This window comes from Castor canadensis, chromosome 1 (assembly GCF_047511655.1).
Source record: "Castor canadensis chromosome 1, mCasCan1.hap1v2, whole genome shotgun sequence".
In the NCBI taxonomy this organism is placed as follows: domain Eukaryota; kingdom Metazoa; phylum Chordata; class Mammalia; order Rodentia; family Castoridae; genus Castor; species Castor canadensis.
Genome location: NC_133386.1, coordinates 51,232,950 through 51,521,307, shown reverse-complemented (window position 1 = coordinate 51,521,307; position 288,358 = coordinate 51,232,950). Strand labels below are relative to the sequence as shown.

At 37.4% G+C, this 288,358-nt stretch overlaps 4 protein-coding genes, 1 non-coding gene and 1 pseudogene across 22 annotated transcripts; 5 read left to right on the top strand and 1 right to left on the bottom strand.

The window, feature by feature from the left end:
- Positions 1 to 6,329: 6,329 nt before the first annotated feature.
- LOC109689727 (sodium-dependent glucose transporter 1-like) lies at positions 6,330 to 20,813 on the top strand. Its single transcript, XM_074076695.1, has 4 exons — positions 6,330 to 6,610; positions 15,383 to 15,551; positions 16,898 to 17,014; positions 18,322 to 20,813. The coding sequence occupies exons 1-4, from the start codon at positions 6,608 to 6,610 to the stop codon at positions 19,275 to 19,277; spliced, it is 1,245 nt and encodes a 414-aa protein (XP_073932796.1). The 5' UTR covers positions 6,330 to 6,607; the 3' UTR covers positions 19,278 to 20,813.
- A 17,998-nt stretch (positions 20,814 to 38,811) lies between these two features.
- LOC109689728 (sodium-dependent glucose transporter 1C-like) lies at positions 38,812 to 51,599 on the top strand. Its single transcript, XM_020168702.2, is given in 7 exon segments — positions 38,812 to 39,163; positions 47,154 to 47,322; positions 48,568 to 48,684; positions 50,041 to 51,025; positions 51,027 to 51,112; positions 51,115 to 51,230; positions 51,232 to 51,599. Coding segments are annotated over 6 exon segments (1,509 nt in total). The 5' UTR covers positions 38,812 to 39,163; positions 47,154 to 47,156; the 3' UTR covers positions 51,271 to 51,599.
- Positions 51,600 to 66,963: 15,364 nt separating this feature from the next.
- LOC109689729 (sodium-dependent glucose transporter 1C-like) lies at positions 66,964 to 76,589 on the top strand (annotated as a pseudogene).
- Positions 76,590 to 88,213: 11,624 nt separating this feature from the next.
- Positions 88,214 to 95,010, top strand: LOC109689726 (sodium-dependent glucose transporter 1). Of its 3 annotated transcripts, XM_074076668.1 has the most exons (5): positions 88,214 to 88,527; positions 88,996 to 89,056; positions 90,240 to 90,408; positions 91,069 to 91,185; positions 93,177 to 95,010. In XM_074076668.1, the coding sequence occupies exons 3-5, from the start codon at positions 90,243 to 90,245 to the stop codon at positions 94,310 to 94,312; spliced, it is 1,419 nt and encodes a 472-aa protein (XP_073932769.1). In that variant the 5' UTR covers positions 88,214 to 88,527; positions 88,996 to 89,056; positions 90,240 to 90,242; the 3' UTR covers positions 94,313 to 95,010. The 3 variants fall into 3 exon arrangements, with proteins under 3 accessions (XP_073932769.1, XP_020024289.1, XP_073932774.1); XM_020168700.2 differs by lacking the exon at positions 88,996 to 89,056; XM_074076673.1 differs by lacking the exons at positions 88,214 to 88,527; positions 88,996 to 89,056; positions 90,240 to 90,408 and adding an exon at positions 90,508 to 90,589.
- Positions 95,011 to 101,399: 6,389 nt separating this feature from the next.
- Positions 101,400 to 274,247, bottom strand: Rev3l (REV3 like, DNA directed polymerase zeta catalytic subunit). 16 transcript variants are annotated; one of them, XM_074076520.1, is made up of 35 exons: positions 263,165 to 263,289; positions 242,479 to 242,623; positions 223,140 to 223,251; positions 219,303 to 219,514; positions 215,593 to 215,782; positions 208,195 to 208,269; positions 203,273 to 203,433; positions 196,103 to 196,199; positions 194,316 to 194,410; positions 192,985 to 193,089; positions 191,836 to 191,920; positions 191,599 to 191,750; positions 186,063 to 186,182; positions 182,728 to 182,965; positions 180,113 to 180,255; positions 175,269 to 179,439; positions 169,866 to 170,776; positions 167,029 to 167,111; positions 165,681 to 165,806; positions 161,243 to 161,435; positions 159,579 to 159,690; positions 154,182 to 154,297; positions 151,722 to 151,840; positions 147,355 to 147,473; positions 140,056 to 140,197; positions 138,534 to 138,778; positions 137,377 to 137,485; positions 132,858 to 133,064; positions 128,730 to 128,839; positions 124,391 to 124,505; positions 120,808 to 120,945; positions 118,970 to 119,160; positions 117,294 to 117,540; positions 116,480 to 116,689; positions 101,400 to 102,526 (listed from the first exon to the last, which is right to left on the bottom strand). In XM_074076520.1, the coding sequence occupies exons 4-35, from the start codon at positions 219,322 to 219,324 to the stop codon at positions 102,386 to 102,388; spliced, it is 9,288 nt and encodes a 3,095-aa protein (XP_073932621.1). In that variant the 5' UTR covers positions 219,325 to 219,514; positions 223,140 to 223,251; positions 242,479 to 242,623; positions 263,165 to 263,289; the 3' UTR covers positions 101,400 to 102,385. The 16 variants fall into 16 exon arrangements, 15 of the variants coding, with proteins under 15 accessions (XP_073932621.1, XP_073932631.1, XP_073932658.1 ...); XM_074076530.1 differs by lacking the exon at positions 263,165 to 263,289 and adding an exon at positions 247,699 to 247,769; XM_074076557.1 differs by lacking the exon at positions 219,303 to 219,514.
- Positions 265,406 to 265,596, top strand: LOC141415783 (U2 spliceosomal RNA). The gene has a single exon (XR_012440735.1). It is a non-coding gene; the product is annotated as a U2 spliceosomal RNA (small nuclear RNA).
- Positions 274,248 to 288,358: the final 14,111 nt, after the last annotated feature.

Genomic DNA, 288,358 nt, shown 5'->3' with positions numbered 1-288,358 from the left:
TCATCTCAAAAAACTAAAACTCTGTACTACCTTCCCGTTTTATCCATCCACCAGCCTCTGGCAACCACAATTCTGCTTTTTCTGTCTGTGGTTTGATAACTCTAACCACCTCATGCGAGTGGAATCATCCAGAATTTGTCCTTTTGTTACTTGCTTCTTTGACCTAGAACAACGTCTTCAAGGTTCATCAATGCTGTAGCAGGCATCAGCATTTCTGTCTTTGCTCAGCCTGAATACTATTCTATTGTACGGATATTCCGTGTTCATCCATTCACTGGTGCTAGACACTTTGGTCACTTCTTCTTTTTGTTTGTTGTGAATAATGCTCTTCTAAACATGGATCCAGGCTGGCACAGTGGCTCAAGCTGTAAAGTGCCTGCCTAGGAAGCATGAGGCCCTGAGTTCAAACCTCAGGACCATCAAAATAAACAAACAAACAAATAAATAAATAAAATCAACAGGGATCCACAAATATCTCTTTGAGATCTTATTTTCAATTCTTTGGGGGTATATACCCATAAGTGCATCATATGTGTAATTCTATTTTTAATATTTGATATGTTTTTTACTATTTGGTGTAGAATTTATCCTAATCCATTATATCCAAGAGAGACTAGCTATAGGAAGAAGACAGAGAACACATACTCTTTACAGTACTGCTTTAAAGTTTAAACTCTAGGCAGTCTGTTTGACCATTATAATCATCTCAGTGTCATCTGTGTAGCGAGGGAACAAACTCGCTCTCCTTCCAATTTTTGTTTTGTAGTCAACCAATTGTTGGAGGTCTTACAATGCTCTAGGCACTTCCTCTCCTGATCTTGGAGAGTACCAAGCATCTTCATCATGTGTTTTGGGGACTGAGTCCCAATTTTCTGCTAAATGAATGGTCCTGTGCCTGTGTTCCCTTGTTTATTCACGGAGGTCTCTCTGACTTCCTTGGAGCATATGGTGTGTGGTGAGGGAAGTGTGGGCTGGCTGCTGTCTGCCTTTCACACAGAAGTTCAGAATGTCTGAAGAAAGCAGTTGTAAAAGACTGACGTCTAGGTCTGTCTGCCTGAATTCAAATTCTCATTCTACTACCTAATTTCCCTCAATCTCATTACTCAGTGCCTCTGTTCCTCAGTTGTCTTTCAGGGACTTGACTTGAGGTGTAAATGATACTATATATGAGAAGCACTTACCATTTTGCTTCATGTATATCGTTACAGGCTGGATTTTGCCCTATCTCCCCATATTCATATGCTGAAACCCTGACTCCTAGTACTACAGACTGTGAATGTACTGGGAGGTGAGATCTTAGAAGAGACAATGAAAATAAAATGAGGTCACTGGGGACTCTAATTCAAAAAGAGGAGATTTGAACACAGACAGGCACAGAGGGAAGACCATGCAAGAGAAGACCACGTGACACATGGATAAGGTAGGTCTTACAGTCCAAGGAGAGAGGCCTCAGGAGAAAGCAGTATGCATCTTGACCTTGGACTTTAGCCTTCAGCATTGTAAGATAATAGATTTTTGTCTTTTAAGCCACCCTATCTGTGGTACCTGTAAGAGCAGACCTGCCAAACATATAGATACAAACAATAGATACAAGGTGTTAATGCTATATATTGTTATTATTGTTATTGTTATTATAGCACCCAGCCAAAGAAAACCAGCCTAGAAAATAATTCTCACTCCCTTTAAGGGAGCCACATACACCATGTAAACGATTTATATAATTATTGACAATTATTGTGGCTGGGGAGGCCAGATGGGATGCTCCAAATATGCTAATGAGGTTATGGATCATAAAGACACTTACTTTCTCTGGCAAGTCAGTAGGAAGACACAAGTCTAAGAACTCATTCACTCGGCCTGCTGGGCTCTGTGCTCAGGCATTATGCAAAGGACAGACCTAATTAAGTAGCTATGGTAACTGGAGGCCATCATCAATGGAAAAGCAAGACTGCTGGTTTTAAGTGAGTCATATGTGCATGTAGAAATAAAAATCAAGCGGTACAAAGGTAAGTTAAAAAGTGAACCTAGGGCTCAGTGGTAGGGTACTTGCTTATCATGTACAAGGCACGGGGTTTGCATGCAGAACCACAAGAAAAAAAGAAAGAAAGAAATTTTACTCATCCTAGACCCTTGACCCCAACACCTATGAACTAAGGTAACAACTTTTACTTTTAATGAATCTTCCACATATCTGTACATAAATAAATGTTTGTATAAATATATTTTTTCTGTGCTTTATTTTAAAATTCCTTAATTTATTTTAATTGACAAATGTGACATATATATATATATAAATATAACATAGAACATATATATAACAGAATATATATATATAACTAGAACATGATATTTTGAAATTGTATACCTCGTGGAATGGCTAAGTTGAATTAATTGATATATGCACTACTTCAGCTTTATTTTTAAATGTAGATTAATGGCATCAATACAAATTAAAAAAAGAATTTTTTAAAAGTCTAAGCATTTGGGACTAGGGACATAGTTCAGTGGTAGAGTACTTGTTTTGCATATATAAGGTCCTGGGTTTGGTTCCTAGCACCATAAGTAAACAAAAAGTCTAAGCATTTATTTAGATGTAATCCCTAAGACATTATCTCTATGCTTCCCTTTTTTTTCCCTTTTAACCTGTAAAATGTGCCCAGATGTCCTATTACATATATCAAGTTCCAGTTACCATAAGGTCCTGTGATCCAGAACTGTGAAGTTTTGTGTAGGAGGAGGGAGCATAAAATATATATATGAATCAGCACTAGTTTAGTGGTATAGCAACTAATTTTTCAAACCCAACACCATTAGGTCTTTCATCATCTCCTTGAACCTTCAAGTACCAATGAGCAAATGGTATTAATCCTACTTTATAGAGGAAAAAAATAGGCATACAGGCTTTTCCTCTCACAGTCCTATAGCTAATAAGAGATGGAACTAGATTTGAAATTTAGATTTGTGTGACTCTATCCCAGGCTCTTTTCACTAAGCTATTCTTATGTCATTATTGACAGCTGCCCTATGTAGACTGACCTCTTGACTAGATGGCTAATTCTGTCCCCTTTATTGTCTGCTGGTCCACTGTAATGGGTCTTTAACCTTGACCAGTCCACAGAGGTGCTCTAGCTCATGTAAGAACTCTGGTTGCTAGACTTTGGGGACATTTTTAATGTTTTAATTCATGTAGTCACTTATGTATCAATAATTTGAGTGACCTCTATGTGCCAGGCATTAGACTTGTGCTGGGATATGTTGGTGAGCAAATCAGACATGATCTCTGACCTCATGACTTTAGAGTCTGATGCAATCACAACATAGCAGCCAATCAAAAATTGCCGGGTTTACCTGGGCAGGCATAGCAAGGAAGTCTCTCTTTTAACCCTCTCAGAGAAGGAACTTTTGAAGGACCATTCTGCTTTTCTTCCTGTTTCTGCTATTTTCATCCCTTTTCTGCATGCAAAGCCAACTGCTTCTGCTCAGCTCATCCAAACACTGATTCTGCCTTGCAGGATGAGGTGTTGTCCAATCCTGGGTCCTTTAATAAAAACTACATAGCTTTTAAATTCGTTGTAAGTTAGCATTTTGAAAGAAAGGAGAGAGGCCTGGTTTTAGAAGTATCTATAGAAATGCTGACAGATCTTGCTGATAAATTGAGGAGATGAAAAAAGGAAGCATCAGGGCAGGACCCCAGGTTCCTCACAGAGATGACCAGGGGGCTGGTGGCAGCCACTGGAATGACACAGAAGTGGGGATAGGTTTTTATCTTTTCAATGTGGACCTAACCTGCCTCTCCCACATCATCTTCTATTCTGTTTTATATGTCTTTTATTTCAACCACACCAGACTTTCTGAAAGACAGCTTCTTAAACACTCCAAACTAAACTAGGTTCTCTTAAATCATAGCTTCTAAAATTTCTTTCATATTATTAGCACAATTATTACATTGTATAACTTTGTGTAATACCATTCTCCTCTACTAAGTCTATAAACTTTATGAAGATAGAAACTGTCTCTCTCTCCCTCCCTCCCTTTCTCTCTTCCTCCTTTTCTCCCTCCCTTTCTCCCTCCCTCTCAGTCTCCTCCACCTCCTACACTAAGGTTCCCACACTACAAACTTTAGTTTCATTTCCTGTAATTTTTAAGATCCAATTATCTGTCATCACTTTGATATTCCAGAGGCTCCCTGAAAATTTCAAGGCACACATTCTAGACATCTTTTGCAATAGTCTAAGGAAGAAATGAGGAGGGCAAGAACTCAGGTAGTAGAAGGGAAAGTTGAAGCTGATTTAAGGAAGGGAAGGGGAGAGAGAAAAATATCTGAGAAGATATTTCAGATGGAGAAGAAGAAAAACATTTACAACACATTTTTGAGGATGTGGTCGGCTTGGGTAAGGAGCAAAGGGAAACAGCTGAAGTCAAAGATAAGCCTTTTTTCTGCTGGCATCACTTAGCAAACATGCAAATCCGTACAACACTGGAATTGGGATGTGGTAGAAACTGAAGGCTGGGACCCAGATTGATTGACTGATTGATTTAGCGGTGCTGAGAATGGAGCCCAGGCTCTTTGTGTAGGCTAGACAAGCGCTGTACCACTAAGCTACATCCCCAGCCCCGCCTTCCTTTCTTGTGCTGCCATCACACTATTCATGAAAGACCAGCGATGCGCTGAGTGACCCCGGACAGGGTGTGACTCGCTTTCTGTGCCTTCACCCTCCTCCCTGCAAATGGAGCTAAGGTGAATCAGCGCTGCTGTCCTGGGGGACAGTTGAGATGTCAGAGCTGGCATGAGTTTCAACACGTGTTTGTACAGTGAAAGATGAACAACAGACCTCGGACCTCCGCCAAGGAAAGCAACAAGGCAGGAATGTGGGGATGTTCCTGAGCACCAGGAAACCCTAGAGCAGCGAGGGTTTGCATCTTGCGAGTCTTGGCCTGCATTTCTTTTTCTTTTTCTTTCTTTCTTTCTTTATTATTCATATGTGCATACAATGCTTGGGTCATTTCTCCCCCCTGCCCCCACCCCCTCCCTTACCACTCCCTCGATACCCGCCTGCATTTCTTCATAACGGTTTCGTGGCACCTGAAGTTTGCAATTTCTTTATATTCCCAGCTGTTGAGACATTATTTTTGAGAGCTAGGTTACCTCTAGCAGTGAACCAGAGCCAGCAGTAAAAGTGCTGAGCAGTTGAACACAGGATCTTTTCTCTTCCGCCACATTCTTTGTTCCCCTTGTCTGGAATTGTTTTCTGTTAGTTTGATTAGCTGTTGACTTAACGGAGCTACATCTACAATTCCTAGGCTGTGTCTGTATCTGAAACCCTGCATTCGGTGTCATCGTGAGGATTAGAGGCCGCTCAGGTTTTTCACAACGCGTTTCATTTTATCTTCTCCCCGTGGATTTATTTCAGAGCAGCTGTCCATTTTGGTTAACAGTATTTTCACTCGCTTTTTGAAGACTGCCAACTGCAAGGACTGCTGCATTTTGAGTTCTTTCTAAATCCAGGAAATCCACCGGTCCTGGACTTGACCTAGATACACGAGGTGCTGTTTTACAACCAGCGGTTTAAAGGGCCTTAACTGAGTCAGGTCAAGATCTCCTGGTCTTGAAAGTGAATTAAAGAAAGAAAAAATGTTTTCATTATTTAAGACTTCAGCAGTCTCCTCTGGAACTTGCATTATCACACTAGCGTTTGGAACTCCTTGGAATCTGGGTCCGAATTCGGTGGTGCTACTTCTGTTTCCAGGACCCTCGTTCGCTTGTCCATTGGGTGGATTCCATCTTTGCGGGATCCTATTGATTTCCGCCATCTCAGCAGCAGTGGGAAGGACAATACTCACCAAATGCACAATAATCACTGCTTGCTACTCGGCAATGTTTTTATGCTGCATAATATTTCTTTTCATTTGCTTGAGATTGCACATGCTGATTAGAGTCATCTTGTCCCCTGGGCCCGCTGGAGAGCCCCTAGAGAGGGTCGCGGCTAGAAGGCTCAGGGGGAGGGTTGTTGAAGGGAGTCGGGTGTCCGTTGCAGGCAAAGCATCAGGGGGGACGCCAAGTTCGCGGGGACTCGCCCTTCACCTCCAATTCCGCAGGGCAGAGGCTGCACTTCCAGCGCGCTCCGCCAGGGGCGCTCGTCCGCGGGTCTCCGCGGGCTCCGCTGAGTGGGGATGCTAAAGACCGGAGCGACGTCCGGTCTCCCAGGCAACCACGCGTGCTTCCCATTGGCGGCGCGGGTTTCTGCCAAGTGACCTTCCGCAGGAGCTGTGCTAGTTGGGGCAGCAAGAGTCTGCAGCCCGCAACACGTGCGCAGCCCAAAGTCCACTTTCCCCAGGCCCTGACTCAGAATGGTCCTTGGGGGGAGGTGGCATTGCCTGGAGGGACAAGAACTCGGAGCGCCACAGTCTCTGCGGGCAGCACAGTCACTTCGCAGTCGCCAAGCTGGAGCTGCAAGCGGACGTCCGCGGGGCTGCGGCCCCGGCTGCTGGGCAGCGGCTCCTCCAGGCCGAGCCCGAGGCGGTGGCGGGGTCCCGGGGGCCGAGTGGCCGGGCGGAGAGCGCGCTGCGCTGGTTCACCACCGCCGTCCTGTATGCGGGCTTCCTGGGGATGGTGAGAGCCGGGGCGGCACAGGCAGAACCTGGCCTTCCAAGTTGAAACCCCTTCGCCACTTGCGTGCTAGGCGCTTTAGCTAATCTGCTGGGCCCCAGCTTTGTCATCTAATGCATGAGCACAATTCTAATCATGGAGGGTTGCTGTCAAGTGCGAAATTGATGGTCCTAATGTGTTTCTCAACTCCTCTGTTGGGTGGGCATCTTCAGCTACTGCCTGGCATCCCAAATTGTTACAAAGAAAAGTGCTTTCCTGGGTTTCCTCTTCCTGTTGGCTTGACCAAATTAAGCCAACCGCTTTACTTTGCAGGTAGGGTTGGACCCAAAAGGAGTGACTTCTCCAGCTCACACAGCTTTTTAAGTGGTAAAGCCGGGACATGTCTCTTACTTACCCTGCTCTAATCCTATTTAAATCAAACCTTCAGATCCTTAAGAAAAATTTTAAGCAAAGTTCAAGGCTCTAAAAGGATTTTGCCAATCCTTTGGCTACCTCTCAAATCAGTATTTGTGGGACTCTCCCCCTTATCACTTACTGTTGTGATCCTAGGAGGTTGAGAAATGAATCTCTGGAAGAAATCACTGCTAATCACTTAGCATCTCAGAGAGTTTCGGCCAAATTGTTTTAGATTACAGGGAGGGGGAACTCAGAAAAAATCATTTCAGATGCTTGGTGACCCTCACTGTGTACCAGGACTTGTAAGTCCTTAGAAGGCTTCAAGTAATTTGAGTAGAGCCAGTGCTCTGGCTTTTCTGCTTGTACTAGGTGCTTGCTGTACAACTGTGCTCAGTCTAGTCCTTAGGAGGTCTGTACTGCTCATGCTTGGGCAAGGGTCACACCTTGCCTTTGGAGCAGAGATGTGAGATTAGAACCAATTATTCCTGAAAGATAGAGAAACCATAAAAAGATTTTCTTAAAAGTTTCAAGGAATTTCTCCTAAAAGGCAATAGTAACCCTTAGTTTTTGTTAAAACCTATTGAAAAGAAAAAAATAGACAATTTTTTGTCTAAAATAAAATTAGACTTATTTTTGTCCATTTCTTTGCATAAAGAAACGATCCAGGAACTGGATAGCGCCAGAATGAGCAAGATTTCAGGCAATGTCTATAGAGAGAAGAGAGTGCTATACAGGTATAGCTTGACTGGTTACAGATTTGCCACCTTTGCACATTTCTGGGCAGTTTGAAGTCTGTGATGGACCAAACGCTTGAATGCTCAGCTATGTGTTCCAAGAATATTCTCTCAGGCTCCTGTTGTTGACATATTAAGGTGGCTACAGATTCCTGCATACACAGGCATTTTTAGGACAAATTTAATTTAACAGTTCTCCCTCTTTAGGTCAGCTCTCAATTTTGAGCACTGACAGTACTTTCTGTCACCATGGCCAGTTTGTTTTAATGATGAAACATAACTGTCTAATTATTTACAATGATAAAGTAGATGGATGGTTCCTTATGCTTTCTTCACATTTCTGTTGACCATTTGAAGTACAAAAGAGGGTTTCATAGGCAAATTCATGACTCTTGAGGAACTACAACACAGGAGTTTCTAGGAAGCAGAAACTAAATTACACTCTGGTGTCTCCATGAACCAAATGGATCAAAATCAAACAACCTGAAGTTCAACAATAAAGAGAGTGCAACAGTACTTGAGTGCAATTGGTCATCATCTTTGCTCAAGGTGTGATGGCAATTTAAGGCCCACAGTTAGCTATACTTAATTAAAAAAGGTATCTATTTTTGTAGTTAGTCTGATAACACAGGCATAGGAACCTGGAGACCCACTAAACATGAAGATTAGAAAACCTTGGAATAGCCAGGCTTGGGATCCACCACTCAGAAAGCCCACAAACCTGTGTTAGCTGCTCTCATGGATGCATCAAGTTTGCTTCATGTGTTCAATGGTAGAGTTGTGAGAAATAACAGAACCATAAGCCATCTTTTCCTTTTTTTAAAGTGTGTGTACTGGTGGTTGAACCCAAGGCCTAGTGCATGTTAAAAGCGCATGTTCTACCAACTGAACCTCAACCACCTGTTATATTACTCTTTGTGAAGTAATGCAAACAAGGGGAAAGTTAAGCAGAGCATTCAGTGGTTTTCAGCATCACACACAAACCCCCAACGGGGGCAAGGACAAGGGCAAAGCAACAAGGAGGCCTAAAGCTAAATTTTGCTCCATTAAAATCACTGGGGAACGTGAATGTTTTCACTTGGCTTTCAGATGGTGCTTCCACCCTCTGAATCCCTAGAACGTATGATTAGCTACAAGATTCAAAATTTCCCCCAACTTATAGGTTAGCTCCAAATTTCATACAAGTGGCACCCCACTACTGTCAAGAATGGATGACCAAGTATCCTGTTAGAAAGCTTCCTGGGTGGAAACTAACTTATCCACTTCAAGGAGGGTAATATTTTTTGATATTGACTGTTTTGAACTCTGATTATGGAAAGTATGAGAATTTTCAGGGCAACTATCCAGAAGGCAAGAGTGAGCCATCAAAGAGTAAGATTCAAACCCCCAGGAGGCAGAACCAGATGGACAAATTCTCCTCAGAGCCAATATCGGCCCTTGGCACTGAAAAAGAGCGCCACCTAGTGGTGATTAAGCAGAGGTTAATTAAATTTGTTCGCCCTTAAGTCTGTGTAGCTCCCAAACAAGATTCAGTGGGAAATTGACTTTTTAAATGATGCCTTTATAGCATGCTGTAACTTCATAACCTCATTTAGTGGTAAGAGACATTATTGTGTTTAATGTGTTATGATACAAGTTTTGTGTACCTACATAGGTAATCCCCGGGTATGCAATGCCTAGAAGCACAGTTCACCTTTTGCAAACATCACACATTAGGTGTTCTATATTTTGTCCTGATTAGATTATTAACTAGAAAGGCCAAGGCAGTTTTTACAGAAAGTTCAGGAAAGTAGGAGCAGTGATGTCTAGAACGTGAGAAGAGATTTCCCCTCTTCCTTCAGGGTTTCATGGGAACACGGAGCAACATCGGCAGTAGTGGAATTGTTTCCTAACTTTGGAGCATTTGCTCACAAGCCCAACAGTTGCTCTGTTTCTTTCTATAGCATTAGACTTTGCTAAAGCCATCCACACATTATGGTCTCATGTGTTTTCCTATAAGGAAAGGGAATATATCAAGACAACAAATAATGGGGGAGGAGGCTGGAAACAGGCTTTCGAGATACCAGAGATGTCTTGATCTGTAATCTTGGGAATATTGCCACATGTAAGATGTTGTCTGCTTCTGGGAAGAAGCAGATTTACCATAAGGTTCCCAACAGGTGTAGAGTTTCAGGAGTCTGGAGGGGACCCTTTCAGTAGAGAGGAGTAAGTGTAAGACTCAAAGACTGGAATTTTGCACATGCAATGCATGGCATGGTCCCTTCCAACAGAGTCAAGGGCAGTCATTTAGTTTTGTTGTTTCCAGAGGATCCACTGTTCAAGTTCTGAATCATGAAATTCCTGATTGTCATCAGTTGGTGGGTCACGAAGGGCTTCTCTCACCCAGTGAAACTGGGCTTTTCTATAATGCACTGGAGTCTAGCAGTATTGAGTTATGTCAGAGTTTATGACAGTGGGCGATATATGAGGCTCTTTTACAAGAGGTCAATCTCTGCTCTCCGGTGGGAATGGATCCAGTTGCCACCAACTGGTAATAGCTTTGACTAAGGCAATCCAGTCATCCTGGGATCTGTGCCTGATACCATTGTGTTTGTAATACTTATTTAACTGTTTCACAACTTGAGCAGTGAGATGAGTACCTCTTGCACTGGAGCTTTCACCTGGAATTTCCCATAAGGAAATACATGTTTCTACTAACTGTAGCTACTATTATAGAATCAGCCTTTCTGCATGGCGAAGCCTCTGTAGAACCAGAAGTTCTGCACAGAAGCTGGCAAATGATCAAAATTCATCTATAAGTGATCTAGCAGGTGTGGAGTATATTATTTGAAGTTTTTCTTGCCTTAACCAGAATTATATGTTTGACTAACCAAACATTGGTTATGTTACTGGAAAGTTTGCTGCTGGTGTATACCTCGATTCTTGTGTCCAGCAAGAGAAGATTTCAGGCAAGATGTGAAAATATATGGAAAATGATAGTAAAATATTTTAGGAAAAGAGTGTACTTTCAATAGCCTGAGGATAGTATCAGTATTTGGAGTTGGAATATTTATTGAGGAATTTTCAGCCCCAGGTCCATCTGATTCCTCAAATAGACTCCTAGGCCTGGGTCTTTATCTTATTAAATTATTTGTGTGAGATTCTCAGCCCTTGGTCTATCTGATGGCTAGGATGCAGCTGTTGGGTCATAGTTTTTATCTTAAATTAAGCTCCTAGCCCGAGATCTAGCTGATGTTTAGGGTGTGGCTTGCTCTCTCTTTCTCTCTCTCTCTCTCTCTCTCTCTCTCTCTCTCTCTATCTCTCTGTGTGTGTGTGTGTGTGTGTGTGTGTGTGTTACAAGGGTTTGAAGTCAGAGCCTTACTCTTGCTAGGCAGGAGCTCTACCACTTGAGCCATTCTGCCAAACCCTTATTCTTATTATTCTTATTATTCTTGAGCAAAGGATTAAGCTTTAGGTGAGTGACAGACTTCAAAGCATTCTCTGATAGCCCCTGGACTTGATGGCTACTTTGATCTTAACAGAGACTGGTCACCTGTGGAGTTGGGAAATGTAATTACAATGATTTTCTTCCTCTTGTGGTCACCACTTATGTCTATTTGTCACCTGTCAATTACAAGCCTTTTTTTGCAATTAAAAATAGTTATTCTATAGACATTTTATCACAAAAGATCATTTAATCTCCTACATAAGGAGTTTTTGAGTGCAGAGCTTTTAATAACAGAAGCTTTAAAGACTCAGCAAAGACCAGACAGCCATCCAAGCTCTCCCTGAGTCCATGCTTAGCAGTGGATTTACACGCACTTAAATACCAATTCTGATTCTTCGGTTGAGGTTCTTAGCACTGTTTATTAAATGGATTGTGATAGGTAATTAGATTTGGCTCAATCTTATGAATTCATTTAAGCTGCATTATCTAATTTCAGTACTAGCTGACTTAGCATGAAAATCTGCTAGGTCATTTCCTTAGTATTTAATTAATTCTTGCTTTGCTTGATGTTGGGTTAAACATAAGCCTGGTGTTTATGAGGCATTTAGTTTCTTCATTAGAGGCCTAAGAATTCTTTCCCAGTCCAGTGGAGCAATCTTAAAGTTACCAGGACCCTGTCTGTACATGTCAGTCCTTTCAATAAATGTCCTGAACACACATCTGAGAGTGGGTCAGGAGATTCCCAGATTGGCCAATAAACTCCATAAATGACAAGACTTAAAATGGCCACGGTTAAAGGTCTGATGAGAATTTATTACAATATTGATCCAATTGACTAGAAAATTTGGTTATTTCCGTCACATACATTTTTTTTAATGAGATGGCCCAAAGTCCTGGGTTCAAATGATCCTCCTTCTTCAGCCTCTTGATTAGCTGGGACTACAGCCAAGGGGTACTTACTGTGCCTGGCTCTTGTATATAACACAGAAAAATGCTAATTAGAATTGTGACTGATGATGTATAAAATTACGACTGTTAGATTTTATGAATTTCATACAATCTCTGAAACATAACAACATCAGTACAAATATAACTCAAAGATCTTAGCATTACTTGTTATTTTGCCATGAACTCCATGTGGTTTAATATATCAAATAGACTTGATTAGTTTAATACCATTTTTATAATGAGAGCTATCTTTCTGACACATGGTGAGGGGCAGAGAAAGGGGCATGATGTAAGAAGAGGCAAATTAAGCACTCAGCCATCTTCATCCTTCTTTGGGTACAAATGCAAGCTTTAACTAGACAAAGAATTAGGGCAGGGGCAAAGGTATGCATAGTTGAACAGTCCCAGTAACACGTGTGACCTGCTTGACCTTTATCTCAGTCTTTGTTCTGCAAGGGTTCCAGAGAAGTTGTTATCCCTGTAATCACCTGAGGGGAGCAATCTGGTTCCCAAGACATGATTACTCCTGCTCCAGGGTGCACCTCATCACTATAGGTAATTGTCCCATTTGGAGGGGTGGTCTGTCCTGCAAGCCTCTGCTTTTCCTTAGGGGTAGTTTCAGTCCCTTGACATAAAAGATGTTGTCATCATTCCCGTCCTTTCTTGATTCCAAGATAGCTGCAGGAGAGAATGGCTCCTGGCAAAGGTACAAAGTGGAGACAGAGATATGAAATCTTTCTCCGTTTTTAGTTAATTCATGGGCCAAGTAAGGAGTCAGTGCTTTTCAGGAAGAACAGTTTAAGCATTTCTTAGCATTGAGCAATATCACAAGCAACAAGAAAAACATCACACATAAATATCATACACACAGAGATACAGAAACAGATGTCACAGTTTTCAGGTAAAAATTTTGGCCATGCACCAGGTAAAATAATACAAAACCCATTAATTTATTAAAGAGTCTCTGGATTCAAATTATTTTTCTGGCCAATGGAACAAAATTTTTAGCCCAGAGGAGTAAAGTCTTTGACTCATATTTGTGAAAAGGAACATTTGAGAGCTGCTTTTGCTATCTGCAAGGAATCTGATCAAGAGGTGTCATTGATTCATTTTACTAAAGAAGAAAAAAAAATCATGGCCTTTTTTAGAGAAATAAGAAGCCACAATGATAACAGGCTCAGGACTTCGCAGGTCCTTCAAAGCCAAGCAGCTACACCTGAAAGCCAACCTGGCTGCCCCTGGGCGCTCTGGTTTCCTAGGGGCCACATTGGCCCAGCTGGCTGATACTAGGCGTCATGTCATTTGCATCTAACCAATGTGACAACCTCACAAGGGCAAGGGGGGCCTCTGGGACACTTCAGACCCTGTAGCTGCAATGGGTGTCTCACTCTCCAGCAATCCCTGGACTCCCCTATGCCCCAGGCAGCCAAAGAGTGGGGACCCCAAACTCTTCCCATCACCCTCGGGGGCTTCCAGGAGTGGGGACTCCGCTGCCTGGGAGCTGGGTCTTTTCCACACCTTTGTGTACCCATTAAAGAATGCATCCATTGATTTTGTGGTGTTCGGGTCCTTGCTTTTCTACTGCCCCTATGAAGTGAACAGTTTCATTTAGGGGAAATCGTCCCCACTCTGACCACTATAATATTCTATGGTGACCTTAGTAAGGTTAACCCATTTCAAAAGTACCTACTGTGACCTCTCACTGGATTCCATCCAGTTATTTATCAGACCCAATGTCATCCTAGACTTGGTCCAGTAGAAAAAAAAATGCTTAAAGAAAGGCAGAAAGTTCAAAATACACATTGTGGAGCTCAAACCAAACAGAACAGTCACACCTGACCCTGGTTTTCTGGAGACACCAAGGGGCACAACAGGCCTGGCTGGGACTTTCTGAATATTGGCTCACTTGGTGCTCCTGGCAGTTACTGAGAGCTATTTCATGTCCCATGTCTGAACAGAAAGACTTCAGACAAATTAAATTGAGCACAGTTTATGTGAGCAAAGATACAAAATATAAATGGGCAGTACGTGGAACCAATAATGGTGGAGGAAACTCCACCCAGCAATGTGGAAGGAAGAGAGCAAGTTACACACAGAAGAGGCATGATTAGTTTCAGCTGAGACTTTGCCTTATTTGGATGTACCTGAACATTGTGCAGCCTATGGCTGGTCATTGTTATAAGAATACACTCTCCTTAAATTACAGTTTCTTCACATATTAGTTACTGTTTGATACATAACGAGGCAGCTTTTGTCCAATTTTGTTTTTTTGTTGTTTTTGTTGTTGGTTTTTTGTTTGCTTGTTTTTTTGGTGGGACTGGGGTTTGAACTCAGGGCTTCCTACTTGCAAAGCAGGCACTCTACCACTTGAGCCACACCTCCAGTTTTAGGACAAATTCAATTCCTCTTACTGTATCACAATATATTGTATTTCAGTAAATTTTGTTCATTCTGCACAAGCGTATGTAAATTTTCTAAGGAAGTCTTACAAACTATACTCTGGGTAACTGGGATTGCTTTGAAGAAGTAAAAATGTCTAAAATTTGTATCTCTTGCATATTGTGTGTGTGGGAAGGATGCACCAGAAATGTTGCTATTGTAACCAAATAAAAAATAAGAACATTTGTTAATTAAAATTTTTAACATCTAAATTTTCCTTAATGCATGTGGTATATTTAAAATGTGAAAAACTACCTAAATGATAGATTTAATGTTGTATTATGTGTATTTAAATTTATTTATTTACTTATTTATTTTTGGTCATGCTGGAGATTGAACTCAGGAACTCATACAAGCTAGACAAGCACTTTATCAATGAGTTACATTCCAGTTTTAGCTTTTAATACAATCTTTTAAGTTATTATTCAAATAGGAAACAAAATACAGCAAAAAACCACAAGAATTAAAACATTTTTGAAAAATTAAGAGGTTTTTTTTTCTTTCTTTTTTCTTTTTGGAGACAGTGTCTTGCTATGTAGCTCAGGCAGGCTTTGAACTCATGATCCTCCTGCCTCCCAAGTGTTAAGATTACAGGTATGTACCACTGTGCCTGGCTAAATGAAATTTCTAACAGAAATGATGCTGGATCCTAAGGGTCTGTTAATACCAGAATTGTTGTTGTGTATTTTTTCCTTACTGTGGGCCTTAAGATAATTCTTTACATTACCATTTTTTACATTATAACCAACTCCCCACTTTTCTGTTGTGGGTACAGATAATACATATATTATTTTGTTCGTAAGTAAAAGCTTTTTGTCTTTTTAAATTCAGGGAATGGCTGCTGCCATACTGGGCCCCACGCTTCAAGATTTGGCAAGAAATGTGAACCGTAATATCAGCAGTCTTTCTGAAATATTCATTGGTCGTGCTGTGGGGTATTTGAGTGGCTCTGCAATTGGTGGAGTTCTTTTGGACTGCATGAATCATTCTCTACTTTTAGGTAAGTAAACAATGATTTTCACCTTTCATGACAGTCAATGAGTATCTTAATATGAAAACAGTAGCCTGCACAATGGTGGACAACTGAAATGGCAGTGTTTTGGTGTCCCCCACCAAGGCTGGGTTTGCCTGCTCTCAGCTTAGCAGCTATGGGGAGTCTGAGCTGGGCCATGTGGAAACTTGGTTACCCTCGGGGGCGTGTGTGTGTGTGTGTGTGTGTGTGTGTGTGTGTGTGTGTGTGAGCTGTCCTGAGCCTTCCCCACCTTCACTGTAACTTAGGTACCACCCTGTCCTAAGGGTCACTCACTGGTTGTCCAAAAAGCTCTGCTTTTCAGTGTATAGGGCAAGTCCTCTAGGGCCACCAGAGGTCAGAAGGGGCACCTGGACCCTGGCCAGGCTCGCTAGACTCTGGATTGAAAATGAAGGGGGCAGGGGATGGTGAGGAACTGATATAGGCTACATTTTTGTCCTTGCTGCCCCATGTCAGCGACAACCCCAGACTTCTCTAGCTAAGCCTGGAAATAGATGGCAAAACTCTTAACATGCTGTGTGTTGAATAAATTGACATACTTAAAGAAAAGTTAGATTAATGTGATAAAACTCCTATAGAAACAAGGAGGATAACTCATTGCTGATGAATAAGTACATAATCCTTATTTCCTAAGTGAGTTGCAAGAATATATATAATTCTTTATCTATATAATATATAGTACACACACACACACATATTATATAAAATAGACAGTAGTCTTGGGGATCAAACCCAAGGCCTTACAATGTTACCCAGATTCTCTAGCACTGAGCACATCTCCAGCCCAACAATACATTTCTTGAAATTTCTTCACTAGTTGCCAAACTAATTCATCTAAAGTTTTACTAAGAACTACTATCCTAATTAAATTTTTTGATGGTGGTACTGGGGTTTGAACTCAGGGCCTCACAGTTGGTAGGCAGGTGCTCTGCCACTTCACCACCCTTCCAGCCCAAATTGCATTTTTCTTTTTGCTTTTTTGTTGCCTCATATTTAAAAGTCTTTTAGTTCTTAAATATAAAACACTTAAGTAAATAACTTTTGGCAATCTATTTTGCTATAAAACTTGCTTAGTGGTATAATTTAGTTTGATTATAGAAATTCTAAAATCATATTCATGTCATAGTGTTTTATATTTTGTAATACATAAATGTTATAAAGAATATTACCACTTGTAGAAGATGAACTCTCATGTCAATATCATAGACTTTTAATTTGACCTATTTTGCATTTTTGGATGTTTTAATGATATTGATTGGAACCATGACCCTGCATGGACACTTTTTTATAGCCGACTTTCTAACTTTTCTTCTCAGGGGTGTCAATGCTGGTCCTCATAGCTGGTCTTTATCTTATTCCTCTCTGCAAGACCGCAGTGTTACTGGCTGTCATGATGTCTGTCATTGGTGTTTCATTTGGCATTCTGGACACAGGTTAGTGAATTCTTTGTGACATCTCTGGGAATAGGACATTCTGCTAGGAAAAGCAGAGTAGGGGAATGAAAGGTCCCTTGTGATGCTGTTGAAATGACACAAGATACTAAGTTGATCATGGGCATACAGTCAGAGTCACCCTCTGGCAGCTACTCTTCTTTCCAGTTAGGGAACTGAGTTTTGAGTATCTGACTGTGAAGTGAACTTTGAGATTTTTTTTTCTATAAAATATAATTGATTTACACTATCCTGAGTCCCTTTCTATGAGTAAGTGAGCAGGGTTTCATTTGAGGATAGAATTTTATCACTTAGTATAAGAGGATAAAATAAGTGTGGAAACAGTATTTGACTGTGAAAGCATAGAAACAAACAGCTGTTCAATCTTAAATGCACCCAGTTTTTTGAGCTTAGAGAGACCTTGCTGTGTGCTACTTTCCTTGTGATTATTTTCTGTTCTTTTCTCTCTCAAAAGTTCATCTTCTCCCAAGGTAGATATTCTCCATGTGTCACCACATCTTTGAAAACGTTCTGATTAACATATGATTATTGGTTTACTGCAAAATTCAGTTTCTATCCCGCCCTTCCAAGCTCTAATATTATCTGACAGATTCCTGAAATGTATATTTCTGGGTTAGTTGGTTGTACAGTCACAGAGTGGAATCATGTGCTTCTCTGAAATATCTGATTACAAAAGAGACAAAGACTTGATGCTCTGGCCTTTCATCTAATAGGTGCAGGTGGAAGTGCAGGTTCTGAAAGGCGTTCTTGTTTCCTGTAACAGGCACACCAGGAGCCCAGAGTGTTTGGGTCCTGAATGGGTGTTTTGGGTCTGTTTTGTACATAAGTAAATAAATAAATATTCTTCTACTGAAATTGACTACCAACTGCAAATACAGGACTCCTTGATCATTTAGCCACTGTGTGATGATGGAAATTTTGCCTAGTAAATATACTTAATGCTTATAAATAAATAGACATGTCCCTATTGCTCCCTGGTGTAGTGTTAGTGCTGTTTTATATTTAAAAAAAAGTCTTTAGTAGTGTGCCTGACTCTAGAAGGTAGCAGTTTTCCAGCTTGTAGAATTCCCTGTATGACCAGGACATATTATAACACATAATTCTCTGATGGTAGTGGGTTAAACTTCCTTAATAAAAGAATTGACTCAGTGCCAGTGTTTGATAACTTAGAACATCACAAAGCTACTGTCATGTAATGTTGATTCATCATCTTTCTGATAGTAATGAGGTGTTTTATTACAAAGTTATTGTGCATAACTTACACCATTTTCCATATCTTCCATTGGCAGGCGGGAATGTCCTCATCTTGGTGATCTGGGGAGATAAAGGAGCCCCATATATGCAGGCATTACACTTCAGTTTTGCCTTGGGTGCCTTTCTGGCTCCCCTTCTGGCTAAATTGGCCTTGGGTACAACCACCGTGTCTGCTGAGAACCACACAGAGATTGGCTTTCTCCCTTCAGCCCTGAACCGATCGTCTGAAGCTGACTCAGGCTCTCTATTTGGAGTACCTGATGACATGAATTTACTGTGGGCTTATGCTTCCGTTGGTGCTTACATTCTAGTAGTTTCTGTCTTTCTGTTTGCTCTGTTTTTTAAGAAAAGCTCAAGGCAGAAAAAATCAACAGCATCTGCTCAGGAATATCGAAGAGCTAAATACCACAAGGCCCTTCTCTGTCTCCTTTTCCTGTACTTTCTTTTTTATGTTGGAGGTGAGGTAACCTATGGCTCTTACATTTTCTCATTTGCAACCACTCATGTTGGCATGAATGAAAAGGAAGCAGCTGGCTTGAACTCCATCTTCTGGGGAACCTTTGCAGCCTGCAGGGGCCTGGCAATCTTCTTTGCTGCATGTTTGCAACCTGGAACCATGATTGTGGTGAGCAATGTTGGCAGTCTGACCTCATCTTTATTTCTGGTGCTGTTTGACAAGAGCCCACTTTGTCTCTGGATAGCATCTTCAGTGTATGGGGCCTCTTTGGCCACCATGTTTCCCAGCGGTATTTCTTGGATTGAACAGTACACAACCATAAATGGGAAATCTGCAGCATTTCTTATGATTGGTGCTGCTTTTGGAGTAATGGCTACTCCTGCAATAGCTGGAGTTCTTCAGGGACAATACCCAGATTTACCAGCAGTTCTGTACATCTGTTTGGGGTCAGTAGTACTCACTACTATTTTATTTCTTATGATGTATAAATTAGCCACCTTGCCTCTAGGTCGCCAGCAAAAAAGAAAACATTAAAAATAAGGGCCAGTAAGCTTGCCTCCTAATTTGAGTTATAAGAAAAAGAATGGAGGAGAGGATTCAGAAAAATAGAGTGAAATAGGACTCCTTCCTTCCTTCCTTCCTTCCTTCCTTCCTTCCTTCCTTCCTTCTTTTCTTCCTTCCTTTCTTCCTTCTAGTACTGAGAATTGAACCCAGGATACTTTACCACTTAAACTATGCCCCAGCCCTGAAATAGATTTTGTGGTGGTTGAAATGAATGATACCATGAGGCATTCTGTAATAGGGGCATCTAGAAATATTTTGATGGAACCTCACAGCTGATGTCTTCAATCAATTCCTCTGAAACATGTCTACGTTTGAGTCCTTTCCAATTAATGCTGGTGATTCTGCTGTGAAGTACCAGGACAAAAGGAACTAACACTTAGAGCAGATGGATTGCTTCCAACATTCTTGAACAATGTTCTCTGTCTGCTAAGGAAGCAGACAGAGAAGACCATTAGCAGGTTTTTCAGCATGCTTTGGGGATCAAAATTTTAAGGTCTATGTACAGCAATGTTAAAGTGTTTGAAGTGCTCTGTGATTCCCAGAGTCCTCTAGAAGCTATCAGTTTAGGTAAGAGGCTGATTAGGTAATATTTTATGGTCTCTTCCTTTCAAAGCATAGTAAGAAGGCATTGGGCTTTTGGGTTTTTTGTTTTGTCTTTGTTTTCTTTGTTTTGGTTTTTTGAGATACTGTGTTTTGTTATGAGCCCAGGTTGGTCTGAAAGTTACTATGTATTCTAGGCTGGCCTTAAATTTGCAACTCTGCCTTAGTCTCCTGTATGCTGAGGCATTTGCTTTTGAGGAATTGGGTATTGCCTAAATGAGAAAAATCACAGAGGTGTGGAATAGATTTACTGAACAAATCATCACACATTTAAACTGTGCCTGGGAAGGTGGGAAGAATATTTTCACAAAAGAGCATCCATGGAATGGACACGTGTTTTTATTAATTGCTTTACCTTTTCTGTAGGTTTCATCCAAGAATGCTTTTGTCTCATTTGATAAAGAGACCTGGCTTCAGGATGAGAGTCAGCCTTCTGGCTGTACATTGAGGCACTTAATAGAGGCCTGGTTTATGTCATCTCATGTGTGATTCTAGAAGTAAAAATGAGATGACTTCCAGCTTGAAAATCCTTAAGTTTTACAGTTCCTTGAAGCTGTCTCCTAGAAATTAATGTAATTGCCAACCCTTTCTTTATTTCAACTGAGAAGTGAACAAATAGCTTTAGGACGATGCTACTGATTATTAATATGTGCTAATTAATGTACTTAGTGTTTTATTTGTATTTTTCTGAATAATGCTTTTGTTAATGCTGTATTTCATCAGTTTGGCCACATTTTTAAACTACTTTGAAATCATGATATGTCTTATAATGAATGTGTGCATGTTGTATTGGTCTGGAGATGTAGCTCAGTGGGTTGTTTCCTTTTTTTTTTTTGCCACACTGTGACAAAATTGACAGTTTTTTTCCATATACATATATACAATAATGATGAATATATTGAATTTCACAATCAGTCCATTAGATTCGGCAAAACACCATAATGCATTGAATCAATTGTATGTACCTTTCTGTAGATACTTGATTCAAACTTATTTTTATATGCTGTTTTCTTTCTAGTATGTTCAGATGGGATTTGTTCAGATGGGATCTAGTATATACTGATTTTAGAAACTGTTAGAGTTGATTTATCAGTTGTAGCTCTTGACAGGTTTTTTGAGGCCCCTGGGCTACTTCAGAGATTTGGTCTGGGCTCTCCTGTTTCAATATCAGACCTTCACTGTTTTTCAAAAGTAATAACATCCTACAGACTGTAAAGTAAGTGATGAATATATTTGCAATCTTTTTCAGGGATTGGAATACCCCTGCAAGGGGTTCTCCTTGAGTTTGGAATGCTTGGGAAAACAAAGTAAAGATTAGAAAGTGCTTTGTTAGTGTAGAAGTCAGGGATGAGAAAGTGACTTCATATGATTAAGGCAAAAATGGTGTGGCCATCTTTTGATAAATGACTAGAATTGGTAAGTGATTTTGTTTACTTCTTCCCAAGTTTTATGCTGAATGACATGCAATTTCTACTTGGTTGCAATATGTTTGCTTTCTCCTATATAATTCCATAAAATTGCTTTTGAAAAAAAATGCTTTGGTTTGTCTTAAGTGAAACAGCACTTTTCTTGACTGCTCATTTGCCTTTTGTGCCCAGCACACATTGGTTCATGTGAAAAGCCTAATGACTTTGAGGAGAGCTGGTGGACAAACTGACATTAAAGCCTATTGCTCTCTTTATTCTGTGTTATTCCCTTAGTTAGAGATTAGAAACTAGCTCTGCTCTGTTTACTGCTTTCCCACAAGCTTTGAGCCCTAGGCAATAGAGGTGATTTGGCCACTGTGAAGTTGGTAAATGTGGATTCTATTTTCATCCACATTCATTCTACTTTTACAGGATAAAAGACAAAACTCAGGGAAAGAAGCATGGTAATAAGAACATGCTGTATGTTTAGAAATCCACACTGGAAGATTCTCTTGGACTCCACAAATCAAAATGTGAATGGCCATTGCGTTTGTCAGCTTTCCATTGCTATGACAAACACCTGGGCTCATCAACTTATAAAAGAAAAAAGGCTATTTTGGGTCATAGTTTTGGAGGTTCTAGTCCATGAATGCTTGGCTCCATTGAGTTGGGGCCTCTGGCAATGCAACACAACATGACATGAGCACACAATGCATTAAAACTGCTCACTTATATTCAGAAACAAAAGAGAAGGAGAAGAGAACCAGAATGCCCAATCACATTAAGGGCACACCATCGATGACCTGAAGTCACCCCCCCCCTGCCACTAGGCCTCACATATTAAAGCTCCAACCCCTCTAAAGGCTTTACTCTGAGAACCAAGATTTTAACTGCTGAGCCTTCAGAGACATTCAAGATCCAAAGTAGGTACTCTGCCCTTACAGTGAAAATGCATCCAGTCACACTCTAAGGATCACCAGCATCTTACATGTTTCGGTATTGCTCAAAAGTATTGGGAAGTATTGCTTCTTTTAGAGGTCTCTAAAAGACTCCACCACCTCTGGAACCAAACCTTTAACACATGGGCCTTTGAGGGACATTCAAGAGCTAAACTCCGAGATTCCCTCTAGCCCAGGAAGATTCACGTCCACTTCATTTTATTGAGCACTGCCTATTTACTCAAGATGCATTGAGTTTATCTTCAAGAGTTGTCAAAGTATTATTAAGTATTCCAATATTGTTCAAAATCTCCTGTGATACTCAAGGTGAACTCTTACCTGTAATCCTTTGTAAAAATAAAAAAGAGGGCTGGGGGTGTAGGTCAGTGGTAAAGCACTTGGCTAGCACACACAAGGCCCTGGGATTAATCCCCAGCCCCCCACCCCTGACAATATATAATGGTGGGACAATCGAAAGGTATTCTCATCCTAAAGGGAAGAATAGGGGAAACAAAGAATAGAATGAACCAAAGCAAAACCCAAACCCAAGAGGGCAAACATTGTATCTTATAGCACCCCATCCAGCCTATATGGTTCAATGTGGGCTGGAAATGGATTCTCATGACCTGGGCAGCCCCAAGTCTATGACCATGCTTGATGAAGCCCATATGGTCACTCTTTCAGTCTGGCTCTCTTCATTGACCTCAGTTTCCTTTAGCAGGTATTTCATGTTAGTGGTATCTCTACCTTTCTGTATTATCCATTGTAGCTTTGCCTTCACTCATACAGCTCCATGCATTGCCCTGTGAGGGGATGCTTACCGGGACTCCAATCCAGCTTTGTACTGTCAGGCCTCTCAAGCTTCCCTTTGAAACCTCATAACTCTCATTCTGCATGCCTGAAACACACACACACACACACACACACACACACACACACACACGCACACACACACGCACACATGCACACACACAGTATCATGTAGGTGATGCTGAAGTCTGTCACCAGCATGAACTATACCTGAGCTCACTTGGACCATGTCTACAGCAGCATCTGACTGTCTTGTTGGCTGAACATCAGGAGCCAATCCATAGGTACTCTGGAGGCACATGTGGTGCCCAGGGCTCTTAAAGGAAAGATTTTGAAACAAATTTGCATTTCTACACCTTTGTGCCTGTGTTGCTTGGGGTCACCTTGAAATTCCTGATAGGCCCTAAAGGCAACCTTCCTATTTTCTCCTGTGCAAAAATCTTGCCTTCTATTTACCAATGCTAATTCTGAATTCTTTCTGAAAGTTTATAAGTGTTCCTTATCTGGCCAAGCTACAAATTTAAAAATCCTTCTGCTCTCTTCTTTTCTGCCCCCGATTATCCCTAAATTTTGCTAAATGTAGCCAGTAATACTCATGCCACTGCCTAAAGACCTTACTAATTTGAAAACTCCTCCACCAAGCAGATTAGCCCATCATGTTTAAGCTCAACCTCCCACAAGGTCTCAGGACCTGGACAAAATGCTGCCAATTTATTTATTTATTTTTTTTTGCCACAGTGTATCCAGGATGGCCTCCAGCCTAATTCTCAACAGAATCCTCATTTCCATTCGAAATCTCACCAGCTTCACCTTTGCTATCAGTATTCTGGTCTGAGCCTTCCCCAGAATCACCCATTATGCTCTGCTTATAGTATTCTAGGCTTTTTCTTGTAAAAAATTCCAAAGACTCCTCCACATAATTATTTATATCATGAAGCAAAGACCCAACTTCTTGGTAGGAATTTTCTGTGTTAAAAGTGAAAACAGAGTTTAAGGTGAAAAAAAAAAGGCCTGACCCCAGGGGGTCCCAAATGGACTAAGTTCAGCCATCTGTCCCTATGAACATCCCTATGAATTAAAGAGATAAGCACTGGTAAATGGCAGAAATAGGAGATTTAATTGAATCAAATGAAGACATGTTGGTAAGACAAAAGGGGCTCAGTGACCCTAAGATTGTCTTCAGGGAGCTTACCGGAATTTTGAGATTTTATAGAAAAGAGAGTCAAAGGAAGGGATTGAAGTGGGTGTAGCTGACAGAGCATATAATCTTGGTCAGACCCATGGCTGCTCAATAGTAATCTCATTTCTGGTTCTAGATGAGTTATCACTGTCATCACCTAAGGGAAGTAATCTGGTTTCCATTGAGGTGATTATTCTGGCCCAGGATAATTGTCCTCACTGAGGGGATGGTCTCTCCTACAAGGCTCTGCTTCCCCTAGAAGGTAGTTTTAGTCCTTGTCATGAAGATGTTATCAGTCAGTCCTGTTTTTCCTGGAATGCAAAGTGACTGCAGAGGAGAGAGACTCAGAGGGAGGGAAAAAAAGGTTAGTGAAAAAAAGAAGGATAAAATGGAGTTAACTAGACCAGTGCCCAGTGTCCTCTTTCAAATCCTCACTGTGAAGTCCTCTTTCCATTTTTATGGTTTTAGGGGCCAGTGGTCATGTTTTCTTTACCAGCTAATTCCTACAGGCAGGGGGCGCCATAGGGATCATGGAATGAAAGACCTTCACAGGGTCAGAGAACTTTGTTTCCTGTGCATTTTCTGGAGAATGCAATAGAGGCATTTCCATGTTGGTGTGAATGGTGCTAGCCCCAGTTTTACAAATGCAGCAGGTTAAAAAGCATCCAAGAAGGAAGAGAGAAATGGAAAAAACAGCAGTAAACATTAAATACCTCCATTTAGAAGGAATTAACTCCAGCCAATTACTGAAAGGGTTTGTTACTAAGGCATCAATAGCAGCAATATGTTTGGCTAGGTCTTTCACTGCTTTATTCTTTGAGTAAGTGGGGATATAGATGCAACATTCTGTTTTAATGAGAGCACAAATCCCTCTTTGGGCAGCTGTCAAAATATCTAAGGCCACTTGATTTTGGAGGACGACCTTGTGAATTTGTGTGGTCTCATCACTTAGGAGGATGGTATCTGTCAGGATTTGTTACAAGTGACTGCTGTGGGTTTGACCAGCCAGGGCTTCTACCTGTAATTCTGTGTCAATGGAAGCAGCTTCCGGGGTGAGCATAGTCAGCTTGGTGGGTAGAACCACCAAGAAGCTCTGTTAATGAGGTGTCTGGCTTTTATGATATCCCAGTTATTTGGAACTGCTGGCAGGTAAGAGGTAATTCACCATGGAAGGTATGGGTGGCCCCAGGTTCAATGACCAATCCAATTATAGGGCAAATAAGGACACCCATGTCTTCTGAAAGTACATAGCCATCTTCATGGCATAGGGTATGCCACTGTCTTCTAAGAGTGATTTTGGGAGTGAAGCCTTATGAATTCAGTTAGAGTGACAGTCATATTACATATTTCTTGTGGGGTCCGATCCATTGTTCAGGGAGTTCCACAAAAATCATTTAGCTTTTCAATGCAGATGGGGGAAAATACATTCTCTCAGAATTCCAGACCATTTAGAGAAGTTTTGCCACATGGACAGATTGCCCGGTTAGGTTTCCCAAGGCAGTCAGTCCATTGGTAGCAGAAAAGGGGAACTCTCCACACACCCAATAGTTAGTCTGTTGGTGGACCTCAGAAACTGTAACAGTCCAATCTGCAAATAGGTTAGTTAGATTGGATGTGATTTGGAGTAAGGAAAAGGCATAGGAAGCAGAGAGTGACAGCAATAGAATACATTGTGTCTCACCTGGGACCTGCAAGAGTATTTGAGGTCCTCCAGGCGTGTCGTCATCCAGTGGGATGACTGTGGAGCCCATGGAAGGTCAGGAGGGTCATTTCCTGGTGATGCCCTCTTTCCTTGAGTGTGCTGGGTCCATGGCATAAGTTTTAAGGAAGTGTGGGGGGTTAAGAGCATGTCAGAGGGGTCTGTCCGTTTTTCTATTAGCTGGCCTTCTGGGCCTGGATTCCTCCATGTCCTTTACAGGACTTGATCTTCTGGTTGATAAGGATTCAGGGGGTCTTCGGGGTAGGATCTTTCTCTAGAGGAAGCAATCATGCACAGAGGTTAGAATTTGGCTAAGCTGTTGTACATAATACTTGATTTTATTTTCATATTCTAAGTGTGAGGAGAAAATCCCCTTTATGGAGGTCTAAGCAGGTCTCCCATATACAATTTCATAAGGGTTCAATTGCAGCCTGCTTCTAGGAAACACCCTAACACGGAAAAGGTAATAGGCAGTACCTTTTCCCATGTTAGATTTGTCTCTTGACATATTTTGACTAACGTCTTTTTTTAGAGTATGGTTCATTTTCTCAGTCTTACTTGTTGATTGAAGTTTCCAGTAGATTCCTCGGGTTTCACTCACCTGCTTCATTATTTCTGAGATGAAAGCAGGGCCATTGTCACTCTATATGGAATCAAGTGCACCAAATCTGGGAATGATGTCCTTTAGCAAAGCTCATGACACCTCTGAGGCTTTTTCTGTCCTAGTAGGTTATGTTTTGACCCAATTAGAAAAGGTATCAACAAAAACTAATAGATATTTGAAATTCCTGGCCACCTTAGGTGTCTGGGTGAAGTCTACTTGCCAGTCTTTAAAGGGATGTAGCCCATAATATTGGGTCCCCTGAGTTCTTGGCAGTCTTTCAGTTTCTGGGTTATTTTTTGGTGCAGAGTTGGCACCTCCCAGTCACCTCTAAGGTAAGGTCTGACAAATTCAGTTAATGCATTTTGCTTCTCAGGTAACAAGACAACTCCATGGGAGCCTACTTTCCAGTGAGAGAAAGGGTCCCAGTCTTTAAAGTCCCATTCTTGGGCTCTCCACTTATCTGCCTTGGAGTATGCAGGGGAGAAATCAAGTCAATGTCAATTACCAGAGGCCAGAAGCACAGTTCTGCACACTGCCAATTTGGCAGCTGCATCAACCAGGTGTCTACCTTAAGTTGTTACAGGGTTTCCCTTTTGATTTCCTGGGGAAATGCATGATAGTCACCTTTTATTGCCATGAGGACAGCCTCAGTGAGCTTGTATATCTCCTGAGGATGCTTTATGTCCTTATTTTCAGAGGCTAAAATCCCTCTTTCTTTCCATATAGCCCCATGGGCATGGATAATCAAGAAGACACACTTAAAGTCATATGTTAACTTTCTTCCCTTCTGAAAGCTTGAGGGCTCTAGTAAGGGCAATTAATTCAGCAGATGTACTTGCCATGAGGGGGTTTGATTCCATGACCTTCTGTAGAGTTACTACTACATACCCAGCATGGCGTTTTCCATGATCCATGAAGCTGCTTCCATCTGTGAAGAGTTTCCAAAATTATGTTGTCAAGTGGCTGGTCTGTCAGGTTCATTAGGCTGGAAACGTCAACATCAACAACTCCCACGTATTCATGGGGTGGAGTTAGAGGCTCAGGTCCTGTGGGGAGCAGAGTGGCTGGGTTGAAAGCAGATCTAGTGTCAGCTAATGAGATAGCCTGATATTTGCCTAACTGGCAGTTAGCCAATATCTGTCCTTCTGCTCCAGCAAGGTTAAGACATGATGTGGTACACACAGTCAAATGTTGTCCAAATGTGAAATTTCAGCTTCCTTGAACATGTCACAAGTGGCTGCTATGCCAGGAGCCAAGGGGGCCAACCCTTGGCCATGTGGTCTAATTGCTTTGAGAAATAGGCTACATCTTGGGAGACTTTACCAAGCAATTGAATAAGAACTCTCTGCCCAGTTTCTTGTTGCTCAAGCAGTGTAAGCTTGAGAGTTTTAAAAGCAGTTTCACACGCTAAGGGGAGAGCACATACAGGAGGAATGGGGATAGGTTGGAAACCCAAAACTTGAAAGTGTTTGATGTCCCCACTGCAGAGGAGCTAATACAGTAACCTTAAAATGACAGAGGTCAATATGGGAAGGTGACCGGACAGGGAAGTAGTGAAGAGGTCTGGTGGAGATGAATCAATTCGGGTTGTAACACACTTCTGCATGGAAGCAATGCTAGGAATCTCTCTGTATAGCTATCCTTATCTCAACTAGCAAAAACGCTTTGTCTTTCTTATTATTGCTCATGTCTACTCTTCAACAGAATTGGAGAAAAGTGCAGAACAGGTTCTGCATGGAAGTGAGAGGGTGAGAGGGAGAGGGAGGGGGCAGAGGGCAGGGGGGAGAAATCACCCAAACAATGTATGTACATATGAATATATGAATAAAGAGGAAAAAAAAGAAAAGCAGTTTCACATTCTGTTGATCAAATTAAAGGCTCAAGGTCTGTCCTGACTAAAGTATCCATATCCTGCAGTAGCCTGTCATCCCCAGGAACCCTCATAATAGTTTGCCGGTCCTGGGAACCTGAATGCAGGTGATAGTCTTTTTCCAGTCAGCCATCAGGCTCCATTGGCCTTACTGCAGTTGGAACCCTAGGCAAACAACTTGTTTTTTGCAAATTTGCACTTTAGAGGAAGACAACTGACACCTGCTTGAGCAAGACGCTTGAGAGTATGAACGGCCAGGCAAAGCTCATAAGATGCACTGGCAATGAACAGGTCATCTGCATATTGCAGCAGAGCCCCTAATTTAACTGCAACATTCCTAGATCTTTTCAGCCAGTGTCTCCCCAAGGACTGAAGGAGGGTTCTTAAATCTCTGATGGAGCACCGCCCAACAGTACTGAAGAGTAATTTTCAACTGAGGGTCTGACCATTCTGAGGTGAAAACTAATTATGACTCAGTGTTTCGCTTTCAAGCTTTCAAGAGAAAGCATCCTTGAGATGGAGGACAGTGCATCATTTACATTCTGCTAGTAAGGCATTCACAAGGGTGTAGGGATTAGGCACTGTCGGATGAATGTTCTTTACAATTTCATTAACAATCCTAAGGTCTTGAACAAAGTGATACTCCTCGTATCGTTTTTTTTTTAAACTGGCAGAATAGGAGTATTATAAGGTGACTGGCAAGGTTGGATCAAATTATACCTCAAAACTTTTCAGAGTATTGGTTGGATTCCTTCAAGTGTCTCCTGCCTCAAAGAGTATAGCTTTAAATGAGGAGTTGATGCTTCTTCTTTCAAAAGAACCTTAACAGGCGTGGTGTTTTAGGTCTTCCTGGAGTCCCATCAGCCCATACTTCTGGATTGACCATTTGGTGGATTTCGGGAAGCATTGACTCACCCTCTGATGAGCGTCTCTTGGGTTCACATCAGCTGGAAGACAGAGCGCCTATCCAGATGGCACTGTTACCTGCATTTGCTGATCCTCTGGGAAGAACTCAAAGCATTGAGTTTACAGAGAAAATCTCTCACTAGCAGGGGAATTGGACAGTCCAGTACATACAGAAAGCTACGAGTTAGGTGCAGGTCACCCAGGCTGCACTCTAGTGGCTGCAGGAGAACCTGCTCTTTGGACTTCACTGATAATCCTATGATAGGCACAGTACAATTAGTCCTTTTTGCTGAAGTGGCTGCCAAAACTGAATACATAGGCTCTGTATTGAGAAGAAAGCTTATTGGCTTGTTCTCCACTGTCTATTGTACCTAGAGCTACTGTAGGGAAATAATGATTGGAGCCAAGAGGGTCATGGGAGTTCCAGGGGCCTCCTCAGTCGTCCACAAAGTCACTATCAATTCCTGCCATCTGAAGCTTTGGCTCAAGTTGCTTCATTTCATTTAAGAGTTTGGGGAAATTTTCTTCCAATGTCCATCCTCATTACAGTATGCACATCAATTCTTCCCTAAGGACCTCTTCCCTTTTCGAGTAGGTTCCCCAGTTTGAGGTTTTCAACGCTGGGCATTTTGGAAGAAGATGGTGGCTTGTTGAACCTTTTTATTTTCTCAGTTATTGTAGGCTGTATTTTTGTGTTTTGCCTGAATTCTTCTCTTGCTGGTCACAAGAACCAAGGAGTGGACCAGCAGTAAACTTTCTGGTAACAGAATCATACAGTATTTGTTCTTTTGTTTCTAGCTTCTTTCATATAACATCTTCAAGTTTCATTAATGTAATAACAGGTGTCAACAATTCTGTTTAGCCTGAATAATATTCCATTGTATGTATATTCCGCATTGTGTTTTTTCATTCATCTTGGTGGACAGTTGATTGCTTCCACTTGGGCTATTGTGAATAATGTTAGTCATAAATAACAACATGGATAATACAGGTACACATACATCTCTTCAAAACATTGTTTTCAACTCTTTTGTGGCATACACTCATCAATGGATCATATGATAATTTCATTTTTAATCACTTGGTGCTTTATTTTTTGGCTTAGATTTTGTCCTAATCCTTTTTATCCAGGAAAGACCAGCTATATGAAGAGGATAAAGAAGCACAGACTTTTAAACTATTGCTTCAAACCATAGGCAGATTTTTCTGCACATTATAATTGCCTCAGTTTCACCCATATAATGAGGGAATGAACTAAAGGAAAGTTATGTCAGCCATCTACCTCACAGTTCTGTCATGGCTGCTTCTAATTTTTGTTCTGTGTTTGCGATCTTCCAATGAGCTAGCCATTGCAGGCTAAGTATTAATGAACTTTTTCTCTTGTCCTTAGAGTACCAGCTATTATCATCATATGTTTGGGGGCTTTGATCCTGATTTTCTGCTAAAAGAATTCCTTGTGTCTTCTCCTTTCCTTGTAAACACAGAGATCACTCCGGCTGCCTTAGAACAGAGGGCATGCAGTCAGGGAACCATGTGCTGGGCCACTCTGTTACCCCTCTCACGACAGCTTTGCCCCTCTGTGGAATTGCTTCCTTTTCTTCCTCACTTCTGGTCTAGAATCAAAAAGGAACCTGTGTAACTTGAGTAGATGCCATTTTCCTTATTGGACCTGGTCTAGGTGTTGCTGCTCAACCTCTCAATGGGTCTTGGGTGGATTCTCCTGCTCCCTTCTGGAGACTTGCCACCTCTACCCTCCTGTGTTCGGAGCCCTGGGCACAAGACATCTTATACTAAAAAGGAAGTTCCACTGTCTGCTCTCTACTGGGGTAGTGCTGGGCATTATGACTATGGCTAATGGTGCCTGGATGGTATTGGTAGGGAACTGAAAAACAAAATCCAAGCCAACTGCAGAATAAAGGAAGCATTTATACTTAAGTGAGCCATAAGCAGATTGCCATTTTCCAGGAAAGATAGCCCTGATCTCTGGAACCAGAAGATTTCCAATTTCATGCATTTCAGTCATTTAACAGATATTGACTGTCACTTACAATGTTCACGAATCAGCACCCAGGAAAGGACAAGATCGTGTTTTATTATTTCAAGGAAGATTTGCTAGACACTATGATATTAGCTGAGAAACATAAAGATTTTGTAATAGTTTTCATGCAATTCCAGAATAAGTACCTGAGTTCTTGGTCTCTTGGTGTGTGTTTGCATAGTTCCAGTATTTTTTATCAATGAGGTCACACTTGATGTGTAATTTGTAAAACTACACAGCACAGTGCAGGTGAGGCCACTACAGCTATAACCTGCTGAAGAAGGCCCCAGCAAAGGAGTCTGACAGCTGTACTGACAGCAAGGGGATACTTTATGGTTGGGCTAGGGCTTGAGTTACAGCTCTCAACACCTGGGGGTAATGGAGCAGGTTCTCAGCTCCCAACCCTTGCAGAAAACTCTACCCCTAGGCGGACGGTGTCCTGTTCTGAGTCCAAACACCCTTTAGGCCTTTACCTTGTGGAAGAATGACTCAGATAAGAAGCATTTCAGAAAAGAAAAGTTTACCTGTAAAGCAAGCAAGAGAAGGCCCTGCTTGCCGAGGAAAAATTTCAAGTAATTGAAGGAAAAAAATTTAAAACTGTCAAGGTTTCTGAGTTGGCATTATTACATTCATGGTGGGAAAATAGCAAGGGTGATTATAATGTTTACTAACAGTCCCAAAAAATCTTTAAATGTAGTACAGCAAAAATAAAGGGCATAATTGCTTTTTTAAGAGAGTTATGAAATGTTCAAGGTCTCATTTTTAGATCAGAATCAGTTAGCCACTACCATTTTAATTTTATCTACAAGTGCAAAGTGTTTAGCAATGCTGAACAAGGACAAAATGACATTTTGTTCCTGCACCCTCCAGATCCATAAGCTCGGGAAGAAGATGGACCCAAGGGAAAACATGATGGAGAATGCAATCTTGTCCCTGCATTAGTGATAAACCTGTGCTCCTGTGGATTTTAACCCTGGCTGCTGTTAGAATTGCCTGGCAGTGTTTCAACACTACCAATGCCCAACGCTTTTACTGAACACCAAGTTAATTGGCCTGCAGTGGAGCCTGAGTTCTGATATTTTTAAAGTTCCCCTGGTAAGAGTAATGCTTGGCCAAGGTTGGACCAGTGCCTTTGATAGGGCAGAAAACTGGAAACTCTGCTGAGCAGAGGGGTTTTTAGGATAACTGACAGCGTGGTTAAGTCACAGTACTTTGTAGGTGAATGACACTGTGCCCTTTCTCTGAAGTACATGCTCAGTGGGAGAGGTCTCCTGTTCTCTTTTACCTTCACTGCTGCTCAGTCAGGGAAAGGAAATTGTCAATTGTGTTGCTGGAAGTTCTGCCAAAACCAAAACCAGTGCTAGACTTTCTGCATATTGCCCTTCTCTGTAGATTTCATTTGATCAGTTTGACACTTTGGGCTCTGAAACATAGAAGTGATCTTGTTGATATATGGCATCTGAATTTAAGTCAATTCACTGTTTTTGTGGTTTGGTGCCATACAAAGACTCCTTTGAGTAAAACATTGGTAGAAATGAATGCTAATGGGCTGGGTGAGTGGCTCAAGTGGTATTGTGCCTGTCTAGCAAGTGTGAGGCCCTGAGTTCAAATTCCAGTACTAGCAAAAAATAAATACTGATGTTGGTTTAAGATAAGATTCATTGCTATTAGTTATTTATTTGATATTAAAAAGTAAGCATAGCATCTCTCCAGAAATCAGTCAAGAATATTTTCACATTTAAGTTTCTGTTTGTTTGTTTTGGGATTTTTTTTGGGGGGAGAGGAGACTGAGACAAGGCCTCACTGTGTAGTCAGGCTGGCCTCATCTCATGATCCTCCTGTGTCAGCCTCCCAAGTCACATTTAGATTTTGAGTGCCCCAAAATGTATGTGATGGCTTTCCTGGCTTTTAATTTTTTTATTATTTATTTATTTTTGCTCTAATGGGATTTAAACCCAGGGCCTTGCTTTAGTTATTTTTCAGGTGGGTCTTGTGTTTTTGCCACAGGCTGGCCTTGGACGGCAATTCTCCTACTTATACCTCCCAGTAGCTGGGACCATAGATGCATGCCATCACACCAGTCTTCTTTGGGCTTTGCTTGGGCTGGCTTACAACCACGATCCTGCTACTCTCTGTCTCCTGAGTAATGGGGATGATAGGAGTGAGTCACCATACTTTCTTCTTAAAATAGGAGCAGTAGTTTCATTTCACAGACATTTTGGAAATGACATGTAACAACGTTAACCCTTTAGCTTCTCTCCAGAAGTTCATGATAATTTCTAGACATACCAGTCATCAGTGAAGCTGCTGCTAGTCTGAGTATGTATGATAACTTCCTAGTGGAAATGATTCCAGATATGTGTCTGATTCAGCATGGAAAGGAGGCTTTCTAAATGGCTCGTCAGGCAGAAACTGGTACTCCCTTCTTCCTTCCCTTCTCTCAGGGCCCCGCAGCTGGAAGCCTGCTGTCAGCAACCAGGACTGTTTTTCATTCATTTAAAACAAGGACAGTGAGAGTCAGTGCTTCTGACTTGGAGTGTGATGCAGGTATACAACTTTCTCCCCACCCCTCTTCACATTTTAAGTCTTGTGAAAAGATTTTTTTTGAAGTGGCAAAGTTGAAGCTGAGGGAAACTAAAGGACCACACACTCCTTATCATATCTAAACAGTTGTAATAATGACACTTCACTGCTCCCCACTTTTCTTTGAGTGACTGAGTTTACAACTGTGCCCTCTGCTTAGGGCAGGGACCATCTTTCACCTTTGCCTCATACCAGGGACTCTGGGCAAAGCTTGACATTTTCTGCTTCTTCCTAGACAGTACTGGGCAGAGAGGAGAGGATCTCAAATTCCTAAGAATAACAGAATGTTAAAAACAGGGATCCCCAATATGTTCCATGAGGAAGTGGGGCTTGGTTTACCACTGTGCTTCTATGTCATCTTCATAGATTTGGTTGGATTTAGTGGCCAAGTGTTAATAGAAGATCCTTGGGGCCAGAAGTTTGGGACAGTATACTGAGGTTCACAAGGACACACTTGAAAACTGCCTGGGGCCTCTCCACTACCTCTCTCTAAAAGGATAATGGCTTGGGGATGGTGTGTTTCCATTGCTCACCACAGCAGCCATGTCAATATCTCTCCCTTTGGAAACTTTAATGAACCCAGTAGAATATATGAAGAAAGCTCCCATAGGAGGACATCTTGAGTTTGTCTGTCTAGATCCACATTCTCATTCTAACTCCAGGTTTTCACACAAACTCATTATTTAGTGTCTCTGTGACCCAATTGTCTTTCATGCATTTGAGTTTGTGATTTAAATGATATACTTGTAACGGACTTATCATTTTGCTTGTTATATGTTGAATTTTATCCTCCATCCCATAGTCATAATTTGAAACCCTACCCTTAGTAGCTCAGAATGTACCTATATTTGGAGATAGGGTTTTTAAAGAGAGTGTGGTTAAAATGATGTCATGGGAAGCTCTAAGCCCATAGGACTGGTGCACTGAGGAGGGAATTTGGACATAGGCATAGCAGGAAGACCATTTGAAAACACATAAATCAACCCCCAGTACTGCAAAACAAACAAACAAAACCTACCAACTGCAAGGACTGCTTCAAAAATTTTGAGTTCTTTCTAAATCCAGAAAAATCAAGTGGTCTTTGACTTGGCCTCAGTACGCAAGGTGCTTTTTTTACATCAGTGACTTGAAGGGCCTTAACTGAGTGAGGTAAAGATTTCCTGATCTTGAAAATGCAATGCCTTGGACTGGGCATGTAGCTCAGTGGTAGAGCATCTCAAAAAAAAAAAAAAAAAACAGAGAGAGAGAGAGTCTCTCAAGGAGCTCTGTTCCTACCAACCTAACTGGGGGTGACTGGACATGCAGAAAGGACAGACAAACATGCATAAAGTTGGGGTCAGGTGTGCTGGGTGCTCAGATGGAGATGCACAACAGCCTTGTTGCTTTTTTACTTCTCTTTTACTGCTTCTTTATTCTTTAAAACCTTACTTCTTCTCTATTCTTTAAAGTCTCTTTACTTAGATTCACACTGTCCCATGTTTTCCTTAATCTCTCTTAAAATCTTGGTCCTCAACTTGCACTGTCCCATGTTCTCTCTTAAAGTCTCAGTCCTCAGACTCACAGACACCACAGCAGCTGCATCTAAAGACTGCATTAGCATAACTCTTAAATTCTTGGTCCTTAGATTTGCACTGTCCCATGTCCTCTCTTAAAGTCTTGGTCCTCAGACTCACAGACACACAAACAGCCAGCAACAGCAGCAGCAGCAGAGTCATTCTCACAAGCAGCACACCTCACAAGCTGCCCTGGCAGTAACTTCCACCCCTCCTAAGCAGCCAACCAATCAATCAACAATCATCAACCAAAACTCCCATCCTCCTTCAGCGAGTCTTTTATATACAGTGGTAAACAAGGAAGTGGAGCAACAGTTCTCAGGGAAGGGCGTGATATTGTAAAGAGAGAAACCTGCTCTCTCTCTGAATGTAAACAATTTAGGAAAAGCAGCCATGCTGCATTTTGCCTTCACCCCCCTTCTGCAGCTGGGGCCATGCCAAACTCAGCCTGCTGATTTGACACAGCTGTGCTTATGTCAAATTCTCATAGGCTTCTAATAATCCACTCCCCACAAGAGAGAAAGAAAAAAAAAATACAGGTTTTCAACAATCTTCTCTGGAACTTTCATTATCACACTAGCATTTGGAACTCTTTGGAATCTGGGTCAGAATTCAGTGGTCTACTTCTAATGTTTCCAGGACCTTCGTTCACTTGTACGTTGGTGGATTCCATCTCATGCAGGATCCTACTGATTTCCACCATCTCAGCAGCAGTGGCAAGGAAATTCTGCTACACTCACCAAATGTGTACCCGGCACTATTGAAACTGAAGTTTTGGACTCTCAGCCCAAACTCCTGGGCTTCCACATGCCTGATCTGGCCTCTCACCCCAGTGCCAAATAAAGAGACAAGGTGAAGAGTGGAGAAAGATTTATTACACAGCTGGGACATGCTGTGGCAAGGGGCAGAGTAAGCACTCAGCCCATCTTCAGCCATCTTTGGGAACAGGCATGAGCTTTAGCTTTAAATAGACAAAGAATTAGGGGCAGGGAACAAAAGGTGTGCATGAACAGTGCCAGTCACATGTGTGGCCTGGTTGACCAGTATCTCAGTCTTTCTTCTTTGAGTGTTCCAGAGAAGTTCTTATCAGTTCTTTGAGGGATCCAGAGAAGTTGTTATCACTGTCATTACTTGAGGGGATCATTCTGGTTTCCACCAGATGATTGCTCTTGCTCCAGGGTGCAGCCTCATCATCATGATGAGTTAATTGTCCTCATTTGGAGAGGTGGTCTGTCCTGCTGTTTCAGTCCCTCCTCATGAAGATGTTACTGATCATTCTTATTCTTCCTCAATTCCAAGATGGCTATAGGAGAGAATGACTCAGAGCAAAGGGCAACAGATATAAAATGGATACAGAGATGTCATGCTTTTCTCCTGCTTTTAGTTAACTTGTGGGCCCTAGTGAGGAATTGGTGCTTTTCAGCAAAAGCAGTTTAAGGACCTCTTAAACTATTTGTTTCTTCATTGTGTATTAAATCCTTTAAATTGCTTCAGTGTGTCTATCCTGGATTTAGAGTAATTTTGTCCTTCTGGGCCACTGCAGAGTCCCCAAAGAAGGCAGGGGCTGACAGTGGAAATTCAATCCCCTAAACTAAATGTCAATTTACAAATAATGAGGGCAGGATTTCTGGACAAAAGTAAAGGTTTATTAATTTTACCAGACAAAATGAGGACTGTATGACCTGCTATCTCAAAAACAAAACAAAACTACAGTCCTAGTCCCAAGGTAGGTAGCTGAAAGCCAGCACAGCTATCTATCTTGGTCCTTGAATCCAGCGAGAGAATAATTCAGGGAAGACATGAAAATGTAGTGAAAGTAATAGTAAAATTTATTAGGAGAGGAATTTGGTACAACAGGATAAAAACAGGGAGAAACATTTCCTGCTCCCCACACAGTAAACGGGAGTAAAGACTCAAAGATGGTGGGTCCTATCTATAGTCTTCATACCTTCTGAGCTGAGGGAATACATGTGGTGTCATCTAACAAGCCCTAACCATTAGACTTAATCATTAGATCTGGGTGCGAAAATATGGAGATGTCATTTGGGCCTACCCCAAACAGGGGAACAAAGGTGAGTTTCAGGACTTCCCTTTGCCACATATGCCTTTTGTGCTTTCTGCCCCTCTACCCATTCAAGGAGCTTTGCAGCTTGTTGACATCTCAAAGAGGAAGGCAGGTGCAGATAGTCCTTTTCTGTTTTCCTGTTCTTGTAACTTAAAATCTGAAAGGAGGAGAGAGGGAAGCTAGCTGCTCTGGCTTTTCTGTTTTTACTTCCTTGCTTCCTCCTTCCAGTGTCTGAGTCTGGCTTTTTAAATATTTATTAAAATAATATAATTTCCCTGTCTCATGTAGCTATCCCGCCTCTAGCTTTTAAAGCACAGTCCTGAAGCATGGGTTTCAGGATGTATGTGCTTTGCATGGCTTTGGGCCTGATACTGGCCTTGGGTTTGCTTTAGTTCCAGATGTGCAGGCGTGAGGCTGCGCAGTTGCATACTTTGCTGTTGAGCCCATTCCTTCATTTGCTTATGTGCTGTGGGAAGCCTGGTAAGAAAAGGATCGTGATTGTTAGGGTGAACAGTAAGGGCAGCCTTCCCTGGCAGAGGGCTTGCTGGAAACTCCCCACCCAACCCCAAGGACTGACAAAGGGACAATTATTAAACCTTTATCTCCAGGTGGGCGCCAAGGACAGTTGAACAGATGAGTGACTTAACCACAACTTATCTTCCTTGGTTGCACAGCAACAGTATTCCTTAGTGACCTTCCTGGTACTTTTCCACTAGCCCCCCAAAAAAGCCTGTGCTGATGTTGAGCCGCCTCCCGTCTAGCCTGTCGTACCTCTCTTCAGTCTAACAGTGATGACCTTGACTAGAGCTATAAAGACATTCTTGAGTTCCCTTGCAAGGTGGAATGGGGGGGAGGGAAGATAGCACAAGGAGAAAGAAATAAAGAAATCTCTTTTTAAAACTTATATAACTGAAAGCAAGCAAGTCAGTAAAGTACGTTATTGAGCAAAAACTATATTTTTAAGCATATTTACATGTCTATTCCCGTTACAAGGCCAGAAGGTTCGGGGGTTTGCTGCATGCAAAGCACCAACGGGGATTCTAGAGCGGGACCGTGCTAACTCGCCATTCACCAGATTCCACATGGTGAGACTGCACTTCCAGGCGCTCTCCGCCAGGGCGCGCCCGTCCACGCGTCTCTGTTGGGACGGTGAAGGCGGGAGCGACGTCTGGTCTCCCAGGCAACCACGTTTGCTTCCGGTTGAAGAATGGAACGCGAGAGGCCTCACTTCCGCTACATGACTTGCGTGGGATTATGCAAGATGGAGATGGAGTGTTGGCTGGCTGTCATTTCGGCGCGTTCCAAAGGCCAACTTCCCGGAGCTGTGTCTCGGCACTGTCCCTGGGGGAAGGTGGCATCTGGAAGGACCTGCGGGCTGGAGAGAAGGGATCTCAGAGCGCCACGGTCTCTGCGGGCAGCAAGAGCACTTCGCAGCCGTCGAACTGGAGCTGGAAGTGGACGTCGGTGGGGCCCAGGCAGCGGCTGCTGGACAGCGGCTCCTTCAGGCCGAGGCGGTGGCGGGGTCCCGGGGGCCGAGTGGCCGGGCGGGGAGCGCGCTGCGCTGGTTCACCACCATCATCCTGTATGCGGCCTTCCTGGGGCTGGTGAGAGCTGGGGCCGCGTCCCTCCCGGGCCTTCCCGATGGACTTTTTCACCACCTGCACACTGCATGATCTTGGGCACTAATCTGGGCCTCGGCTTCTTCTAACTCATGGGTACAATCCTAATCATCGAGGGTTACTGTCAAGTGCCAAAGTGATTTTCCTCATGTTTGCAAACTGCAGCAAACCTTCGCATCTCTGTCTCCTCTGTGAGATGGAAAGACACAAGAGGGATTGCTTGTGTCATTACCCCTGCTCTCTGCATTCCGAATTGTTACACAGAAAGCCTACTTTTTCTAGGATTTTCTCTTAACTCGTGGCCTGACCAAATTCAGACGGTCAGTTAATTTCGCAGCTAAGAAATAGCACCCTGAGAGAAAAAACAACTTTTTCCAGGCCACACAGCTGGTTAAGTGGTACAGCCAAGAACTTCTGTTCCTGGAGTCCACAGTAATGTTTAAATTAACTCTTCCGATCCGTAAATCTTTTTCTTGGAGTTAAGTGCAAGGCTAGACACTTTTGCCACCTCCCTGGGGCACCCCTCAATTCATTATTTGTGGAAACCTCCCCCTTATGACTTGATCACTGTGATCCTGGGCAGTTGGGAGGGTGAGTCCTGTGAGGAGAGTCATTTCTGGTCACTCAGCATCTCAACTTGTGAGCCACAATTATGCCTTAGAATGTTTTGGTAGGGTAGGAGGGTGAGAAGGAAATCACTGAGATACCTAGTGGCCCCCACTATGTGCCAGACCTTGTAAATTCTTAGAAGGCTTCAAGAAATCTGAGTAGAACCAGTGCTTTGGCTTTTTTCCTGGTACTAGGTGCTTACTGCACACCTGTGCTCACCCTGGACGGTAGGAGTCCTGGCTCCTCCTGCTTGGGCAAGGGGCACACCCTGCCTTTGGAGCAGAGCAGTGCAATTAGAATCAGTTACTCTTGAAATGGACATGAACTAGAAACAGTTCTGGGTTTTTTTTAATGGTTAAGGAATTTTCTCTAAAAGTCAATTGCTACCTTTAGTTCTGACACCTATTAAAAAAGTTAGACAAGTTATTTTTATTGGTTTCTTTGCACAGAATGATTCAGGAATTTGGCAGGAACTTTGCCGTGCAGTGTCTATAGACAAAACAAGATAGTGACATACAGAGGGAGCTCGAGTTTGCCTTTGCATCTTCTGAGCAGCTTGTGGCCTGTGATGGGCTGAATGGCTCGGTTGCTCAGCTATACTTGTGTGAAGAATAAACAGATTGCAGTTTGTTGACATGTAAAAGCAATTTACTTTTCCCTACACAAGCAGCTTAGACCAAATCTAATTTAACAGTTCCCTCCATTTGGCCAGCTCTCAAATTTTCAGAGATTGACTGAAACACTGAATACTGATAGTACTTTCTGTTACCACCATAATTAACTGATTTGGTCTGAATATGATATCACAATTTGTGATGAATTACTTAGATGATTGTTTAATGTTTTTGTTGACTGAAGTAAAAAGGTTGCCTGTGTAGAAACATTTATGAATGTTCAATTTTGTTTTTTGGGACAAAGCCTTGCTATATAGTCCAGGCTACCTGGAATTCACTGTGTAGCCCAAGTTGCCCTTGAATTTGTGATTCTCTTTCCTCAGCCTCCTGAGTGCTGAGAATATAGGCATGTGCCATCACACCTGGCCCCTTGATACAACACATCAGGAAGACTATTATGATAGCTATCAGGAAGATGATACCAAGAAACAAAGTACAGCCCTTGATAGGTATCTCCATGAACCAAACAGATCAAAATCAAATAATCTGAAATTCACACAATAAAGAGTATTCAACTGGTCACACACAGTCTTTGTTCAGGAGGTAATGGTGATTAAAACTCATACTTGACTGTAAAATAGCCTGATTTAAAGAGGCATCTATTTTGTAGTTAATCTGGTAACACAAGTCATAGGAACCTAGAGACCCACCATTCAGGAAGCCTGCAAACAACTGTTAGCTGCTTCTATGAACACATAATTTTTTTTACTGTGTTTCCTTAAAGTATTGAGTAGAACTGTAGTGAAACAGCAGTATTATCAGCCTTTTTTTTTTTTTTTTTGAGACAGGCTGGCTACATAGGTAATCCCCAGATCTTGTGTATGCAATACCTGGAAGTATAATACATCGTTTGCAGACATCACACATTAGGTTTTCTGTATTTGATACTGATTAGATTGTTAAATGGAAAGGTGAAAGGGTCTGGGTAGTATTTGCAGCACGTGCAGGAAAGTAGGAGCAGTGATGTCTGGAATGTAAGATGAACTTCCTGTCTTCCTTTGGGGTTTCAAGGTGACTGATTGGGAACATGGAGCAGGATTGGCAATAGAGAAATTTTCTCCTAATTTTGGGGCATTTGCTCACAAGCCCAGCAGTTGCCCTGGTTTCTTTCTATAATATCAGCTTTTGCTAAAGCCATCCACAGATTATGGTCCCATGTGTTTTCCTATAAGGGATTAGGCCACCAGAATATTGGGGAAATGGAAAAGGATAAGGTTTCCATGAAGGTCTTGATCTGTGATTTTGGGACAGCTGTCCACATGTAGAATGTTATCTGTTTGTGGGGAGAAATCACCCTGGTCAGCTTTACCTTAAGGTCTAATACGGTTTCGGTAGTCTAGAGGAGACCCTGTGAGTTAAGAGAGACTGTAAGTTGATACAAGACTCAAGTCCCTTGAAATTTGCTGTAAAAAGAAATAACCTGGAAGGGTCCCTTCCAACAGAGTTAAGGACAGGCATGGTGTTTCCAAAAAGCCCTTGTCCATGTTCTAGATCATGAAAATTCTGGCTAGCATCAGTTTGTGGGTCTGGAAAGGCTTCTTTTGGCCAGTGAAAATACAGTGTGGGTGTAGTACATTAAAGCCTTACACTTAAACATTGGTTAGATGTTTTGTCATAATTTTGGTCATTTTACCCCTTCTATGATAGAACTTAGAGTGCAGAGATTTAACACTAAGCTTTAAAGACTCAGCAAGGACCAGGCAGCTATCCAAGCTCTCCGTAAGTCCATACTTAGGTACTTAGCAGTAGGTTTATATGCTTGCTTTTTTTTTTTTGCAGAACTGAGGTTTGAACTTAGGGCCTACACCTTGAACCACTCCACCTGTCCTCCCCCCTTTGTGCGATGGATTTTTTTTTCAAGATAGGGCCTCTTGAACTATTTGCCCAGGCTGGCCTTGAACCTCAATCCTCCTGATCTCTGCCTCCCAAGTAGCTAGGATTACAGCTGTGAGCTACTGGCGCCCCACTTAAATCCTCCTAAATACCAGTTTTGTTTCTCCATTTGAGGTGCTTGGCACTGTTTATTAAATAGACTATGGTAGGCGATTGAATGTGACTCAGCTTTACAGAGTTCATTCAAAGTGCAAGATCTTAACGCTTTCACTTTTGGCTGACTTAGCATGAAGCTCTGTCAGGCCACACCCTCAGTATTAATTCTTACTACATTTGACATTTGGTCAAACATTAGCTTGGTGTTTATGAGCCACTTAGTTTCTTCATTAGAATTCTGAAAATTCTTACCCAGCCCAATGGAAGGGCCTTAAAAGTTATCAGAACCCTGTACTTGACAGTCCTTTCCATGAAGACCCTTGAACACCAAATTGAGAGTGGCTCAGGGAACTGCAGATTGAACAATTAACTGTGTGAATGACAAGACTTAAAATGGCCATGGTTAAGGATCTGATGAGAGTTTGTTACAATAGTAATCCAATTGACCAGAAAATTTGGTTATTTCAGTTATGTACAACATTTTAAGATAATTACTAGAATTATTAATGATGTTATACTATTACTATTAGATTTCTATTATTTCATATCATTTCTGAAACGTATAATGACAATTTATAAATATAACGCAAAGAAATGTTAGCATTTCTTATTATTTGGCAGTGCTTCCTATTACATTTATAAAACAAACCCAATTAGTTTAATATCTCTTTTTATGAAGCGAGAAGTCCTTTTGAAATATTCCAAGGGCCCACCTGGAAAATTTCAAAATTAATTCAAGGTCAAGAAAAAGACAATTTTCATTTACCAAGTGTGGCAGCTAATGGCAGTAATCCTATCAGCTTGGGAAGTGGAGATGGGAGGGTTGCAGTTTGAAGCCAGCTCAGGCAAAAAGTTAGCAAGACCCTACTCAAAGAACAAGTCAGAGCCAAGCATTGGTGGCTCATGCCTATATTCCTAGCTACTCAGGAGGCAGAGATCAGAAGGGTCTTGATTCAAAGCCAGCTCCAGACAAATAATTCCAGAGACTCTATCTTTAAAAAAATAAAATAAAATTCACCCCAAAAACAGGCTGGTGGAGTAGCTCAAGCGGTGAGAGTGACTGCCTAGCAAGTATGAGGCCCTGAGTTCACACCTCTGCCACAAAAAAAACAAAACAACAACAAAAAAAAAACAGGTCAGGTGTAGTGGAAAAATCTATAAAATCTGTAATTCCAGCTGCACAGGAGGCTTGAGGTCTATGGCCATCCTGGGTGAAAAAAGGGCAAGACCTTGTGTGAAAAATAAGTAAAGCATAAAGGGCTGGAGGTGTGGTTTAGTGGTAGAACACTTGTCTAGCAAGTGTGGGGCCCTCACCTCAGTTCTGCCAAAAAAAAAAAAAAAAAAGGCAAATACAAAAATTACTTAACTGTTGAGTTGAGTAAACTTAACTATTTTAATAGAACTCAGTTACTCAGTTTCCTTAAGTGACCAATAACTTAGTTTAATGTGAAACATAGGAAATTATATTGATGAAACCTATAAGCTTTGTTTCCCAGGCCAAGTTCCTCAAATGTAAAGAAACAGACAGGACCAAATTCTAGTTTTGCAGCATACTTTAGAAATTAACAATTATTAGAAAAACTTCTAAATAATTCCCTTCTGATCTCAGCCAGCTTGGTCACACATAAAATTCCTTTCACAAAGTTCATCTTCCACAAACTCTCTACAGTGTTCTCATCCATCCAGTTTGGTCTTAGTCTTCTTTTCATTTCAGAACAAGTTCTAGTTTAGCACAAAAATTACTCATTTTCCCTTAAGAAAACAAAATATCTTCATACCTTCTCGCTTTTCCTTACCCAAAGTACATCTTATCTTCCTTGTATAGTTGCATGTAGGGGTTCCTCCTTCTTATTTCTACTAATTTTTAGTTTCATATATTAATTAGAATTTTTACCCTTTAGTGACCTTAATTTCTAGTGAACACTAGGAAACAGGCCTCTGTGAATGCCTTGCCAATGGTGTGTAGATTGGCATACCTCTGAATCATATCTTCTAGAAGCACGTGCACTCTCATTACTAGTCAATGTGGCACAGACATGTTTACTAATAGTTGTAGATATCATTAGTTTTTCTGTCATAAGAAACTGTAGAGGAGGCAACATTTATTGCTGTCCCTTTGAGTCTTGTTTTTGATAGCCATGAGGATCAAGTTATTGGTTGTATAGATTTCCCTCATCCCCAACTTTCAATACCATGAGAATAGTAAAACATTCTGATATAGGAAGAACATATTTTACATGAGAATTTTATCTTGTACCTATAAGTCACTTACTTTTTAACAATTATTCTTAGATTGCTTATATATGAGACATTAAGCATTACTCACGAAATTTATGCTTATTCCACAGACACCTTTAATTTACAACTACCCTAAGTAGGAAAAGTCATCCATATTTAATGCTGAAAACTCTGAAGCCATGCTTGTTTTAATTAAACCAATAATATTCTCAAGTTACATAAACCTGAAAAAATTTGGGTTAACTCTTTTTAGGGGGAGAGAGCTTCATTTATAAAGAATTGATTGTTCTTAAAGCAAGACCAATAAATAAATAGAAATCTTCTATAATTTAATATGGCAACATCATCAGAAAATATCATATATATATATATATATCACACATAGAGACATACATCAGCATATAAACAGAACCAGAAAACTCTGGATCTAGGGGTTGGGTGCATCTCAGTAGTAGAGTGCTGTGCAAGTTCCAGGGTTCAAGCCCCTGCACCACAAACAACAACAAAGAACCCAAACAAACATCTGGTCCAAATTCCTTTTCTGACCAATGGAACGAAATTTCCTGCATAGGTGGCTAAAGCCTTTGAATGACACTTATGAAAAAGACATTTAAGACTTTTTTTCTGTTGTCTCATCCAATGAATGTTAGAAAAAGGCAATCTTCACCATGTTAAGTAAAATAAGCCAGACACAGAAAGACAAACTTCACATATCTCTCATATGCAGACTATAGACTTTAAAAAAAGAAATGAAAGTAGAAGGGAGCGTGGAAAGGAGGGGATCAGCAGGAGCGGGGAGAGGATGAGAGGGTAATGGAGATGAATATAATGAAAGTACATTATATACATGTATGAAAATGGCATAATGAAACCCCTATTTTGTACAATTAATAAACGATAAAATTTTAAAAAGAAGTCATCTTTGATTCGTTTAATCTGTTAGATGCCTCTGTGTGCCAATTAAAGACTGCATCCCATTGATTTTGTGGTGTTTAGTTTGTTTTCTGCTGTCTCCCTCAGGCCAATAATTTTGTCTAGGCGAGAACTTCCCCACTCTGGTCACGATAATATTCTGTGGTGACCTTAGTAAGGCTAACCGATTTTTTCCAAAAATACATAGGTGCTGGGGTGAATAAAGTTAGTGGGTGTCCCAGAAAGTGGATTTTTTAGATTTGGAGGAACCCATCTTCAAAAGATACCGACCTGAGGCTTCTGACTGGATGCAATCCAGTTAATTTTCAGACCCAATTTGGTTCTGGACTCAATCCAAGAAAAAACATTCAAACACAGAGAGAATAATACACAACTTTGTGGACCTCAATTCTAAGAGATAACTTGCTCATGAGCCCAGTTACTGTGTGTGAGATCCACTGGCAAAGGTCATACATTAGTTTGACCACTTGGCCCTGCTGGGGTCACTGGAGATCTAGTTCAGACACACATCTAATGGCAGTGTGTTCCGTTTAGTAAGACTTTATTTGAGCAAAGATACAATTTGTGAATTTGGCAGCACCCAGAGCCTATAAAGATTGAGAGAACTCACCCAGCAATGGGGGAAGGGAATATTTATAGGCAGAAAAAGGAAGAGATATACAGAAGTAGCATAATTAGTTACAGACATATCTGAGCACTGTGCGGCTCTGATCCACCATATATTATACGAATAATGCTTTACAGTAGTTTGTTGATGTATTACGTTAGCTTACAGCTTGTTACATATGGAGGAACCTGTAGACCAATATATTGTCTTTTGGCAAATGTGTATGTAACATTTTGTAAGGAAGCCTGACATACTGTGCAGATGGTTGGAGATTTCTTTGAAGAAAAAAAAAATGTAGATTTAAAAATGTTTAAGTTATTTATCTCCTGCATATTGTATGCATCTAGAACCCTACATGCACCAGGAATATTGCTGCTTTAACAATATAAAAATGAGAACAATTTGATAATTTATATTATTGACATGTAAATTCTCATGTTAGTGCTTATAGAATATTTCAAAATAAAGAAAATATTCAAAAGTAGATTCAATGTTGTATCTTCTAGCCTTTATTATTATTAGTAGTAGAAGTAGCAGTAGTAGTATTTTGTGGTGCTTGGGATCAAAACTTGTACTCATGCATGCTAGGCAAGCACTGTGCCACTGAGTTACATCCCTATTAACTTTTAATACTGCCTATTAACTTTAAGTAATCATTTAAGTTATTATTAAATAGCAAAAAGAATAAACAAAGGTCACAATTTTTAACAAAATTTTGAAAAAGCCAGAGTTTTGAAAAGAAAAAATTGGAGTCCATAGTTCTGGTAATATTAAAATTGTTGTTGGGTATTTTTTCCTTACTTCAGGCCTTAAAGTAATTTTCTACATTGTGTTGTAATGAACTCCCCGCTTTTCTGTTGTGGATACAGATTAGGCAAAAGTTACTTTGTTTGTAAGTAAAAGCTTTTTGTCTTTTTAAATTCAGGGAATGACTATTGCCATAGTAGGCCCCACATTTCAAGATTTGGCAAGAAATGTGAACCGTAATATCAGCAGTCTTTCTGAAATATTTGTGGGTCGTGCTGTGGGGTATTTGAGTGGCTCTGTGATTAGTGGAGTTCTTTTGGACTGCATGAATCATTCTCTACTTTTGGGTAAGTAAACACTGATTTTCACTTTTCATGACAGTCAATGAGTTTACATTGGCTGTAAATATGAAAACAGTAGCCTGCACAATGGTGGACAACTGAAATGGCAGTGTTTTGGTGTCCCCCACCAAGGCTGGGTTTGCCTGCTCTCAGCTTGGCAGCTATAGGGAGTCTGGGCTGGGCCATGTGGAAACTTGGTTACCCTCGGGGTGTGTGTGTGTGTGTGTGTGTGTGTGTGTGTGTGTGTGTGTGTGTGTGTGTGTGAGCTGTCCTGAGCCTTCCCCACCTTCACTGTAATTTAGGCACCACCCTGTCCTAAGGGTCACTCACTGGTTGTCCAAAGCCCTCTGCTTTTCGGCATATAGGGCAAGTCCCCTAGGGCCACCAGAGGTCAGAAGGGGCACCTGGACCCTGGCCACGCTTGCTAGACTCTGGATTGAAAATGAAGGGGATGGGATGGTGAGGAACTGATATAGGCTACATTTTTGTCCTTGCTGCTCCATGTCAGCGACGACCCCAGACTGCTCTAGCTAAGCCTGGAAATAGATGGCAAAGCTCTTAACATGCTAAGAAAATTAGATTGATATGGCAAAACCCCTTTGGAAAGAAGGAGAATAACTTATTGCTGATAAATAAGTAAATTCCTCCTACTTCCAAAATGGACTGAAAGAATGTATATATGTATCTGTGTGTGTGTTTATACATATATATGATTTTTTTTTTTTGCTGTCCTGGATATCAAACCCACAGGGGCATGCTACCCAGATGCTGTACCACAGGACTACATCCCCACTGCAAAAATATATGTCTTGTATTTTCTTCCCAAATCCTCATACTAATTTATTTGAAGTTTTACTACAGACCATTATTTAAATTACATTTTCTTTTTGCCTTTTTAGTTTGTTACCTCATATCTAAAAGTCCCTTTTCATTCCTAAATGTGAAACAGTTAAGTAAATAATTTTGACATTTCTTTTTGCTATAAATTTTTTGTGTTATAATTTATGGTTTGATTATTAGCAGTGCTAGAATGTTCTCATGTCATAGCTATTTATATTTGGTAATCCATAAATATTATGAAAGATTTAAATGACATAGCCACTTGTAGAAACTGCAACTGTCAAGTCTCAATATTACCCACTTTTTAATTTGATCTTATTTTGTATCCTTATAAATTTTTACTTGTTGTTTGTACCCATGACCTTGAATGAATACTGTTTCTATAGCTCGATTTCTTCTCTTTCTTCTCAGGGGTGTCAATGCTGGCCACCACAGTTGGTCTTTATCTTATCCCTTTCTGCAAGACTGCAGTATTGCTGGTTGTCATGATGTCTGTCTTTGGCATTTCATTTGGCGCTATGGATACAGGTTAGTGAATCCTTCATTGTCTTTTCCAGGATTGGGACACTACTGCTAGGTAAAGTAGAGCAAATGAAATAATGTCACTTGCAATGCTCTGAAATGGCATGACTTATTGAGTTGGTCATGAGGTCACTCAGTCAGAAGCACCCTTCTAGCAGCTACTCTTGCCAATTGGAGCTCTGATTTTTGAACAGCCAACTATGAGGTGATCTTAGAGGATTTTATTCTATGTTTGATTTACAAGTATGAAGATAGGGAGGATGCCCTAATTTAGGTGAGGGGGCTTTCATTTTAAGATAGAATTTTAACATTTTGAGTAAGGAGAATTGATGAATTCATTGGATAAAATAAATATGGAACCACAATCTGGCTGCAAAAACACAGAAGCAACCACTCAACTTAAAAGGCACCCAGAGTCTGAGCTTAGAGAAGCCTGTGCTGTGTACTGCTTTGTTTTTTATCTGTTCTTTTCTCTCAGAAGTTCCTGCACTCTGTGTCATCTTGCCTTTGAAAACCTACTAAATAATATATGTGATATTTATTCATACCCTTTCCAGCTTCCTATCTCTCTTGGCTTTGATCTAATGTTAGTTGGTATATCATGGACATATATTATACTTCTGACTTTGTTTGGTTGTAAAATTACAAAGGTGGAATTATGTGCTTATCTGATAATATCTCATTCAAAAAAGAGCTAAAAACACCTTGTAGGTGCTAAAACAGAGGAAGGGCAGCTGCTAACTTTTAGTTCTTCTTTCCTGTCTAAAGGAATTTTTAGACCAAACTTAATTTATCACAAATCACAATATATTGTCCAGGATCCTGAAGTATTCAGGTTCTCAATGGGTGTTTTGCATCTGTTTTATATATATATATAAATATTATATATATATATATCTGTTTTATATATATATATATAAATATATATATAAATATTATATATACATATATATTATGTCTCAAATGGGTACGAGTTTTAAGAATAGAAAGCTTCAGTCATTTGATAACTAACAACAAAATTTGCATAGTATATTAGTATATTTAAAATATTTACAAATAAACACCCATATAAATGTTACTCCCAGTGTTTTTTTAAAATGCCCTTGCTAATGGGGCCTGAAGATACAGTTGTTGACCAGCTTGTAGAATTCCATATATGAGTGTGAGACAATATAACACTTTGTTCTCGGTGGTAGTAGGTCAGAGTTCTTTCATCACAGAATTGACTTGGGACAATGTGTGAATAACTTAGAAGACAACAGTGCTTATGCTTATAGACTCATCTTTCTGATGGTAATGAAGTGTTTTATTACAAAGTTATTGTGTATAACTTATACCATTTTCCATATCTTCCATTGGCAGGCGGGAATGTTCTCATCTTGGCAATTTGGGGAGACAAAGGAGCCCCACACATGCAGGCCTTACACTTCAGTTTTGCCTTGGGTGCCTTTCTGGCTCCCCTTCTGGCTAAATTGGCCTTGGGTACAACCACCATGTCTGCTGAGAACCACACAGAGAATGGCTTTCTCCCTCTAGCCTTGAACCAATCATCTGAAGCTGACTCAGGCTCTCTATTTGGAGTACCTGAAGACATGAATTTACTGTGGGCTTATGCTTCCATTGGCACTTACATTCTAGTAGTTTCTGTCTTTCTGTTTGCTCTGTTTTTTAAGAAAAGCTCAAGGAAGAAAAAATCAACAGCATCTGCTCAGGAATATCGAAGAGCTAAATACCACAAGGCCCTTCTCTGTCTCCTTTTCCTGTTCTTCTTTTTTTATGTTGGAGCTGAGGTAACCTATGGCTCTTACATTTTCTCATTTGCAACCACTCATGTTGGCATGGATGAAAAGGAAGCAGCTGGCTTGAACTCCATCTTCTGGGGGACCTTTGCAGCCTGCAGGGGCCTGGCAATCTTCTTTGCTACATGTTTACAACCTGGAACCATGATTGTGGTGAGCAATGTTGGCAGTCTGACCTCATCTTTATTTCTCGTGCTGTTTGATAAGAACTCACTGTGTCTCTGGATAGCATCTTCAGTGTATGGGGCCTCAATGGCCACCACATTTCCCAGTGGTGTTTCTTGGATTGAACAGTACACAACCATAAATGGGAAATCTGCAGCTTTTTTTGTAACTGGTGGTACTCTGGGAGAAATGGCTATTCCTGCAGTAATTGGAATTCTTCAAGGAAAATACCCAGATTTACCAGTAGTTCTGTACACCTGTTTGGGGTCAGCAGTATTCACTGCTGTTTTATTTCCTGTGATGTATAAATTAGCTACTTTGCCTCTGGATCATCAGCAAAAGAGAAACAGAAAGAGCCAGAAAGCTCAGACTTCAAGATTTGGTCTATGGTAAACAGAACAAAAGAGAAGATACAGAAAAGTGGAATGAAATGGATTTCGAAATGGTTGAGATGAATGACACAAGGAAGAATTTCAGACATCTGAAAATATTTTGATGGTGCCCACAGCTGATGTTGCCAACCAATTCCTCTCCGGTGCATTGGTATGTGAGTCCTTCTCAGTTAATACTGGTGATTTCCCTGTGAAGCCCCTTGCCAGAATTGAGGACAAAAGGGACTAACACCTAAAGAAGATGCTCTATTAGTGACTTCATTGAATAATCACCACTTCTAAAGAAGCCAAAGCAGAGCATTAGCACGTTTTAGCATACGTTGGGGGTCAGAATTCCTAGAGCCATTTATACATATGCCAAGAAATTTTTAAATGTTTTATATTTGCCAGTGGTCTTCTACAATAGGATCTTGTTATCAGCCTTGTGTTTGGGCAGTGGCTGTTTTGGTAATTTTTATGGTCTTTACCATTCAGAGCATTCTTTTTTTTTTTAATTTTTTTTCTTTTATTCATATGTGGATACAATGTTTGGATCATTTCTGCCCCCTGCCCCCGACCCCCTTCCTTCTCCCCCCCCCCCCCCCCCCGCTCCTCCCCTCTCCCCGCTTACTCCCTCGCTACCAGGCAGAAACTATTTTGCTCTTATCTCTAATTTTGTTGAAGAGAGAGTATAAGCAATAATAGGAAGGACCAAGGGTTTTTGCTAGTTGAGATAAGGATAGCTATACAGGGAGTTGACTCGCATTGCTTTCTTGTACATGTGTGTTACCTTATAAATTAATTCTTCTTGAACTAACCTTTTCTCTAGTTCCTGGTTCCGTCTCCTATTGGCCTCTGTCACTTTAAAGTATCTGCTTTAGTTTCTCTGCGTTGAGGGCAACAAATGCTATCTAGTTTTTTGGGTGTCTTACCTATCCTCATACCTCCCTAGTGTGCAGAGCATTCTTAAGAAGGCATTTGTGTTTGAGAAATTTGGTAGTGTTGTAATAGAGAAAAACCACAAAGGAGTAGGATGGATTTGCCAAGCAAATGATCAGGTGTCCATATTCTGCCAGAGAAGTTGGGAAGAGCAGTTTCATGAAAGAGCATCTTTGGGAAACTTTGGGAAGGAACAGATGTTTTTATTATTTGCTTCACCTTACCAATAGGGTTGGACCAAAGAATACTGACTCTTGTTGGTTTTTCTTTCCTTTTTTTTTTTAATTTCTATATAGAGAATACAGCAGGGTTCAAGAAACCCGCCTTCAAAATGTGATTCTTCCTTCTGGCTCTACTTTGAGGAACTTGCCATAAGCCTCATTTTTTTTTTCATTTCCTGATCTGTGATCCTAGAAATGAAAATGAGATGATTTACAAACTGAGAAATCCATAAGTTTTTAACATTTTTGCAAGATGTCTGCTAGAACAGTCCCTTCCTCATTTTAAATGAGAAGTGAAACAAAAACGATAAATACTTTAAGGACATGGGTGTGTGGCCATACCACCCTGAATGCGCCCAATCTCGTTTGATCTCAGAAGCTAAGCAGGGTCAGACCTGGTTAGTACTTGGATGGGAGACTTTAAGGATATGGTATTGATGCAAAATTAGTATGCTTAATGTTTAATACATTCTTTCAAGTTTTCTGAGGATTACATTATTAGTGCTGCACTTCAGTCATCCAAAGATATACCTTTCCCACATAATTTTAACATAACTGAAATGGGATATATCTTATAATCAATGATCATTTGCCATCATGACAAATTATGCACATTAAATCCATATGCATGTTTAAAAGAATGTGCTTTATACTACTGTTTTAGACCAGTGAGCAATAGCAATTCTTTCAATTGTGGAGATTATACTATTTTCACTGATAATTTTAATATAAAATTTGTTTATTTACATATTTATTTTGAGACAGGGTTTCACTTTGTTATCTTTGCTGATCTCAAATTTCTGGGCTCAAGCAACCCTCCTACCTCAGCTTCCTGAGTCCCTGGGACTAGAGTCATTCACCACAACCTCAGACTGAGAACATTTTTATATGTGTATTTCCTTTCTCAGTATGTTCAGATGGGACTTAAAGACACTTAATTCCAATTTTAAGAAGCTGTTACAGAGCTCCTGCATCAATAGTAGGGCTATAGATAACCTCTTGAGGCCCTTGGCCTTCCTCAGTAACAGATAACAAGTGTGGGCCTTACTGTTTCGAGATTTGATCCTTGCTGGCTTTGGTTTTCTTTGTTTCGTCAGTAAGTACTAAAAACAAGAGTGTTTTCCAGGGGTTGGAATGTTTATGTTACCCATGACCCTGGCTTCTTTTCCCTGAGTTTGGCATATCAGGGCACCTAAGGAAAGATGAGAGGTTGAATTAGTGGCCTAGGAGTCAGGGATGAGAATGATTGCTTCATAAGAGTATCCCAAACTTGTGTGGCCATCCTTTGACAAATGTCTAGAACTGATGACAGATTTTGCTTACTTCTTTGTAAGTTTGATGTTGAATGATGTTTAATGTCTACCAGATTGAACATGTTTGCTTTCTTTTGTGTACTGCCTATAAATTTGCATTTATAAAAAAATTGCTTTGGTTTGTTTTAAGTGAAACACAGTACCTTTCTTTACTGACTGTCCACCTGATATGCTCACCACACATTAGTTCATGTTAACAACGTGACTTTCGAAAGAGCTGTCGCTCTTTTGAGTCTGTGCTTTTCCCTTAACAGGAACTTGCAAGTTACCGCTGTTCCATTTACTGCCTTTCCTTGGGCTGTTGGGCCCTAAACAGTGGCAGTTACTTGGCTACTGTGAAGCTTGTTAAACAAGGATTCTACCTTCAGCACCTATTTTTGGAGGGTAGGAGTTGGAGCCCAGGGGGAGAAGCATGGTAATAAGAACATGGCATACACTGAGAAATCCACACAGGAAGATTCTCTCCAATTGTGCAAACCAAAATGTGTATGGCCATTGTGTTATGTTTGTAACAAGCTTCTTGCATGGTGTGGTGTTGCTGGCCCATGGACCACACTTTGGGCAGGAAGGTCCACTTTTGGGGTGTATACAATATTTTTGTTGTTCATGGGAGTACTGTTTGTTGTGTTTCAACATTTTAAAATCTAACCATATTATACCCTTAGGCTTCTGTAGTCCCTATGTACCCTCTTTACACATGCCACATATAAAACACCCTATACAAACATGCTCCACGGCTATACAATTATTATCTGGTACAGGCATGGTGGCTTATACCTGTAACCACAGCCCTTGGGAAACTAAGGCAAGAGGATTACAAATTTAAGGTCAGTCTGGGCTACATCATGGGACCCTGTCTCAAAAAAGAAAAATGTTGCCTTTAGTCTTCTCCATGTATTCCATTGACTGTTGGCCATTTACTCCACATTTGTGAGGTCCTCCTATTTGGAAGTCTCTCTGCGGGAGGCACCAAGTGGACACTGTTGATAAATCAGAAGGTTCCTGCCCTCAAGAAGCTTCAACTCCTGCCCAATACAAATTTCTGGGATGATGGATATATTCTATATCTGCACTGCTGAGTAGTATTACTGGTCACATTTGGGATGAGTTTATCTCTCAAAATATGGCTAGTATGACCAAAAAAATTCATTTTTAATTTAAGTACAAAAACCTTCCTTGTCTAGTGGCTGCTATATTGGGGGCTTATAAACATGGCTTCAAACTACTAATCATAGAAAGTGTTTCCAGGATGGGCTTATTTCCTGCAATTGTAGAAATTAGCAGGTATTCTAGGGCAGAAAGGTTGTATAATACCTGTTACACAGCAAAATAGACGTTGTCATGGCCTTGAAAAAGACATAGTCTTAAGAGATAATGCCATTAGACAGTGATGCTTAATGCTATAAAAATTGGTTTTGTTATAAGCCAGCTGGATGTTGTCCCTAACCAGACAGAAATCACAAATGGGTAGGTGAGGAGAAGCTGCTCCTATTATTCCAGGCCCTTGGTGGACATTTGCAGGTGGTGGCAGTAGATGGCAGTGGGCAGCAGGACTCAGCGCTGAACCTTTGAGATCTAGAGCAGCAGCACAGGATTTGGACCTTGGGCTTCTGCCTGAAGCCCTTAACAGCAAGAGCGGTGGCATGGGGTTTAGGCTCAAGGCCCCCAAGAGCTAGTGTGGTGGCACAGCGTTCAGGCCTCAGGTTTTTGAGCCCCAAACCCTAAGTGTTTCAGCTTTTTTGTGGATAGGAGACCACTCAAGAGAAAGTCTTTATTGAGACCAAATGTTGCCACTCTGGGGGTGGGGTGGCAGCACAGGAGAGTGTCTCTGAGCTGCCCATAGTGAGTTGAGCTGACTGCTTATGTAGCCAGAGGGGGGGTGTGTGTGTGTGTGCCAAAGGTATCGGTACACTCATGACGTGCAGGCCCCTCATACAAAGGAAGGGTTGTGTTTGCATCAGTCACCGTGGTAGTCCCTTATAGAAATGAAGGACTGTGTCTATACCAATCATAGGTCTTCTAATGTGTCATCAGGGAAGTGCTCCCACTCTTGTCTAGGTAGAAATCTATACAGGGCCATCTAGAGTTTCCCAAGATTTGTAATGGCAGCTGTTTGCTGGGTCAGTGCTTTCCGGAGCCAGAGTTGTGCTTTGGTGTGTGGCCTCCTTATTGTGTTTGTGGCGTGTTCAAAGCAGCTGGTGAGATGAGGCAGTCCAGCTGGATGCTTAGCTCTTAGTCCTTCACTTGCAACAGCAGCAGGGCCTCAGAGAAGGGTCTTAGAGCTGTCAATTAGGGAGTCAAATTGCCCCAGCTTCCAACATCTCAGCGCACTTAGCAGAAACACAAACATTAAAAGGGATGCTTATAATAAAGGCTTATAATTCACATTAGCAGTGCTTAAATAGTATTTTGTGGTGCTCTAACAATGCTAACTCCTGTACCAGGGACCCAGGGAGAGGGGGTACCTATCATCTCTTTCAGTTTGGGCCTCCCTTGTGTATAGCAGAAGCAAACTGAGGTCGGTCACCTTGGTTATGAGGAGGATTTAAACTCCTTTCTCAATATGCTTTCACCAGTTGGCTTTTTTTTTTTTTTTTGAGTCATGGTCTTGCCATGTTGTCAAGGTTGGCATTCATCCCCTGGGCTCTAGTGATCCTCCCACCTCAGCCTCCTGAGTAGCTGGGACTTTGTGTGGCCCAAAGCACCTGGCTGTTAAGTTGAATTTTTTTTATGTGTATGTGTGGGGAAGGTGACTGAGGTTTGAACTCAGGACTTCATGCTTGCAACACAGGTGCTCTACCACTTGGGCCACACCTCCAGTTCACTTTGCTCTGGTTGCTTTGGAGATTAGGACTCTTGAACTGTTTATTCTAGCTGGCCTTAAACTGCAATCCTCCTGATCTCAGCCTCCCACACAGCTAGTATTATAGGTATGAGCCACTAGTTCTGGCTTAAGTTGGATTTTTAATTATGTATAGTTTCAAACTTAATGAATTAAAATTTTATAGTAAAAATTAACTATTTTCCCAACATTTATTCAGGTGTCATTTTAATTATGTCTCTTGCTATATTCCTACTTCATTTACTTTTTTTGGTGGTACTGGGGCTTGAATCAGGGCTTTCACCTTGAGCCACTCTACCAGTTCAATTTTTTTGTGATAGGGTTTTTCAAGACAGGGTCTTGCAAACTATTGGCCTGCACTGGGTTTGAACTGTCATCCTCCTGATCTCTGTGTCCTGTGTAGCTAGGATTACAGATGTGAGCCACCAGCGCCTGGTTGCAAATTATTTTTAAGGGCAATGAGATGTACACAGCACATAAATCTTACTTGTACCATCCTCAAGTGTACAGCTCCGTGGCATTAAGTACATGTACTTTGTTGTGAAATGTGAATTGCACATCACCACCACTGCTCCACAGGATTCCTTTCATCTTGCAAAGCTAAAACTCCTACCCAATTTAAACACTAACTCCCTATTCTACCCATCCACCAACCCCTGGTTAGCATCATTCTACATTCTTTATCATTTGACTAAGTATCTCAAACAAATGGAATCTACAATATTTGTCTTTTTTGTTACTAGTTCTTTTGACTTAGCATAATGTCTTCAAGTTTCATCAGTGCTGTAGCAGGTGTCAGCATTTCTGTCCCTGTTCAGCCTGAATACTATGCCATTATATGACTATTCCATGTTGTGTTCATCCATTCACTGGTGGGTGGACACCTGGGTTGTTTCCATTTTTTGGTGATTGTGGATGATATTGTTGTGAACTTGGTATAGACATATCTCTTCAAACCCTGTTTTCAGTTCCTTGGGGGCTTATGCCCATATGTTAATCATATGATAATTCTGTTTTTAATATTTTTCCTGTTCTTATTATTTGACTTTATTTATTGTTTTGGCTTAATTCAACTTCAGCTTATCCATAAGGCATCAGCTACAGGAAAAGGATAGAAAACACATAGTTTCTGAAGTAATACTGCAAACTCTAGTAGACTTTTCACCCATTATAATTGCCTCAACATCACCCACATAATGAGGGAATGAACCAAAGGAAGGTTATAGATTTTCCAATGTGTTAGCTATTGCAGGCTAAGTACTAATGAACTTCCTCTGCCATCCATGGAGTACCAACTATCATTATCATAGCAATGTTTTTCTCCTCCCTCCCCAACCAAAACAAAATAAAACAAGACAAAAAAAACAGGGTCTTTCTATGTAGCCCAAGGTGTCCTTCAAGTTACCACCCTCCAGTTTCTGCCTTCTGAATTGCTGGGATTACAGGTGTATATCACCACACCTGGCTGTGTTGGAGGTTTAATCTCAATTTTCTGTTAAATGAATAGTCCTGGATCCTGTGCTCCCTTATTTACAAACACAGAGATCACTGTGACTGCTGTAGAAGCAGACAGTAAGAGATCAAGGACTAGAGCTGGGCTGGGCTTTGCCTGTCTCACAGCACCGATGCCCTTCTGGGGAACTACTTCTTCCTCCTCTCCTTATTGTCCTATCTTCTGTATATTTTTGTCCCAGATTCTGGAAGGAACCTGGGTGACCTGAGTTGATGCCATTGTCATTACTAAGCTTAACCCAGAAGTTGTTTGTCAGCCTGTGGATGCGTTGGCCTTGGGTGGACTCTGCTACTCCCTTCCAGAGAGTGGCCTCCTCCACACTCCTGCCTCCACCACTCTGGGCACAAGGGCACTTAAAACCCAATGGGAACTTCCACTGTCTGCTTTATACCAAGGTGGCACAAGGGCACTTAAAACCCAATGGGAACTTCCACTGTCTGCTTTATACCAAGGTGGCAGTAGGTACCAGTACTGGGTGCCTGGAATGGGCAGGCCCTGGTACTGATGGCCTGGCTTGTCTTCAAGTGGCATGGTTAAAAGCTCAGCAAATTACACACTTTCTTTTGGTAGAGTCTATTAGATGAAGTTAGTGGACTCTGATTTTTATTAAGGGTAGTATTTATACTTGTATGAGCTATAAAGAGCTTCCTTTTTTGCAGGAGATACAATTGTAACCCTAATTTCTGTAGACAAGAAAGTTTCCAAATTGATGCATTTTAGTCAAGTAACAGATATTTACTGAGTACTTACTTGTATTCAGTAATCATGGCCCTGGGAACAAAACAAAAAGATGGGATCCTACCCTGCACTGAGTTTCTTTCTGTTTACTGCTGCAAGTAATATTTGCTAGACACCATTTCTATTAGCTGAACAGCCTGTAAGATTTTCATAATACTTTTCACAAAATTCCACAAAAGTAGAGTAGCTGAGCTCTTGGTTCCTTAGCTTATGTTTGTGTTTGTACATTTCCAGATTTTTATGTTGTTGGGGTCATACTTGGTTTACAATTTGTAAAAATACTTGGCACAATGCAGATGAGGTTAGTTGAGCCACAACTGGCTGAAGAAGTCTCCAGCAAAGGAGTCTAGCACCAACATGGGGATTGGTGCAGTGCAGCCAATGGAACACTATGGTTGAGCTGGAGGTGGGATTACAGCCCTCAGTGCCTGGGGGTAACTGAGCAGATTCTCAGCTCTCAGACCCAAATCTCAGCACTTGCAGAAAACTCTAGCCCTGGAGGACAGCGTTGTGTTCTGAGTGTAAACACACTTTGGGCTGTTGACCAAGATATTGAAGCTTTACAAAAAGGAACGTTTTCTTGCAAAGATAGCCAGAGAAGGCTTGGCTTGCCAAATTAAAAAAAAACAAAAAAAATTACCATGGTCACAAAGGCCTCACAAGCTTATGATGGTCTCAAAGATCGCAGCCAGTCTTTTTTTTTTCTTTTTCTTTTATTATTCATATGTGCATACAAGGCTTGGTTCATTTCTCCCCCCTGCCCCCACCCCCTCCCTTACCAACCACTCCGCCCCCTCCCTCTCCCCCCCACCCCCTCAATACCCAGCAGAAACTATTTTGCCCTTATTTCTAATTTTGTTGTAGAGAGAGTATAAGCAATAACAGGAAGAAACAAGGGTTTTTGCTGGTTGAGATAAGGATAGCTATACAGGGCATTGACTCACATTGATTTCCTGTGCATGGTGTTACCTTCTAGGTTAATTCTTTTTGATCTAACCTTTTCTCTAGTACCTGTTCCCCTTTTCCTATTGGCCTCAGTTGCTTTTAAGGTATCTGCTTTAGTTTCTCTGCATTGAGAGCAACAAATGCTAGCTAATTTTTTAGGTGTCTTACCTATCTTCACCCCTCCCTTGTGTGCTCTTGCTTTTATCATGTGCTCATAGTCTAATCCCATTGTGTGTTTGCCCTTGTTCTAATGTCCACATATGAGGGAGAACATACGATTTTTGGTCTTTTGGGCCAGGCTAACCTCACTCAGAATGATGTTCTCCAATTCCATCCATTTACCAGCGAATGATAACATTTCGTTCTTCTTCATGGCTGCATAAAATTCCATTGTGTATAGATACCACATTTTCTTAATCCATTCTTCAGTGGTGGGGCATCTTGGCTGTTTCCATAACTTGGCTATTGTGAATAGCACTGCAATAAACATGGGTGTGCAGGTGCCTCTGGAGTAACCTGTGTCACAGTCTTTTGGGTATATCCCCAAGAGTGGTATTGCTGGATCAAATGGTAGATCGATGTCTAGCTTTTTAAGTAGCCTCCAAATTTTTTTTCCAGAGTGGTTGTGCTAGTTTACATTCCCACCAACAGTGTAAGAGGGTTCCTTTTTCCCCGCATCCTCGCCAACACCTGTTGGTGGTGGTGTTGCTGATGATGGCTATTCTAACAGGGGTGAGGTGGAATCTTAGTGTGGTTTTAATTTGCATTTCCTTTATTGCTAGAGATGGTGAGCATTTTTTCATGTGTTTTTTGGCCATTTGAATTTCTTCTTTTGAGAAAGTTCTGTTTAGTTCACTTGCCCATTTCTTTATTGGTTCATTAGTTTTGGGAGAATTTAGTTTTTTAAGTTCCCTATATATTCTGGTTATCAGTCCTTTGTCTGATAAGGACACTCTGTGGGTGTTCTCTTCAGTTTAAAGACCATTTCTTTTGATGCACAGAAGCTTTTTAGCTTTATGAGATCCCATTTATCTATGCTATCTCTTAGTTGCTGTGCTGCTGGGGTTTCATTGAGAAAGTTCTTACCTATACCTACTAACTCCAGAGTATTTCCTACCTTTTCCTGTATCAGCTTAAGAGTTTGGGGTCTGATATTAAGACCCTTGATCCATTTTGAGTTAATCTTGGTGTAGGGTGATATACATGGATCTAGTTTCAGTTTTTTGTAGATTGCTGACCAGTTTTCCCAGCAGTTTTTGTTGAAGAGGCTGCTATTTCTCCATCGTATATTTTTAGCTCCTTTGTCAAAGACAAGTTGGTTATAGTTGTGGGGCTTCATATCTGTGTCCTCTATTCTGTTCCACTGGTCTTCATGTCTGTTTTTGTGCCAGTACCATGCTGTTTTTATTGTTATTGCTTTGTAATATAGTTTGAAGTCAGGTATTGTGATACCTCCTGCATTGTTCTTTTGACTGAGTATTGCCTTGGCTATTCGTGGCCTCTTGTGTTTCCATATAAATTTAATGGTGGATTTTTCAATCTCTTTAATGAATGTCATTGGAATTTTGATGGGAATTGCATTAAACATGTAGATTACTTTGGGGAGTATTGACATTTTTACTATGTTGATTCTACCAATCCATGAGCATGGGAGACCTCTCCACTTTCTATAGTCTTCCTCAATCTCTTTCTTCAGAAGTGTATAGTTTTCCTTGTAGAGGTCATTCACATCTTTTGTTAGGTTTACACCTAGGTATTTGATTTTTTTTGAGGCTATTGTAAATGGAATTGTTTTCATACATTCTTTTTCTGTTTGCTCATTGTTAGTGTATAGAAATGCTAATGATTTTTCTATGTTGATTTTATATCCTGCTACCTTGCTGTAGCTATTGATGATGTCTAGAAGCTTCTGGGTAGAGTTTTTTGGGTCTTTAAGGTATAGGATCATGTCGTCTGCAAATAGGGATATTTTGACAGTTTCTTTACCTATTTGTATTCCTTTCATTCCTCCTTCTTGCCTAATTGCTCACAGCCAGTCTTCAGTAGAGCAGAAACAAAGGATGGAATTGCTCTTGGCAGAGTACAGGTTTATGGCAAGCCTTCAGGTTTTACTGTTTTTTATATCAGAATCAGTTAGACACTACCATTTTTATTTTATGTAGAAATGCAAAATGCTTTCTTGTGGACTGCGATACGGAAAGTACTTAGTAATACTGAGCAAGGACAAAATGACATTTTGTTCCTGTGTCCTCCAGACCCTAAACTCAGGAAGAAGATGGACCCAAGGGAAAACATGATGGAGAATGCAATCTTGTCCCTGCATTAGTGATAAGCCTGTGCTCCTGTGGATTTTAACCTTGGCTGCTGTTAGAATCGCCTGGCAGTGTTTCAACACTACCAATACCCAGTGCTTTTACTGAAATATCAAAGTAATGGTCTTCAGTGCGCCCTGAATGCTGATGTACTGATATCTTTAAACTTTCCCTGGTAAGTGTAATGCTTGGCCAAGGTTGAGGACCAGAGCCTTTGACAGGGCAGAAAACTGGAACCTCTGCTGAGAAGAGGATTTTTGGGGGTGGGAGTGGATACTAGGAGCCTTCTGCATGCTAGGGAAGTGTTCTGCCATTTGAGTCACCCCCCCATCCTCCCATGCCCCCATCCCTTTTGTTTGTATTTTTAGTTTTGAGACAGGGGCTTGATAACTTTGCCCTGAGGGCCTGCACCTAGGAATTCTGCCTTCACCTCCTGAGCAGCTTGGATTACACACATGTGCCGACATGCCTGGTTGGGAGGGATTTTTAGGCTGATTGACAGCTTGGTTAAGTCATGCTGCTTTGTAAGCAGTTGTGTTCTTTTTCTGAAGGACAAGCCAAAAATAAGAGGTCTTCTGTTTTATAATTAGCTCTACTACTGCTTGGTGAAGGAAAGGAAATAGTCAATATTGCTGTTTGAAGCCCTGTCAAAAAGCCTAGTGCAGTCTTTCTGCAGGTTGCTTGTCCTTCTGTGCAGGTGTTCAGTGATCAATTTGATTTGGCAGATTTAAAGAGTAGGAGTGATTTTGTAGATTTATTACAGCTGAATATTAGTGTGGTCACTATTTATATGGTTTTATACAAGAGTAAAATATTGATATAAATATTAATGTTGATTTAAAATAAGATACATGAGTCACTAATTGTCTCTTTGAGGTTTAAAAATGAGCTTGGAATTTCTTCAGAAATTAATCAAGTATATCTTCAGTTTATAGACTTTGAGTGTCTCAAAAATGTATGTTCGGTTGTGTTGGGTTCCTACTCGAAAATACTATTTTCACTTCACGCATTTCTATGGAAATGACACGTACCATCGTTGGTCTTCAGGATATGAAGAATTTCATGATAATTTATAAGCATACAACACACCAAAGAAGCCGTTGGTACTTGCATGTCTGAGTATGTATGATGTTGAATAATAATTTCCAGATATGTGTCTGATTCAGAGTGGAAAGGAGGCTTTCTAAATGGCACATCAGGCAGAAACTGGGACGCCCTTCTTGCTTCTCTCTCTACAGGGCCTGGCAGCTGGAAGCCTGCTGTCAGTGACCAGGACTGTTTTTCACTCATTTAAAACAAGGACAGTGAGAATCTGGTCAGTGCTTCCTCCTTAAAGCAAGATTCCTGTCTCCCTACCCCTCTTCAAACCTAAAGTCTAAGGAAAAGATATTTTTAAAATGAGAAAGTTGAAACTGAAACTAAATCTCCATTAGAAAATTACTATTCATCAACTATTCTTGTCTTATCTAACCAGTTGTAATAAATGACACTCCACTGCTCCCAGCTCTGCCTTGGTGACTTGAGTTTACAGCTGTGCCCTCTGCTCAGGGCAGGGACCGTCCTTCACCTTTGCCTCATACCAGGGACTCTGGGCAAATCTTGGCCTTTTCTGGCTCCTCCTAGACAGCCTTGACACTGGGAGGAAAGGAGAGGATTTCCAGGTTCCAGGTCCAACAGACTGTGTGACAACAGGGTCCCCAAATACTTTCCATGAGGAAGCAGGGCTTAGTTTGTCACTGTGCCCCTGCTTCATCTTCATGGACTTGGTTGGGCATGAGGTGGACTCAGTGTCCAAGTTCTGACCACAGCACTCCCTGTGAACAGTTTGTGAGTCCAAAAAGACAGGACAATACACTGTGGCTCACAAAAGTGCGCTTGAGAACAGTTGGATCCCCTACCTTACCTCCCTTTGGAAAAGAGAATGGTTTGGGGGTGGTGTTTTTCTGCTTTGCTCATTAAAACAGCCAATTTTTAGAAATGCAAGCTTTTATTTGGGTATAATTCCTAAGCTATCATCCTTAAACTTCCCTTTAACCAACATTTTGACTTACCCATGGCGTCTAAGTACCATGATATATACATATATGACATTTCAGTTTTATTTTTAATTGTGCAGGATGGGGGTACATTGTGGCATTTACAGAGGTTCTTACAATTTATCAAGTATATCGTAGTTGAATTCACCCCTCCATCATTCTCCTTTATCTCACCTTCCCCCATGCCTGGGGTAGTTTCAACAGATATCATTTTCCATTTACATACATGTGTACACAGTATTGTACCATATTCACCCTCCTTCACCATTTCCCCACCTCCTCCCCTCTCCCACTGGTACCAACCCTGCAAGTAGGGCCTGTTCCACCCTCCTGTTCTCTGATTTGGTAAAAAAAAAATAATAAGATGACGTTTTTGTTTGTTTAAGATAGCTACACAGGGGATTTCCTTGTGACATTTCCATGTATATATGTATTATAAAGTTTCAGGGTTCATTGAACTCTGAAATCAGGATCTGTATGGTTTGGGAGGGTCCATAAAAATATATTTGAGCCAGGACCAGCTTAGTTATAATCGTAACTATTCTGCACACACTTACAACACTATCTGCAGATCTTTTATCATCTTAAACCCTGACATACCTGGCAGGAATCTCTCTTTTATTAGTCTCAACAAGGAACTTTTGAAGGACCATTCTGCTTTTCTTGTTTCTGCTTTTTCATTCTTTTTCTGCATGTAAAGTCAACTGCTTCTGCTTGGCTTATCCAAGCACCATTCTATCTTCATGGAATGAGGTCCTGCCCAATCCTAGGATGCCTAATAAAAACCTTAGAGCCAGGTATGGCAGTACGTGCCTTTAATTCCAGCACTCCGGAAAGTAGGCAGACAATCGTGAATTCACAGCCAGTTAGGCCTATATACCAAGACTCTCTTTCAAAAAAAAAAAGGTCAATTAGAACTTCAAATTTGTTGCAATTTAGCTTTTTGACAGACAGGATGTTTGATTTCAGAAACATTTATGGAAGTAAAACTGGCAGATCTTGGTGATAAATTGAGGAGATGAAAGAAGGCAGCACCAGGGCAGCACCCAGGCTCCCCACAGAGATGACCAGGGGACTGGTGGCAGCAGCATGGGATGCCACAGAAGTAGGGACAGGTTTATAGGGGAGCTCGGCTTGAGGAGACAGGAATTATCATGAAACTTGATTTTCCTAGGGAGCATTTTAGGTTTGTTAAATCTCAATTTGCCATGATGGTCAAATTTGAACTCCTTTGCAGGCATTCACAACTCTTTTCAATATGGCCCTGACCTGCCTCTCCCACATTGTCTTCTGTTCTCTTGTATACGCCTTTTACCTCAACCCCATCGGACTTTCTCAAAAACAGCTTCCTAATACCTAAAACTAAAATAGGTGTCTAAAATCACAGCCTCCCTTCTCTCCTTCACTGTCCTTTAGCAAAATTTTTAAACTATGGATCTTTTGTGTCATTGTGTCATAGGAGTCTCCAGGATTAGTCTGCAAACTCTACGAAGGTAGGAACTGAATTACCTCCGTGTGGATGACTCTCTCCACACTCCCTGGCCAAAGATTTCTTCCTATATTTGCATTAACTTTTCATTCAAAACGCTCCATTCTCTCTACAGAGCATTCAACAAGTCTCCCATGGGAATTAGTGCTTCCTTTCGATAGGTTCTCCTAGCCTTTAATTCATATTGTTTCCTTCTAATTTATCATGAATCCTGCAGTCAATAATCAATTTACACATCTTCTTTCAACTAAATAGAATATATCTCAAACTGCTACCTTTACATGCATGACTGCAACTTTAAAAAAAAAAAAAAAGAGTTTTTTCATTGTGTGGCCCAGGCCAGTCATGAAACTCTGAGTTGAAGTGATCCTCCTGCCTCAGCCTCTTGAGTAGCTGAGACTACAGGTGTGGGCCACCAAGCTGGGCTCCTGAGTCTAATTTTTCAAGTCCTATTATCTCTCACAGCTGCGATGTTCAAGAGGCCCCCACTGAAATTCTCAAGTCTTGGACACTGGAAATCATCTAGGAAGTATTTGTGACAGTCTAGGCAAGAACTCTGGTAGTAGAATGAAGAATTGGAAGCTGATTTAAGAGACATTTCTGAGAAAAAGTGGGCAGGTTTAATGACCACATGGATCAAGTTGGAAAGCTGGGCTCCAAAGAATGATGAGACTAAGGTTTGCTGTCTGGGAGGGGTGTGTGTGTGTGGGGGGGGTGCAGAGATGAGGTGAAAAAGATGGTTAATAAAGAAAAATATTTATTCTTGTTGAGGCTATGGTTAGCTTGAGTAAAGAGGAAAAGGAAACAAAACCTGAACTCTGGGGTAAGGCAGGAGGATTGTGAGTTCCAGGCCAGCCTGTGCTACCTAGCAAGACCCAGTCACCAACAAACAAACAAACATACAAATGATAAAGCCTTTCCCTCTCAGCTGGCATAACTACTCCACAATCCCACAAATCATGCCCTGTTGGAATTATTTGCTGAATCTGGGGCAAGGGACAGCTTGCAAGCCCAGCTCTGCTTCTTGAGCCCTGGTCACACTGTTTATATAAGGCCAGTGATGCGCTGAGTAACCATGGACAAGGTGTGACTCGCTCTCTGTGCCTTCGCCCTCCTCCCTGCAAATGGAGCTAAGCTGGACAGCGCTGTTGCCCGGAATATCAGTTGAGATCGTGTTCTTGAGAGCTTTCACTCCACGTGTGTTTGTGGAGTGAAAGACAGACGACAAACCCCGGAGCGCGGTTGAGGAAGGCAACAGGGCATAGATTTGGGGAAAATCCGCGGGCAAGGCCTTCACTGCCCTGCTCCCCAGGTGTTCTGGGCCGCTGAGCAGCGCGGATTTGCATCTTGGACGTCTCCTAGGCATCTTGGACGTCTCCTAGGCATCTCCTCCGCATGGTTCAGGGCATCTTTAACTCCTTGATTGCTGCGTCTCCAGGCTGCGCTAATGTGCGCCCTGGAGCTGCACCTGCGAGTGCCAAAGTCCGCGCCACTCCCGGCGGTCCCTAGGGACTTGGCGCCTTCGGAGACCTTCGGCCCTTGGGGGCAGGGCGAGCTCAGCTCCGAATATCTGGCATCTGGCAGCAGCGAGAAAGATGATCGCAGCACAGTCACTTCGCAGTCGCCAAGCTGGAGCTGCAAGCGGACGTCCGCGGGGCTGCGGCCCCGGCTGCTGGGCAGCGGCTCCTCCAGGCCGAGCCCGAGGCGGTGGCGGGGTCCCGGGGGCCGAGTGGCCGGGCGGAGAGCGCGCTGCGCTGGTTCACCACCGCCGTTCTGTATGCGGGCTTCCTGGGGCTGGTGAGAGCTGGGGCCGCGTCCCTCCCGGGCCAGGCAGGCATGCCGCAGGGAACAGGGCTTGGCATCTGCACACTGTGTGACTTTGGATGCACTTTGGGCCTCAGGTTCCTCATCCGGAAAAATGGGCACAATTCTAATCGTGCAGGGTATTGTCACGTGGGAAACTGATTTTACTAATGCGATGGGGAAATTCAAGGAGAGTGGCCTGGATCTTTAGCTCTCTGCACCCACATTCCAGCTCCAAATGATTGCACAGAAAAGCTATACTTTGGGACAGATTTCCTCCTCCTTGTGACCTTACCAACCCATCCAACTGCTTAATTTTGCAGATATGGAAACAGGGCGCAAAAGGAAAGTGACTTGTCTAGATCATACAGAGGACTGGTAGATTGTGATCGTCTCTTACTCTGCCTACAGTCCTATTTAAATTCAGCCTTCAGATCCTGCAGTGTTTTTCTTTCGCAAGGTGCAGAAACAGAAGCACCTTCATCAGTCTCCTCTTGCCAAATCTTTTCTGCCTCTGGAGTGCCGGGTTGTGGGGATGAATCCTTAAGGGAGAGTCACTTCTGGCTGTTAGCAGCCCAGAGAGTCTGAGTCACACTTGTTTCATAGAATTAAAGGATTATTTATTTTAAAAAATTTTTTGAGACAGGGTCTTACTATAAAGCCCAGGATGGCCTTGAACAGGCAATCCTACTGCCTCAGCCCCCCCAGTGCTGGGATTGCAGCTGTGAAACACCAGATCTGGCTTGTTTTTTGGAATCTTTTCATGGTGGGGGTGAGAGCCGTGGGAAAGTGGCAGGAGTGGGGGATGGGGGATTGGTGAGAGGGGAGGGTGGTGAATGAGAAAGAAGTCCCTGCAGATGTTTGCTAAGCCCTCACTCTGTGCCAGGCCCTCAAAGGCATGAAGCAGTTTGAGTAGAGCCAGCGCTCAGGCTTCTTGTGCTGATGGGGCCTGGGCACACCCTGTACTTAGTTCTGGACTGCTCCTGCTTGGACAGGGGGCATAATATTCTTAGTTTGGAGCAGAGCAGTGCAATTATGATCAATTGTTCTGGAAATGTAGATGACTTAGGGACATTTTTCTTAAAGGGGCTTGTGAATTTCCTCTGAAATGGAGCTGTACCCCTTAGTTCTTGCTAACACATTGTGTTAAAATCATCTGTATGTGTGCATGTAATGAGTGCTGAGACAACCTTGCAGACCATATCCTTCCCAAGGACCTTGGAATATCATTGAAGAAAAATGTAGGTTTAGAAACAAAATGTTTATCTCCTGCAGATTAAATATATGTAGTCCAGAGGAAGAAGCCATGTGTACAAGAAATTTTGCCATCGTGACATAAAAAGGAGGGATAACAATTTGATGTTTGATAATTCCAGATTTTAACATCTAAATTCCTGTTATTATGCACATAGTATATTTCAAAAAAATAGGGCTGGCGGAGTGGCCCAAGTGGTGGAGCATCTGCCTAGCAAGCTTGAGGTACTGAGTTCAACCCCCAGTCCCACAAAAAAAAAAAAAAAAAGAAATTATTTTGAAAATAGGTTTGTTATATCTTTTTAACTATTAATTCAGGATAGTCTTTTACGTATTGTTCAAAAACTATATAGAGTTGCAGCGAGAAGTCAGAAAGCTTAACTGTTTCTTAAATTTTTTAAATTGAGAGTTGCAAATTGAAGAAAAACTCTAGGAGTGTATACCTCTAGTGATAAGTGTCACATATTTTTCCTGACTCTGGGACTTAAAGAAATCCTCTATATTACATTGTAATCCCCCTCCCACTTTTTTATAGTAGAAAAGGCCATCATTTGAATAGACATTGTTTAATGACAAATAAAAGGATTTATTTTTTAAATTTTAGGGGATGTCTGCTGGTATACTGGGCCCCACCTTTCAAGATTTGGCAACAAATGTGAACCGTAATATCAGCAGTCTGTCTCTAATTTTTGTGAGCCGTGCATCTGGATTTTTGAGTGGCTCTGTGATTGGTGGAGTTCTTTTGGACTGCATGAATCATTCTCTACTTTTGGGTAAGTAAACACTGATTTTTCACCTTTCATGACAGTCAATGAGTTTACATTGGCTGTAAATATGAAAACAGTAGCCTGCACAATGGTGGACAACTGAAATGGCAGTGTTTTGGTGTCCCCCACCAAGGCTGGGTTTGCCTGCTCTCAGCTTAGCAGCTATGGGGAGTCTGGGCTGGGCCATGTGGAAACTTGGTTACCCTCAGGGGCGTGTGTGTGTGTGTGTGTGTGTGTGTGTGTGTGTGTGTGTGTGAGAGAGAGAGAGAGAGAGCTGTCCTGAGCCTTCCCCACCTTCACTGTAATTTAGGCACCACCCTGTCCTAAGGGTCACTCACTGGTTGTCCAAAACACTCTGCTTTTCAGGGTATAGGGCAAGTCCCCTAGGGCCACCAGAGGTCAAAAGAGGCACCTGGACCCTTGCCAGGCTCTCTAGACTCTGGATTGAAAATGAAGGGGGCAGGGGATGGTGAGGAACTGATATAGGCTACATTTTTGTCCTTGCTGCCCCATGTCAGCAATGGCCTCAGACTGCTCTACCTCAGCCTGGAAATAGATGGCAAAACCCTTAACATGCTGTGTGTTGAATAAATTGATATGCTTAAAGAAAACTTAGATTAATGTGATAAAACTCCTATAGAAACAAGGATAACTCATTGCTGATGAATAAATATGTCCATAAAATAATCCCTTTTATTTTCAAGTGGGGCTGAAAGAATCTTTTTCTTGAACTTTGCTCTCTCCTATTACTTATTTACTAAAGTTTTGATATAAACGACTATATTGATGGCATTTTATTATTTCTCTTTTACATTGTTATCTCATATCTAAAAATCCATTTAGGTTTGATAATTATTGGCCTGTATCCTCTGCTATAAAACATTGCTTTGTGTTATGATTTACTAGTTTGATATTAGTAGTGCTAGAATTGTGTTCATGGTATAGTAGTTTATATTTTATAACCTATAGATATTATAAAGGACTTAGATGAAATAACCACTTGTAGAAACTGAAACTCTCTTCTATTCATGATGAATAGTTTTAATTTGACCTTAATTTGTATCCTTGTACATTTTTACAATGCTGACTAGATGCATGACCCTGCATCAATACTGGTGTTACAGTTGCATTTTAACCTTTTCTTCCCAGGAATGTCGATGCTGGTCATCACTGTTGGTCTTTATCTTATTCCTTTCTGCAAGACTGTGGTATTGCTGATTGCCACAATGTCTGTCTTTGGTGCTTCGGGTGGCATTCTGAATACAGGTTAGTGAATCCTTTTGTGTCATTTCCAGGATCAGGACACTACTGCCAGGAAAAGTAGGTAGATGAAATTATGCTGTCACTTATAATGCTCTTGAAATGTCGAGGACTCACTAAAGTTGGGCATGAGGTCACCCAGTCAGAAGCAACCTGCTAGCAGCTACTCTTCTTGTGAATTAGGGCATCAACTTTGAACAGCCAACTATGAAGTGATCTTTAGAATTTTGTTCTAGAAGAGATTGTTGAGTTACAGTATCCTGACAGGAAAGGATCCCCATCTAAGTGTAATTATAGTATAGGTGAGGGGGCTTTCATTTTGGGATAGAATTTTAACATTTTGAGTAAGAAGAAGAATTGATGGTTAATTGGATAAAATAAGTGTGGAACCACTATCTGTCTGCAAAAGCACAGAAGCAGCCACTCAACTTAAAAGGCACTGCAGAGTCTGAGCTTTGCAAAGCCTGTGCCATCTGTACTGCTTTGTTCTTTTCTGTTCTTTTTTCTCAGAAGTCCCTGTTTTCCACATCATCATGTCTTTGAAAGCCTCGTAAATACCAACTTAATATGCTTCCCTTCCCTGTTTTAATGTTATTCGATAGACCATAACATATATTATACTTCAGGCTTAGTTTGGTTGTACAGTTACAGAGTGGAATTACGTGTTTATCTGAAAGTATCTGATTACAAAAGAGACAGTCAGCTAGAGCCAGTGGCTCTAAAACGATCATGATCAGAACGATCATGGTGCCAGCCTGAGAAAATAGTTTACAGAATCCCTATCTCAAAAATAATAGAGCACAATGAACTGGAGATACGGCTCAAATGATAGAATGCCTTGTTTGCAAGCACAAAACCCTGAGTTCAAACCCCAGTTCCACCAAAAACAGATGTGGGGGGAGCCAAAGACTTGATGCTCTGGCCTTTCATCTAGTAGGGGCTTGGACAGTGGAAGTGCAGGTTCTGAAAAGCGTTCTTGTTTCTGGAATAGGCACACAGGATCTTGGAGTACGCAGGTTCTGGATGGGTGCTTTGCATCTGTTTTATACATAAGTAATTATACCTCAATTGAAATTGACTACAAATTACAAGTACAGGACACTTTGGTCATTTGGCCACTATGTGATGATAGAATTTTGCCTAGTATATAAACATAACACTTGTATCAACATTACTTCCTAGTTTGGAAACAGCATTGTCTTTTTATAAATGCTTTTGCTAATAAGCCTGGGTTAGGATGTCATGGTTTACCAGCTTGTAGAATTCCCTGTATGAATAGGACATATTATAACACATAGTTCTCTGATGGTAGTGGATCAAACTTCCTTAATCACAGAATTGACTCAGGGACAGTGTTTGACAACTTAGAACATCACAAGCTACTGCCATGCCATGCTCTCTCACAGTGATGACGTGTTTTATTACAAGTTACTGTGTATAATTTAAACCATTTTCTCTGTCTTTTGTTGATAGGTGCGAATGTTCTCATCTTGGCGATTTGGGGAGACAAAGGAGCCCCACACATGCAGGCCTTACACTTCAGTTTTGCCTTGGGTGCCTTTCTGGCTCCCCTTCTGGCTAAATTGGCCTTCGGTACAACCACCATGTCTGCTGAGAACCACACAGAGATTGGCTTTCTCCCTCCAGCCTTGAACCAATCATCTGAAGCTGACTCAGGCTCTCTATTTGGAGTACCTGAAGACATGAATTTACTGTGGGCTTATGCTTCCATTGGCACTTACATTCTAGTAGTTTCTGTCTTTCTGTTTGCTCTGTTTTTTAAGAAAAGCTCAAGGAAGAAAAAATCAACAGCATCTGCTCAGGAATATCGAAGAGCTAAATACCATAAGGCCCTTCTCTGTCTCCTTTTCCTGTTCTTCTTTTTTTATGTTGGAGCTGAGATAACCTATGGCTCTTACATTTTCTCATTTGCAACCACTCATGTTGGCATGGATGAAAAGGAAGCAGCTGGCTTGAACTCCATCTTCTGGGGGACCTTTGCAGCCTGCAGGGGCCTGGCAATCTTCTTTGCTGCATGTTTACAACCTGGAACCATGATTGTGGTGAGCAATGTTGGCAGTCTGACCTCATCTTTATTTCTGGTGCTGTTTGACAAGAGCCCACTTTGTCTCTGGATAGCATCTTCAGTGTATGGGGCCTCAATGGCCACCACGTTTCCCAGCGGTATTTCATGGATTGAACAGTACACAACCATAACTGGGAAATCTGCAGCTTTTTTTGTAATTGGTGCGTGCCTGGGAGAAATGGCTATTCCTGCAGTAATTGGAATTCTTCAAGGAAGATACCCAGATTTACCAGTAGTTCTGTACACCTGTTTGGGGTCAGCAGTATTCACTGCTGTTTTATTTCCTGTACTGCATAAATTAGCTACTTTGCCTCTGGATCGCCAGCGAAAAAGAAACAGAAAGAGTGAGGATCAGAAAAGAAGTCCTCTAGTTTTGAATATGAAAAGCAGAACAAAGGGGAGGATGAAGAGAAATGGAATGATATGGATTCTGAAGTGGTTGAGAGGAATGACACAAGGAGGAATTCAGTAATAGAGACGTCTGGAAATATTCTAATGGAGCCCATAGCTGATGTCTCCAACCAATTCCTCTCCAATGCATTGGGGTTTGAATCCTTCTCAGTTAATGCTGGTGATTGCCCTGTGAAGCCTCTTGCCAGAAGTGAGGACAGAAAGGACTAATATCTAAGGAAGATGGACTATGAGTGACTTCTTGAATTATCATCACTTCTAAAGAGGCCAGAGAAGAGGATTAGCACATTTTCAGGATGCTTTGGGGTCAGAATATCTATGTCTACTTATAGCACACACTAAAAACTTTTGAAATACTCTGCTATTCTCAGTCATCCAAGGCTGGAAGTGTGGCTCAAACAGTAGAATGCCTGCTTTGCAAGCATGAAGCCCTGAGTTCAAATCCCAGTCCCACAGAAAAAACCTCCAAAAACTCAGTCTTCCATAAACTACCCAGCAGTGTCATATAAAGTGGGTGTTATGAGACTCATGATTGGCAGGTGGCTGATGCGGTAATATTTTATGGTCTCCATCTTTCAGAGCAAGTAAAGAAAACATTTTGTTTAAGAAGCTGGGTAGTGTTGTAATAGAGAAAAGCAACCAAGTGAAGGATCAGATTGAGCAAATGATCAGGCATCCATAATCTGTCAGGAGAGCTGAAAGAGCAGCTTTGGAAATGGACAGATGTTTTTATTAATGACTGTTCCATACCTTACTCATGTTTGGACTAAGGAATGCTAAGGACCTATTTGTTTGGTATTTCTATGGGGAAAACACTTAGCTTCTGAAACTTAGGGCCTCAGACATCTGGCTTCAGTTGTGACTGCTGTCTAGGTCTACACCGATCATATAACATAGACCTGTTTATCTTGTGTCCTAATCTTTGATTCTAGAAGGAAAAATGAGATGATTTCCAAATTGAGAACAAATAGGCTTTAAAGTCTGTGCAAGATGTCTGCCAGAATAGCCTCTTCATTTCAAATGAGAAGTGAAACAAAAATCCCAAAAACTTTAAGAATGTGCTTCTGATTATGAATATATTTCCATTTAAAATGCCTAATGTTTAATACTTCCTTTGAATAATTATCTGTAGAATACATTTTTATTGCTGCTCTCCCACCATGGTACTGGCATTTGAACTCTGGCACTTGAACTCCCTAGCCAGGTGCTCTACTGCTTGAGCCATACCCCCAAACCCTTTTTTCTGTAGTTATTTTTGGAATAGGGTCTGTCTTGCTTTTTGTACAGGCTGACTTGGACTTCTGTCTTCCTATCTACGCTTCCCACATAACTGAGATGACAGGAACGTGCCACTCTATCCAGCTATTGGTTGAGATAGGGTCTTGCAAACTTTTTGCCCAGGAAGACCTCAAACTGTGATCCTCCCAATCTCCACCTCCCAAATATCTAGGATTACAGGCATGAGCCACCATGCTTAGCCCCTGGCTGCATTTTTTTTGTTATTGTTGCTGTTCTGTTTTGGGATAAGTTCTCATTATGCACACAGGCATGGAACTTGATTCTCTTGTCTCAGCCTTCTAGGTTCTGAGATTCTGGGTGGGTGCCATCATGTCAGGCTAGTGCTGCGTGCAATCCATTCTAAGATACACCTTTGTCCATACTTTTAACAGCTCTGAAACAGAATATGACTTACAATTAATGATCATTTAACATTTTGGACCAATTATAATCGATTGTTTTCTATACAGATATACAACATGTTGCATTTTATAATCAGTGCCTTAAATTAGTGAAATATAGTAATTCATTCAGTTATGGAGATTACACAATTTTTATGGACAATTTTAAGATAAAAGTTATTATTTTTTCAGGAAGGGTCTTGCTATTGTCCAGGCTTATTCCAAATTCCTAGGCACAAGTGATCCAACCTCCTCAGCTTCCTATGTGGCTGAGAATACAGGCCAGTGCCATCATGCTAGACTGGAAGGTTATTTTATATGCTAATTTGTCTCTAGTTTTGTTCAAATGGGATTTGGAGGTGCTGTGGTCCAATTTTACCAAGTTACTACATTAGAAATAGAGCTATAGCTTGTTCTTTTGAGGCCGTTGGCCTATTTCAGTAATAGGCTGAGTGTGGACATTGTTGTTTTAAGATTTGATTCTCACTGGGTGTCAATCACATTAAAAGCACTTTAAAACGAAGCTAAAATTCTTAGTTTACATTGAAGTACATACAATCTTTTCTAGGGATTAGAATACTTGAGACAGTCACTCAGGCTCTTCCTTCCCAAATTTGAAATACCAGGGACACCCAGTATAGATGAGAAGATGGTTTGGTATCCTGGGAGTTAGGGGTAAGGAAAGATATTTTATATAAGTATGGCCAAATTAGTGTGACCACGGTTAGATCAATGACTAGAGCTGATGATTTTTACTTCTTCCCAAGTTTTATGCTGCATAACACTACATTTCTACCTGATTGATTGAAATGTTTTCTTTTTCCCTTCTAATTTCTATAAATTGTTTTTGAAAAAAAAATTTGGTTTTTCTTAAACAAAACATAGCACTGTTCTTGACCACTGCCCACTCACCTCATGTGCTTGCTGCCTGCTGCCACATTGGTGCATGTGAAAAGCCTAATGACTTTGGAGAGGGTTGGTGGAAAAACTAACGGTAAAAGCCTGTTGCTCTTTTTATTCTTTGCTTTTCTCTTGGCTGGAGATTGGAAACTATCTCTGCTCCATTTACTGCGTTTCCTTGGGCTGTTGGACCCTAAGCAATAGCAGTTATTTGGCTACTGTGAAGCTTGTTGAACAAGAATTCTATCTTCAGCATCCATTTTTAGAGGGTAGAAGTTGGAACTGAGGGAGAGAAGCACAGCAATAATCTGGTCTACATTGAGAAATCCACCCAGAAAGATTCTCCCCAATTTCACAAGCCAAAATGTGTCTGGCCATTGTGTTATGTTTGTAACAAGCTTCTGGATGACACTGTGTTGCTAGCCCCTGGACCACACTTTGGGTAGGAAAGTACATCTTTTGGGAGAATTGAATACTTTGCTATGCACAGGAGTTTTGCTTTGTTTTACCATTGTAAAATCTGACTCTATTATATCCTTGGGTATCTATAGTCCCTGTGCAACTTACACACACACACACACACACACACATGTGCGCACACATACACACACACACACACACACACACACCACACACTGTGTACAAAGCACAGTCGTGCTCTGGGGCTGTAAAACAGTTACCTTATTCTCCACGTACCCATTTACTGTTGGTCACTTATTCTGTATGTTTGAGGGATACCTATTTGGTAGTCACTCAGCAGGAGGTGCCAAGTGGTCACTGATGAAAAGCTCACAGGGTTCCTGCCCTGTCCCTCCTGTCCAATAGTCATTTCTGGGATGATGGATATATTCTGTATCTTTATTGTTGAGTAGTACCACTGGCTACATTTTGGGTGTCTAACCCTCAAAATATGGCCAGTATAACAAATGAGTTTTAAAATTAATTTAAATAGAATTATCTTCCTTGGCTTGTTGTTGTTATATTGGGGAGGGTAGTGCAAGAAACATGGCATCAAATATGAATCACAAAGGTGTTTCCAGGAAGGGCTGATTTCCTGCTGTTCTGGAAAGTAACAAATTGGGGGGGAGAGGGTGGGGGATGGGGCAGGGGGGAGAAATGACCCAAACAATGTATGCACATGTGAATAAATAATAAAAAAATTTTAAAAAAGTTCCTAGAGTCAGAAAGTGTATGTAGATACCTTGCTAAATGGCATAATAAAAATTGTTATAGACTTTAAAGGCATGGTCTTAAGAAATCATGATAGTAGTTGGTGGTGCTTAGTTCTGTAAAAATCTAGAAAGTTGGCTTCCTCGTGTGTAATGGAAGCAACCTGAGGTTGGTGATCTTGGTTGTGAGGAGGAGGGCTTAAGCTCTTTCAAATGTCAGTTGGCACTTGAGCTAGGTTGAACTTGAGTTCAATTTTTCTTTTTTTGAGACATGGCCTTGCCATGTTGCCTTGGCTGGCCATTGTGATCTTAAGGCCTCAGCTTCCCAAATAACTATGACTACAGGCACACTCCAAAGTACCTGGCTCTTGAGTTCAATTTTTAATTATGTATAGTTTCATATTTAATGATTTAAAATTTTGTAAGTTCAAAAGTTTACAATTGAAATGAAATTTCTTATTTTCCAACATTTATTCAGGGGTTATTTTAATTATGTCTTGTGCTGTGCTCCTACTTTATTTGCCTTCATCTTTCAGGGATGGTTGGTTTCTACACTATGGATTCTTATGTATTTCCATTTCTTTGGTTAGGTTAACCTTTAAATGTGTTTGATGTCTGGTATCTAAATGTAACTTTGCCTATGATGCATTTGGTTATGAGTTAGTTAATGGGTGAAAGATTTTATAGTTATTAGATGACATGAGTAGCATGAGGGACTGGCTTTTTTTAGATTCTGAATAACTTATTGAGTATGAAGTGCTTTTATGCAAACTAGTCATTCTTAATAGTGACAAAATATATGCAACATAAATCTTATTCTTTTACCATCTTCAGGTTACAATCACATTGCTGTGCAGTCATCACTATCCTTGGCTTCTACAGAACTCTTTTCATCTTGAAAAACTGAAACTGTTCCCATTAAACAGTAAATCTCCATTTCATTCACCCACCAGTGACTGGCAACCGTCATTCTATATTCGCTATGATTTGAGTAAGTACCTTATACAATTGGAATCATATAGTATTGGCCTTTTTTTGCTAGCTTCTTTGACATAGCATAATGTCTTTAAGGTTGTTGTAGCAGGTGTCAGCATTTCTGTCCCTGTTCAGAGTGAGTAATATTCTATTATATAAATATCCACATTGTGTTTACCCATTCTTCAGTGAGTAGACTTTGGCTTCTGTGAATAATGTTACAAGGTACACAAATATCTCTTCAAGACTCTGTATTCAGTTCTTTGGGGGCATATAATAGTAACAATTTGATTTTAATCTTTTGGTGCATTTTTATATTTGACTTTAGTATTTCAGTTTAGTCCTAATCCTGTTTATCCAGGACAGACTAGGAATAGGAAAATGATAGAGAAACACACACTTTATTTTTTTTTTCAAATGTGTTGTGATTTTGATTCAATGAAATGTTATTAAAATGTTGAGACATGCCATAGACACATTAGCTTATATCTTAAATGACTTGTGAGACATTTAGAAATGTGTTTCTGAAGTATAGAAGACAACTCTTCAGATTAATTCAGACTGTGGCATTCAAATTCCAAGTGAAAATAAACAAATCAAACACAGATGAACAAAAATTTTAATTAAAATGAAAAATATATCCTGTTTAATGTGAAGCTTTCACTCAATAAATTGGTGGAATTTTGGACCTTACAAGGACTTATAAATAGAATTCAATAGACTTTTATAAATAGTTAAAGTTTTGAAAACACATTATGTTGTGGCATAAATTTGGAAGGAAATTTTAGAATTCTAGATTTGTTTCCCAAATATATTGCAATGTAAAATACTGAACTATTTTCTTTATTCCTTTCTTTTTTCCTTTATTTCTTCCCTCTTTCTTTCCCTTCCTTCCTTCCCTCCCCTCCCCCTCCTCTTCTTCTCCTTCCTCTTCCTTTTCCTCCTCCTCCTTCTCTTCCTTCCTCTCCTCCTTCTCCCTCCTCCGTTTTTCTTCCTTCCTTCCCTTCTTCCTTTCTTCCTTCTTTTCCTCCTTCCTTCCTCCTCCTTCCTGTCTTTCTCCTTCTCTCTCACTTTCTCTCCCTCTCCTTCTTTCCTGATGCTGGGAATTGTATAGAAGGCCTCATGTATCTAGGCAAGAGTACTCTACCATTGAATTATACCCCAACTGTACTATATCTCTTAAGAAATTTCTTCTTTTTTATTCATTTATTCACATGTGCATACATTGTTTGGGTCATTTCTCCCCCTGCCCCTCACTCCCACCCTCTCCCCCCGACCCCCCACCCTGAAACACACACTTTAAAAAGAACTGCTTCAAACTGTAGGTGGTCTATTTGCTCATTGTATTTACCTCAGTATCACCCACATAGTGAGGGAATGAACTCAAAGAAAGGTTATGTCAGGCATCTACCTTAAAGTTTTGTCATGTTTGCTTCCAATTTTTGCTCTGTATGTGAGCAAGAGTTCGATATCTTACATTCTTTAGATACTGTAGACCAAGCGTCTCCTGTTCTTGGAGAACCAACTATCATTGCCATGCTTGTTGGAGTTTGTTAAACACTGAATATGAGGTGCCTCTCAACAAACTCATGTGTTCAGGCTTGGTTCTCAATGCAGTAGTGTTTAGAAGTGGGTTTGGGGAAGTTATTGGACTGTGATGGTTCTGACCGTATCACTGGATGAATCAGATTTATAATCTGACTGTTGCAAGTTGATGGACGTTGTAGGATCTTGGGCTTAGCTTGAAGAAATAGGTCAATGGAGGTGTGATTTTGAAGGATGTACTGGTCACCTGTCCCTTCCTGTCTCTTGGCTTACTGGCCTCCTTGAGACAAGCAGCTCTGAGGACCATGCCCTTCTGCCATGATACTCAGCCTTACCACTACAAGTCCAGGAAAAAACCCTCCAAAAAACAAAAAACAGATTCAGTCAGCCATAGACTGAAACCTCTAAAGCCATGAGCTAAAATAAATACTTCCTTTTTTAAACTAGTTGTCACAGCAATTACCACAGGGTTTGAGCCCATTTTTTTGGCTAAATCAATGGTCCGGAGTCCTATGCTTCTTAATTTATGAAAATAGAGATCACTCTGACTGCCTTGGAAGGAAAGGGAAGCATGGTTTGGCTGCTCTGTGCCTGTCTCACAGCAGCTCCTTCCCCACCCCCAGGTGGAAATGCTGTCTCCTTCTCTCTCTCTATCCCATCCTCTGTGTATTTGTGGTCCAGATCGTTAAGGGAAACTATATGATCTGCGTGGCTATCATTGTCCTATTGGGTTTAGTCTCCACAGTTGCTGGTCAGCCTATGGATGGGTTAGCCTTGGATCCATTCCGCTGCTTTCTTCCAGAGGGTGGCTACCTCTAAGTTCCTGTGCCAACCATTCTGAGTACAGGCCCCTTAAAAATGTAAAGCATTTTCTGAGTGGAAAAACAAAGTTCCAGCATATTTAAGACTTTTTTGGAAGATACTATTAGGCAAGATTAGTGGACCCTTTAATTTTTACCAAGAAAAATAAGCACTGTCTTAAGGGGGTAGCATTTATACTTGAGTGACCTATCATCAGATTCCTGGTTTGCAGGAGATATCATAACATCCATAATCTCTCTGGACGAGAAAGTTTCCAGGTGGATGCATTTTAGTTTTTAAATAGCTATTGACAGAGCATTTATCATGTTTGGTAATCAGGGACCTGAGAATAAAACAGGAGCAGATAGATGAGATCGTAGCCTGCACCAAGCTTATGTTTTAGTATTTCAAGGGAAATTTGCTATATATAGTTTTTATTAGCTGAAATGCCTGTAAAACTTTTTTTTCCTTTGCAGTACTGGTGGGGTTTGGACTCAGGACTGTGTGCTTGCTAGGCAGATACTTTACCATCTGAGCCATGACCTCAGGCCTTTTTGCTTTAGTTATTCATCAGGTAAGGTGTCATGTTTTTTGCCAGAGCTGGCCTGGACTGCAATCCTCTTACTTATGTTTCCTGAGTAGCTGGGATGACAGGTATGTGCCACCAAACCCAGCTTTTTTGTTGAAGTGGGCTCTCACTAACATTTTTATTCATGCTGGCCTCGAACCAAGATCTTGCCAATCTCTGCCTTCTAAGTAGCTGGGGTTACAGGTATGTACCCAGCCTCCTATAAAGCTTTTTATAGTAGTTCTCACTCAGTTCCAGAAGAGAGGCTAAACTCTTTGTTCCTTGGTGTTTGTTTGAGTGTGAAAATTAGAGTATTTTTGTCTTTGGGGTCATACATAATTTGTACTTTTGTAAAAATACGTAGCACAGTGCAAGTGAGGCCAATATAGCTACAACTTGCTGAAGAAGGATTCAGCAAAGAAGTCTGACACCAATGTTAGGACTGGTTCAGTGAAGCCAAAGGGATACTTTATGGTTGAGCTGGAGCTTGGATTACAGCCCTCAACACCTGGGGGGTAACTGAGGAGGTTCTTAGCTCTCAGCCCCGAATCTTATCACTTGCAGAAAACTCTCCCCTTGGGAGTACAGGGTCCTGCTCTAAGTATAGACTTCAGGCCTTTACCTTGTTAGAAAGTGACTCAGATACAGAAGCATTTCAGAGAGAAAAAGTTCCCTTGCAAAGAGAGCCAGAGAAGATTTAACTTGCCAAGTAAAAAATAAAAGCATTTGATGGGAAAAAAAATTAGAACTGCAAAGATTTCTGAGTTTGCTTTCTTGTGTTCGTGGCAGAAAAACAGCAAAGGCCTACAACAATTACCATGTTCACAAGGTCACAGCAAATCTTCAGATGTAGTAAGAACCATGGACAAAGTTGCTTTTTCTGGAGAGCACAGGTTTATGGAAAACGCTCAAGGTTTTATATCACACCCAGTAAGATGACACTACTATTTTTGTTTTATCTTGGGGGTACAAAATGCCTTCTTCTAGACTATGATATGGAAAGGGCTTAGTCATACTGAACAAGGACAAAGTGACATTTTGCTCCTGCGTCCCTTCCCATTGGGAAGATAAACCCAAGGGAAAAACATGATAGAAAATGCAATCTTGTCCCTGCATTAGTGATAAGCCTGTGCTCCTTTGGATTTTAACCCTGGCTGCTGTTAGAATTGCCTGGCAGTGTTTCAACACTACCAATGCCCAGTGCTTTTACTGAAGTACTAAGTTAATTTGTCTGCAGTGGAGCCTGAGTTCTGATATTTTTAAAGTACCCCTGGTAAGTGTAATGCTTGGCCAAGGTTGGACCAGTGCCTTTGACAGGGCAGAAAACTGGAACCTCTGCTGAACAGAGGGGTTTTTAGGCTGACAGCTTGATTAAGTCACACTGCTTTGTAGGTGAATGACACCGTGCCCTTTCTTTGAAGGACAAGCTCAGTGGAAGGGGTCTCCTGTTCTCTATCACCTCTACCGCTGCTTGGTCAAGGAAAGGAAATAGTCAACTGTGTTGCTGGAAATTCTCTTAAAACCAAAACCAGAGCCAGACTTTCTGCGGGTTGCTAGCCTTTCTGCACAGGTGCTGTAATCAAATTTGATTTGGGGGGTTTAAAGAGAGCAGGAGTAATTTTGCAGATAAGTGCATTCTCTGTTTACAGGGCTTTGTACCACAGCTAGTTTGAGTAAAATATTGATATAAATAAATGCTAATGTTGGCTTAAAGTATGATTCATGTATCATTAGTTATTTCTTTGACATTTATGAATGAGCTTGACATCTGTCCTTCAGAAATTAGTCAAGAATATCTACAGATTTTAGATGTTATTTTGAGAGGTCACTCCATGTAGTCCAGACTATCCTCAAACTCTTTATGTAGCCCAGGTTTTTGATCTTGTAATCCTTCTGTATTAGCCTTCTAGGATCCTTCTAGGATTAGAGATGTGTGCCCCAAATGTTTGTGTTGGTTGTACCTGGAATATTATTAACTTGGAATATTTTTCATTTCTATGGAAATGCATGTACCATACTTGATCTTCAGGATATGAAGAATTTCATGATAATTTATAAGCATACAACACACCAAAGAAGCCGTTGGTACTTGCATGTCTGAGTATGTATGATGTTGAATTTCCAGATATGTGTCTGATTCAGAGTGGAAAGGAGGCTTTCTAAATGGCACATCAGGCAGAAACTGGGACGCCCTTCTTGCTTCTCTCTCTACAGGGCCTGGCAGCTGGAAGCCTGCTGTCAGTGACCAGGACTGTTTTTTACTCATTTAAAACAAGGACAGTGAGAATCTGGTCAGTGCTTCCTCCTTAAAGCAAGATTCCTGTCTCCCTACCCCTCTTCAAACCTTAAGTCTAAGGAAAAGATATTTTTAAAATGAGAAAGTTGAAGCTGAAACTAAATCTCCATTAGAAAATTACTATTCATCAACTATTCTTGTCTTATCTAACCAGTTGTAATAAATGACACTCCACTGCTCCCAGCTCTGCCTTGGTGACTTGAGTTTACAGCTGTGCCCTCTGCTCAGGGCAAGAACTGTCCTTCACCTTTGCCTCATACCAGGGACTCTGGGCAAAGCTTGGCCTTTTCTGGCTCCTCCTAGACAGCCTTGACACTGGGAGGAAAGGAGAGGATTTCCAGGTTCCAGGTCCAACAGACTGTGTGACAACAGGGTCCCCAAATACTTTCCATGAGGAAGCAGGGCTTAGTTTGTCACTGTGTCCCTGCTTCATCTTCATGGACTTGGTTGGGCATGAGGTGGACTTAGTGGCCAAGTTCTGACCACAGAACTCCCTGTGAACAGTTTGTGAGTCCAGAAAGACAGGACAATACACTGTGGCTCACAAGGATACACTTGAGGACTGGTAGGTCCCCTACCCTACCTCCCTTTGGAAAAGAGAATGGTTTGGGGGTGGTGTTTTTCTCTTTGCTCACTAAGATAGCTATTTTAAAAATCTAAGCTTTTATTTGGATGTAATTCCTAAGTTATCATTTCTAAGCTTCCTTTAACATTTTTGACATACCCATGGTGTCTAAGTATCACTAAAATATATAGTGATACACATACTATATATATGTATAGTACACACACACACACACACACACACACATTATTGCCAATAGAAGTGTGGTGATCAAGTTCAAACTCCTTTGTATAGCATTCAAAGCTCTTTTCAACGTAGTCCTAACCTGCCTCTCTCATATCATCTTCCATTCTCTTTTATATGCCTTTTATTTCAACCACATTAGACTTTCTCAGAGATACCTTCCTGTGTTATATCTTTCCATCTCTGTGACAAAATATCTGAGGTAATGAATTCATAATCAAGAAAGGTTTATTTTGGTCAGTTTCAGAGGTTTTAGTGCTTGGTTGCTTGGTTCCATTGCTGTGGGCCTGTGGACAGCAAAACATCTTTTTTGGGAGATCGTGGTGGAACAGTGCTGCTTACCTTATGGTGATCAGGAAGCGAGACTGACCCCTCATTCCAGAAAGCAAGAAGAAAGATCCCTTTTTTAACAAAGACCCCTCCACACCAGGCCCATTAAGCTAACAATCCATAAATGGGTCAATCCATTCATAAAGTCAGAGCCCTCATCATTCTATCACCTCCCAAAGGCCTTACCTCTGCATGCTGCTGTACTGGGGACCAAGTCTTCAACACATAAGGTGTTGGGGTCCATAACATTCCACCCATGAACTTCAATTTCACAATGCAAACTGCAGTCAGTCCATCTCTAAGAGTCTCCAAAGTCTTAACAGTCCCATTGTTACTTAAAAGCTCAAGTCCAGTCTTCAGTGAGACTGAAAACAAACTGCTGTCAGCCCCCATGAAATGAAAACATTACATGCTTCCAAGCTACAATGGCACAAGGTAAACAGTCCCATTGCAGAAAGGAGGAATAAGAAAATAACAAGGAGGAATCAGACCCAAGCAAGATGAAAACCACCAGGGCAAGCATAAAATCCTGTACCTCTACGTTTGACTTAACTGTGTGATGTGAGCGCCAAAGAACTGGAGCATCAGGCCGTTATGGCCTGGCATGCTTCAGCCCACAGGGTTTCGCTCTTGGGCTAGCTCTGCTTGCTGCCAACAGCTTCCTTCAGCAGGTGTTCTAGGTTCCTGCAATCTCCAACTTCTTGGGGTCTCCATTTCAGCTTTGGTTTCACCCTCACAGCTTCATATATTGCCCATTCATTCAGGGGCTGCTCACAGGATCTCTGACCTTGCCCCCTGTTGCCTGGCCTCCTAGACTTTCCTTTGAAATCTCAGTGGAAGGCTCCAGGACCCTATAACTGCATTCTGCATGCCTGAAAACCAGCACCACTGGCTGACACCAAGGTCTACCTCCAGCATGAGCAGCTGCTTGAACCACATGAACCATGGCTGCAGCAAACGCTGAGTGCCTGGATGGCTGCACATGGGGAAAGAAATCCTGAGGGAGCAATTCTCTAGGCAGTGCTGTGTGAGCAGGCTGCCCTGGGACTTTCCTCAAAGCAAAGCCTTTTATACCCTTGAGCTTGGGTTGAGTGGGGTCTTGCCAATTTCTGAGATACCCTCAAAGCATCTTTGCTGTTGTTCCAGTGCAAAGTACTTGGCTTCTTTTTAATGGATTAAATCTTTTTAGCAACCATACCCTATTCGGCTGTATCTTTAAACTGGCTCTTTTCCTGGCAAAATTGAAAGGTTTACAATTCTGCTCCACTTTTTTGCTCCCAATTCTCACTCTAAATCTGGCTAAAAGCACCCAGCAATACAATGCCACTGCCTGAATGCTGTGCTGCCTTGAAACTTCCTCCGCCAAATAAACTAGTCCATCACTTTTAAACTCAGCCTCCTATAAAGTCTCAGAGCATGTACAAAATGTAGATAAGTGCTCTGCCAGAATATAATATGGTCTCTAGTCCAATTCCCAGCAGAGTCCTCATTTCCACCTTAAACTTCTTCAGCACAGCCTTTACTGTTCCTGTAAGCATCCTGGTCTTTTGAGTTTCCTCCAGAATCAGCCAGTAAGCTCTGTTTACAGCATTCTAAGGCTTTTCTGAACTTCCCCGAATTCCATCCACACACCAATCCCAAAGGCTTCTGATCACATATTCAGATATTGCTGCAACAACACCACTTCCCAGTACCAACTTTCTGTGTTAGATTTTCATCCCTATCACTAAATATCTGACACAAACAACTTAAAGGAGAGGTTGATGTATTTTAGCTCACAGTTTCAGAGGTTTCAGTCCATGGTCACTTAGCCCAATTTCTCTGAGTGAAGCAGAATACTAAGGCAGGGTGTGTGGTACAGCCAAGCTGCTCACCTTCTGGTGGCAGGGGAAGCAAACAGAGAGCCTGCTTTTCTAAGAAGCCCCTTCCTCGAAATCCATTAACCTATGGATCCATAAATGGATTAATCCACTATAAGGTCAGGGCCCAAATTATCCAATCACTTTCCAAAGGCCCCACCTCTGAACACTGTTGCACTCAGCTTCAATATATGAGCTTAACGTCCAAAACATAATACTTTCCATATTATACCCCAAACTAAAATAACTTCTCTTAAATCACACCCTCCTTCGTTGTACTATATAACTTTTGTGCAATAATATGTTTCATACCAGTCTGCCGTACTACTATATACTCCACAAAGGTAGGAACTGTATCTCTTTTGTGTACACTGTTTTGTGGACATTTGGTGTAGGCTGACTTATAAATACTGTGTTCTTGGGCTTCTCTATACACTTGCACTAACAGTTACGGCAAATGCCCCTTTCCCCTTCAAATATCTAGATGAAATGTCACCTTCTCTGTGAGACATTCTACAACTCTCCTAAAGGTACTTAGCTCCTCCTTTTCACATGTTCACAAAGCCATCTGTTCTTATTTTTTCTTCTAACATAGCATACATTCTGTAATCAATAATCAATATACATAAAGCACTCATGTAACATGAATGGGATGCTGGGTTCCATCCCCAGAACTGCAAAAAAAAAAAATTCAATTTACATATATTGCTTTGACTAAAATATATTTCATAGTACTTACCTCTGAGTGCCTGATTCTAATTTTTAAGGTCTTGTCTGTAATCACCTTGATGTTCCCAAGGTCCCCCACTGAAAATTTCTTGACTCACACTTTGAAAACCAACTAGAAAGCTTTTGCAATAGTCTAAGCAAGAAATAGGGACAAGAGCTCTGGTAGTAGAATGGAGACATGGAAACTGATTTAATAGATTACAGAGGTAACTGGGAAGATTTAATCATTGCATGGATTAAACTGGAGGGCCATGCTGCAAAAAATAATGAGACTACATTTTCGAGGGAGGGATGGAGGATGGAGGGAGCGGGTAGAAAGGGATGGGGAGAGAAGGAGGGAGGTAAGAGAAGTAGAAAAGAACATTTAGGTAGGAATAAAGGAAAAAAAATTTTTTCTTTTTTTTTTTTGCAATATTGGGGCTTGAACTCAGGCCTTCATCTTGAGCCACTCTACCAGCCTTTTTTTGTGAAGAATTTTTTTTGAGATAGGATCTCGTGGAACTATTTGCCTGGGCTGGCTTTGAACCGTGATCCTTCTGATCTCTGCCTCCCAAGTAGCCAGGATTATAGGCATGAGCCACCAGCGCCAGGCTGAAAAATTCTTTTTTTTTTTAATTATAAATTTTTATTAGGATATATTCATTATGGGGGAATTCTTAGTGATAATTCCAATGAGACTTATATTGCACATTATTTACATTGCCCCTATCGTCTCTCTTCCTCGGCCCCCTCCCCACCTCACTTAAAGGAACTGCAAGAGGTTACTGAGTTCTGTTTCATATAGGTATATGAAGTCCATCTGCCATCTACCATCACCTTCACCTCCTTCCCCCTCCCCCCGCCCCAAAGGAAAAGGTTTTACATCACATTTGCTAATGTGGTCCACGTGGTTAAAGAGCAAACAGAAGCAAAGCTGGGATCGCATAAAGAGTAGTCTTTCTCAGCTGGCACAACTACTCAGCCAGCAATCATGCAGATCATATAACAACCAATTGTCTGAGGAATCAGGACAGGTGACAGCTTGCAAGCCCAGCTCTGTGTCCTGAGCTCTGGTCGCACTGGCCATGTAAGGCCAGTGATGCGCTGAGTGACCCTGGGCAAGGTGTGACTTGCTCTTTGTGCCTTCGCCCTTCCCCCTGCAAATGGAGCTAAGGTGAACCAGCGCTGCTGCCCTGGGGATTAACTGAGATGTACCCCTAAGAGCTGACACGAGGTTCAACACGTGTTTGTAGAGTGAAAAATGGACAGCCGATCCCAGACGTCCGCTGAGGAAGGCGCCAGGGCGCGGATTTGGGGAAGTTCCTGAGGCCAAGGCTTTCGCTGCTTGGCTTCCCAGGGCACTCGGGGAGCCAGAGGGAGTTTCCATCTTGCAGGGTATTTTGTCACTACTAAGTTTGGTCATATCCCCTTGATTGGACTGTTCCGAGGCAGCAGCTCCTGCTCTCTCCGCCATGAGGCGCCCGGACCTTGCGGCCCATGCTCTGCTAAGCGGTCTTGCAGGAGTAGCCAACCAGGTTAACTTCCGGTTTGAAGCTCGGCCCCGATTGGCGAGAGGCCTTGTTTTCGGAGGGGCCCGCGCATGCGCTTTGCGAGATAGAGCGTGCAGGGGCACCTGGCTTCGCGGGGCGGGCCTTCGCCGCCACTCTGCGGGCGGACTCTGAGGCGGTGGCGCAGTAGAGACTCGGGGGCGGGGCCGGGGCTCCGTTCTGATCCCCTGAGGCTCCGTTGAAAGGAGGACCGCAGCAAGAGCACTTTGCAGCCGCCAAGCTGGAGCTGGAAGCGAACGTCCGGGGGACCGGGGTGGTGGCGGCTGGGCAGCGGCTCCTCCAGGCCGAGGCGGTGGCCGTGTCCCAGCGGAGAGACCGGGGCCAGAGCGCGCTGCGCTGGTTCACCACCGCCATCCTGTGTGCCGCCTTCCTGGGGCTGGTGAGAGCCGGAGCCCGAGCAGGCTCCTTGCACCTGTGTGGCCTTGAGTGCATTAGTTGACCTGGTCTCAGTTGTCATCTGGAACATGGGTGCAGTTCTAACCGTGGCGGGCTGTTGTGAAGTGTGAAATTTATTTTCCTAACATGTTTGCCAGCAGCAAACCTTGTAGGTCTCCTGGGTCCCATGGGAAGCCTAGAGATGGGTATCCCAGGTCCATAGCCACTTGTCCTGGCCTCTCACACCCTCACGCTCCAAGTGATCACGTAGAAAAGATGCACTTTTTTTTTTCTTTTTGGATTTCTTCCTCCTGATGACCTAGCCAAATCCATCCAACTCCTTCATTTTGCAGATAGCGAAATAGGACCCAAGAGGGCCCAATTCACACAGGTGGCTAAGTGATAGAGTCAGGAAGTCTCACTCTGCCCACAGTCCTATTTAAATCTAGCCTTAAATGCTTTTCCTCCTCAGAGTGCCAGAGTAAAAGCACCTTTTGCTAAACTTGATCATTTCTGACTGGCGTGCTGAGAAGGTGAGTTCTTTGAGGAGAATCACCTGTGGTCAGTTAGTCCAGAATCTGAGCCAGGGTTATTTCTCAGAATATTTGCACTGTGTGTGTGTGTGTGGGGGGGGGGGCTGTTGGATGGGAAAGAAGTCCCTGCAGATGTTTGCTAAGCCCTCACTCTGTGCCAAGCCTTCAAAGGCATGAAGTAATTTGAGTAGAACCAGCGCTCAGCCTTCTTGTGTTCCATGCTGATGGGGCCTAGGCACACCCTGTGCTTAGTCCTGGACCCTGGACTGCTCCTGCTTGGACAGGGTGCATAATACTCTCCATTTGGAGTGGAGCAGTGCAATTACAATTAATTATTCTGGAAATGAGATGACTTAGAAACGTTTTTCTTAAAGGGTCTTAGAAATTTCCTCTGAAATGGAGCTGTACCCCTTAGTTCTTGCTAACACATTGTGTTAAAATCATCTGTATGTGTGCATGTAATGTGTGCTGAGAAAACCTTGCAGATCATATCCTTCCCAAGGACCTTGGAATTTCATTGAAGAAAAATGTAGATTTAGAAACAAAGTATTTATCTCTCACACATTGAATATATGTAGTGTGGAGGAAGAAGCCATGTGTATCAGAAATATTGCCATTGTAACAAAACTAGCAGGAATCACAATTTGATGTTTGGTAATTTCAAATTTTAACATCTAAATTCCTATTTCATAGTATAAAGAATGTATTTTTAAGATAGTTTTGTTTTATCTTATAACTGTTGATATAGAATAATAGCCTCTTAAATTATTGTTCCAAACTAAACAGAGTTGCAACAAAAGGCCAAAAAACCCCACTTTTTAGCTGGAGTGATGATACATTTCTACAGTCCCAGCACTGGGGAGGCTGAGCTGGAGGATCACTAGTTCAAAGTCAGCCTTGAGTACATAAGAAGACTTTGTTTCAGAAAAAAATTGAAACAACAATAACAAAAAAACCCATCCTTTAAAAATTGTGAGTTGTGAATAGAAGAAAACTCGTAGGCTTTTATAACTACTAAAATAATAGTGCTGTATATTTTTCTGACTATGGAACTTGAAAGTAATCCCTACATTATATTGTAATCTCCCCTCCCACTTTTTTTTTGTTGTAGAAAGTACTACCCTAAAGATGTACATTATTTTGATGTTTCTAACTAAGAACCCTTTATCTTTTTAAATTTTAGGGAATGAGTATTGCTATACTGGGCCCCACGTTTCAAGATTTGGCAAGAAATGTGAACCGAAATATCAGCAGTCTGTCTCTAATTTTTGTGAGCCGTGCTACTGGGTATTTGAGTGGCTCTATGGTTGGAGGAGTTCTTTTGGACTATATGAATCATTTTTTACTTTTGGGTAAGAAAACAATGATTTTTGCTTTATTTGTGCCTGTCAGTGAATTTTTACTGCTTGGCTCTAAATGTGAAAAGTTATCGACAACTAAAGTGGCCCGTGTTTCAGTGTCCACGGAGGCTGGCTTTGCCTGCTCTCACCTTGGCAACTGTGCTGGGCTGTCTGAAAACTTGATTACCTTCAGGTATGTGTGTGTGTGCTAGCTGTCCTGAGCCTTCCCCACCTTCACTATAAGTTAGGCACCACCTTGTTGCAAGGGTTGCACACTCATCCAAAAAGCTGTGCTTCTTGGTGTAGGGCAAGTCCCCTAGGGCCACCGGAGGTCAGAATGGGCACCTGGACCCTAGCCAGGCTCTCTGGACTCTGAATTGAAAATAAAGAGGGCAGGGGGTGGTGAGGAACTAATGTAGATTACATTTTTGTCCTTGCTGCCCCATGTCTGTGATGACCTCAGACTGCTCTACCTCAGCCTGGAAATAGATGGCAAAACTCTTAACATGCTGTGTGTTGAATAAATTGACATGCTTAAAGAAAACTTAGATTAATGTGATAAAACTATAGAAACAAGGAGGATAACTCATTGCTGATGAATAAGTAAATAATCCCTCCTATTTCCAAAGTGAAATGTGTATTTAGAGCTGACTTTTTAACTTTTCTTCTCAGGGGTATCAATGCTGGCCACCACAGTTGGTCTTTATCTTATTCCTTTCTGCAAGATCGCAGTATTGCTGGTTGTCATGATGTCTGTTATTGGTGTTTCAATTGGCATTCTGGACACAGGTCAGTGAATCCTTTAGTGTCATCTCTGGGAATAGAACACTACTGCTAGGAAAAGTGGAGCAGATAAAATGACACTATTATTTGTAATGCTCTTGAAATAAGAGTTGCTTAGTTGGTTATGGGGTCACCTAGTTAGAACCAGCCTTGTAGCAGCTATATTTCTTCATAATTAGGACATGCATTGTTGAGCATCCACCTATGGAATGTAAAGGATTTTTGTCCCATGAGAGATTATTGGTTTACAGTATCAAAACAGAAGGACCCTTCCCCCTTTATTTTTTGGTGGTACTAGGCTTTGAACTCATGGCTTTCTGCTTACTAGGCAGATACTCTACCACTTGAGCCACTTCACCAGCCCAGGAGAAAACAAATTTGTAACTATTTGGTTGCAGCAGTACAGATCAACCTCCAATTTAAAATGTCCCCAGTTTTAGAGCTTAGAGAAACCTGTGTTCTGTGCTCCTTTCCTTGTGTTTCTTTTTATTCTTTTCACTCAAAATTTCCTCTTCTCCCTCAGTACATCTTCTTCATGTGTCATTATGTGTTTGAAAACTTGCTAAATTACATATGTGATATTGTTCACCTCCAATTCCAGCTTTCTATGCTTCCCTTTCCAGTTTGAAAATTACTTGATAAATCATGGAAATAGTTTATACTTCAGGCTATTAGTTTGGTTGTAAATTTACAGGGTGTAATTATATGCATATCTGATTTTTAAAAATATCTGATTAAAAAGAGCCAAAGACCAATCCTCTGGCCTTTAACCTTGTATACTCAGATAGTGTAAGTACAGGTCCTAAAAGGTGGTGTTCTTGTTTCCTGTAACATGGATCCTGGAGTATTCAGGTTCTGAATGGGAGTTTTGCATCTGTTTTATACATAAATAAATAATATTTCTCAAATGGCTACCAATTGCAAGTACAGAAAGTTTTGGTGTTTTGTCTACTATCTGATTATCATCTGATAATATATAAATATATATATTGTAAATAAATAAATGCGTCCAATGGAATTTTATGCAGCCATGAAGAAGAACGAAATGTTATCATTCGCTGGTAAATGGATGGAATTGGAGAACATCATTCTGAGTGAGGTTAGCCTGGCTCAAAAAACCAAAAATCGTATGTTCTCCCTCATATGTGGACATTAGATCAAGGGCAAACACAACAAGGGGATTGGACTATGAGCACATGATAAAAGCGAGGGCACACAAGGGAGAGGTGAGGATAGGTAAGACACCTAAAAAACTAGCTAGCATTTGTTGCCCTTAACGCAGAGAAACTAAAGCAGATACCTTAAAGCAACTGAGGCCAATAGGAAAAGGGGAACAGGTACTAGAGAAAAGGTTAGATCAAAAAGAATTAACCTAGAAGGTAACACCCACGCACAGGAAATCAGTGTGAGTCAATGCCCTGTATAGCTATCCTTATCTCAACCAGCAAAACCCCTTGTTCCTTCCTATTATTGCTTATACTCTCTCTACAACAAAATTAGAAATAAGGGCAAAATAGTTTCTGCTGGGTATTGGGGGGGGGGAGAGGGAGGGGGCGGAGTGGGTGGTAAGGGAGGGGGTGGGGGCAGGGGGGAGAAATGAACCAAGCCTTGTATGCACATATGAATAATAAAAGAAAAATAAATAAATAAATAAATAAATAAGTGCGTCAATATCATTCCTCAGTGTGGAATTAGCACTTCTTATAACAAGACTTTGGTACTGTGTCTGGCTCTAGAAGGTAGTATTTTACCAACTTGTAGAATTCCATGTGTGAGTACCAGATACTATAATACATCATTCTCTGGTAGTGATTCTGTGATTCCTTAATCACAGAATTGACTTAGGGAAAATGTTTGAATAACTTAGGTCATTACAGTACTCATATTATATAATACAGTGTCATGCCTCATTGAGAGTAATGAGCTAGTTTTTCGTTTTTGTTTTTACTAAGTTACTGTGTATAACTTACACCGTTTTTGCTATCTCTCATTGGTAGGCGGGAATGTCCTCATCTTGGCGATTTGGGGAGACAAAGGAGCCCCACACATGCAGGCCTTACACTTCAGTTTTGCCTTGGGTGCCTTTCTGGCTCCCCTTCTGGCTAAATTGGCCTTGGGTACAACCACCATGTCTGCTGAGAACCACACAGAGAATGGCTTTCTCCCTTCAGCCCTGAACCGATCGTCTGAAGCTGACTCAGGCTCTCTATTTGGAGTACCTGAAGACATGAATTTACTGTGGGCTTATGCTTCCGTTGGCACTTACATTCTAGTAGTTTCTATCTTTCTGTTTGCTCTGTTTTTTAAGAAAAGCTCAAGACAGGAAAAATCAACAGCATCTGCTCAGGAATATCGAAGAGCAAAATACCACAAGGCCCTTCTCTGTCTCCTTTTCCTGTTCTTCTTTTTTTATGTTGGAGCTGAGGTAACATACGGCTCTTACATTTTCTCATTTGCAACCACTCATGTTGGCATGGATGAAAAGGAAGCAGCTGGCTTGAACTCCATCTTCTGGGGGACCTTTGCAGCCTTCAGGGGCCTGGCAATCTTCTTTGCTGCATGTTTACAACCTGGAACCATGATTGTGGTGAGCAACATTGGTACCCTGACCTCATCTTTATTTCTGGTGCTGTTTGACAAGAGCCCACTTTGTCTCTGGATAGCATCTTCAGTGTATGGGGCCTCAATGGCCACCACGTTTCCCAGTGGTATTTCTTGGATTGAACAGTACACAACCATAAATGGGAAATCTGCAGCTTTTTTTGTAATTGGTGCTGCTCTGGGAGAAATGGCTATTCCTGCAATAATTGGAATTCTTCAAGGACAATACCCAGATTTGCCAGTAGTTCTGTACACCTGTTTGGGGTCAGCAATATTCACTGCTGTTTTATTTCCTGTAATGTATAAATTAGCTACTTTGCCTCTGGATCGCCAGCGAAAAAGAAGCAGAAAGAGTGAGGACCAGAAGGCTTTGCTTTCTAGCTCTGAGCTTCATGACTATGAAGAAGATAGTGGAGAGGAGGATGCAGAGAAATGGAATGAAATGGATTTTGAAGTGGTTGAGATGAATGATACCAATAGTCATTCAGTAATAGAGACATCTGAAAATACTTTGATGGAGGCACATAGCTGATGTCTCCAACCAGTTCCTCTCCAGTGCACTCAATTAATACTGATGATTGCCCTGTGAAGCCCCTTGCCAGAAGTCAGGACAGACGGGACTAATATTTAGAGAAGATCAATTGTTACTGACTTCATTAAATTATCACCACTTCTAAAGAGGCCAGAGCAGAGCATACTTTGGGGGTCAGAATTTCTAGATCCATGTTCAGCAAATGCCAAAACATTTTTAAATGTCTTGCATTTGCCAGAGTCTTCTATAAACTACCCAGTGGTCTCATACAGTAGGATGTTATAACGTGATTGGCAGGTGGCTGATTCAGTAATGTTTTATAGTCTCCACCTTTCAGAGTGTATGAAGAAGACATTTTGTTTGAGAAGTTGGGCAGCGTTGTGATGGAGAAAAATGGCAGAGAGATGGATCAAATTTTCTGAACAAATAATCAGGCATCCATAATCTGGCAGTGAAGTGGGGAGAGCAGGTCCCTTTGGAAAGGGACAAATGTTTTTATTAATTGCTTCACTTCTGTAAAGTTGAACCTATGCTTTTTAAAAATTTCTATTAGAACACAGAACTGGGCCAAGAATCCTGGCTTTAAGATGTGACTGTGCCTTCTGGCTGTACATTGAGTCACTTAATATGGGCTTCATTTATCTCATCTCCTGATTGAGGAGATGGCCTCTTCCTTTCAATGTAGAAGAAGGCATTTGTGTTTGAGTTTAGTACTGTTGTAACAGAAAAACCATGAGGAGTGGAATGAATTTGCTGAACAAATAATCAGGCATCCATATTCTGCTAAGGAAGTTCCTTCCCCTTCCTCCCTCCTTTTCTCCTTCCCTCCTTCCCTCCCTCCCTCCCTCCCTCTCCTCTTCTTCCTTTCTTTCCATTTTGTGATTTTAGAAATGAAAATGAGTCAATTTCCAATTTGTCACTTTTTTTTGAGGCAGTCGTTCAGGCTAGTCTGGAACTTGCTAGGCCCTTGTTAGCCTCCAGCTCACTATCTTCCTCACTATCCTCCTGCTTCTGTTTTCTGACTGCTGACAGCACCACCATGCCTGGCAAAACTTGTGTACTTTAAAAGTTTGTGCAAGACGTCTGCTAGAATACTGCATTATTCATTTGAAATGTAAAGTAAAACAAAAACAATAAAGTAGCTTTAAGAATATGCTACTGCAGGCTGGGCATGGTGGCACCCAGATACTTGGGAGGCAGAGGTAGAAGGATTGTGGTTGCAGGCCATCCTGGGGGAACTTAGCACCAGACCCTGTTTGAAAAACAAACTAAAAACAACAGGTTGGGGGTGTGGCTGAACTGAGTTCAACCCATACTACTGAAAAAAAAAAAAAAGTGCTATATGCTAGTTTAACATGAGGAATGGTTATTATAACTGGATAATTTTCTGAAGAATAGCCTTTTAGTGTTGCATTTCATTAATCTAAGATAAACCTTTTCCCTTACTTTCAACATGCGTTAGAAAGGGTATTTCCTTATACTTATTGAGCATTTACTATTTGAGAGATTTTATTGTTTTTTTCACATATATTTATATTTTTTTTGTAGTCAGCGTCTCAGATTTGGTGACATCACAATTCTTTAAATTACGGAGATTATACTATTTTTGCAGACATTTTTAAAATGAAAAGTTATTTTTATATGCTAATTTTCTCTATGTTCAGATGAGATTTGGAGATACTGTCTTCTTATTTTGGAAGGGGTAGCAGGGTTATTATTATATTAGTAATTGAACCATGGACAGATCTTTTGAGACCCTTGGCCTATGTCAGCAGGCTGGGTCTGGGCCTTGTCATTTCAAGATTTGGTCCTCATTGGTGTTAATTAACCCTGTGAGTACTGTAAACCAGGTTAAAAGTCAGTTTACAGTGAGGCACAGCTTTTTCTAGGAATTGGAAAACATCCCCTCTAGAGAACTTCCTCCTTGAGTAAAATACCTGGGAAACCAAAGTAAACATGAGAAGATGGCATCAGGGATGAGGAACAGTATTTATATGAGTATGACAAAAGTCTTTGATCAATGACTAGAATTGATAAGAGATTTTGTTTCCTCCTCAGGTTTTCTGCTGAATAATGTTGAATTGCTACTTGATTGCAATATGTTTGCTTTTTCTTACCTACTGTTTATTTGCTTTTATTAAAAAATTGCTTTGGTTTAAGTGAAACACAGCACCTTTCTTGACTACTAACCGTTCAGCTGATATGCCCACTGCTTATTGGTTCATGTTAATAATCTACTGACTTTGGAGAGAGCTGGTGACAAACTGGCAGTAAGAGCCTGTTGCTCTTTTTATTCCTTGCTTTTCCTTTAGCTGGAACTTGCAAGTTACCTCTGTTACACTCACTGATTTTCCTTGGGCTGTTGGGCCCTAAGCAATAGCAGTTACTTGGCTACTGTGAAGCTTGTTAAACAAGGATTCTATTCAGCATCTGTTCTTGGAGGGTAGGAGTTGGAGCCCAGGGGGAGAAGCATGGTAATAAGAACATGGCATACACTGAGAAATCCACACAGAAAGATTCTCTGTAATTGCACAAACCAAAATGTATATGGCCATATGAGAACGTAGGCTTTGTGAAGGTTTTGAAAAATGTATTTCTGTATTAGAAGGAAATGACAGTCCAATTCCAAGAATTCTCACTCACCTGAATGATCTGTTCTTAGGTAAATGTCTGCCGATACACAATAACCAACACTCAGTTTTCTATTTCTAACTAACAAATGACTTCAAATTTAACTGCTTAAAACAACATATACTTATCTCACATTTCTGTGATTAGGAATCTGGGCATGGCTTACTTTTTCCTTAACTGGGTGTCACAGGCCTGTAATCTTCATCAGATATGGCTGTATTCTTTTTTTGCTGGACCTTGGGTACTTCTTCCAGGGATATGCTTGTTGGCACTATTTAGTTGCTTGTTACTGTGAACTAGAGTGCCTGTTTGCTGCTGGCTGTCAGCTGGTCACCACTCTTAGCTGGTAGAGACCTCCCACAGTTCCTTGCCATGTGATTCTCTGAGATCCTCTCACAACATAGCTGCCTCTTCAAAACAAGCAGAATCCCCAGAGAACTGTGCTAATCTGGAGTTGTATATCCCATAATGTAATTAAGGCAATGGTATCCCATCACCTTTACCATCTTTGATTGGCTTGAAGCAAATCACAGTTTCTGCCCAGATTCAAGAAGAGAGAGTAGAACGGGGATGGGACTCATTGGAGTTCATTAAAGGGAGTAGCTGCAATATTCAGGTACCTACAAAATTGAGGTTTTCAAATGGGTTAAAAACTATGAGCTCAGAAAAAAAGCTTCAGCAGTGACTGAAAGTGGTTACAGGGCTAGCCCATTGAGTGTACTTGTATGGAGTTGTAACTCTCCCTGCAGACCAGATCAACTCCATAGACAACCTTTTTACTGTTGGATACTCAGAATTATGCCCCCTAATATTTTACTTTTTGTCCTGTGCTTTTACTTATTCAAATTCAGTTTAATATGAAGGAAATAATGAAGTAATTGAAAAACATTCAATTTTCAGGACCTTTTTCAAATCATTATTTTTAATGAAAAACAATGTAATGGTAATGAACATGTAAAAGGTTGTGGGAAATTAGGCAAATATGTACAAATGTAAATGATAAGTATAAATCTAAAATCCCGAGAAATTTTGTTTCTCAACAACCCTTTATGAATGAAGGATAAAGGGAGTAAAAATGCTTCCTACTACATAAAACATCAGAAACAACCAATTTTGCATCTAAAATGTTTTGATATTACACTTTTTGGACTTTTTTTTTTTTTTTAAAGAATTGTACTTTGTTAGAAACCCAAAGGAGCTGGGGATATTGTTCTAAAAGAGTGCATGGGAGAGGCCCTTGGTCCTACCCATAGCATCCCCACTCTACACACATATAAGAAGGAAGTATAACAACAACAACAAAATAACTGGGAGATGACCAGTATTGCAACACACTCCTAAAAAATGCTCAAGACCCAGTTCACACCTAACATGGTTCATTGAGAAATTGAGACAGTTTTCTTATAACCAGAACTTTTAGACCATAGTAATGTATCTTTTAGTCCTGCCACTTAAACATTATTATCAAAGGAGAGTTCATTCTTTGTGAAAGAGATACAGTCTTGGGGTACCTGTGTTAGTTAAATGCTGTTCATTTTCTCACTGCTGATGTGTGCACAAATCTATATGTATGTTTGGTGTTTTTCTATACTTCAGGGCAGAAGGGGAAGGGATACAGAAAATGTATGAGTCATAGCTTGCTTTAAAATGTTCTTTTTCTAATTGAAATTTTTATTGAGATCATTACAGGTTCACACACAGTTATGCAATTTTTTTTTTTTAATTCTATGAACAAAGATATTTGTACAATCTAGAAGGATGGAGACCTAAACTGGTGCTTCTTGTATTTTAATGTGAGTTAGAATTGCCTGTTACTCACCATCTCTAGCAATAAAGGAAATGCAAATTAAAACCACGCTAAGATTCCACCTCACCCGTTAGAACAGCCATCATTAGCAACACCACCAACAACAGGTGTTGGCGAGGATGCGGGGAAAAAGGAACCCTCTTACACTGTTGGTGGGAATGTAAACTAGTACAACCACTCTGGAAAAAAATTTGGAGGCTACTTAAAAATCTTGACATCAATCTACCATTTGATCCAGCAATACCACTCTTGGGGATATACCCAAAAGACTGTTACTCCAGAGGTACCTGCACATCCATGTTTATTGTGGCACTATTCACAATAGCCAAGTTATGGAAACAGCCAAGATGCCCCACCACTGACGAATGGATTAAGAAAATGTGGTATCTATACACAATGGAATTTTATGCAGCCATGAAGAAGAACGAAATGTTATCATTCGCTGGTAAATGGATGGAACTGGAGAACATCATTCTGAGTGAGGTTAGCCTGGCCCAAAAGACCAAAAATCGTATGTTCTCCCTCATATGTGGACATTAGATCAAAGGCAAACCCAACAAGGGGATTGGACTTTGAGCACATGATAAAAGCGAGAGCACACAAGGGAGGGGTGAGGATAGGTAAGACACCTAAAAAATTAGCTAGCATTTGTTGTCCTTAACGCAGAGAAACTAAAGCAGATACCTTAAAGCAACTGAGGCCAATAGGAAAAGGGGACCAGGAACTAGAGAAAAGGTTAGATCAAAAAGAATTAACCTAGAATTTAACACCCACACACAGGAAATCAATGCGAGTCAATGCCCTGTATAGCTATCCTTATCTCAACCAGCAAAAATCCTTGTTCCTTCCTATTATTGCTTATACTCTCTCTTCAACAAAATTAGAGATAAGGGCAAAATAGTTTCTGCTGGGTATTGGGGTGGGGGGGAGAGGGAGGGGACAGAGTGTGTGGTAAAGGAGGGGGTGGGGGGCAGGGGGGAGAAATGATCTAAGCCTTGTATGCACATATGAATAATAAAATAATAAAAAACAGAAGGTGGAAAATGAAGGCTACACAGCTACAAGACTATTGGTGCGACATACAGTTCTGGAAATTTAGGTAATGTGCACCACCTGAGACTGATGAGGACAAGGTCCCTGGCAATCATTGGAACTGGATAGTCCTTAGGCTTTCTGGGTGGTCAGTTCCAGATGACCTCCCAGGACGACCTCATCTAAAACTTAACTGCTTGCTATTCACATTTTTGCCTATTTTAGCTCATTTTATTAGCCTTTTTCATAGACATTACTTTGTGTCCATATACAATTGAATATAACATAATTCATGTATTGGAAAAGGCTAGGGCAGTAAGTGGGAAGAATGAGAGAAAATGTTTTAACAAATTAAAGAAGTGGTTAATGAAATTTTTTGATGCCTTTGAGCTTCTTTCTAGTTCTTTTTAGATAAATAAAAACACGCTAAAGAATGAAATTATTTCTTCAGCACTACTAAGTGCGTGATCCAGTGAAAGACAACACTATAATAAGCCAATTAAGGGCTGGCTGAGTGGCTCAGGCAGTATAGTGTTCGCCTAGCAAGTGTGAAACCCAGTTCAAACCCTAGTGCCACTGGCGGTGGGGGTGTGTGTGTGTGTGGAAAGCTGATTAAAGTGGAAGGAAATTATGAAAGTAATACTGGATGCTCCTTTCTTGGTGAAATTGGTCCAAATTTCAATATTCCTAGGAACAGTTGATGAAACAGCAAATGAGTCTCACTTAAAAGATAGTCAAAAAAAAAAAAGTTTGAGGACAGTTACAAGGAAGTTCTTTCTGAGGATAAGGAAACCAGGTATGTTAAATGTCTAAAACTGAGCTAGTTTTGGGCATGTTACTCATGTCAAGTAAATATTTGCTACTATGACTATATCCAATTAACTATAATAACAGATAAAAATGGTTACCCTGTTGAAGACACTGTGTTGATAATATGATGAGAGATGTTGTAAGTCTTGATAGCACAGAATTAGAAGAGAAATAGAGAATACTTCACCAGTTCATTTTATTAGCCCCATGCAAGGGCTAATAAAAACCTGAATTGGGAGGACTAGCCTCAGCTTCCCAAACAAAAAATGTCCCCAGAAGTGAGGATTTATTATGTCTTAACAGGAATGGAGAGATACATGTTTAAAGACATGATTTATATCTCTTTGATTCCATTCTTACATACAGTTTCAGAAAAAGAATCTTCCAGTATTTAGGAGTATATATATTTTAGCAATGGAAGAGCCACTTCTGTTGACAATCTGTGTTAAGAACTATTTTCTATCAAATGGGATATATTAAAACTGGCATTTAAAAGTTTAAAAAGTAATAATGTGGTTTCTGTTTTCCCTCTAGAAAGCTCTGGCTTCAAGATTAACTGTACCTAAATGAAAAAGAACAGGGAAAATCTACCAAAAAATACATTCTTCTCTAGAAGAGTGAATGCTAACTTTTTTCCTAAGCTACTTTTGTCACCTTTCTAATCCTAAAGTTTTGGTAAGGGAATGGTAGTGTCTGTCTGGACAGAAGAATGAGTTAAGTTTATCTCATTAAATATCATAAGATGTAACCAATATGGGTTTATAAAACAGACGAAAAGAATTGTTTGTAAGCAAGATAAAATCACACTGCCATATGTAATATTTTATTCAATTTTAATATGGTTTCCATTATTAACTCTTAAAACAAAATGATTTCCAGTTTAAAAAACAATGCACTGACCACATAATTCCTTTTAAATTTTATACAATTATACAAATATCTAAATACACATTTTGTGTTCAAGATGTGGCAAATAAGATTAACTGTACAGTACATAAGGAAAGAAAATATTTAAGCATATTTAGAAGCAATAGAAATGTCTATACAAAACAAGCAAAAATGGAATAAATTTTTTATTTTTAAAGTATTGCAACAGGCCCACAGGTTTATAACAAAAATGTCTTTGCACAGTTCCTCACAATGCCCCATTAATAGCTAAAGCAAGACAGACAACGGTTTTTAGAAAATAAGTTTCAAAATGCTACACATGGTACTATTGTTTACACAGTTTGATCAAAATAACAAATCTACTTCAGAGTCAAGCAAAACCTAGAGGAAATATACCAAACAACTTGAAAATCATTTGTATAAAAGTCATTGCACATTATTTTACTCAGTTGGTTGAAAAGTAAAAAAGTGTATATACAAAATATTTTGCAGTCAAAATTATAAAGTGAATGGATATTTCTAAGTAACACGTCTTGATACAGACAGTTCAAGGAAAACACACGAATGGTATTTCTTTTAGCGATTTCAGTGTTCCTTCCACAGGGAAGTAAACATGATCTGTTCAAATGGATTTACAAGATGGTACACATACTGGAGCAAATCCAACACCTGCATTATAAAACAATGTTAAAAAGGTGAAAGAATGAGGAATTTGTACATTATAAGAAGTGAGCTATTCAGAGATTGACAAGTATAATTTTTAATTCAGTTAGCATAAAAGTCTTCATAGTCTTTAGGTGACAATGAACATCCTTGACTTGATGAAAGTTGAAAAAGCACCATGCACAACAGTTTAGTGGTAAACACTGAACAAATAGCACCTGGAATTTTGTGATATCGATAATTTAAAACTGGTCTAGTAATTGCCGGAGATATGGTGCCTTAGATAATTCTCTATTTACTCGGGAGAGTTTGAAAAGTACTGGGCAGTTCAGAGAAACGCATGGGATGCGTCGGTCAAAGGAACCTGTACAGTTCTTGCATATCTGAAAGTATAAGAGAAATACATAAAACATACATAAAAATACATAAAACAGGTAAGCTTCTACATATATGTAAATAACAAATTAAAAAAAATCCCTCCTTTCTGACCCATAACAGATTACTGGCAAACATAACATGTAATAAATTACAGAAAATTTCTTTAGTTTCATCTCTCAAAAGCCTAGCCTACCCTATGGATGAGACATTTCTAAAGGATGTTATTTCACAAAACAGTACAGAATTCTCTAAAGATTCATTTTGTTCCTGAGAACTTTCATTTACAACATTATATTAAAATTCAAATAGAATGGTGACTTCTAATAAGAGGGCTCACTAGAGCTACTTGATGTACTTTTCTTCCCACGAAGAATAAACATCTATTTAATTAGAAGATTTGAATAAGAGCACTGAAATAAGGTAGGAAGTTGGCAGAGGCGCTGAGGAACATGGTACCTTTGTAAAGGCCTCACACAGAAGGGAACAAAGCACCTTACATGTACTGGCCCGTATTTCTAGTCCTTATCAGTGTGGACTTCCCATCAGGTGGAAAGGTAAGGAAGCCCCGAGAAGTTCTCAAAGGCCCTGACTCCAGTTTAGGGAGCAGCATCACTTCAGAGAAGGAATGTAGCCCATTTGGGCCATCCTAGACCCAGCCTGCTGCTACACAGGGCCATCTTAAGACCATATCCTACATCCTTAGGGGTATCTCCAAGAGATCTTTCATTATGAAAGCAAACATATAAAATTTGTAGAGACAGTTCTTCTATCAGATGCATAAGTATCAATGTAGGAAGAAAAGAAGCAGGAAAAAGCAAGCTAACATGATACTCCCCAAGGAACACATAAATTCTCCACTAATAAACACAAAAAAGTGTATGTCAGAAAAAAGTGTCAACTTAAGCATGCATAAGATGAGCTGGAATTCCAGGAACAAATTAAATCTTGCCCCGTGTTTTAAACAAATTAACACACACACACACACACACACACACACACACAAAATTAGAGTGCACTCTCAAAAAAAGAAAAAAACTTTTAAATTATAGTCAGAGGGCTATCCAGTGGAATAGTGGGTGGTGCATCTGTTCTCTTGTGAGTCTCCCTCTTTGGAACTGAATTTTTGTTATCCATCCCTTAGCCTTGGTTGTGGCTATCTCCTGGGAAAAGCTTAACCCCATGAACTCTGGGAGGTGTCTTGCACACTTTCACACAGCACGGTACTTATTTAAAAAAGTACTTTAAAAAAAAAAAAGATAAAGGCAAGCTCCCCCAGAGGATACAAAATAAGTTGTCATAAAGGTGCAGAGCAAGTTATCATAAAAAGATGACATAAATGCTTATGTAAATGATTGAGATGACTCAAATCCAGTTACATTAAAAATTTTGTAAGGTCAAAATTTAATGTACTAATATTAAACTAAAAATTCTCTAAGCTTATAACAATAAGACTTAAAACATATTGTTCTTAATAACATTTATAAAAATTGTCTTAAAAATGGTTTTTGTTTTGTCAGGATAACTCTCAGAAATATTTGGTGCTACAGGTTAATCCACAAATTTGTCAGGACAGCAAGAGTTTATTAAAACACAGAGAGGCAAGAGACAGCTGAACACAGGGAGTACTGCTGCACTGATATGAGGGTTGAGACAAATTTACTTATGTAAAGCAAAGTAAAAAAACAAAGCCAAAGTATACCCTCCAGATAGGATAAAAAAATAAAAACTCAAAAAGGAGCACTTACACTGGAGGTCAAGACCTCCAGTTTTTATTGGAGTCAACAGAGTAGAGATGTTAGTTCTTCTCCTTACACATGGCAGGCAGAGGGAATTTTTGGCCTGGGATAGCCAGATTGGGCCTGTTATTTTAGGGGGGCTCCATTGACTACAGGCTGATGGGATTCTGCTGTATGTCATGAGCCATCTGTTAATGTCAACAATCTGGGATATGATCCCTTATCAGTGTCTGAACCATGATTCTTGGCTATTAGGTTTCCTAACTCCACCCTTAGTCCCCATAAACATTTACCTGTGTTCTCTGGTGATCTTTGTCAGGGTTTTAACTGAGTCATGTTCATTTAAGAGTTGGTTTATGTTGGGGTTAACAGTGAGGACAGCCATGTTTGGACCAGACCACCTATCCCCCAAAGACTGACAAAGGGACAATTGTTAACCTTTATCTCCCTGGGTGGATGCCAAGGACAGTTGAGCAGACAGTGACCTAACTACAACTTTTCTTTCTTGGTTGCCCAATAACAGTATCTCTTAGTGATCTTCCTGGTATTTTCCCACTAGCCCCCTATATCTAGCCCAAGCCTGTGTTTGGCAATGGGCTCTACCTCTCTTGCTGGGGTCCCCCTCCATAGGGCTCCTCCTTGAACAATAAACCCTATGTTGGTGTTTGAGCACTCTCTGCCTCTTCCATACCTCTTATTTTCTAACAGTTTATATAAAATTTTCTAGATGACCTCATGGTTAAGCAACTGTTGTCTTGGGTGATTCTAATATAGTCGGTACCCTATAGGTGTCTGTGACTGGGCTATGTGGGTTTACTAAAACTGTTCTCCCCCTCCAACTGATAAAAAAAAAATCTAAGGTTTTACTTTAAGAACAACTAAGCTAATATGTATACATAACCTCTACAGAGCTATGATGCTATTACTGTTCCTTATACTAAATGTATTTATGTTTTTCAAGTATATCAAGCCTTCTAAAATACAAAATTTAGATAAATGAGGTAACGAAAAGTTAGTGGTACTGATATACTGTTCTGTTACTTGCTAAATTGTCCATCAAAATTTTAACCATGGCTCTTTTAAGTTTTTGTCTTACACTTCTGATCCTTCTGGGACATTTACAATCAAGTCCATAAAAAATGACTCTAATAAGTGTTTATGTGTCAACCAGGTTAGCTTTTTAGACATCTACTTTTGTTGGATTTTGCTATGTATTGTCCTTTTCTAGAAGCCCACTGCCTAAGAGCCACTCCTTTAAAGCCTCTTTGTTGCTTAAATTTGACCAAAAATGTCTAGTTTGTACTGACTCCCACTTGCTCTGCTCAATATTCACCACCTCCCCGCAACGTGGAACCAAAACCAACCAAAATCCAGAAAAGAGCAAATCCTCACAATGAGGAAAGAAAATGAACAATCAAGAAAGATCTTCAGTCTACAGCCATAACACTCTAAAATGTGCCCAATCTTTTTTTTTTATTGTTTTATTATTCATATGTGCCTACAAGGCTTAGGTCATTTCTCCCCCCTGCCCCCACCCCCTCCCTTACCACCCACTCCGCCCCCTCCCTCTCCTCCCCACCCCCTCAATACACGGCAGAAACTATTTTGCCCTTATCTCTAACTTTGTTGAAGAGAGAGTATAAGCAATAATAGGAAGGAACAAGGGTTTTTGCTGGTTGAGATAAGGATAACTATACAGGGCATTGACTCACATTGATTTCCTGTGCGTGGGTGTTACCTTCTAGGTTAATTCTTTTTGATCTAACCTTTTCTCTAGTTCCTGGTCCCCTTTTCCTATTGGCCTCAGTTGCTTTTAAGGTATCCGCTTTAGTTTCTCTGCGTTAAGGGCAACAAATGCTAGCTAGTTTTTTAGGTGTCTTACCTATCCTCACCCCTCCCTTGTGTGCTCTCGCTTTATCATGTGCTCATAGTCCAATCCCCTTGTTGTGTTTGCCCTTGATCTAATGTCCACATATGAGGGAGAACATATGATTTTTGGTCTTTTGGGCCAGGCTAACCTCACTCAGAATGATGTTCTCCAATTCCATCCATTTACCAGCAAATGATAACATTTCGTTCTTCTTCATGGCTGTATAAAATTCCATTGTGTATAATACCACATTTTCTTAATCCACTCGTCAGTGGTGGGGCATCTTGGCTGTTTCCATAACTTGGCTATTGTGAATAGTGCTGCAATAAACATGGGTGTGCAGGTGCCTCTGGAGTAACCTGTGTCACAGTCTTTTGGGTATATCCCCAAGAGTGGTATTGCTGGATCAAATGGTAGATCAATGTCTAGCTTTTTAAGTAGCCTCCAAATTTTTTTCCAGAGTGGTTGTACTAGTTTACATTCCCACCAACAGTGTTAGAGGGTTCCTTTTTCCCCCTGCAAACTTGCCAACACCTGTTGTAAGTGGTGTTGCTAATGATGGCTATTCTAACAGTGGTGAGGTAGAATCTTAGTGTGGTTTTAATTTGCATTTCCTTTATTGCTAGAGACGGTGAGCATTTTTTCATGTGTTTTTTGGCCATTTGAATTTCTTCTTTTGAGAAAGTTCTGTTTAGTTCACTTGCCCATTTCTTTATTGGTTCATTAGTTTTGGGAGAATTTAGTTTTTTAAGTTCCCTATATATTCTGGTTATCAGTCCTTTGTCTGATGTATAGTTGGCAAATATTTTCTCCCACTCTGTGGGTGTTCTCTTCAGTTTAGAGACCATTTCTTTTGATGAACAGAAGCTTTTTAGCTTTATGAGGTCCCATTTATCTGTGCTATCTCTTAGTTGCTGTGCTGCTAGGGTTTTGTTGAGAAAGTTCTTACCTATACCTACTAACTTCAGAGTATTTCCTACTCTTTCCTGTATCAACTTTAGAGTTTGTGGTCTGATATTAAGATCCTTGATCCATTTGAGTTAATTTTGGTATAGGGTGATATACATGGATCTAGTTTCAGTTTTTTGCAGTCTGCTAACCAGTTTTCCCAGCAGTTTTTGTTGAAGAGGCTGCTATTTCTCCATCGTATACTTTTAGCTCCTTTGTCAAAGACAAGTTGGTTACAGTTGTGTGGCTTCATATCTGGGTCCTCTATTCTGTTCTCCTGGTCTTCATGTCTGTTTTTGTGCCAGTACCATGCTGTTTTTATCGTTATTGCTTTGTAATATAGTTTGAAGTCAGGTATCGTGATACCTCCAGCATTGTTGTTTTGACTGAGTATTGCCTTGGCTATTCGTGGCCTCTTGTGTTTCCATATAAATTTAACAGTGGATTTTTCAATCTCTTTAATGAATGTCATTGGAATTTTGATGGGAATTGCATTAAACATGTAGATTACTTTTGGGAATATAGACATTTTTACTATGTTGACTCCACCAATCCATGAGCATGGGAGATCTCTCCACTTTCTATAGTCTTCCTCAATCTCTTTCTTCAGAAGTTTATAGTTTTCCTTGTAGTGGTCATTCAAATGTGCCCAATCTTGCCTGGTCTCAGAAGCTAAGCAGCATCAGGCCTATTTAGTACTTGGATGGGAGACAATTCTTCAGAAAAGACTGCTCAGAGACAAACAGTTTGGAGACAAGCGTGGGAATGCTGTCAAAGTTCAAATGGAGTCACTTATGCCAGACTTCTCAAAAATAAGAATGGCTGAGAGGACTGAGGAAGTGGTTCTTATCTATGCGTGGCCATCTGGCATTAAAGCCCTCCCAGAAATAAACTCCTATTTTTAGACAGGGTCTTCTACTTAGAGACAAAATAACTATTTTTATTGGCTCTAAATATGTCCTTTGATATTTAAAGGTAGTAGTTTTAACTTTTTTAAAAAACGAGTTTTCTTGAACATATATACTGATAAGATATTGTTGCCATGGTAATTCTACTCAGTTTAAAACAAAACAAAACAAAAACAAAAGATACTGTCTGGGTAAAAGAATAAAATGTTCAACCATTAGTACCCCATTAGAGGGGCCCATTTGTTGTTCTCTTGTTTATCTCCATTACAGTTGAAGTAACAAAAACTGCTCCCTGGATCCACCACAGCCGAGTAAAGCCAGCCTCTCCCAAGTGGGAGTATGTCCCTGACTCAGCTGCACCATCCAAGATTATCCTCTGGAACACCTATGCCCTTCCTTGGCAGGACTCCACTTCCCAGGAGACAACAGGGAACCACAAACAGCAAGACCACAGCCCTGATCTAGTCACTCTGAACGCTGACTAGTCTATACAGGGAGGAAGCTCAAACATGGGATGTACCCTTGCTCTCCTGTACACACTTGGACTCTTACCTTTTGGGTTGGCCCTTACAAGGTTTTTCCCATGTACTAAATGTTATAAGAGAGCCACTGTTGGGACCTCCACACAGCCATACATGCACCCACCAACAGGTCAGACGTTAAGTCAGCTCATATACTCCCAGGTTTGCAAGGCTGCTGGTAAGTGATACTAAAAGTCCCAGAGTAAAGAAAACAATACAGACTACATTTGTCATAAAAAGTGGGGCGATGGGTCATATCCTAGGAACATGCTTAATCTTAACACTGCCTGGCCCTGCTGGTATCGTGGTCTATCAGGACCATTATGGAGGCCAATATAAAAAGGAAAATGGTCACTCATGTAATGATGCTATGACAATACAAACCCCTAGATTAAGATGATGCTCTTTGAACCGAGGTGGGTCCAAGCATCAAAAGGGGGAATGATGTAGCAGGGAGGAGGATCAGAAGAGAAACAGACAGGCTGTGTTCTGATAATGAGGCAGGGGAAAGGGATGGCAAAGCAGAGAAATAAAACTAAAAGAACTGAAACATGTAGAAGGTCACATAGCACTAGGGGAATGAAATGTGGGTAGAGCTTTACTCTTTGCTTCCGTAACCTGCTTGCAAGGGTTACGGAACAAAGAGGTGAGACCTCTTTGTTCTTGGGGCTCAGCCTTTGTACATGTGTCTGCTGCGTCTGTTTCCTGCTAAACTGTCTCAGTGTCCCCTATCTCAGCTTGAGATTCCCACAACAGTGGTGGTGCACACTTGTAATCCCAGCTACTCAGGATGTGGAAATAGGAGAATTGCAGTCCAGCCTGGGCAAAGTCAACAGGATCCTATGTCAAAAAAACAAAAAACAAAAAACAAAAACAAAAACAAAAACAAAAAACCAGCCAGGTGTGCCAGTGCACAGCTACTCAGAAGGTGGAGGTAGAAGGGTTGTGGTGTGAGGTTAATCTGGGCAGAAGTGTGAGGCTGTATCTAAAAAACAAACTAAAAGCAAAAAGACTGAAAGCATGGCTCAAGTGGTAAAGCACTTGCCTAGCAAGGCCCTGAGTTCAATCCCCAGTACCACCAAAACCAAAACAAACCCTACAAAACCAAGAAATCCCATGAGACTTATGGGATACAATCAAGCAAATATTTTCATTATGGGTGTTGCAGGAGAAGAGATGGGAAAAGGAACACAATCCCTATTTAATGAAAAAAAAGCTGAAAACTTCCCATATCTTGGAGAGATTAGATCATCCACGTTCAGGTAGCTTGAAGGTCCCCAAATAGAATCAATCCAGAAAGGTCCTCTCCAAGGAATATTATGGTCAAATTGTTAAAACTTAGAGAATTCTGAACACAGCAAGATAAAAGCATCAAGTCATGTATAATGGAATCCCCAACAGACTAAGAGCAGATTTCTCAGCAGAAACTTTAAAGGCCAGAAGAGAATGGGATTACATGTTTCAAATACTGAAAGAAAAAACTTGCCAACCAAGAATGCTATATCCAGCAAAGCTGTCTTTCAGAAAAGGGAGAGAAATAAAGTGTTTCCCAGACAAGTAAAGACTAAGGGAATTCATCACTAGTCTTATAAGAAATATTTAAGGAAGACCTACAAGCAGAAGTGAAAAGATAGTAACATCATCGTGAAAATATGTGAAAGTATAAAACTCACAAGTAGGACATACAAAAAGAAAACAATAGAGAAAAATAATGAAATCTTATCAATAAAGAAAAACTACAAAAATAGTAAGAGAGGAAAAGAGGAACAAAGAACCAAAACAACCAAAATGACAGGAATTCAATTCTTACTTATCAATAATAACCTTGAATTGTAAGTGGACTAAACTCCCTAATTAAAAGATAAAGATGGGGTGATTGGGTTAAAAAAAAAAAAAACCCAAACCCAAACCTCTAAGACTCAACTACATGCTGTCTAAAAGAAACTCACTTCACTGTTAGTAAAGACACACATGGATTGAAAGTGAAGGGATGGAAAAAGATATTTCATATAAATGAAAACCTAAAGTGAATAGGAGTAGCTATGTTTATATCAGATAAACTTTAAATCAAAAACTATAAAAAGATAAAGGTGGTCAAAATATAAATATAAAAGATAAATATAAAAGAAGGTAAAAAATATAAGTATAAAGAGATTAATTCAACAAGAGCATATAATAAAAAATAGATACACATCTAACACCAGAATATTATCAGATCTAAGGCAAATATTATTAGATCTAAAAGGACAGGATCTAATAAAGTAACAGTTTGTGACTTCAGAGTATAGTAAGTTTTTTTGGTTTTTTTTTTTTTTTTTGGTGGGACTAGGATTTGTGACTTCAAAACTCCGCTTCTATCAACTGACAGATATTCCTGAAGAAAAAAAATCATCAAATCATAATCAACAACAAAGACCACTGAAGTTGAACTATGTTACAGATGTTCAGTTTATAGAACATTTCATCCAATGGTCATAGAATACACATTCTTCTCATCAGCACATGGAACACTCTCCAGGACTGATCTTAAAAACGAATCCCAACAAATTAAGGAAAAATCAAAAGCTTATGTTTCATCTCTGACCACAATGGAATAAACTAGGAATCAACAAGAGGAACTTTAGAAATTATACAGATACATAGAAACAACATGCTCTTAAATAATTCTAGAAATCAGCAACAAGAGGAACTTTAAGAATTTTACAGATACATGGAAACAATATGGTCCTGAACAACCTATGAATCAACAAGAAATCAGAAGTGAAATAAAAAAATTCTTGAAACAAATAAAAATGAAAACACAACATACTAGAATCTAGGGATACAGCAAAAGTAGTATTAAAAGGGGTTGATAGTTAAAAACACCTAAACAAAAATATTGAAAGAAAGAACCTAATGATGCAACTCAATGAACTGGAAAAGCAAGCCAAATCAAACCCAAAATTAGTAGGAGAGGAGAAATAAATACCAGAGCAGAAATAAATGAACTAGAGCTTAATAATAAACACCATCACAAAAGATCAAGTAAATGAGTTTTGTTTTTTTTTTTAAAGATAAAATTGAAGTTGAGTGCTGTGGTACATACTTGCAATCCTAGCTATTCAGGAGGTAGAGATTGCGAGGACTGTAGTTCAAGACAGCCTGGGCAAAAAGTTCATGAGACTCCCATCTCATTCAGTAAAAGCTGAGCATGGTGGCATGTACCTGTCATCCGAGTGAGGTGGGGAGCATAAACAGGAGGATCATAGGCTAGGCCAGCCCACTCATAAATACAAGACCCTAGAGGAAAAAAATTACCTAAACCAAAAAAGGTTGGGAGTGTGGTTCAAGTGTAGAGTGCCTGGCAAGTGCAAGGCCCTGAGTTCAAACCCAATACCACTATCACCGCTGCAACAAAAAAGATAAAAGTTGATAAGCCTTTAGTTAGACTAATATAAAAAGAGAAGATTCAAAGACAAAAAAGGAGACATTACAACTGATAGCACTGAAATACAAACGATTATTAGAGAATATTGTGAATAACTACCAACAAGAAAATAAGAAATAGATAAATTTCTGAAGACACACTACATACCAAAATTGAACCATGAAGAAATAAAAACCTGATTAATCCAATAATGAGTAATGAGATTGAGTCAGTAATAGAAAAGTGTCCCAATGACAATTTCTATTTCATTGGGACACAGACTGGATGGCTTCACTGCTGAATTTTACCAGACTTTTAAAGAAGAATTAACATCAATTCTTCTCAAGCTACTCCAAAAAACTGAAAGAAAAGTATTCTTCCAAATCCATCCTGGGAGGTCAGCACTACCCTGGTACCCAAATTAGACAACGGGACAAACACACACACATACACACATACAGGCACCTCGAAAAAGAAAACTATAGACCCCAATCCCTGATAAACACAGATGTGAAAATTCTCAACAAAATAATTGCAAATCAAATCGAACAGCATTTCAAAAATACTATCCACCATAATCAAATGGGATTTATCTCAAGTATATAAGGACAGTTTGACACTTACAAATCAACAAATATAATATAGCATTATTAACAGAATCATAAATAGATACAAAAAAGGCATTTGATAAAATTCAGTATCCCTTCACGATGAAAATTTTGAACAAGTTAGATATGGAGGGAATGTTCCTCAACATAATAAAAGCCATATATGATGGGCCCATATTCAGTATCATATTAAATGGGGAAAAGCTGAAGGCCCTTTTCCTAAAATCTGGAACAAGACAAATTTGTCCACTTTCACCATTGTTATTCAACATAGTACTGAGAATCAGCCAGAGCAATTAGGCTAGAGAATGAGGACAGGGCTCAGTAGTAATCCTAGCCACTTGGGAGGTGGAGGTCAGTAGGATTGTGGTTTGAGGCCAGCTGGGCAAAAAGTTCAATCCCCAATACTGCCCAAAGAAAGAATGAAAGAGAGAGAAGGTAGGGGGAGGGGGAGCAAGGGGAGGAAGGAGAGAAATAAAGGGAATCAAAATTGGAAAGGAGGAGGGTAAAGTATCCTTGTTACAGATGTTGGGAAACAAAAATAGGAGGATCACAGTCCAGGCCAATCCAGGTATAAACATGAGACCCTTTTCGAAAAATACCTAAAGCAAAATAAAAGGGCTGGGTTTGTGGCCCCAGTGGTTAAAGTACCTGCCTAGCAAGTGTGAGGCCCTGAGTCCAATCCCTAGTACCTCCAAAACAAACAAACAAACAAACAAACAAACAAACAAACAATCTAATGCCGGAGTCCCACCCCATGCCAGCGAATCAGAATCTCTGGGCATGAAAGCCTAAAAATCCATACTTTTCAAGGTTCCCAGGTGATTCTTATGTATAGTAAGATATGATCTTGAGGAAAAAAATAAATCATGGAATAATTTTTTTTAAAAAACAAGAGAAGCATTATAATGTCTTACACAATGATACTTAAGAGTCTTAAGTTATACATATTGTGAAAAAGACTAAAAAAAGTGAAAAACATAAAAATTAAAAAGGATAGTAGTGAGGACTCTAATAGGCAAGAAAATACTGTGTAACCAAGTGATTAAAAAAGAGAAACCTAAGCCAGGTGTGGTGGTACATAGTTCCACTGACTCTAGATGCTGAGGCAGGAGGATCACTTGAGCCCAAGTGTTCTAGGCCAGCCTGGGCTACAGTGAGACTCTGCTTCAAAAAAGAGAAATTATATAGCAAGCAACAATTACAGATTGTATTTCAAGAGATAAATCAAATATGCTGAAATGAATTCCCTGATGTATATTTTGCAGAGGGGTTCTGAGTTAGACATAGGGCAGTAAATTTTTGTTCTCTGATCCAGTATCAACCTTAGTCAACTAAAGGGTACATTTTTTCTGGTTAACGTATCCAGTATTATGTTAATTGCTACAAGAAAACTGCTTAGAAATATATGCTTTAGTATGCTCTACCTAGGCCAACTATGCTGTTCTTTCTTTCTTTCTTTATTTTATTCATATGTGCATACAATGTTTGGGTCATTTCTCCTCCTTTCCACCTATGCTATTCTTCTACAAAGCCTTTAATTAGATCTCTGCTAAGAGACTCAAATCTGTTCCCAAATATCAGAATTTCTGTATTACAGTTGTATGCATACAGCTATACTCAGGTGCCAGGACAAACTGATGAATATTTAAGAGCTCTCTGTGCTTGTCTGATAAATTATCAAGGATAGAACTGACTAAATTTAACTCAAATGTTTAGTTTCAAGATCTTTTACTGGAGATTTAAACCCTGAGTATTATATTTCAAGCTTATATTAAAAACTTTAAACACCCACAACTTGGACAACTACCTTTTAACTCATAAGGGAAAAGACATTTTGAAAATACCTCCTTTAATATTTATGGATTCTTTTTGCTATCTTCTGGCTTTGTATCTTTGTTTTAAATCTTCAGTCAGATGCTTAATTTATTGTTTCATTCTTTTATAATTAAAAGTGCTTCAGGTGATGCCTTTTTTTTGGGGGGGGTGGGATACTGGGGTTTTATCTCAGGGCATTGCACTTGCTAGGCAGGGGCTCTACTGCTTGAGCCATACTTCCAGCCCAGGTGATGAATTTTTTCCTGAGATTTGCTATGGCTATCTAGAATCTAACTTGTAGTATGTTCATTTTGTTTAACAGGGACTGCTAAATTTTCCAAGTGAAGGGATTATTTAGTCTTCAGAGTTTATAATTAATTAGTACTTTTGTAGAACTGTATTGATAAGATGTCATCTGAAATTGAGCCTTTCTTTATAGACTAAGATATGGTCAAATTTGAAACCTTTCATAAACACTTAAGTGTGTTGTTTAATTTTGGGTTACAGAGTTTACTATGTAATTGTAAGGATGGCCTTACCAGTTGTTTAAATCTTCCATAATTACTTATTTACAATCACTTAATTGGTCTTGAACTCAGAGATGTATTAAAATCTGTTATTGTTACATGTCTTGTAATTTCTAATTTATAAAAATGTCTACAGATTAGTGCATGGGAGACACGCTTTAACTATTTTTTAAAAATCTAGTTTTAGTATCTCTTGAAAGAAGGCAAGCCAGTCTTAAAAGATGGCAAAACCAGTTTAAAAGCATCATTTCTTTTAAACTGTATATATATATATTTTTTGGTGGTACTGGGCCTTGAACTCAGGGTCTTCACCTTGAGCCACTCCACCAGCCCTTTTTGTGATGGGTATTTTTGAGATAGAGTCTCGCAAACTATTTGCCTTGGCTGGCTTCAAACCCGATCCTCCTGATCTCTGCCTCCTGAGTAGCTAGGATTACAGGCATGAGCCACTGGTGCCTGGTTAAAGTGTATTTTTATAGGAAGACCTAGTTGGAAGGAGTGTCTGGTTAAATTGTTCCCACTAACTAGTGCAATGTTTGTACTGAGGGCACAAGATGAAAAGGTCCAGAAGAGACCACACACAGTCTGATCTTAGCAGAGGACTGAAGTTCCTGCTTCCGTTAGTACATAATCCTAGGATCCAACATAGGAATTTTCTGCGAGTTGATTGCTGCAATAATGACACAGCCTATAAAATCAACAGAAGGTGGGAGTATCCAGTAATTTCAGTAGTTATATTTATGAGGACCAAACACCTAGCAGAAAATGGCTGAAAATTGGTTGGTAATAACTCCAGTGACATATTAAGCAGGAACTTGTTCATTCATTCGTTAAATATGCATAGACTACCACTGTGGGATGGAACTATGCTAGGCACAGTGGCAGAACTTTCACCTCATCTAGGTATTTAAACTGATTCCTCTCAGATGATTAGAGTGTAATGAGGAAAATCATCCTTGGTAGAGGGAATAGGGTGTTTAAAGACCAGAAAGTGGGAGAAATTAAGATTCATTCACAGATCTAGAAAAGGGCAAGAAATAGTGACAGAGTTGTAGTAGTAAGGTTCAGTATAGGAAAAGACTTGTAAGTCATGCTAATGAGCTTGAATTTTATCAAGAGAGAGAGCATGAGGTATTTTTTAGATTTTATTTTGTAACTTACTTCAACAGATATTTGTTGTTTATTTCTACTATAATTCCCACATATGAAAAATCTCTTTGAATTTATGTCTATGTCTCATCTCAGTCATTTACTTATGAGTGTAGTATACAAATTACTTAACTTCCCTGTGTTAATTTACTCATCTGTAAGAGTGCATGGAACAGTCTCTGGCAGTAAGACTCAACCATGTTAACTAGTAATTTTCTATCTGATGTCTCAGAATTACAAAAACTTTCCAAGTTTACTAGCAATTTCCTAAGATGATTAAATTTTTATGAAAATAGCAAGTGGACCAATTAGAACTTATTATTTAAGAAGTTTATCAATTTAGAATTCTCATTTCACTTTTCACATGAGTTTCACATTTCACACTAAAATAAAGTTCAAGAGTTAACTGCATCTCCCCGAACAGTCACGATTGCTTGAGATTCCAGGTTTACTGAATAAGGCCGTACCTTTACAAGTTGCGCCTGTTTGCGTTCCAACTCTCGAATTTCTTGGTTGAGGATGACTGCAACATGTTGAGGTTGGCTCCGACATTTACTACAGATACCATGCTGAGTTAGGTCATCGCACACAGGACAGTGTAAAGTAGTGAAATACTGTGAAATAGTGCCTTTTCGCCCTTCAGGTTCACTGTGAGAGGAGCTGGTAGCTTTCTGGATCTATAATAACATCAATTCAGAAATAAATCTTAGCTTTACAGTAGAGATGCTATTTTCATGCTAATTATAGGTTACTCAGTCTTTATCTTATTTATTCATTCCACAAATTTAAGTACTTACTATAGGCCAGGCACTGTTTTAGATACTGAAGCTACAGAAGTGAACAAAATCCTTGCTTTCATGGAGGTTACATTCTAATATCATCAGATATATTGGGTTTTTCTTTTGGGGAAAAAAAAAATGGAAATGGTTTTCTTCCACTCAAGTTGTTTGGTTGAGATACATAGATATTTGAGATATTTTTTCTTTCTTTCTTTTTCTTCCATTTATTTTTTATTAACTGGTTTACAAAATTTTTGTGGCTAAATATTTACCACTGAAATTCTTGGGGACTCATTAATTTCAATATTTCTGTAATTTGGGCAACTGACAGAAGCTAAGAAGATATTTTTAGAAAATTTAAGTTTCTCTTTTAGGAAACCAGAAGAGTACAGCATCTTTGTGAGGATCAATCTGGCTTGCCCCTCATAGCACATAAATCTTTAGTTATAATGGAATTTTGAAGTAAAATAGTTATAGAACATGTACTATTTAGTAAACTTACTCTTGGTAATTCATGATACCAGCTGAAGACATCAATACCAATAAGTGAGAAGATTCTTGCCAGGGGTGGAAGGATTTGCTTGGTGATATAGTAAGTGGCATTCAGTCTCAAAGTTGGATCCTGTAGGACTTCTGCTGGGCGCCTTACCAGCTGGATAAGTGGTACTCCAGGGGTCCCATAAATAATGACGTATGGCACTCGCTCCCCAACTCGAGGCTCAGAACGCCGGTCATAAGTAAGCATTTTCCTATTCAAATCCAAATAAAACACACACTAAAAGACTATCATAGAAACACTTTTCCAATACATTGTCAGAATTAAGAAATGAAACCTTGAGAAATCTACAAGGGGTACCTTCAAATTAGATTGCTGTTTCTTTTTTATTTTTTGGTATTGGGTTTTAAACTCATGGCCTTAAGGTTAGATCAAAAAGAATTAACCTAGAAGGTAACACCCACGCACAGGAAATCAATGTGAGTCAATGCCCTGTATAGCTATCCTTATCTCAACCAGCAAAAACCCTTGTTCCTTCCTATTATTGCTTATACTCTCTCTACAACAAAATTAGAAATAAGGGCAAAATAGTTTCTGCTGGGTATTGGGGGGGGGAGAGGGAGGGGGAAGAATGGGTGGTAAGGGAGGGGGTGGGGGCAGGGGGGAGAAATGAACCAAGCCTTGTATGCACATATGAATAATAAAAGAAAAATGAAAAAAAAATAAATAAATAAAAAAAAATAAACTCATGGCCTTGTGCTTGCTAGGCAGGTGCTCAACCACTTGAGCCACTCAGCCAGCCCTTTTGTGTGTGTTGGTTATTTTTGATATGGTTCCCCTATACTTTGTAAGTGCTCCTTTTCTAGGCTTTCCTTGAGAAACTAAATGCAATGAATTGTAGTCTCTGATCCATTTGTTTCTCCCACATCAAAATCACTAGGCAGTCCATAATACTGATCTACCAAAAGCACTTAGGTGATAACATTCTGGGGTCAGATTGTTTAGCTAAATGTTTTCTTTCACTATTAGATTTATGACAGTTCTCTCTTAGACTAGTATTACTTTCCAGAGAGCAGTGATGTACAGTGAGTTTTAAACCCCTACAGGATGTCCACTTGGTGCCAATTAGGGAAATATATATAGTTCTCAAAGAAGTAGTGATCAGTCAGATATGGTAACTCATGTCTGCAATTCTAGCAACTTGAGAGGTGAAGATCAGGAGGATCATGGTTTGAGGCCAGCCTGGGCAAAAAGTTCTCAAGACCCCGTCTCAACCAATGGTTGTGAAGTGGGAGACGTTGCATGCCTGTCATCCTAGCCACATGGGAAAGCACAAATAGGATCATGATTCAGGCCAGTCCAGGTGTTAAGCAAGACTGTATCTCAAAAATAACCAACACACACAAAAGGACTGACTGAGTAGCTCAAGTGGTTGAGTACCTGCCTAGTAAGCACAAGGCCCTGAGTTTAAACCCCAATACCAAAAAATAAAAAAGAAACAGCAATCTAATTTGAAGGTACCCCTTGTAGATTTCTCAAGGTTTCATGTGGGAAAGTGGAGAAATGACTGTGAGTGACTGTGCCCATGGACTAGGTCTCTTTTCATTTACTCTAAGCCTTTGTAGTCCCCCAGGACTAAACCAGCTAGGTACTATGGGCGGTGCTGTTGTGTGCATCATTACCTTGTAAGTTCAAGAGCTGGCACACAAGCTCCAGGTTTATAAGAAGAACTTCCTCTGTATTCCTTGGCAAAGATAAAATCTTGTATGCTGGCCTTTCCTTCCAGAAGCTTCATACATTGTCGCTGAACATACTGTTTAATTAGACTTATATCTCTTGTTTCAAATAGCAGCTTTAGAGAACGCTCAAGTATCTAAAACAAAACAGATATACACATAATATAAAATATTCCCCAGTATGTATCATTGTTATTTTATTTTCATCATAAAACTACTGGGTAATTTGCTGATCTATCTAAATATTGAGACTTTATGTAGTTTGCTACTTCTAAAAACAGTATCATTCAGTATGGGAAGAATCTTATTGGTTGCTCAAGTATTTAAAACATTCTGTGCGTAAGAAACCAGGCATGGTTTCACATATTGATTTTATTATTATTATTAAACAACCTGAGTCAGCTATAGAGAGGACAAAGAAAAATTTAAGTATCAACAAGCAGTAAAATCAAAATCAGCTCTTTGCCTTTATATAGTGTTGATAAATAACTGTGACAAAATTTTCTGTGTTGGAAATATTTCTAGTAGGAAATGACCAACATGCAATGGATTTCTGTAGTAAACTGAATCTAAATTAATTCCAGATGACAATTCTGTATTTTATTCTGAATGCTGAAGCATATGCACATTTATATAATATGCTTATTAACTTAGCTTAGATATAATTCTGTCCACAGGGAAAGAATATACTGGATGATATCTCTTCCAGAAACTAATATTGAATAATACCCCAAATTCACTTATTATATGACTATAATGTATTGACAACAATCTACATGTTTTTAATAGATAAAACTCAGTATACAGAAAATATCTATTCTCATTTATAGCATTTATTTTTGGTTTGCTAAAGAAGGAATCTAGGCTTAAGGAAAAAAAATAAAATACTGCACTGAAAATTACTATAGTTGAGAAATTTAGGTAATTTATAATACCAATGTCCAGAAATCTTCCTAATTAGTACTTGATAACCCAAGGAAATAAAATTTCAGTTAATTTGGATTGGATTGTGTTACTTATGGAATCTGTTAGTTTCTTTTCTTTTATCTTGCTCCCTACCTTTTGGGAGCTGCTATATTCCAGTATGTCCTATTATCATCTTTGGTAATAGGTGAGAAACTCTTACCAGTTCCTGTGTTGCTCTTTAAAAAAACTTTTGATAAAACATAAAGTATGGGAAGAAGTCTGAAACTAAATTCTCAAAATGCCTAAGTCTCGCCTGTAGTTAGATACAGTTATGTTGGATATAGGTCCTTAACTTAGATGTGTGCTTAAGGATATTTACAGGGGGGAGAAATGACCCAAACATTGTATGCACATATGAATAATAAAAAAAAAGGATATTTATATTTACAACAGATTCTCTAGTCACTTCGTTATCGTCTTTTGTGTGTGTGTGTGTGTGTGTGTGTGTGTGTGTGTGAGTGACAGTAATGGGGTTGGAACTCAGGGCTTCATACTTCCCAGGCAGGTGTTCTACCCCACTTGAGCCATGCCCGAAGTAATTTTTGCTTTGGTTTTTTTTTTTTAGAATAGGGTCTTGTGTTCATACCTGACGGGGCCTGGATTGCAATTCTATTTATACTTCCCAAGGAGCTGGATTAGCAGGTGTGCACTTAACGTTGGTTGAGATAGGAGTTTTGCAGTCTTTTTGCCTGGGCAGGCCTGGACTGCAATCTTCTCAACCTCCTACTCCTGGGTTACCAGGAGTAAAAGTTTGAGCCACCACACCTGGCCATCTTTAGTCACTTCTTACAGATAAAAATAAGATACATAGAACTCACCTTAGAAACTGCAGGGCAAGAATCTCTTCTAACAGTTTCTATTCCTTTTGCATCAAATATTGGGTCCTTTTGATCCAGTGTTTCATACATGTAACCCACATACCTCTTTTTTGTTTGTAAAACACAGGGCAAATATACCTGCAGTGAAATTACCAAAATGACTCTCAATAACCACCTTTTCCCCAACATGACTATTTTTATTTCTTTCTACTCTTTTACTCAGTTGTCAATTATAAAAACTCTAATTATGACTTAGGATACAATGAATTTGTATCTAAAACCCAGATATAAAATATACAATATGAATTATTTTTACTTCTTTACCACTCATTCCTTTTCTTCAGCACCAATTTTTCTCCTATATCAAGTAACATCATTTTCTTAAGTCATCACATATCTTCCTACTTAAAAAATTACATATACAAAATAGTATGTCCAAAGGCATACTATAAATGGTTTCCTATGTATCCTTCCAGAGATATTCTATGACATCATATGTACTTATAAGTTCTTCTCCCTACAACGGGAGCTTACCACATGCTGCACTTTGTGTATTTAACTTAATTTATTGTGGAAAGCATTGCATCTTACTACAAAAGCTCATTTTGTTTTGTAGTTACACTGCAGTCCATTGTATTGGGATATCATAATTTATGTAACCATTTACCTACTATGGGTCATTTAGGATGTTTTTAATATTTAAGAATTAAAAAGTATTACAGTAAATAATCTTGCATAAATGAATCCATGGGATAAATTCCTTAAACTAGAATTCTTGAATGATGTATTTCTTTAAAAAAATTAATATTATAAATTTAATAATTTCCCTTGCCTCTAAGCTTTTTATCCTTTTAAAAATATTTATCTTTTTTTCTTTTTGAGACAGGTCTTACTATATTTCCCAGACTGGCCTCGAAAATCTTAGACTCAAGAGATTCTCCTGCCTCAGCCTCCCCAGTAGCTGGGACTTCAGGAAACACCACTGTGCCTAGTTTATTTATTTTTTTCTTAATTTACAAATAAAACTTTTATGTTTATCATGTACATGTGTTATTTTAAAATATGTACACACTGTGGAATGCCCAAGCTTTATCTACAATTACATTAAATATAAATGCCCTAATTATTCCAATTAAAAGCAGATAACGATCAGACTTAATAAAAAAAAAAAGATTGTTTCCTCTCCTTGGCATATACCTGAGGAAATGTAAGTCAGGTTACAACAACAAAAACACTTGTACTGCATATTTATTGCAGCATTATTCACAATAGCTAAGTTATAGATCAGCCAAGATGCCCTACAACTGATGAATGGATCAAGAAAATGTAGTGTTTATATATAATGGAGTTTCACTCAACCATAAAAAAGAACATAATTTTGTCTTTCCCAAGTGAATGGAGAACTGGAGAATATCATCTTAAGTGAAGTTAGACAGAAAGACAAAGGTCACATGTTCTCTCTCATATGTTGAGGACAGATCCAATACAAATAAAAGCATATAAATACATATAGAACATGTTTCCAAAAGCAGAACTGTTAGGGGAGACTAAGGGAGGAGGAAAAGAAGGAAAGAAAGATAGAAAGTGAATAATAATGTGTGTAGGAATAAGACACAATGAAACACACTGAAAACTGCTGAACAACACAGGATGGGGGAAAAGGGTGAGGAAGACAAGTGAAGGGAGGCTAGACTGACTTAAGCATGTTATATTTACAGGTAAAAGACTAAGGCAAAATTCCCACTGAACAATGAACAGACACCTAAACAATGAAGGACAGGAACACAAAACTGGTTGTGTTAAGGGGAGGTCACTAGTGGGAAAAAGAAAGTAAATGAAAAAAAGTAAGGAAGGTGAATATGGTTGATGTACTTTCTGTATGAATATGGAACACTGAAACCTGTTGAAGTCACCATAAGAAGGGGAATAGGGTACGAGGGAGAATAATGGAGGGAATGAACCAATTAGGGGTACAATACATGTATATATGGAAATGTCACAATGAAACCCCTGTACGACTACCATAAACTAACAAAAATTTTTTTTTTTTAAATAAATGAAGGACAAGAAGGTAAAATAGGTCCTGTCCTGGGATGGGTACCAGTGGGAAGGGGGAAGGCATAGCAAAGGGTGAAAGAGGGTGAATACGGTGAGAGTATTTTGTATTTATGTATGAAAAAACCTACTGAAATTGTTCTAAGAAGGGGAGGGGGGGATAAAAGAGAACGATGGAGAAGGTTGAGTCTAATTAAGATATATTGTAAGCACCTATGTAAAACATGCACTAATAAAAAAATAAAGTTCTAAGAGACAGGTCTCAATTTTATTTTTCCAGGTTTATCTCCTGCTAATTTATATTCCCCTATTATAATTTTCCAACATGCCATTTTTTTCTTTATAGAATGATTACAGCCCCATGCTCTTCACTGAAATTCTAATTTTTATTTTAATTTTTTTCCTAATTCTCAAGATTGAAGCCAAGGTTTCATGCATACCAGGCAAGTACTTTACCACTGAGCTACATATCCAACCCTAACTTGTTTTCAACACACAGTTCAATTCTATCTCTTACATGACATCTCACCATCAAGTCCAGAAGGACATACTCCTCTATTTTTTTTACATTGCTTACATATATTCTAATCTTTTCCTTCAGTATACTGGCTCTTAAGAGGGCAGGATTGTGTGGTGTGCTTCTTTGTAGTACACACAGGAATACAAAGGCTCAGTATCCTTTATTTAGAAAGAACTAAACGTATGTTTGATATCTAAAGAAGAGTGAAAAGAGCTGAAAAGTGCTTTCGGCAGATTGCATTTTGCAAGGAAAAAATACTTCCCATCCCATGTGGTGTACTTACAAACTGACTCTGACATTTTTCCCACTTCTATGCTCCCACTTCTGAAATCTAGAGAGGCTTGTGACATGTTGTAACCAGATCATAAAAAGCAAAACAGCATTTGTATGTCTCTCTTTGAGATGTTCTCTCCTAGAATCCAGCCATTATGCTGTGAGGAATTATAAGTAGCCCTAGGGAAAGGCCACATGATGTTTCTACCAGCAGCCAGCATCTACAAATAGACATGAGAGGAGGCAAACTTCAGATGAGTTAGCCCTTAGCTGTTGACTGAGTTACCCTCAGTCACTTGCTGGGTTACATCTAGCCTTTAAGTCTTCTCAACCAAGGGCCTATACATTGTGGATCTGAGATAAGCCACCCTTGCTGCATCTTTTCTGAATTCCTGAACCATAAAATCTGAGAGCAGAATGAAATGCTGGTTGTTTTACACCATTAAATTTGGAGTTGCTTGTTTTCTAGCAATAGTAACATGGACAAGACCTTGGGTTTGATCCCTAACACAGAGAGACAGGAGAGATAGGAGAGAGAGAGGAAAGACCAGAGAAAGAGTGAGAGAGAATAGGAATGAATTATAAAAAGCTAAAAATTTAATGTTTAACACACTTATAGATCCATATTTATATTATTATATATATGTAATAATATTATTATACATACATATCTCGGAAATTCCCTAGAAGCTATGTGAATTTCATATATGATTATTGATATTATATTCCTCTTACCTTTTCAAACTTCAATTTCACTGGTTTAGGATTGGTAGCAGTTACAGCTTCAGCAATTTCTTGACCAATCCTAAAAGACTGCTCCTTAGTGGCTCCTTTCAGTAGCACAAACATACTAAGGGGATTAAAAATACAGTAGGATAATGAAAAGTCATTGTAACAAAAAAGTGTCATCAAGAGTAACTCTCCTGGATAATACTCTAAAGCAAAGAATACTACAATATGAGCTCCAACAGAAATACATTTCTGAAGTAAGAGAGAGTATAAAGTTCACCTTCACTTATGGTTTTAGTAGAGACTTTACTTACTGGAAACTGACAATATCTTAAAACATGACTTTAAGATTCTTGTTTCTAGCCACATAAATCACCAATATTATTATTTATAAATTCTTTAAATTTTTCCTTACATGGAAAAAATTTTTTATATTGGACTTTGGATGATTTCTTTTGAAAAGCTCTTCCCTTGACAATACTGGAGACAGTACTTATTTTAGAACCTAATAAGAAAAGTTTTAAACAAAGGAAAAGGAATAATTTATTTAATTTTACTTAAAGTCTTTAAAATAAAAATTGCCTCAATCTGAATTTAATGTTCTCTGAGGTAGGAAAATGCTTTAGACTGTTAATTATTACCTTTAAGCCACAATATATGATGAACTACTTGAAGGTTTTTGTAGTTTATTATTTGGCCCACCTGATGTTCACTATACCATTAGAAAGCCTTTTAAAAATAGATTATTATAAAACTTGCTTTTGAAAGACTATTTTAAAAATTGACTTTAAAGTCAGATGTGATGCGCACATATATAATCCCAGCTACTTGGGAGGCAGGAGGATTACAATTCACAGCACAGGTGAAGTTACCTAGGGATCCTATCTAAAAACCAAACTAGAAGCAAAGGGACTGGAGGTATGACTCAAGTGGCAGAACACAAGGTCCTGAGTTCAAACCCAGTATTGCAAAACCAAAACCAAAACCTCCCCTTCCCCAAACCACACATATGCACACATACTGCCCAAAAATACCCAAGGCCTTGTACTTGTTAGGCAGGTGCTCTACCACTTGAGTCATACCCCAGCCCTCACTTTCTGTTATTATAGTTTTTTTTCAAGAACTTTGTATAAATGGAACTACATGGCATGTCTGGCTTCTTTCACTCAGCATATGTTTGAGATAAATCTATTGTGATGGATTACTAGTAACTGGTTCCTTTTTGTTGCTGAGTAGTATTCATTGCATGGAATACCACAAATTGTCCATTCATCCACTATGGGCATGTGGACTGTTTGCAAGTTTAGACTATTATGCATAAAAGTCCAAAGAAAATTTGTATATGAGTTTTTATATAGACATATGTTTTCACTTCTACCATCCAAGTACTAACCAGGCCTGACCCTGCTTAGCTTCTGAGATCAGACGACATTGGGCACATTCAGGGGGGTATGGCATAGATATGTTTTCACTTCTCTTAGTTCAATATCAAGATGTAGAACCACTGGTTTATATGCTAAGGGTATTTTTAATTTCATATGTGACTGCTAAACCATTGTTATGAAAGATTATTATTCTTAAAATGTTCAGATGCAATAATGAATACAAAGTTTGGGTAAATATGTATATGTACCCATACACATATTTCCATAAGGATTAAAAATGTAAAACTAAACAATCAAATAAGTGGACTATATGGGGTACTGGTGGGGTGGGGGAGTGAGGGACTATATGCAAAGAGGAAAATGAGAAAGCTTTTTAGGTAATAGAAATATTCTGTATCTTGACTAGTGTGGTTGCTGATTACTTAGGTTCATACATTTTTTATATCAAACTATGTATTATATACTTTTTGGTTAAAAATAACTCAATAAAAATTATAAAATTAAATGTGTATATGATACATATATATCATGCTCTTCACTTTACCAGGTGGGCCAAGTGACCACAGCATAATACACATACTTCTAGAATAGCACATATCTGTATGTTCTGTAATTTTCCCCCTCCCATCCTAATTTGAATGTTCACTCTTTGGGTCATATATAAGAGGGTATACTGTATAGTTTATATAAGATTCTTTTTTCATTTTTATTAGGATATAAGATTCTTAAAAAAAAACTAATCCATAGTAACAGAAAACGAGTCATGTGTTAATCCTGGGCCAGGAGTAAAAATTATATATGTATATATGCACATATACATATGGTATGCATGCCTGTATATGTACACAATGTATATATACATTCTCTCTTTGTTGAGAATTCTTTTTTCATTCCACCAAGCATTTCCTATTATACATAGGGCAGTTTTTTTCCTACCTTTTTATCATCAGTATCCTCCTAAGGGAAGTATTAAAGTTAATTTTAATAAAAGAAAGTAATTACTAAGGAAGAAAATATTGTTGGCTAGGGTTCCAAAACCATTGTACTGGGATCTTTTGCACTTCTAAGATCCTATTTGTACTCTGTTGGGGTGATGCTGTTACTGTTGAGATTGCATGCCCTATAGTAATCTGACCTTATACAGATTTTGAAAAAACACTTGTTGACTAGATCAATAGTGAATGATGACCAAAAGTTCTAATGACAATGCAAACAAATTTCATTGATTGGAATCATGATATACCTGTTAAGTCTGACATACAGAAAAAGAACCAGGTAGGAATCAAAATATAAAGTATACCAGTTTATGGTTCCATTAACTGACTAGTTAGGTGATTTAACTGACTAGTTAGGTGATTTAAGACACATTTCTTTAAAAAAATTTTAGCAATACTGGGGGTTGAACTCAGGGCCTCACACTTGTTAGGCAGGTGGTCTACCACTTGAGCTACTCCTCTAGCCCTCTTTTTGTGTTGGATATTTTTGAGATAGGCTCTCATGAAACTATTTGCCCTAGGTTGGCTTTGAACTGCGATCCTCCTGATCTCTGCCTCCCAATAGCTAGGATTACAGGTGTGAGCCATTGGCGCCTGCCTGTAAGACATATTTCTTACCCAAGAAGAATTTGTTCATAAGAACCACCTCAGGTACGTTTTAAGGTATGAACTGCTGGTCTAAAAACATCAAAATCCTTTTCAATTCTGACATTCTGTGAGTCTCTGCTTTTTTAGTTTGTGTATATGCTTAAAGATCCTTAAGGGTAAATAACATACAACCAGAATCATGCTGAAGTCTGTATGTCAACAAGCTGACATTTACAGTCCCTGAATTAAAACAAACAATTTACATGTTTAGTTTAACTTTCCTCTTTTCTCCAAAAATTTTGTAAGGGATTCTGCTAACAAAGTACATAACTATGCTTTTATTTTGCTAGAATACCTAGCAGAAGTAGTTTTATCGAGCAGCAAAATAACCAAAGAATGGCTTTTGTTTGTTTGTTTTGTTTTTGCATTACTAGGTTTTGAACTTGGGTCCTGTGCTTGCTAGGCAGGTGCTTTACCACTTGAGCCACACCTCCAGCCCTTTTTGCTGTTAGTTATTTTTCACTAGCATCTTGCATTTCTTTGCCTGGGCTGGCTTGGACAGTGATCCTTCTACTTATGCTTGTTGCACAGCTGGGATGACAGGCATGCACCACCACTCCTAGCTTTTAAATAGAGATGGGGGTCTCACTAAATTTTGCCCAGGCTAGCCTCAAACCTCAAGTCTTCCTCCCAAGTAGCTGAGATTATAGAACGAGCCAGTTTGTTGGTTTAAGGAGTGGCTTTTGATGAGGAACATTCGAGAATATGGATAGTTAGAACTTGGATAATTTGAAACTACTCCAAGTTACTGGTAATGAAAAAGACTGATGTATATTATTTGTTTACAGATCACTATTTACTTGGCCAAGAACTGCCTGGAGGAATACCATGGGAACCTTCACAATCTATAGGTCAGGACACTTCCCTTTCTGTTTCTTAAAACTATATCTGGGGCTGGGGGTAGGGGTTCACACTTGTAATCCTAGCTACTCAGAAGGTGGAGATTGGGAGAATTGAGGTCCAGTCTGGCCCAGGTACAAAGTGAGACTCTTATCTCAAAACACAAACAAACACACAAAAAAACAAAGCAAAAAGGGCTGGTGGCATGGCTCAAGAGGCAAAGCACCCGCCTAGCAAGTGCCAGGACCCAAGTTCAAACCACCAGTATGCTAAAACCAGAAAAAACCAAAACCCCCAAAAACTCTGTGTCTGGTAAATCAGGACCTGTGTAAACTCTGGATCACAAGATTATAAGGACTAGAAAAGACTTAAGTAGAACTCTAGTTTTAGGTAAGATCACTCTTAAGTCACTTCAAACACTGAAAAGAAGATGTGAACAGATGCAAAAAAACAACTGCAAAACCCCAAATCCATTACCTGTCAGTATCGCCATATACAACCCTAGCACCCCATTTCTTGGTATCATTCACCAGTTTAATTGCTCGTTCCAAGGTCTCTCTGGCTTTGTGAACAATACTGTCGCCAACCTGTTATTGCAAACACATTGGAAATAGTTTCTTAACAAAGCTCAGTATAAGTCAACAGACTTTAACATACAGTACTTATATTTAATTACTAAATATTTTTAGAGATAAAACAAGAATGCAAAAAAGAACACAAAATAGTCACCTGTGTCATCATTCCTCCTACAAGTACTCAAGAAAATGAGACGAATTTCAAAGAATCTGTCAATATACAGATTTGCCTTTCAGTCTGTTAGTGAGTACGATGGCCAACAGGCTAGAAATTACTCTGTGTATGTGCTAAGGTATGTTTATGCATATCTTTTTCAAATTCTTTCTGATGTAGTGTTCACGATAATGTCTTAAACAGTGTCTGAATTTAAATCTGCGATTGGGTAGACACAATTTTTTAAAATACTAAGTATAAGGAAAAAAAGTTTGTAACTATACAATGAAAAACACATTACAAGTGCTCAATATAAGGCAAGTAGGTAGCTATTTATGTCCACAAAGGGTTCTTTCACTGGTGATTAGTGAGTTTAACAATGCTCATGGTACAAGCTGAAAAAAAACAAAAGACGCTAGGTGCTGATAAACATTTCATAGTTAGGTAAATTAAGGTGACTATATAGCATTGCTGTGCCATTTATTAAACTCACTGAAGCTAAGAGATGGGGAAGATTGCCAATCAACTTCAATGGAGCATTCCTTTGCAATTTTAAAATAAGAACTATGCATTTTGTCTTTTGTGTTAAGAAGCACACAATAGTAATATTTCCCTTTCTACTGCAAAATTTGAATTACCTGAACTAAATATAGAGTTGAATAGTATTTAAAGTTGTATAACAAAATAAAAATTAGGTATATGAAAAAATAAATAAAATTGGCAGCAGAAATTTAATTTGGATATTAAATTAAGATCATGAATTTTTCTGAGATCTTGACTGCATTAGAAAATCTGGAGAATGTGAACTCTACCTTAATATAGTAAAAATCATGGTAACGTAAACTTAAATTTGACTATGTCCCTTACTGTCCTCTCCCCCCTCCACTTTTTTGAGATAGTGTGTTACTACGTAGCTTAGGCTGGCCTTGAACTTATGATCTTCCCTGCCTCTGCCTCAGTCTCCTGAGTGCTGGCATTCCAGGCATGCACCAACATGTTCAGCTCCCTATTGCCACTTTCAAATAAAATAAACATTTAAATATGTGTGGGCAAATGGCTGGATGAGTGAGCCATTCTAGTATCAAAGCCAAATATGCTCTTGAGATACATGCTTATAAATACATAAACATACTGATCTTAAATGTCTGTCTAATGCTGCTTACTCTGACCCATTTGTTAGGAGTTCTCCTGGTTGAGACCTGGTAGAGTCCAAACTCTTGCAGCTGCCTCTGAAAGCCATGAGGTATGAATGATTCAACAGTACTAAGGGGAAGGGAGGAGGGACAAAGCAGTAATTAAGTTAACTGATTATACTACTTTGTACCATGATTCCTAATTTGAAAAGTATTACTTTACTACAGGGCTAAAAGAGGATTCAGAGGAAAATAGCTAGTTCTACACTTTAGGCAATCGTTGGGAAGTTATAATAAGAAAAATACTTAAAAGAAAAATTAGCTCTCTGAAAATAAAGAGAGATAAAGTTCAGCTGAGTGTGGTGGTGCAGCAGGATTGTGAGTTCAAGACCAGCCTGGGCTACCATATCAAGACACTGTCTTTGAAAACAAAAACAACATACATGTCATATGTATATTTTTTGTCAAAAATATGAAAAATACTCCTATAGAGGAGAAAATTGTGAACTTGTAAAAATTTTGCTATATGAAAAAATGTCAGTGATAACATCCATCAGACACAAAGACATTAATCTACAACTATTAGCTGCATTATTTACTTTCCAAATTTTTATAGGAATTCTCTCCCCCCCCACACCCCTTTTGGCTGTACTGGTGTTTGAACTCAGGGCCTTGTGCTTGCTAGGCAGGCACTTTACCATTTGAGCCACAACCCAGCCCTTTTTTGCTTTATTTTTTGAGTTGGGTCTCCCAATTTTGCATAGTGATCCCCCTATGTATGCTTCCCATGTAGCTGAGGCACAGGCACATGCCACCATATCTGACTTACTGGTTGAGATGAGTCTAACTTTTTGCCCTGGCTGGACTTAAGCCACAGTCCTCCTGATTTTTGCCTTCCGGCAACTGGGATTAGAGGTGTGTACTACCATGCTTCTTATGGAGATTCTTGCTAACAAAATCTTATCTTTGATAGTCTAGATGTAGCATTTTTTTGTGGTCTTACCTGTACTACCAAATGTTTTTGATTGTGTGTTCTCTGAAGGAAATCAATTTGTCCCTCTTTTTAACTTGGCTGATAGTTTCCATCTTTATTCCACTAGTGCTAATTTTCAGTTAGCACTATTTATTTATGAAGGCTTTCTGTGATTTTAGCTACCCTTTCAAATATAAGTTAACACTACTGTGCTACTGTGAAGTTAGCAATATGATGAGCCAAACACATGCCTGCAGCCACTAATCTCAGAACATCTGAGAACACGGGTAAAGAGGCAGATAGTGCCTGGCCACTAGACTTCACCATATGAAGCAGCAGCACACTTCCTCACAGAACTATACTCCTATACTTGTATTGCTAGTCAAGATCTCCCCAAATTCTGATTATTCTAAGGTAAAATACTTATGTTTCTTTTGAAGTTTTTCTTGTTCTGGTTTGAATGTGTCCCCCAAAGTTATGTGTTGGAAATGTAATCCCCAATGCAACAGTGCAAAGAGGCAAGACCTTTACGAGGTGATTAGGTAATGAGGACTCTGTGGTCATCAATGTATTAATATTATTATGCAAGTGGGTTAGTTATTGCAGGAGTGGGCTCCTGATAAAAGGATGAGTTTAGCCTCACCCAGCTTTCTCTTGTATGGACTCTTGCATCCTATGCCTTTCATGATGAAAGTGGTAGCAAGAAGGCTCTTGAAAGATGTGGCCTTTGCTTTTAGACTTCCCAGTCTCAGGTATTCTGTTTTAGCAGCAAAAAATGGACTAGGACATTTCTGTATAGTATATTATAAAAAGTGTGAGTAGTAATATGAACCCACAGGACTGAAGTATTTTTGTAATACCTAAACTGTAGAAACATAAAACTTGATATGAATTTATTGCTTATAGCCTTCACAGTACAATTATAAAACCAAAACAAATTATCTAGTACAAACAAAATCACAATTCCAAAAAATTAAAGGTAACAGTACTATTTTTTCATTAAAAATGGTATTTTACTGCTCTTAATGTGAATATGCCACTACCTATCTTGGTTTTTGGAGTTCACTATGCCTGTTGTGAGTTGTGTGAGGACTTTCCTCCTCCTGTATTTTTCTCTTATGGAACTACTACAGATCAGTCCTCAGGCCTTCATTATTGTCTGAAAGGATCATTCACATAATAAGTCTACTCTGTTCTTTTCTCAATCTCTAGCAAATTATTTTATCATTCTGTTACACTATAATGTCTTCACATCAAATAAACATCTTAGAAAATTAGTTTTAGTCCATGGAAAGTGTTTTCCCATTTTTACTGATCACTGCAAAAACAAAAAAGAGGTTTTGCCTGATATATTTATTGGTACACTAACAAATATGGAATTATTTTTGTTCTGACATTTGGATAAGCCAAACTAACTATAATCACATGTCTATTAATTCATTAATAGGAATTATTTAGCATCAAAGTTATTATAAGCACTACTATAAAACTGGCCTGGAAATGTTCTGCTAATAGATGGGCACAGATTATAGAGAAATATATGTATGCTAATTTAAAAATTATCACTAAAAGTCACTGAGTTTTCACAGAGAAAACTCATAAATCCCCAAGAATATGTTTATAGACCCACTCTTATAAAAACTTAACCTTTTGTCATGGAAATAAAACCCTTTAGCCTAAAGTTTCAAACAGTAAAATACTTTAATAACACTTACTTAATGCTGCTTTTCCTGAAAAAAGAAAAAAACCCCATAGATACGTGTCACTTACTTCGATACAAGGCATTCTCCCAGAAAAATTAGCAGATGTATAGCCATAGGTGACATTTGCTATCAGCTTTAGTCCTAGCTGTCGTGCATTGAGCATTCGGGATAGGGCTCTGTCTCGTTTGTAAGCCTTCATTGACTGCTTTACCATGAATCTAGTCTTCAAAATTTCTTCAAGCATTCTTGGTAGGATGCCCTTTCTTACTGAAGGCTATCATAAAGGAAAAAAAAGCATGTGTAAAATCTCTCAAACATTATAGATTTAGATAACTAAGAAGGAAGCACAAAGTATGACAATGGCCAACTGTCATGAATTGAAACATGCTAACAACAGAATGGTCATAGGACTAGTGGCTATTAATAAAAAATTTCACATTTTACTTTATTTGAAGAGGATTTTTCTCCTAAAACGTTCCTGTAATGTTTATAAATCTAATGCAGCACTTCTGTATGAGTTCAGAGACCTCCAGGAAGGAGGATGTCAACTAGTGCACAGTGACCATACAAGTTCATTGGGAAATACTGCTCAAAACTTTGATTAAAACCCCCATCCTTCCAGAAAGACACATGGGACTTACAGCACTCATAAGAACCTCAGTTTTTAAAGATCTCATCCTAATGACCCCACACAGTAATCTGCATGGAACTCCGTTTATCTACCTTGGAAGAATGATGAGCTGGGTTGACTCTGCTGACATTCAAACCTGTAGTTCCAGAGACTCTAGGTATTTCAAATCTGATGCTTAGATCACTAAGCCATCCCCTCCGGCCTATATTTATTAGCAATCTGGAAGAGGGGATGAATAGTGAGGTGATAAAATTTGTTGTTGCCAAAAAAAAAAAAATCATTTGTATTAATCAAGACTAGGGAGAATTTATGAGAACTCCAGTAGGAATGAAAATGACAAAACAGTATTAACTTTGATGATTCACAGACACGGGCAAGATAATGCATGTCGAATCGAACAATTAAGGCCTTAGACTCACACTCTCGAATATTAAAAAATCTTATTTTCATTAAGCTTTACACATTGGGTCAAAATGTAGATATAAGTGTTAAAAATGCTCTCAAAGGGAGATAATTAAAATGAGCAGCTAAATATGTGACAATGAGAACATATTCTAACCTCTAATTCATTTGGTGTACCTTTTGAAACAGCGGTAATTTTTCCCTTTGTTCTATCATTTCTTTTTAAAAAATTATATTAAAGCATATTAGCTGTACAAATTATGTGACATTTCCACACATACACATATTGTGCTTTGATGGTGTACACCCTCTCCATATTAGCTTTTCTTATACTCTCTGTTCTCCCCTTCTCCTGTTTCCCTTCGTATTCTCTAATAATCCCTCTTCTACTTTCAGGTCTTTTTTTCCCCTCCTTATCACAAATAAAACATGTGATACTTGTCTTTCTGTGTCTGGCTTATTTTGCTTAACATGATGATCTCCAGCTCCATTCATTTTCCGGTGAATGACATGATTTTGTTATTCTTTATCAGTAATACTCCACGGTATATATAATACCACATTGTCTTTATGCATTCATTTGTTGAGGGACACCTACACTGATTCCATAACTTGGATATTGTGAATAGTGACACAATAAATGTGGGTATGCAGGTATGTCTTCTGTATGCTGATTTCCTTTCTTTCCAGTATATACTTGGGAGTGGGACAGCTATATTATATGGTAGTTCTTTTTTTTTTTTTTTTAAGTGTTTTGACATACTGTTTTCCATAATGGTTGTAAAAATTTAAATTATCACCAAAAATATTCCTTTTTCCCACATCCTTGCTAGCATGTCATTTTTTGCTTTTTTTTCTTTTATTAATTAATTAATATTGTTCTGCTGGGGGTACATTGCGGCATTTACAAAAGTTCTTACAATGTATCAAATATATCATAGTTAATTCACCCCTACATTGTTATTATCATTTTCTTGATAACAGCCATTTCAACTGGGATAAGAAAAATCTCAAAGTAGTTTTGATTTGCATTTCCTGATGGCTAAAGATACTGAGTATTTTTTCAAATATTTATTGGCTATTTGTATTTCTTTTATTTTTTTTTTAGGTTTCTTTTTTTTTTAATTTTTATTTTATTCATGTGCATACAATTTTTGGGTCATTTCTCCCCTCTTCTCCCACTCCCTCCTTTACCCCCCCCCGCCCCCTCCCTCTCCCCCCCTACCTCCTTGCTACCCGGCAGAAACTATTTTGCCATTATCTTTAATTTTGTTGAAGAGAGAGTATAAGCAATAATAGGAAGGACCAAGGGTTTTTGCTAGTTAAGATAAGGATAGCTATATAGGGAGTTGACTCGCATTGATTTCCTGTGCATGTGTGTTGCCTTCTAAATTAATTCTTCTTGAACTAACCTTTTGTCTAGTTCCTGGTCCCCTTCTCATATTGGCCTCAGTTGCTTTAAAGTATCTGCTTTAGTTTCTCTGCGTTGAGGGCAACAATGGCTATTTGTATTTTTTTTAAAGAAGTGTCTGTTCAGATCATCTGCCCATTTATTGATTGAATTACTTGTTCTACAGTGTTAAACTTTTTGCAGTCTTTACATATTCTGGTTATTAATCCTTGGTTGGATAAATAGCTGGCAAAGATTTTCTTCCACTTAGGAGGGTATTTCTTCATTCTTGATTATTTTTGTTTGCTGTGCAGAACCTTTTTAATTTGATACAATCCTATTTGTCAATTCTTGCTCTTATTTCTTGAACATTATAGGTATCCTATTTAGGAAGTTGCTGCTGCCAGTAGTTTCCCCTGTGTTTTCTGTAGTTTCAAAGCTTCTGGTGTTTACATTAAGGTCTTTGATCCATTTTGAGTTGATTTTTGTTTCAATATTCTACATGTGGATATCCAATTTTCCCATTTCACCAAATAGGTTTTTGGTATCTTTGTCAAGAATCAGATGACTATAGAGGTATGGGTTTGTTTCTGGGTCCTCTTTTCTACTCCATTGACCTACAAGTCTGCTTTTATGCCAATACTATGCCATTTTCATGGTTCTGTTGTGTATTTTGAAATCAGGTATTGTGATGCCTCCAGCATTACTCTTTTTGCTTAGGAGTGCTTTAGCTAATCTGTGTCTTTTTTGCTTCCTCATTGAGTTTTGGGATTGTTTTTTTCTAGCTGTGTGAACAATGCCATTGGGATTTTGATGGGGATGGCACTGAGTCTGTAGATTGCTTTTGGTAGTACGGTCATGCTAACAATATTAATTCCCCCAATCACAGACATTGAAGGTCCTCTATCATCTAGTGTTTTCCTCATTTATTTCTTCAGAGTGTTATAGTTTTCATTGCAGAAATATTTTATTCACCTCCTTAGTTAGGTTTATTCCTACATATTTTTTCTTTTTTTTTTGAAGGTACTGTGAATGGGACTGTTTTCTTGATTTCTGTCTTAATGAGCCATGATGTTTTAAGATGTAATATAAAAGAACAGAGACCAAACATGCAGAAATGTGTGTGATGTGAAAATGGATTTTTTTTTTGTGGGAAGACACTTAATTTAAAAAGGTCTATTTCCATATCTCCAAGTAGATCTCATCTACATATGACCTGGAAATATCGTACCTTAAAAGTTTCCAAAAAAAAGGAATAAATCATGAACTCTGGTAAAAAATTTCCTCATATCTCAATTGCTAATTTGTACTTTAGCATTACCTCTTACTGGTAGAGAATGATACTTTTGATAAGTACACCAGAATGAATTTGAGGGCTGGTGGGGTCCACTCTACCATCAACCACCCTGTTTCATGATTCTAGTACAGACTCACTGCTAAGGAAATAGAAAAGAAAGGAATGAAGTTGGCATATGAGAGGCAACATGTCCTAGATCGCTCCTATTTGTCTTTAAATTATTCACTTAGGGGGCTTTCCTCAGTCTCTTTTCAATGAGAAATCAGGGAAGAGAAAAAAGGAATCCTATTATTAGTTTGGATGTCTTCTTAAAAATGCAAAATGCAATCAATAGGGCTGGTGGAGTGGCTCAAGTGGTAGCATGCCTGCCTAGCAAGCACTAGGCTGAGTTCAACCCCCAATACTGCCCCTCACCCCAAATGCTATCAACAAACATATTAGAGTATCATTATATCTAAGACGGTCTCAATTTAATTTAAAATAATGTAGAAGAAAAATTATTAGGGTATACATATTAAAGCAATTTCAACTTTTGGAGGTAATATCTTTTGATTATCAAATTGTTATTTAAGTCTGCCAGATTCTAACAGAGGGTTGATACTATATAGATACATTTACTTCTTTCAATATTTCATTAATGAACATGTAACAAGTAAAATATTTTAAACCTCAATTCAGCCAAAACAATTCGATTGCTTTTTCTGAAGTAACTTTTCAGAAGATTTCTCTATCATTGACTTTATGAGATATAATACTCAAGTAAACATAGTGTTTTTGTTTTCTATTATGTGCCAGTAATATCTAAACCACTATTAACTCTCCCAAGTTAAGCCATAGTTGATCCTTTCATTACAAGAGAATATTACCTTGACAAAAGCTACTCCATTGGGGGACACTGTGATATCATGCCTAATTTGGTAAAGTAAATCTGGAGGTACTCTTAAAGAGGTACAGCCAAATTTGAACTCATCATACCTGTTAAGAAAGAAAACATTAAGCAAATACTTTCTCAAGTCATAGCATAGAGCTTTTAGGCAATTTTAGAAAACTTTCTAATTCCATGAGAAATTCATTTTCAAACATGTAAACATGAATTCATGTACTGAGTAACATATTTACTTTCCTGATTACAAAAAGTTCTTCAAATATTCATAATTTATTAAAAGAAATATTTATTAAATGGCATTATCCTAAAATTCATGACTAAGTCTATACTGAAATAACAAATTTCAAATCAATATATGGCCACCTTACATTAAGTTCCTTAAGGAAAAATTCAAGTAAAAAGATTACAAACAGAGCTGGTGGAGTGGCTCAAGTGGCATGTGGCCTAGCAGGCATGTGGCCCTAAGTTCAAACCACAGTGTTGTCAAAAAAAAAACCCAACCAAATATTGTAAATAACTTTTCTAAATTTCTTTCTTAATAATATGCAGGATTACCAATGCAATTTCGACAAATGTTTCCTATGAAAGAGTCTCAAATGCACAAAAATCATTATAAGAGAAGACTGTATTTCCTATAATTCAAGAATAATATCTATTCCCAAAGAAAGTTTACAATGCTATTCTCATCCAGTTTATAAAGTTCAATTTATGTGAACTAATAAAACCTAACAGCTAATCATAAACTATTTCTTAGAAAAGTCAAGAGGAGCTGATAACTAGAATTATAAAATCATAATCCTCAAACTGCTCCCCTGAAAGGTGATTTATAACAATTAAAAACAATTTTCACCTTAAAAGATACCACTGATGCTCATGGAGACTGAAACAGAAAGTTGCAATGCTGATCTATTCATGATTCTTTTCACATGAATCATCTACCCATGAAGCTGAATTAATGATATCATTATCCATTCAATTAATAAGACAACTACAATGAATGAGTTAGCTGTGCTATAGTCCAATTTATCTTACTTATAACAACAGTGTGAAGTGCAGAGACACACAAAGAAAATCTGTACAATTTTAGCAAGAAGTGTAGAGCACAGCAACATTACTGTAAGTATGAAAAGGCCTTACTTTCCCAAGTTCTCCACATGGCCAAGGCAGGTGGAAAAACAGTAGTTGTATGCAATCACAATAGAAGGATATAGTGACTGGAAATCCAAAACAAGAACAGAATTGCTATAGAATCGGGATTCAGGCTCCATAATTAGGGGAACACACTGTGGGGCTCTCATTTGGGATCGTTGTTGAACACTAGGTGTCACAGGAATATAGTTCATTGGTTTAGCAATACGCAACATCATTGATTCCACTCGGTACTGCAAGCAGGGAGGGAGAGGTGAGAAGAGAATACAGTTTAAATATAAATACACTGGTCATTTGAATGTAAGATAATCTTTTGGGGGATGTTTTGCTATTTAGAGTAAGATTGCATAACTTTTTACGTTACAGTTACACAGTATTATTTAGCTTTCCAGGTGTCTGAGAAGATACAAGTAAATCCTTTTCCTATTCCTATATGGCAAATAGCAAAGTCAGTCAATTTTGGATAGGAAGATACAATTAAATTCCTTTTTATTTTTCAATACAGTTATACCCTAATAAGTAGATGCAGGAAAGACAGCCATACAGTTTGACAATTTCATTTAAATTGGTCAATAATCCTTGACAAACTTATTTAGAAAAGTTAAAGAACAAGAGAGCTGTCAGGAGACTTGAGATAGATGTCATCCTAGTTTTTCAAGGAAACAATTCAAGAATCCCTTCCTAATTAAAGGGTAATCGGCTTACTACTGGTCCCTAGTAACTACTGAACTAAGCAATTACTGATTGCTTATAATAACCACTAGTCACAGATGGCTTGAAATATTAGAAAAAGAAAGCACTGACAAGAACCAGCATGGTCTCACTGAAATAGTCTCATGTGGTTTTAAGGAACGTTTGCCTTTTATTAAAAAGGCAAAATAAATGAATTAGTAGTTTATAAACAACAAATAAACAGGTAAAACCAAAGTAGTTATAGATTACTATTTTTGCTGTATTTACTGAGTTGATAGATTGCAAAAAACGTATAGACACAAAGTACTTAAAATTAAAGAGTTTATGATATTAAGGAATCTGAGTGATTTGATGTAGCATTCCTGATGCACAATGCTTAACAAGCTACAATATTCAAATAAATACTTGTTAAATGAAAACATAAAATCATTTTCAGTAAGGTGCTTGGTAAAATCATTATTTCTTTGGGAAATTAGCTGCAAGAAAATTAAATTACTTCGAAGATCACATTTTTCTTTAACACTGAAAAAACTATATAGGCTACTTAAACTGATTTCCGAACTCTTAATTTTACATTAAAATTATCTAGTGGGAGTTGGGATAAGCCACAATTAGAAATGTAAAAAAGAGGTGGACTTTTTTTACTGGTTTCCCAACAAAGGGGTGTCTGTGATCACACTAACAAGATATAATGGAGCTATTGATTAGTTGGTACTAAACAGAAAAGTTTTTAAAAATGAAATCATTTCAAACATCTCAAAAGTAAGTACATCACTTACACAGAACTTTAAAAGGTGCAAGAAAATTGACTTCCTACCTGCGAACCCCTTGTCAGTACATGTAAAAACTGAATGCCGAAAAGTCTAGCCATCTCACTGGTTTTCCCAATTAGGTCCAGCTGTTCTAACATCTGGAGATTTCCACGGACACGGCTAACATAATGGTCTACCATTTTCCATCTGTTAAAAAAGAATCCATGTTATAATTAACAGGGAAAAAGCTTGACATTTGAACCTCATACTATTTTCTATCCAAATCTTACATATTGAAAGAATCTTTAAACAAAGTATAAGAAGGAGTTAAACATTAGAAATTTCAGGTATATCAAGGAACTCAAACTCAGGAATAGTATCAAAGATTTAATATAGAACCTCAGATAAGGAGTGGTAAAACTAAGGGTAATAATTTTCAATACTTTCCGTGATATTGCTCTTTTTATTATAAAAAATTAATATTCCCTCATCTGTCACTGCTGATTATGCATTTATCTTCAGTTTTTTTTTTTTCCCCAGTGACAGGGCCCAGCCTTTGTTTTATTGAGACATGGTCTTGCTATGTACCCTAGTCCTCAGCCTCTGGAGTCCCATTAAGGTGTGTGCCACCATGCCTGATAAAATTTTAAAGAGCATAAAGGCTTTGGGTTATCACTATAAATACCAGTCTAAAATAAAAGCATACATTTTCTTCTCATATGAAAAGGCAGTAATTTGGTGAAGATTTAGAAAACTCAGGATAATAGCTTTTAATGAGACAACAGATGGAACAAATATATCAATATTTCCTGTGAGTGTATAAAAGTTCTGTTTTTTGGTTTAAACATTAAAAAAATTAAACTATTTGCCATGCCTTTTTTGATAAGAATACATGTAAGTAAATAACAAAACAACAACAAAAAAACCTCACTAAATACAGAAAAGGAAGTTCTGATTTAATATTATGTAGAATAAAATTTACTCATTTAAAGAATATGAATGTTAAAATTTATTATAAACATTAATTATATGAGTTTCAGGACAAAGTCACATAATAAAAAAGTTTAAAACATTTTTTCCCTTTGACACATGACTAATGCATATACAAAAACTAGAAAATAACTACTAAGGAAATAAAAAAAATCAACCCAGAATAGGTAAATCTTTGGGGTCAGAAAGTAGTTTAGTGGTTGCTTAAGGCAGGGTAGGGTTGGGGACTGGTAAGAGTAGTGGTAGGATGGGCAGAAGGGTAAGAAGTAATAGCTAAGGGGTGCAGGGTTTTGATGGGGTAATAGAGATATTCTAAAATTAATTATGATGGTTGCATACCTGAGTATGTTAGAAGCCACTAAATTGTATACTTTAAGTGGCAAATTATACCGTATACAAATTATACCTGAATATAACTGTTAAAGAGAATTAGGCAAACTATTATCAATACATTCATGATATAGATAAACAGAAATACTGTTTTGTTAATTTACACTTTTAACAATATATTATTTCCTCATATTTATACATTTTATAGTTATGGAGTATACTACTATAATTACATTATGAAATAATTTGTTCAGTTTGAACCTGTTATTGAGTACCTTTTATTAATTTAAGAAATGCTATGAGGAACAATTTCATAACTAAATCTTCGTACATATGTTGAAGTGTTTCCTTAAGATAAATTCCTAGACATAGGCATAGGCAATGACTTTCTGACTAGAACTCCAATAGCTCACCTATTAGGAGAACTGACAAATGGGTCTGCATCAAATTAAAAAGCTTCTGCACAGCAAAGGGAACAGCCACTAGACTGAGGAGACAGCCTACAGAATAGGAGAAAATTTTTGCCAGCTATACATCTGACAAGGGACTAATAACCAGAATTCATAGTGAGCTCAAAAAACTACACTCACAAAGAATTAAGAATCCAATGACAAAATAAGCAAATGAGCTGAAGAGACATTTTTCAAAGGAAGAAGTACAAATGGCCAAAAAACACCTGAAGAAATGCTCAATAACACTGGGTATAAAGGTAATGCAAATCAAAATCACGTTAAGATTTCACCTCACCCCTGTTAAAATGGCTATTATCAAGAACAAAAGCAACAACAACAAACGCTAGTGAGGGTGTGGCAAAATAGGAATCCTTCTACATTGTGGGTGGCAATGTAAATTAGCACAACCACTATGGAAAGCCGTATGGAGATTCCTCAAAAAACTAAAAAGAACTATCATATGATCCAGCAATATCACTCCTGGACATAAACCCAAAGGAATGTAAGTAAGGATACAACAGAGACACTTGCACACCCATGTTTATTGTGACACTATTCACAATAATCAAGCTATGGAAACAGTCCAGATGCCCTACAATTGATGAGTAGATTAATAAAATGTGTTATATATACACAATGAGTATTATTCAGCCATAAAGAAGAATGAAACTATACTGTTTGAGGTAAATGGATAGAACTGGAGAATATAATGTTAAGTGAAGTAAGCCAGGCTCAGAAAGACAAAGGTTACATGTTTTCTCTCATATGTGGTAGATCCAAAAGATAAATGCATGCACAAATACAATCATGATGCAATAGACGGAGGGGGCAGAGGAAAAGAGAATGATACAGAGTGAACAATATTGAAATACATTACATCTGCAGTCAAATGCTCTACCCCTGAGCTACACCCCCAAAATACATTACATCTGTATAAAAAAGACAGCATATAGAAATGCCTGAAAGTTGTTGTGTAATTGGGGGTAAGGAGAAAATGATAACAGAGAGTAATAAAGGAAGTTAATTTGATTAATGTATAGTATATTCACAGGTGAAATACCATGGTGAAACCCCTCTGAACAATGAATATGCACTTAAAATGAAGGATATGATTGCAAAACAGGCTCTGGCAGGGGTGGGAGGCTGAATGGAGAGGGTAAAGGAGGGTGAATATAGTCAATGTACTTTATATATGTGTATGAAGATAGAACACTGAAACTTGTTGAAATAACTTTAAGTAGGGGAAAGGGAGATGAAGTAGAATGATGGCAGGATGAATCTAACCCAGACACATCATAAGCATATATGGAAATGTCACAGTGAAACCCCCTATACAACTAATATATGCTAATAAAAACATTAAATTAAAAAAGAGAGAGAGAAGTTCCTAGATTTGGTCAAAGTTTTCATTCGATACATAAGAATGCAGTGATTTCCAGACAAAAAAAATTTTTTTTTGGTGGTACTGGGGTTAACTCAGGGTTTCCCCTGTACTCTATCATTTGAGCTGTTCTTCCAGTTCTTTTTGTTCTGGTTATTTTGGAGATCAGGACCTGCTTTTTGCACAAGGCAGCCTGGACTTTGATCCTTCTATTTTGCATTTACCACCACAGCTGGGACAAGCTACCATCAGATGGGATCTTGAAAACTTTTTGCTTGAGCAAGGACCTCAGGTCCTTGATCCTCTGGACCTCAGCCTCCCAAGTAGCTTGAATTACAGGCATGTGCCACCAACACTTGGCTAGAATTCTCTATGTTACAAATAAGGAAACTGAGGACTCCTGTGAGGTTTATTTGTCCAGGGTTACAAACCTACCACACCAGAACCTGAGCTGTTAGTCAAATGACAAAATAGATTAAGCAGAGATAATGATCAAAAAAGATTACAGGTTATGAATTTCTAGTATCAAAAAAATATTTGATTCCTTACTAACTTCAAAGACAGAACCACTGCATATTCATTTCACATGATATTAAGGTATTCTTCTCCACTGACTAGTAACTAGGTAATATAACCAAATTAAGTGATTTTTATCTTTTGTAACTACAGGTCAGTGTAGTAAGGGGTACTTTGGCTTGTATAATTCATCTAGCAAAAAACAAATGCTGTTTTTAATCTAGACATATACATAAGGCATGAATGTAAAAATACTTTTTTTAAAAAAAGTATTTTAAAAGTGGGCTTTTAAAAATAAAAGGTGGAGTTTCTGAAATAAAATTACTTTCACACTTATAGCCTAGTCCTTTGGCATATTAAAAAAAAAAAGAATGGGTACCTGGGGCCCTTAAAAACATAACATGATATAACAAAGTTGAATTGTTACTTTTTTCATTGTTAAGTAATTATGTCATCCTCTTGGCATTTATCTAATTCAAGTGAAATAAACAAATAGAAGTTGTGTTAAGGAGAAGAGGAAGGGAAATAAAAGCATCAGGTACTTAGGAAAGGTTTGGATACTATTGAAATGGGGGTACTTAAGGCATTCTGAGAGTACAGGGTATTTTTTAAGATAGGGTATTCACAAGATGATCAAAAAGAGGTAAGAGAATTCAAAGTTTAAAAAAAACCTCATGTATTTTGAATTTTTTCTAACAATTATTTCTATACCTAGGAAATGGATAAGAAAATTTATCTTATTATCTTCTTGACACATATAATCCTCTTCTCCCAGAACATAACTTCTAGCTCAGAAACTGGAATAGTATTTAATAACTATTCCTTGGATGGTAGATGATATCGGTCTGGTATTATAAGTTCTCTAGATCAGTAATATTAGGGTTTAGAAAAAGTTTTATAGGCTGATTTGGAAATCTAATCATTAGATCTGCCATTGTTTTATGGAAAAACGTGTTTTAAGTCCCCAACAACAAAACTTTGGGAACATAACTTATTCATATTTATCAGAAGCTTTGAAAAGATTAGATTTACAAAATATAAAATAATAATTATAGCATCTTTATGGTTAACAAACAGATTTCATACCAGTAATCCTTGAACAGCAAGTTCCTTGCATTCGGAATCAATTTATTAAAAATATGTATTTTCCTAAAACATTGTGGAAAATAAATAAAATAAAAGGAATCCTTTAAAAAGTAAGTATGATTTACTTTCTTGGGAAGAATTCCCTGAAATTCAAAAAATAAAATTTTTATGTTCCCATAAGAGCCTCAAAAGAAAGAGTGTATGGTCTTTCTATATAACTTAGTCTAGTTTCTTTATGTAGAATGCTAGGTCCAGTTTTCTGTCTCACTTGGCAAAAACAGAGTTGCTTATCCTGGATAATACCTAATGAGAGGTTTTGAAACATGCACAATTTGAGCACTCTATGACATAAACCACTGAATGTAGCTTTTAATGTTAAGTTTCATATAAGTGTTTTACTTATTGGCATATAACTTCTCCTAAGCTTCTATTTTTATAATTTTTTGTGGTGCTTGGAATTGAATGGAGTGTCTTGCATATGCAAGATATACTCTACCATCAAGTTACATCCCACCCCTCTATAAAGTTTTGATCATAAGCCTAGTACTTACTATGATTTCACTTCACTCTTCTGATCTTCCTCAAAAGGGAATGGAGGACAAGATGACATGCTCAGATAACAAGTTTCCTCACACAAATCAAATTGCTTTTCAAGCTATACCTTCATTAACATCCAGTCTTACATTTCAATAAGCCAAGATATAAGCATTTTAAATATCAGACATATTAACTTTCTGGACTTTGTTCTTTATAAAGCTATGTTATCAGCTTATTACTATTATTTTACCTTTAATTTAAAGAAAAGTAGAGGCAAGATCTTTCGCTTTTAACTGTGATGGAGTAACTGATCTTGGACTAGCTCTCCTGGGCTGGATAAAAAGAGTCATAGTAATTGGCAATGCAAGACTGTTTTTTCGAAGAGGGAAACTCAGGAGGTGAACCCCAACTCAGTATGAAGATAATTTCCTAAACACAATGCAGTGTGCTAGAGTCTAAGCAGAACATGGTTGTCCCACTAAGTCAAAGAGGCGGCAGAGCTTAGAGTTCAGGCAATTCACAGCTGGAAATTGTGGAATGGGGCACCAGAGATAAGGGAGCTATGCAAATGGCAGGACTGGGGGATCAGAAAAGGAGATGGAGGTCCTGCGAGTGGACCATGGATAAACTGAAAATAAGCAAATGAAGCCACACAGGTTTACTACAGAGTAGCTGCTTGGGGACTGAATTTGGGCAGAAATGGTCACAGTACTGGGGTTGGAGGCCAAATAAGGCTAGAGCAGACAGACCTCATCATCTTATTAACAACCTAGGCATCCAGTTGAGTACCCCCAAAATCATGCAATAGGAGGTTTTGCTCTAGAATAAGGTCTACTTTAGACAAAACTTAAAACTAAGCACAAGAGACAGAGTTTGGAAACTGAATCTTATCAAATTGGAGGGGCTTAGGAAACACCTTGGGCTTGTTTTATTCACTAAGTAACAACAGTACAATAAGTCTTATACAGAGAAATGACGAATAGGAGTTAACTGATCACAAGATCTTTGAAATGAAAATGAGTTGCATACACTAGAAAAGTGAGAATGACTGTTGACTTCTCATCAGAAACAATGGAGACCAGAAGAAAGGGGAATGAACAGTGGAAGAAAAACAAAACAAAAACTCAACCCTAGAATGAGATGGACAGTGAAAACATTAAAAAATAAGGATGAAATAAAGATATTTTCAGGTAAATAAGGGCTGGGAGAAAATTTGTTTCCAGCAGACTTGCAATGGATTAATTGTCAAAGAAAAGAGATTGGCAGTTTCTTAAAATTGACAATCATACAATAATTATACAAACCAGCAAATCCATTCCTGAAGGTATAAAAATGTATGTTTGTACAAATACTTGCATGCATATTTATTATAGTTTTGTTCACAATGGCTAGAAATTTCTACCAACAGGTGAATGGATAAATAAGTTGTGGTATTGTCATAAAACCAAACACTATTTAACAATAAAAATGAGCAAGATGCTGTATGTTGAATCTCAAAAAACATTATGCTGAGTTTCCTTATAGAAGTCAGACACAAAGAGGTAGGTTGTTAATATTGCCATTTATATGAAGTTTTAGAATTGGCAAAAGTAATCTACAGTAATAGAAATCCAATCAGAAATATAATTAGTATTTATCTAGATGGTTAGCTTTGAGTAGACCGATTGTACTTTGTTCAAGGGATTTCTCTGGGTGTTAGATATGTTCCTTATCATGACTGGGGTAGTGGTTACAGAGTAAACACATTTTTTTTTTGTGGTACTGGGGCTTGAACTCAGGGCCTACACATTGAGCCACTCCACCAGCCCTTTTTTTTGTGATGGGTTTTTCTGAGATAGGGTCTTGCAGGCTATTTGCCTGGATTGGCTTTGAACTGCACTTCTCCTGATCTCTGCCTCCTGAGTAGCTAGGATTATTGTCTTGAGCCACTGGTGCCCAGCTATGAATATATTTTTCAGTATCACAGAACAATACATTTCAAGTGTGTGAATTTTATTGTACATAACATATACCTCAATAATATTGATTTTAAAAAATGATATTTTAGCTTCTTAAGAGTTGGAAAACATTACCTGTATAGATCTGTCTTGTTATCAAACCAATCAGACAAGACCCGGAAGGTAAAGAGGGGAAAACGTTGATGAAGAACATGAAAGCTCACATTTTCAAAGGTGTAGTTAGTTAGAGCCACCTTAAAAACAAAAACAAAACACAAAACAGTGAGATGCCATTATAATAATGCTTACATTTATGTACCAAATTTGGACTTTTTTTTTCATGGTGTTGGGGTTTGACACAGGGTCTCATAGTTGCTAGGGAGGTGCTCTATCACTTGAGCGGCACCTCCAGCCCTATGTAGCAAATTTGGTTCTACGAGATTCTACTGCCACTTTAAACTTTCCATACTAGATATGCAAACTAATTGTAAAGATTATTGTGCTACAATTGAATCATAATTAATTCAAAACTACGTATAGCCTACTAGACGAAATATTTACTAACAGTAGTAATCAGAAAAAAACTAGACCTGATGTCATCTAACTTGGTCATGTAATACTTTAAGAGATCCTAATTTTATTTTTTTTTTTAGCACTGGGGATTGAAGTCAGTGTTTGCTCTAGCACTTGAGCCATGACCCAGACCTTTCGCTTTTTTTAAAATTTGTTTTTCAGATGGGATCTTGGGCTAACTTTCCCCAGGCTGGCATCAAACTACAATCCTCTTACCTCCACCTCCTGAATAGCTGGGATTACAGAAGTAAGCCACCCTGCCTGGCTTGTTTTTGAGATAGGGTGTATCAACTTTTTCCTAGAGTGGCCCCAAACCTCAATCCTCCTGTCTCTGCCTCCCACATAGCTGGGATCCCAGTTCTTGGTCAGTTCTTTTTATACTTTATGCCAATACAAATTTTAACAGACAGAATCATTGTTAAGTAAGTTAACTTTTTATTTTCTCCATAGTTATTTTATATTTTGGTGCTGGGGAATCAAACCTAGGGTCTCATGAATGCAAGGCAAGCACTGTACCACTAAGCTATGTCACCAACTCCTCCATACTTACTTTTTAATTCTTGATAACATGCTGCACAGATTCAAGGATGAGTTAAAGGCAAGCATTCATTCTCCTCCCAAGAATTATATCAGTACCAGGAACCAATGCACAGGCACTGTAAAGCCACTTAGGTTCATTCCAAAAAAGATTAAAAGAAAATGATAGAAATGTCTCCCCATCTTCAAAATATATAGGAAGAGGCTGTTTTGATGGAAAAGAACACTGGAAAAGGGCCCAAATTAATAAAGTGTACCTCTAAGCTAAATAATCTCTCAGAAACACCCACAAGAGAAAAAAAAATCTAGGCAACGGCAGGTATTTCAGTGCAAAACAGAAATTAAGGAATAAGCAGGCTCCATTCCTAGGTAACCTCGGGATTGTGAGGAATAGTTCAAATAGCACTTCACATTTGTACATTACATTAAAATTGAAAAGCATTTACTTTTCCACCTCTACAATCCAGGAAATATAAAATAGGAATTGAATGTTAATTTTAGTGCAGTGGCCCAAACTGTTCTTACTTTATCTACAATCTCTATTCATTTCCAGAACAATAGCACTGAAATGCAGCATACTTCATACTGTGTAAGTATACATGCATGCGTGCGCACACACTGATAAGCTGCAAAAAGGTAGAAAAGACAAGTTTAGGTGAGGAAGAACTGTAAAATCACTAATAGCAGAATAAAAACCCACACTGAAGGCAACACACAGCAGAACAGATATACTGAAAATCAAGTTAGTGATGAGGAGAATAAACCTAAATGGCTTTCTCAGAATGCAGAAAAGGAGGACAAGACATGAACATGACAAGAGGGAATATGTGGGGAAGGTACCCAGAAACCAGAGAGTTAACACAGAGATAATAGATTCCAAAAGGAAATGGAAAGACCTAAAGGGTCAAACGGTCAAATCTATTTTTAACTCTATTTATTACTCTGTACTTGCACATGTGAATCTGAACATAGCTGGCAGGTATCACTTTAATTTCCAGATGCAAATCTCAAACAGGCTCTTCATGCTGCCCAGCACTGGACTATTTTCCTTAATTATTCACTCTCAAATCTGCATACTTATTTTATATTCTTCACAAAGCATAATTCTTATTTTTAGCCAATAGCACTGAATCCTAATTTACTGAGAAAACTGAATCAATTATAAGAGAACTTTCACAGATTCTCACTGCCACATCTTCCATCTACCAACATCTTACACTAAATAATATTCTGTATCCCCTCCTGTTACAACACAGTAACCAGCTATGCTCTTACTTTACCTAATCACAGGCCCTCCACTTGTGGGTAGAGATGACACTCAATACTTGCTGAATTGAATCAAAGCTATTGCCAATCTACTTGGTAAATTCTTGAAAGGACTAGATTAAGTTGATAATCCAGAAGCCCTCTAACTATACATAGTCTTCTGGGGAAGAGTCATATATTCTTTCATTTAAGCAGTTAACAAGTATCTAATAAGCATTACTATCTAAGAGGCAGTGTGTTTGTCAGTATGGAAATCAAAGACTGAAGATATTAGAACACTATAGAAGTCAGAAACTGTTATGTGTCATGAGAAAGATACAGCTAAAAGATATAGATTAAAAATGGAGTCTCTGGTGAACTATTCAAATTCAGAACACACACTGAGTGTCTCTGATATGAAGACAATTTTTGAGGACAGCTTCAGCACAAAGTCAAAGTCATAACCCTTGATGTTCTTGAAAAGCTCAAGATACAAGACTACTCCCCACAAAGTTCATTCAGGATTTCATGGAGATTGCCAAATTATCAGGAATACTTTAGCTTGGGAAAAAACCATGACAATATAAGTTGGCCCATCTAGGAAGCGGGGCGTGAATTATCTGACTCATAACTTTCTCAGTTCTTCACAATTACAAATAAAAATTGAGGACTAGAATTAGAGAAAACCTTTGGCTCTAATTTTCAGTAAGAACTAGAGAAGGTCCTAACCTTTGAAAAATACTTACTCTGTATTTTGTAATTTTATACTTACAGTGGATTTGCTATTGCTGACTTTTAGATACTCAAAGATGCAAAGGCCCCTGAAGCTCACAGTCAATAAATTATTTCTGTATTTATATATTTATGTGTTCATCCCAGGCAATATCAGACTGCAGTTTGGAATATATACACCAAGTACATCACAATTTCTGTATCTGCCATATCCTATGCTGTCACTAGGAATTATTTTGAAGCCATTGGGGAATTCTTGTGCTCTGACAATATTTTAAAAACAACACAATAAGATAAAATTTACTGTTAAGCAAATTCATATAATGTACAGTTTCAAATTAGATGAAATGTGAACATAACTTCAGTCTTATGGTACAAAGAAGAAATAAGGGGAAAATGGATATGTATCTGAATTTTATATAAAAAACATGTTTCCTTATCTCACAGAATTACCATGTGACAGTGCCCCCAAAGAATTGCACAGGGCATGCTTGAAGTCAAATATTTACTATACATCTAGAAAAGCCAGAAAGAGCATAGTAAATAATGAGTGAAAAATGGAAAGTGTGCAATGAGAAAATAGTTTGAGAGGAGAAGTAATTGAGGGATGATCTTTCTTCTAAATATGAACATTTTAACTGACAGTGTCCAAAGTCCAAAATCTAAAAATAGACTCATTTACAGTAGATGTCTTTTTACATTTCATTCAGAGAAAGCAGGCAACTTCAAGGATACAAATATCTACAAAGACATATGATCTTACCTTTTTTTTTTGGTCAAAGAATTATTTCTCTAAGTGATTGCAAATTAATGCGAAAGTTTGTTGAAATTACTCAACCAAAACTTCTTATCTGGGTCACCCACACTCTCCATTGGGTACCACTATTAATTATTTCAAAGTACTATCTCTCCAATTTGTCTTATTTGGCTCAGTATTTATGTATACTAATATGAGAAGTTTCTTCATAAGTCTAGATTAAATTTTTCTTACTAAGATAAATCATCAAGGCCAAGTCAAATTCATCCAGAAACAATGAAATTTTGTAACATTAAACACAAACACCACAATATTTTATTATAGCTACAGACTTTTATTTTTGATGAGACTATATCTATCACAGACTGGCCCTGAACTTGCAATCCTCCTGTGTCAGCCTCCCAAGTGTGGGGATTATAGGTATGAGACATGCTATAGACTTATAGTTGTTATGTTAGGCACAAACGGAAAAAAAAAAATTAAAGCCATCAATAACATTAAAGTTATTCCTCTATAGTCTGCTATTTTAGAAAACAGTATTTTACAACTTTACTTGAGTATAGTAAAATTGATCCACAAAACCTAAAGTTCTAAGCTCTACAATGATTAAATTGCTATATTGATCTTATTCCCCCAAATTGTAGGTAAAACACCTTACCTCATTTCTCATAATTCTCCAAAGATTTAGTGTGATTCGACCAACAATGTTTATTTCACTCATTGTATCTGATCCATAATCATCTCTTTCAGCTGCAAACCTGTTCTCAATTTTGTCATCTATAGAAATGAATATAGATTATATCAGGACTCACAGAAAACAAGCTTTTAAGCAAATTATGCCAAAGAAAATGAGAATGATAAAATTTAAGATGAAGATTAAAGGTGAAATGCAATTCAGTCATGTATGTGAGACTAAGAGAATATTCTTTATTTTGACTAATAAAAACAAACTTTATTAAATTAGATGGGATTTTGTGAAATAAATATACCTTAAAACACACACTCTTTCTATATACTATTTCTATGCTATGTTTCTGTATACTATATACTACTACTTTTCCTATATACTATATTCTATTGTCTCTTGGTATCTACTGGTTCCAAGATCTCCTACAGATACTGAAATAGGTGGAGCTCAAGTCCTTATGTAAAATGGCTTGATATGTGCATAAAACCTTTGCAAAGCTGTATACTTCAAATAATTTAAATTACTTATAATACCTAATACAGTATTAACAGTTCTTATATTGTATTGTTTATGGGATAATGGCAAGAAATAAGTTTGTCCATATTCAGTACAGATGCATTTAAAAATATTTTTGTTTCACGGTTGGTTTAATCCATGGACACAGAATGTATGGCTATGGATGGATGACATGTGCTCTCACTCTTCTGACCCAAGTCACATGTCTTACCTCTTACAACTAATTAATTAACAAGAGCACATGAAGTCTAGTGCTACCTTTCCTGAATATGCCAAACCTGTCCTAAAAGATGTTGAGAGTTGAAATTTTTCTGTCATGCAAGGCACAGAAGTTAGGAAAAGTTCAGAGAAAAATTTCTGCCTGTTTATTCTAAGCTTTTGAAAAACTCCAAATATTTACTTGTTCTTGGATCTTCTAGCTTCAGCCTTTCCACTTAAATATATCAACCTTTCAGACATTTTATTGAAGTTGTAACCTCTCAAAGTGGTCTCCTGATTAATTTGATCAATTTGCAATCGGTCTTTCAGCCTCTCAAAGGATGTTACTTTGTTCTAGTCAGACTTGAGGGGAGCCTTTGAAACAAATTTATTAAAAATTCTGCAGTTATAAAGAAAAACATAATTTTAGAGGTTAAGCATGGTGGGACACACCAGTAATCCTAGCTATGTAGGAGGCACAGACAGGATGATCATAGGATGAGTCCAGCCTGGGCAAAAATGTTAGTGAGAACAAGATAGCATTTGATGTCCTCAATGCAAAGGAACTAATGCAGCAATGTTAAAGTGACAGAAGCCAATAGGAGAAGGGGACCAGGAACCAGAGAAAAGGTTAGTTCGAGAAGAATTAATTTAGAATGTAACACATATGTATAGGAAAGCAATGCGGATAAACTCATTGTATAGTTATCCTTATCTCAACTAGCAAAAACCCTTGGTCCTTCCTATTATTACTTATACTCTCTCTTCAACAAAATTAGAGATAAGGGCAAAACAGTTTCTGCTTGGTAGCGAGGGGATTAGGGGGGAGAGAGAGGGGATGGGGAAAAAGAGGGAGAAATGACCCAAACATTGTATACACATATGAATAAAAGAAAAAAAAATGTTAGTGAGATCCTATCTCAAAAAACAATCCAGGTGTGGAGGTATATGCCTGCAATCCTAGCTATGGGGCAGGTGAAGGTAGGAGGATCAAGGTCCAAGGACAACCCTAGGCATAAAGAACAAGACCCTACCTGAAAAATAAAACTAAAGCAACAAGAATTACAGGTGCAGCTCAAGTGGTAGAGCACTTACTTAGCAAGTACAAGGTCCTGAGTTCAAATCCCAACACCACCAAAACCAAGAAAACTAAACAAAACAAAACCTACAAAGAAAACATGATTTAAAAAATCAAACCTTTGGAAATAATCTTCAAATTCATGTAACTTTTTAAAGCCTAACACACGAAGAAAAATCAATGATCAATTAGTTAACTATCAGTGTTCCTCTATCCTTCTTGTCCTTCCTTACCAACCAAATGAATGAAAAATAGAACCAGACAAACAGAATAAAATTATGGTAGGCCAAGTCAAAGAAATGTTATGTAGCTTCATAATGATTATAAATACTGATCTCATAATACAGGAGAACACTGTGCTGGAGGAAGGAAGTATAGTAAAATGCAAGTATGGTATGATTTAAAGTTATTTTTAAAAAGACCTCTTCAAGAAAACAACTGAAAGGGAAAGAAGCAAATATACAAGTAGTGTATATACATTACTTGATTTTTATATTTTTCCATAATGGAGCTATGTCAGAACTTAACATAATTTCATATTAAGTTGAGCTAGAGTAATAGTACTTTTTAACATAGTCTTTACTTACTTTATAATTTGCTCTGTAGTTGAACCACAAAACATCCACAACTCTACATACCTGGTACTCGAGAGATCATCTGACATAAGTCAACACTTAAAGCAGCAGCTCTTTGCAAGAGGTAGCCCCAAGAATGCATCTGAATCTCATATCCTAGCAGAATATCAGGATCATACCTAAGAAAGGAAAGAAAAAATTAAACAAGGACCATACAACATTTGGACCTTAACCAGAAGAATTGTTTCTTCATGACAGAAGGTACAGAAAATAAAAATTTATATTCTATAATGGTTCTTAGATAGGGAAGGGATGATGCAGAATTTTTGCATAAGCAGGAAAGGGTGGCTAGTACTTGATTTAAATTTACTCTTGTGAGCACAATTTTTCTAAGACTGTATTTTTTTGACATGACTTGGGAAAGAGGCTGATGGGAATTGGGCTGGCAGGTAGGTCATTACGATGGAAGTATATGAGTGAGGGTATGATTGAGAATATTATGTGAGGAGGGGAACATGAAGTGTGAGGGTATCAGTATTGTACTTAGACAAAAAAATCCTTGAGGTAATTTGGTTGCCACTTCTCTCCTTCTAACACTATACTGCTCTTAAAACGTTTTAATGGGGATAAAGAAAATGAAGCACTCTTTTCTCACTTAATTTCAGTAATGACTTGCTTTTCACAAAAGCAATGCCTAAGTAATGACAGGTTTGTCCTTTCAACTTAAGACGAAGGTGATTCCATTTAATGGCAGATTGAAATATTAATCAAGTGAGATAAAAGGAAGATAAGCATCAGAATCTAGGAGATGTGCTAACTGTGATTATAGAGTTGCACTGGAACAGTTAAACAACATGCATTTAACTCAGAAGGAGACACAAAGTGTCTCCATGTTGTGGATCTCCATGCTGTGACCATCATGAAGAAATGTTTGGTTGTAGTATAAAGGAAAATAAACAGGAAGATTTATTTCAAAAGGAAAATTGTGTGATGAAGAGAGGAAATGATAGTAAGTTTTTGAGAACAAAAACTGTAATAGCCCTATCAAGAACCTCAAAATTACTGTTTTTTTTTTTTTTTCTGAGACGGGGTTCTACTACTTAGCCTAGGCTGACCATGAACTCATGATCCCCTGCCTCAGTGCTGGGAGTACAGGTGTGCACCATTATGCCTGACTATTATCTTCTTTATAAAAACCAAAAGGCTGAGTGAAATATCATAAAAATTAAAGAATTTGTATTTTACATAACTACTCAATGTCATTCTGAACTGTGGGATATGCAGCCCATCCAAATACACCACTGAATACCTTAAGCCTAAGATAATGTCTGTAGTATTGGATTACACTAATTTACTGCTATAAGCTACCTCTGGCATAACAATCAATTATAAGCAGACCACCAAACATATTTAGGACCAGTTTCCCAATCTTTTATCAAACTTCTTTCACTATTTTCTTAAAAGTGGGTGTTGAACAGTTTTAGTTTTTACTTGTTCACCAAAAATTATGTTACCAAATGTCTTTTTGTTTTTTTGCAGGGCTAGGACTGAACTCAAGGCCTCATGCATTGTAGGCAAGTGATCTACCTCTGAGCTAGACCCCCAGTGCAAAATGTCTTTTGAATCCTGTAGTATTTCAGAACCTGATGTCAAAAGAACTAGGTACAAACTTCAACAACAGCATCCTTTTTTTTTTTTTCTATTCCTTAAGTGCCCTGTGAAAGTACACTAATAATATAACTTTACTATCTAGTGATATATTCACAATCCACTGTTACACCACAGGCTTGCAAGTAGCCCTTAACCTTGTTAGGAGAAAAAAGATGAAGTACATATTATGTACATGCTTCTCCCTCTCCCTCTCTCTCAGAGTCTTACGTATCCCAGGCTGGCCTTGAACTTGCAATTCTCCTGTCTCCACCTCTCACGTGCTGGAATTACAAATGTGTGCCACCATGCCCAGCTGTGTATACATTTTTTAATACAATCTTGAAATTTCTGAGAAAATGGCTTAATTTAATAAATGCATTTTATTTTGGTGGTACTAAGGTTTGAACTCAGGGCCTCTGCCCCTTGAGCCATGCCTCCAGACCCTTTTGCTTTAGTTATTTTTCAGATAGGCTCTCTGTGCTTTTTATCCAGTCTGGGCTTAGGCCTGATCCTCCTTTATAGTTGGGATTACAGGCATGCCCCACCATGCCTGGGTTGTTCTTTGAGATAGGGTACTACTAATTTTTTTTGCCTGGGCTGGCCTCAAACTGTGATCCTCCTATCTCCACCTATAAACACTTAATTGGTTTAATAAAATAACCAAATGGATTTTTCCACCAAACTACATAAAAATGTTTTCTTGTTGGCTGGAAATTCTGGAACAAAGGACTGTGCTCTGATCATGGAGAAGTGAGAAAAAACAAGGCAATAAAAACAATGATGCGAATATCCAGAAAGGAAGCCCAGGAAGATCCCTGGCACTCCAGAAAAGAGTGTCAGTACTTCTCTTAACTGGCCTTCCAAAACAACACTCAACACTACCGTATCTTTGTTGATAGCTACTTCATCATTTCTTCCACTAAAACTAAACTCTCCTTAGGGTAGGCAAAGATGGAGTGCCTCAATGTCCCCTGCATTTCCTTTTGACACTGTGCAAAGGCTAAATTTAAGAAAACTGGGCAGAAGTATCATGTGGCTCTTAAGGATAATCAGGCATGGGAGATGTGCAGGAGTCTCATGTTCACACAACAAAACACATCCAGCTGACAGCTCAGTATGAAGAGTGACTCAGAACAGGCAACACAATGTGGCCATAGTTGACTTTGATCTTAAGAATTTGAAGATTCCTGGAGCTCTTATCACATAATTCTAAGTGTTACTGCAACATAAAGAAGATGCCAGGTGATTCTAAGTCCCTCCAATTTAACTGTTTATAAAGCTAGTTCTAATTCCTTCATCTAAATCTCTGAATCATGAAACATCTTGTTATTGCAAGGATTATTATTTCTGTCAGCTATTCACTTTGTTATGGTAACTGAGTTGGTTAGTATATTTTCATAATGTTTTGAAAATCATTTCCATTAGAAAGTTTGTAAATTTTCATAAACTGCTACTGCTCAGAAATGACTGCCAAAACAGTAGCTACATGTTACTCTGTGCTTCTCTTAATAGATTTCACAGATCTTGTTTTCTTAAGAATTGTATAGTCATTTAAATGTTTTTTCAGATTATGTATATTTAATTTTTTAACCTAGAGGCTATTTAGTTGTAATAGACTTTTAAAGCTGATAAAACATCTGCTTCAAGTTGAAAGAAGATATTGGGTAGGTGGAATTGGTAGAGAAGATGAAGCAGAAATAGGAAGATGCTTTTATTTGTTTAGGCAGAAAAGGCTGCTTTCTGGTTATTATTTATTTATTTTGCTGTATTGGGGTTTGAACTCAGGGCCTTGTGCTTGCTAGGCAGGTACCACCAGAGCCAGTCCTTTTCTGCTTTATTTATTGTTCTGGTAGAGTCTCCTATTTCTGCTTGGAACTGGCCTCAGACTGTGATCCTACCACCTATGGCCTCCTGCCTAGCTGGTATCAAAGGGATGAGCCACCATGCCCAGCTTATTTGTTTAAATGGGGTCTAACTTTTTGCCCCCTGGCCAGTTTTCAACAGCAATCCTCCCAATCTCCATTTCCTGAGTAGCTGGGATTTTAGGCATGAGCCACGCACCCAGTCTTAATTGATTAATAATTTTAAATCACCCACTAACATCTGAGAGTAGGGTAATGGTAATGAGAGGAAAGCTTGAAAAATATTTCTGAGATTAAAGGGGTAAGATGTACTGCATGAATATAAGAAAGAGGAAAAGTGATGAATAATAATTTATCTTACTTAGAGAGACTGAGAAAAATGACTGTGACAAGAAGATAATGGATTTGGTTTTACTTGTTTAATAACCCTGAACTTTATAGTACTTTTTGTATTTGCCACCTGAGGAAGTGTTAAGAATGGAAAAACAAAGACAATAAAAATCTTTAAGAGTATACCAGATGTTTGGCACACATCTATAATCCCAGCACTCAGGAAGCTGATGTGGGAAGATTGAAAGTTGGAGGCCAACCTAGGTCACATATTGAGACCTTATCTCAAAAAAACAAAAAAGAGCATGTACATATGTTTCATTCACTTTTCTTTTATAGCGACAGGGTCTTGTTATGTAGCCCAGGATGACCTTGAACTGGAAATCCATCTGCCTCAACCTCCTGGTTGCTGGGATTACAGGCATGTATTACCACATGGGGCTTTATTTTGTTCACTTTTACATTTATTATCTAGGACTGTACTTGACAGTTATAGTAATGAGTATATATCAGGCAGCAACCTAGGTAAGTTTATGTGCATTAACTTACCTAATTCTTATATACTTCTAATTTTTCATATTCGGAAAACAAAGATTAGAGAGATAAGTAACTTGCTCAAGACAAAAACACAGGACAAAAAGATACCAGTCTGTTTGAGTAAAGTACTCAAGAAATAGGGTGAAAGAGTGAAATAATCATTTTGAGAACTGCTTGGATTAATATGTAAAAAACATCACAGAAGTGAAATGTCAATATTCAAACATATTTCTAGTAGTTGTATTTTACCATTTTCCTTAGTAACTACTATAATTCATTTCATGAACATTTAAGAAGGCTGCTACACTTGCAAATGATAGATGGAATGCTCAATGTTGGTCGGTAATCCTTCTCAGGAACAGAAACAGAAACCCCAAAATAGAAGGGGGCAAAGTGTTAACAACATCCTCAAGAACAGCTCTTGTCTGTACATCAGGATCCAAAGACTATTTTCTGGCCCACTGAAGGCATTTAAAAACCTAAATTTAGCAACAGATAGTAAACTTAAGTTCTTCAAAAGTGAAGCATTTAGTAAGAGTACATGCTAACAAAGAGTTACATTCTTGAGGAAATGCAAAAGAGCCACTTAACTGTTCTACTTTTAAATTAAAATAGTTTTTAAAAAATATCCTTTTTATAAACTTTGACAAGATTTACCTATTGAGCAAGATCAATTACCAAATGATCAAAAACAATAAAACAAAATAAAACCAAACCTTTAAAACAGTACTAAAGTGGTGGCTGGCTCCCAGGGCAGAAATCTGTTTAATGAATAATACAATTTAACTTTGATCCAGTTCCTCATTATTTCAGCACCATTGAAAAATCATCCTAAAATCCAACTAGGCTGTTAAAATCTAAGCAAATATTTTTCTTTTTTTGGCTCAATCTTGAAAATAGAATATTGTTTTCCTCTCCCTTATCCAATGGAAATGGTGATACCGGCATGAGGTTGAGTACAAAATAATTCTGTACTGTCAAGGGTCACAGGAAGGGATTCTCTTCCTTTTTCCTATCTTTACCTATATTACCTGCAACATCATGAAAAGACTGAAAAAAATCAGAAAATACAAGATAATACCTCTTTATTATATTTGTAATTTCTTGAAAGAGTGCCTTCTCATCAGCAGCATAGGTAACTTCTAATCCTGTAATTCCAGATCTGATAAGTAAAGGGGTCTGATATCTGATATCTAAGAAATAAACAAAATGTGTATTATACATATTATTGTATTATGTAATATTATATAATAATTTAATACTGTATAAAATATTAGCCTTTACTGTTGAGTGAAAAGGTGCTAGTAAAACATCTCAAGTTAAAAAAGCATTCCTCAAAATAAATAATAAAAATATAATTAGCTCAACGTCTTGAAAAATTTCCTAAAAGGTTTTCTAGTTTAAAATAAAACTAAAATTAAAATTTCACATTTTCAGTTAGTCTGCTCTAAAAAGTCTTCATTCATAAAATTCTACAGACAATATATCACTATCACCTGCAAAGAAATTTTATTACTTTGTTTCTGTCTCTGATCCAGCAGAGAATATTTTAATGACTGATATGGTGGAGTATGTTTATCACCTTCTAAAGGGAAAAAAAAAAAAAAAGGCCCTAATTTGTAGTGCATCCTATTTCCATGATGTAAAGAGTTCCCACAATGGCTGATTTCAAACTAAAAAGTAAAAAGTGAGATCAACTATTTTTTTTTTTTTTTTGGCAGTACTGGGGTTTGAACTTGGGCTCTCCACTTGAGCTATGCCCCGGCCCTTTTTGCTCTAGTTGTTTTTTAGATAGGGTCTCATGCTTTTTCCACAAGCCAGACTTGGAGTGCAATCCTCCTACCTTCTGAGTAGGTGGGATTACTACTTACTTAGATATGAACCATCATGCCCAGCATGTCTGTTGAGATAGCATCTCAACTTTTTTGGGTGTGGCTGACCATGAACTTTGACCTTTCTGTCTCAACCTCCAGAGTAGCAGGGATTATAGCTGTGTACCACTATGCCCAGCCCAGTATCAACTATCTTGAAAAATTCAATAATTGGCTCAAGCTGGTATGAGCCAGCTCAAGGGTACCACTGATTAGGCTTCAAAGCCTTCTATGGTTTTAGTCTGTACTAAGACTTCCTCCTCAGTAGGCTGAATTCATTTGTAATTGTTACCACTTAAAATTTCAGAAAAACACTTACCTTTTATGAAATGCTATATGAAGAAACTCTGAACCAAAAGCACAGGTATTTAGAAAGAGATACAATGTTAGAAAATACCTTAAAAGTTTCTTATAGACCCTTAACCTAGAGTAGTAACTTTGTAAAGCAGACAGAAATTCTCTATTAGCAACAAAATACACTTACATGCACAGTAAGGTATATTGTCTGTCCAAGCTAGAAATACATAATCATGTGGGGTCTGTGTGAGCATCAGCATTTTATGAAGTAACATTCTGAACAAATCAGATGTGCGAAGTAGAAGTTTTGCTGAGGTTCTGAGGATAGAATCTAGAGCCTCACGCATCCTATGAAAGTGCTCCAACAGCCTCATCCCCAGCTGACTTCTGATTCATGAGAGTAATTCAAGCAAGAGTCTAGGACAGAGCCCCCCATAACCTCCTGTCCCCACTTCAGAAAACATTTTAGAAAGGAGTGTTTTTGCTTGCTTGAATTAGAACTCCAGCACACAACTTCTCCCTATAAAAGATTCATCCTAGAGCAGGCACATATATCATTAATAAAAATGAACAATACCTTGACCAGAGACTGTCTTGTCCTTATCAATCACTATTACACCTGTGAGTTCTGTTTTCTCTGTATCTGGGAGTGGACTGTCAGATGAGATACAGTAGAACAGAGCACAGATTGGGTCAAACTCAGGATCTGGTTCTAAGTCTCGTCTAGTTCGAGCATGTAACTCCACACTGATTAGGGTAAGATTTTGTGTCTATAAAAGGAAATAAAATTATGTTTAAAATTTTTTGAGACATGCAGGCTCAAAGAAGTATGTTTCACTAAGACTCTAAGGAGACAGTTATGCAAAACTACAGAAAAATGGCCATAAAAGACACAGTCACAATTTAATACTCAGTAAGTTTATTAAACTGAATATTTTTACTTCTAAGATTAGATTAAGTCAATCATGTTTTTATTTCAGAAAATTGCTGCAATTTCTTAGTGACAATACTTACAACTATTTGTCTAAAATATGTGCAGCACCTCTCAATTCTCTCAATTTCTATTTGAGAAAGAGAATAATTAGTCCAAGTACATTTAAGTCGGCCTGTCACTGTTTACTCTACACAGTTAACTATAGTGGTACTTAAAGCTTAAACTAAAAAGAGACATTTTATTTTTAAAATTCCTACTTACTAATCTGCTACTATTTGAGGGGTACTTAAATCTAGACTTATGCATCTACTAGGCAGATTTTAAAAAATATAGTTCTTACCTGAAAAAAAAAAAGAATGGTTGTGGTATCAACTACAAAACAGCCAGATTTTTACCAATGTGTGTGTTCTAATTGACACATGATTCAAAGACTACTTTTCACATGTATTTTCCTATGCTAATAAAAACCTCTTCCCTGTAATCCTCAGTTTACTTTCTAAAATCAAGACAAAGTTGGATGCAGTGGTGCACACTTGTAATTCCAGCTGTTTGAGAAGCCAGGGCAGGAGGATGGCTTGAGTACAGGAGGCTCAAGACCAGCCTGAGCAATGTAGTAAGATCCTGTCTCATAATAACTGAACAAATAAATTAATCAAATGAAAGTAAATGAAAATAGAATCAGGACAAAGGACATAGACAGTCAAAGTAAGAAAAACAAAATAGAGTCAGAATTCATGATATTTTACTATATACATACACCTGACAATGGAAAATAGGCTACTAGTATAATGAAATTATACAAGTCATATAAATTCAACAAAGAATTTGTATTTTTATTTATCCTGTATGTAAACTGATGTGTAAACACAAAGCTCATATTTGTGATAGGAGTAGAACTTGGTAAACATCTTTGAAGGACAATTTAGGAATGTCTATTAAAATTAAAAGTAGATGTATCCTTTGATCTAGCAAATCTACTCCTAAGAATTTATGTTATAAACTCATGTATATAGTCAAAATATATGCATGAGGATTTGCACTCAAGATAATAATAGCAAAAGACTAAATGGAAATGGAAAATTATGTGGTAGCCATATAGGTCACATGTGACAGCATACTTTAAAGCTTTCAATGAGCCAGATCTGTATGTCCTGATATGAAAATATCACTGTAATATATTAGTAAATGGAACCAGTAAGTGTAGTATGCTTCTATATAAGTAAACACATGTTTAGAAAACTTCTGCACAGGCATAAAGGTTTGGAACTACTTACTGCTCTTGGGGAAGGAAACTACTGGATTGAGGTAGGATGGGAAGCTTACTTTTCATAATATAAGGACGGGCGATATGGCTCAAGTGGTAGGGAGCCTACTTTGCAAGTGCAAAGTCCTGAGTTCAAACCCCAGTCCCACCAAAAACATAATATAATCTTTTTTCTCCAATTGAGCTTTTCCTGTGTACATATGTTTCTACTTGTATTCAAAGAACAGTGGTAGGTATGTGTAGGAAGGCATAAGAAAAAAAACCAAATACTGACAAATCCACCACTTCCCTCAGAAATACATACTATTATTTCCATATTAAAAAAAAACCAAAAAACAAACTATTTTAAAGAAAGCAAGTAAAATGGGGAAAACTTTAACTTTTTATTTATTTACTCATCTTTGTGATGCTGAGGATTGAACCCAGGGCTTCACGCATGCCTGGCATGCAGTCTAATACTGAGCTACATACCCTGCCCCTAGGAACTTTTACTTTTAAATGTATATTGTTCAGGATTTTTTTTAACAATATAGCATGCACTAATTTAGTAAATACAAAAGTTTAAATGGAAAAAACCTCTCTCCTTAACCCAAACAGAACAGAATGAAACAAAACAACCAGTTTAATTAGAAAAGGATGAAGATATGGAACGAGTAAGAAGACTGCAAAGACAATTTTGGGTGAAAAGAGTCTTGAAGATTGATTGATTTCATTACTAGAAATTTTACATACAGATTTTGCCTCTATGTTCCTTAATACAAAAATGCACCACCATTCTTAGGTATATTATTCTAAGCAAACATAGAATAAAGAGATGGCTAGAAAGGTTTAGTGAGCGTTATGAGGCAAGAGGCAGGTAAGAAAGGGGCACAAAGATTTCTTCTCTTCTGCCTGAATACTGATATGCAGAAGAAGAAAGATTATTAGGCTAGGGCAATGGAAACAGATGGGGAAATACACAGTTTCCTAGAGAAAAGAAGAGTACAGTTCAGAGATTCTTTCTGGTTCATTTCCTGTTCTGACCACCAGGTGGCTGTCAGAGATGTATGTTGAGATTAGGAAAGCTTCTGTCGGTAACCAACATCCTGAGTGATTTTAAGAGGGCCATGATTCTGAAATGGGGTTATGTAGAACAAAGTAACATATGCCTATAACAAATAAACAGAAAATGTTTTTAAATAAGAAGAGGATAACAAAATGTAATAAGTGTTTTTGCTTAGGTCTATTAATTTTTGCTTTAATAAATATTTTTAACCAAGCATTTCCTTTAATTTTAGATATGCATTTGATATGTATTCTTGAGTTTATCCCTTAATTTATCTGGACTGGGGGCTAATTTAGGTCTGGGTACAAAATAGAAACTTCATGAATGCTGTTGAATGAAAAATGCACAAATTAATATATAAGGAAGTGAGAATATATTCTAATCTAATTCTAAAAGAAAACTGAATTTACAGGTAGTTACTAATTCTCTGCTTCAATAGCACAGGCATAATAAAGCAAATATAAAACTAACATTATCTAATAAAAATACATGTAATTTAAAAACTTCTAGTAATAACTGTTGGAAAGAGTAAAAATAGGTTGAAGTAATTTAAAATTTTAAAAATTTAATCTAATACAGGTAAAAAATTCCTTATCCAAAAGTGTTTTGGACTTTGGAATAGTTTCATATACATAATGAAATAAATATCTTGGGGATGAGACCTAAGTGTAAGCACAAAATTCATTTGTTTTTCACACACGCCTTGTATATCTAGCTTGAATGTAATTTTATACAACATTTTGAGTGTCAGTGCTTGGAATTTTCCACTTGTGGCATTATATTAGTGCTCAAAAGGTTTTAATCCTTAATTTTTGTATTAGAAATACTCAACCTATATATCGAAAGTAATACACTTTCAATAAGTAACTAATATGATAAAAATAACTAATGAGATACTTTACATCCTTTTACTTATTGAATCTTTGAAATCAATATGCAGTTTTTGTTTATAACACATCTCAATATGGATGCTAAATTTTCCATGGAAATATTTAAAATGGACAATGGAAAAGGTAGCTTTACATACCGAACTTCTTCCAAATATACTTTAAAAGTTTGTAATACATCAGTTGAACATCAGTATTTTAATCTAAATTAACGAAAATTAAATAAAATTTAAGATTTTATTCCTTGGTTATATAGGCAAATTTTAAGGTCTCAATAGACACACTGTTACTTGCACAAGACATAAGCAGTGGAAACTGATTTCTATCTTACTGCTAGCCAGACATGGGCTTTGAAATGTTTTCTGTAAGACAGATAAATTTAGTGACTCACTACATATCCTTCCCAATCCATCTTGTGACTGATACAGGCTTTAGTAAGACAGTGTCCTAGTTTTTGGAATATGGTTTGTATTGAGAAAGTAAAGTAGTTTATATAGACTGTGTGTATAAATGAATTTATCTTCTTTTGCAGCAAACTCTAACATCCAGAGCCAAACAAATAGAAAATATAAATAGATACTACATCTGAGATATAATACAACCTCTGAGTATAGCAATCTTCAAATAATAAAACATTAATGAAATGTAATTCTAATACTTAATCTTTTCTATTAAATTTCAGTTAGTAGATTTGTGAAAGCTGTGAAACTACAACTTGTGGATACTTCAAGTTTTTCTACTTTATACAAGTAAAAATAACAAGGTGAAGATTAACAAGGATAGAATTCAACGTATCCCTCCCTCATTAAAAAATTTTTATACTTGTTCTACAGAATAAGCCTAGGAGTTAAACACAGAGCATGTGTCCTTACGTTGCAGTTTTACCTCATGTAAAGCTTTTGCCTCCTGTAAATTTTGTATGCTGACTTTGAAACCGTAAGTATTGCTTAAAGATGGTCCATCAATCTGAGAAGTTTCTTTCTTTGGGGTATTTACTGCTGCAAATTGATTCTATTAAAAAAGACATAGCCAGAAAAAGATAAATGAGTGATCATTTTCTTTCTTTTGTTCACTTATTCTTAGATAATATACTTTATGCATGAGTAATAAATAAAAAACTTGGACTCTCTTTTACTCTAAGAAAAATACTGTTTCATTCCAGTAACTGGGTTTATATAGAAATATCTGATATAATTTGTGAGCAAACCATATGCTGATCTTTGAGTTTATAAGCTCTAAATACTGAAAATTAATAGTTGTGTAGAGACCAATCATTTATACCAAATGGATATTTACCTTGGCCTATTTTTTTTTGGAAGTAAGACAAACAAGTAATTAGTATATTTACAACTAAATTGACTAACGTTTGTAAAAGATTCAAAGTTCTGTATTTTTATTTTACCCTTGTTACATGGATCTGAAAAATTAATTAAATAAAAATGTTGTAAGTAATCTTTAAGCACTTAGAAAATCAGAATTTTTCCATTTCTTAATTTTGTTTTGCTTTTAAAAATCTATTAAGCATTCTTCCTAAAATGTTGATTTACATCTCATTGGCACTGTTTTTAATATATATAGCTGGTAATTTAACAGTTTTATAAATGAAAGCTTAAAAAGTATAGCCTCTAGACATAAATACTAAAATACTTTTTATGTAATGGTATTATGAGAAGTGGTGATTTCCATCACATACTGCCAAGGATATATGTCTAACATATACTTTTTTCACATAACCATATACTTTTATGAACTATATTTTTAGTATATGAATAAAGATATTTATAACATCTGTTTTAGTAGAAAATAATGTTTCCTTTGCAACTTAGTGAAGTAAACTGAAAATATTAGTAGTTATATTTGAGAAAAAATAAACCAAGAAAAAGGATATATTTTTGGTGGGATCAAAAATCACTTACTTGAGCTCTGCTGTCACTGGACTGCTCTGATTGTGCCAGTAATCAGTTAATGTATTTGTATCCTCATAATCCACATTTTGGCTATCATAGTCACTTTCTCTGTAATATTTGTATTTACATATAAGAATCTTTTAGATCCCAACATAAAAATACTAAAAAAGGCAATCTTGTTGTCTAAAAGATATGTAAGTAATGATGTAAAAATATAGGTAATGAAAAATTTCAATTGAGATACAAAGTTATCAATTTATCTAACTGAAATCTAAAAATAAGACTTGATCTTCCAACTGATCTGTAAATATGTTTAGTATAGTTACCTTCATTTGTGTTGTTAAGAGTACTCTTCTAAGAGTGTCAGTATTACTTCCTTTCTTATTACTCAACTTCTGGGTTTTTGGTTCTGTAAAAAGAAATTTCATTTTTAACTTGTATATCAAAATTAGCTGCTTCTTAAAAAAAAAAAAAAAAAAAAAAAACCACCCAAAACTTTGTGGTTCCAGTCTTTTTAAAGTATCGTTTGTGAGTACTGTCATATAAATTCTTCCAAATATTTCATAATTAAAAATGAAATTAATTCAAATCTGATCTCCACATTACAAATTTGTCTTTCTAAACAAATACTCTTAGGTTTTAATTATTGAGCTATACATCTCATTGGATATCCTTGGTAGTCATTTAACTCATTTATTTTCTTATTTATCAAGTATTTATGAAAAGGGGGACGAGACATAGGTGTGCTCTCATGGGCTCCAGAAAGACAATCAGAAATTCACCACACATACAGAAAAATCAAATTAAAATTGTCCTGCAAATCTGTGTAGACTATGTTCTAAGACCCCAGTGGATGCCTGAAGCAGTGGATAATACTGAATTCCATATATGCTGTTTTCCCCATACATAAGTACATACCCAGGATAAGGTTTAATTTATAAATTAGGCACAGTAAGAGATTAACAATAATAGCTAGTAATAACATAGAATAATTATAACAATGTTCTATAGTAAAAATTATGTGAATATGGTCTGTCTCAAAACACCTTATAGTACTTTCATCTCACTTTTTAAAGCAAGCACTTTCTGGTTTCTGTTTGACATCTATGAACTGCCAGCATCACTGCTTTGTGCTTTGGGGCCATTATTAAATGAAATAAGGATTACAGGAACATAAGCACTGCAATTCACAATAGTTGATCTGATAACTGAGATGGTTACTGAATGACTCATGAGAGAGAAGCTGGACAAACAGAAAAATCACATCCTGGGAGGGAGAGTGAAATTTTGTCATGCTACTCAGGATGGTGCACAATTTAAAATGTATAAATTGTTTATTTCTAGAATTTTCTACTTAATATTTTGGACCGCATTTGTCTGTTGCTAACTGAAACTGTTGAAAGTGGAAAAGGGTGACTATAAAACAAAGGGCAATACGATTGAAAATTTATGTCTAGTTAAGGAGATTAGGTAAGGTTTCTTTGAGCTGAAATCAGAAGAATAGCAATTAACTAAGAATGGATCAGGGATTCTACTGATTATCATGCTATTAGGAGTGGGTAAGAAGGCTGGTAAATCTCAGGCAAGAGATGGTAACATCTTGGTCTAAGCTTGTGATGGGAGAGAGAATGAAGTGGAGCAATTTGAGTTACTTAGGACCTAGGGTGATTATTGAGGGAATCAGGTGGATGTTACAAATAAAAAATTCTGTTTTTAACTTGTGTGACTGACTGAGATGGGTACTATTCATTGAGAATAAAGAAAACTGAAATACAACCCAATGGGTTTCTATGTGTGGGCACATGTTATGTGTATGTATGAGTGTGCTGGGAAGGTGGTGAATGTGTGCTGTGGAATTGTGAATCAGTGTTAAAAATACTGATGTCATGGTACCTCTGAGTATTGAAACAGGCGGCTCAATATAGTGTTCTGCAGCCTAAAGCAGCATTGTGAACTGTAAGCACAAATCTGTGAGTGACCTGTATTAAACCTATGGACAGGAATTAGATCATTTAAGGAGAAACATAAAGAAGGCATAAGCCTTAATAAACTTCAACATTTAGATAAAAACTGAGAATAGTGAGGTAAATTTCAAAGGAGAGCAAGCAGGAAAAAAACCAGAGAAGTAGAAGGAACTATAAAGGGAGAGGAAGCTCTAAGAAGGAAGATGTGATCAATAGGATGATGGTTGCCTAGAAGGTGAGTAATTAGACATCAGTGGCTTTAGTCACAAGTTTATTGAGAATCTCTTAAAAAGTCCTAATAGTGGAGTAATAGGGGCAGAATTCAGTTTAGAGCAGGCTGAGAAATGAACAAGAGGTAAATAAATAGAACTGTTTAAACTACAAAAATTTCAAAAATTTGGTTCTGAAGGGAACAGAAAAAAATAGAAGCTGATGGGAGACAGAAGATCATGGGAAAATTTTGGCTTTGTTTCTGTTTTATTAATTTTTTTGTTGATACTGGGGTTTGAACCTCAAGGCCTCATACTTGCTAGAGCGCTCAACCTCTTGAGCCAGGATAGGTTCTCATGCTTTTTGCTTAGGTTGGCTTCAAACTGCAATTCTTCTACGAATGCCTCTCACATAGCTAGGATTATAGATGCATACCACCATGCATGGCTTCTTTGTTAAGATGGGACTCTGCTAACTTTTTCCCCGAGCTGGTCTTGAACAGTGATCCTTTCAATCTCTGCCTGAGTAGCTGGGATTACAGAAGTGAACCACCACATCCCACCATTGTTTTGATTTTAAAAAATAAGAGAAGGGATGGGGTATATCTCAGGGGTAGACTGCTTGCCTTGTATGTATGAGACCCTTAGCTTGATCCCCAGCACTGTGAAAGTAAATAGACAAACAAATGATGGGAGAGAAATGGGTGTGGGTAAAAAACCCAATAGGAAAAAATGAAGCTGAGAAGGTAAGGGTTTCTGGGAGGGTTTTTATATTTCACCCAGAAAGTACTAAAATAGAATGAAAGCAGATTTCACACCAGAAAGATGAAACTATTTCCATGTGATGACTTTCTAAGACATGATAAGCTAATACTCTCTCATACACTGAGCTATAACCTCATTTAAAAAGGTCTGGTTTTCATTACATCGTCTACTGTGTTCATTTCTATCTTTGAATAATACGGAGTCTTTCCACTGTTACGTTCTTACCTGTTGATAAAGGGCTAAGGCCGGTTGCTTCAGGAAGCCTTTGCAGAAGTTTTCTCTGTCTAATTGGTGTACTATGAAGGCAGAGTGATTCACATTTCTCAGTTCTTGGCCTAGCATTAATTGGAGAGATCGCTAGAGGCTCCCGAGGCTCACTGCAGGGGCTTTTTTGCATGTTGTCTTTTATTGGCTTTAAGAAGTTCTCAACAGCCAGGGAACACAGATCCTCTACTGGTGATGAGGGTCTGTTATCTCCATTTAATGTTTTGGAATCTGGGGATGCTTGTTGCCAAGGGGGAATTACTGGAGAATCAGGGGAGCTATAACTAATATAATAGTTATTGTCATCATCTTCATCTTTCTCAGGAACATTTTCAGAGGCAACTGGTAGCGGTGTCTGACTTGCCCTTATAGTCAGACTGCATCTTGTGGCTGGTGCTGGTAAAGCAATCTGAGAATTACCAACATCTTCCTTGGGAGGTGATGTAGTGGGAACTGTATGTGGGCTTGCTTCCACGTGTGGAGGCACTACAGGTTTGTCATCTGGATTAACTAAAGAGCTGAAGCTCTCAGCAGATTTTATAAGTCCAATTGGCTCAGTTTTAGGGAGCTTCTTACAACGTTCATATTCTTCTTTGGCTTGAAGCCATGCTTGAACCAGTTGTCGACTTGGGGCACATTTGCAAGGCATAATCACAATTTTTTTATCCTCAACCATTTTATGGCTATTACTTGATCCTTTATTAACAACTGCTTGACCATTACGAAGGGGTGACCCTGGTCTGGGATTCTGAGTCATTGCCGAAAATGCTGTTTTCCACAGACGAAGTCCTTCCAAAGAAAAGTCTCCTTCAAACTCAGCCAGATCATTTGGAAGTCGAGTTTCTACCATGAGGAGCTGTCCACCAATTTCCCTATAAAACAAAATTTAGAACAAATGTTTTATCTCAAAGAGAAATTACCAAAATATTTAATTTCTTATCCAAGAGATTTTCAAAGTCCCTTTAGAGTTCTAAATAAGGCCATCTCTTTCTTCCTTTCCACCTCATGTCAGGCAGGAACACTGAATTGTTAGTCTCAATATGCTTTTCCACACAAATTAATTTTGATTGGAAGGCATCAGCAATGAATTAAAAAAAGAAGGTATTTTTTGTTTTGTTTCAGTACCCCACAAAATCTTTTTTTTAAACAAGAAGATGACACAAATTCATCAGACACCTATATTCTTAAGTAACTTTCAACTGTCACCACAAATGGATAAAAACAATGGAGTGTTTTTATCATTCAGAGCCTATATCCCTGAATTTTATCCACAACATTTCCTATTATCTAGTATCTGTAGTACTTTAGCAAAGCAGTCAATTCAAACAAATCTTTATATCCCCCAAATTCAATCATTAAAAAAAAAAAGGTCACTTTTATATGGCACTTGCTGGTCATATAGCTCTCTAGGGGGACTATGTGCTTAATATACCAAGACCTTGGGTTCAATCTTCAGTACCAAATAAACAAAAACAGACTGAGTGCAGTGGCTCGTGCCTATAATCCCAGCTACTCAAGATGTGAAGACTGAGAGGACTGTGGTACAAAGCCAGCCCGAATAAAAGTGAAACACCATTTCAACCAATAAGCTGGGCATGGTGGCATGCAACTGTCATTCCAACTATGTGGGAAGTGTAATTAGGATTGTAGTCCAGGCTGGCCTGGGCATAAAGCAAGACCATATCTCAAAAAAAAAAACCCAACATAAAAAAGGATGGGGGTGTGGCTCAAGTGGTAGACTGCTTGCAGGTACAAGGCCCTGAGTTCAAACCCCAGTACTGTACCCCCACAGCTACTAATGTATTTATGTACTTATATGTGTATGTGTGAAATCAATGATTAAAAGATAGCTTGGTTTAGTGTCTAGTAGTTAGAAATACTAAGTGAAACTTCTGTTAATCTATTGAGACTGTGTTTGTCTACTGTAGCAACATAAGTCTACTCTTTCTTCCTCATAATAACTAAGGATATGAAGATTGTAGTTTTTTCAATCACTTCTCTTAAAATATGATTCCTGGTTGCTAGATAAAGTTCAATTAACTGAATTCATGCTTTCTGATTTGGAGCTCAAAGAAGAGCATCAGAGTTACCACAGTCCTCATGCCCTTCCTATGGGAAGATGTGGCCTCTATTAGTCAACTGTGAAACCAGCATGTAGCACCTTCCTTGCACCAGCTCCCTAGGTATGTGAAATTAGAGACAAAATTATTGTTGTTGAAGGAAGATAGTGCACATACTGTGTAGTCATACCCAACTCTAATACTGAGGATACAGAGGTCATAGTTAAGCCTTAAATTTTTTAGCAATCCTGTATCTAGGGCTAGAAGGAAAATGTCCAAAATAAATGTTTTATGAAGAAGATACTAATCACATAATTTATATTAGCAAAACAGGAAAGACCTTTCTGCTCAATAACATACACATGATAGAATATTAAAATGATGGTTCAAGAAAGTAATGTATAGCTGGGTACAGTATTATATACTGGAACTCATGCTTGTAATCCTACTATTTGGGAGGTAGACATTGGGAAGATCATGGTTTGAGGCTGGCTTGAGCAAAATGTGAGACCCCAGCTCATTCAATAAGCCAGGTATGGTTGTGTGTACTTGCAGTCACAACTCCATGAAAGGCATACTTAGGAGGATCATGGACTGAGGCCAGACCCAGGCAAAACCATGCGATCCTATCTGAAAAATAAGGAAAACGGGTAGGGGGGTATGCCTCAAATGGTAGAGCCTCTGCCTAGCAAGCATAAGACCCGGAGTCCAAACTCCAGTACTGCCCTCCTCTCCCCAAAAATAACAAAACAAAGAAACTCATGCATGCTAAGCACATGTTCTACCAAATGAGCTATACCTCCTGCCCCTCAGCCAACTTTTCTTTTTGAGAGAGCATCTTGTTATGCAGCCCAAGCTGGCCTTGAATTCACAATCCTCCTGCCTCAGTCTCCTGAGTGCTGGGATTATAGGCATACTCCACCATGCCTGATGAAATTCACAAATTTGGAAAATGTTTATGTTAAGTAAAAAAATTTGGATACAATATCCTAACAGCAGTAAGATTACATTTCATAAGACAAAACAAACTATACATTAAAAAAGAAGCAATATAGTACTTCAAAAAATTATGGTGAGGGACTGGAGGCATGGCTCAAGCAGTAAAACACTTGCCTTATAAGGGTGAAGTCCTGAATTCAAATCCCAGTACCACAATAAAAACAAACAAACAAACAAATGGCTATTACTAGGTAGAGGAATAGTATGATTTTTATTTCTTCTTTTATAATCCTACATTTTCAATACTGAAAACAATTTTTTTATTGAAAGTATTCTTTTAAGAATACTAATTATTATAGTTTTATTTTAGATTCAGGACAAGTATGATAGTTCAGATAATAATAACTAATAGCAACAGAAAATTAATGATTATCATATGGTAGGTTTAGTGTCTAAAAATTAAAATATATAAGGTGGAGGGAGAAAAAATAGTATGATTAAAAAATATACCATAATTCACTACTGACAGAATCAAAACCCCTAAAACAATGGAAGCAGATTTCTAAAGAACAGGCATTCAGATATTCTAGAACTGTGTAAGTAAGAGGGAGAATGTTCCTGCCCTTCACTTCAAGTCATTTGACAAGAGAACATTCTATTTCTGATCTTTTTTAACCTGTCCACTTTTTTCTTGTGGTACTGTGGATTAAACCAAAGACTGCATATATTAGGCCAAATGCTATGTCCCCAATCCTCATCCCTTTCTTAGGTAGAATCCTATAAAAAAGATTGCTAATTTGATGGGTAAAAAGTGGCAGTCATTGTATCTTTTAAACAAATTTTTAAAGATTTTTTACAGCAATTTTAGGTTCAGAGCAAAACTGAAAGTAGTGTATGGACATTTTACATATTTGCCCCTACATGTATATCCTCCTCCATTATCATCATCCCCACCACAGTGGTTTTGTGTTACTGATGAACCTACACTGTCACATCGTATCACCCAAAGCCCATAGTTTACATTTGGGTCCGTTCTTGGCCTATGTGTTCTATAGGTTTGGACAAATGCATGATATGTATCTACACTGTGTGCACATTTTAAACTAGTGTCAGTGACACGGTGCTGCTAAAGGGCATTGTACACATAGTGTGGCCTCTGCCTTAGCGGGCTCTTCATAATTCTTTCCATCATTTAAACTAAGCAAAACCCCACTACTTTCTTCTGCTTCTGATAAGACTGTTGAAATAAACTTCCTCTCTCTGCAAATGGTCAAGTACATGGAATCACAGTTAGTGGGGCAGGAACAAGAATTATCATTTAAACCTCCTGGATTAAGTTATGTCCTCCACATTAGCTCTTATCAGATATGCCCTTACTTGGTGAAGTTGGTACATGATAACTATTCAACTGATAAATAAGCCAGTACTGTGATTCCCACTTCACTATTTGCTGTGTCTATTACTTCCTGAAAAGTCTTAAAAGAGGTAAGAAAAACCCATCTATATTCCTAGTATAAACTAAAGAAGGTAGTTTATAACAGAAACAAAAGCATCTCATATCATAAGAGTACTTAAAAACATACATATGCTCATTGCTATAACTTGGATCTTGAGTGTTCCCTAAAGACTCATAAGTTAAGAGGCTTAACTTATTGGGAGATGATGGAAAGTTTAAGAGGTAAGGCTTAGCAGGAGGTCTTTAGGTCACTGGGTCAAAAGTCCCTGAGAGGACTGTGGGGCTTTGGTGCCATGTGCTCCTGACATGATGTTGTTTTGCCACAGACCCAACAGATTAGGAACTGGAACCACTGAAATTATAAGTCAAGTCCAAATTCACCTTTTCTCTTTATAAGTTGATTACCTCAAATATTTGTTGTAGTGACAGAAAACTGATTAACATACCCATCTAAAAACCTTTATAAAAAATGAAGTTCTTTTTAAAAAGTATTAAAAATGTAACTTTAAAAAATGATCATTATAGGGTGTAGCTCAGTGGCAGAGTGCTTTCCTAGCATGTATAAGGTCTTGGATTTGATCCTCAGCAACACACGTATACCAAAAATCATGGTAATACTTAAGTATTATGACACCCTTCTTAATATTGCATCATGCTACAGTGAACCTCTGATTCTATAATCCTTAACAGAGACATGGTGTTAAACAACAGTGACTGAACAATACTCACTAACTTAAAATATATTTTTCTAGGTGTAATAATCCAGTTAGTGGATTTTCTTAATAAGTCTAAGTTTTCTTAATTATACTTACAAGTACAGTATCACAGACACAAAATGAGCAAATAGGTACCAAATGATATATACATAACAATTACTAACAACCCCAAAGGGGAACATAATTCTTTTACCTGGGCTTTTCTGGCACATCAGAAGGATTACTACAAAATGGTTCCTGGTAAATAGTTTCTGAAAGATCATGATCCAACAAAGTTGCCACAATTTCTTCCCGACTTGGTGGGGACATAAGTGGTTTCAGAATGTGAGCAGTTCGAGGAGTGAAATTGCCATTTTTAGATTGTAGGGGAGAGCTGGTAGACCTTGGTGAACTATCTGGAGTTGGTGTCAACATATCATTGTTTCTTGAGACATACAATTCTAAATCTTCAGAGACTGCATCCACAAGTTCACCATCAGGGGAAGACAGAATTGTAGTAAAAGAGGCATTCACTGTGTCAAGAGACTGACCCATTTCTTTTCTGGTATGACCTTGAATCCAGTCTGAATTGCCTGGCTGTGTGAGGCTTAGAAACACTTCTTTACTCACTGAACTCCTATTGAATCTGGATTTTTCATTGAGACAGTCCTCTGCTTGCTGGATGCAGAAAGAATCCATTATTGAATTAGACCGAGTGGTTAGAGGATGAAAGCTATTTTTCCACTGGTTGTGGCGATGATTCTCATTGCTATCTATGGATGATTTCTCAAAAAGTTCAGGGCTTGAAGTACCAGATCTAATCCATGAGGCCGAGTCAGAGACGTGATGCTTCTCCTCATCACACTTCTGGTTGTCATGACTTAAAAACTCACTTTTTTCTATAGCTTGTCCTGGGAAAAGATCCTGAACAGCATCACTTAGAAACTTCTGAGGCAAATTTTGATCAGCAGGGACAAACTGGCTTCCAGAATATAAACTACAAAATCCAGTCTGACCTATTGTATTAATATCAAAATTATAATTATGTTCTGGAGACAAGCTATCTTCTAGTGAATAACAACTTTCAAAACCTGGATCTGAAAAAAAGATGGGACTATCATCTGATAGGGAATTATCCAATTGGCCAGAGCTTTGTAAATTAAGAGAGTCTACTTTTAGATGTTTGGGAGTTTTTTCTTTAGGTTTTGTACTTCTGGGAGTTCGAGGTTTTCTTGGGGATGTTACTGATCGTGTCCGTTTATTTGCTTTATTACGTTCAACAGAACCAGACATATTTTTGTTTGGTTGATGTTTATTAGACAATGGGTCTTGTGTAATATTTGCATTTTGTGCTTTCTGTTGCCTTTTTTGTAATAATTCTTTTAGAACTGCCAGTCCAGACTGTCCTTCACCAAATGCTGAAGGTGTTGACACATTTTGATTTTTACACTGAGAAAGAGCTTTGGTTTGTGAAATTGCTTCAGACAATGACCTTTGTTTTACCCTTTCAGGTTTAAAACTTGACATATCTAAAATAAAGCCCCTTTGTTTCTGCTCCCATGCTATTTGTTTGATTGGATTTCTCAAGGAAGTTACAAAGCAATTATTAGGCATTTGGCTTTCTTCAGAAGCCACCTTTCCTGGAGAACAAGTTTCACTATGCTTTGATTGATCTGCCATGCATACAATCTGCTGCTGACTGTCTTTGCAATGTAAAAAATTAGAGGCACAGATCTGGTCTGGCTTTGACTCTAAGGAATTGTGATATTCATTTAACTTTCCAATAGATGACATATGGTTTTTTTGTACATTTGTATTCTCTTCTGTCTTTGGAGACATTATACCTGAAGATATCTGTGTACTCTGGGCTACCTGAGACAAATGGTTGGAAAGGTCAAATATATTTTTTTGAATCAAGGTTGATTCCTTTAGAGTAAACATAGCACTTTGATTATGAGGCCTTTGAGTATTAATTTTTGAGATTCCAGGTCCTACAGAACTACAAACTGATGAATGCAAATCATCTCGTGAACCGGGGAATGTTTGTGCATCTAACGACTTCTTTTTTTCTAAGAAAGGAGAAAAGCAGCCAGATAACTTCTGTTGTGCATTGATTCCAGTGGGCTGGGGAGCAGAAAGGGGATGATGATCTATAGCAGACCCTGTTAGTGACACCTCTTTCTGCTTAAAAAGTACTTGAGAGCTGGAATTATTCATGAATTCAGAAACATTCTGATGTTTCAGCACAAACTTAACTTCAGCACCAGACTGAGATTTTATTTTTTCATCCTTAAGTGCTATGTGCTTTCTTGATGCACATTTATCATTGGTTTTTGGTTTCTGTTTTGCTCTTGGTTTCTTTTTTCCATCATCTATTAGTTTATTTGTCTGATTTCGTTTGTTTCTTTTCTTAGTAACTACAGAAGGATTAACAAGCTTTGTTTTTGATTTCTTAGCCTGCACTCTTGTTCGACTATTTCTTCCTACACGAGAATTACCAGTTTTACTATTATTATTATATGCATTAGGACTCTTAAAAAGCATTGTTTCTTTTCCTGTAGCAGCCATAATTTCTTCAGCTCTTGGATCTGTGGGAGACCAGCAGCGAGGTGGAGAAGAATTGATAGGGCTTGTGCTTCTTTCAGAGAGAAAACCTAGTTTAGACATAACATCAGTATAATGCAAATCACAGTCTTCGGTTTCAGCATTGTATGATGGTAAAGGAGGAGAAAGAATAGCATGTGACCGTTTTTTCCTGAAAGACAAAGTTCTTTTAATAGTTTCAGTATTTGTCCTTTGTTGCTTACCAGTTTTTTTCTTTGCAGACTTATGTTTTGACTTTCTTCTGTGATTCTTCTTTGGTGTTAGTGGATAAATGGGATATTTGGTTGCAGGGGAGTCAGGAACTTTTGGCCAAAAGTCCTTCAAAGGTGCAAGCTTCTTATATAGTTCCATTTTTTCCTCTGTTAATATTACTTGTTTTTCTTTAGAGTCTATTTTTCCTAGCTTCACAAGCATATTTTTTCTCCCTCTAAATCTATTAATAATAATATACTTTATAATTACAGGAGGCAGCTTTTTAGACATTTTTCTTCGTTTTCGAGATTTGAGAGTTCCATCTAAACTTTCGCCAATTTCCATGGGATGAGGTAGGCTAATTTTTGAGTTGTGTGTTACAAAACTTGACTCACTATCTTCAGTTTCATAATTTACCTTGCGTTTGGCTCTAAGTGTGTATTTATTTCCATACAGTCCAAAGGACTGCTCAGTTTCTAAGGTTCCATCTCCAAAGTTACAGTCTATAAAACTGTCTGTAGGTGTTTTATTTTCAAAAGTTCCACGAGCAGCTTTAATTAAATCACTGGTTAATACATTATTCTTCTCAGGATTACTATTAAATGGATTATTTTGCATACAACTATCTTTTGTGGTTCCAGTTTCATTACTTTTGATAGAAGTCTCCTGATGACCTACAAGTTTCTTTTTATTCAATTTTAACCGGGATGCTTTATTGCCAGGTTGTAGTTTATATGTGACAGGAGATAGTTTCTGTGGTCTAGAGAGACAATTAGAAAGAACGACACTGGGAAAAAACATGTAATGTGCAGCTTGCTGGCTGAGACTAGGTTTTTCTGTTTTATGTTCTTGAAATTCTTCATATCTGATTTTAAGTTTATTTAATCCGCTCTCATCAGCAATGTTATCAAGAGAATGTGCCATAGTTCTGTTCTCCCTTGAGCATGACAATAAGTCACAATTTTCAGTTAATGATGAAGGGAAAAAACTATTCAGAGATGTGCTGTTTCCTTTTTCACTTCCCTCAGAGGATAATTTATTTTTTGAATGACTTACGTCAGAAAAGTTGAAAGAGTTTTTGCCCAATGTATTCTCGCTAGTGTGACGGTTCACATGTATAAAAGGGACATCCTTTTCAATCTTTCTAATGTTTGTATACTTTCGGCTTGGTACTTGTCTTGTAACAGATGGAATATCTTCGTCATAATCAAAAATACTATTTTCACAGGAAGATACTGGAAGAACATCTTTCCTACAAATCTCTTTATGAGAATTTTCTGAATGGACAGTACTGTTTAAAGATCCAGGATATTTCACAGAGTAAGTGCTTTCATTTTTAAAAGAAGTGACTGAATTATCTAAACCTTTTTCTACATTGTTTGGTTGTGAAACGTCTTCAATTAAATCTTCCTTGTTTAAAACATGGGAAGAAAGGGCACTTGTGTGTTTACACTGAAAGGTAATCTTAGCAGAAGATGGGGGTTCTAATGTAGCAGCATCTTTGTGAAAGATGGAGGGTTTTACTGATAGCTTGCTTGTTGCAATCACAGAAGAATGGGTTCTAGAATTTTCATTGTTCAACGGATTGTCTGAAATGGGAGAAAAAAGAATTCATTTCATTCATACACAAAGACTATTACCATGAAAGAAATTAAATAAAGTTATGTTAGTATGACGTACAGATAACATGGTTATCAGGACAAAATGTTTACTACTATCTTTAAGATAACTCAACCTAAATAATTAAGAGTTAGTTACAATTGTTGGTCATTATTTTAAACCATGTTCTTTTTTTTTTTTTTATGGTATTGGGGTTTGAACTCAGTATCTTCTGCTTGCTACGCAGGCGCTCTATGACTTGAGCTACTCCACCAGTCCTAAACCATGTTCTTTTGATATTAGGATTCAATGTCTTTTGAAGAAATAAAGGAAAAATACTATCGTATTTAAAATTTTTCATAAAATGTTTCCTAATATGTTCATTTCAAATAAAGTGAACATATTTCCTAGTTTCTTCTTATGCTATGTAAATGTCAGCTTGTAAGCTCGAAATCAGTAATTAGAGTATGTAATATCCCTTAGAAATGAGAATAATATATCTACATTTTTCCAAAGGAAAAATATCCTGGAGAAGGATAAAACATAATAGTTTCTATATATAGGAGAAATGGGAATAAATAGGGAATGTGATTATAGTTTCAAAATAAAATATATTTTTAGCCCTTAAATAACTAAATGTTCACAACAGATTTCCTTACTTACCACTATTTTCATCTGCAGTTCCATCTAACTGAGGTATAGAAAGGTTGGCAAGAAGCAAACTATTATCACTCCATTCCATTTCCTCTTCTGAAGATGAATCATCATCTTCAGTTGAACTTCTATGGGTATTTCTGCACAGTGAACTAGAGAAAATTAAAATTCACCAGTGAGTAAGACAATTGGAAAAGATCAACTTAGATGCAAATAATTTATGTAATCTGACTATAATAGTAAAATAATGCAAAAGATCTGAAAATTTTATGTCAGGGCTAGAGAGAAAGTAACAGAGATCTGACAAGAACTAGAAAGCAGTAAAGATACTGAGTCAATTTTGCAGTGGCTACAGAGTACGGTTGCTGAAAAATCTAGGTGGACTGTGAAGTACAGATAGATAATCTCTAAATTTCTTCTCATCCTGATACTAACCTGATACTTGCCCTTTGATCTAGATGAGCAAACCCTGTTTCTATTTATATCTATTTTTTCCTTCTCTGGCTTCAAAAGTTTGAAAATAATCTCTTTACTATACATAGAACAATTTTCCCTTTAAACAACTTGTCATAGTAACACTCTTAAGAGCTAAAAGAAGGGCCAGGTGCCTCTAATCCCAGCTACTTGGCAGAGACAGGAGAATCTGGGTTCCAGGCCAGCCCAGGCAAAAGCTAGCAAGACCCTATCTCAAAAATAAACTAAAATTAAAATGGTAGTGCACTTGTCTAGCAAGAGCTAGATCCTGAGTCAATTCCCCAGTACAGGGAAAAAAATGAAAGAAATATTAGATATCATCTAATACCTATAGCCCACCTTTCTACCTAATCTAAAAACTCTTATTTTTAACAGCTCTGATTCAACCTCTATTTTTATATTCTCTGTGGAAGGGGCTTGCTATCTCCTAGGATAATCTTTCTAGCCCTACTGGCTCTGATTGTTAGTAACTGCCTCTTGGTATTACACAAAATCTTTTTTTTGGGCAGTACTGGGGATTGAATAAACCACTTGAATTATACACCTAGCTGTTTTGTTTTTATTTTGTGTTTGAGAAAGGGTCTCACTTAGTTTGCCCAGGGTGGCCTTGAATTGGAGCTCCTCCTGTTTCTGCTTCAAAAGTAGCTAAGATTTTAGGCGTTGTACCACCATGCCCACACTTATACAAAATCTTTCTTTCAACTTCCATGTATTATTCCTGTTTATTTTTTCCCTCTGTAGTCATATGGAGCCAGTCTATGTAATTTTCCACATTAACCTTCAATATATAAATAAATGTGTCACTTGTTCTATAATGCTTCTCTAATTAGACAAAATATTTTCTTTTGAAAAGTACAGTATTCCCAGATCCTTCTGGCTTTCTTCCCCTAAGTATTCTTAAGCTATGTTACTCATGGCAAAATATAACATCTGATATAAAGAATAAAATGAACTAATTGCCTTCCTAGACATTATGCCTCTGTTATTCAGTTTCTCTCTGATGTATGTTTATGAAAATGTTAGGTTTGTCTTCCCAAGATTAAAATGGGCATAATTTTCACAGAATTGGTCCACTTAACACATAAGCATGAATTAAAATCATGGGCTAAACCATGCCTACTATATTACTAGAGAGTATTTTAGAAGACATGGACATTTGGAGATTTCCATACTTTAGCTGATAAAGCAGAAAAATAAAAACTTACATAGAAATAAACATTGAATTTATGGATTAACTTATTTCCCCTTTCATAATGGCTCTGGGGTTGAAAATTTCAAACACAGACTTTAGAAATTTTAGTACTACCTATAGAAGCTCAAAGAAAAAGCATGTTCAGTCTTTTAGGCTCAGAGGTCTACTTCTTTTCTACACACAGATATATATCTCAGCGGCAGACTCAAACCAATCAATCTCACAGAGACTGATTTAGAAAATCACAGTGCTGTCTTACTGATTTATCTTCTTTTTGCAGCGGGGGTGATGGGGATTGAACCAAAGGTCTTGCACAAGCTAGGCAAGTGCTCTAACACTGAGCTATACCTCCTGCCCTTGGTTTTCTGAGACAGTGTCTCACTATATAGCTCAGGCTGGCCTCAAAATTGCAATACTCCTGCTACCATCTCCCAGTGCTGGGATTATAGATACACACCACCAGTCCAAACATATTGATTTATCTTGAGAAATGAACACTGTCTGCTTCTGTGATGCTCTTATTTACTTACTTTTAATATTTAATTCATTCAGTCTAATCAGAACTGAAAGCCATTCTTTGTCTTCAAGCTGAGTCCATACATTGTTGCTTAGATTCCTAAGAGTTTACCTCCAAGAGAGGGCATTCTTTTTCAAGTTCTGAGATAAAGAGGAGCTTTGATTTTGTCCTGCTTATTCCTTAAGTGTGTTAACACATGTATATATAAATGAATGATTTCTAAAAGTTAATAGTTAATATTTTAAATGCAGCAAAATTTTATTTTGATTGGAATATGAAATATATGCTACATGAAAAAAAAAGCCACTATCGAAAAGGGTTTAAAAGAAGTCAATTTAGTTCATAAAGTATTTTATATTATGAGGAACAGTAATAAATAATTTCTGATTAAAGAAGAGTGATGATGACAAAATGAAACTAGTAAAATAACTAATAAATTACCTCTTTTTGGCACAATGTTCTTCAATATTGTTGTCCCATCTCTGGGACATCACCAAACTAAGCTCCATTTCTTCTTTTTCAATCTGTGGTTCGTTTTCTTCATCATCACTATTTTGGGGATTTTTAATATGTTCAAAAAGATGACATGGTGATGGCATCCTACTTCTTTCCCCCTGATATCCATCATTTTCCAAACCAGCAAGAAGGTGTACCAGAGCCTCATCAGGGCTACTGCCCACTATAAAACAAGTGAAACAATCACCAACATATAATTTAAATTTCCTAAAAAATTCAACAAATGAGATCAATTATAAAATAACACCACAGATGTTGACACAAGCTAAAAGAATATAGTTGATGTAGAGGCTCAGGTGTTCACGGCACTCTCCTATTAAAGTCTGATCTCTACCTGCATTAGAAACATTTAGTGACCTCATTTAAAAGAAGATTCTCACACCCCATCCCACATCTACTGAATCAGAATTTCTGAAGTAGGGCCCAGGAGTTTGCACTTTAACAAGCTGCCCAAGCTCTTAGTTAAGCTGGAAGGTCACTAAACAAAGTATGGTCACAAGTGTTCAGAATAAAAATAAAACATAATAAATATATGAACTAATGCTAATTAATTGCCTTAAAAGTATACATTTAAACACCTTCATTTAAAGCTTTATTTAGTTCACAGGATAGTCAAGGGATCCCTGTAGTTGAAAAATACAGAAGAGATTTAATAGTAGTTAACAGTACTATTTATAAAAACATATCATATATACTAGGATTGTTAAAATACAAAAGATATATCATATTAAATTCTGGGAAGGGTGTAAGGAAATTGGAACCTTCACTCTGCTGATCAGACTGTAAAATAGCACAACCATTTCTCAGTTTCTAAAATGTTAAAACACAAAGTTATACTTTGTGATTCTTTGAAAAATGTATTTGTCTTTTTCTCCATTTCTTGTCATACAACTACTAAAATCCTGTAATCCTTAAAGTGACAAGTATCTTTTTATATGCTAATGATCTAATGATTGATAGCCCCTAAGTATTCAGGATGGGAAGCTGGTCACTAGACAGTCCAAGGCAGGATTAGAGTTGAGAATCTGAGTCCCATCCTCCAACCTTTAGGAGGAGTGGAGAAGGGCTAAGAGTTGAGTTGTTCATGATTTCATCAATCACGTCCACGTAATGATATGTCCATAAAAACTCAAAAGTACTGAGTTCTGAGAGCTTCTGGGTAGCCAAACACACACTAGCTTCTGGGGACCACAAAACCCAGCTGTAACTGGCAATCTTAAGGGAATCTTAAGGAAAGGAGAACTCTTAGCATGTGAAATTTGATGCTGTCTCCAGGCACATGTTGGAATTTAGTTAGAGGATATCTAGATAGTGTTCACTGCAGAAATGACTACTAGCTTGTTATGTGGGGAAAATCTCCCAGACATTTGGTCTTCTGTTTTGATTGTTATGGTGTGAGAGCACAAGAAAAATGGAGTGTGGTTCGGTCCTATATTTACACCACATAATCCATTAATTGGGTCACTGCTATACATATACTCAAGAAAGTGGAAAATATTTTTACACAAAAATTTGTAGCAATATTCAAAATATTTTTACACAAAAATTAGCAATATTCAAAATAGCAAAAAAAAAGTGGAAATAACTCATATATCTACCAACTGATAAATAGAACATGGTATTACTTAGATGGTGGGATATTATTCAACAGGAAAAAAGAAATGAAGTCTCGATACATGCTATAACAAGGATGAACTTTGAAAACATCATGCTAAGTAAAAGCAGCCAGAAGCAAAACTCTATACATGATTCTACTTACATGAAATGTCCCAATTAGGTAAATCTGGCACAAGAGAATAAGACCTGCTGAAACTATTCTAAGAATGGGGGGAGGAGGATAAAGGAGAATGATGGTGGGAGTGACTTTAACTAAGATATATTGTAAGAACTTTTATAAATGTCATAATGTACTCCCAGTCCAATAATATGAATAATAATAATAAAAAAAGAATCTGGTTCAGTCATATAACCAAATGCAATACAAAAAAATGAAAATATTTGCTTTGAAAAGCTATTTTTGGCAATGATCTACTTCTTTTTTGTTTTGGATTTTTAGGTTATATTTCAGATAGGGTCTTGTTTTTTGCCTAGGGCCAGCCTCCGGTTAAGATCATCTACCTAGGGCCTCACACATAGCTGAGATGATAGACATGCTACCATGACTCTCCTGATCTCCACCTCCAGAGTAGCTGGGATTATAGGTATGTCCCTTGGCACCTAGCTTGGCAATCATCTGCTTCTTAAACCTAGAATTATGATTAGTTTTACGCTTCCTGAATTATACACTCAAATATTTGATAACATTGAGACTGTATTATTTGGAACTTAGGCAGAGTGGAATTATATCTGTTAATGATACACTATATATTTGACTAATATAACAAAATAGAGATATATCATTCATCTCTTTTTCAGTTCCTTTTTCTATGTTTCTCTCTTAACTATGCTTTAAAATAATTAGAAAGTACTTGAAAATACTTTTGAGATATATATTAATTTATTTAGAAATAGAATAATTTAGATTATGAACCTCATATTAATTTTTTGATACGGTCTTAGGATGATTTCTTTATAGATGTGACCACTCATTTAATAAAGAACAAATTTCCCTAATGCTGCTTAAGATGTTTTTGAAATATTAGCATGCACAATAATTTTGGTATTGTCCAAAATCAGTCAATTTATGTTCCATTCAGATGAAAATGTAACTAACATAGAGAGTGCATTAGATGAATCTGGGATCACATTTCATATTATAAAAATTTAAAACTGAAAAGCAAAGAAGGAAAGAAACATAAAATTAACTATGCCAATAAAATAAAAGGCACAAAGTAATGATATTTCATTTTTCACAACAAAATGTTAAATAAATTTCTGCAAAAGGTGACAGTAAGTTAGACTAAATTGTTGAAAAGAAATCTGTAAGTAATTTATGATACTAATGAAAATGCATTTTGGGTGATGCAAAGACACTAGAAATAGTTATGTTTTATTAATGCACTTCACTTTAGAGAACATTAATTCAAAAGAGATGCTTCAGCAATACAGTGGTCCTGCAAAGTAATTTTAAAAAAAGAAATTATTTTATTTAACAATTATTGTTCAGAAAACACTGTGCAGACAACATAAAATATATTTTCATTTCCTATTTATTGAATATGAAATGTTACTCTCTTTAAAACAAAAGGAAAAAAATACCCTCTTAAACTCGCTTTCACCAATTTAAAACACTGAATAGTTATGGTAGCATTGTTACTTACTGAAAACTGGTGACTCGCTCAGTCTTTGTGTCAAAGGCTGAAAAGTCTGACTATTTTCCATGAGGTTCAAAATTGCTTCTTCATTAATGAGTGCTTCTTCCACTTTATGTCTAATGTGACCTTAAGACAACAGAGTACAAAAACATTAAAATAATGGCCTAATCTAAAACTTATCATTTAGAATTTGTGTAAATTAGGAAGCATTACATTGTAAGCCTATTTAAAAATTTGATGTATTAGTGATATATACTAAAAAAAAAATGTAATGAAACTTAATAGAGAGTCACAAGAATATCTAAACCAGTCACAGGGGTTAATAAGAAACAAAACAGAACAAATAGCCTCTAAATTCACAGATCATGAAATATTTACAATCTCTTCACCCTTTTTGAGCTTCTCTAGTATATACAGAGAGTTACATTACTCTGACAAAATCACCGTATAGTAAGTTATAGAAAGTGGGGAAGGGAAAAAAGTTTATTATTTGTATAATCAAATTCTTTAATCTCTACAATTCAAAAACAAACTCATATATTAAGTGCATATTTTTCAAAAAGCTTCTTACTCATTATCTAAAACTAGTCTTTCAACATTTATAGAGGATTTAATGCACAGAGAGATTCAATAATTTTGAGAAAAAAAGATAAAATGAATCCTGTACTATAATCCAGTCAAGGAAGAGACAGAGAATAAAAAGCACATAGTAGTAAGGGGAAGAGAGTACACACAAAAAAATTACAATTATATAATAGCTAATTAGAAAACAGTTCTGCTTTCCTGCTTCAGATATCTAATCAGACTTAACAGCTAAGTGCTTTTGAGATTTTTGGAGTTTAAATCTTCATGAAGAAATATTTTTAGGTCAAATACCTCAAGATATAGCTGGAGCAATAAGGAATGTTTAATCAAAATAAATGAACAAATACATAAAAAATACTTGAAAAATAGCTCATTCTAAAACAGAAAGTATTGGAAGGATCAATAAAAACAAAACCTGGTTTGTAAATAGATAAGACTAAAAAGAATGATCGAAACAAATTTTAAGAAGGTATAAGTAAATTACATTAGTAATAAAAGGGAAGGTTAGTAAAGGTAAAAGATACTAAAAAAATACAATGACTTTTATACCCAAAACATGGAAAAATCAGATAAAATGGATAATTTCTTAGAAAAAAAAATGACCAAACTTGACTCAAGCAGAAATACAAAGCTTGACTAGGTGTATGACAAATATGGAAAGTTAATGAGAGGCTTACTCTACCCTTTTTACCTCCTACTCCTTTATACAAAAAATTCACCAACCAAAAAAACCTGATACTGTACAAAGTCTGGATGGTTTAACAGATGACATCTTTAAATCCTTAAGAAACATATTATCTCAATATAACAGAAGTTCTCAAGAAGAGTGTTGAAAAAGGGAAAGCTCTACAACTCATTTAAAGACACAAGATAGGGACCTTTCTCAATTATTTAAAAAAGTTAAAATTTAAAACAAAATATTAGAAAAGTAGATATATCAATGCTTAAAAAAATACAAATGTGACTAAGAAGGATTTATTTTAGGAATACAGGGTAGTTTAATTTTAGAAGATAAAAATTGATTTAATGTAATCCACCACATTAATAAAGCAAAAGAGAAAATTATTTCAATAAATTCAGAAGAGACTATTTGGTAAAACTTAATTTAATACTTACAACAAACATCTAAGCAAACAAGAATTAGGAGGGATATTAACCTGATTAAGGTATATCTACCAATAACGTGTAGAAAAATCTCATACACTTTTTTTTTTCAGTACTGGGGTTTGAACTCATGGCCTTGGGCTTTCTAGGCAAGTGTGCTATCATTTGAGCAATGCCCCAGCCCTTTTTGCTTTAATTAATTGTTTGAATAAGGTTTGAGCCCAGAGCCAGGCTCAGATTGCAGTGCTCCTGGCCTATGCCTCTCAAGTAGCTGGGATTACAGATGAGCACAACCATGCCTGGGGTAAATCTCATACTTTATGAAATATATAAGCATTCCATTTAAAGTCAGGAAAAAGTCTGAACACTTCTACTCAACATCATCCTGGAGATCTTAGGCAGGGCATTAAGACTGAAGAAAAAATAATAAACATGGAAAAGATGGTAATAAAAAGAGTTATTTGCAGATGATGAGTCAATACACTGAAAAATCTAAGAGAAGATACATCTAAAGTGTTAGTACTGATAACAGTTGCTGTAAAAGATGAAAACTGTAATTCCAGCTCCTTGGAAGGCAGACATCCAGAGGATTGTAGTTTGAGGTAAGCCCAAGTAAAAAGTTAGTGAGAAGCAATCTCAACAAACAAGGTAGGCAGGGTGGTTCATAGCTATAATCCCTGCTCTCTGGGAGGCTAAGTAGGAGGATGGTGGTCCAACGTCAGTCTGGGAAAAATGTGAGACTCAACCCAAAAAATAACTAAAGTGAAAAGGGCTGAGACCATGGCTCAAGTTGTAGAGTGCTTGACTAGCAGGCACAAAGCCAAGACCCTGAGTTCAAGTGCCAGTATTGCCCCTCCTTCCCCAGATGACTGATAGATGTATAAAAATAAGTAAAGTTCACTAAATCAGCAATTAATTAATATAATTTTTGAAAGATAAAACAATTAAAAGGTACTTGGAGTATATAAAACAAAAGACACAATTTTAGAAAGAATTACAAAACTATTGAAAAACATGAAAGACCAAGTAAAATGACAACTATATCATAGTTATAGCCTAGTTGTTATAAAAAGAAAAACATTCTTAAGCCAGTTTATAAATTCAATTAATTTCCTTTAAAAGCCCAACAGAGTTATTCACAGAAATAAAACAATGTGATCCTAAATGAACATTGGAGAGATGTTTTGTTTTTAAAGGATCAAGAGTAGACAATTCTGAAGCTGAATAAAGAAACACATTCCCTGACGAGATCTTATAAAGAATCATAATTAATAGCTAGATGCTGTGGCTCACACCTGCAATCCTACCTACTTGGGAGGCTAAGATCAGGAGGATCTTGGTTCAAGGCCAGAATGGGCAAATAATTCATGAGATCCCATCTCCAAAATAATCAGAGCAAAATGGACTGGAAGTGTGGCTGAAGGGCTTTAGAAGCACAAAGCCTTGAGTTCAAACCCCAGTCCCATCAACAGCAATCAAAGCAGCACAATATTAATACAGAGGACCAGAGGTAGGGGAATGATGGAGAACAAAAACCCTTTTCAGTAACTGTGGTGACACACTAGCAACTTATACACATGGGCATATGACATAATCAGAACATTACTATTTATATAAGTAAAATTTCAGATGAATTAAAGAAGGCCTAAATGGGAAAAAAAAAATAAAGTGTAAGCACACATAAACTTTTGGAAAACACTTAAGAGAAAACTTTTATTACATCAAGATAGGGAAGGATTCATAAACCAGCAACAAAAATCAAACCATAAAGGGAGATATTGGTAAATTTGACATTAAAATTAAAGACATGTAAAACACTAAATATAAGAATTTTTTTTAATAAAGGAAGAAAATATTGGAAAATGAAGCTAAGATTTCTCAAAGATGCTGTAGAACAGCGTAAGTCTCAATGGGAGAAAATGTCTCTATAATAAATAACAGCGAAAGGGTCAATCTATGAAATATGAGGAATTCCTACATGAGAAAAAGCTGGCAGCCCAATGGAAAATGAGCAAAGAACAGGAATAAGCAATTCTCAGATAAAGAAACCTGCATAGCCTTTAAAGATACTCAAACTAATTGGCAGTCATCAAGCGCAGATTAAAATAAGGGGATGCTATTTCAAAGAATCAGAGTGGCAGGAATTTTTTGTACTTATTAGTTTCTATCTATTATTTGACACTACCAAATGTTGAGGCTCCTCTTGCCTAGGAAATCTGCACATGAAACAAGTGATAATGAGTAAAACTTTCATTATTCTCTAATTAATCAATCACGTATGAGGCTAAATACATTATAGAAACACCGTTAACAGATGCTCATAGCATCCAGCAAATGACCCTTACATGTGTTTCATAGAGTAACTCTTGCACAAAGCCACAAGAAGGCAGATATAGCAATCCGCTAAAGTGAAAATTATCTAATACTTGAGAGACACAGAGAACTGTTACTACAGTTTGAAGTAGAATACTATTCAACAGCGAAAATGAATGAGCCAAAATAAATTTCAAAGTTACAATGTTCACATAAAAAGATAGTATCTTTAGCAATGACAGAAATGAAGATTAAACCACAGAGAGATACCTTTTCATACACCCTATGATAGGTACATTAAAAAGACACATAATACCAAGTATTAGTGAAAACAGAGCTACAGTAAGCCTCGCAAAATGCTAGTAGGAACATAAAACAGTTCAGCCACTATTGAAAACAGTTTTCATATCATTAAAAAACACAAATTTACCACATGATCTACCAATTCCAATCCACTCAAGAGAAATTCGAATATATCCACAAAAAGATATGTTCACAGGAGCATTACTCTGTTTTTATTTTTTCTCTCTGTAAACAAAAGTAATCTTTGTAGTGAAGTTTACTCTCAAACTGGTTTCATTTGCTACTGTTTCCAATATTTTATAACTCTAAGTTATATGTTTAACTGTTTATAGTTCCATTATTGCTATAAGTCAAATGTGAAAGCTCAGATATTTGTCAACTGATAATTGGATTAACAAAAGTATGTATATCTATGTAATGTAATACTATTAGGCAATAAAAAGAAATGAAATACTGACAGTTACTATAATGCGGACAAGCCTTAAGTATTATGCTAAGTAAAAGAAGATACAAAAAACTAAACATTGCATTATTTCAAATATTTTATATATATATAATACATATAAATTATATATATTATATATAAACATATTACATATCATATATGTTATATATATTTTCAAATATATGTCAAATATTTATTTGACATATCTAGAAAAGGCAAATGTAGAGAGACAAGAAAGTATATTAGTGGTAATTTGGGACTTAAAGGTGGGAATGGGTACGACTGCCAATGAACACAAGGTATCCTTTGAGCTCAAGGGAATGTTGTGAAATTGGATTATGAAGATATTTGGACAATTCTGTAAATTTATTATAAAAAATGGATTAATTATATATTTAAAATGAGTGAATTTTATGCTATCTAAAGTACAGCTCAATTAAGTTGCTTAAAATATATAATGTTGAATGGAAAAAGCAAGTTGCTTAACTTATGCCAAATAGGACACCATTTAGATAAAATTTAAGACTTAAATCAATAGTATATACTGTGGAAATACATATATAAAAAACACAAATTATATATGGTAACAGTTTGTACCAACTTCAGCATAGTGCTTACCTTTAGAGAAGTAGAAAGGGTATAAATGAATGGGAGACAGAATTTTTGCCATATCCTTATTTGTTTCTTTAAAAAAAAAAATCTTAGCAAGCTCAATCAAGTATTAATATCTCAGTGCTAGATACATAGATGTCAGTTAGAGTATTTTGTGTATACTTGAAAAGACAGTCTCACCTTTGCTCAACTCTGTGTCTTTGTGGACTTCTATCATATTGGCTGGAGTACACTGAAGGATTTCAGGAGACAGAACTTCAGAGTGCAAGGTTAACTCGGCAGAGAACTCCTGGGATCCATCGCTATAGTCCATAGATCCTGATAATGTTCTGCTTAATTAAAACATATCCTTTATAACAAACTAGATAACAAACAAGATAAAATTAGTTCTGAGATCTATAGTAAATAACCACTTACACAGAGAAATCACTCTGTTTGAGAATTTCCTGAAGTCTCTTCTGAAAATTTTTTTCACTTTCTGTTGCTGGCACCAACCTATGATCTATGAATTTTAAAAGAACATTAAAAATATAAATAGTAAATGAATGAAATATATTTTCCTTTCTCTTAAAGCAGCTTTAAAAATGATAGAAACTATCTTTTTCTTGACACATATAACACCACCTAAATGTAGTCCTATTATAGAACGAAACAAAAGAGAAATAGTTGTTACTGAAGCTATAAAATGAAGCACTTGCAGTCAGTGCATGATTAAGTTCTATAATTATAACCTAAATCTAAAACAGAAAAACACTGTAAACTATCTAAAAATGTATCATACAACCCTGCAACTAGAAACTTCCCCCCTTGTAAAATATAGTATATCCAAATGACATAAAAGACAGTCAAATTTTACCAAAACATTTTTGATACCCTAGACATTACAATAAAATTTAAATTTTTTAATTGGACTTCACCAGAGGCATGACACCATATTTTTAACTAGACATAGTTTTTGTGTTTTATACATTTACCTGTATGTTTAAAATTTTGTTGTATTCATGGTATTTATTTATTTATTATTCATTTGAGTACTCTCAAATTCTTACTGAATGTAGCAACATTTAATAATAGATTGGTATTTTTCTCACAGCTGTACATGATGATCAAAGTGACAGTTTGTGACATTCCCATAAAATAATTTGGAGGCAGTATTTCATGGAGTACATTTTCAAAGTATAATGAACTGAACATATTTCTAAGTGAGAATTCATGTTTTTCAATACCACATTTGAAAATACAGAAGGCTACAATGTATTACAGGATTAAAAAGGAACAAAAATAGGGCAAGAGGACAAGGTGCACTGAAAACCAAGGTCAGAGATGGAGATGTCAACTTCTTGTGGAAAGAGATGACAAAAAGTGACACTTAGAGACAGTTACAGAGATAAGAAAAATTACTGTACAAAATTATCCTACTGTACAACATTAGGAAAAATACACAGAAAATTTAAAGGTAATTTGAAATGTAATGTAGCATAGGAGGGAAAATTCAACAACTACATTTTTTTCACTAAAATATTTAGTTTAAAAAAAAAAATCACTAGAGAACTGTTTGGTTTATACCTTGTGACTCAGGTTGGCTAATTTGAGAAGTTTCATTTCTATTTCTTCGCCGTTGCTTTTCATCTTCCCATATGGCCTGTAGACCAGGGTTTCCACCTATTTGAGCTGTAATCACAACAAAACTTCAGAATTACAAAGGTCACAGTAAAAAATTCTTGCTTAAAAAATAAACCCAAACATTTTCTTGATAAATATTTCCTTTTAAGAACAACAATTAATTTGGGTACTATAATGGACAGACTATCCCAACCTACAGTTATCACATTACTACTTTTTTGCGTTTTCTTTATAATGGTTAAAACCCAGCAAGTGAGTAAAATCCAGACATCTGGTAATAGCCAACAAAAGATCTAAGTGTTCTCCTTTGGTATATAATCTGAAGATCAAAAAATTACAAGGCACAGTATATTAAGTTATTTTATACTGGTTAATTTTATTTAATGTCACACTTACTTTAGTCTCATATATATGCAAACATGGTCATATGAATAAAAATATAAATGGAAAAATAATGACTATATGGTATAACTTAGATATGAAATGTCCCCTGAAGGCTCATGTATCCAAGGTTTGGTTCCAGGCTGGTGGTGCTAGTGAGAGGCAATTGGATCATGAGGGTGCTAACTTCATCAATGGATTAGTAAATTCAAGATTTCATCCCTGAATAGCTGCTAAAGGGTGCGGCCTAGTTGGAAAAGGCAGATCACTGGGGGCATGCATTTGAAGGCTGTATCTTATTCAGGTCCCCTTCTCTCTGTCTCTCTTTTCGTCTAAGCTGACATGAGGTGAGCTGCTTTGCTCTACATCATCATACGCCCAGAAATAATGGAAATAGCCAACCATGACCTGAAACCTCTGAAATTGTGAGTTAAAATAAATCTTTCCTCCTTTAAATTGATTTTTTCAGGTATTTAGTCAGTGATGGAAAGCTGGTTAACACACTACTATATTATCAGAAATACAGAAGCAATCTTTAAAACATGTTGCATCATTCTATACTATCTAAATACCCTAGAAATAGAACCACTTTGTCATTAAGTTTACAAATAAAAATATACATTAAGAATAATTGTGGTGGGTGGGGACAAAGGAGAATGATGGAGGGGATAAATTCAACTATGATATATTGTAAGAAATTTTGTAAATGTCACAATGTACCCTCAGAACAACAAGAACAAATAAATGTATGAATAAAAAAATCTTTGCTGTAAAAAAAAAATTTTGTGGTGCTAAAAGTGTGACTCAAGTGGTAGAGAGCCTGCCTGGCAAGAGCAATGCCCTGAGTTCAACCTGTCGTGCCATCAAAAACATAGTAATAATTGTATGCATACCCTCAATATCCAACCGATTTAAGATGTCAGCAGCTACAGCATCCACTTCTAATTCACAGGTACTCTGTGGTTCAACTCCTTCCAGTAATAAAGAGCTGTAATGAAAAAATATCAAAAAACACAACTCTGCTAAAGGAAATTTTGTAAGATTTTTCTTAGTTACACAAGAACTCATGTTTATGTGGTAACCAGAAAACATGATATTCATTCAAAATTATTTATATAATTGATCCTGTGTACATAAAACTAAAAAAACAGGATGAGAAAAATATAAAATCTATTATGCTGACAACTTTATTGAGATCCATTGCAGTCTGTTCTTCCTTAATTTTGTGAAAATATGTCTCCAAAAAGCAAATGGTGTCCCAAAAGCAAGGTAAAAGTTATGGTAATCTCCCAAGCCAAAAAGGGCACGTTAATCTGCTTGACTAAAGTTATAAAGATATAATTCTAGATTTGTTCAAAGGCAGCATGTCTTTAGTGGAAGCTGTGTGGCAACTATGGGGAAAATGAATCAAGCAGTACAGTACTGTACTGAATTCTATGCATCCTGACCATTTGTGGATATCAACGGTCTACTGTATGATTATAAGAACAATTCCAGAATATCTGTGAAGAAACTAAGAAGTACATGTGCATGTTTACCAAAAAGTCCTGATCCTTGTTAATAAGGAAAATAAAATTGTTGACTATCTATATTACTTTGAAGTCTTTAAAGATTTATTCTGATGTAACATTCAGTAATAAAACAATATTAGTTCTAACAGTATTTAATGAAATTCTTTCTTAACTTTAGGTATAAACAACCCCAAGTAATTTGATAATGTGGAAATTCTGTCAAATTTATATTAATGATCTGAAACTATACAAGTTAAGTTCTAGACAGATTTTTTTGTTTGTGGTTTTGAGACAGTTTCCCATGTTCCCCAGGCTGGCCTTGAACTCTGAATTCTCTTGCCTCAGCCTGCCAAGTACTAGGATTACAGATGTGCCCCACCATGCCCAGCTCTAAACAAGTATTCTTTTGAAAGCTTATGTTCAACTGATTAATAAATAATTCACATTTTATTAATAAAAAATAAAAAAATAAGCCACATAGCTAAACACTTTCTCCCTTGCATCTTCATTAAAGACACCTGCTTCAAAAGTATTATCTGTAGTGAAAAGAGGAAACTATAACCATCCTACCAATACTCAACTGACCAATAAAAGGATCAAGGAACTGGGTACAAAACAGAATCCTTTAGTTCTACAAAGATAAACCTATTAAATTAGTAATTTAGATAGGTGCTGATTACATATTTGCCTTATGATAAGAAAACTGCTTTATTAGAAAATCTAAACATGTGGAATATAATACCTCTAACAAAAAGTATAATCAATAAAGTAGTTAAAGGAAATTGCAGATTATATTATTTGTAAACACAGTATTGCAATGCATGTTTCCATAAATACTTAATATTTAGAAATTTGAGTTATTTTTATTAAAAAATGTACTATTTCAGTTTTAAACTTCTATCTTATAAAATGATTTTTTAACTTCATATAGTTATAAGTTCTGAATTTAGAATACAAGATAAATAAAGATGAATGCTAGAGAGAAGTATAACAATCTACCCCAGACTCCTTTTATTAATTAGATAATTACTATGTACATTTTCGTGGTCTGTTTTTTACATCTATGATTTCATGTCATACGCTAAGATTGAGGTTTGCTTTTTAAATAAACATATACAGCACAGTGGCATGTACATAAAATGTTCATTTCCTTAACAACACTGACTAACCTTGGTATTTCATCTTCTTTCCACTGAAATAAAGTCCCAGCAAGGGAATTTCCTGGTAACTGATCCTTGTATGATCCAGTTGCATGAGATGTATCATCTAGGAACAGAAAAGTAAATTGAACTACATTCTACTTTTAATTTGCATGTAATTACCCTTTAAGTAAAATAATTTACAACCCATGTGACTAGTTCCTACAATTATGTCCTAAAAATTCATGAATACAGGAATACATATACACAATTGAAAATAATGGTTCCAAACTAAAAGGGAAAAAACAGTACCTGCAATATATGCATATGAAGAAGAAACGGCTACATCATTTCCAAAGTATAATAAAAGTATGCTACATTTAAATGTGTTATTGTAGTAAATATGCTTAAAATATCATTTGAGAAATAAAGAATTACAAATTTTTATAGACTTTAATTCCTAGGCCTCAACTAAAAGGTGGAAATTTCACATGAAATTTAAAATATACTTTTATACTAATCCCTGAACAAAAGAAAATACACAATGAATTCCAGAAATAATGGCAAGAATACTGAGTAGAAATGTGGAGCAAATTTGAATACAATCTGATTTGCATTTGAAGAGGAGACACTTGTCTGCTTAGATGTTTCAAAAGAATCCTGAGTTCACACTTTGGAAGTCTCTTAATTTCTGCATATCTAATTTTGTAATTTCTTATGGGAATAAGTCCAAATAACAGAAAGCTGAGTGAGTGGCATCAAAAAGAATCCTAACTGTAAAAAAGATATTAAAATCACAGTCCTCTCCAGATGATTTGAAAACTCTTTATTTGGTTCACATTTTTTCCCTTTTGTCAAGTGAACAGAGTGTCTCACACATGCTAGGCAAATGCTCTATCACTGAGCTATAACCCCAGCCCTTACTTGGTTAGCTTAATCATAAAATGGCAAGTTATTACCGTATTTGCTATTTCAACAAAACACATGCTGAAACATGCAACTGATCTTATACAGGTTCAGAATGGCTTTGCAGCATCTTTTTTTTTTTTGGCGGTACCGGGGTGAGAACTTTGGGCCTCACGCTTGCTAGTAGGCAGGTGCTCTTACTGTCTGAGCTACTCTGTGAGCCCATATGAATGGCTTTGTTACAATAGTATGGATGGGCATTTATAAGAAATTAATTTGCAAGTTACAACATACATTAATAATTTTCTAATACATTTATATGAATAACACTTCTGATTTAGTTACCAATCACATTATAAAAATTCTAATTTCAGGGCTGGGGATGTAGTTCAGTGATGGAGCCTAATGTACATGAGGTTCCCCTCAGTTCAACATCCAGCAGTACAAAACAAAACACTCATTTTACTATACTCTATGTATTGTTTCAGTATATCCCTAAAAAACATGAAATGTCTGCATTTAAATATATATGTTCACATTAAGTAGTATGTGTACATACAAGTTCTTTTCAACTATAGATGTTAAAGAAGCATAATACTGAAAGACAGACTGCAGGAGGTCCACGTGTTCCCAAAAGTTGGCAATTAGCCAGGGGGAAAAGCACCCCTTCTTCTCAAGAAATACCTGTTCATGCCAAAGAGACACCTCTCCTTCCCAAGAGACACCCTTTCACACCAAAATCTCCACCCTCTGGCAATAAAAAAGCTATAAAACTCAACATCCAACCTGTGTCAGTTTCCGGGTCCCACTGCATATCCCCCATGTGGCCTTTCCTTTCTCTTCTCTACAAATAAAACTTTTCTGACTTTTGCTGCTTGAGTCCACCTTTGATTTCCATCTAAGAGCAGAACAAGAACCCTAACCACCCAAAAATTCCAGTATATCAATATAAAATAGCCTCTGGGGTGCTCAAAATATTTGCTCCATTTAAATACTTAATATAGTTCATATTAACAAATTATAGTAATTAGCACCATTTCTATTTCATTTGACAACTGATTATATATCCTAGGAAAATTATATATGCATATGTAATATTCAAATTTCTAAACTGTTTTCTACTTTTGAATGTATTCTACTTTCAAAAGACTATTACCATTATTGTCTTTATATGATAAAATATTAAGCTATACATATATGAAACATACACTTTTTTGTCACAGAACTGCATTCTCAACTTCACTGTACTGTGTTTGAGATACCATGACAAAATACAAAAAATTATTTGCCCACTTTTTCCATGACTGCAATATGTATCTTATGGTACAAGAGATTGAAACCAGGACTGCAAGCACCTCTCTGCCTCTTGAAAACTGCCCTGCCCTTTGGTTTTGCATTTTGTTTATGAGATAGGGGCTCACTAACTTTTCCTGGGCTGGCTCAAACTTGCAATCATCCTGTCTCTGCCTCCTGCATAGCTGGGATTGTGCCACTATATCCAGCACAGTGTACCCTTTATCTTACATCAAACAAGAACAAAAATAATTCCTATGCTAGATTAAAATATAAATTTTATTTTATCATACTGAAATTTCTGTCCTTTTAATTTATCTTAACTGCTTTCAAATTTGTAAAATGTTTTCATGCTTTGAAAAAAACCTCTAATGACCATTCCAATACTTCCCTATTTTAAGTAAAATGGTTTATCCGTACTTGCTAATCCAAACTTCTCCCATGCTTTTTCACATCTCTACTGTGAAAATTATATCCTCTTCCTATAATACCTATTGTACATACTCTACAAACTTTTCAATTTCTCAATCTTCATTAAATTCTCAGTTACTCTTGACACTGATAGCTAGCTTGTTATTCTTCATTTCCCAGTAAGCTTTTTTTATAATTTCAGATTTACAGAAAAGCTGCAAAAAAAAAAAAAAAAAAAAAAAAAAAAGTGCAGAGTCCCATAAAGTGGCTACCTGGTTTCTCTTATTTTTAATATTCTATATTACCCTGATATAATGAAGAACTGCTACTGGAAGATATTATTAAACTTCAAAGTGTTTACTTTATTTGAATTTCATCAATTTTTCCACTAATGCCATCTTTCTGTTCTCAGATTCAATCAAGGGCACCATGATGTATTTAGTTGCCTTGCCTCCCTGGTCCCCTCTGGCCTGTTTGTAAGTTTCCTTGTTTTTTTCATGATCCTGACAGCTATGAATACTGAGGAGGTAACCAGTTTGTCAGCTGTTTCCTCACAATTAGACTAGAATTTTTGGAAAGCATATCACAGGAATGAAGCGTCTTATCACACTGTATAAAAGGGTACACAATATGTACATGACATCACTGATAATGTTAATCTAAATCATGATACATGAATGAGTCATGTATCTACCATGCTAGTCATACAGAATAATTCCTTTACTATAAAAGTACCCCTGTACATTCACTTTGCAGTCAACTCTCTCCTCTTTTCTAATACCTGGCAACCAATAATTTTGTTTTCTATATCTATAGTCTTTGCCTTTTCCAAAGTGTCTATGAATGAAATTATATAATTTGTAGCCTTCTGGGTCTGACTTCTTTTACTCGGTACAATGCTTTAAAGGCTCATGTATTTATATGATGTGAGTTAATAGTGTTCCTTTGTCATTAAATAGAATTACAATCTATCCATTCCCCTATTCCATGGACATCTTAGTTGCTTCATAGTTTTAGCACTTATGAACAAAGATAGTATAAACATTTATATACAAGTTTGAGTAGACATCTAAGAAAGCAATTGCTGGGTCATACTGTAAGTTGTAAGTTAGTAAGAAACTAAAAAACTATCTCCCAGAGTGCCTACTATTTTGCACTGTTACCAGAAATGATTGAGAGTTGCTATTGTTTTACAGACAGGCCAAGATTTGTTATCATTTGTCTTTTGAATTTTACCCATTTATAGTCTGTAAAGTTAGCTCTGTGGCTGTAAGTCATATTTCCTCAGTAACATATAATGTTGAATATCATCTTTTCATGTGTTTGCCATCATTTTTCTATCTTCTTTGGTGATTTGTTCCAGCCTTTTGGCCACTTTTATTTGAGTTGCTTTCTTATTATTTTTCAGAGTTCTCTATATATTTTAAATGTAATTCTTTATGAGATATATAATTTATAATTATTTTCACTCTGACTTCTCTTACTTTTTTTTTTTTTTTTCACTTGAGTTACTAGGAATTGAACTGAGGGCCTCACGCTTGCCTAGCACTAGAGCCATGTCCCTAGTCCTTTGCTTTTCATTTTTCAGATAAGACCTTACATTTGTGCCCAACGTGGACTTGGACCTGGTTCTTCCTGTCTCTGCCTTCTGAGAAGCTGGAATTACAGGAGCAGGCCATCAAGCCCAGCTCTTTTCATTCTTCTAACAGTGCTTTCAAAGAGCAAAAGTTTTAAGTTTTGACAAAACCAACTCAACAATTTTTCCTTTCACAGACATTGCTCTTGGTGTTTGTTGTATTCAAAACCTCAAACTCAAGGTTGAGCAGATTTTCCCTTTATTTTTTTTAAAGTTTGATAGACTACATTTTACATTTAAGACTATAATATATTTTAAGTTAATTTTTAAAAATATATAAAACATATCTCAGTTCTTTTTATTTTCTGTCATATGGACAACCAATTATTCTAGCACTATTTATTCAAAAAAACATTCTTTCTATATTGAATTACCACTGTGCCTTTGTCAGAGTTAGCTATAATAGCCAAATATGAGCTATTTCAAATAGGAGTCTAGGATTGGAAGTGTGGTTCAAGTAATAGAGTCCCTGAGTTCAAACCCTACTCCCACCAAAAAAACAACCAAAAAAAAAAAAAAAAATCAAACAGGAGCCTATTTCTGGACTATATGTGTCTATCCTTTCACCCATACCATGCTGCTTTGATTACTACAGCTTTATCGTAAGTCTTGAAACTGGGTAGTATAATTCCTTCAACTTTTACTACTAAAAATCTCTATCCTGTAAAAAAGAAGTATGTAAAATAATATAGCCCTCTCAAAGATGGGATGGAGGTTGGGTGAGAGCTGAGGGGCTACAATCATCTCTCTCTCTTTTCTTATATCTGTCTTCCTTCCTTTTGAGTCTTTCTTTTCAGAGAAAAAGGTAGCTATTGGACAGACAAGCTTATCTCATCCTTCTTTAAATGACTTCTTTCTTAGGGTCCACTCAGACCACGGATCAGGGAGAGTTATTCATTCAGACACTATGGGTTATTTTGGGGGTATTACAGTACTCTAAGATACTGAGAAGATGAGAAAACTGGCATTTAATACACTACAATTATCATCTAAACTTGAGAATTAGTTATGAATAAATGAATTATTTAGTCTACTTTGAAAGCAGTCACAGGCTGATTTCAGTGTTTCAATCTTTGTGCATTTAAAAAATATGGCATCAAATATATGGTGTCAGTGTAAAACATTTTCTCTCTAAAAGAAGTTTTATTGCATCTAAGGATATTACTAGCATATGGAGAAGAAAAATAAATTTAATTAGTGAATATAATATCGTTCATTAGAACTCTGCAAATAGTAGCATCCTTACCTGAAAAAGATTCTGAAATAATTTTTCAATATACATCTAATAATTACAATTACAGCACATGAATTCTTTGTTGTTTGGGATGTGTATGTGCTTGTGTATGTTTATGGGTATTACTTAAGGAGACTAGTTTTCTTGCATATCTGGTATATTCCAAATTGTGTACTGAACATAGACTTGAAATTTTATTTTTGGGAATAATTTGAGAGCTATAATTAAAGAGAACTTCATATAGAAATGATTTTAATTTGCTTCTTCTAACAGAACTTAGTGTATTATCAGATCAGCACCACCTTAGATCAAGTTCTAGATTCTGGAAATCTCTTTTAGTCCCTGGGGATTCAAACACATAGGTGTTTCACTTTCCAGTTTATACTCAACTTAAGGGCATATCTATTGGAGGACCTATCTTTCTCAGTGGAGAGTTCCCACCTGCCAAATAGTACCTGGATTTTGGTTTCTATTTCTCACACCCAGTAAGATTGTCTCAAAGAAGGTAAAAATTTTCCAAATTAGCAAATGCTTTCAGAGCATAGCTTACTTTTAGCACTCTACTCCTTTATTGCTTGAAAACTGATGCATTTAAGATTTTTCTTTTAATTTTACCCAGCCTTTAAGTGTTTTTTTTTTTTTTTTTTAACAGCAGGGTTGGTCCCAGTAACTTAGCACACTATTAGAGAACAAAAATATCTTCCCTTATTTCTTTTCAAAGTAAAGTTTGGGAACGACAGAAGAAATGGAAGGAATCAAACCAAAAGAGAATAGCTGGTAAACTCAGAAACAGAAAATGCTAATCTCTTGTTTAAGGAGTTTGGCAGTGAGGAAAGAGAAAACAAATTTGGCAGAACATCAGGGCTAGAAGAAAATGTTGATTTCATTTTGTTTTAAAAGAAGGAGAAAGAGGGAAAAAAAGTGGAAAAGGAATATAATGAGAATAAATGGATGCTAGACTATTGAACCCAGAAATTCTTATCCTAGGTATATGCCCAAGAGAAATGAAAATATATGACTATACAAAAACTCATACATGAGTGTTCATAATAGCATTGTTCCCAATAGCCAAAAGGTAGAATGAACCCAAAATGTCCATTGACTGATGAAGAGATAAAATGTAGTAAATATATCTACATTACAGAATATTTTGTAATTATAATATTATATAATTCTACTTACATGAAATGTTCAGGATGGGCAAATACATGGAAACAGTAGAACAGTAGTTGCTTATGGGTGGTAGACATGGGAAGCTTGCAGGTGATTACTAAAGCATACGGGGTTTCTTTCAGAGTTGATGAAAATATTCTAAGTGTGTGGTGATGACTGTACAACTATGAATATTCTGAAAACCTCCAAACTATCCTCTGTGAATGAAAGAATTGTACTGCATGTGACTATATCTCAATAAAAGTATTACAAAAAATTCATCTTTGTATATATGGAATTATATGCTAGATTTTTTTGGCGGTGCTGAGGTTTGAACTCAGGGCCTTGCACTTGCCAGATAGGCACTCTAACAGTTTAGCCATGGTCCCAGGCACCCAAAATTTCTTTTAAGAGCTTTTCCTGATAATCAAATCTCATTCTGCATATTTCTTTTTATTGTTTATCTATCCACTCACCACTTATTTTCTAAATATATACCTTTTTTGTAAATCATTAATTATGTAACATTTGTTTCGAAGCGTTAATTTGAACTTGAAAATTAACCTACTTTTCCTTCTTGCTTTTCGAAACTTGACAGCAGCCAGATTTATTAAATTCATCCCATAAAGATTGTAGTCAATAAAGAGCTGTAGGAGGTAGGGAATATGTGCTTCATGAGGCTGGTAAAATTTATTCATTATGGCTCCACTTTGCAAAAGTTCACATATCCTAAATAAGAAAAAAAAGTTAATCATAAGATTATATTCTCTGTAATGTTAAATAATTAAACAAAAATAGAGAACAAAACACCTATCAGCTCACAAAAATTTCATTTCAATTTTACTAGAAATTTGTATTTTGTTGGAAATTAAAAGTTTGAACCAATGTTTTAATGTAAGTATCAAGTTCTGGATGACAAAAAAAATTCATGGATAAAGAATATTTTGACTTAAACCAATTTAATAATAACTATATTGGAAAAAAAAATCTCATAAAGATTTTAGGGTTGGTGTGGTGGAACGTGCTGTTAAGACTACCAGCTACTCAGGAAGCTGAGGCAGGAGGATAGTGAGTTTGAGATCAACCTGAGCAACACAGAAGACTCCATCTCAAAACGGGAAGGGGCTTTTAAAAGCATTTTTCTTTTAAAAATTACAAAAATAACATTGCAAAGACAACATAGAAATTGGAAAAAGAAAAAAATTACTCATAATCCTGCTACTCAGAAGTGTTATTATTTTAATATTTTTCTTTCCTGAGTTTTTTTTCTTCATGATGGGAAGTTGCAATAGGCAATTATAAATAGCAAAATAAGTACTATGCAAGGGAATTATATTAAACTTAGAAGGGATGCAAGTCAGATAGGGTTAGAGTGGTTCCTGCAAAGCCTTCTTAGAGAAAAGTCTAAGCAGGAGATTAAATGAACACGTTCATCTCTTTCTCTGAAGAAAGGGAAAATTATTTCATGTAAATAAAATTGCACATGTCAAGAGTTATAAGAAAGCATAAAAAAGACTGAAAAAAGAAGGGCTAAAGAATAACAGAAGTCAGATCATACACAGCCTGTTAAAAGACATTTGAAAAGGTAGTAGCATTTGCCTGCAAATTGAACAGCAGGAAAGTGAAATAATCACATTAAAGAAAGCACAAGAACAGAGGGAGCACCTGTATAAAAACTAAGGTAATGGTAGGTGAAATGAGGATCATGGCAATGTCTTAATTCAGGAAATCTACAAGGGTAAAATGGTCATGGTTTGACAAGTAACTACATGTGAAAGGCTGAAGTAGAAAAAAGAATGGAAAAGACACTTAGATGTGTGTTGTGTTTATCGAAATAGGAAGGAATGGAAGAAAAAAAAAGGTTTGGGTTTGGTTTGTTAGTTTGAGAGGGAATAAGAATAAACTCAGCTTTAGATAAGCTGGAGTTTAGTATAGTAGAATGTCCAGGTAGATTCTATAATACTAGAAATGAATGACAATGAAAATTAGGTTAAGAATAATTTTATTAATACTGAAGAAGCAGCCAACATTTTTTAACATTTCAATTAGCATATATTAGTTGTACAGAAGGATTTCATTGTGACATTAACAGCAGCTAACATTTTTGAGCACTGTGTACTAGATACTCTGCTAAGTGCTTTAAATGCTTAATCTTTAGTAATCCTCACTACAAACCTATAATACTATAATTTCCATTTTATAAATAAAAAAATTGAATCTTAAAGTGTTATCAAAAACCACACAAAGAATGGAAGAACTAAAACTCAAATCCAATTTTCTCTTACTTGTGACTCTCACTCTTAAACACAGTAGGTAGCTTATCCAGTAGGTAGCTTGATATATTTATTGGAAGTCCTGGAGAAAAAACTGGGCTATTCATAAACATTTGAAAGTCAAATGCATAAAGATTAACAAAATTAAAATGAACATGTAGTAGTAAATAGGGCTGCAGAGAGAGGATAAAGTCTAGAGGGAAAAGATAAATGCCTAAGACGGTACCCCATCAATTACAGATACTAAAAAGGAACCAAAAAATAATGGCAGCAACATGAATGATTAGACAGACATGAGGAAAATTTAATTAAAGGAGGTATATATCACAGAAGTCAACATTTGGTACTGTTTAAAGGCCTCCTAAATATTACTACCAGGTCAAAAGATAAGGATGAAAAAATTGGATTTAGCAATACAGAAATTATTAATGAAAGCAACTTTTCTGGTTTTTTTTTTTTTTTTTTTTTTTTTGGTGGCACTCTGAACTCAGGGCGTCATGTTTGCTAGGCAGGCACTCTTACCACATGAGCCACTCTGCCAGCCCAGTGAAAGAAATTTCAGTGCAATGGCTGGTGTAGAAGTCATACAGGAGTATATTAAAGAGTGAATTTTAAAAAAGAGAGAGAGAGAATGAATGGTGTTGGGTGTGGCAGCTCAGGTTGCAATTTGGGAGATGGAGATCAGGTGGATAACAGTTTAAGGCCAGGCTTGGCAAAAAGCAGGCACAAGCAAGAGTGTGGTTCAGGCAGGCCCAGACATAAAACAGACCCTATCTCAAAAATGGCCAAAGCAAAAAGGGCTAGGGGAGTGGCTTATGTGGTAGAGCACCTGCCTAGTGAGGGCAATGATGAGCTCAACCCCCGGGACCACTTAAAAAAAAAAGAGTGACTAGAAGGCAAGACATTTGATACACAAAGCAAATAAATCCTTCAAGAAGATATATCTATGAGTATGAATATGTGTGTAAAATTACTAGTTTTATTAATATTTAAATGATGCAGAAAAGGGAAATGGGGATAACTGATAAAATGGAAGAGGCCCTTGAAAAGGCCAAGAAAAATGGATCTTGAGTCTTAGAAGTGTGTATGTGTGTTGAGTGTGTGGGAGGTGTGTGTGGGGGGGAGGGGTGTGTGTGTGTGTGTTTGGTAGTACATATTTATACAGTTTAAGGGCCCTTTGGTAAGAAATTAAAATTTTTTTTGGCTCCAGGGACTCCTTTTCATTCTTAAAAAATTGAGAACAAGGCCGGAGGCATGCTCAAGTGGTAGAGCACCTGCCTATTTTGCATGAAGTCCTGAGCTCAAATCCCAGCACCGACAAAAAAGTGAAAAAGAAAAAATTATTGAGAACACAAAAGAGTTTTCTTTATGTGGTTTCCATCTATTGATATTTATTATACTAGAAATAAAAACAAAAATTTATTTATAATTTTTAAATAACAATTATGCATTAAAATAACATTTTTATGAAAAATAACTATTTCCAAATACAAAAATAATTTGCTGAGAAAAGAGACATATACTCTTTTATGTATTTACAAATCTTATTTATTTATTTTTAATTTATTAACAGGGCCTTGCTATGTAGCTGAGGCTGGCCTTGAATTCCTGGGTGCTTAGATTATAGGCATATATCAACCACACCCAGAACAAATCTCTTAACAGAAGACAGATTCTGTTCAGTATGCTGCAATATATTGCTTTGGTTGAAACATATGAAAATTGGCCTTACTTAATATGTAGTTAGAAAAAGAATAATTTAACAGCCTTTTTGGATAAATGTCAGTATTCTTCTTCCATATTATATGTAAACCCAAGTGTGGTAGTTTCTTAAAGGTTAGCTACAAGGTGGAATCTGAAACCAAATCAATGAAATTTCTATTGTTCTATCTTGCACTTTGAATTTTTTAAAGCCCATGAATGATTTTCTAACTGATCGTTTTGGAAATAGAGATCCACTAAGTTATACAGATTTTTTTAAAAAAATGTTTGTTAAACAACATGAAAAAAAAATCATTTGTTAATATCATCTGTCTTATCAGAAAAATCTGTAAATACTATAAAATTAAGTTCATAGTAGCAAATAAAGTTTGCTTGAGAGCTCAAATGTTATCCTTGGCAAAATACTAGTTGTTTTCCTTTGAGTGACATGCTGACTTTGTTCATTTTTAAGAGACTATCTGTCAAACACACAAATTGCTAGAATTAGTTTTTCTTTCAAGTGAACATACTGTTCAAGTAAAAAAAAAAGGGGGTTAGTTCAGCTTGCAACTAAAAACAATGATATGTAAGTATTTCTTTCAGACAATCAAAGTATTTCGGCACACAGATATGTTTCATGCTCACTTTCATTTTGTCACATAAGAACTTCTACTGTGTTATGGATATGCTTATGGAAAACTTAATTTAAAAAAAAAGCTGGGAGGGCTTAATGGTGGAAAAATACACTGATTACTAATTAATGTCATTACTCTGACTCTAGCCAAGGTGTTAGGAGTTTTATCCACCATCAGTAAGCAAGTGAAAAAAAAAAAGGCAAATCCTATCTTAATACTGTTATAAAAATAGTTTTGACCATTTAGATCCTGAAAGGTTTTGAGGTATCCCCAGTTCAAACAGACCTAATGACAAAGAGGATCTCCTGAATAAAAAATATTCAGCACTCCTCCATGCCTACTTTTACCTTAGTAAACGAATGAATGAAAAATCTTGTTATGAACCCAAAAGGATGCTGAAATCTATATATGTGCTCTCAATAATAGGGTACCATTGAGAGTACCATTGGGAGACAGAGAGACTAAGGGAAGAAAAATCTCACTCAGCCAACAAAAAATTAGGATATAAAATTTCATTAATTTCTAATAAGGAGTCCACAGGAAGCTTTCTCAGAGTACTGTCCCTTTAACAAATTGCTCCTTATAGAGTAAGTTTATCTTTAGTACTGAAAATCTGGTCTGTCCAATAGGGTACTAACATTAATATAAGGCAGCTATAATCTATCCTTACATAATTCTATGAACTAAGACAATAAACAAGTACCTTTAAAATACCTTTCTTAGAATTCAAGCCATGGGCCTCTCTCTATACACATACGTACATTTTATCATCTCTTCTTTAATAAGGCTACAAACTATATAGGCCTTTTTTCCAGTTTTTTTCTTTTTATTATTAAACTATTTAAGTGATATTCATATCTTGATTTCATTTATCTTTGTACCTTTTTACCATTGCAGGATTGTAAAGATAGATCTTCATAAAGTGTCTTTCCTTCTCATGATAGCCATAAAAAGGCCTGAAATATAAGAAAAAGATATTTTAAATTATTTCCATCATTCAGAGATGAAATAATGTACCTTATTGCCCTAATTAAGCTCAGCTGGCCTAATTCAGTCTTCTTTACATTTAATACTATACAAAAAACAACTTAAAGATCCCCCAAGACCTTTCAATTAAACTTATCAGAGGTTAACATAGGAAATACTAAAGCATTTAAAAAGGATTTTAAAATACTACTTTGAAAAAATCTCAGGACAAAAAGAACAGCAAACCATTTCTACCTTAATCTCAATTGTCATGATTCTATTCAAAAGTTCCTCTTGCCTATCCACCCACAACTCCCTAGAAGCAGAGAACAGCTTTGCCTGAGAGGTCTGGTCCACAACTAGGAACTCCAGTGACCCTCCTGTGGCCCCAAGAAGGGTTGAATGGCCTATTCTCTGAAGGCAGCCTCTTCTACCAACTCTCTGCCCTAGGAAACTTCTGGGTAGATATCTCTGAACAGGTAATCCTCCAGAGGCCAAGTCAAGTCATTGGTGTAGCTCTCAGGTATTGACAAGAGCACTGACTGGGGCAAACAGTTCAGCTAACCCCAGTGTAGCTCTTAGACACCGATAAGTAACCCATCCTATTCTCAGGCATACCCAGCTGAAATGACCACAGTGACCCAGTCCTAACATGATCCACAGAAACTGACAGGCACACCTCATTTTCAGCGGGGTGCACCAGATCCAACTTGAAGGAACAGTGTCTCAACTGGCAATGTAATCCCACAACCACTGCAGCTAGGCACCTAGATACTTGCAGACATTCCTGATGGTGATTAAAGCTGAAGAAACTACAAAGACATTATATTAACTCATTCACTGATAACCAAATTCAAGACAGCATGTCCAGTCAAAACTCTAGGACATATCTCTAGCAGCAAGTCAATGTAGGGAAACATGAAAAAACCAAGGTTAACAGTCTCCAAATGATCACAATTACTCACTAGCAAGAGTCCAAAGAAAAGGAAATGAACAAACTGCTTGACAAAGAATTCAAAAGAATGAATTTAAGGAAACTTAATGAAATATAACAAAACACAGACACAATGAAATTAGAGTAATTCAAAATATAAATGAGAAATTCATCAAATATAGAAACAATAAAGGAATCATTAAGAACCTTAGATGTAAAAAACATAAGAAATGAAATTAAATAGCAGAGCCTAATAGAGCCTAAAAGCAGAATTGAATAGGTAGAAGAAAGAATTTCCAAGCTTAAAGACAGGTCTTTTGAAATAACCCAGCCAGACTTACTTTGAATTAAAAGAATGAAGAAATCCTTCGAGACGTATGGAACACCACTAAGCAAGCAAACTTTCACCTTCTGAATATTTAGTAGGAAAAGGCATCAAAAATCTAGTAACAAATAATTGCTTAAAACTTTATACTAAGAAAATATGGACAGGCAGGACTCCAAAGCTCAAAGGACCCCTAATCTATTTGATTAAAAAAGACTATCTCTGAGGCATATTACAGTCAGAACAACCAAAACTCAGAGAAATTTCTAAAAATGGGCAAAGTATAAAATCACATTTAAGAGAATCCTATTGAAAAAGAGCAGACTTTTCAGCAGAAACATTATAGGCCAGAAAAGAAGGAATGATATGGTTAAAGTCCTGAACGAAAAAAAATTGTCAGCAAGAATACTATACCCAGCGAGGCTGGTTTTGGAAATGGAGGAAAAATACTTTTCAGGACAAGTAAAAACTGAGGAAACTCTTCACCACTAGTTGCTGTAACAAATGCGTAGAATTCTACACTAGAAGTGAAAAGATAACTACTATCATGAAAACATGCGAAAGTACAACACTTAACAGTAGGGAAGATACACAAAAAGGAAAGAAAAGATTCAAACCCAATCAATAAAGTATTTCTGTACCAGATACAAAAAGATAACTACTATCATGAAAACATGCAAAAGTTCAAAACTTAACAGTCGGAAAGATACATAAAAAAGAATCAAACCCCATCAATACAAAAAGTACTAAACAACAAAGATAAACAATGAGAGGAATAAAGAAACAAACGATACACAAAACAACAAAACATTCTGAACAGAATGACAGGATTATGTCTGTACTTATGAATAATAACATAAGCTAATCAAATTCCCTAGTTAAAAGATATAGACTGGATAAATGAAATATGACTTCAATAATATGCTGCCTAGAAGAAACTCCCTTGACACTAAAAGGGAAAGAATGGAAAAAGATACACCATGCAAAGGTGAAAGTGAGCAGATAAATTAGCTAAAATAGATTTTTAAGTCAAAAAGTATAAAAGGAGCTGGGTGCAGTGACTCATGTCTATAATCCCAGCTCAAGCATATAATCCCAGCTACTGGGGAGGCAAAGACTGGGAGAAATATGGTTGAGGCCAACCTGGGCAAAAAGTTAGGGAAATCCCATTTTTAATCAATAAACTGGGTGTAATGATGAGTGCCTGTGGTTCCAGCTACACAAGAGGCTGTTGGTAGGATTGTAGTCTGAGGCTGGCACAGAGCCTTACCTGAAAAATAACTAAAAAAACAAAAAAGAGATAGGGGCATGACTCAAGCGGTAGAAAGCTTGCCTAGCAAGTATGAGGCCTGGAGCTCAAACTCCAGTACTGCCCAACAGTGGCAGAACACACATTCTTTTCCACCAGCACATGGAGCGTTCTCCACAGGAGACCATGTTAGGCCACAAAACATATCAGCCAACTCAAAAAAAATCAAAACTATATGTATCTTCTCCTACAACAAAACTAGAGATTGACCCACTGGTCGATGAAGAAATCAAATTTAAAAATTTCAAGAAATTTAAAATTTAAAAATTTCTTGAAGCATATGAAAATGAAAACATACTAAAATCCATTGGATACAGCAAAAGCAGTGCTATAAGGGATGTTGAGAACTATTAAGTACCTACATGAAAAAAGAAAAAAAAGATTTCCACCAATGTTTATTGCAGCACTATGTACAACAGTCAAGCTTTGGAAATAGTCCAGATGCCCTAAAACTAATGAATGGATGAAGAAAATGTGGAATATATACGCAATGGAGTTTATTTACCATAAAGAAAAATGGAATAATTATGTTGTTTGCAGGTAAATGGATGGAATTGGAGATCATCATGCTAAATGAAATAAGCCAGGCTCAGAAGGACAAAGGTTGAATGTTTCCCCTCATGTGGAAACTAGACCTAAAAGATAACTATATATATGAATACATATATGACTATATAGATAGACAGACAGAGGGAGAGGGAGAGAACATGATTGTGATAGCGGGTCTGAGGGGACTATGGGAAGGCAGGAGAAGAAAAGAGAATGATGAGGCTGAATAATATCAAAATACATTGCACCTGTGTATGAAGATACAGTATAATAACATGTACTGAAAGCTGTTGAACGATAGGGGAACAGGGCAAAAGAGAAAGAATAAGTAATAGAGTGGATTAATCTGATTAAAGTATTATATGTGCATGTATGAAATACTGATGTGAAACTCCCTTGAACAATCAATATACACTTAAGAAAATGAAGGACTGGAAGGTAAAACAGGTCCTGTCTGGGGTGTTGTTACCAGTGGGAAGGTGGAGGGTAAGCATGTATAAAAACAGAACAATGATACCTGTTGAAATTGTTCTTAGAAGGGGAGTGGGGATGCAGGAGAATGATGGAGAGGTTGAATCAAATTAAGATACACTGTGAGCACATATGTTAATGTCACAATGAAACCCTCTGTATAACTAATATATGTTGATAAAAATATTTTAAAAGATTTCAAATAAATAATCTAATTTTGTAACTCAAAGAGTTAGAAAAGCAAGAGCCAAAATTAGTAGAAGGAAAAGATAAGATACATATGAGAGAGAAAACAAAATAAAATCAGAGATAAAAAAGGAGACATTACAATTAATACCACAGTAAGTTCATCAGGGGCTAATATGACTAACTATATGCCAACAAATTGGAAAAACTAGTAGAAATGGATAAATTTCTGGACACATATATCCTACCAAAATTGAACCATGAGGGTACAGAAAACTTGGGTAGATGAGAACCATGTAACGAGATTGAATCAGTAATAAGTTTCCCAACAAAGAAAAACCTAGGACTAGATGAATAGTTTCACTGATGATTTTTAGAAAACTTTTAAAGAATTATCAAAGTAGTCCAAAGTACTGAAATAGAGCCAATCCTTCCAAACTCATTCTATTAAAACTACCATTACCCTGACACCAAAACTACAAAAGGACATAACAATAAACTACAGATTAATATTCTTTAAAAACTTTGATATAAAAACTCTCAACGAAATACTAGCAAATCAAATAAAACAGCATATCAAAAAGATTCTATACCATAACCAAGTGGAATTTATTCAAGGGATGCAAGGAGAGTTCAAACTATGCAAATCAACAAACATAATATATCACAACAATAGAAAGATAAAAACCTTATCCTTCAATAAATAAAAATCATTTGATAAAACTAGCCATCCCTTTGTGATAAAACCCTCAAAAATCAGGAATACAAGGAATGTACAGCAACACCATGTATTATAAACCCACAGCCTACAAGACACTGAATAGAGAAAAGCTGAAATCATTTTCTTTAAATAAGACAAAGATGTTCACTTTCACCACTATTATTCACTATAGTATTGGAAGTGTTAGCCCAAGCAAGAAGATTGAAGAAAGAAAAAAGGACATTCAAACTGAAAAGGAGGAGGTCAAATTATTTTGTAGAACATTTTATAGCAAAACCTAAAGACTACCAGAAAAAAACTGTTAGAAATGATAAACTCACTAAAGTTGCAGAATACAAAATCAGCACACAAAAGTCAGTAGCTTTTTTATATGCCAATAATGAAACTACTAAGAATAAAATCAGGGAAAGCAATTCTATTCACCATACTTATAAAAAAAAAAAACACTTGAAATAAATCTAACCAAAGTGAATAGTCTCTACAAAGAAAATTACAAAACCCTGATGAAAGAAAATGAAGAGGACACAGACACACATACACACACTTACAAAAGAAAGACAGCCCATGTCTATAGATCAGAAAAATTAATATTGTTAAATGCTCATACTTTCCAATGTAGTATCTATCTAAATACCAAAGACATCCTTCACAGAAATAGAGAAAGTAATCCTATAATGTGTAGGGAACCACAAAAGGCCACAAATAGCCACAGAAATTCTGAGCAAAAGAATAAAGCTGGAGGAACCTGACTTCAAAACATGCAACAAAACTATAGTAACCAAAGCAGCGTGGTACTGGAATAAAAATGGTAACACAGATGAAGACAACAGAAAAGAGAACCCAGAAATAAACCTACATGTTTATAGCTAACTGATTTTTTACAAGGACAGCAAGAACATACACAGGAGAAAGGAAACTTCCTTCAAAAAATGGTGCTGTATCTGGGAATAGTGGCTACCACTTATAATCCCAGCTACTTCGGAAGCACATAATTTCTGAAGGATCTAAGCTATACTAGTACCTCTGATACAAGTATCACGATTTTCAAACATGATGTAATTAGAAGAATTATGTATGTCTGATGAAGAATTAAGAATTTTTAGGTGAAACAAAAGCTTAGTAATTGCCTAGAATTGGTCTATGAATAAATGCTTATATCTGTAAATGGTTAAATCTTTAGGTAGATCAACCCAATCTTTTTATTTTAAAAAATACTGCCCCTTTAGACAGGCACTAGATGTAACTTGCTCTTATAATAATACCATTTCTCTGCTGTCATATCTGACAGTGTAATGGACATCAAATAAAAAAGAATTTAGCAGCAGTCATTAAATAACTTTTAAGTGTAAACATCTTTTTTTTTTTCCTTACAGCTATTTCAAGCCTCTGGGTCAGAGCCATCCCTGATTGCTATAAAGCAATTTCTGTTACAAAAAATTTTTTGACTATTTACCAGGGTCTTAAAAGGTACATTATCATCATTGCCTCTCACTTCAGTCTTACATCATATCCTACTTCTCTTTTCCTCCAACCATTCTAAATGTGGCAGCTCCTCTAGCTTGATTCCTCTTCCTGGAAAAATCTACCCTGGACTTCTGGATAGTTTACTTTTGGTCATCAGTCAGACTTTGGCTTAATTTACCTCCTCAGATATTTGTTCTCTAACAATCACTCCCTTTCATTCTTTTTTACTTTTCAGCATGCAGTAGCAGAAGCCATCATTCAATTACACTTCCTATATTTAGAGATCTGAAAGACACATCCTCACAACTGTCAAAGCAAGCAAAGTTAATGCTGGTACTACTGGAAACCAAAGGATGGAAAACATACTTTGAGAATCACTGGCCTACACGATCTCCTTCCTCCGTATCTAACTGACATCCTTTCAGTCCCTCCATTCCTGGCCTCCATGCTGTTCCCATTTCCTTACTTCCTTCTGGCATTTGCTTGAATATCATTGACTTTGTCAATGAGCTCTTTCCTCATTACCCTATCTAAAATTGCCACAATTCCACTTCCCGTATGCTACTGATCCTTCCTGCTCTCCATCTTCTTCTACAGCACTAATTATCATGTAGCAAATAAATTTATTTCATGTTTACATATTAGTTATTATCTGTTTCTCACTACTAGAATATAACTTCCAAGGGAGCAGAGACTTGTTTTCTTCAGTAATATATTCTAAGTGAAAACAACTTAGATCTTGAAAAGTCCCATGTATTAAAGGGTTCATCTTTGAGGTGGCACTATAGAGAAATGTTGGGAGGTCTTTAGATCATTAGAGGCATGTTCTCAAAGGGGGATTGTGGACCACAACCTTCTTTGTCTTCTCCTTTGCTTCCTGGCTATGAAGTGAGCAGGTTTTTCTCTACACACATATTCTTGCAATGATGCACTGTCTCACCACAGGCCCAAAGCAACAGGGCCAACTGATTATGAGGGAAAATAAGCCTTGTCTCCTCCTACACTGTTTATATCAGGTATTTGTTACAGTGACAGAAAGCTGACTACTACATCAAGTACCTAGAACAGTGCCTGGAAAATAGAAAGTGCTCAAAAAATAAATTATGTATGTATTCCTATAGTTCTAGGGAGCAGAAATGGAAACGGTTAAAATAAAAGCCATGTTCACCATTTATCTTTCATTGCAATAAAAATTTACTTTAAAAGAGTTTCAGAAAGAAATTCACTGCAGTTCTATTAGGTAAAAGAAATATGAATGAAATAGATTTCAATTGAATATTTTTCCTATAATCAGAACAGCAAAAGAAATACAGAAATACAGCTGAACAGAAACTTTGAAAAATTATATACTTACATTCCTGATACTAATGACACTTTGAACACATGCTGAGCAGTGGAAGATGGATTGCCTAAAGCCACATTAAGAGCTCTGTCGATACTGAATGCCATCTGAGAAAGATAGCTTTCTGGCTGCTGTCCATAGCCATCATATGGCACATAGAGGTAAGGAAAGATGCCATGTAGATGAAGACATGTCTTCTGACCTAAAATGTAACATATTAGATAGTTTAGTCTTGAGAAGCATTTAGACAATATAAAACTCATAGTGCAAGACATTTAAATATTCAAATGGCAATACAGCTTATCCAAAATAAGATTAGAAGAAAATTAACCCATAAAATCACCTGTATTAATTACATTTTACAACAACATTTGGAAGAATTCTGTAAACATAATCACTGTAGTATATAATTGAAATACTGTGAAAATGTATTTGACCACTTTACTCTTACAAAACTAGTTTTATATACCTCACTGAATCAACTCGTAAGACCACATAGCACAGTGTTATAAAGCTTACAAAATTCACTGAAAGCATACTAAGTAAATCAGTGAATGCCTGACTTTGCCTTAATGTTTTCAAACAAGAGACTTCCCTAAGACAGAGATAACTCTAGAAGAAGGAATAGGGTAAAAGGAATTCCAGAGTGTGGAATTTTGCTATTGGGGGTGGGAAAAAGGGCAAAAATAAAATTTTGCTATTATAATAAACAAACAAACAAAACCACTGCAGACCAACAATAATGTAATGGACTGCTGGATATCTAAATTTCCTATTTGGTAGAATGGGATAGAGGGAGACACAAGAGGAGGGAAGAAAAAGAACAAAACAATCATGCATACTTTTGAGGAAGCCAGTATATCAGTCAAGGTGTAAAAAGGGCAAACAGTGCTGACTTGCTAACACACAACGTGGCACAGCCAAGATAAAGAAAGTAATATGAGCCAAACTTCACAAAAGAATTGCCACAGAAACAGTAATGTATCCGTGATAAAGTTAAGTAACAACAACGGCAACAAAAAGCAGATACCATCATTACTCTCCTAAATCTGCAGGGCTATAAGGAAGTGGTTCCCACGATCTTCAGAGTATCGTCCCTAGTTTCCCTAGGGCACATGCCATTTGTTTCACTGAAATTGAGAGAAGAACAGTGATGGAAGATCATACCCACTGTACTCATGCTGTCATTCACTACTACTAGGTTATTCCTCTCTGCACAATGTTCAGACTTCTTCCAATCCCTTATCTCTTTTCACTCTGTTCACTGGGCCATTTCTTTTGGTAGCAAAGTAATTATCTGACTGATTACTATTTTCCATTTATGACCTAGAATGATTTGTATAAAAATATGGAAAAGAGGTCTATATTCTGTTGATATTTTGTGTTTATACTTCTTAAAAAGAATCATAAACCTGTCTTATTTTTAAGATATAGTTATAAACAATTAACAAATAAATCCGGAAGATCAGTCATGTAATTTGTAAACTCTAGACTTCAATATTTTATAACCAATTTTTTAATTTCTTTATTGTGATGCTGGAGGTGGAATTTAGGGCTTTACGTTTGCTAGGCAAGCCCTTTACTACTGAACTGCAGTATTCTAATTTGAACTGTCCACTGTTTATTTTTGGAGAATTACAAATTGTGCTATTACACCAAATTCAATCTCCCTCCCTTCATTCCTTTCTTGTGGTACTGGGAAATGGTCTTTGCACATGCTAAGCAAGCATTCTACCACTTAAGCTATTTATTTCCCCTAGACCTCAATTTCTAAAAAAATTCAGTTATAAGCAAATTCTTTGGCTATTTCATTTCTAAATAAAATGAAGAATTGTTTCCTAAATATTGTAGTTTCAAGATTCTTCAAATCAAGAAAAATTCTAATTATAATGATGCGTCTCAAGAAAATATATTTAATTAATTTACTAAGAATTTACTTAAATGGTTTTAAAATATCTCATGAATAGTGGTTATAAACATTACTCTAGGCTGGGGACATGGCTGAAGTGGTAGAGTACCTGCTTAGCAAGCACAAGACCTGGAGTTCAAACCCCAATACTGAAAAAATAAAGTAAGTAATTAACTTTAAAAAAGTGTTACCCTATTAAACATAAGCCACAGTTTGATTAAGACCTGCCAGCATGTTAAACTAGACAGTGAGGGATGTGGGGAGAGAGAAGTATTTACTCTTAAGTTGACAAATTCAAGACCAGTGATTTACAGAATTAGTAGTATAATAATATTTTATAAGGTGTGTTGCTTATAGTATAAACATCATAAGATGACGGTTTTATGGTCAATATGTTAGTTATAGAATTTTGGATATATTTTGTTTTACAAGATAAAAATTATCTTGTTTTTTTTTTGCTCCTTTATGAGCAACGTAAAAATATCTTAAAAAATAAGGGTACCCCACTTTTCACACTTCCTATGAAGTAGGAGTCAAGAGACATTATCTTTCTATTCATAAGCTTTGGAGTTACAAAATTTTGGATTGTATGATTTAGGAAAAGGAAATTATTTATTCAGTAAGCACAAGGCTAAGTGCTTTATATCTATTTCTAAAACTTAAAACAACTTTGCAAGCATTACAGAAGTTAACTTACTCAAAATCACATGGCTTTTAACTAACTGAACAAGGATTTAAAAATAGATCAGCAAAATCTAAAACCAATGCCTTTTCTGTTTAACAATGATAGAATGCTTGTTCAATTTTTAAAAAGTTAGTGTTGGCTTCCTTAATCCTTAGTTTCTCAGTTTTTACTTTGTATTATAAATTGCATGTATTCTTATTTGACTTTCCAATTTGATGGCAAATTCTTTGGGAGCTGATAAACTGTGTGTTTGAGTGAACATAATTCCCCAGAACTCAGCAGAAAACATACTATATGTGTTTAATAAATATTATTTAATAAGTGAAAGAATACACAACAAACTAGAATAATTGCACAAAGAGAAAGGGATGAAATAAAAGTTTCTGAACATGTGAAGAAACAAATACAGGAAAACAGGAGGACATAGGTATATGGGTTTGGAAAGTCCCCAGCTTATTGCACTTTGCTACTCTGAATGACCTGAAGTCCCATTCAAAGCTGTAATACAGCAACACAGACATACCTCTCTCTGGTTCTCCTGCAGCTAGGGATGACTCAATGTCTTACTCACTACCCTTCCTCAAGAACAACCTCCTGAAGAACCACCAAATATGAATATGTGGCATACTACTAACATTTCTAATACAGAGTAAGTATCATAGAAAAGGAAATGATGAGAAAGATAAAATAAGAAACTCAAAAGTTAAACTAAGAGACATGTATAAAATGAGTTAATTTGTTTACTATAAATTTTGCAATTCTATAATAGCACTGCTTTATCTTGATAAGATACAGACCATTTGTATTTCCCTACAACTGCTCTACCTCATAAATGTATAGGGCCACAGAGCTGTAAAGCCTTTTAGAGATAAACTAGTCTACTCCAACACCATGAATTAGAATTAGTTCCAGCTGTGAAAGTACCCTAAAGTCAGTGAGAAATCACCCTAAATTGGGAAGTTTCTACCATAAAAGAAGTCTAGGAGCAGGTAGTTGGACTTTGGACCTAACTTTTTTAACATCTCCTCATGGCTTAGTTAGGAACTTTGGAGCTGGAGTGTGGTTCAAGCAGTATAGTACCTGCTTAATAAGTGCTAGGCCCTGAGTTTAAGCCACAATACCACCTACCTCCCCAAAAAAAGTTTTCCATGAAAACATCCTTAAAAGAATCCTATATGTGTAATTCCTTCAAGTATAGCAGGAAAGCCTCTGGACTGAAGTCAAAGTGTTATCGGATCTAATGCTATCTGTTGATAAGAATTAAATTATAGGATACTCTGCAGGTGTCCTGCCATTTGAACTGGCAGAAGAAACAATCAGGTCAATTGGGATTCTTAAATCTGAGGAACAAAAAGAAAGGAGAAAGAAAATCAATGAACAGAGATATCTGGAATGCCATCAAACATACCAATATATGCATAATGTTAGTCCCAGGAGTGAAAGAGGGAGGAAGAATATTTGAAGAAGTAATGGCCAAAAATCCTCCAAATTATCGCAAAGCTCAACAAACTCAAAGTAAGATAAACTCAAAGAAATCCATACTGTATCATAGTCAAGCTGTCAAAACACAAAGAGAAAAATTGAAAGCAGCAAAAGGCAATTATCATATACAAAATTTCCTCAAGATTTGTAGATGACTTCTCATCAGAAACCATGAAGGCCAAAAGGCAGTGAGATTACACAGAGTAATGAAAGCAAAATGCAATCAACAAAAAAATCCCATATTTAGCAAAACTATCATTTAAGAACAAAAGTGAGCCAGATGAAGTGGGGAAAAGAAATTAAGATACTCTTATATAAGTAAAATGAGAAAATTCATCACCTGCAGACTTGCTGTACCATTTTTCAAAAATACTAAAGGGTATTTTATTTCAGGCTGAAATGAAAGGACAATAGACAGTAACTCAAATCCACACAAATAAAGAGGAATGATAAATATGAAAAAAGACAACGCAAATGTATTTTATTTATAACTCTTTCTTCTCCTATTTCATTTAAAAGATAGGTACATAAAGCCATTTTATAAAATCATGTTAATGGGCTTATAAAGTAGAAAGATGTACTTTGATGATAACAGCACAGAGAAAGGTGAAGGAAATGGAATTATATTGGAGTGGGGGGCTTTTTGAAGTACTGGGGTTTGAACCCAGAGTGTGGCACTTGCTAGGCAGGTACTCCACCACCTAAACTATGCCCCCAGCCCTGGAGCAGTCTTTACACGCTAAAATTAGGTTGGAGTTAATACAATATAGACTACTTTAAGATGGAGGTTTTGAACCTTCAGATCAACTGTGAAGAAAATAACCTTAAAAAATTGAGTAAGAGCCAGGTGCTGGTGGCTCATGCCTGTAATAGCTACTCAGGAGGCAGAGATCAGGAGGATGGTGGTTCGAAGCCAACCCAGGCAAATAGTTCATGAGACCTGTATCTTGAAAAAACCCATCACAAAAAGGGCTGGTGGAGTGGCTCAAGGTGTAGGCCTTGAGTTCAAGCCTCAGTACCACAAAAAAAAAAAATTGAGTAAGGGAATTAAAATAGTATACTAGAAAAATATCTATTTAACGTTAAAAGAAGACAGTAAGGGAAGAAGAATAAAAGACATAAGATAGAGGAAACAAATAGCTAAATGGCAGATAAAGAACTACACAGAACTGTGTAGGTGGCCTAAGGCACTTATTTCATGGCTTAGAGCACTCTACTCAATGGGAAAAAATCAGTTTCTATGTTTTCATGCCCACTTGCATAATTTCTAGTACTATGCAAAATGGGGAGAATGTACAGAAACATCAAAAATCAAAATACAACAAAAGATTTCTGAGGACTCAAATCCTTTGCCTCAACTACCTCTCCGAACTGTTCAATGCATTCTCTTGAATGAATATACTCCATAATAATTAAAATTATCACTGACGAAATAGGAAAAAAGTTCACATAAAAACCATTTCTTGAAGAAATTAAGGAGTGTGATCAGTGTTTATATGGAAAATACTAGTAACTGCACCTCATTCTTGAAGGACCAGCTCATCTAATTAAATTATACATACCTTCCTTAACCTTCAAAAGGGATTTAAGAACTTTTTCCCTTATTTATGCCCTCATAGCACTTGTATAAAGCTATTATGGCTTATTATCATATTATACTATGTATTTACTGGATAGTGAGGAAGACAATTGAAGACAGACATATGAATATGATAACAAAATTAAATGGTGCTAACTTGTCCAATCAATAAATGTCTGCTCTAGTGTAGCGAGGAGTAGAAGATAAACCTGTTTGTTCCTTAGCTGGTCTCAGCTCCTTTGTGTCTCTTAACAATAAAAGTAGCTCCCTCAGGGAGAAGTAACTGACTTCTACTATTTAAAGGATACAGTTCAAAGTTTTCATTAAAAACAGAACCAAGAAATACTCTGGAGTTAGTAGGTATAGGTAAGAACTTTCTCAATGAAACTCCAGCAGCACAGCAACTAAGAGATAGCATAGATAAATGGGACCTCATAAAACTAAAAAGCTTCTGTTCATCAAAAGAAATGGTCTCTAAACTAAAGAGAACACCCACAGAGTGGGAGAAAATATTTGCCAACTATACATCAGACAAAGGACTGATAACCAGAATATGCAGGGAACTTAAAAAACTAAATTCTCCCAAAACTAATGAACCAATAAAGAAATGGGCACGTGAACTAAACAGAACTTTCTCAAAAGAAGAAATTCAAATGGCCAGAAAACACATGAAAAAATGCTCACCATCTCTAGCAATAAAGGAAATACAAATTAAAACCACGCTAAGATTCCACCTCACCCCTGTTAGAATAGCCATCATCAGCAACACCACCAACAACAGGTGTTGGCGAGGATACGGGGAAAAAGGAACCCTCTTACACTGTTGGTGGGAATGTCAACTAGTACAACCACTCTGGAAAAAAATCTGGAGGCTACTTAAAAAGCTGGACATCGATCTACCATTTGATCCAGCAATACCACTCTTGGGGATATACCCAAAAGACTGTTACTCCAGAGGCACCTGCACATCCATGTTTATTGCGGCACTATTCACAATAGCCAAGTTATGGAAACAGCCAAGATGCCCCAGCACTGACGAATGGATTAAGAAAATGTGGTATCTATACACAATGGAATTTTATGCAGCCATGAAGAAGAACGAAATGTTATCATTCGCTGGTAAATGGATGGAATTGGAGAACATCATTCTGAGTGAGGTTAGCCTGGCTCAAAACACCAAAAATCGTATGTTCTCCCTCATATGTGGACATTAGATCAAGGGCAAACACAACAAGGGGATTGGACTATGAGCACATGATAAAAGCGAGGGCACACAAGGGAGGGGTGAGGATAGGTAAGACACCTAAAAAACTAGCTAGCATTTGTTGCCCTTAATGCAGAGAAACTAAAGCAGATACCTTAAAGCAACTGAGGCCAATAGGAAAAGGGGAACAGGTACTAGAGAAAAGGGGAACAGGTACTAGAGAAAAGGTTAGATCAAAAAGAATTAACCTAGAAGGTAACACCCACGCACAGGAAATCAATGTGAGTCAACTCCCTGTATAGCTATCCTTATCTCAACCAGCAAAAACCCTTGTTCCTTCCTATTATTGCTTATACTTTCTCTACAACAAAATTAGAAATAAGGGTAAAATAGTTTCTGCTGGATATTGAGGGGGTGGCGGAGAGAGGGAGGGGGCGGAGTGGATGGTAAGGGAGGGGGTGGGGGCAGGGGGGAGAAATGAACCAAGCCTTGTATGCACATATGAATAATAAAAGAAAAATTAAAAAAAAAAAAACAGAACCAAGTGCAGGTCAAGTATTTCAACTTCAGCACCAATGAAGAAATAATGAGGTTAGTGTCCAATTAAAAGGAAAACTAGACCACTCCTGGAGTTATTGAAGGTATGGAGAAGTTTGTGCAATTTAAGAGAAATCCTGCCTATGGGGCTTTAATCTCATACCTTGACTTCAGACCTAATCTCCATGTCAGCAACTTCACTGTCTCTATTTCCCCACGTATACTGTTGAGTTCCTTGAATGTATGCATCATGTCTTCTCATTTTATTTCCAATCCTAACAGGGAGTATGGAATATAGTAGATGTTTTAATACATGTTAAACAAACATTGTGGTATAGCAAAAAACATAATTTGGTCTTGGTCACTAGGTCTGGTACAGAGCTTCTAAAACTCTTACTGCCTGAGTTAGAGACTGTCTTGTTTTTGTCAGGAACATTTAATAGCCATAACATGATTTATGTTGACCACGTGACTCTTGATGAGGCCCTTAGCTTCCTAGTTGAGAGAGGAATCAACCACGTGATCAGAGGAACTTTGAGCCCCATTACCCTACCTCTGTGGAGGAAAGGGGCTGAAGACTCAGCTCAATCACCAACAGTCAATGAATTATCAGTCAAGACTTTGTAATGCAACTATGATATAAACTCTTGAATGAAAAGGTTGGGGGGAGCTTCCTAATTGGTAAACATAAATAACCAAGAGGATGGCATACCTAGATTCCAAGGGACAAACAGTCCTAAATCTAGGACCCTTCCAGACCTTGCTATATGGTACCTCTTCATCTGACTGTTCATCTCTGTTCATCAGTAATAAAATGTAATTGTTAAGTGTAGTATTTTCCTGAGTTTTGTAACTTTTCTAGCAATTTACAATATCTGAAGGGGGTGGTTGTTGGAACTCTCAAATTTGTGTTGGCTGAGTGAAATACTGTCATCTGAAATAAGAGTAGTATTGCCAGACTAAGCCCTCACCCTGTGAAGTCTGCATTAACTCTTGCAAGTTAGTGACAGCACAGAACTGAATTATAGAATACCCACAGCTGCTATCAGAGAACTGAGAATTTGTTGTTGAAAAGTGGACACAACAGGATTTTTTTTGCTCCCCAAACAGTGTTTCTGAAGAGGGCTTTCAACTGAAGTCTATCAGAAAACATGACTATTCTATTTTCCCCTTCCCTCTGTACTTCCCCCCCACACACCCCCCTTCCTTCTTTTTCCAGACTGCGGTTTGAATTCAGGGCCTCATACTTGCTAAGCCAGTGCTTTACTACTTTAGCCATGCCTCCAGCTTTTTTTGCTTTAGTTATTTTTCAGATAGTGTCTTGCTTTTTGCCCAGGCTGGCCTAGGACTTCGATACTCTTACATGCCTCCCTTGTAGTTGGGATTATAGGCAATGTACCATTATGCCTGGTCCCAATAATTTCTTTCAAATATTAACAACGAAAATATTAATAATGTCCTCACATCTTCTTTCCAGGGAAAGAATTACTAGATATCAGAAGAGGCATCTCCCTCAACGCCTTTTCTAAACTGTGGTGTTGAGAAGTAAACTCAGAGCCTTGGGCATTCTAGGCAAGCACTCTACCACTAAGTTATATATCTGGTCCAAGACCAGCTTTCTAGACTGAACAACCATTAACACAAACAACACAATATATCACACATATTCTTTTGAGATTAATGTGTCAGTTCATATTTAATTTAAATAATTTAATTTAAAATTATTATTATAGAAATCAGTAATTCCCTTGACTTTCTATGGCAATGAAACTCAATTTGGGTACTGCTAAAGGTCTATAGTGATAACTCATATTAGTTTTTGTAGTTATTTCAATCCAAGTGTAAATAACCAATGTCCCGAACTAAAATTAACTTTCTGGCTATGATGTGAAAATTTGTCTCAGACAATTTAAAGCAATGATATTAGTAGTTAATTGAGATAAACTTACTGTCTAGTTAAATTTGTTTATACAAATGCCTGAATTTTCCTTGAGAAACAGAATACTACGAGTAGTTAATATTATCTGTAAGTCTAGTAAACTGTTCAACCATACATCTGGCAGTTGAATACTAATTTTTAGGACCTTAAAATTTTAACCTCTCTACAAGAAAGTGAAAAGACAATCCACAGAATGGGACAAAATATTTACAAATCACATATCTGATAAGGGACATATCTAGAATAAACAACTATTATAACTTAATAACATAAAGAACAAAATTTTAAAATGGGTGCTACAGTTTATACTGTGAATGCCCCCCTCAAGGCCCATGCATAAAGACTAGGTCCCAAGGCTGTGATACTATTGGAAGGTGGCAGAAAACTTCAGTAGGTAGGGCCTAGTGGAAGGAAGTCATCGGGTGCATGTTCTTGAAGGAGATATTGAGCCCTGGCCCCTCCTCTTTCTTTGCTTCCTGGCTTCCTCTATCACATGCTCCTGTCATGATGTTTTTGTTTTTTTTGGTAGGACTAGGGTTTGAACTCAAGGCTTTGTGCTTGCAAAGCAGAAGTTCTACCACTTGAGTCATACCTCCAGTCCATTTTTCTCCCGTTATTTTGGAGACAGGCCCAGGCTAGCCTCAAACTGTGATCCTCCCGATCTCAGCCTCCCAAGTAGTTATTGTGAGCCACTAGCACCCAGCTAAAGGACAGCTCAAGCTGGTCACTTACTGCCTCATCCTCTTTGCCTCATTGATTACCGGCTTGCACTACCATGACCAATTGTTTGCTGTACTCACAGAAACAATGGTAACAACCAACCATGGGCTGAAATCTCTGAAATCAAGAGCCAGTATAAACCTTTACTCTGTCAAACTGATTATCTTGGGTATTTTCTTACAATAACGCAAAGCTGACTATCACAATGGGCAATGTATCTGGGTAGACATTTCCCTAAGAAGATATACAAATGGACAACAATCACACGGAAAGATTCTCAACATCAGCAACTCCCAGCGAATGCAAATCAAAACCACAGTGAATACTACTTCAATACCTACTCAGAAAAATATAATTTAAAACTTAAGAGCCAGGCACTGGTGGCTTAGGTCTGTAATCCTAGCTACTCAGCAAGCAGAGATCAGGAGGGTCACAATTTGAGGCTAGCCCAGGCAAATAGTTTGCCAGACCCTATCATGAAAAATACCCAATAAAAAAAAAGAGCTAATGGAGTGGCTCAAGTGGTAGAGCATCTGCCTAGCAAGTGTGAGGCCCTGAGTTCAAACTCCAGTACTGCCAAAAACAATCAATCAATAAATAATAAAAATAAAAGTTAAATAGTAATAGCTATTATAGAGAAGTTGGGAACCTCATACACTGCTGGTAAAAATATTAACGGTGCAGGTGCTTTGAAGATAGTCTAGTAGCTCTTCAGTTAAACTGGAGCTACCATATGACTAGCAATTCTGTTCGTAGGTATAATGCAAAAGAGAAACGGAAATATGTATGCACAAAAAAACATATACATGACTGTCCTCAGTGGGATTATGATTAATGTTCAACTCAAATGTCCATCAACTAGTGAATAAATATTATACGAAATATCCATACAATGGAATGTTATTCACTCATAAAAAGTAAGAGAGAGCTGATACATGCTATACGTGGATGAGCCCTGAAAATACTATGCTAAGTTAAAGAAGCCAAACACAGAAGACCACATACTACATGATTCCATTTACGTGAAATGTCCAGAATGGGCAAATTTTAGAGACAAAGAAAATTAATGGTTCCATGGGGTTAAGGAAATGTGTAGTGATGCCTACTGGATAGAAAGGATTTTTGAATGATTAAAAATGTTCTAAAAAATAAACAAATGTTCTAAAATTGACTGCACAATTCTGAAGGTCACTGAATTGTACAGTTTAAATAGATAAGTCCTATGTTTCATATTTTGGGGGACAACTACTAAGGTCTGAACTCAGGGTCTTACACTTGCTAGGCAGATGCTCTACCACTTTAGTCATGTCCCTAGCCCTTTGTGATTGTTTTCTCATATAGGGTACTATGCTACTTTTCCCAAGCTGGCTTCCAACCATGATCCTCCTACCTTCACCTCTCTAATACTAGGGACCACAGGCATGCACCACCATGCCTGGCTTTTTTCTTCAGATAGGGTGTCACTAACCTTTGCTGAACTGGCCTTGAACCTCAGTTGTCTTGTCTCTGCCTCCCGACTAGCTGGGATCACAGGCAAGTGCCACCTTACCTGACCATTTTGGTAATTTTTAAACTTACCTATATTCTTTGTTTTCTTTAAAGGTCTCTAATGAGAAGGTTTAATTCTGAATACAGCATTAGTCAGTGCATTCATTAAAATAAATTACTGGATTTATATCATAAAAATTGTGAATACACTGAGAGATCAATAATCACCAGCCACTAAAACACTTGCACATCTTTATTTCCATTTAGAGATACAATAATATAGTATTTTTAGACACTGGATCACATATTTTTGTTAATTTATAGGTGTTAAACTTACAGTAAATAATCATTGCCCAAAACGAAGTAATTAAAGATTAAGTAAGAACTGTCAATGTAAAAAAAAGGTTTCCTCAGACAATAAAAACTGAGTAAAACTAGGATATAGTCTTTATTTATTCTGCCAAAAGGAGGAAGCACCATAGGCTTCTCCCAGTCTTGAAACCTCTCCATGATTAGCTGATATCCTACATCTTTTGTAAGTCTTCTTAAGAGCATATTCAGTTACCAAGAATACTGGACTGGTATGGCCAGTGAGTTCTACTAAGCATGGTTGGTTACATGGAGGCCTGAATAAGGCAAAATGATAAAAAATGAAAATCAAAGTCCCAAGTCTTAGGCAGAAACATTATCTACACCTGTTGAAAATGAGGAAAACAAGAAGCCAGTGGAGCTTCATCTTTAAAGTATTAAGAGAAAAAAAAGGTCAAAATTTTTAATAATTGCCCTAAATTTTACAGTATGCATTTACAACAAATTTAAATCTGCTGTCAAATGATACTGCACCGCTTCATGGTTATGCAGGGACCCTACTACAGCATTGCAAGTTCCTCTCTCCCACTCCTGATAACATTGCTGTCAACATGGGTAAGTTAAAAATCACTGAATGTATCATCACCATTATTTTTTGAACAGTTATCTATCAACTAAGAACAAAAGTTTTTTGTTTTGTTTTGTTTTTTTTCCCTATGCTGGGGATCTAATCTAGAGCCTGGAGAATGCTAGGTGAGCATGCTACCACTGAGCTATCTGAGCTATCCCTTCAGCTAAGAAAACAAAGTTTTAATTTACCAGTACTCATTCCTTCTCTACTGCTCTCCTCTTCTTCATGTAGATTCAAGTTTCTGATCTATATCATTTTCATTTTCTCTAGAGAATTTACTTCAACATTTCTTATAAGACAGTAATATTTCTTATTGGCAACAGATTGCCTCAAATTTTATTTGTCTGAGAAAGCCTTTCTCGTTCACTTTTGAAAGATAGTTTTAATATACACAGAATTCTAGCCAGGTGCTTTCTTTTGAAACTTTAAACATTTTTGTCCACCCTCTTCTTATTAGCATGGTATGTGAAGTCCAATGTAATTCTCATCCTTCTTACATAGTTGAGTTTTTTTTTTTCCTCCTGTTTTTTTTTCAAGATTTTCTCCGTCTTTAGTTTCCTGCAGCTTGAATATGATATGTATAGATAAAGATTTGGGGGACATATATTGATCCTACTTGGTCTCTGAGTTCTTGGATCTGTAGTTTAGTGTCTGTCATTAATTCTTAGTCATTATTGCTTTAAATTTTTTTTTGCTGTTCTCCTTCTGATGAGCCCATCAAAGATTATTCTTCATTTATTGCAGTGCTGCTTTTGATTTCTAGTATTTCCTTTTGACTCTTTGATAGAATTTTAACCTTTATGTTTACATGACTCATCTGTTCTTGTATATTGTATACTGGCTCTTTCATTACAGCTCTTACCATATTACTTATTTCAAATTCCCCACTGGAGAAGCCCAACATCTCTTCCATATCCAGCTAAGAGTTAGGCTGTTGTGTTTGTTTGCTATAGCTACAGGTATTACTGGCTAATATTTCCTCTAATGTCTTTGTTTTGTCTCTTATTTCTCTTTGAAACTAAGTAGTGTGCATATAAATCTGGTAGTTCTTCCAGCTGCAATACTGTTACCAGAGAGGAGCTTCTTGACAGAGTGGAAGGAGAAAAGTGTTCTATAGTTTTGACTAGATTTCAGTCTTTAAAAGTTGGCCTATGCCCCTGTGATGTGACCTTCACAAGCACTTCTCAGCAACCCCAACTTCTCTCTGTAAAACAAAGGGGACTGGAGTTGGGTATTTCCCCAAGTTGCTTGGGCTCTGGTAGTTTTCTTTGTGGGCTAATGGAGAACAGAATGCTCTGGCATATTCCATGCTGGTTAGTTACTATTCTACCATCCTCCTGCTGTAAGCTCAAGAATATTTTTTTCCTTAAGTCTTCAATATGGGGTTCCTGGAGGAAAAACTCATGAACGGTTGGGGACTCCACTAATACTGAGATCCCACAGTTTTAACTCTCAGACTATTCTACACTTGGCTTCTGACAATTCTTCAGTTATAGTTTGTTTTCCTACCACTTCCTGGCTCCATTGGCTTCTTCTCCAGATAAGTTGTGATTCTCTGAATTTATGTCTTCTCTAGTTTGGAGGACAGTTATTTACCTTGTGACATGAATTTTCTAATGAGAATAAAAAGAGTTGCTGATTTTCAGTTTGTTCAGTTTCTTTCTTGTGGGGACAAGTGCAACAATTTCCATTTTCTTCCTCTGTTTTTGAGATAGATAGATGAAGCTATGTAGCCCAGGATGGCTTTGAGATGGCATTCTCCTGCTTCACTTCTGAGTGCTGGGTTTATCGGCATGCACCAACAAACCCAGCACAATTTCTAATTTCTTTACATGTCTAAATTAAATCTGGAATTCACTGTTCTTTTGATATGTTCTATCATTCCTGAACACTTTCTTATTTTCTGGAATAAGATGTTTTAGGTTCATTTCTACTTTCTCTGCCCCCAGCTGTGGAATAAGTGAATTCCCAAGGGTCTCTTGGTTCCTTTTAGTGCACGTTTAGAATCATGATCTGGATGCTAGGTATGCTCACTGTTATAGGATGCATTATATCTATGACTTCTAAGTGCATAGCAACAGGAAATTGTATGTTGATATAAACACATTCACACCTGTATTTATATTTCTGTATCTATTCTATGAAAGTCTGAGTTCATAGTGACACCTCCAAACACAAGCCAACACCATGTGACACTCTGGTTGTCCCCATATATGTATTTCTCTCTTGCTCAATAGTGGGAAATCTGGTTCCCATTATCCTAAGTACAATATACATATATGTATATTTATACGTTAATACCAATATATATATGAGTTTACATATACCCAGAATACACAAAAAACAATTTCAGAATTACTAGTCCTTACCACTAAGAAAAGCATCATTACAAGAATTTTCAGTATTTATTTACTCTTTTCTGAGGGTAGAGGGTGGTAAATTTTTCATCTAATAGAATGCATAAATGTCAACTGAACCCTGATTAATTTTGACAAATGTGTATACCTTTATCAAGTTATGGAGCATTTCTATCATCCATGTGTAATTCTTTTTGTGCACCTGTTTTCATTTACCTTAGGCAAATACTTAAAAGTGGAACTCCTGGGCCAAACGTTTAAAGTTATGAGAAATTCCCATTCAGATTTTTCAAGTGGTAGGCTCATTTTATACTTTCATGCAATTCCTCATCACATTCATGCTACAATTTTGTGCTGTCAGTCTTCATAATTGTAGCCATTTTAGTGGTTGTGTAGTGGTAACACACAGTGGTTTTAATTTGCATTTCCATAATGACAAAATTATATAGTGCACTTTCCGTTTGCCTATTGAATATTCAAATATCTTCCTTGGCAAAATGGATATTTGCTTTGAGAATATTATCTCACAATCTGTAAATTACTTATTTTCTTATTAGTATCTTTTGATGAACAGTTCTTAATTTTGATGTTATTTTTATTTTTTAATGGTAACTTTTTCTAGTCCTAACAAATCATTGTCTTCATCCTCCCTTTCATCTACACATGAAGACAATTTCCTTATGTATTTTTCGAGATTTATAATTTGAACCTTTCATTTAGGTCTATAGTGGATATGTAACTTTTGTGACTGGAAAGAGTTGCTGGTTGAGGATGACTTGTCTTTTGGCAGTAGTGAGGTTTGAACTCAGGGCCTCATGCTTGTGAGGCAGGTGCTGTGCCACTTAAGCTAAACCTTCAACTTATTTTTGCTTTTAGTTATTTTTTGGAGGATCTCAAGCTCTTTCCTAGGGTAGGCCTCAGACCATGACCCTCCTACCTATGGCTTTCTGCTACCTGTGATTACAGGTAGGCATGCATCACCTCAGTTTATTTGCTGACAAGTGTGTGGGGGGGGTCCTCTACCTTTTTGCCTAAGTTGGCCTTGAACTGGGATCCTCCTGATTTTCACCTCCCGAGTATAGCTGGGCATGAGCCACCACAACTGGCTTTTTCCAACTTCTTAAAGTGAAAGCTTAGATCAAAGGCTTTTACCATTTATTTTCTCCTGCTAGGCAGGCACTTTTACCGCTTAAGCCACTCTACCAGCCTCACCATTTATTTTCTAATACACACTTTTAATTATAAATTTCCCTCTATTACTTCTGCATCATACAAATTTTAATATACTATATCAAAATCATTATCATTTAGTTCAGAATGTTCTAATTTCACTGGACCTATGGTTACTTAGGACTGTTGCTTAATTTCCAAATATTAGAACAGGTATCTTTTTGTTTCTGATTTTTAATGTAACTTCATTATGGTTAGGAATCATACATTGTACAATTCCAATCCTTTTATATTTATTCTAGCTTAGTGAATATTCCACATGACCTTAAAAATAATGTGTAAACTCTTGGGGATATACCCAAAAGACTGTGACACAGGTTACTCCAGAGGCACCTGCACACCCATGTTTATTGCGGCACTTTTCACAATAGCCAAGTTATGGAAACAGCCAAGATGCCCACCACTGAAGAATGGATTAAGAAAATGTGTTATCTATACACAATGGAATTTTATGCAGCCATGAAGAAGAACGAAATGTTATCATTTGCTGGTAAATGGATGGAATTGGAGAACATCATTCTGAGTGAGGTTAGCCTGGCCCAAAAGACCAAAAATCTTATGTTCTCCCTCATATGTGGACATTAGATCAAGGGCAAACACAACAAGGAGATTGGACTTTGAGTACATGATAAAAGCTTTAGCACACAAGGGAGGGGTGAGGATAGGTAAGACACCTAAAAAATTAGTTAGCATTTGTTGCCCTTAACGCAGAGAAACTAAAGCAGATACCTTAAAAGCAACTGAGGCCAATAGGAAAAGGGGACCAGGAACTAGAGAAAAAGTGAGATCAAAAAGAATTAACCTAGAAGGTAACACCCACGCACAGGAAATTAATGTGAGTCAGCTCCCTGTATAGCTATTCTTATCTTAACCAGCAAAACCCCTTGTTCCTTCCTATTATGGCTTATACTCTCTCTGCAACAAAATTAGAAATAAGGGCAAAATAGTTTCTGCTGGGTATTGAGGGGGTAGAGGGGAGAGGGAGGGGGTGGAGTGGGTGGTAAGAGAGGGGGTGGTGGCAGGGGGGGAGAAATGACCCAAGCCTTGTATGCACATATGAATAATAAAAAAAAAATGTGTGAAGTTATTAGGTACAGGGTTCTGTTAAATTGAGTTGGTTGATGTACTGTTTAAGTGTCCCATATGCTTATCAATTTTCTAGCTATTTTATCAAATACAAAAAGACAAATGTTGACGTCTCCACCTATAAAACTACCGTATGTTTATCCCTTTAGTTCTCCTTTGATGCTTGATGTCAATTTTGCATAGTGTTTTGCAGTTTTTATGTTTTTTTGATAACTTTTACTTAAATCATTTTGAAATGTTCCTCTTTATTTCTGATAATTCTTCTCACTATGAAGTGTACTTTGTCCAATATTTAGCTACACTAGTTTTCTTGTGATTTGCATAATATATATTTCACCAATTTTACTTTTTGCTTGTATCATTATACTTTATGTAATTCTAAGCAACACATTGCTATGCTTTCCTTTTTAGTTCTGAATAATCAGTTCATTCAAATGTAATATAGTTTTATTGATGTGGTTAGGCTTAAGGCTAATTTTGCTGTGTGTGTGTGTTTGGTGGTGCTAGATACCAAACTCAGGGCCTCATGCATACTAGACAAGCACTCTACCATGAGCTCTGCTCTCATCCCCTTGTTCTTTTCTTCATGTTTATTCTTTGTACATTTTTCCTCCCTTCCTATTTCCTTTTGACCTGAAAAACCTTTAGATTAAATTGTAACTTACTGATTGTCTTATGTGTTTACTGTTGGTTGCTGTAGTGTTCACACTATACTTTTGTTCTTTCTCATTTTTTGTTTTTGTTCTCATAAAGTTACTTCATGTTATTAGCTGCACAATGTATTAGTATTTTATTAAACTATAAAGAAATTAAGAAGCAAAATAAGCATTTCATGTTTACTTACATACTTACCACTTCTGGATTCCTTCATTCCTTCGTGCACATCTGAGTTTCCATATAGTATCCTTTCCTGTTAGCTTCAATAGCAGCCTTAACGTTTCTCATAGTTGTGCTTGCTTATTATGAATTCCTATACCTTTTGTCCAAAAAATTTTTCCATTGTGCCATTATTTCTGAAGTATACTTCAGCTAGATATATAGTTATAGGATTTTTTTTTTCTTTTAGAAATGGCCTATTTTATTTCTAATTAAAAGTCATCAGCAATTCTTACAGTCATTGCTCTGTTTATACTTCAAGGGACTTTTCTTGGCTGCTTTAAAGATTTTTTTTATCACTGGCTATTTATAACCTGACGATATACCTTGAAGCCCAGGTTCATGTGTGTATCCTGCATAGGGTTTCTGTTATTATTATCTATAGGTTTTATCCTACCATGCTTTCATTTAAATTATTGGATCTATTTGTGATTCCTGTTTCAAAGTCCCCTATTGTGAATGTCATCATGTATTTCATTTCTGGGTCTATCTTTTTTATTTTTATTTTATTTTTTGGTGCTGGGGACTGAACCTAGGGTCTTTGCATACTAAGCACATACTCTACCTGGCTAGATCTACTGGCTAGATCCCCTGTCCGAGTCTGTTTTTATTGACAGATTCCTCTCCAATTATATATTACATTTTCCTAATTGTTTACTATCTTGTAATTTTTACATGGATGCTAGGTAATTTGGATACTAGAGTATGGATTTCAGTATCTTCCTTTCAAGATGTTAAGTTTTGTTCCAGCATGCAATTAATTTAACTTCAGATTAATCTAATTATTCTCAGCCTTGTTTTTAAGTTTTGGGTTTTTTTTGTTGTTGTTTTGTTTTTTTTAAATTGTGGCCTTTTTGGGGTTTCTACTGAGTGCCTAGCATATTTGATATGATCTGGTTAAATGAAATTTGCATATTTTGTAGACCTTTGCAAATTCTGGAAGTTTTCTTTCCCTAGAAATCCTTACCTGGTCTCAGAGAGTCTTAGCCTGTCCGTTTATAGCTTAAAGACTGTTCATTTATACATTTTATGAGGAAATTTGTAACAGATCATCTTCACTGTTATCTTTCAGCCTAAAAATACATAGCATTTATGGCTATATCAAAAAATTTCTATTTTATAAATAGCAGTATTTCTATTTCCTAAAGCTCTGAGATTCTTGAGAATGTATTTCAAATATTTCAAATCAAACAGAAAACAGAGTACTATCATCATCTATGTTACATTCCTTCGTAAAATATAGGTAAACAGAAAGGTGAACAAAGGGTACAAAGCAATAGAAACTGACCTCCAAATCTGCCATGTACACAGGCCTTCAAAAATGTGTCAGATTAGAATGGGGGTAGGGGTGGAGGTGGGAGGGGTGGTACCAGTGGGAGGGTGGGAAAGGGCATGGGAGGGTGAATACAATGCCGATACTGTATATACATGTACGTAAATGGAAAAATGATACCTCTTGAAACTATTTCAGTACTTGGTGGGGGGCACAGGAGAATGATGGAGGAAGTGAATTCGATCAAGTACGATATATTTGAAATACTGTAAAAAACATTTGTAAATGCCACAATATATCCCCACCCAGAACAATTTAAAAAAACAAACAAACCAACAAGCAAACAAAACCCTCATGGCACTACTCATCAGTGGAGACAGAATGAGTTATCAACTACATATTGCTAGGTCAACTGGTTATTGAGCAGAGGGAAAAAAGTTAGATTTCCTATAACACACTGGCTAAGAAATCAGTCCAGATGAATTCACACTGAACGGTAAACAACAGCATATGAAAGAATATTTTTAAGGCATCCACTTAGAAGAGTTAAAAACAGGCATAAAAAAGCATAAAGCACAAAAAAACTGTATTTAAATTAATGGCCACAAACACCATAAAGTAAGTAAAATGACACACACAGACCAAGAGAAGAAGTTTCCAATGCATTTAATCAGCAACAATAAAAAAAAAATCACTACCTAGAATATGATGAGCTTCTAAAATCAATAAGGTAACTAAAAAAATGGACAAAGAATACAAGGAAAAGGAAATAATAAAATAAGACCAACCTAGGGAATGGGGGCATAGCTCAAATGGCAGAGTGCCTGCTAGTAAATGCAAGGCCTTGAGTTCAAATCCCAGTGCTGCCAAAAAATAAAAAAATAAAAGCTCTACATTCCAGTTTATTGAGAACATGTGACTAAAGAACCTATTTAAAGGGAAAAAAATAGAAAATCTAATAGCAACAAATGTTTCTAAGGAACTACTAAAATTAGAACTCTCACTTTCTTGATGAAAGTATAATTTCTTAGGAGCAATTTGGTACTATCAAATAAAGTTAAAGAAGTATATACACTGTGGCCTGGAAACTATGGTGCATGGAATATACTCTAGAGAACTATATTGTACAAGAGTGTACAATATAGTATTTTCTAGTAGAAAAATGTAGGGGTGGAGTGGACCAACAAAATAAATGTCTACCAATAAAAGAATGGAAAAATTAATTACTTAGAAAAATTGGACTCAGTAAGAGTTTAACTATTGGAAGCCTCTCCCAACCTCCTATTTTATGTATCAAAGAAGAAATTCAGAGTGCATAAAATAACACCTGCCAGGACCAGAAATTCCCAAAGCTCTAAGTTCAGTGTTATTTTCAGTACACTAAAATACCATTTCTGACCAGTTTAAAAACATCAACAACTATAACAACAAAACTCCTAGAACATAACTCTTAGCAAATAAAATTGGGCATCTGTAAAGAAGCATATTTCTAGCCACATCACAAATGCATTAACATTCCTTAAAATCACTGCAACACCTTACAATGAATTCATAATAAAGAAAACATCCACAGTTAAAAGGTCATTGAATCAAATAAAAATATTTTAAAATCTCTAAGAATAGCTATACAGTTAACAATGACATTTCTTCCATAAGCCACTCTTTTATAACCCTGATTTCTGCCAATGTTGATTTCAAATCTACCTAGAATTCCTAAAATAAATCTCTCCTCAAAATACAACATAAAAGACAAGAGATCTTCTTCAACCCAAGTCTTTTAAGTTCCTTTTTAAAAATATATATAAAAGAAACATAGAAACCGAAAAGCCTATGAAAATCAGTAACCCAATGGATTCTTTTTTTTAAAATATTCTTTTTTTTAATTCATATGTGCATACAATGCTTGGGTCATTTCTCCCCCCTACCCCAACCCCTCCCTAACCCTCCAGCCCCCTCCCTCTCCCACCCACCCCATCAATACCCTGCAGAAATTATTTTGCCCTTATCTCTAATTTTGTTGAAGAGAGAGTATAAGCAGTAACAGGAAGGACCAAGGGTTTTTGCTAGTTGAGATAAGGATAGCTATACAGGGAGTTGACTCACAGTGATTTCCTGTGCATGTGTGTTACCTTCTAGGTTAATTCTTCTTGATCTAACCTTTTCTCTAGTTCCGGGTCCCCTTCTCCTATTGGCCTGAGTTGCTTTAAGGTATCTGCTTTAGTTTCTCTGCGTTGAGGGCAACAAATGCTACCTAGTTTTTTAGGTGTCTACCCTTTCCTCATACCTCCCTTGTGTGCTCTCGCTTTATCATGTGCTCAAAGTCCAATCCCCTTGTTGTGTTTGCCCTTGATCTAATGTCCACATATGAGGGAGAACATACGATTTTTGGTCTTTTGGGCCAGGCTAACCTCACTCAGAATGATATTCTCCAATTCCATTCATTTACCAGCAAATGATAACATTTCATTCTTCTTCATGGCTGCATAAAATTCCATTGTGTGTAAATATGACATTTTCTTGATCCATTCATCAGCAGTGGGGCATCTTGGCTGTTTCCATAACTTGGCTATTGTGAATAGTGCTGCAATAAACATGGGTGTGCAGGTGCCTCTGGAGTAAACTGTGTCACAGTATTTTGAGTATATCCCCAAGAGTGGTATTGCCGGATCAAATGGTAGATCAATGTTTAGCTTTTTAAGTAGCCTCCAAATTTTTTTCCAGAGTAGTTTGTACTAGTTTACATTCCCACCAACAGTGTAAGAGGGTTCCTTTTTCCCCGCATCCTTGCCAACACCTGTTGTAGGTGGTATTGCTAATAATGGCTATTGTAAATGGAATTGTTTTCATATATTCTTTCTCAGTTTGTTCAATATTAGTATATAGAAATGCTAATGATTTTTCCATGTTGATTTTATATCCTGCTACCTTGCTATAGCTACTGATGGTGTCTAGGAGCTTTTGAGTAGTTTTTTGGGTCTTTAAGGTATAGGATCATGTTGTCTACAAATAGGGATATTTTGACAGTTTCTTTACCTATTTGTATTCCTTTTATTCCTTCTTCTTGCCTAATTGCTCTGGCTAGCAATTCCAGTACTATGTTGAATAGGAGTGGAGATAGTGGGCATCCTTGTCTAGTTCCTGATTTTAGAGGGAATGGTTTCAGTTTTTCTCTGTTAAGTATAATGCTGGCTGTAGGTTTGTCATATATAGCTTTTATAATTTTGAGGTACTTTCCTTCTATTCTTAGTTTTCTTAGAACTTTTATCATGAAATGGTGTTGGATCTTATCAAAGGCTTTTTCTGCATCTACTGAGATGATCAATTGGTTTTTGTCTTTCCTTCTGTTAATGTAGTTTATTACGTGTATTGATTTTCGTATGTTGAACCACCCCTGCATTCCTGGGATGAAGCCTACTGGTCTTGGTGAATGATCTTTTTGATGTGGTGTTGAATTCGGTTTGCCATTATTTTGTTGAGGATTTTTGCATCAATGTTCATTAAGGAGATTGGCCTATAGTTCTCCTTTTTTTGGAGGTGTCTTTGCCTGGTTTTGGAATAAGTGTAATACTGGCTTCATAAAATGTGTTAGGCAGTTTTCCTTCCCTTTCTATTTCATGGAACAGTTTAAGGAGAGTTGGTGTCAGTTCTTTAAAGGCCTGATAGAATTCAGCAGAGAATCCATCAGGTCCTGGACTTTTCTTTTTGGGGAGACTCTTTTGATTGCTGCTTCAATTTCATTTTGTGTTATAGATCTGTTCAGGTGATTAATATCCTCTTGGTTCAGTTTTGGATGATCATATGTATCTAAAATCTGTCCATTTGTTTAAGATTTTCGAGTTTATTTGAATATAGGTTCTCGGAGTAGTCTCTGATGATTTCCTGAACTTCCATGGTGTTTATTGTTATCTCCGCTTTTGCATTCCTGATTCTACTAATTTGGGTTTTCACTCTCCTCATTTTAGTCAGGTTTGCCAGGGGTCTGTCGATCTCATTTTTTCAAAGAACCAACTTTTGTTTCATTAATTCTTTGGTTTTTTTGGTTTCTTTTTCATTGATTTCAGCTCTTATTTTTATTATTTCTCTCCTATTTGTTTGGGGATTTGCTTGTTCTTGTTTTTCTAGGAGTTTGAGATGTATCATTAGGTCATTGATTTGGGATCTTTCAGTCTTTTTAATATACGCACTCATGGCTATAAACTTTCCTCTCAGGACTGCCTTTCTGTGTCCCATAGGTTCCGATAGGTTGTGTTTTCATTTTCATTGACTTCCAGGAACTTTTTAAATTTCCTCTTTTATTTCATCAATGACCCATTGTTCATTAAGCAATGAGTTATTCAGTTTCCAGCTGTTTGCATGTTTTTTGTCTTTACTTTTGTTGTTGAGTTCTAGTTTTATTGCATTGTAATCAGATAGAATGCATGGTATAATTTCTATTTTCTTATATTTGCTGAAGCTTGTTTTGTGCCCTAGGATATGATCTATTTTGGAGAAGGTTCCATGGGCTGCCGAGAAGAACGTATATTGTGTAGAAGTTGGATGAAATGTTCTGTAGACATCAACTAGGTCTATTTGATCCACTGTATATTTTAGATCTAGGATTTCCTTGATTTTTTGTTTCGATGACCTATCTACTGATGATAACGGGGTGTTAAAGTCTCCCACAACCACTGTGTTGGAGTTAATATATGCTTATAGGTCTCAGGGTATGTTTGATGAAATTGGGTACATTGACATTGGGTGAATATAGGTTGATAATTGTTATTTCCTTTTGGTCTATTTCCCCTTTTATTAGTATGGAATATCCTTCTTTACCTCGTTTGATCAATGTAGGTTTGAAGTCTACTTTGTCAGAGATAAGTATTGCTACTCCTGCCTGTTTTTGGGGGCCACTGGCTTGGCAAATCTTCTTCCAGCCTTTCATCCTAAGCCTATGCTTATTTCTGTCAGTGAGATGCGTCTCCTGTAAGCAACAAATTATTGGATCTTCCTTTTTAATTCATTTCGTCAAATGGTACCTTTTGATGGGAAGTCCATTAATGTTAAGTGTTCATACTGATAGGTATGTGGTGATTTCTGTCATTTAGTTGTCTTAGTTGTTTGAAGGTTTGATTGTGTGTACCTAAGTTGAGGTTACTCTCTACTTTCTTGCTTTTTCTTTTCCTGTAGTTTGGTGCTGCCTGCCCTTTCATGGTTATGCTGGGTTTCACTTTCTGTGTGCAGAATCCCTTGAAGAATCTTTTGTAGTGGTGGCTTTGTGGTCACATATTGTTTTAGTTTCTGCTTATCATGGAAGACTTTTATTGCTCCATCTATTTTGAGTGATAATTTTGCTGGGTAGAGTATCCTGGGGTTGAAGTTATTTCCATTCCGTGCCCGGAAGATCTCACCCCAAATTCTTCTTGCTTTTAATGCTTCTGTTGAGAAGTCTGCTGTGATTTTGATGGGTTTACCTTTATATGTTATTTTTTTTCTTACAACCTTCATTATTCTTTCTCTAGTTTCTGCACTTGTTGTTTTAATGATGATATGCTGTGGGGTAGTTCTATTTTGATCTGGTCTTGTTTGGTATTCTGGAAGCCTCTTGCATCTGTATGGGAATAGATTTCTTTAGATTTGGGAAATTTTCTGTTATTATTTTGTTTAATATATTACGCATTCCCTTTGCTTGCACCTCTTCTCCTTCTTCAATGCCCATGATTCTCAGGTTTGGTCTTTTGATGGAGTTGTTGAGTTCTTGCATTTTCTTTTCACAGGTCTTGAGTTGTTTAACTAATAGGTCTTCGGTTTTTTCCTTTAATTACCATTTCATCTTCAAGTTCTGAGATTCTGTCTTCTGTTTGTTCTATTCTCCTGGACTGGCGTTCCATTTTGTTTTGTAATTCTGTTTCGTTCTTGTTTCTGAGGTTTTCCATATCCTGAGTCACTTCCTCTTTAATGTTGTCTATTTTTGTCCTGAGTTCATTTACCCGTTTATTCATCATGTTCTCTCTTTCACTTTGGTGTTTATACAGTGCTTCTATGGTTTCTTTTATTTCTTCTTGTGCTTTTTCAAATTCTCTATTTTTGTTGTCTTGGAATTTCTTGAGTGTGTCTCCTGTACATTTTGGTTGACCATATCCAGTATCATCTCTATAAAATTCTCATTGATTACCTGTAGTATTTCTTCTTTTAGATTGTTCTTGTGGGCTTCATTGGGTTCTTTAGCATAGCTTATCTCCATTTTGTTGGAGTCTGGATCTGAGTATCTGTTTTCTTCATTTCCCTCTGGTTCCTGTACTAATTTTTTGCTGTGGGGAAACTGGTTTCCCTGTTTTTTCTGTCTTCCCATTATTGCCCTTGGTGTTGTTATTGTCCCTGTACTGTGTGCAATTAAGTATTTTCTAGCTTGTAATAATAACAATGGTGATATTTAGAATAGAAGGGTGAGAGGAGGTTGAAAGCAAAGAAGTTAAGAAAAAGGGAAAAACAAATAAGTAGAAAAAAACAAAACAAACAAACAAAAGTTTCAAGGATATAAAGAGGGAGAGATAGTGTCCTAATCAACAGTAAGCTGAACAGGCATTAGAGAGACAGAGGATTGAAAATGAAAAATAAAATAAAGAATATATAAATGAAAAAAATCTCCAAGTTCAAATGCAATAAAATTTCGGTCTTAATAATTTTGGTGCTAATTCCTGAACCTCCAATCTTGGAGATGGTGTCTCAGAAGTAGTTTTGTCGTTGTCTCATCAAAGGGGAAATAAACAAAAAACAACACAACACAAAACAAAACAAACACCACAAAGTGTCCCAAGTTCAAATGCAATACAGTTTCAGTAAGTTTTTCAGCATGCAGGTGTAGTTCAGTTGTTGTCTCATCAAAGGATAAAAGAAAAAAAAGAGTCTGGAGACAGTTCTGTGAATGGCTATCTGAGGCTGTGGCTCACCTGCCCGCTGCTGTCAGCCTGCTGTTGCTGGATGCTTTATTTATGCTGATCTCAGGAGTGAGCTTAACACTCACCTAGACCCTCAGGCTTTGTTTAGTTAGAGTTCTCCTGGGCACCACCACCACCACTGCTACAAGCTTTCTCCTTTCCAAGCACACTGGGGGAGGTGACATTGCACCAGCTTTCTCAGGCCTGCGTGTTTATTTACAATTCACATGGGAAGTGGGTCTTCCCCCTCTCCTGTGGAGTTTTCCTCCCACCGCCACTTTTACAAGCTTTCCTGCTCTTGATTGCTGGGCGTGTGCTGCCACTCCTGCCTTCTCCAGCTGGCTTGTTTATTTACAGCTCACATGGGAAGTGGGTCTACCCCATCTCCTGTGGAGTTTTCCTCCCACCACCACTTTTACAAGCTTTCCCGCTCCTGGTTACTGGGTGTGTGCCACCGCTCCTGCCTTCTCCAGGCGGCTTGTTGTGAGGGATTTCCCCTCCCCACCTCCTTGGTGCTCAGGGTGCCCCACCCTTTTTGCTACGTGTCTTTTGTTATTGTTTATTATTCAGGTTTTTTTTTTTTTCTCTTTTTCCCTGGGTGGGGAGTCGGTCTGTCCAAGGGGCTATGGTGATCTGGCCCAGGATTGTCTGTGGGAGTACCAAGTGCCGCTTAGCTCACCTTGTGGTCCATGTCTTCCCTAGCCGTCTGGGCGCTGCCGTTTGGCTGCGGCGTGGGAACCCTCCGTTTAACATGAAGTGGAGATGCTATGCGCGGGCTGGAGGTTTGGAGGAGTCAAAGTTTTGCCTCTTCTCAGTGGTTTTTCCTGTAGGGCATATATCCACTGTCTCTCCAAGATTTTACTTTAGGAGGTATGCTTTCTGCTTCCTCCCTCTAGCCACATCTTGAATCCTTAAGTTCCTTCTCAGACCACAATTAACTTAGCTATTCTGATATGGATGAGAATTTTCTATACTATCAAATGATACTTTCTTCCCATGATGAAAATTAAGTCAGTACAGTAAAACTGAAAAGCCAAAATTAGCGGAGAACTAAGAATGAAAGTGTCATTTGGTTGTATTGTCCTACTGTCTCTGCCATGTTCCCAATACATACGTATCATCGTGCCCCTGAGCACAATGTGAATGGCCTTCCTGAAGCTGAAGTGCCAAGAATAATTTGAAGTATCTTCCTCAGAGACTATGAGCAAAATCTACAGATCTATTAAATTTGATTTAAGTCCCACTGTAAGCCTCCCTTTTAATACATTTCCACAGCTTTCAGGTATACCAAAACAACACCCATTCCACAAGAACACAGCGAGACATAAAGTGTACCTATGAAATACTGACTTTCTGAAGATGTTATAATAATTGTAAATGCTCGCACTACAAATCACAGCTCAAATCATCTTTGAGCTATGGCCGTAATTCTAATGTAAGAACTGATTAACCTTAGACTCGTACCTACATTATGATCCAAGAACTCATTCTATAACACAAATAAGGTAGATGAGAACACCTGATTTATCCTATTTCATCTATAAGTCATAATCTGTAGTTCATAATATATGAGAAATAAAATGCTAATTATTATTCTGAGTGAAAAAAATCTAAAAGTTTAAGAATGTTAAATAGAATTTTACAACAAAACTTTCCAACTGTAAGTATTTAAATTGAAGACAAATGACGGACTGATTATTTAACAGCTATGGCAAAGGGAGCTACATAAAACGTTTAGGTTTTAGGTCCTAAAGATTCCTATGAACTGCTTTCACCCAAAATAAAACTTTTTGATACAGTCAAGATACCATGCCTACAGGGATACTTGCAAACTTCCCCTACTCCAAGTTTAATGAAATTAGACTTATTTGAAAGAAAAAAAATGGCAGGCTGTAATATTATCTGGCATTTTTCATTTTTCTCATCAGAAATATTTACAAAGCAGTATAATGTTCAAGGTATGCATTATTCAGCTGGCAGAGAACTTCATTCCTTCCATACACTTCTTCCCCACAAGCATAGTGGCCAAAGTGAGAGATTTATGAAAGGCAATGATTAACACAGAGAACTCAATTAGGTAGTTGATCAACTGATCATCTTCTCATTTGCAAGAATTAACTAAAGATAACAACAAGTAAAGGACATAAGAGGCTCTTGGAACATGGGAAATTGCTTGGAAGAGAAGGAAAACAGAAATTTTAGGGCTGAGGCAAAGTGTCTATGTGATGAAAAAAGAAAAAAATGTTATCCAGAATTCAAATAAAATTAAAAAGTTAAATAATTAGATAAATGTAGAATTGCATATTAAAGTTACTGCTACAAGGCTTATAAAGAAAATACTTTTAAAAAATATTCTATGGGCTGATTATTCTAAGGAAATCAGGGAGTGACACATCAACAATTAACCACACATTTTTACTGAACACCTAAGTATAGAAAAGACTTTTTATAGGTAATATGGCTTTGAAATGAACGAAACTCAGTTTCTGCCTTTAAAAAGCTGGGGATGCAATTGGGGCACCAAGTTACTCTATAAACATAGCCGGGATGGAAATGTTTAGGGAGCCCAGAGAAGAGAGAAAATGAGAATGGTGCGGCAAGAAAAGCTTCATGGATGTGTAGCATGAATGAGGCCCGAGACTGATCACTGACACTATAAAAATAAAATAAAATAAAATAAATACATACAAAAGTACATAAAGGAAGGAAAAGAAGGAGGAGAAAGGACAGAGATGGGAAGGGAAGGTGACAAGAGAGGAGGGGAGAGGGAGGGAGAGGGGAGGGAAGGGGAGGAAGCGAAAAAGCAAAGAAAGGTTTCATGTAAGTGACTAGCACTAGACTTTCAAGAATGGACATAAATTTGCAGGGTGTGGTGATACATGACTATAGTCCCAGCTACTTGACAGGCTGAGGTGGGAGGATCACTTGAGCCCACAAGTGCTCCCTTCCTCCCCCAACAAGTATAGATATAACTTTAAAAGTCATAAATAGCAAAAGGAACCTGGAAATGGTAGAGTAGTAAAAAAAAGAAGGAAACAGTTTAAATGAAGGTATGGAAATTAGAAAAAATAAAGGATATATCCAGGAAAATCTAAATCTATTAATGGGATTGAAATACAAGGTTCACAGCAAAGAGAAAAATAGGAAATCAGCTTAGAAAAGATTGGAGATAGAATAAGGAAGTCCCTCCTCAACACCACACAAAAAGTTCATCACAGCAATGGGACTTCAAATGACTGAGCTGTACAGACATATACAATCTAGTCTTAGTATCAGATGGGCCTGGTGAAGGAGTTAAATCTTAACAACTATGCTGTCTTTTAGCTATCAACCTACTAACTCTTGTGAGATTTGATAGTTAAGAATCAGTAAGTGCAAGAGTTGCTTAAATGCTAAAACTTTAAGCAGATCCAGCTGCTCCATGTTCAGTATGATTATAGAGTGATCATATAATTTGTCATCCAAACTGAGATTATTGTAAATAAGGGCAGAGAAGCACTATTAGTAATTATGTTAGTGTAAATAGGTCCAAACTGAGTTGAATGGTTGCCTTAGTTAGAGAAAGTTCTAAATCACAGGGACAGCCTACTAGGTTCCCTCCCTTCAGTGGGAATCTCCTTTTGTGAGGCAGTGGGAGGCTGCAGCATTGGATGCTGAGATTAGTGGCTTTGACATTTTAAAGAGCTAGGCACATATTAAAAGTGAAAATAAATGTACTTTTTTTTTTTACAGTAGCAGATTTGAAGTATGAATAACTTCATGTAAATCTGTATGACATCTCTTTAACTAACAATCATAAGACAGAGGAACTAATTACTAGCCTCAGAAGCACATTTAGACTCAGGATGGTATTTCCTAAATGTCTATGCTTAATTTTTTACCCTTGAAAATAAAGTTAATTTTAAGATTATACCTATATCCCAAAACATAAAACTCTTTGTGTTAATATATTGCAGGAAAAAAAATCTGTGTTTATTGGTAAATTTACAAAAACCTCTTCATGGTTGCAGAAGACTTACAGAAGTGGTTGTAATACTTGGCCTTTAGCCTCTTGCCAAATACCATACTACATGTGTTCTTAATCACCAGTAAAACCAGATGCCCCTGTGTTGGAAATGTCAGATCCAGCTTTCAAATGCTTGGTGTTACAAAACCCTTATAGAGGAAGAAGCAATCTCACTAACGCTAACCAGAAATTAACTGAGAGACAATACAATCCTGTGGACTTGGAGAATGAAACCAAGAACTTCTAATATAAAGTGAGGACTTTCAAAAATAATTTATCCTTTTTCTATTAATTTCTTTCACTTTTTTCTTTTTGGCAATAAATTGTGCATTTTGAACCCAGGGCCTTATGCTTTGCTAGGCAAGCTTGAGCCATGCCCCCAGCCCTTTTTGCTTCAGTTATTTTGCAGATAGGGTCTTGTCCTATTTGCCTGGGCTGGCCTTGGCCTGCAATCATCCTAATCTCTGACACCCAAGAAGCTGAGATTACAGATGTGAGCCACCACGCCCAGTTTGTTTGTGGAGACAAGGTTTAACTTTTTGTCTGAGCTGACCTTGGGCCAAGATCCTCCTGATCTCTGCCTCACAAGTAGCTGTGATTACAGGCATGGACTCTGCACCTGGCCTTTCTATTAATTTTGGTCAACGCCTAAGACCCAATTAAAGAAGGGCTTGACAATGCTAAAAGAAGTTACACTTTTTTATACAAAAAAAAAAAACCCACAGAACAAAAAGTATTTTATAAAAGGTCTTGTGGGTCAGTTCTGTTGCAACTAACTCACCTCCTATTGAAGCATGAAGACAGTAATAGATAATAATGTAATGACAAGGAGGAGCTACGATCAAGTGAGTCTTTAGTAGCAAAAATGGGATTGAAGTAGTAAGACTCTGGATTTGCCTACTCCTTTTCTAAAGTAAAAGCTCCTCTGGGGGTAGGGGGGGAGAAGAAGGGGAAGAAGGCAAAGAGAGGGAGTGGGGGGAAGGGGGGAGAAATGACCCAAACATTGTATGCACATATGAATAAAAGAAATAAAAAAATAAAGCTCCTTTGTATACACAGAGCCTTAATCAATATCTGGTACAAAATGCATACTCTGTAAATGTTTACAGAGTAATCATATTATTTAATAATCAAAGAACTCTAGCAAAATGTCTAAATACTGTTCATTGAGTACTGAGACTCTTACTATGTTAGAATTTATAGTTTATTCCTCCCACTAAGTGCTTATTTTTTTAATCCTTTAAAATTAAAAAGATTAACTGTATATATAATCATAAAGCATCATTATGTCAGTCTTGAACTCTGGTCATCCAAGAGTAATGCTAATTTTCTGCATTCCTGGGACTATTCCCATAAATAAGCAATCTGATTACCTAGTATAAGGACTTATCTATTTTATTTACACCTCAATAAAAACTGATTAAAAAAAAAACAGGAATGAATAGATCCTCTCTCCATCTTACTTGTCACCCACCAGGATGTATCAGTACCTTGAGGAAAAGAGCAACAGGTAAGAAAGTAAAGATGTGGAAATCACTGGAAAGAAAGAAGGGGCGGATGGGAATGATGTAATCAAAAGGAAAAATAATGATAAGCCATTCTTATTATACTTTAACCATTCCAGTGAGAGTAATCTAATTCTAAAAAAAGACCATGATCAGCCCAAAATATCACTGGTTTCACCAAAATATTATTTATTACAGTAGGTTTTCAGGGCTACCTAAATCAGAAGCACCAATATATTTCAGGGCACCATTCCAAATCTACTCTATCAGACACCCTAGGTGAAAAGTCTCTAAAAACTACCTTTAAATTGCTCCCAAAGAAATTATTTTACTAAGTCTGAGAGAACCAGTGTATTAGAAGTTCAAACGATCACATGTGTGCACATACACATATGCATCAACTGGGTTTGCAATGTTTCCAAGTCAATAGTACAGTAGCCCTCCTTCATCTGTGGTTTCAGTTAGCTGTAGGTCAATCATGATCTGAAAATATTAAGTGGAAAAAATTTTTAATTCATAAGCTTTAAGTTGCACGCCATTCTGCATAGCATGATGAAATTTTTACACCATCTGCCCTGCCCACTATGCCCACAAATCACCCCTTTGCCCACGTACCCACCCATTAGTCATGAGGTAGTCACCTTAGATACTGTCAGAGTATTACAGTATTTATGTTCATATAACCCTTATTTTTCTTAATAAATGGCCCAAAGTACAAGAATAGTGATGCTAACAGTTCAGTTATAGCAAAGTACTTTTTTTAAATGAAAAGAAAAAAAATGTACAATAAGGTATTTGGGGACAGAGACCACATTTACATACTTTTTATTACAGTATATTAAAATTATCCTATTTTATTATTAGCTATTATTGTTCATCTTTTATTGTGCCTAATTTTAAAATTAAGCCTTATGATAGATATGCATACATATACAAAATAAAGCATATATTAGGTATGCTGCTACCATTTTAGGTATCTGTTAGGGGTTTTGGAATATATTTCTCAAAGATAAGGGGAAACTACTGTATTCAACAGTGTACAGGAAAATAAAGGTTACTTTACTTAACGGAGATGTAAGGGGCTCAGATGAGATGTCTACAAAAAATACTTAGAATACAAGAAATGCTTAATGTTTTATTGCTCACCAAGTATCACCAACTTCTACAGGAAGACAACACTAAGCAGGAAAAAAAAACTCTTGATTTCATGAAGCTCAAAGCCCTGCAATACCACTGTGACTGTTTTACCACCATATACTTCTTAGTGAATGACAGCTACTTCAATCATTAATTGTAATTGTAACTCATAATATCCTAAGAATATTTTATTTATGTGTTTTATGCTACGGTTCCTTCTTTACTTTATAAATTGTTAGTTTGTTGTAGAATTTCTAATGGGCTTACTCTGTAAATTTGATTTAATTCAGAGTTTTTTTGTAAACCAAATACTACCATATCAAAAAAAAACCAGAACAAAAGACAGTAACTACAGAGAAACAAAGCTGAGTGAAATAGGTCAATGTTCTTATCTTCATGAATTCTGTCTTTTTAAAAAGTTGTAATACAATACACATAACACAAAATTTACCATTTTACCTTTTTTGGCAACTCAATGGCAATAAGTGTGCTCGCACTGTTGTGCAAATCACCACTATGCACCTCCAGAACTTTTCCATCATCCCAAAGTGAGGTTACCCATCAGATAAGAAATTCCAACTCCCTGTCCTTTCAGTCCCTGAGAGTCACTATTCTACATCATGAATTTGACTATTCTAGACATCTCATGTACGTGGAATCATATACTGTCATTCCTTCCTGAGTTTTTCCTAATTTTTACTGCATGTCTAGACACCAAGCACTGAGGACACAAAGACTGGCAGCATACTAATCTGCTCTCAAGAAACTCATACTGTAAAAGGGAAGCCAAACAGAAAACTTCTCACATCATGTTATAACTGCTCAAGCAGAGGTATAAAATACAATGGGGGGACTGGAAGTATGCCTCAAATGGTAAGAGCACCTGCTTTGCAAGTGCAAAGCACTGAGTTCAAACCCCAGTATTAGTAACAAACACACAAAAAAATATAATAGTGGCAAAAAGGCCTCATTGAAGGCAGTCAGGAGAGGCTTCAAAATGAAGGTAATCTCTCAGGACAGTATTGATGTGTGAAGAATTCAGCAAATGGGCAGTCATTCTATACATAAAATAGCATATATTCATTCAAGCACTTAATGAAGGATGATATGCTAGATACTCTGCACACCTGGAACAGCCAATGTTTCCTGCTTTCTTTAAGCTATCAGCATATACTAAGTCTTGAGAGATGCATTTGAGCAAGACCAAGCAGTACTGACCAGACTCAGTGATTGAGAAGGAAACAGAAGATGAGGTTGATAAAGTGCTAGATCATGAAAAAGCTTTATGCCACCCAGAGTCTTACTTATTACTGCAGGGAGTTTGAGAACTTTAAAATATGTGGTGCTTGGTAAAGGTACACATTCCTAGGATAACCCCAAAGGTTTTTATTTCCTGTATGTGGTTGGTGTGGACCCTAGGAAACTCAAACTCACTCACTCTCACTCTCTCTCTCTCTCTCTCTCTCTCTCTCTCTCTCTCTCTCTCTCTCTTTATATATATATATATATTTTTTTTTTTTTGGGGGGGGAAGGGAGATGGGACTGGGGTTTGAACTCAGGGCTTCCTGCTTGCAAAGCAGGTGCTCTACCGCTTCAGCCACAACTCCAGTTCATTTTACTCTGGTTATTTTGGAGATGAAAGTCTCATGACCTATTTGCCTGGACTGGCCCCGAATTGTGATCCTCCCAATCTCAGGCTCACAAGTAGCTAGGATTACAGGCATGAGCCCAGCTGGAATCTGTGTTTTTAATGAGAGTTCTATATGATTCTAAGACATGGACTTAAATGGACTACATTTTGGGAAATACCTCTAAAATATAGGAAACTAATTATGGCCCCAAGCAGTAGAATAATGTCAATAGGTTGGTTATATTTTAACATTTAATTACTAATAAATGATTTTATTTAAAAAAAATACAAAAAAGACATTACTGACATCTACCATCTAGAGATAATTATTTCACATTTATTTTTATTGTACACATTTTTAAGAGGATTATACTGTACAAACTATTTTAAGCCTATTCTTCACTTAGTAAAAAAAAGGGAGCATTTTCCTCTTCTATTCTTCCTACGACTAATGATAACTGCACACCACATACACATAACCACCCTCATGGTTGAACATTTAGGTTATGAGTAATTTTTTATGTACTTTGCTACCTTGCACCACTGCTGATTTAGTTGAAATTTGGGTTTTAGAAAGATCACTCGTGGGCTGGAGGAGTGGTTCAAGTTATAGAGCGCCTGCCTAGCAAGTGTGAGGTCCTGAGTTCATGCCCCAGTACTGCCAAAAAAAGAAAAAGAAAACAGGGAGAAAGATCACTCATTACAAGTGCTAAATCTGAAAAGAGATGAAATTAGAAGTAAGATGGGAGGTTGTTATATGATCCAAGAAAATATAACAAGAACTTGGGCCAGGTATAGTGGCTCACACCTGTAAATCCCAGCTATGCAGGAGGCTTAGGTTAATGGCTCCAGCCTAGCCTGAACAAAAAGTCAGCAAGACTCCCGTCTCAACAAATAAGCTGGGCATGATGATTCATGCCTGTAATCCAAGCTATCCAGGAGGCATAGGTAGGCGGATCTTGGTCCAAGGTCAGCACTAGGCAAAAATTCAAGACTCTATCCAAAAAAATAATCAATGTAAAAAAGGACTGGAGGTATGTGGTTCAAGCAGTAGAACACCTGCCTTGCAAGTGTGAGCCCTTGAGTTCAAACCCCAGTACCACCTAAACAAACAAACAAACAAACAAATATATCTTAGACAGATGGGAGTAGCTCAGTAGTACAGTGCTTGCCTAACATGCATAAGGCTCTGGGTTCCATCTCCAGCACCTCAAAAACAAACAAGTAAATAAATAAACAACAACAGAAAAGGGCAGAGAATAGATCTGGAAGTCCACAATGTACATGTAACAAAGAGGTTGTCACCTGTTTAAAATTATAAACAAAGAAATAATTCTCTTTCTTCAGTAAATATTTACCAAAATCCTGTAATGTATCAAAGAATAACTAGTGAGAAAAATATATTGGGATAAAAGAACATAATGCATTTTTCACTTTTCTTATGTATACATGTACAAGTGTAGTATCAGGGTTCCAATCACATTTAATTTATAACCCTTTTTTTTTTTTGATGACAAGGATTGAATCCAGGGTTTCATACATGTTAGACAAGCACCATACCACTTAGCCACACCCCTTGGCCCAAAAATCTTCTATTTTTATCAGAGGAGTATCTACAATTCCAGAAGCAGAGCCAGAAAGAGTCATAGTTGTGAAACAGAAGCTAGATCCTTTGTTCTCAAGTGCATGCTGGGATTTCATGGGAATTTAACACACTGAACATGAGACTGCCCATGATCAAGATTACTTCAACTTTTACAAGGAATCTGTTGTATACTGGGCTTTCTGCCAAAAAAAGTAAATGCTTCATGCATTTTGCTCTTTATCTTTTTATGTGGCCATTCTCCCATTTCAGCCTGGAGATGTCCCCATTTCAAAACCCATCAAACAAAACAAATTTTCCTCTCTTAGAAACAGCATAAAGTATCATGACAAGAAATTCTATTAGGTAAAGTTAAGGCCATATAAAAATGCTTACAATGAGCCAGTTCTCCCAAACGACTTTTTCCCCTAGATACTAATGCCCATTCCAGTCTATGACCATACCTCCCTGAACACGCCCAATCTCATCTAATACCCATTTCACAATATTAACCTTCAGATTTCAAGTGTCTAAATTAAAATTTTTAGACACTTGGATCAGACAAAGCTAAATATTCTTGTTTTAGTGTCTGACACAACTTAATTGATATAAACTGTGTAAGACACTATTTCCTTTTAATATAACATTACTTCTTAACTTAACTACTAATATACAAGTTGAGCATCCCTAATCAGAAAATCTGAAACTTTTTGAGCACCCACATGAGGCTCAAAAGATTCTGGAGCACTTCAGAGTAGTATCTGGTCTGTAACTATGTCCATACTCCTCCTTATTAAATATGCAAAAAGTGTACACAAAGGAATCTCCTGTGTATTGCCAGCATCTATAAAATTCATGGCAAGCCAACTTCACAGTTTTTGACTTGAAATACCATGTAAATATTAGTCAAATGAAATCTGGGGCATCTATACTAATAACAGACAAGACATAAGAACAAGGAATAAGGATTTCACCATACAATAATAACAAATCCAAAGTATTTATGGACCTAACAAAATGTCAAAACACATGAGAACAGCTGACAGAACTGGAAAGAGAAATAGACAAAGCTATACATTGTAGACTTCAACACTCCTCTACAGGTACTTGATAGAACAAGTAGGTGATGAACACAGAAAATTTCAACTTTAGGAGAGTAAGGTGAGGGTGTATGGTTGATGAACTTCATATACTTATATGAAACAGAACAAAGAAACCTTTTGAGATTGCTTTAAGTGGGGCGAGGAGCAGGGTTGAGGGGGAGAGACACACGATGGGGGCAACGTAACTAATGTAACAATAAGTCTAATCAGAAATGGCACTTATGAACTCCTGTAACAAATATATCCTAATAAAATTAACATAAAACATAAAAACCCTCAAAACTTCAATTTTACTAGTAATGGAAAAATATGTACAAACTTACAACAAGAGGTTCAAATTAAGTTTTAAATTACGAATTTAAAATACAAAGCCAGGCACTGATGGCTCATGCCTATAATCCTAGCTACTCAAGAGGCAGAGATCAGGAGGATTGCGGTTCAAAGCCAGCCTGGGCAAATAGTTCACAAGACCCTATCTTAAAAAAACCCATTATAAAAAAGGGCTGGTGAAGTAGCTCAAGGTATAAGCCTTGAGTTCAAACCCCAGTACAGCAAAAAAAAAAAAAAAAAAAGAATTTAAAATATAAAGCCTGACAATTCTAAATATATACCTCAAGGTATAAGCCTTGAGTTCAAACCCCAGTACAGCAAAAAAAAAAAAAAAAAAAAAGAAGAATTTAAAATATAAAGCCTGACAATTCTAAATATATACCTCCATACTTCTAGTGGAAGGTATAACTTGGTACAACCACTTTGGAAAACAATTTCGCATTACTTAATAAAGTATGTGTGTATAGATATTTATAATTCAAAATTCTTATGAAGAGTAACAAATCCAGATTCATTCGGCAGTTTAAAAAAAAGACAAAAATCAACAGAACCATGAAGTATAAGTATAACACCTGTTAGGCCCAATTAGACACGAAGACTCACACAACCTAAAGAGGACACAACAGACACTGGCTGTACTTCTTGGTAAGATATAAAACATGATGTGCCATGCCAGCAGGATGGTGTCATTCAGGGGTCCTCACAGCATTTTGGGGGCTATTTCATTGGCCTCCTCAGGTGGCATATAAAATGTAGGAGAATGAGAGCACAAAGACTGGTGCAGTAGCTACTCTAGATTGGAAATTTCAAACAGCAACTAGAATCTCTACTCCCATATATACCAGCTTCCTAAGTCTCAGCAAGAGACTTTCTCAATCACGAGGTATCACACCCAGGGAAGCCCAAAGCCATACCTCTTGCCCTTGTATTTACAGTTCATCTACAATATCTACAATCCTCCCAGTCTTTATGTAACTTACTAATTATGTACCATTTTTACCACAAAGTGTTTGCTTACACAATGAACATTCTACCTTATCAAGTCTCCAAGCGAATAAAGCTAGAAAAAACCAAAACTATCCAGAGAGAAGAAAGGCTAATGTCAACCCTGCAATTATACCAAAGAAGGAGAACCAATTTAGAACTCTAAACTATAGTGTATCTATTAATTAGTATATCTCATTGAAATCTAAATTGCCAATGTATAAGATATCATAAAGTTTTGTACTACTAAGAAAGAAAAAAGAGCCAGGCACAGTAACATATGCCTATAATCCCAGTACCTGGAAGCTGGAGACAGGGGAGTCTCAAGTTCAAAGCCAGCCTGGGCTACATAGCAAGATATCTCCTCTCAAAAAACAGAAACACAAACAAAAAAAGACTTTGCCAATTAAATATAGTAGACCACCAATTATAAGACAGATCCTAGCTGCTGAGCATGTAAAAATGGAAAGAAAATATACTTTTTAAAATGAATGAAATACATAAGGCTTCTCCCAATTTTTCACCAAAATATTTTAAGATATACAACCCTATTCTCTATCTTAGAGACATGGTCAGCTCTGACAGAAACCAGTCTCATACTAAAATGTCCTAAAATATCTAAGGTTATTTCTCTCACTCAATTCTTCATTTGCTCTAAAAATAAAACACACAACATCAACATCATCAACAGAGCATATGTATCTCTCTATCATGGGATATTAAATTAGCTTCTGTAAAAATAAATAAATAAATTACCTTCCATTACTGATTAAATAAATCACCAAAAGTCCTAAGGATCTTTATAACTTGGGAGGCTTTCACGTAATATTCTGGTTTAAAAAAAAAAAAAAAGTCCCAGGTTACCCTGAAACATGTTTGCTCCTGCATGCCAAAGAATTATACAGTGTGGATAAAGGGAAAACTCAACCCAGTACTGGACCCTGGATGAGTGTTTTTGTCTGAGTGGGTTGTGCATAATCATTAACTCCATCTATCAGGGAGGGTGGTTTTATACTTGTAAGTGGAAAGTAAAGATGACAAAGTGGACTTGGCATACCTTGACTATTGGCAAATAGTAGGCTTACTGTTCATAGGTGGACAGGCCTGGGATGAATGGGACCTATACAGTCACTAGCATAAATAAATTATCTTCTTAAAATGCCAAAGGAAATAATCTGTGGTAACTTACATTGGGAAACAGAAGAAATGTAGAAAGGATCTGCTGTGTGTTTTTCATAAGAAAAGACAAACAGAAAAGAATAAAAAGACAACAGACTTATATGCAGGCTAGAGATAAGAAAGAACAGAATTAATATTGCAGAAAACAACATCAGTAATGCAGAAGACAAAAATAAAATGTTCACCAAGAATACAAAAAGACAAAGTAAGAGTAAAGATGAGTATTAAAAAACAATGTGACCCACGATTAACAAGTATCACTTACAGCTTACCTTATTTATTAAAAAAAAAAAAAAACCACAATAAATGGAATGGAAGCAACAATCAAAAGTATAAGAGAAGAATTATTCCAAACTAAAGGCACCCGCATCTCCATATCAAAAGGACTTTCTTCATCCCAGTCCAATTTAAAAGACACCCAAATAATGTTGAGAGAATTTTAAAGAAAAAAGCCTGGGACAAAACATGACATGTCGTCAGTAACATGCACAAGCAACAAAAAGTCATTTTCAGATATTCAAGTGTTTTTTTTTTTTTTTCTTTCTTTTTTTGGTGGCACTGTGGTTTTAAGTCAGGGCTTCATGCTTGCTAGGCAGGCGCTTTTACTGCTTGAGCCACTCCACCAGTTCTCAGATAGTCAAGTGTTCAGAAAAGTACCTCATGCATATAATCACCTTAAAATTGTACCTGAAAATATTATTTGAGGGAATTAAAATAATTAATCAAAAATAAAATTCAAGCTTGGCATGGTGGTAAACACCTGTAATCCCCGCACTCAGGAGGTACAGGCAGGAAGATTGAGAGTTTAAGACCAATCTGGACTATACAGAAAAAAACAAAGGAAGGAAGGAAGAAAGAAAAGAAGGGAGGAATGGAGGAAGGGATGGTGGGAAGGAAGATGGGAGGGAGAAAGGAGGAAGGAAGAGAAAAGGGATCTCAAAGGATGGGTATAAATACTATGGTACAGATTAGTGGTGATGCATCATATCAAATTAATGAGTAGAGTCCAAATTGTTTTAATGTTTTGTTCCAATGCTAGGGGGCAAACGATTTACCACTCAAGCAATCCCTCCAGCCCTTTCGATTTTTCGTTTGTTTTTCAGATATAGGCTCATGCTTTTGCCTGGGCCAGCCTCATCTCCACGTCTGGAGTAGCTAGATTACAAATTCTGTGCCTCCACACCCAGCCCTGTTTTACTTTAATTTGATACATAAACTAATTTTTTTAAGGAGAATATACAGTTTAAAACATTCAACATTTAAAAGCAGTATTACAGAATAGAGTGGGAAGCTGGGAGTGCCAAAAAGCTAAAGTAAGCTAAATTTCTTGTAAGGGTTGAATATACCTTTTCTAAAAATCTGAAATCGAAATTTTCCAAAATTCAAAACTTTTGGGATGCGGACAAAACACAAGTAGAAAATTCCACACCTAACCTCATAATGATGGGTCACAGTCAAAACACAGGAACACTGAAAATATTCTATCAGGTTTTCTTCAGGCTTTGTATTTAAGGTGTACATGAAACATTAACGAACTTAATGAAGTCCAGCCTGAAGATATCTCATTATGTACGTGCAAACATTCCTAAATCTTTAAAAAAAAATCTGAAACATTTCTGGTCCCAAGCATTTTGGATAAGAGATACTAAACCTATATTACATAAAAGAAAATAATATTTTATATTCTTAATTTTATAATTAGATTTCAGTGCATATGCTTTTAAAAATGATTTTGTAACTGTGCTTTTCAAAAAGAAAAAGCCCAAAACTAAAGAGGAAATAAGATTATTTTAAAAGAATAAAATTACAAAAAAATAAAACATCAATTATGACAAATTTTTTTATTGGTTAAAATTTCTCTCTGAAGAGATGTTCAGGGCTGGTGGCATCTGCCTAGCGTGAGTGAGGCCCTGGGTTCAAGCTTCAGTATCACCAAAAAATAAATAAATAAATAAAAGTAGAAAGGATCTTAAGATGAGCCTTTAAAAAATGAAGCTGCATATAAGGACTAAACATAATGATAGGCAATGATTTATAGCATACATCATGAAAACAGTCTAAAATGAAACATGAAAAAAAATTTTGACATGGGACAATAAAAATTCAAGTGGAAATTAATTAAAGCATTTGATATCTACAATGCTACTCAAATGTGGTCTAATGATCTAGTTGTTATAAATCTGCCAGGAAAAAAAAAATCAAAAATTAGCACTTAGAAACTTATAGTGATCTAACAGGACAAGCCTATAACAGTTAAATACAGTAATTTTTTAATGGAACATATATTTTACTCGTCATTTTTTATCTCATGTTTCCTTTTTCTAGTAATTCACTTTAATGTATTTTCAAGTACCATAAAAATAAAAATTGATACTTCACCACAAATAGTTTGAAGCACTGCTGTAAAAGGCCTATCGGTCATGAAGCTTTTATGTGCCAAATAACACAACATCAACTATACAAAGATAAAACAATTAGAAATACAAGGCAAAAAGGAAGAATAAAATAGAATTGGGTAACAAGCTCATTCCATGACAGATTAGATAAAAAAATTAAGTATAAAGAGTTTAAAAACAAATTAAGAAATGTCATATTAACATATTAAGAAGTATTCTGTTGTAAGATATCCCATTGGTTTAATGTCAGGTTTTCAGGACCAAAAATTACTGTATTAAATGTACACATTTATAAGGTATGTTACAACCTGAGAAATGTTTTTGTTTGGTTGGTTTTTTGTGGGGTTTTTTTGGTGGTACTGGGGTCTTAACTCAGGCCCTCTCACATTTGCTAAAGCAGGCACTGAACCACTTGAGCCACTCCACCTGCCCTTTTTTGTGTTGGGTTTTTTCAAAACAGGCTCTCTCTAGGATTACAGGTGTGGGCCATCAGTCCCCAGCACAAATTTTTTGTTTGTTTGTTTTTAAAAGGATTAATCAAGGAATTAAGAATATTATTTGGTATCAAATAAATAGAAAACATCTGTTCAAATTTCAGTTAAATATTTATAAAGATATTATTGATATAACACACCCTAAAGAATATCTCAACAACTGTAAAATTAAAAACTATGTAAAGCATAGCAAAATCTGGCTTTCAACCATGCCTTACCGTATCACTTAAGAATTTGTTTGGTTTGGTTTTTTAATGTTACTGGGTAAAATTACAAACAGAGACAGTTTGGACAACTTTAAAAATGTTTAAAACTACATTAAATTACTCAAAACATGGGAATTTGTCCAGTCTTGCAGTTTTGAATCTCTTTTTATATAAAAGTCAAGAGAGAAAAGTCAAGTATTTCATAACGTCAGGTGCAGATAGGAGGTGAAATAGGCCTCTACCATCCTCTTGGCTCCCTACAACCTTATAAAAATACAAGACATTGTTTGGATGGTGGGTAGAATTATTGCTTTCTCAAAAATGGCTGTATTTTATTTCTCTTTTTTTTTTTTTAAGTGATCAGCTGAAAACCTAGCCACTCTAATAAACCCATGTGGTTGATTAGGTAAAGGCTGATTGAAAAGATAAAGGACTATATATATATATACACTAGAGTATTGTTTGAACCACTACTACTTATATATATGTAGGTGTTAAACACTTAGGAATAAAAGTGAAATAGACAAGAATCAAAGCAGTACTATTAACTATTTAGTCTAATTGATACAAAGTATTTCCACACATCCTAAACAATCTGGTCATTCAAAAATAGCTTTCTAAAGGATAATCCCACTTAATGAACTACACTGTCAAAAGGAGTGGCCTCATGGCAGAAACACACCTAGAAGAGGAAAAACATAAGTCAAAGATAAGATTCTTTTGAAACTTCATTTTAATTCATAAAAATTTTAAAAGCTATGCTGTCTAAATAGGATGCAATGACACCAGGGTCTTTCGCTTTCATTCCCATGCCCAGTACTTAGTTTTCATTTATTTATTTATTTTGGGGAGCAGTACAATGGCCCCTAGCCATTTTTGCTTTTTAGTTATTTTTCAGATAGGGTACTGTGCTTTCTGCCTGGGCTGGCCTCAGACGGCAAATCCTCCTATTGTGTGCCTCCACATAGCAGGGATTGTAAGTGTGAGCACAGTGCCTGGCCCCTAGTATTAAAATATAACTTCATCTAAATGTGATTAAAAAGCTTCAGTTAAAACACACATTTATTTTACAAAATGAAAAAACACTAAATAAAAAGTATTTTCCATAAAAACAAACTAGGAAAAATTTGCAACAATTCATAGGTAGAGAACAATTTTCTCAATATATGAACACTTCAGAATCAATAAGCAAAGATCAAGACTCTCAACAGGAAAATGGGTAAAAGATAAACAGATAGTGCATTAAAAAAAGAAATATAAACGCCTCTCAAGCATACTGAAAGAAATACAAATTAAAACTATACTGACGCCAGGCACCAGTGGCTCATGTCTGTAATCCTAGCTACCCATGAGGCAGAGATCAGAAGGATCTCCGTTTGAAGCCAGCCCAGGCAAATAGTTCACAAGACCCTATCTCAAAAAACCCTTCACAAAAAACGGCTGATGGAGTGGCTCAAGGTGTAGGCCCTGAGTTCAAGCCCCAGTACCACCCAAAAAAAAAAAAAAAAAAACCCAACCTACACTGAGATCTATGTTTTTACCCATTATATTGGTTATGATCAAAACATTTGAGAACATAATTTTGAACACATGGGAAAAGCTTTATATTTCTGGTGGGAATACAGATTAGAACAACTTCTGTGTTACAATTTTTAACATTTTAAGAATTCCTTATAAGTTTTTTTTTTTTTAAATCTAGCACACAAAATATATTCAGACTGGTGTGAGCTTTGGTCATTTTCAAATAGCTGTTTTAGTTACCAGCTTTTGTATGTAGAATTCTGTTCACACAATGAAGCAGAGACAGGTAGGCAGCTTTAAAAAACTTGGATGATAAACACAATAGTTTTGCTCACCTTGTGATACCTTATTGTGTACTTAATGCATGCTCTATAAATATTTGTTGGGTGAACAGGACCAGAAGGATGATGAGAAATGCAACAAAAAAGGAATTAATTTATCTGAATCATCGAATATATTATTTACATAAACACTGCTAGGGGTATAGCTCAGTAGTAGAACACTTGCCTAGCATGCACTGGCTTCAGTATCCAGCATCATAAAATCAAAACAACAGAGGGGTAATGTCACACTGGCAAATGTATCCTGAAAATTCAGTCAGCAGCATATTACTGTAGTAATGGTCCCATGATTAGCCACATACCACTAGGAAACCCTTCTCATACCAACTCAGGGTTTGGCCAGATAACCTGCTTTGGCCCATGAACAATAGGAAATATATGGGGCTTGCCTTTACGTGCTGATTCTGTAAACCCAAGTACTGCCTCCAGGTGACACAGCCATGGCTATCCTGCTGGAGAGAGACACATGGTCCCTGGTCCTCCATCACCCTAGCCAAAAACCAGCACTAAATCCCACATCTACAAGTAAAAATATCCTAGACTAATCACCTCCCAGGTAACCTATCGGCTAGATCCAGCATGTAAACAAGCCCAGAGAGAAGCAGTAACTGGCATGCTTAACTGAGTCAAGCCCAGAATCATAGGCTAACAAATGGCTACTACTTTATAGCACTTAGTTTTGGGGAGGTTTGTTATACAGCAAACGCTGATAAAAGTGGGGAGGGAATAAGACTAGTAGTCAAAGAAAATTTTTTCTTTACTTGTTTTGGTTTTTAAGATTTACAATGAGAATACAGGGAATGATTCCAGGTTCCCCTGACAGATGATCAAATCCCTTATATAAAACAGCATAGCATTTGCATATATCCTACACACATCCTCCCATACACTTGAAATCATCTCTGGGTTAGTTATAATAACTAATATAGTTAAATGCTAGGTAAATAGTTGTTATGCTCTATTGTTTAAGGAACAGTGACAAGAAAAAAATAAGCCTACATATTTAGCAGAGATGTAATTTTTTTTTCCCCCAAACACTTTCCATCTGAAGTTGGTTGAATCTTTGGATATAGAACCTGAAGAAATGAAGGGCTGACTGTATCTTCATATACTATTTGCTTAATTATAATAAACTTACAAAAATATATTCTATTAGATTGATATTAAAGAGCTACTAATACACACATATACATAAAATAACAGTACAAATGAGCACATGAATTTGAAAAGAGATATTTATATTGCCTAGGAAAAAAATGGGTACATAGAACAAGGGTACAATCACACACAAAAAAAGAGAATATATTTATGGTCATTGTCACATCTCAATAAAGGCTACTTTTGTATTCTGAAGGTGTTAGGAGACACACATCTCAGATTAGGCTTCTCTGCTTCTTCTGCTTAGATTAGTAATAGCCTAATATATGTTCTCTGATTTAACTGTCACATGCTAGGAGGTAAACATAATGCTATACAACTTAGGCAAAAGTTAATTAACTTCTCCATGACTCATTTCCTCAAGTGTATAATGGGGATAATAGTACCTACTTTATAGAGTTGTTTTGAAGATTAAATCACTTCAAACATGGTACATAGTAAGGTTTCAATAAATGGTCCACCACCTATTAGTAACATGTTATAAAATGAAGATATTTAATAAGTGGTTTCTATTTTAAAAACCTTAAGCATAATCAATCAAGATGATGATAATACATCAAAATTAATTTGAAAATCTCTTCGACTTTATAAAAAAATTAAGTTAAAAGATGTTATTAAAAAAAACCTATATATAGAAAATCTTTGACTTTATTAAAAAATTAAGATTAAAAGATAATGTTATTAGAAAAAAACAAAACCTGTATGTAGAAAATATGTGGTGAGGATAATTGAATAGCTAGGCAAAAATGAGTCATCTGGTCTATATTCTGCAATTCTAAATAGGTTTAAAAAACAAAGGTTTCATTTTTTTATGCATACAATAAATTCACAAAAGGTAGAAAACAAGCAGAGAGCAATGAATCTCTGTTGAGATATCACCTTTATGATGACATCTGACATACACATTTTCAACATGTTCTACCATTAAAATTTTTTTTAATAAGCAACAAAAAACACTACTGATAGCTTTGAAGAAACAGGCACATTTCAAATAAAATACATTAATACATTTAACCTAATCTACAGCACTGAAGAACCATAGTTATTTCTTGATCAATGACTTAACAACTGCTCCTTTTCAAGGCAACACCTGCACATTTCTCTGTCTATACATCAATACCTCAAAAAATCAGGCCTAGATGGGGTACTTATAAAAGCCAAATGATTTTTTTAAAGTATTTTAAACAGGCAATTATATAGCTTACAGCCATTAGCCACTGACCAACTGTACAAAGCCTTCCCTACAATGTGCAATGGTTTTAGTTTGCACTAAAGTGAGAAATATATAAATGCAACAAAAACTCCGTTTTTCTTTTCCATTCATTTCAAACATTCTAAAGAACAATTAGTACATATGCTACTATATATGCCAGACGTTTGATGGTTATTTATTCAATCTTTCGATAATAATAATCCTGTGAGGACAAATCATTAAAATTCATTTTATAGAAAAGGAAATGAAGGCACATAGTAGTAAAATAACTTGCTAAGGGTCTCTCAACATAGAAGGCAGTGAGATGGAGGAGGGATACATGAGGGTAGGGTCTTGTGACTATTCTTATAGACACACAATACTCAATGAAAGTCAGTTCTTTAATAGTGATGTGGAAGGGGCTAGAACTTAGAAAACCAAAGAGATACTCTTTTGGGAGCTGGTAAAGGACTCACAGAGGCTTTAAAGAGGTGAATATTTGAGTTGTTACTTTAAGGATGAGTAAGATTTACCAACTTCAATGCCAAGGATCACCCCACCCCCTTCACCCCCAATATATTAACCAAAATAAATTACTTACTTGAAATTGAGAAAAACAATTTTGAGAGTAATCTTCCTCAGATATATTATTCCATAGTTTTAAAACAAATAATATGATGACAGTTTAATTTTTAGGTTGCTTTTATGTGGCTTGTCTTGGTTTTTATTCTGAAATGAAATTTAGATTAGTCATTTTCTTGTTCTGAGAAACTAGGAGTATGCCAACATGTTTTAACTTCACATTCTTTCCCATATTAACATGTATTCTTACTTACAAAGTCTTTCATTTCACATCTCAAACAAAACCTAATTTAATATATAAATTACTTTGAAGTTTAAATAAATGTATATGCAAAATAATATATTTAATTCCTGTTATACTTCTTTGGAGATTACAAGAAATGGAAGAAGAATAGAAAACTTTTATAAACTGTTATATTTTAGACAAAGCATTTATGAGGTAACACTTTCTTTTATTTGAATTATTTATATAGTACTGCTCTCTAAACCCAAAGGACATTAAATAATTACCCTCGAATTCTTAGTATTTCCCAAGACTATCACTTAAAAAGAAAACAGAACTGGCAAACTATATATATACGTAAATTTTCCATTGACAATTACTAATCATTTTCTCAGAATGCACTTTGATAGGCATACATTCAATTTCTGCTGCAGAAAACAGTTCAATTTGCCAATACTAATTAAGCAACAAAGAAGTTTTCATTTAAAAAATTAAATATTTAGAAACCTACAGATAACTAGAAGAAACACAGAAGATCATGTAGAAAACATGAAAGAATGGGGAAAAAAAATCACCAAAAGTTTAAGAGATTGTCATCTCTTAATGACAATTCTTAGTATAATTTTTTGTTCTCAAAAATGCATCCACATCACATTTGGATAGTGGACTGCTTTCTAATTGCCTAATTCCTGTCTTCTTTATATTTACATAGAAATTACAAGTTAACATAATCCCATACAAAATTCACTATGACTTAACTCTTATTATTTCCTCTATTAATTAGTATCACCTGGTGTTAAAATAGCAACTAGATACCAAAGTGACATATTCCACAGCATATCCCGTATCTTACTCAGTAAGTTTTTAAGTATTTCTTTGAAATATGTAGGGCCATTGGCAATTATCCTAGTTAAATCCAACCTATTCAAGCCTCATTTGTTTTTCAACTGCATTATTTTTAACTGAAAGAATTCTAATCCTATCAAAAGCAAGATGAGGAAAACTTAATTATAAAGCCAGGAATAGTGATATAGTGATACACACCTATAATCCCAGCAGAGGCAGGAAGATTGAGGTTTGAAGCCAAGCCCCAGTACAGTTAGGGAGACCCTATCTCAATAACAAACTGAAAAAGCTTAAAGGGCTTGGGGCACGGCTTAAGTGGTAGAGTGCTTCCCTAGCATGTATAAGGCCCTGGTTCCAGTACTGCAAAACCAAAAAAAAAAAAAAAAAAAAAACCAAAACAAAATAAATAATTATAGCACCACAGGAACCTGAAAGGTCTAATATTCTTTTTTTTTTTTTGAAAGACTAAGTACAATTTTAGTATCAATTTTTGCTTGCTTATATCTGTCTAAATTCTTACTATAGCTAAGCTTTATTTATTATTCTTAAAGAACACAGCTACAGTCATGCAAAAAAATTTTACCATAACCTCTAAGATTATAACCACTACTAGACACAACAGCCTTTTTAAAGGTTTCTAAACTATTTATGTGCAGTTCTTTTAATAATTCCTCTAATGTTCTGCACTTTTGCCTTTCAATCATCATCAATGTATTTTTCCAATATTCCCTCAAGTTCTGGGGGTGGGAAGGTCAGTGTGAGGCAGTGAAAGTTGAGTCAAGACCACTGAACATGGACAAATCCCTGAGGCCTGCCTATCTAGAATTTGGTTTTCTCTAGATAAAATGAGAGAATGTGACTAGAATGGTATTTCCAAACCACTTTCACATTGTAACTAATACTTATTTAGTATATTGGACAACAGGAAGACATTTGGAGACATCTACCTGATACTTGGCAAAAAAAATAAAAAGAAATCATATTTTCCTCATATCATTAAAGAAGAAAAGTTAAGATTTAAAGTACTGAGATAGATATTCTTTGACAAATGTAAGGCTGAAATAAATTTTAAGCCCAAACCTTTTCACATCAACAACAACACTTCAAAATGATTTTTTTCTTAAAGGAACATACATGCAGTTAGGCAGTTATCTTGCAGTAAGCTAAAATGGCACATTAAGCACCACACACATCGCTTCTCGGCCTTTTGGCTAAGATCAAGTGTAGTATCTGTTCTTATCAGTTTAATATCTGATACGTCCCCTATCCGAGGACAATATATTAAATGGATTCTTGGAACAGGGAGATGGAATAGGGGCTTGCTCCGTCCACTCCACGCATCGACCTGGTATTGCAGTACCTCCAGGAACGGTGCACCAAAAAGAAAAAAATTTTAAAAAGAAAAAAAAAAAAACACACCACACATGGCAAGCATGTGATCACATCCACTAGATGTGACAGAGATTCAGGCCTAGAGCTGCCTGCACCCACCCCATCCCCACCCAGGATACCTTCTCTGCTTCCCAGTCCTCATGAAAAAGGTGCACCTTGCACTGGATGGCACACTCCTCAGGCACCCTGAATACAAGGTAGAACAGCAACTCCACAATCCCTTTCCACAAGAGGCAGCTGCACTCCCTGTGGCTGGCTGCTGAAGTCAATTTCAATTAGTAAAGCACCTCCTTTAATGGACTTAAAATATAAAAAGGAGCACTGACTGCTGGTTATCATTCATCACGTTGTTTATAGGAACCCAAAAGAAACTTCCCTTCAGCCGCCATGCCATTAGAGGTGCCCTCCAATGAGCCATGTAACATCCACCCAAAGCACTGAATTAGAAGACTGCTAGCAAAACCTAAAAATAAACACAGTATTTGCAGTAATCATTTTGCAAAAACTGTTTACAACAACTATTATAGTCACTTATTTTTGTTTTTCTCTATCAATTCCTGTGAGCACAACATAATTTAAAAATACTCACTTGGAACAGACATTATAAGATTAAAAAAATATATTGAAAAATTACCAAAGACTATTTGGTTAGCTATATTTAAATAAAAGTCTACTTTTGTCCTCTAGGTATACCAGTTCTACTCACTGGAGGCAATCACCATTACCAAACTCTTACATATCACCCAGCAACGACTGTACATATGCTTTACATTCTGATCTCTAACTAAACCACACAAACAGCAGCATACTGGAGATGATCGTCTTGCTTTTCTTCTCTTATGTCTTAGACATGGCACAGCAGAGTACAACATAGTGTTGCCTCATTGTCTAGTATTTCATTGAATATGCATACAGTAATTTACTTAACCATTTCCTTACTGATTTATGTTTAGGTTGTTTCCAAAGACAAATAATGCTGCCACAAATAGTCTCATACATTTATTTGACACATATACAAAATCTTCTATGGAATAAAAAAAACCTAGAATGCAATTATTAGTTTAAAATAAGTGCACACTTTTAATTTTGAAAAATTTCCAAGTTGTTTTTCATAGAGCATGAACCCTTTATATTCGTATCAGTATACCCTCTCTCTTCACTTTCCCCAAGTTATACTATGCAACCAGTCTTTGCTACTGACAGGTGACAAATAGTACACTGTAGTTTTAATTCACACCTTTATTATAGATAAAATTTTGTATGTCTTTTCGTATGAATTCTTTGTTCATTTTTCTATTGGATTATTAGCTAAGACCTGTTTATGTTTTAGGAGGAACACTTTGTCAAATGTGTACAAATAATTTTTATTAGTTTGGACTTTTATGATTTTTCCACATACAGAATTTTACCTTCTGTTCTAAAATTTAGCAATCAAGCTTCAGTTGTTTTTCATACTCTGAAAGGCCTTTATCACTTCTGGATTACAACAGAAATAATTATCCTGTGTTTTGTATTTCACATTTAAACCTTTTGATTCCTCTGAAAGTCAACTTTATTTTTCCAAAATAGTAGATTGCTATCCCGGCAATATTATTAAAAAGTTGTTTCTTTCCTTACTGACAGGTAAAAGTGGTATCCATTTCCATATATTAAGTTCTCATACATATATTTGAGTTGGTTTCTGGCCTTTACTCTCTTTCATTGCTGCCTTGTGCCAAAACCATGCCATTCTTTTAAAAAAAAATAAATGTCTTTCGTGGTACCAGGGCTTAAAGTTAGGGTCTTGCACTTGCTAGGCAGGCATTCTACTATTTGAGCTACACCGCCCCTCCCTCAACCCTTTTTGCTTTATTATTTTTCAGGTAGGGTCTTGTGTTTTTTGACAGGGTGGGCCTAGACAGCCATTGCTGGGATGACAGGCATGTGCCACCATGACCAGCATTTTGTTGATTTAGGGTCTTGCTAACTTTTTGCCCAGGCTGGCCTTGAACTGCTATCCTCCTGATCTCTGCCTCCTGAATAGCTGGGATTACAGGCATGAACCAATGCACCTGGCCTAAAAAAAATTTTTAAATTAAAATCACTTTACATAAGTGGATATATTAAAATCAGAAATTACTAGTTTGGGTAATATAAAAATTATTTTTGCAAATTCCTAAACTGAATTTATATAATCGATCAATACCATCATCACATAAACATGCATTTTGACTGATTATTTTGGAGACCGTAATGAATCTCATGTCTCTTTTGCTTTATTTCTCAACCATATCTAGACAACTGGTTTTTCCTTAACTTACTTGCATGTGGATAGTTTTTTACAAATTATAAATCAATACATGTTCTCGTAGAAAATTGGAACAACACAAAACACACCTTCTAGTGAGAGTAAACCTTTATACTTTTATGTATTTTTCTTCATTTTTAAGTGACCATTTTGTAAACTAACTTTTTTCACAAAATGTACTAACAGCATCTCCCCATGCTGTTACATAAACAAAAACATGACTTTAGTTACACGTAATACTGTATAACAGGAATATGCCCAATTTATGCAAACCATTTCCCGACTCCTGGCTATCTGGGGTTGTTCTCTGTGATGAATATAATCTACTGATTAATTCTTGCAATAAATGCTTAAGTTTCAAGCACTGTGATAAGCATTAACTCTATAATGGCAAGCAAAAAGAAACACATTAACCAGCATTTCCAAAGGTTACAATCTATCGAGAAAAACAGATGTTAATCTCCAATATATACAAAAGAACTATACCAAGTACTATGAAGTACCTTTGAGAGTCTACAATGGGGAAGGCTTCTCTGAAGAATAATAAATTGGAGTTTAGGTGAAGAATTCTAGGCAGAGGGAACAGCAGGTACAAAGCCCTCATTGTGGGAGGGAGCATGACAAGAATGAGGGACTGAACTAAGCCAATATGACTGGAACACAAAGAGCAAGGCAAGAAGAATATAGCTCAAGCCATGAATGGACAGAAAGTTAAGGGCCACACACTATGCAAGACCTTGTGAGACAGGTAGCTGCCACCACGTAAGACATGGAGTTTTATTTGTATCCTAAATACAATGGGAAGCTACTGAAGCTTATCAAGTAGTAGGGTGATATAATCAGGTCTGCATTTTAAAAAGATCTGATTACAGTGTGAGAAATCAGATTAGAAGGGGATAGAGTGGATTGGAATAAACCAAGGTTAGGAGATTTATAATAAACTCGTTTAAAAATGCTAGTAACTTAGGCTAGGGTCCTGATGAATAATGAAAAGTAAATGGGTTCAAAAGATAATCAGATTTGCCAAAAGATTTATAATCATACATTAAATTCCCTAAAACTAGAATTTTGGGGTCAAAAGGAACATTTTAAGGACTTATATATATTGCCAAGCTGCCCTGCAGAGAGTTTTATTTAATTACCTTCTATCTGTTCCTCTATTAGAATTTTTTTTTAATTCTTCAAAAATTTCTTTAAGATGATTTAATCCATACTTCCTTCATGAAGCCTTCCCTGACTCCCCTTTCTGCCTGTCAGGTGGTCATTGAACATGTCCTCCTCTACTTCCTCACTATATCATATACACGTTTCTACTATAATCTAAACATTCTATATTGCACTTATGTTTACATATCTATCATCTCTGTACATTCTGAGTTTCTGGAGGGTAAAGTTATTTTAAACAAAGGCACCTAAAAATAACTTGACATACATAATAAGTAGTCCATAAGTGTTCTCTGAATGAACTGAATTACTTATTACCCAATCCTAGTGTTCCCAGATTTAAGAGAGCTCCTGCTTAAGCCTCTAACTTGCTGATTATGATTTTCACCAAATATAGTACAAAAAGCTAATAAAATTTGCTGCTCAGGACTTCAAATACTTAATAAAGCGACCAATTTTGTTTGTGGTGAGTCGTTACTAAATCTCTGTAATGCTCTTGAAAATCTCTAATAATTATAGCCAAATAGATATTATATGATGTTAAAATATTTTTAGCCTCAGACTGGGGGCATGGCTTAAGTGGTAGAGCACCTACCTAGTAAATGCAAGGCCCTGAGTTCAAACAGAGAAAAAAAATTTTTTTAGCCAAGAAAACCCAGAAATATATTTTTAAAAAGTTTAATACAAAAAAAGGATATAAGTAAATAAGACTTGCAATAGATTTTTTTATAACTTGAGTTTTCACAAAAGCTGTAGTTTTTAAAATTTTACTCATATTTAATTTAACAATCTGTCAATTTACCAAAATGTTGAGGTCATACTGGTACTTTATTATAATTAAGTTTATAAAATATAAATAAGAATATATATAATTCTAATAACCACTTATATGTACTTGTAGCATTTCAAAATCACCAATCTCTTATGTTAAAAAAAAAAAACACCCAACCTAATCTCATATTTAAGAGCATCTACAACAGTCTACCAAAATATTCAGAGTTGAAGGAAGACTTTGAGTAATACGGTTCCTTACAGTAATCTTAAAGACAAGCAGCTCCCTCTATAGTCTGTTTGGCCTACTTTGTTTAATTACTTGCTTTGTGAACATCTCACATTCTTCTATTTACTCCTACTCTGCATCTCAGTAGGAAAGCTCTTTGAAAGGATAATTATGTTTAACCTGGTGCTGAAAAAACAGAAAGTTGTCCAAGCTCAGCAAGAGGTGAGTTACATCAAGCAACTAAGCAAGAGCTGAAATGTGGAAACTGGTCAGCTTCCAGTTCCTCACCTGAGTCAGGTCCTCAGCAGGAAACCTCAGGATTTTATGTGAAGTGAATTCCCAGTGGCACACCCACTCAGAGCTCAGTGAAAACACTACCCTGTACTTTATTCATAGCCTGTTTCTTTCCATCAAAACATATGCTGTTATAAAAGAAAAATTAACCATTTTTTCTATAAATGATAGACATGGTTATGTCAAAACAATGTTCAGGACATTTTTTAAATGAGTTGAAGAAAACCCTAGGGTTTGGGGTTTTTTTTTGTTTTGTTTTTAATAGTAAAGTAATTCCCTTACATGGAAAAAAAATTCAGTGATTCTCTCAGGAATCAATATCCTCAGTCAGCAAGTGATTAAAACAGCCAGTATTCAGTCAAATTCGAATATGTCACTTTTTAAAAGTATCTTTTCAAATGTTACCAACTCAAGACACAGCACCTTTGAAGTCAAGACACTGATTTTTACATTACTCTAAATATGTCCCCCCAAAAGGACTAGATGTCAACTGGACTCTTTCCTAAAGGAGAAAATTGCTTTCCATGCAATAATAGAAAAAACGAACTAGTAAAAATTTATTAATCCAATAAATGCAGAATTTATAACTCTGAAATAACCACTTTAAGAGAAAAATTCTCCTTTTGATATTTTTCAGGATCTCCTTTATGAAGCAAACTCAGCTAAAAAATATCTTTTCTCCAAAAAACCAAGGTAAAGAATCAAGATTTCCAAAATTAACTCCTATATATGAAAGACTTATTTTGGGCACTTTTTTGTAGCACAGGTATATCATGTTAGGTTACAAATTTTCATTAACTTATTTTTACTTGTTAGTAAAAATACAGTTTGTCTTTTCAAATAATCTGACTTCATTAAAAATCGTAGCATTCAGGTTTTTACTAAGCTCATCTGGCCTCTTTTTCATATTAATTATTTTTGAGCTTTATTTTACTAGATAGCCTGAGCTAGTTTTCTTTGGGGAGAGAATTCAAAAGCAGATAATTCTGCAGTTTTTGTTTACATTTAATTAATACTAATTTCACTGGGAATTTCTGGTATGTTAAAAAATACTGGCTCAATTTATGAAAAGTGTAAACTCTAAATATATACCGAAAACTTCAATTTTTTTTCTTTTGAGGAAACAAAATTTTTTTCATGATGTAAGGAATTATTTTATCATTTTCTCTCTTACCTCATCTCCAAGGCACCTCTTAGCAAAATAACTAAATTGTTTTTATTATAATTATTAATACATATTAATTGTACAAATTAATGGAGCTCACTGTGACATTTCCATTCATGCATGTACCTTGCCTGAAATAAAAATTTTTGTTTGAACTTGAAACAAAATTTCAATTTTGAAAATCCTTAACAACTTGAAGTGTGACTCACTCTATCGAGTTTTGTATCTTTCAATGTATGCTGAAAAGTCTCTTACTTTTTTATTCATTCACACTATATATATTTCAAAGTATATGATTTAAAAATTTGTTTTTTAAAGGAGGGCTGGTACACTATCCAGGAGGGAAAAAATAAATATTTATCATGGTATTAATAGCTCGTGTTTTTTTTAATATTCAGAAATACAAAAATGTATCACAATCTTTACTTTTAAAGAAATATTCTTCACATAATTGAACTACTGTTAGGTTTTTTTCACAAGCAAAACTTTTCTATAAAACACAGTTTGAAGGGATATATATTTAATGACTAGTGTGAAGAAGAAAACCTATGCATAGAAAAGTAAGCCAAACCATGGAAACGGTAATACACAGAAATGCCCAAATACATCTTATTAGCATGTACCTCTGCCATTTGGAAATGTGGCTGAACAGCACTATATCAACTTCACTATCTCATCCTTCCTCTGCGTCTGAAATGAGAACACGCAGTACGCTCCGCTGAACTTCCAATTCGAAACAAAGACAGCACCACTACATTTAAAAGGGCAGAAACCCCATCCTTCAAAACACTCACTTTATTGCTTCTATTTTCCAGCCTTCAAAGTTTCAAGCGTTACACTTTCTAGAAATTGTTAACCGCACTCCAAATCCAATTCCCCGCCGTTCAAGGTTGACAGCATCAAAATCCCTTTAATTATTTTAATAAGGAATATGTTACCAAGTCTCACTTGCGACACTGACATTTTTAACAAAGAGAATTCACGTTATACGGGTAAGTGCTTGGAAGAAGGGGCTGCACTGGGCCAAGTGCTATTATCTTGATAGTCCACAGAAACGGACTGCAGTAATAAGACGAATGGTGATGAGGGCAAGGAGCATCAAGTGGGAAATGCTATCTCAAATCCCATAGGACGATACGCAGCTACAAGTAAGAGCATCCTTTGCCAGAAGGCAGCTTCGTTATTTCATGGAAGCTGTTCAAAGCAAGTAGAAAAGCAAGACACTCTAAAAACACCTTGTAAATCTGGCCACTCTCCCGATTATAGTATTATTAAAAAAAAAAAAAAAAAAAAACCCAAGAGCTTTTCAGTACCATAGCTTCCACCTCCGCGGTTTCCGCCCCACCGCTTCTTCTCCAAAACACTCTTTATTTTTAATAGCTATATTTAAAATGCAATCCTACAACCTTGGGGGCATTCAAACCTGCCTATGGCTGCTGGGTTTGGTTGTGGGTGCTAACAAATTCAGCCCACGAAGTGGGATGTTTTCACGCTGGGCGACGGCAACACGCATTTCCTACTACTTCATGGACGGACACACGATTCCTGAAAGCACTGCCCGCGAGGAAGCACCGCCCGGCTCCCTAGACGCGGAGGCATTAGGCTAAGCCGTCACGACCCGCACTCCCGGCAGAGCCACATGGTCACTTCAATGAGAACGAAGATCTGGCCCCAGGCGCCGCATCTCCGGCAGGGGCAGAGGAGAGCAGGGTGAGACCACGGAGGCAAGGGGGAGCGAGTGACAACAGAGCTGACACTTCCCCTCAGCTCTCAAAGCCATTTCCAGACGCCAGGGGCAGTCCGGGTCCCTGCCGCGATCGGCCCCGCGAACCCGCCCCCGGGGACATGGCGCGCGACCCGTGAAGCCCCGCGCCTGTGACCCGGCATGCGGCTCGGGATCGGCCCCGCCGCGCGCAATGTACACACTCGCGGGAGGGGTGGGGGGAGGAGAGGAAGGACACGCCGCCGCACTCGCGCGGACCCCCACCCCCCGTTTCTACGCCTCTTGTCACGCGCGGGAGAAAAAGGAGAGGAGGGCGGAGAGGAGGGGAGACGCGACCGTGACCCACGGAAGAGGGCCGGCGCCGGCGGCGTGCGCGCGTGTGCGCGGCGGGGAGAGCGGCCCGGGCGCCCCGCCGGCTCCCGCTCCCGCCCCGCGCCCCGCTTACCTGCCGGGGTCGCTCCGAACACTCGCACCACCGGCACCTTCTTGACAGGGACCTGGGTGAGGGGGGATTGGCAGATGTCCAGCCCCTGCAGCGGGCTGGCCATGTAGTAGTCGGCAGTCACTATTCTCACTGAAAACATGTTCGCCGTCGCCGCCGCTGCCTCCCCTTCACTGGCGACCTGGCAGCGGCGGTAACAGCGGCGGCAGCGGCGCCCCCTCCCCTCCTCGGCTCGCCTCGCGCGCGCACACACACCCCACACACGCGAGTGCGTGGGGCGGTGGAGGCTCTGCTGCCGCCGCCGCCTCCTCAGAAACACCCGGCGACAGACAGCAGGAGAGAAGCCCTCGCGCGTCCGTCGGTGCTGGTGCTGGTGCTGCCGCCACTGCCGCCGCCGCCGCCGCCGGGAATCACACGGGCTCCTCGGTCCCAAGCTGCAGCTCTTGTTGCCATGATGATGATGTCACGGACGCAACCACTGGGGGAGGGGAGGAGGGGGGTGAGCGAGCGTGTGTGTGGCGAAGGGAGGGCTGGGAGTAGCTGGGGGAGGGGTGCGGCGGGAAAGGGAGGGAGAGGGCCTGGCGCCCTGGCGGGGACACCGTGGGGGGCGCGACAAGGTGTTTTCTTCCTCTCCTTGAGCACGCCGCGAAGGAGAAGACTGGCGGAAAGTCAGGCCCGCGGGAATCGATGACTCGGCCGGTGGGCACGGTCACTTAGGCGGAGGGGGTGGGGGAGCACCGATATCATGGATGGACTGAGGGTCTTGCGGGAGGGGGGACGCCAGTGTTCAGGGCCATTTTTTGACGGCTACGCGGAATTGGCCGGTGCTGCGGTCCTCCCGCTCGCCTTGCCGACCGCCATTTCGCATCTTGTTAAGAGGAGGCGGGGGCAACCACCGAGACGATTTTTCACAAGGTAGGAGAAGCCGCCCGTGGGAGGAAGGAGGTGCGACGCAGATCTCGTGCCGCCGCGGCCTCGCGGGAGGGCGGGCGGGCGGGCGGCGGAACGGGCGGGGCTGGGCGCGGACGCGCCGGCCCTTCTCAGGTAACGCCGCGGACCGGCGCGGGCCCGAGGCGCGAGGGGCGGGGGGTGCGCGAGCGCGGGCTTCGGCCTATAAAAGGGCGGCCCTGGCGCTCCCGCGTCCCCGCCGCGCCCCGCCCTCGCGGCGCTGGTGCAGTGTCTGCGCTCCGCCACTTAATGAGATTGATTCACTCGGTTCTGCCCGGATTTGCCAGGGGCGGGCGGACAGATCTGTGCGCGGGGATTTCCCACCACCGCGTTCGGCTCCCACCCCCGACCCTCCCTCTCGCCCCAGTCTACCCTGCCTTGCTTTCCTCCCCGGCACGCGCAAGTACAAGTACGGACTTGTCAGCTCCCGGTGACCTTCCTTCCTCCTCCTCCCCCGCCCAGTGAGGATTAAGAGCCTTTTGCAGGAAATCTGGTCAAAGAAAAAGACCCGTGAAAGTCAACGCGTTAGAGACGAACGCGTTATTAACACCTTGTGCGAGGGTTTTCTACCCGGTGGCATAAAAGCCAAGGGGGTGGGGTAGGACCGTTAGACAAAACTACTTTATTCAAAACTCGAGCGGGGTGGAGTGGTGCGATTGGGGGGTATAAGAAAGGCGGGGGGGACAGCAACAGATGCAGTAGGTTTGACTTGGTCACTAATATTGGGCGTGACCTTGGACAGATAATTTGATTTCTTTGGGTCTCGGTTATTTTCATATAAAACGAGGGTTTTTTTTTTCTTTTCAAAAACTAATCCTAAAGGATTTCATTCCAACAAAAAGATTTAAGCAATAGGCAGAAACCATAATTTCAAGTTCAAAATTTGGTACTGAATTAGGGACGGTCATTTTCAATCTATCCAAAGTAGAGATCTTTCTTTGACGCTGGTAGATTATGCAGGTGCATTTTACTGGTCATTACGTGGCCTTGTACTTGCAGTGGTGTGAGAGCTCCTTGTTTGGAACGATTGTGGGTCTTCGGATAAGGAAATCAAAAGGACACTTAAAAAAGCTGTTAATAAATTCCATAACATATAAATACTAATAAGAACTTACGCTTCAAAGGATTTGAGACTGATTACCACAGTAAATTAGCCTGCAGTCCTTAACCTCAGAACATCATTATAAACATAGGTGACAAGATTTCTAGTACAGAGGAAATGATCTGTCTTAAGAGGCAAAATCTCTAAATTGATTTGAGGTTTTAAAGGCTATAGAAATGAGTTTAAATTATTGCTATGTGCGATTTTAAAATGTTACTACCATGTACATCTGGTAAAATGTTTTGTACAGGCAGAATGTCAGATGCACAATACCAGCGATTCCCAGTGTGTTCTATGCCACCTAAGGTGTTCTTTAACTTTTGATATTTTGGTCCTTACTGATTACATTTTGGGGCTTTGGGGTCTGGAAATCTGTATTGTTAGTAATCATACAAGACACCCTCATGTTTCTCAAGCAATGAAAGATTGAGAATTCCTGTATTATATTATAATCAAGTGCATCCATAATTTTTTAAATTGCACTCTAACTGGAAAAAGGGAAAGTGTCAAATTAAGAGATTAGCCATTTCTAGAAGGTTCCTTCCCCTTACCTCTTGAATCAATATTATTTAATCTCAAGAAAAGGCAGTTGCAACCAAAATTCTAAGCCTTTGGGAACTTAAAGGAGAGAATGTTCACTCTTTAAGAAAGACATTTGCAACATGAAATTAGGAATATTGTATTCATTGCATGTGATTTAGTTTCATGCCGAAACTGAAGCCCTGACAACAGTCCCCTACTTAACCACTATCAAATGGTTTATGAATGTACTCTCCCTGAAGTAAAAGTCCTACAATTTGGAGTCAGAGAATGAGAATTTTAAAGCTTCTTTACTAGTTAACTGAGTTTATCAGATCACTTTATTTTTCAGAATTTTTTTCTTCATTGCTGAAATAGATAATAATTCCTGTTTTAATGTTACAGGGATATAATAAGGTTCAAGTACACATTCAGAAGTTTAGCTGATCTACACAGTGAAAATCATCCAGAATTGCCTTTTCTATGTACAATATGAAAAAAAGCCAAAAGTGATCTCTATACTTGTGAAATTTTTTTTTTTGAGTGGCTACCATTTGCCAGATAATTTGAGATAGTTGAGAAGCCAAACACATAATCCCTGTCCTTAAAAGACTGTATGGTATGACATCATAAAAATGTATTTTATTAATATACAGGGGCTGATATTGATTTAATCTTATCAATTAATGTTTTGTCATCTCTTCTAATTCACTGATCTATACTATACTCAACATCTCATGCCTTTACTAAAAGCCTGCCTAACCTTCTGTACCATTAGTTTTTGACATCAGTTAACATTTGCCCCATTAACAATTATTGAGACTAGAAGACAATAACTATCATACTTTTTTGTTAGATATGATATATGGCTTCTTCAGAATATATCCACGCTTTTGTAGCTTGCTTTTCTGTTCTTTAGAAACTGGAAAATTTTAAAACAAATAACAACAAAAACTACTGTTTCAGACTCTCTTGCAGCTAGAGTGCTAGCATGAGATGAGTGGTGTGCTGGCAGATGTTTAACAACAGCTGGGAAAGAGAGAACTTTGATTTGTAGCATTGCCTGATTTTCATGGCAGTCCCGAGTTACCAGAGACTTCATTAAATGTGAATTAATTAAAAAGGTGCTAACAATTAGAGCTGGCTTCAGCATGTGACCTAATTTCCAGCAATCATATGCACCCATTCTAGATGTGTTTGTGAAGGTGCCCATCATACTTCAGCTGCATTCCATGAGATGGGACTTCTGACAAATACCATGGTGAGGGATATGGTTCTTCTAGGTAGCTAGGATAGAGTTCTGGCATTTATTTCTGGAGTTATAGACACCATTTGGTGGTTCTGGGTTTACACCAGACTATCCCTAATGTCGGATGTGTATTCTTCCTGTTTTGGTTTTTCCTGGATATCATTTCTGCCTATGTATCATCTAAACCTGGTCCTCTGGCTCTCTGAGAGACTGGTGCTCTGAATACCATTCATTAATCCCTTGCCACTTAAACTAGCCTATTTATGTCTAGCAACATAATGTGTGGGCCTCAGAGCAAAATGAAATGTAGGGCCCTTGTTCAAAATGGACGAAAAAGGTGCCATTATCTGTACTAAAATATACAGGTGAGGTTTTTTTTCTTCTCTTCTTCTCTCCTCCCACAAGTCATAGATTTTTTGGTTTTGTTTCTGTTTTTTCTTTAAGACAAAGACTTGCCAGGCAGGCCTTAGACTCTCAGTCCTCCTGCCTCAGCCTCCTAAGTACTGGATTACAGGTGTATTCTGCCACACCCAGCTTAATTTGCTTTTTAATATTATTTTAATAAAAAAATAAAATTTTAAATTCTTAGGATGAATTTTACCATTCAGCTTTATGTTGTACGATATCATTTTTATTATGCAAATATAAGAGCATTTCATTCCTATGTGGAATCGCCAAATTACCCAATTGGTATTTTGTATTGTGTACATCCATATGTATTTTGTCCAGTCAGAACTGTAAACCCTACACAAAACTTTTTTGGTTTTTTTTTTTTATTTTTTTTTTGGTGATTTCAGAATTTGAATTTGGGGCCTCATGCTTGCTAGGCAGAGCTTTACCACTTGAGCCACTCCCTTGCTCAAGTGGGGTATTATTGTGTTGGGTGTTGGGTGTTTTTGCTGTAGGATCTCTAGAACTATTTGCCCAGGCTGGCTTCCAACTGCAATTCTCCTGATCTCTGCCTCCCTACTGGCTAGGATTACAGGCATGAGCCACTGGCTCCTGGCTTATTTTCCTTCTTGATATGTATACATCCTAGTAACATTCTACCTCTGCTTACTGAGGAGTAAGGAAAGACTAAGAGGAAAGAACTCTAGGTTGCTCTACCTTTCCCTTTCTTTGTGGGTCATCATTTTCAAGTGAATGGTTGGTCACCAGGAAGTAACACATGAGTAAGAAAGGATGTGATAGGATTCTTTGGTCACTTGTATTGTTTACGTTGTTGTTGCCTTACTTTTGCACCTGAAGTAAGTTTTGATTCAAATGGACAACATAGCCTCTTGGAACTGTGAGCACCTTCATTAACTCAGTCATTAATATAACATGCCTATCTTGTACTCACTTTGTGACTCCGATTTCCTATACTTCATAAGTCCACCAGAATCCTGTCCTCAGAAGACATCATGAATGGTGGAAAAAACACAAGGACATAAACTCTGCTTGCATGTGTGTTCTGTTTTATCACTGGAATTCATTTACAAAACAGATGTTCAAACAAAAAAATATTAAGAATTTGATGATAGTGATTGCAGATCTTTAAACCCGCTGAGACTATACAGTTTGTCCCATGAAGTTGGCCCTAAACTCTTGAGTTTCTTAAAGTTACTTCTGGCATTTTGGGTGATACAGTTCTTTGTTGCCACTATGACAATCAAAAATGCCCCATACATTTCTAAGTGTAGACAAAAAGGAGTTGCTGCTGTCCTCAGAGTTCCTAGAGCAGACAACAGTCAGCAGCTGTGACCACTATAGATTCAAGAAAGACCATCTGTGGTTTTTGCTAGTGATTCTTAAGCAGAGAAATGTTGAGTTAAGAAGACTTCAAGGGGGTGGGGGCAGGGGGGAGAAATGAACCAAGCCTTGTATGCACATATGAATAATAAAAGAAAAAAAAAAAGATGACTTCAAATTCTTGTCCCAGGATGGCAAAATTATAGTGACTTCCCCTGCTCCGTTGTGAGGAAAATAATAGTACCTACATTAATGATCAACAAATATTTGGGACAAAAATTTAAAGGTGATTACTGGATTTTATTTATCTGTGATGTTACGAGACAAATATGCATCTAGATTTATATTTGTCCTTGTTTCTTGGTGTACACCTCCTAAAATCCTTAAAATCTTAAAAGTAATAAATATACTCTGTATATTTGATTATGGTTCTCTATTATATGTTTGTTTGGTTTTTGTTTTGGTGGCACTAGGGCTTGAACTCAGGGCTTCATGCTTCCTGGGCAGGCTCTCTACCACTTGAGCCACTCCACCAGCTCCCCATCTCTTTATCTTTATCTTTATTATAAAGATATCTTTATTATATCTTTAATTTTACTACTTCCTTTTTCCATACCTCTGGCTGTAACAATCCATTTATTTGATTAATTTCTGCTTCTTCCCTTGGACTAGAATACTACAATCATTGTCTAGATAAGAAGTGACTATAATTACATGTTATAAACACAGGCTGACTCATACGATCCCATATGTATCACTGTGATAAAATGGGTTAAAGCTTGAGATCTAAATACAATTAGTCAAAAGGTATTTACGTGTTGGGCATTGTACTAAGTGCTGAGAAGATAAAAGTAAAAAATCACAAGTATGATTTTAGCCTTCATGGGGCTTTAGTATAGTGCAGAGCTCAACAAACTTCCTGTTAAAGGACAGATAGTGAATATTTCAGGCTTCTCAGGCCAAATGGTCTCTCTCACAACTACTCACCTTTGCTGTTGAAATGCAAAAACATTAATAAATAGCATGTAAACAAGAGTGTGGCTAGGTTTTGATTCAACTTTATTTAAAAAACAGACTGAGACCTGGATTTACCTGGAGATAATCATTTAACAACCCTTGTTCTAATGGACAAGATAGCCATTAAGCAGATTATTTGAAATGATGATTACTTCAAAAAAAAAAGGACAGGATTTAATGAAGTCATGTGACAGAATTGCCTAATCTAGTCTAGGGAGAAGAATAAAGGTTTCTTTGAGGAAAATGACTTTAAGACTTGAGGAAAAAGAGTTACCTTGATTAGAGTAGGGGCAGTAGGCTCAGTGAAGACCTAAAACATGAATAACCATGAATAGCAATTCATTCTTAAGCTTGAGTGAGATGAACTTGTGTAAGCTTAGCACACAGACTAAAAACAATAAAAAAAAATTCCTCAGGATTGAGAAATTTTCAGAAACTAGTATTTGCCTAGAGGAAGTAATGCCAGCAAGAAAGACTGAAAAGGAGCCATCAATGAGATGTAGCACTAAGTTTAAGAACTTGCAGATATGCTTGCCTCCTCTTCCATTTGACTGGACATTTATGGATGTCTAGAAAGTATTAGCCTAAAAGTTATGATACTGTCAGAAAACTGATACAGTTTCTAAAGGATGAAATAAGTAGGGGAAGAAGAATAGAGCTAGGGTGAGCAGAAGTGGTAGTGAAGGTGGTAGTAAAGGAATCAGATAAGTAGTAGAAAGATAGGAACACACTGCTGGTACATAATAGGTGCTCAATAACTTTTTGGTAAATGAATGAAAGGGTAACAATATAAAATAAAATTAAGAGGGATGGAGTTTCAATCAAATCAGTCAGTTTTTGAATGCTTGAAAGGAATATTGCTCAAGGCTGGTTTCCTTGGCAGTCTGGGAAAGGATGCAGGTGAGTTCTCAGTGACCCTGATGCCCTAGCACAGGATAAGCCTGACTTCCAGTTCCTGCCTCTAGGAAAACCTGACTTGGTTCTTCCCTTAAGATTTCAGGGAGTAGGAATAAGGACCTTCCTGTCCACACATACTTAGAATAAAAATAGAAAATTATAATAGGAACAAGATTTTTTTATAGGAGAGGTTTCATAGATTATAGCGACACCAGCTCAATTGTTTTCTCTTCAGTCATTTATATTGTGTATTTTAGTACTTAATTCCAAGATTTTTAAATCATTAACTTTTTATTAACACACACTGGTATTTCTAAAGTCCTGTGTTAGATGCTAAGGGTAATTTTTATTTTATTTTTTTTTTCATTTTTATTATTCATATGTGCATACAAGGCTTGGTTCATTTCTCCCCCCTGCCCCCACCCCCTCCCTTACCACCCACTCCGCCCCCTCCCTCTCCCCCCCCTCAATACCCAGCAGAAACTATTTTGCCCTTATTTCTAATTTTGTTGTAGAGAGAGTATAAGCAATTATAGGAAGGAACAAGGGTTTTTGCTGGTTGAGATAAGGATAGCTATACAGGGCATTGACTCACATTGATTTCCTGTGCATGGGTGTTACCTTCTAGGTTAATTCTTTTTGATCTAACCTTTTTCTCTAGTACCTGTTCCCCTTTTCCTATTGGCCTCAGTTGCTTTAAGGTATCTGCTTTAGTTTCTCTGCATTAAGGGCAACAAATGCTAGCTAGTTTTTTAGGTGTCTTACCTATCCTCACCCCTCCCTTGTGTGCCCTCGCTTTTATAATGTGCTCATAGTCCAATCCCCTTGTTGTGTTTGCCCTTGATCTAATGTCCGCATATGAGGGAGAACATACAATTTTTGGTTTTTTGAGCCAGGCTAACCTCACTCAGAATGATATTCTCCAATTCCATCCATTTACCAGCGAATGATAACATTTCGTTCTTCTTCATGGCTGCATAAAATTCCATTGTGTATAGATACCACATTTTCTTAATCCATTTGTCAGTGGTGGGGCATCTTGGCTGTTTCCATACTTGGCTATTGTGAATAGTGCCGCAATAAACATGGATGTGCAGGTGCCTCTGGAGTAACAGTCTTTTGGGTATATCCCCAAGAGTGGTATTGCTGGATCAAATGGTAGATCGATGTCCAGCTTTTTAAGTAGCCTCCAAATTTTTTTCCAGAGTGGTTGTACTAGTCTACATTCCCACCAACAGTGTAAGAGGGTTCCTTTTTCCCTGCATCCTCACCAACACCTGTTGTTGGTGGTGTTGCTGATGATGGCTATTCTAACAGGGATGAGGTGGAATCTTAGCGTGGTTTTAATTTGCATTTCCTTTATTGCTAGAGATGGTGAGCATTTTTTCATGTGTTTTCTGGCCATTTGAATTTCTTCTTTTGAGAAAGTTCTGTTTAGTTCACGTGCCCATTTCTTTATTGGTTCATTAGTTTTGGGAGAATTTAGTTTTTTAAGTTCCCTGTATATTCTGGTTATCAGTCCTTTGTCTGATGTATAGTTGGCAAATATTTTCTCCCACTCTGTGGGTGTTCTCTTTAGTTTAGAGACCATTTCTTTTGATGAACAGAAGCTTTTTAGTTTTATGAGGTCCCATTTATCTATGCTATCTCTTAGTTGCTGTGCTGCTGGGGTTTCATTGAGAAAGTTCTTACCTATACCTACTAACTCCAGAGTATTTCCTACTCTTTCTTGTATCAACTTAAGAGTTTGGGGTCTGATATTAAGATCCTTGATCCATTTTGAGTTAATCTTGGTATAGGGTGATATACATGGATCTAGTTTCAGTTTTTTGCAGACTGCTAACCAGTTTTCCCAGCAGTTTTTGTTAAGAGGCTGCTATTTCTTAAGGGTAATTTTTAAAATTATAACATGGCTCTGGGCTCAAGCCTTATGTAGTTGATCAATATGTTGTAAGATTCTCAGTATTAGGAATCATATTTGACATTTCCTTTTTGTCTTTGCACAGTACCAGACATGGCTCATACTGCGGAAATCATTTTTCCCTGCCCTCTGCATTGCACCAGTTAGTGAATAAATGATGTCCATCTAGCCACTTCTGTGTGACTTGTGTGAGGCAGACAGCAAAACTCTGAAGCCATCCGTAGCAGCAATTTTCATCTTGTTGAAGGTGAAAGTTCTTTGGGTAAAGGCTAACCTGTCGGGAAATAGCATGCTACCCTGTTCTTTTAAGTTCATTAAAAAAAGAAAACCTTTGTACATCCATTTTCATACTTAAAAGAGTAGTGGTAAAGTACCCAGGGGTCTTGCCAGATGTTTTCAGATAAGAACTGGGACAATTGAGTCGGATTTAGTTTCACAAATGTAAGAGAGATGGGAGCTGAGATTTTTGCTTCCCTGAATTAGCAGGTAATTTTTTTTCCTCATTTATATTTAGCAGAGAAAACATAGCCTCAGGATGAAAATATGAACCAGATTCTTGCCAAATCTGAAAAGTAGAGCAAAGATCCATTTTATGAATGAAGGAAAACATTACTCAATTTTTTTGTTTCGCTGCTACATTTGGGTATTTGTTTTATTCTACAGCTCTGGGAATTAAAATTAGGGACTAAGCACTTTACCACTTGAGTGATACCTCACTCTTTCTTTTAGTTTGTTTTTCAGATAGGGTCACTGGCTAACTTTGTCTGGGCTGGCCTTGAACCTTGATCCTCCTATCTCTGCCTCCTTCCTCCTGAATAGCTAAAATTATAGGTATGCATCATCACACCCAGCCCTAAATCTGTATGTTTTTACATGGAAAACTCATAGAGAAACAAGGATTTCCCATTCTAGAGTATCTGTTCTCCTACCCTAAGCATATCAAAGTCTTTCAAGACTTAATTTATTAAAGACTTTGACTCCTGGCTTACAGTCTTCCTTCTTCACTTTAACTCTTGCACTCATCCTAGGTGCATTCATCACCTGAGTAGACAGTCTATCTACAATTGGGTAGGGAAGGTTATACATTGTGATACATTAGTCTCTACCATCTGAACCTCTTATCTTATATGCCAAGGTATAGTGTTATAAATTCTCCTTTATATGCCCAAGTTAGCAGTTCCTTGAATACTTGTCTCCAGTGTGCTCTACTTTCTTTCATCCACTCACTTCTGTTACCATACCCTGGATCTTGTCATACTCAGACTAACTTCATAAATGCAGACTTCACATTCTCTGACCAGACTTCCATGTTAGCTTTCTCAATTGGTGTCTTCCGGTACAAGTGCTTTCCGTTTACTGACGTCTCATGTCCAGTGTTTTTTCCCTACTCTTTGTCAGTCAGTCACCCTTCTGATTTCTCTGACTGGGGACATTCAGTCTCTAGAATTCTCATGTTTCTCACCACAGATTTCTCCTTCTTTCTTTCTTCTCCTGCTGCCTTTTATATTAAATTACATTTCTAGTCTTGCCAGAAGCCACAGCTCTCTTCCCCTGTTCTGCTATCACACTTGCCTAGCAAAACACCAGCACCAACTGGATGCCTACACCCAGACAGAAAAAAGACTGCAGTGCAGATTGGCATTTTTTTTTAACACTGCAAATTCAGGATCACAGACTTCAGTTAAATCCCTGTCTATCCAAGCTACTGGGAAGTGAAAGTTATACCTTATAATATATTAGTCTCTACCATCCCAACTTCTTACCTTATATGCCAGTGTAGTGTTATTGATTCTCCTTTATATATCCCAAATTAGTAATAACCTGAAGCATTTCCATTATCATTACCTCTGATTCTCTAACATAGCTTTTGTGTTTACTTTCCTATTTTACTTTACAGTTGGAGATCTAGCTCATAACATAAGGTACATTTCTAATATTTTTTCAAATTAATATTTGATCATTCAAGAAGAGCATGTCTCAGACATTCTGGGATGAAATAATAAAGAAAATCACTCCTAAGGATAAGTGACTCTACTTAGAGAGGCTTTTATAAATTCAGGTAGTCTCTAGTTGTAATTTAGATTCAGGGGCCTTAAGCTCAGATCCCTTGAGGCATTTCATTTTTACCTTTCCTAAAAACACTCGCTTCTTTTTTACCTAAAGTATCAGGGAAAGCAGTGCTACTTGGGTGAGGATTAGTGATGGGTACTTTTTTTATGTTTAGGTCATTTATTGAATGGTAGTGTAGTATACTGGTAAAGAGTTCAGGCTCTGCAGCTCAGTTTCTCTCCTTACCTGCTCTGTGACTTTGGTAAGTTACTTTCTGTGCCTCATTTGTCCATACGTGTAATACAAAGATGGTAATAACTACTTAATGGTGTTGTGAGGATTGAATTATATGTATTAAATGTTAATACCTTAGACTAGTAAGCATTCAATAACTATAAACTATTATTCATAATACAGAGGCAGCTTCTCCAGTTCCTAAAATATATTTATTCATTAACAAAAAGAGAGTAATGATGAAATCTAGGGGCTATTAAAATTCCATTGATTAGATGTAAAAAGTAGACTCTTAGAATTGCAAAAGATCCAAGAAATTATTTAGACAATCATTGGATCTTAATTAGTTATATGCATCAGAATCAGTTATGAGGTGTTGTGAAGAATTCAGTCACCCAGGTCCTTCCTTCTTACATCTAACAAGTCAGAATGTCCATAGGCAAGTCCATTACAGTCCTTCTGTCAATCACTGAAGTAATTTAGGTCTTTAGATTTTATGATGGGGAAATTGAGATTCAGTAAATGATTTGCCTAAACTCCATAGGGTAAGAATCCTTCAGGGATCAAATCACTTACCTCCTTTGTGAGTGAACTTCCTCTTTTATGTTGCTTGCCCAACATAGTAGCTTTTAGAGAAACTAATATAGGAGTTTATTCTTCTCTCAGTATTATCAGCAAGAATAGTAGATGTTTTAAAACTGGACTTTATTCACCATTCAATTCAAAATCACAAAATTTATAATTAATGCTGAAAACGGTTGTACATTTACAATAGGATTTAAAGTTAATTTGGCTGTGTTTTTCATGTGGACATTAGTCTTTGTCATTATGCTTGCTGTCAATTAGTGCAAGAAAACACTGTGTATGGCAGAGAGATACTCAATCCAACCTCACAGATTGAGAGAGAGGCAAATAAATGTTTTATAGAGTAAGGTAAGCCGTAGCTATTTTGTAGCTGTAGAGTTTTCAAAAATAAATGTGCATTTCTTATAAATAGGTGGGGTTTTTTTTTTTCTTTACCGTTTTAAGCATTTTTTTAACCTTTGTAAAGTAGTCTTAGAATTTTCTAGTCTATGAATAGTTGATGAAGAAAAATAAGTGGTTATTAGGTATAGCATTCTTATTACAGTTTTACTGATTGGTAGATTAAAAGACTAGCATCTATAGCAAAAAAGAAAAAAGGAGGTTTTGTATTCGGTATTGGGTATTGTATTATGTCTCTAAAAATATGTTTTCTTTATCCATAATATGAAGAAATAAAAATACATTAGATTTTGTATGCACACTTATACAAATATATGGAAAAAATTAGGTGACAGAGTAGAAGCAAGAAAATGGAGTTCAAATTAAATCCACCTCTTATAGTACTGGAGTTTGAACTCAGGACCTCATGCTTGCTAGGCAGAATCTCTGACACTTGAACCATTCTGCCAGCCATGTTTTTTGTGTTGGGTATTTTCAAGATAGGGGTCTCACAAACTATTTTCCTAGGATAGCTTCAAACCGCAATTCTCCTGATCTCTGCCTCCCAGGGAGTTAGGATTACAGGCATGATCTACCGGTGCCCAGCTTAAATTAAATCCACCTTTCAAAGTAGGACCTAAATCTGAGTGCTGATGACTTATGCCTGTAATCCTAACTACTCGGGAGGCAGAGATCAGAAGGATCATGGTTTGAGGCTAGCCTGGGCAAAAAAGTGAGATCATATCTCAAAAATACCCAATACAAACTGGGTGCCAGTGGTTCATGCCTGTAATCCTGTCTACTTGGGAGGCTAAGATTGGGAGGATCATAGTTCAAGACCAGTCCTGGCAAACAGTTCATGAGACCCCATCTCCAAAATAGCCAAATGAAATGGAGGTGTAGCTCAAACAGTAGAACACCTGCTTTGCAAGCAAGAAGCCCTGAGTTCAAACCCAAGTCTCATCCAAAAAAAACTAACACAGAGAAAGTGGAGTGGCTCAAGTGCTCTTGCTAGAGCATCTGTCTAGCAAGCATGAGGCCCTAAGTTCAAACTCCAGGACTGCCCAAAAATAAAAATAACAGCCTGGTACTGCTGGCTCACACCTGTAATCCTAGCTACTCAGGAGGCAGAGATCAGGAGGCTTGTGATTCAAAGCCAGCCCTAGCAAATAGTTCTCCAGACCCTATCTTGAAAAACCTTCCACAAAAAAAAAAAAAGTATGGCTGGTGGAATAGCTCAAGGTGAAGGCCCTGAGTTCAAGCCCCAGTATCACAAAAATAAATAAATGATAAAAATAACAAAGGTTCTATTGAATTTTCTCTACCTGCTATTATTATTTTTTGTGTGTGTATGTTTCTTTGTTAGAAATGATAAATGGCTAGCAACCTAATTTCTAATTTCTTAGGCAATTCCATTTTAAGAGCAAATTCACTCACTTTGTTTAGTAAATGCTATGCTTAAAGTCCATCTCAGATCTCCATCAACTTGTTATTCAGCTGCTGTTGCTTCTGCTGTGTTTCTGCCTGATTCTTCATCTCAGATACAGTCTTGGATCTTTTCACTTGTAGCTTGTGTTTGATTTTGTGGCATTTGAATCTCTGCTTAACCTGATTGTCCTTGATTTAGACTCACTCTCTAGTTCCAAGCTGCCCAGATTTATACCTCCTAATTCCAACAGATCAGAAACTCCTGGCAGAGCCACTGACAAGCTACCTCAAGAGGAACCACCACAGACACAAACTATATATTATAAACATCTATCTGTTCATCTGTTCAACACATTTTTTTTCTTTCTTGCGGTACAGGGGGTTGAATCAGGGCCTCATGTGCTTGCTAGGCAGTCACTTTACCACTTGAGCCATGCCACCAGTCCTTTTTGCTTTGGTTACTTTTGAGATAGGATCTCACTTTATGCCTGGGCCAGCCTGGAACCATGATCCTCCTATTGATGCTTACCCAGGTAGCTAGGATGACAGGTGCATGTCACCATGCCCAGTCATTGGCTGAGATAGGGTTTCATGAGTTTTGTTTTGTTTTTTTGCCCAG

Coding starts and splice junctions, on each gene's coding strand:
- LOC109689726 (XM_020168700.2), top strand. CDS start 90,243: ATGAGTATTGCTATACTGGGCCCCACGTTTCAAGATTTGGCAAGAAAT. Junction 90,409..91,068: donor GAATCATTTTTTACTTTTGG/GTAAGAAAACAA, acceptor TTTTCTTCTCAG/GGGTATCAATGCTGGCCACC. Junction 91,186..93,176: donor AATTGGCATTCTGGACACAG/GTCAGTGAATCC, acceptor TCTCATTGGTAG/GCGGGAATGTCCTCATCTTG.
- Rev3l (XM_074076494.1), bottom strand. CDS start 273,823: ATGTTTTCAGTGAGAATAGTGACTGCCGACTACTACATGGCCAGCCCG. Junction 133,065..137,376: donor ATGGAGTAGCTTTTGTCAAG/GTAATATTCTCT, acceptor CCTTTATGATAG/CCTTCAGTAAGAAAGGGCAT. Junction 124,506..128,729: donor GTATATGGCGATACTGACAG/GTAATGGATTTG, acceptor TAATCCCCTTAG/TATGTTTGTGCTACTGAAAG.
- LOC109689727 (XM_074076695.1), top strand. Junction 15,552..16,897: donor GAATCATTCTCTACTTTTAG/GTAAGTAAACAA, acceptor TTTTCTTCTCAG/GGGTGTCAATGCTGGTCCTC. Junction 17,015..18,321: donor ATTTGGCATTCTGGACACAG/GTTAGTGAATTC, acceptor TTCCATTGGCAG/GCGGGAATGTCCTCATCTTG.